This window comes from Symphalangus syndactylus, chromosome 2 (assembly GCF_028878055.3).
Source record: "Symphalangus syndactylus isolate Jambi chromosome 2, NHGRI_mSymSyn1-v2.1_pri, whole genome shotgun sequence".
Lineage (NCBI taxonomy): Eukaryota > Metazoa > Chordata > Mammalia > Primates > Hylobatidae > Symphalangus > Symphalangus syndactylus.
The window spans coordinates 46,771,726-47,031,489 of NC_072424.2; the positions used below are offsets into that span (position 1 = coordinate 46,771,726).

Below are 259,764 nucleotides of genomic sequence, written 5' to 3' on the forward strand. Positions count from 1 at the left end.
GAGAAAAACAAGAAAAACAACATGTACAATAAATACTCAATATTTGTGGATTCTGTGTTTGTGATTTTCCCTACTTGCTAAAATTTATTGGTAACTCCAAAAGCAATACTGATGGTGTCTTTGCAATCATTGGTGGAAACACACCTGCAGAGAGTGGTGAAAAATTTGTCATCCAAAATGCTTGTTCCCAGCTGAAGTCAAAGAAGGCATCACTCTGCCTTTTTGCTTCAGCTCTAATACTGTAAATAAGTCTCTTTATCATGGTTTATTTAGAGCCACATTTTTTGCACTTTTGTGCTCTTTGTTAGTAATTTCTCAGTTTAAAATGGCCCCCAAACACAGTGCTAAAGTGTTATCTTGTGTTCCTAAGCACAGGAAGCTGTGATGTGCTTTAAAGAGAAAATACATGTGTTGATAAACTTCCTTCAGGCATGAGTCACAGGCATGAGTCACAGTGTTCAACGTTAATAAATCAATAATATATATTAAGTAAGGTGTCCTTAAACAGAAAAACCCATAAAACAAATTGTGTATTGAATGGTTGATGAAAAATGTTGTGACCAAAGGCTCATAGGAACCTAATCCTGTATATTCCCCAGGAGCAGTGGTTCTGTATTTGGTAAGTCAGTGTTCACACTGACTTTATAGAATAAAACTACTGCAAATAGCGAGATTCAACTGTATTTCTTACTTAAGCCCCTGTATTCTGAGATTATCATTTACCTTAACTAATATAAGATTCTAGTGCAGTTCCTGTTAGTCAAAAATAAATACTGTATTTATTGATTCTAAGGTATACTTTGTATCATCAGTGTCCCCATACTGCACACTCAGAAGGGGGTAACTAGAGTTTAATGAAGGAACTATTTACAAGAGTGTAGAGTAATACTGGAGTGAATAGGCCTCCAAAGATCCACATCCTTCTCAGAACCCCAAAATGTGACCTTATATTGAAATAGGGTCTTTGTAATTAGTTAAGATCAGGTCATACTAAAGCAGGGTAAGCCCCAAATCCATTTTTGACTGGAGTCCTTATAAGAAGAGAAGAGACACAGATGGGGGAAGGCCACGTGAAGAAGGAGGCAGATACTGGAATTATGTATCTACAAGCTGATTAATGCCACAAATTGCCAACAACCACCAGGACCAGAATAGGCTTAGAAAGGAGTCTTCCCTAGTCTTCACGCGGAGAGAGCATGGCCTTGCTGGCAGCTTGATTCCAGGCTTCTAACCTCCAGAACCGTGAGAGGATAAATTTCCCTTAGTTTAAGCCATGTGGATTGTGGTACTTTGTTAAGGCAGCCTTAGGAAACTAATTCGGGGGCTAATAAGGCACAGTGGGACACCTCGGACTGTATAGGGAGATGCTATTATCAGCCCTGGACCCAAAGTGGGAAGGGCAGGAGTGGCTTCCAGAACCCAGAGAAAGAGAGAGAGATCGAACTCAGGACTGTGGGGGAAAGGGTCTCTCAACAGGAACTATAGTCTTAGGTACCTAAAATGTAACCATTGTCAAAACCTTGGTCTATAGGGAGGGACCCAAGAGAATAAATACCTTAAGCTCTCTCTCCAGCTACCCTCTGGCCTTCTGTTTCCCCTTTTCATGGACTGAACCTGATTAGAAGCCAGAGACAAGGGCATCTGGGTGCTACAGTGCTTAGTGGTCAGCCTTCGTGGAGAGTGGATCTGTAGGAACAAACACTATTTGGCGCATGTTTTCTCCCTCACACTTACATCTGAAGTCAGCTTATAATCAATGGCATGTCATCGTTTAATTGGTAGTATCTTTGTTTTTTGTTTTGACACAGAGTCTCACTCTCTTACCCAGGCTGGAGTGCAGTGGCGCAATCTCGGCTCACTGCAACCTCAGCCTCCAAGGTTCAAGCGATTCTTGTGCCTCAGCCTCCCAAGTAGCTGGGACTACAGGCATGCGCCACCATGCTCAGTTAATTTTTGTATTTTTAGGAGAGATGGGATTTCGCCATGTTGGCCAGGCTGGTCTCAAACTCCTGACCTCAAGTGATCTGCCTGCCTTGGCCTCCCAAAATGCTGGGATTACAGGTGTGAGCCACTGCGCTTGGCCAGTATCTTTTTACTTTCTTAGTGCTACATTAAAAATGGCATGTATTATAACTGATAGAGTCTCAGGCTCAATAAAATACATTAATAAATGTAATGTTGGGTATTCAGGATTGACAGAAATATAGACATATGAGACCCCGTTCTATGTGTCCTGTCCAGGGAAGGGAACAGGAGTAATAAGTGAAGAATATATTAACAGTGCAACTCAGACGACAAATGAGTATTTTACAACTAAGTATGTACAGGCACGGCTGATCTGTTGAGGACTGGACCAGAGGGTGTGCCCATGGCCCATAGCATGAATATGACATGGGCACATAGCATGTCATAGCATGAATATGACATGAATATGACATGGCCCATAGCATGAATATGACATAGCATAGTATTCATAGGAGAGTCACAAAGATGTAATGTCTTTGAGGAAAGGTATATCGCAGTGGGCCCTCTAGGAATCAGCTGGCAGGAGGTACAGGGGAAAATGACTGTAGGAGGGAAAGGGAAGAGGGGGAGAACCTGAGTCAGGTGCAGGGCAAGTAGGAGGAAGGAGGATAGGGTAGGAAGAAACTTAGCTCTGTGCAGCTCAGAAAATCTCAGCTGTGCTAGTGGGGACACCCAGAACAGAGACTGCTCATTGGAGGAGCCTCGCATTGGACAGGCCCCATTGGACAGGAATGACCTGGTTCTAGATCCCCCGTGGGCACAGTCATTGGCTGGGAGCGTCCCAAAGAGACTATGCTCTTGGTGAGAATACTGTGGTGGATTCTGAAGTTGCTGCTGCTGGACATGGTCAGCTAACTACACTCCTCACAGAGGCGCTCGCTCAAAGGGAGATTTGAGCAGTGCATTCCCCAGCGTACTCCCCATAGCTACCACAAACGGTTAAAAAAATACTAAAGCTTTGGTTTGGCTGGGGCATGATTTGGGTGTTTTTTCCTCCCATTATAAAAATAATTATAGGTAAATTCTACTAAGAGTATGGGTGATGGAGACCAACATGCATGAGTTCAAATCTTGGTATTACCACTACCCAGCTCTGTGAACTTGGAAAATTCATTTCATCTTTTTGAGCCTCAGTTTTCTCATCTGTAACATAGAGTTGTTGAGAGGATTAAATGAAATGCTCATGTAAATCACACAACAATGTCTGGCATGTTGTAAGCATGTAATAAACACATCGTTAGGGCTCCAGTTTCCTTTAGTATACCAATAAAGGCATCTGAAGGTAATTTTCAGTTTTAAAGAGCACATATGCAAAATGGTGATCAGCAACTCTCCATCTCAGCTGGGGACAGCATAAAAAGAAAGAAGCAGCTGGGTGCGGTGGCTCACGCCTGTAATCCCAGCATTTTGGGAGACCGAGGCGGGCAGATCATGAGGTCAGGAGATCAAGACCATCCTGGCTAACATGGTGAAACCCCAGCTCTACTAAAAATATAAAAAATTAGCCTGGTGTGGGGGTGGGCGCCTGTAGTCCCAGCTACTTGGGAGGCTGAGGTGGGAGAATGGCGTGAACCTGGGAGGCGGAGCTTGCAGTGAGCCAAGATCACGACACTGCACTCCAGCCTGGGTGAAAAAAAAAAAAAAAAAGCAAGAAATCTGTAGTTATAGAAGAGAGAATTGTCTGATGATGAGAGCTGTATACAGTACTCCTATCCCTAATGGTGAAGCACGTGGGCTTGTAAGACCTCCTTCCATGTGGAGGACTTGAAAGGAGATGAGACTGCATGTGTCCAGTTCATATGTGGTCTCGCAGGCAAGGGAACCACAGCTGATCTCCCAGGTCCATGACTTTCTTGTAACTTCAAAGAACAATTTTCTTTAGTTCCTGACTAATGCTTACAGCTGCAGGGCTTTGGTGAACTTACCCCAAGTTTTGTCCCTCTTGTGACCTCTGGTTCACCACATTCAAACTTTTCCCTATTACAAAATTTGAAAGCAGCCATGAAAGCAGGCCACAGTCCTCCTCTCCCTTTTAAAGCAAGATGCCTACTTTGGCCATATTAAAATTACTGAGTGGTTGTCATATGCAAACAAGTAGTTTAAAATATAATGAAAGATATCATTAATAATAGCCACACAAGGTAAAATACTGAATCACTCAACAAGAAATATGCATGAGGTATATGAAGAACACAGAAATACTTCTGAGAGCAGAAAAAAAGATTCAAATAAATGAAAACATATGGATTTATTATGATGATTATTAGATAAGAAACCTTAGCGTTTAAAAAAGTGTCAGTTCCCTCTGGATGAATGTATACAATTAAACATGGTTACAATAAAACGGTACCAGCAGGATTTTGGGAGTGTGAGAACTAGGCAAACTGACTGTAAAGTTCCAATGGAAAACCTAGGTAAATTGGGAGGCTGGAGAGATGCAAAGTTGTATGTTTCAGAGACAGAGAGGAAAAAAGGTATGCTTTCATTAAGGCGTACAACACAAAATGGCTAAGTACAGACTCTCCCAAAGAAACATTGACAATACAGTGAAAAACAACGTAAATGGCCTTGGCGGGCTGTTTCTAGGTAGCCACAGAGACTCTCTGTAAAAGGCCTGAAGCTTGGAAACAACACTTCAGTTGATAGTTGCTGCCTTTGAGCTGGGTGGTCATGTGATCGTGGTAGGGCTGAAGATCCCAAACCTTTGATCCATATGTTCTTTGTTGCCATGCACAATGATTACAATGAGAAAGATTATCCTCTGAATCAAGACAGGGATAAGGCCCTTGTGCCTTGATTTTAAGATGTGCAGAGAGAGGTGAAAGAAACAGTGCCAGTGTGGAATCCCCAGAAGGGTGAGATGTCAAAGTTGATGCTTAACGATGGGTAAGTATTCTTTGGCTATTTTACAGGATAAAAATAGTTATCAGCATTTAGAGGCAGCTATTTACTCTCCTTTCTCCTCCTCCTCCTCCTTCTTCTTCTTTTTTTTCTTTTCTTTTTTTTTTTTTTGGAAATGGAATCTTGCTCTGTCGCCCAGGCTGGAGTGCAGTGGCACAGTCTCCGCTCACTGCAAGGTTCTGTATTAGTCTGTTTTCATGCTGCTGATAAAGACATACCAGAGACTGGGAAGAAAAAGAGGTTTAACTGGACTTACAGTTCTATATGGCTGGGGAGGCCTCAGAATCATGGCGGGAGGCAAAAGGCAATTCTTACATGGCAGCAGCAAGAGAAAACGAGGAAGATGCAAAAGTGGAAACCCCTGATAAACCCATCAGATCTTGTGAGACTTATTCGCTACCACAAGAACAATAGGGGAAACTGCCTCCATGATTCAAATTATCTCTCACCAGGTCCCTCCCACAACACGTGGGAATTATAGGAGTACAACTCAAGATGAGATTTGGATGAGAACACAGAGCCAAACCATATCAGCTTCCCACTGCAGGACTGGCATCAAGATTTGGCTCCTTCACTGGTGATGATAGTGGGCATGAGTCTCTTCATTGGTCAGAATCTCCTTTGCCTTCTGTGGTTTCTGAACAGTCTCCATTGCTTTGGAATTTTCAGGATGCTTGTTGGGGTGGCATTCCACAGCTCTGAACTTAAATTCTGCCAGGATTTGTTCTGGTGGCTGGGAAGTCCAAGATCAAGGCACTGGCAGATTCAGTGTCTGGTGAGGGCCTGCATCCTCATAGATGGCTCTCTTCTCACTGTAACTTCACAAGGCGGAAGGGGTGCTTTAGCAGCATTTAAAAGGCACTAACGTTGTGTGCATGAAAGTGGCTGTAAGGTCAGTTTTGATACATATTACATCAAGATGTGACATCCCCAGCCAGATCCAATATTGCATGCAACCTTTGAATCATTCCAAAGAATTGCATGGCTATTGACACAGCTGAGGCCATGTCTCCTGAAATAAATTCAAACTATGCACTGTGCTGTCCAATATGGCAGCCACTAGTCACATGAGGTATTGAGCATTGGAAATGTGGATAGTATGAAATGAGATGTGCTGCAAACATAAAATACACACTAGGTTTCAAAAGAGGAATGTAAACTATCTCATCAATTTAAAAAAATTAAAATATATATGTATATATATGTATGCTCTTATATATGTGTGTGTGTGTGTATATATGTGTATATATATATATGTCTTTTAAGATGGAGTCTCACTCTGTAGTCCAGACTGTCATGCAATGGTGCAATCTCAGCTCACTGCAACCTCTGCCTCCCAGCTTCAAGTGATTCTCCTGCCTCAGCCTCCCGAGCAACTGGGATTATAGGCACGCTCCACCATGCCCAGCTAACTTTTGTATTTTTAGTAGAGATGAGGGTTCACCATGATGGTCAGGCTGGTCTCAAACTCCTGACCTCAAGTGATCCATCCGCCTCGGCCTCCCAAAGTGCTGAGATTACAGGCGTGAGCCACCATGTGCCGCCGAAAATTTAAAAATATTGATTGCATGTTGAAGTGGTAATATTTTAGATATATTAGATTTAATAAAATAAATTGTTAATCTCACCTGTTTATGTGTTTTTAGTGTAACTACTTGAAAATTTAAGGTTGGGCGCGGTGACCCATGCCTGTAATCCTAGCACTTTAGGAGCCAAGACAGGCGGATTGCTTGAGCCCAGGAGTTTGAGACCAGCCTGGCCAACATGATAAAACCCTATCTCTACAAAAAATACAAAAATTAGCTGGGCATGGCCCTTCATGCCTGTAGCCTCAGCTACTCGAGAGGCTAAGGTGGGAGGATCACCTAATCCAGGTAGGTTGAGGTTGCAGTGAGCCATGATCAAGCCACTGTACTCCAATGAGATCCTGTTTCAAAGAAAAAAAAGAAAGAAAAGAAAATTTAAAATTACATGTGTGGCTTGCATTATATTTCTGTTGGACGGTGCTGGTGTAGAGCACAAAGAATGCTTCTGGATTTTTGGCCAAAATTCTGGATGTACATTTTTCTCTTTACCAAAGGTGTTAGCACCATTTTAAGCCTGCCTTTTGAGTCAAAACCTGTACTTCTTACCATAGGTGTGAAACTAATGAAATACCAGTTTTGATTTTCTTGTTTTCTTCTGCCAGTTCAACATACAAAGAATAAGTGCTAGTTGTTCAACATGCCTTTTGTTCTTGTTACAAACTAGTTGAACTGAGTATCACTTTCTAAAATTATATATATGATTTTCAACCTAAATATCCATCAATGACAGATTAAACAAAGAAAATGTGGTACATATACACCATGGAATACTATACAGCCATAAAAAGAATGAGATCATGTCTTTTTCAGGAACATGGATGGAGCTGGAGGCCATTATTCTAGTGAATTAATGCAGGAACTGTAGGGTCCAGCTCCAGGGGGCTCAGCAGGTGTTCTCCCCGTGTGCAGAGACGAGAGATTGTAATAAATAAAGACACAAGACAAAGAGCTAAAGAGAAAACAGCTGGGCCCAGGGGACCACTACCACCAAGACGTGGAGACCGGTAGTGGCCCCGAATGGCTGGGCGCACTGATATTTATTGTATACAAGACAAGGGGGGCAGGGTAAGGAGGGTGAATCTTCTAAGTGATTGAGAAGGTGAAGCAAGTCACGTGATCATAGGACAGGGGTGCTTTCCCTTTTACGTAGCTGAAGAAGAGAGAGAAGGCAGCATACGTCAGCATTTTCTTCTACGCATGTATAAGAAAGATCAAAGACTTTAAGACTTTCACTATTTCTTCTACCGCTATCTACTACGAACTTCAAAGAGGAACCGGGAGTACAGGAGGAACATGAAAGTGGACAAGGAGCGTGAGCATTGAAGCACAGCACCACAGGGAGGGGTTTAGGGCTCCGGATGACTGCGGGCAGGCCTGGATAATATCCAGCCTTCCACAAGAAGCTGGTGGAGCAGACTGTTCCCTGACTCTTCCAAGGAAACGAGACTCCCTTCCGCGGTCTGCTAAGTAATGGGCGTCTTCCCAGACACTGGCATTACCGCTTGACCAAGGAGCCCTCAAGCGGCCCTTATGCGGGCATGACAGAGGGCTCACCTCTTGCTTTCTAGGTCACTTCTCACAATGTCCCTTCAGCACCTGACCCTATACGCGCCGGTTATTCCTAGGTTATATTAGTAATGTAACAAAGAGTAATATTAAAAACTAATGATTAATAATGCTTATAATAATGATTGATAATTATCCATGATCATCTCTATATCTGATTTGTATTATGACTATTTTTATTCTATTTTCTTTATTATACTGAAACAGTTTGTGCCTTCAGTCTTTTGCCTCGGCACCTAGGTAATCTTTGGCTCACAAGGAACAGAAAACCAAAACTGCATGTTCTCACTTATAAATGGGAGCTGAGTGATGAGAACACATGGACACAAATAGGGGAACAACAGAAACTGAGGCCTTTTTGAGGGTGGAGAGTGGGAGGAGGAAGGGGAGCAGAACTATTGGGTACTAGGCTTAGCACCTGGGTGACTAATCCATACAACAAACCCTTATGACACAAGTTTACCTGTATAACAAACCTGCACATGTACCCGCAAATCTAAAATAAAAGTTAAACAAAAATAAATAAAATTATATATTTTTCTCCTACATTATTGTCCATTAAATTAATAGCTTCATTTTGACTTCTTCATCCACACAGTAATCTTTTATTTTATTATTTCTTAACTATCTTCCATGTTTGGCTGTTCTAGTTTTAGCTTTTGAAACCGTTTTTACTAAATCTAGTAATTTCCCATTATTTCTGTAAATATTGTGCTGTTAATGCCATGAAAAGTGCCATTGTGTGTGGCTAAGTACTGAACGTTTATTATTATTTTAGGAATATTATATCAATGTTTTTTATATTGGCTTTTAGTTGTTATTGTGGAATACTGTCAATTGCTGTTTATTCAGCTTTTTTTTTTTTTTTTTTGCAGTTCCAGTGATTCATGTGCTCCTTTTATGCACAAGTGATAGTCATTTTCCTTTAATAGAGAACCTAAATGTGTCCTTTCACAAATCTCTTCACTAGCCAAAGCCAATCATGAAGATAGTTGTGAAACATGAGAGTAGCTGCAGAACTTCGGCTTTGTGCTTAGCATATAAAAATGTCTAGTTTCTCCATTTGAAGGAATTTTGATGGAAAATGAAATATTAAACCTTCTATCAGGCTGAGTGCGGTGGTTCACACCTGTAATCCCAGCACTTTGGGAGGCCGAGGCAGGTGGATCACTTGAGGTCTGGAGTTCAAGACCAGCCTGGCCAACACGGTGAAACCTCGTCTCTACTAAAAATATAAAAATTGGCCGGGCATGGTGGCTCACACCTGTAATCCCAGCACTTTGGGAGGCCAAGGCAGGCGGATCACGAGGTCAGGAGATCGAGACCATCCTGGCTAACACGGTGAAACCCCGTCTCTACTAAAAATACAAAAAAAATTAGCCTGGCATGGTGGCGGGTGTCTACAGTCCCAGCTACTCGGGAGGCTGAGGCAGGAGAATGGCGTGAACCCAGGAGGCAGAGCTTGCAGTGAGCCGAGATCACGCCACTGCACTCCAGCTTGGGTGACAGAGCAAGACTCTGTCTCAAAAAAAAAAAAAAAATTATATACATATATATATATATAAATTAGCCAGGCAAGGGGGCACACACCTGTAATCCCAGCTACTTGGGAGGCTGAGGCAGGAGAATCAATTGAATCCTGGAGGCAGAGGTTGCAGTCAGCCAAGATGGCACCACTGCACTCCAGCCTGGGCCACAGAATGAGACTCCATCTCAAAAAATAAAAAATAAATAAAAGTTGTAATGCAAGAATCTACTGCATTCCTATTATCTGAGAGGAAGGACATGACAAGTTTACCCTTTCTCATTCCCAAGGATTTCTGCCGACCAAGTTCCTCATGCTCTGGAGTAACTCAGTTGCCAACATCAGGAGCAGTCACCTGCAGTCCCTTTTGGTTTGAGAACATTGGACAAGAAATATGGAGAAGCGTTTCCCTGGGGACTAAACAGTATGGCCAGGTCATGTTGTACTGGCAGACCCAAGCCCTCCCAAATGACAGACGAACTTTGGTGCTCTTTAATATTTTTTTTGTAAATGTATGTGTGATATGCAGGACCCTCTCCAGAGCAGGCTCAGGCAGTAGCCCTTCTCATCTGGCCATAAGGGTAGTGCTGATCCCTTAAGAGCTTGTGCTACTGTCATAAGCTTGAAGGATGCACACACACTGACTCACTACCCTTGTGCAAGGTCACCTCTGCCCTTTACTGCAGACTTTTCCCAGGCACCAACCCCCTAGATAGGGCCAGGAAGCCTGGAACTGGCACTGACTTAAAACAGAGAGGAGCTGTATTCTACCCACATGCCTAAGAATGAAATCTCCAAAGGCCACTGCTTTGTTTTCCAACTTCTATGAAATCTAAATAGTGCTCCAAAATGAAATCCTTGTTCCTCCAGAATTGTAACACATATACTTGTTTTAAAGTCTTTATCATAAAAGCAAAACAAAACAAAACAGAACAAAACGAACAGGGGAAAAACAGCCAGGCATGGTGACTCACACCTGTAATCCCTGCACTTTGGGAGGCCAAGGAGTGGAGGATCACTTGAAGCCAGGAGTTCAAGACCAGCTAGGGCAACATAGGGAGATCTTGTCTCTAAAGAAATAAAATTTTAAAAATTAGCCAAGTGTAGTGACATGTGCCTGTAGTCATAGCTACTCGGCAGGATCACTTGAGCCTAAGAGTCAAAGGCTGAAGTGAACTATGATCATGCCACTGCACATCAGCCTAGGTGACAGAGCCAGATGCTGTCTTGAAAAAACAAAAAACAAAACAACTCAACAATAATAATTCCTATCATTTGTATTTCTTTTTAATTTACAAAGCACTTTTTGTACATCCTCTTATCTACCTCATGAGATGGCATTTTGTGAGTGAGGAAACAGGTTCAGAGACATTCAGTGACTTCTCCAAGGACACAAAACAGAGCTGAAACTCGAACCAAGGTCTTTCCAATACAGCATAGCTGTCTCATCATCAGGCCATAGACCTTGAACATCCTCCACCAAATACCTCAGTCCTTTAGTCTCTGTTAATCCGTTGTTTCTGCTCAGCCAGAATGCCTTTCTACCAGTCCCAAATTCATAGCCTTCCACATGCATCAGAGCTTCCCCCTTAATAAGGAGGAGCCACTCTCCATGCTTTTGTTAGACAGAGGGGCCTAATCCCTTCCATCTTTGCCTGCAGACTCCATCACGGTAACTCTGGCTAACATAAAGATGTGCCTGATGAATCATTACCTTATTTGTAAGATGATGGTGCCAGCCTCTATGGGTAGACCCAAAGTCAGTTCATGATGACGTTTAGACCTGTCTACCACAAAATGAGAAAAACAAGGACAATATAGTGAATTTTGGTAGCACTGAATTGATCAGATAAAGGATTATTCTTTATTCTGAGATTATGCCCTTTTTTTTTTTTTGCAGGGGTGGAGGCAGGTGGGTTTAAAATATCCTTTTTTTTTTAATAAAACGATGATGCTAGTATTATAGATGGTAGTTTGAAAAGTTTAATGTTTTCACTTGGCAAAGTATCAAAGTGGCAACCTTATGTCTTTCCCCAAAATGTCTTAGAAGGTTTTATTAGTCTTGGAATTCTAGACATCTGGGAACTACTGGCTTGGGGGGTGACTTAATATTTTCTGACTCCCTAGAGTGTCACCAGTGGTGTTCTATGCCTCAGTGAGGTAGTAGCTGCTATGGGTTTCCTAAATGTCATTTAGTGAAAATATTAGCCTCGTGCTTAATATAGGCACACGAGTATCACCACTTTCTACCAAACGACTTATGAAAATAGTGGCACAGCAAAGTAATCTGGTATATGGAAATACCTCCCAATTTTACAGGCTCTTCACATATTAAATAAAGGGAGAGCTCTGGAGAAGCTAAAAGTCTCAAAGGTAGTATGTCGTACTGAGCAGGGATCCCCAACCTCTGGGTTGAGCTCAGCCTGTTAGGAACTGGGCCACACAGCAGGAGGTGAGTGGCCAGCGAGTAGGCGTTACCGCCTGAGCTCCACCTCCTGTCAGAGCAGCGGAGGCTTAGATTCTCATAGGAATGAGAACTATTGTGAACTGCGCATGCGAGGGATCTAGGCTGAGTGCTCTTAATGAGAAATTAACTAGTGCTTGATGATCTGAGATGGGACAGTTAGTTTCATTGTCTTCCACAAAACCGGTCCCTGGTGCCAATAAGTTTGGGGACGGCTGAGAATGTAGATTCTGGATTCAGATAACCAAGGTTCGAGTCCCAGTGATATCTTACCATGTCACACTTAGGAGACAAATTACTTATCCTAAGTCTCAATTTCCTCATCTTTAAAGTGGAAGTAATACTAATGATGCTAACTTTATAAGACTGTTCTGAGGGTGAGATATGTATAAAGCACTTAATATAGTGTTTGCTGTATAGCTAGCACTTGATAGACATTTGCTATAGGTAGGCGTGGATGAAAAGGCAATGGCGTTAGAGGGAAAGAATTCCGAGGTCCACATATGGGATAAGAAGAGCAACAGGGCTTGTGAAGATTTAAATTTTTTTTTTTGTTTATTTTGTTTTGTTTTGAGAGAGAGTCCCGCTCTGTTGCCCAGGCTGGAGTGCAGTGGTGCAATCTCAGCTCACTGCAACATCTGCCTCCTGGGTTCAAGCGTCCCCTGCCTCAGCCTCCCGAGTAGATAGGATTACAGGCACCCACCACCACACCACGCCCAGCTAATTTTTGTATTTTTAGTAGAGATAGAGTTTCACCATGTTGGCCAGGCTGGTTTCAAACTCCTGACCTCAAGTGATCCACCCGCCTTGGCCTCCCAAAGTGCTGGGATTACAGACGTGAGCCACCACGTCCAGCCTAAAAATGTTTTTAATCGTCATCTAACAAGAGAAAAGAGAATGGTTAGGCCGGGCGCGGTGGCTCACGCCTGTAATCCCAGCACTTTGGGAGGCCGAGGCGGGGGGATCACAAGGTCAGGAGATCGAGACCATCCTGGCTAACACGGTGCAACCCCGTCTCTACTAAAAATACAAAAATTAGCCGGGCGTGGTGGCGGGCACGCCTGTAGTCCCAGCTACTTGGGAGGCTGAGGCAGGAGAATGGAGTGAACCTGGGAGGTGGACCTTGCAGTGAGCCAAGATCGCGCCACTGCACTCCAGCCTAGGTGACAGAGCAAGACTCCGTCTCAAAAAAAAAAGAAGAAGAAGAAGAAAACAGAATGGTTTAATTTGGGTTTGGGCAGAGCTGTTGTAAAGCAGCAGAAAACCATCAAGATCTAAACAGGAGGTAAGAAAAAAGGAAAAGACTAAATGTCTTTATTTATGGGACATTTGACTCTGGAGGAGAAAGCCTGGGAAAGGGGGTTTTATTGCATCAGACCCCCGGCCAGGGAAGCAAATTTGGTCTGCGTAGGAAGCCTACCTTTTTCTGTGTGTACCAGAAGCTCAGCAACAAATAATTTCCCTCAAAAGCCTGGTTTTTAAATGTGCTAACTAGACACAGATCTAGAATAACTACAGCCCCTAAATTTAAATTCCAGAAATATGCTATACAGGCTGAAAATAATTAAAATTTAAACCGAAATTATCATAAAAAGCAAATAACATCACGAAATGCAATGCATGAATCTTTAACATATTCTGGATTTAAAAAAAATAGTTAAAAGGCATTTTGGAAAAACTAAGAAAATTTAAATAAGGACTATATTTTAGGAGATATTAAATTAGCGTTGATTTTCTTAGGTGTGATAAATGGTGGTGTTGGTACATAAGAAAATGTACTTATTCCTAGTTGCTGCATGTGAATTATTTTGGGGCAAATTGTCATGAGGTCTGCAATTTACCTTCAAATAATGTAGGAGAGAGTAATCTCTCTATACAGACAAAGGATAGAGCGAGTAGGGCAAAATGCTAAGAAGTGAATTTCGGTGAAGGATCTACGGTTGTTAATTGTATTACTGCACTACACGTTTAACTTTTTTGTAGATTTGCATATTTTCTGCATTAAAAGTTTGGAGAAAAACTAACTGGATCGCGCCTCCACTTACAAATATAAAGTCTTAGCGAAGGGAAGAAAAGTGAAAGAGACAGGGTTTCCCCACATGCAAAGGTGTGGAGGAGGCTGCAGTTTTAAGCGCTTGCCTGGGCGCTGGCTACCCTCTTCTGGCCTCGGTGCGGTGACTTCTAGCAAGGGAAGCCACCTACATTGCACTGGCTTCGTGGGCTCCACGATTATCTTAAAATATTTTCTAAATTATTTGAACTGCGATGAGACTGTGTGGTTCTGGGGAAGGCAAACATGGCGATTAAATAGTGAGATTTTAAAAAATAACACCAAAAGAGTCACGCATGCACGTGGAGGAATGTGAACGTGGCGAGCGGCAGCACCTCGCACGGGGAGATAGATGCTCCGGGCACCGGTGGAGCTGTGACGGCTCCTTGCTCCGGGCGCTGAGCGATGCTGAGATGCTCCGGGCGAAGCTCCGGGCGCGCACAGGGTTAACGCCGGGGGAGGGGACCGCGCATCCTCTGCCCGCCCACATTCCTCCGCTGAATGGAGGCGGTGGTCTGATGCCGGTGGGGTGATTTCGCCCCTCGGCGTCCGACCTTCCCACTGGCCGGGCCCGCGCCCCTCCCGGGCTGGCCCTGAGCTCCGCAGTCACGTTACCTTCCCCGCTATTCACGCGGCCCTGGGGGTTTACAAAGAGGGACATTAAGAAGTCTGTGGGCATCGCAGGGGCCCGGAACGTGGGGACAATTACCGCGGCTCTGAAGGCCCCTGTCGCCCAGCCTTGTAATCTGACCCCTTCCATGATGTTACAGGGGGCCCAGTGTTTGCAGATTTGTTTCTTTGTCTGAATTTTGGCTATAAAGTGAGCTACAACTTCAGAAATGTGTGTGTGCCCTTTCATTAAATCCGCATTAACCAAACAAACAGGAGACACTTTCATTGATTTGCCTTTGTCTAATTTATGAAGCATATTTTACAAAATATAAACCTTTTTAATAATAGGGAGAAAATCAGGTTTTAGGTCTATGGAGACCTAAATGAAAATACATGTTTTCACAAATAATGCTCCAGAACCAAGTCTAATCATTTAACCTTCTCTTGTGATTAACCACATTTTGGGATTTTTTATTTGACAGCTTCAGCTGGCACTAGTTTTAAAAAATCTTATAAAATATATAAAACATAAAGAAGAGGCCAGGTGCAGTGGCTCACCTGTCATCCCAGCACTTTGGGAGGCCGAGGTGGGCAGATCGCGGAGGCGGGTAGATCAGGCAGGCGAGACCAGCCTGACCAATGTGATGAAACCCCATCTCTACTAAAAATACAAAAATTAGCTGGGTGTGGTGGCATGTGCCTGTAACCCCAGCTACTCGGGAGGCTGACTCAGGAGAATCGCTTGAACCTGGGAGGCAGAGATTGCACTGAGTAGAGATGGTGCCATTGCACTCCAGCCTGGTAACAAGAGCGAAACTCCGTCTCAGAATAAATAAATAAATACAATAAAGCATAAAAGAGGACAGGGGCAGTGGGTGACGCCTGTAATCTCAGCACTTTGGGAGGCCGAGGCAGATAGATGGTTTGAGGTCAGGAGTTCTAGACCAGCCTGGACAATGTGGGAAAACCCTGTCTCTATTAAAAATACAAAAATTAGCTCGGTGTGGTGGCACTCACCTGTAATTCCAGCTCCTGAGGAGGATGAGGAATGAGAATCGTTTATGCCTGGGAGGTGGAGGTTGCAGTAAGCTGAGATTGCCCCACTGCACTCCAGCCTGGGCAACAGAGCAAGACTGTTTCAAAAGAATAAATACATTAAGTTAAAAGAGTGTAAATGCTTCACGTTTATTACATGACTCAATGACCATGAAAATTAGAGACAGTTTGATTAAGTGAGCATCCGTCCATTTTATGTTGCTATAACAGAAAACCCAAGACTGGGTAATTTACAGAGAAAAGAGATTTATTTCCTACAGTTCTGGAGGCTGGAGAGACCAAGACCTGGCAACTGCATCTGGTTGGCTTCCAGTGCGGGTCCCATGCTGCATCATCACATGGCAGAAGGCATCACAGGGCAAGGGGGGTGGGGTGCACTGACACCCAAACTGGCTTTCATAAGAGACTTACTCTCATGATAACTAACCCACTCCTGTGATAACCCATTAATCTATTCATCCATCAATGGATTAATCCATTCATGAGGGCAGAGCCCTCTGACCCTAATCCACCTCTTAATACGGTTATATTGGGGATTAAGTTTTAACATGAATTTCAGAGGGGACAAACATTCAAACCATAGCAGCATGCAAACAAAATGACATTTATTATTACTAGAGAAAGTAAATTAGCATGCACAGAAAGAGTGAAAGGAAATGTCCAAGGAGAATGTGCATTTACTCCTTCAATAGTACTTCAAGGGCTCATGATGAGCCAGGCTCTGGAGAATGAGCGGGCCACTGGTCCTGCCTTCAGGGAGATCCCATTCATCCTGAGGAACAGTGTTGAGTCAGGTGGCCCATATCACCAAAGCCAAGTACCAGGTGCTGCAGGAGCCCCTCAAGGAGCGATACTCCACGAGTTCGGGGTCACAGGTGTGTGAAGACCGGGGAAGAAGGAGAATTCCGGCAGGTTTCCTGAAGGAAGAACTGCTAAACTGAAACCTGAAGAAAGAGCGGAAGTTAGGCCAGTGGGTCTCCAACACTGCTGGATGTTGGAATCACCTGGGGAGCTTAAAAAACTCCCCACAATTAAATCATAATGTCTAGAGTGAGAGTCTGGGATCAGAATTTTCCAAAAAACATTCCAGGTGATTCCAATGAACAGCACAGTTTGGGGAATTACTAAGGCAAAGGGAGTGAAGCTAAGGTTTTTAGGTTTTCTCAAGGAAAACACTTGGCCAGCAGGTATGGTGCAGGTGCTAGGATATAATTGTTCTTTGATTCGTCCTTCTGCTTCTCACTGCCCTGCCTCTAGTAAGCACTCAGGAATGTTTACTGATGCTCGAGCAAAAGCTAATAAAAATCCAGATGTATCCAAAAACCAGGTCTTCCTCAAGAATGTCTTTTAGTACTCACTGTTGACGAGTTAGGGTCTAAAATTTATAGCGGCAGGCTCTCACAGAAGGACATAAAATCCAGCATTTTGACAGCTAGGGGAAAAAAATCCCTCTTCTCTCAATTCCTGTTCTCCATCTTCAGTCATTGCTATAACTGTAACTTCACAGACAACCATCCGAGCAATTTTGTTTCTATCTTCAAATGGCTTCCCCCTCTTTATTAAAAAAAGCGCAAGGCCTGCCAAAATTCAGAGTATTTTAATTATGAAAGGTCAAGAACAGCCTAAACAAGAGGCCACAAAAGAAAGAATATTCCTGTTGGTGAAGGGAGACAAGCTGCGGGGACTGGAAGCAGGGGCCCTCCCTCTACTCAGGCACCACATTTTATGCCTGCTGCTCTGAGAGAGCAGGATTTGCCCATCACTGTCTCCTGGCTAAGCACACTTTGACATTCTGCTCTCTAATGTACCTTGGCATGAAATGGCCTCTGGCAATTTATCTCCTGCTTTAAATGGTAATTTCAAGCCTACAGGGTCTTTAAATGGGAAACGGGAAAGAAAACCTCTTTTAATCCAGGCTGAGGCAGGCTGCATTTTCATTAGCTCACAGACCACAGCGTAGGAACTCCTTTTCTAGGAGGAGACAGGTCTCTGACATTCTAAGAGATCCACTGAAGCTCAGACTAAGAACATGATGTCACACCACTCACGGAGCGCCCCAGGGAGCAACATCCCCACGTTGGCTCTATCTTACTATATTCACCTCTAGGAACCTTTACATCTCTCCGTAGGAAAGCAGGAAGGGAAATGCAGAATGGATTCTGTCTTATTGGTCCTCCTCTGAAGCACTAGGTCCAACTGTGACCCCATGGGATCAGCAGGGGGAGTTTTGTGACTTAGATTCAAGCCACGAAAGCTCTCTCAAATGCTGGAGACTCCAAGGGGACCAGGCAGGGAATGGGGTGTGGCCGGAGCGGTTTTTTCATTAGTCCTGGATCACACACAGGCAGTAAGGTGTCTGTGCCTCTGAAACCAACCCGTAGTGCGTGATTAGCACAAAGCCCTGAGCGGTGGGAGCTGACCTAACATGAAGCAAAGCCTGTTGACAAGGAAGCAGAGGGTGTTCCGTGGAATGTAAGTGTGGGGTTTGAAGCAGGCTCTCCAAGTCTCGCTGGGAGCTGTCGCCAAGCCCTGAAAATCAGTCAGGCTCTTCCAAATATCTTTCCTCTTGAGCACAGTGAGGTCACGCCTCCTCACATTTATGTGCAGTTTCTAATCTGCCAAATGTTTTCACAGACATTACCTCATCTGAGCCTCTTGGCCCCTCTTCGAGTTGCCAGGGCATATGTGATTATTCTCTCTTTTAGCAGCATGGGAAACTGAGGCGCAGAGGGAGTAAATGACATGGGGGAAAGAGCTGCCTTCTTGAGCCCAGATCTGACTCTAAAGTGCTTTCTATCCACTGGAATTCTTCAAGTCTGGGCTGAACGTTACTTTCCTGAACCACCAAGGAAGTTAGGAAACATATAGATTTCTGGGCCCCACTCTGACCTTCTGAACCTGACCCTCTGGGCAACACTCAGGAACCTTTTTTTTAGAGACAGGGTCTCACTCCGCCACTTGGGCAGGAGTGCAGTGGCAGGATCATAGCTCACTGCAGTCTTGAACTCCTGGCCTCAAGCAACACTCCGGCCTTAGCCTCCCGAGTAGCTGGGACTAAAGGCGCAGGCCACCGCCCCTGGCTTATTAAGAATATAGATATATCTTTTGTGGTACAGAGTTTCACTAGTTGCCCTGGCTGCAAGAGACTATTTTTAACCTGAAGATTCCCCAGCCGATTCTGGTAAGAATCACTTTTGGTAACTACAATATATAAGTCAACCTTATATATAAGCCAAAAGCCAGCCTCATGCTTAAGGGAAGAACACCAGAAACATTTCTTTTAAGTCAAGAACCAGATAAGACTGCCCACCATCACTATTTAACATTGTTCTGCAAATAGTAGCTGATGCTATTAGTCAAGAGAAAATAAAAGTTTAAAAAATTTAAAGGATAAAGTAAAATTATTTTTACTTCCAATTCAGATATTATCTGAACAACCCAAGAAAATCAACTGAAAAACCATTTCAAACAATAAAAAAATTCAGTAAGATGGGTGGATATAAAATTAATAAATAAAAATTAATAGCTTTCCTATTTATACATAAAAAGCAGTCATAATATGTAATGGAAGAAAATATTCCATTTATAGTAATAAAAAATATATACCTAAGAATAAATGTAACAATGAGCAGAATTGTTACTTAGAGACACTATTATTATTATTATTTTGAGACAGGATCTCACTCTGTTGCCTGGGCTGGAGTACAGTGGCGAGATCTCAGCTCATTGCAACCTCCACCTCCTGGGCTCAAGCAATCCTCCCACCTCAGCCTCCTCAGTAGCTGGGACTATAGGTGCGTGCCACTACGCTTGGTTAATTTTTGTTTAAAAATTTTTTGTAGAGACCAGGTCTCACTGTGTTTCCCAGGCTGCTTGTATACTATTCTTGTACAGAAAGATTCAATAATATAACTTAATTTCTTCCTAAATTAATATATAAAATTTTCATGACCTAATAACATATCAACCTATTTGAGGGATGAAGTGTGAAATTTCATAAACTGATTCTAAAGCCACTATGGAAAAATAAACTACAAGGATTCTTTTTTTTTTTTTTTTGAGACAGAGTCTCACTTTGTTGCCCAGGCTGGAGTGCAGTGGCACAATCTCAGCTCACTGCAACCTCCGCCTCCCGGGTTCAAGTGATTCTTCTGCCTCAGCCTCCCGAGTAGCTGGGACTACAGGCACTCTACCCCTCAATGTGATGGTATTTGGAGATGGGGCCTTCAGGAGATAATTAGATTTAGTTAAAGTCATAAGGGTGGGGCCCTCATGATGGGATTAGTGACCTTGAAAACAAGACAACAGGGTGCCAGCATGACTGAGGTCTGGTGAGGACTTTTTCCTGGCTTGCAGACAACTGCTTCTCACTGTGCCCCTTGACATAGACAAGGAATTAATTTTCTTTCTTTTGATCATGAGGGGTGGATCCCCCTCACAACATGTTAGGGCATAGTGAGAAGGCAGCTGTCTGCAAGCCGGAAAGAGCCCTCTCTAGAACACGACCATGCTGGCACCCTGATCTTGGACGTCCAGCCTCCAGAACTGTGAGAAAATAAATGTCTAAGTCACGGAATTTATATTATTTTGTTATGGCAGCCTGAGCTAAGACAGCAGTATATTATGTAATCGTGGAAAAGATGATGGTGTTGCAACAATTGGGGAGCTGTTTGGGGAAAATAGTGTTGGATCCAAACCTTACCCCTTACATAAAAATATACTTCAGAGCCGGGCACGGTGGCTCACGCTTGTAATCCCAGCACTTTGGGAGGCTGAGGCGGGCGGATCGTGAGGTCAGGAGATCGAGACCACGGTGAAACCCCGTCTCTACTAAAAATACAAAAAAATTAGCCGGGCGTGGTGGCGGGCGCCTGTAGTCCCAGCTACTCGGAGAGGCTGAGGCAGGAGAATGGCGGGAACCCGGGAGGCGGAGCTTGCAGTGAGCCGAGATTGCGCCACTGCACTCCAGCCCGGGCGACAGAGCGAGACTCTGTCTCAAAAAAAAAAAAAATATATACATATATATATATATATACTTCAGATGAGTCAAATATGTAAAAACGGAAAACAAAATCACAAAACTACAAGAAAAAAAAAGTTTTACTAATCTTGATATAGAGAAGTCCTAAGTATAACCACAAAATCCAGAAGCTTTGAAAGATTGATAAATTCCACTTCATAAAAATTTGAAATATCTCCCTTCTCTTGCCTCCCTTCCCCTCCCCTTCCCTTTATTGACAGGGTCTCACTGTGTCACCCAGGCTGGAGTGCAGTGGCTTGATCGTGGCACACTGCAGCCTTCACTTCCCAGGCTCAAGTGATCCTCCCACTTCAGCCTCCCGAGTAGTTGGGACTACAAGCTCGTGCCACTATGCCCAGCTAATTTTAAAATAACTTTTTAGAGGCTGTGGTGTCACCAAATTGCCCAAGCTGATCTCAATCTCTAGGGCTTAAGCGATCCTCCAGCCTCGGCGTCCCAAAGTGCTGGGATTACAGGTGTGAGCCACTATGCCAGGCTGAAAACCTTTTTACATGTTAAGAAAATCAATTCTGGCCAGGTGTGATGGCTCATGCCTCTAATGCTAGCACTTTTGGGAGGCTGAGGTGAGAGGATTGCTTGAGCCCAGGAAGCTGAGGTGAGAGGACTGCTTGAGACCAGCCTCTATAAAAAATGTAAAAAATTAGCCGGTGTGGTGGTGTGTGCCTGTAGTGCCAGCTACTCGGCAGGCTGAGGTGGGAGGATTGTTTGAGCCTGGGAGGTTGAGGCTGCAGTGAGCCGTAATCATGCCACTGTACTCCAGCCTGGGCAACACAGTGAGAGGCTTTGTCTCAAGAAAAAAAAAAATCAAGATGCAAAACAAGCAACCCAATAGAATATGAACAATATACAGAAAGGGAAATTAAAATGGCATTTTAAAAAGAGAACTGCAAATTAGCTGTACTGTGAGACCATTTTCATCTCTCATATTAGTGAAGGTAAAAGAGTGATATTCAAAATAGTTAACACCCAGGCACTGGACAGTCAGAACAGTCCAGTGACAACAGTCCCTCTTCTGCCTGGTGTCAATTCTGTCTCTCTCTCTTTTTTTTTTTTTTGAGATGGAGTCTCACTCTGTCACCCAGGCTGGGCACAATGGCATGATCTCTGCTCACTGCAACCTCTGCCTCCCAGGTTCAAGCAGTTCTCCTGCCTCAGCCTCCTGAGTAGCTGGGACTACAGGCATGCACCACCATGCCCGGCTAATTTTTGTATTTTTTAGTAGAAACGGGGTTTCACTATATTGTTCAGGCTGGTCTTGAGCTCCTGACCTCGTGATCCGCCCACCTCAGCCTCCCAAAGTGCTGGGATTACAGGCATGAGCCACCAGGCACCTGCCACCATGCTCAGCTAATTTTTTTTTTTTTTTTGTATTTTTAGTAGAGACAAGGCTTCACCATGTTGGCCAGGCTGGTCTTGAACTCCTGACCTCAGGTGATCCACTCGCCTTGGCCTCCCAAAGTGCTAGGATTACAGGTGTGAGTCACCATGCCTGGCGCCTGGTGTCAATTTTTAAGTTGCTGGATTGTGAGCAAACTAAAGGCTCTCAGACATAATTATGAGAAAGGCACTTGGCAGCTAGTTAACAGTGAGTGCATAAATATGCTGATCTTTTAACAACCAGTACAGCCCCTCTGATGCGATATAGCTACCCATCGGCCCCAGTGTAACAGAATACTTCTCTTATACCAATGGGAAAAGGTATCTAGAAGGAAAATTAAGCAATACATGTTCGTATTTTAAATGAAGATATCTTTTGATTAAACGGATGCATGAGAATGAAATACATCACAGTGTTACTTGAAAATACAACGTTATAAATAGCACAACTGTTCATCAATAGGGGGCTGGTTCTGTAAATTACAGTGCATTTATACACCAGAAAATTGGAATCATGAAAACAATGGGCCAGTCCTATGTGTACCTATCAAGACAGATTATTGACTGGAAAAAAGAGGCGAGGTTCAGAACAGCATGTACAGTATGTTATCATCGTAAAAATAAATACAGAGGAAGTGTAAACATAGAGGCTTGTGTGTGCATAGGCTATCTCTAGAGGGAAAAAATGCCAATAAGTGGTACAGTAGTTTGAGGAGGAGATCTGGGTGGCCAGAGACAATGGGATGGAATGAAAGCTAATTTTCCACTCTGTATCCATCATACTGTGTGCACTCATTAAAAAATATAATTTGTTGGCTGGGCATGGTGGCTTATGCCTGTAATCCCAGCACTTTGGGAGGCCAAGGCGGGCGGATCGCTTGAGGCCAGGAGTTCAAGACCAGTCTGGCCAACATGGTGAAACTCCGTCTCTACCAAAAATACAAAAATTAGCTGAACATAGTAGTGCGTGCCTGTAATCCCAGCTACTTGGGGGACTGAGGCACGAGAATTGCTTGAACCTAGGAGGTAGAGGCTGCAGTGAGCCAAGATCGCACCACTGCACCCCACACTGGGTGACAGAGGGAGATCCTGTTTCAAAAAACAAAACCAACAACAAAAACTATATATATATATACATACACACACTTTTTTTTTTTTTTTTGCCCAGGCTGGAGTGCAATGGTGCGATCTCGGCTCACTGCAACCTCTGCCTCTGGGGTTCAAGAGATTCTCCAACCTCAGCTTCCCAAGTAGCTGGGATTACAGGCTCTTGCCACCACGCCTGGCTAATTTTTTGTATTTTTAGTAGAGATGGGGTTTCACCATGTTGGCCAGGATGGTCTCGATCTCTTGACCTTGTGATCCACCTGCCTCAGCCTCCCAAAGTGCTGGGATTACAGGTGTGAGCCACCGCACCCAGCCTATAATTTGCTTAAAGATGAGATTTGAGTTAGGTAATATCTAACGGTTCTTTTAAGCTTAAGTCTGCAAACCTGTGGCCAAAACCAAACTAATCTCCCCTCAACTTGCTCTACCTTCAATCCCTTTCCTAGTTAATGGCCTCTTCATCCTTCCAGCTGTTGAATACAAAATCCTTGGAATCATCATCCTCCCTTTTTCTAACCACTCACATCAACCCACTGGTCTCTCTGCTTTCACCCTTGTCCACCACTACTTCTCCCCAGAGCTCAGTCTGTTTTTAGCTAAGGATCCAGTGATCCTGTTGAAGCTTAAGTCAAACCATGTCACTCCTTTTGCTCACAACCCTGCAGTGGCTCCCCATTTCACTTAGAGTAAAAAGCTAAGGTCCTAAAAATGCCTAGCTTGACCCTGGGTGACCCACCTTTGCATCTGTGACACGATTTCCTACTCTATCCCACTCCAGCCTTCTCCAAGCACACAGGCAGGATCCCCTGAGGGCTTCTGCAGTTGCTGTTCTGTGCGTAGAATGCTCTTCCCCCAACACTCGCCATGGCCTACTCCTCCACTTCCTTTACAGTTGTTCAGATGCCACCTTCTCAGTGAGGCCTTCCAAACCACCTCATGTTAAATTCTGCTGCACCAGCCCCTTCTCTCACAACTCACTCCCAATCCTCCCCACCCTGCTCAATTTTCCCCTATATCACTAATCACATTCTAAATTCAATATAATTTACTTACTTGTTTTTTTTTTTGTTTTTTTTTTTTGAGACGGAGTCTCGCTTTTTCACCCAGGCTAGAGTGCAGTGGCTCAATCTCGGCTCAATGCAAGCTCCGCCTCCCGGGTTCACGCCATTCTCCTGCCTCAGCCTCTCTGAGTGGCTGGGACTACAGGCGCCCGCCACCACGCCCGGCTAATTTTTTGTATTTTTAGTAGAGACGGGGTTTCACCATGGTCTCGATCTCCTGACCTCATGATCCGCCCACCTTGGCCTCCCAAAGTGCTGGGATTACAAGCGTGAGCCACCGCGCCCGGCCTACTTACTTGTTTTTATTGTCAGTCTTCCCCCAACTAAAAGGTAAACTTCACATGGATGGATTCCACTGATGTAGCCCCAGTGTCTAGAATAGTGCCTGGCAAATAGAAGGTGTTCAATAAAACACCCGCCAGGTGAGTGAATGGGCTTATGTGATCTTTAGTCAGTTCTTTTAAAGTCTGTTCATCATTATATGGAGAGAGCAATAGCTAACAGTGCACTACCAGCCATAATAATAACCACAACATAGTTATTTATCAAATGCACTACCAGCAACAACAATATCAATAATCATAGTTATTTTTGAAATTTACCACCACTAATAATAATATCAATAACAGTTATTTTTCAAACTACACTATCAAAAATCGCAATTGGCATGTATCACATCCCTGTACTATGAGCCAGATAATCCCACATAGAAGAAATTATTAAATCCATTTTCCTGATGAGAAAACTAGAGCTCAAGGGTTAAAGAAACTTGCCCAAGGCCCAAGGCCAATAAGTGGCGGATCTTTTCTGATTCCTTTTTCCACTGTGTTTGGAAACTCCTAAATGTGCTGGGCTCCTGGCATGCAGTAAGTCCGCCCTGAGGAAATAGGAGTCTTTGCTCACACTCTGTGGGAATGTCACTGGTTGCCTGTACAGAACTGTAGAATGGGTGGGTCTTTCTTCAGTTTTTCTGGTACTTCCAGTCTTGTACCACGTGAAACCACCACTCCCTCCCCACCCCTGCCAGCCTGCAGATACGATCAGAAGAGATTTCTGTCCCTAGAGGCAGAAAACTGCTGCAACTTGCCCTCCAAGAGGTGTGGACCAAAGAGGAAGCTGATGAAAATCTAACTGCCTGCCTCAATGTCTCTTGAAATGGATGCTCCAAAGGATGTTTTTACTTAGAATCCCTAATCAGCTGATTTTTAAACAGATTGATTTGAGGAACAGATGGACTCTGGATGAAGCTGTAATCCGGAGGTTGCTACTGATTTCTGTTGACAGTTTTAAACCCCACCTATTTGTCAACAGTGGGAATTCTTCTGGGGGAATGCTCTGTTCCTGAAAGAGAAGAATGTTTCCATTCTGACCACCGAATAAAGAGAGAATGGATCTAGGCAGGAGTAATTTGACTGAAGTTAAATAGGTTTTAATATAAAAAGGCTAGCAGATTCCAATGGAAGTGAATACAGTTGATCTGTATTTATACACAGGGATTAAGCAAACTAATCCGATGGGAGTCTGTGCTGGCGATTGTTTGGGAGCAAGATAGATCATCTGCGTGCAAAGAATTGTGAATGAATGAGGATCTATGGCTCAGTGGGCAGGCGGGGCACGGGGGAGACCACCAGTCTGACTAATCAGACATTCACATTTCCCACTGTTTTGTTCTATTGTATCCAAATGTGAGAAGCTGCTCTCCAGTCCCCCACATACAAAGCTCTTTATTGGACTTTATTGTGGCATAATCCCGGCTGCTTTACTCCAACTGCCAGCCTCAGAAGGAGTTTTGCTTGATGGTGTCTGGCAGCTTGGCTTTGCTTCAGTAGATTTATGAGCTGTGAAAGATGGTCAAATTAACACCCTAAGCATTCCTGATAGGATTAGAGGCCTGCATTAGCATACCACCCTGAAGTACCACACCATCTCTGTGTCTTCCCAGCCCTTCTGGGTGGGGTTGGGAGAGGGTAAGAGGGAGGTGATGCCACACACCCCTCTCCCGGCTGGCAACACAAAGGGTCACCATGTGATTCCAGATGATGTTATTTGGCATTTAACATCTAATGGCAGTGTCTCCCAATCAAAAGAACTGAACTGAAGTGGTGAATGCATCTCCTTTCAGGGCTGGATGCTCATCTTTGCTTTCATGGAGAGAAAGAGCGGTCTCTTCTTTGGGGTGAGATTGACAATCCAACCACCCTAACCAGGACTGGAGTGGACCTTAAAATATCCATTTAAGTCATAATGATTACTGATTGTTCTGATTATAATGGTAATGCATATTTATTGTAGAAAATTTGGAAAATGCTGAAAAATACAGCCAAGTAAAAATCACCCATCGTCCCATTACTTAGAGATAGCTTGCCATTAATATTTTGGTGTATTAATTTATTGATAATCTGTTTTCTATGCATGTAGACAGGTGATTTGTTATTTTTGCTTTAACAAAGCAGGATCATATTGTTTATCCTAAATTTTTTAATATTATATCCAACGCATTTTAATACATTTCTTCTGCTGGGCGCGGTAATCCCAGCACTTTGGGAGGCCGAGGCGGATGGATCATCTGAAGTCGGGAGTTTGAGACCAGCCTGGCCAACATGGTGAAACCTCGTCTCTACTACAAATACAAAAATTAGCTGGGCATGGTGACGCATGTGTGTAATACCAGCTACTCGGGAGGCTAAGGCAGGAGAATCACTTGAACCTGGGAGGCAGAGGTTGCAGTGAGCCGAGATCAAGCCACTGCACTCCAGCCTGGGTGACAGAGTGACACTCGAAAAAAAAGCAAAAAACTTATTTGGAAAAGGTTATACAATTAATATATATTATATTACTATATATTATATATTTACTATATATTATATAATGTATATTATATATGTATTTCTTTTTTTCTTCTTGAGACAGTGTCTCCCTCTGTCACTCAGGCTGGAGTGCAGTGGCATGATCATGGTTTACTGCAACCTCTGCCTCTGAGGCTCAAGAAATTCTCTCACCTCAGCCTTCTGGGTGCTGGGACCCGAGGCACACACCACCATTCCTGGCTAATTTTTATATTTTTTGGTAGAGATGCCCAGGCTGGACTAACTCTTGGACTCAAGTGATCCACCCTCCTCGGCCTCCCAAAATCTATTTGGAATTTATTTTAGAATATGAGTGAAGTAAGGATTTGACTTAAATCACACCTGGAATTACAGATGTGAGCCACTGCGCCTGGCCTATATTTCTTTTTATAATAGAGACAAGGTCTTGCCATGTTACCCAGGCTGGTCTTGAACTCCTCCTGGGCTCAAGCCACCCTTCCACCTCAGCCTCCCAAAGTTCTGGGATTACAGATGTGAGCCACTGTGCCCGGCATTTTTTTTTTTTTAAAGGGTGAGGATCTGGCTCTGTCTCGCAGGCTGGAGTATGGTAGTGCGATCATAGCTCACTGTAGCCTCAAACTCCTGGCCTCAAAGTGTCCTCCTGCTTCAGCCTCCTGAGTAGCTGGGACTATAGGCAGGTCCCATGCCTGATTATCATCACCATGCCTGACTAATTTTTTGTTTGTTGCTAGAGACAGGGTCTGGTTATGTTGCCCAGGCTGGTCTAGAACTCCTGGCCTCAAGCTTTCCTTCTGCCTTGGCCTCCCAAAGTCCTGGGATTACAGGTATGAGCTACCATGCCTGGCCTAGGGAAGTTTATTTTGAAGGGGTGCGTAGTGTTCCATCATATAGAATAAAATATCTCAATTTAGGTTGCATTAGCCAAAGTAATGGGTTTTACTTTAGGGGAAAACATGCATAAAAAGTGTGTACCATGTAAACAAGATGCAGTGTTAAGACTCCTTCCCTGAATTTGCATTACAGATGCTGCTCTGTCTACAGTCCCACCTACTCAGGAGGCTGAAGCAGGAGGATCCTTTATGTATTATTAAGTTATAATAATTAATTAAAATGTGTTATTACAAGAAGAAACAGTGAAAATTATTGAAACAATAAAAAATGGTATTTCAAATCAATGGGAGAAGAATAAATAATATAATAAGTGGTTCTAATACAAAAGATTTAGGTAAAAATTAAAATTAAGTCAAATCTTTACTTCACTCATATTCTAAAATAAATTCCAAATAGATCTAGGAGTCAAATATTTAAAGAAAAAAAGAGCTAGGGGATGATAATGATGAATATATGATCTCAAGATGAGGACATATAGAAGAACATGAAAATTAAGAGATATGATTAAATAAAAAATTTTAATTTGATATTGAAAAAATACATAAATACGGCCAAGTGCAGTGGCTCACGCCTGTAATCCCAGTACTTTGGGAGGCTGAGTCAGGCGGATCACGGGGTCAGGAGTTCGAGACCAGCCTGGCCAATATGGTGAAACCCCGTCTCTACTAAAAATATAAAAAATTAGCCAGGCGGGGTGGCATGCACCTGTAGTCCCAGCTACTTGGGAGACTGAGGCAGAAGGATCGCTTGAACCTGGGAGACGGAGGTTGCAGTGAGTGAGATCACGCCACTGTACTCCAGCCTGGGCGACAGAGTGAGACTCTGTCTAAAAAACAAACAAACAAATAATCATAAATACAAAATAGACCAAAATTATGACAATAAAGATATTCAACCTTACAATTAATGAAATTAATGCAGGTTGAAACAACTTAGTATCAATTTTATTTGTCAAATTAACAATTTTTTCTTTTTTGAGGCGGAGTTTCACTCTTGTCACCAAGGCCGGAGTGCAATGGCGTGATGTTGGCTCACTGCAACCTCTGCCTCCCAAGTTCAAGCAATTCTCCTGCCTCAGCCTTCCGAGTAGCTGGGATTACAGGTGCCTGCCACCATGCCCGGCTAATATTTGTATTTTTAGTAGAGACGGGGTTTTACCACGTTGTCCAGGCTGGTCTCGAACTCCCGACCTCAGGTAATCCACCAGCCTCGGCCTCCCAAAGTGCTGGGATTACAGGCATGAGCTGCCATGCCTGGCCAACAATTTTTTTTTTTTAAAGAATGATACTCTGTTGGAGGTGCTAAAAAATGTGTACTCTTATATACTACTGGTGGGAGTGTAAATTGGTGTAACTCCTCTGCAGGGGCAACTTGTCAATCTCTAAGTCATAAAATCATAAAGCAGCATTTCCCAGCCCTCTTTTTTAGCTATTGAAATAAATAATATTAAATATTGTCTATCGTGTAGTATTATAGATCAGACAATTTATCCAAAGATCACCATTAATTTTCATAGCAAACCTATGTTTTATATACATAAATCTATAATGATGCCCATTTTACAGATGAGGAAACGGGGGGCTAAATGTTTGTAAGTTTTATGAATTTCATTGTCCTGACACTGTTTCCCATGTGTTTTTCTCATTCGGTTTGATTTGGCCCAAATGGAGATAATGTTAAAAGCATTAACACTGCCCTACTCACAAATAAGGCTTAGAGAAAAATCTCTTGCAGCAGCTGCCTTTTCCGATCTTCAGTGACAACCAGAGAGAGTGTGGAAGGAGTGACACTCTGTACTGGGAGGCCCATTGACTTGAGTCACATCATCACACCACATACTCTTGGGTCCTGTTAAATGAAGTAACACCCCAGTATAGGGGCAAGGGATGACTGGGGTGGTAGAAGGTTCTATATGTAGTTGAAATTTCATAGAACATTTAAGGGATGGAGTGAAGCCAAGAAATCCAAAACCCAGTGTGTGAAATAGGTTGGAAAATACCTTCTTATTCTCTAGGACTCTTACCATCAAGGTAGTTCATCCTGTCTCATGGACTATGCCATGTTCTAATATTGGCAGGAATGTATTCCTGCCACTGGATATTTCTTAAAGTATGTATTTGGGTTTCTTGTCTTTTACTTTCAAGGTTAAATTTTTGTCTTTGTTGTTTGTGGTATGAAATGGGCTTTCAGTACCCTAGTTCCTAGCCTTATACTCATAGGAAATAAATTCAATTATTATGATTCAGTTAAGGACTATTGCCCAGGAACATTTAGATTATGTCATTAAATAGGAGGTTGCCTGTAAATCAATTCTCTTAAAGATTCTAATGACAGCCAGTCATTAGAATTTAAAAAATACTGTTGCTTGGGCCTCACTCCCAGAGGTTTTGATTCAATCAGTCCAGCATGGACTTAGAGTATTCCCAAGAATTTCTAATATGCGGCCAGAGTTGAGAGCCGCAGTATTTGACTCCTTGGTGCCTTCTCTCTAAGGCTGCTGGCCGGTGCAGACAGGAACCATGTTGTCAGTCTTGTTCTTGACTGTCTTCCCAGCATTCAGCCTAATGCCAGGGACATTTGTATTAAATGAATCCAATAATGCCCTTGGAGTTCATTGATTCAAGCAGTGAATGGCAGCCTGTTTAGATCCACCACTGGGTTTCAGGGGAGACTAGAGGCCCTGAGAACTGGTTTGAGCCGAGTTTGAGAGTAACTGGAGGAGACAAGATAAACACATGATGAGCAACCAGGGTATGTGGGGGTTTTAGCAAGGGTTGGGGGCAGACTCAGCTGGTGCTGAGTGTGAGAAGACAGAGTCCATGTGTAAGGCAATTCTTTATCCCCTGAAGGATGCTGGAATGTCAATTGTATGAGGAAAGTGAGAGGTGAGGCCAGTTAAGAGCTTGCAATAGAGGCAGAAGTTGGTTAAGGCTGAGGTGCCATTGGGACATCCATGTTCAGAGCTGTGCTTTTGTTTTTCTATAATTCTAAGCACAACATTGTGCTATAAATCGGAGAGCTCTGGTGGCTACAGTAGTGTTTAAAGAGGAGGCCCAGGGAAGATTAATGAGAACTGGGAAAAAGGAGTAGGTAGGGGAGAGGGGAATAAAAAGTTAGCACGCAACAGTTCTGAAGCCAGAGAAATGTTGCTGAATTGGAATTTCTGCAAGTCACTATTTGAAAGGACAAAGGGAGGCCCAAGGGCTGGTTTCTTTAGAAGAGTGTTTGTTTTGTTTTGTTTTGTTTTTCTGGTCTTGAAGCAAAATCCTAATGGCAGTGCTTGGTGGGAGGGGAAGCCAAAGTGTAATTTTAAAGTATTTGTTGGTTTTAAAATATAAATTATTTAATTTTTGAATACGTATTGCTTTCATAGTTCAAAAATATTAAAGTATAAACAGGTATTCAGTAAAGTCTCTCTTCTATCCCTATTCCCCATTTACACCCAATTTTCCAACATTTACTAAATACTATTGTTTGTTTCTAGCATATCCTGCCAGAAATTTTAATACATATATGAGCACATATAATTATATGTATATATTTTAACCTCACCTTTAAAATTCATATTATATCCACCATCTGCATCTTCTATTTTCTTTTCTTTCTTTCTTTTTTTTTTTTTTTTTTTTGAGACAGAATCTCACTCTCTTGCCCAGGCTGAAGTGCAGTGATGTGATCATAGCTCGCTGCAGCTTCAAACTCCTGAGTACAAGTGATCCTCCCATCTCAGCCTCCTGAGCAGATGGGACTACAGGTGCATGCCACCATATCCAGCTAATTAAAACAATTTTTTTTTTGAGACAGGGTCTCCCTGTGTTAGCCAGGCTGGTCTTGACTCCTGACTTCAAGCGATCCTCCCACATTGGCCTCCCAAAGTGCTGGGATTACAGGCATGAGCCACCATGCTGGGCCATCTCCCTTTCACTCAATGTATCTTGCAGATCTTTTCACACTAGTACATAAAACACATCCTCAGCCTTCTTTACAACTTTAGAAATGCAAGGAATTCCATCTTGTGAATGTGCCACCTTCTATTTTACCAGTATCCTACTGATGAACATTGACAATGTTTCAAACATTACCAAAAAAAAAAAAAAAAAAAGAAAAAGAAAAAAATGCTTCAGCGAACAATTATATGATCATGTAATATTTCTGTGTGAGCAAATATGTAGGATCAATTCCCAGAAGTGAAATTGCTGGTCAAAGGGAATGAATGGGGGAAACCAAAGAGCAATTTTAAAAACTGAAATGCACACAGTACAGAATTCAAAAGGCAAAAGAGTGAAAAGCAAGCCTCCCTTCCATCCCATCCCCTGCCATGCTGTTTCCTTCATAGAAGCAACCACATTATCAGTTTCCTGTGTATTTTCTCAGAGATTCTTTTTTTTTTTTTTGAGATGGAGTCTCACTGTGTCGCCCAGGCTGGAGTGCAGTGGTGCAATCTCGGCTCACTGCAACCTCCACCTCCCGGGTTCAAACAATTCTTCTGCCTCTCAGCCTCCAGAGTAGCTGGGACTACAGGTGTGCACCACCACACCCAATTTTTGTATTTTTAATAGAGACGGAGTTTCACCATATTGGCCAAGCTGGTCTCGAACTCCTGACCTCGTGATCCACCCGCCTTGGCCTTCCAAAAGTGCTGGGATTACAGGCGTGAGCCACCGTGCCCGGCCTTTTCTCAGAGATTCTATGCATAATCAAATATACAGGAGTTTTTTTTCTTCTTTTTCTTTGAGACAGGGTGTTGCTCTGTTGCCCAGGCTGGAGTGCAGTGGTATGGCTATAGCTTACTGCAGCCTTGACCTTCCAAGCTCAAGTGACCCTCTCACCTCAGGCCCACCTCTAGTAGCTGAGGCTACAGGTGAACACCACCATGCCTGGCTAATTTTTGTTTTAAATTTTTTGTAGAGATGGCGTCTCATTTATGTTGCCCAGGCTGATCTTGAAGTCCTGGCCTCATTCATGTGATCCTCCTGCCTTGGCTTTCCGAAGTGTTGGGATTACAGGAATGAGCCACTGCACTGGCCCTTTCTCTTCTTGTTCCGTTCCTTCTTTTTTCTTCTTTCCTCCTCTTCCTCCTCCTCTGCTCCTTCCCCCCTTCCCCGTCCCCCTTTCCTCCCCCTCCCCTCCTCCTCCTCCTCCTCTTCTTCTTTTTCTTACAAATGGTAGTATACAAGACATTTTGCTTTATTTTTCTCTTGACAATATATCTTAAAGATACTTGCAGGTCAGTATAGTGTTACTTCAATCTAAAGGGGAATTTTCTAATCATACTCTAGTGTGGTATAGTTGTAATCATTCTTTTTTTTTTTTTTTTTTGAGACGGAATCTCGCTCTGTCGCCCAGGCTGGAGTGCAGTGGCACGATCTCGGCTCACTGCAAGCTCCGCCTCCCGGGTTCATGCCATTCTCCTGCCTCAGCCTCCTGGTAGCTGGGACTACAGCGCCCACCACCATGCCTGACTAATTTTTTTGTATTGTAATCATTCTTTTAAATTTGTTATCATCCAGCTAGAAAATAATTTAACTTCAGCCTGGGATTCTCATAAACTCACAGACTGAGAGTTGGAAGAACTTGTAGAGGTCATATCTGTTTCTATGATGTGTATAATTTTGGGGCTTGCAATTTTTATTTGCATTTCCTCTCTTGAACTATGATACGGGGAGAAGAAAGATAATTCAAGAAGGTGGAAATTGAAATGAAGCCTCATGTGCTCTGCAAAATCTGACTTGCTAAGTCCTGGTGGATTCCTGGAATCTGTCACTGGGCTCCTCACAGCTCTCCTATTCTTTTCAGCCTTCACCTATTTTACACATTGGTTTTCAGCATAAGATTTTGTTAGGAATAAGGACTTGGGTCAGCTATACTCCCTTGGATTTCAGAAGAGGTTAGTGATGCCCAGAAAAGTTGAGCAACTTGTTCAATTCACCCAACTGGTAGAAGCAAGACCAGAACCTGAGTCTCCCAAGCAATTCCCACATCTTTGTCTTCTCACGCCAAGGTTTTTCTCCATTCAAGTTTGCCTGACAGGCGCTCCACCTTCTTAGGACAGTTAACGGAGGGTTTATCGAGCCCCTCTAGATGACATCTGTGCATGTCATCACCACCTGAACCCAAAGAACTGCTTAAAAAGTGGACATTCTGGGCACTCCGGCAGAACCACTGGGAGAGTGTTAGGGGAAGGAGGCAACAGGCAGACATCTGTCTTTTCCAGCAGCACAAAAGTCCAATTGGTACAAGGCCAAGAAAACACCAAAGAGCTCACACGAATGGTGAATCAAAACAAAATGCTCCTTGTCTAGGTGTGTTGCATGGTAAAGTTTGTTCCTGACTTACAATGTTTAGACTTAACGATTTTTCTTCTTTACTGATGGATTTATTGGAATGTAACCCTATTATAAGTCAAAGAGCTCCTTACCACTTACAATGGGATTAAGATTTCTACTAAATCATTAATCCTAACCCATTATGATTTCTATTGAATAATGCTTTTGTGCCATTGTTAAGTCAAAAAATTCTAAGATGAACTATCATATCACTAGAATTAAATGCATGTTTGACATACAATATTTTCGATTCACAATGGATTATTTGCACGTAGCCCCATGGTAAATCAAGGAGCAACTGTATAAATATTACATCTGGAAGTATCTATTTTTGTGTGTGTGTGTATATATATATTCTTGCATACACACACTATATATATAGTACACACACACTATATATATACACACACACATATATATATAAACACACACACATATATATATATATATCAAATTTAGATGCGTTTATCAAATGCCTTTCAGAATTCAGGGGGATTATTGTCTAATTTTTGCCCTGTCAGCTACTGATAAGGTGAATTATATTATTTTCTTTTTTTTTTTTGAGACGAAGTCTCACTCTGTCACCCAGATTGGAGTGCGATGGTGCAATCTTGGCTCACTGCAACCTCCACCACCTGAGTTCAAGTGATTCTCCTCAGCCTCCCAAGTAGCTGGGATTACAGGCATGCGCCACCATGCCTGGCTAATTTTTTTTTTTTTAATTTGTAGTAGAGATGGGGTTTCACCATGTTGGCCAGGCTGGTCTTGAACTCCTGACCTTGTGGTCCACCCACCTCAGCCTCCCAAAGTGCTGGGATTACAGGCGTGAGCCACTGTGCCCGGCCTATATTATTTTCTAGTGGTGAACCAGCCTTGCACTTTTGGTATAAAGTCCAACTGGTCATTCATTATGTACTAGTTTTAAAAAACAGCTTTAACATTTCCATCACCTCAAAGTTCACTCATATCCATTTGCAGTTTATCTATATTCCTACTGGTATTAATGTTGTGCTAGATTTTGCTTGCAATTATTTAACATTTTGTGCATTAATGTCCACTCCTTTTTCTATCACCTTGTTGAAGTTTGATATTAATTCTATGTGTATTTATTAAAAAATTGGAAACTGTCTACACTCTTAGAACAGTTTAAATAACATTGGAGTTATCTGTTTCTTAATGTTTTGTAAGAATCTACCATGAAACTTCCTGGGCCTGGGAATTGTTTGGGGATAGCTCTTTGACAGAATTCTTTCTTTTTTGGCATCTGGTTTGTTTAGACTTGCTCCCTTTTCTTGGGTTAGTTTTAGTCATTTATGTTTTACTAGAATATTACTTTAGGTGTTATTTCGGTTCCCAAATTTATTTGTATGGAGTTGAGCAAACTGGTCTTCAAAATTTTTAAACATTTTTCTTTGTATTTGTGGTTACTTCTCTATTGGAACTTTTTTATATTGTAGATTTCTGATTTTTCTTGGTTACCTTACCTATTTTATTCCCTTAAATCGCTAGTTTTTACATTTACTGCTTCTACCTCCAAAGTTGTGTAAGAAGGAAGGCCACTCTGTAAGGAGGGGTGACCTTTAGTGAAGGGGATAGCTAACCCAGTGATTCTCACCCAGGGCGATTTTGTCCTCCAGGGGACATTTGGCAATGTCTGGGATACTTTTGGTTGTCACAAGGGGCAGCTGTACTATTTGCTTCTAGTGATTAGAGATCAGAGATGCCACTAAACATCCGACAATGCACAGAATAGCCCCAACAAGTAATTATCTTCCCAAAACGTCAACAGTGCCAAGGTTGTCCTGAGACTGATCAGGATGAGAGCTGGGAAATACATGTTTGAATTTCACTCTCTTCCTAATCACCCTCCAACATCCGGCTGATACTCCCCTTGGGTTAAACCCAAAGAAAAGCCAGAGAACAGGGAATCTATCCATGTAGCCCATCAAGATTAGATTTCTGGGGCAAAAAGGAGGCTGGAGAACTGTGAAGAGTGGAAAGAGAAGAGAGTCATTACATAAACATTGTGATCAGTGTTGTGCTCCTTCATATGACTCCTGAGCCGCTGAGCAAGGGTTTCTCTCTATACCTGGATGTCAGAGGAATTTCTCATTTTACCAGTAATGCCAAATGGATTTCAAAAGCACTCACACCAACAGCAATGTATGGGATCCAGATCCCAACATTTGCATTGCTAAGTTTTTTACTTTTGTCAATTCTGGCAGGTATAAAATGGTACCTTATGGTACCTAATTTGAATTTCCTTGATTACTAATGAGGCTGAGCATTTTTTGATGTTTGAGTTTCCCATTTTGAGAAACGCTTGTTCACACGCGCCCCACCCCCCGAGTTTTTCATTTTTTTCTTGTAGTTTTCAGTATATCCTGAATATAAATTATTTGCCCTTTGTGTGTTTCAAATATTTTCTCACACTTTATGACTTGTCTCTTTACTTTCTTCTTAGTGGCCTTTGGATAAACAGATGCTTTTAAACTTAATACAGTCAAATTTACCAACCTTTTCTTTTAGGGTCAGTGTTGTTTGAAGGTCACTTAAAAAGTTCTTCCTTGAATGGGGTGAACCCAGAAGGTGGAGCCTGCAGTGAGCTGAGATTGCGTCTCACTGCACTCCAGCCTGGGCGACAGAGCGAGACTTCGACTCAAAAAAAATAAAAATAATAAAAAATAAAAAATAAAAAATAAAAAGTTCTTCCTTATCTCAGTTTCTTATATTTTCTTTTAAACTTTTAAAATATTTTGCTATTCACATATAAGTCCTATATGAAATCTATGTGAAATTTATTTTTGTGTATATATCCAGATATGTATTTTTGCATGTGGATTACCAGCTGTCCCATTACAATTTATTGAATAGTTCCTCCTTTCCTCAGGATCTATAATGCTACTCTGGCATATAAAAAGCCCTTATAAACTCTGTTCAACTGGTCAGACTCTATACCTATATCAATATCACACTATCTCAGTTACGACAGCATTAATACTATTCTTCATCTTTGGTTCTCCTGCTTTATTTTTCTTCTTCAGGTGCGTCCAGGATACTCTTTTTTTTTTTTTTTTTTTTTTTTTTTTTTTTTTTGAGACGGAGTCTTGCTCTGTGCCCCAGGCTGGAGTGCAGTGGCGCGATCTCGGCTCACTGCAAGCTCCGCCTCCCGGGTTCACGCCATTCTCCTGCCTCAGCCTCCCGAGTAGCTGGGACTACAGGTGCCCGCCAACACACCCGGCTAATTTTTTGTATTTTTAGTAGAGACGGGGTTTCACCGTGTTAGCCAGGATGGTCTCGATCTCCTGACCTCGTGATCCGCCCGCCTCGGCCTCCCAAAGTGCTGGGATTACAGGCTTGAGCCACCGCGCCCGGCCTGCGTCCAGGATACTCTTAACCTTTTACAGATATTTCCTGTTCACCTGATTCTTTGACATTTTTGGGGAAAAAAGTGCACGAGTCACCTGCTATTCTTATTTTTATTCGACTGGTTCATTTTTATTACCTTTCTCCCATCTTTACACTTCGATTTCTACTCTTAGTGATTATCTTTGAAAATTTAATATGCACACTTGACTTAGAGTCTAAATTTCATCAGCATCTTAAAGCTTCTATTTCCCATACTATTGTCAACTAGTACTTTCATTCCACCTTGTTTTAAAAATCTCAAATCTATTACTTGACTATTGCAGACAATGCTTATTATAGTGCTTTAAATAGTCCTGTTATAAAATTCGAAAGGAATAAAAGGATATACAGTTTAGTCTCTTTCACATCTGATCCCAGTTGCACTGAGGTTTCCTCCCAAATAGTTCACGTGTATCCTGAAGGAATTTTATTCATAAACAAGCAAATGCATGTTGCACTTTTTCCTACGTATACAAATACTAGCAAATCATACACACTGGTCTTGAATATTATTCCTTATCAGTTATATTATTTCAGCCTTTTTACTGACATGTTTGCCGATTTCTTTGTGCACTATGCTTCTTGCATCCTGCTCCTTTTGGATTCAACTGCTTTCTTTGCTAAAGAACAATCTACTAGATCTCTCAGCGAAAGAACGGATGCATTTTTCATCCTCTTTTTTAAGTACTAGTTTATCTGTGTATAGAATTCTAGGCTAACAGTAGCTTCCTCAGCACTTCTAAGTTATTTTGTCTTCTGGCTTCTATTGCTGCCACTGATCTGCTGTCAGTATATTAACCCTTTATCTTTTCTATTTTTTTCTTGTCTTTTGATGCTCTGCAGTTTCACTATGTCTAGTAGCAGACTTGCTTTTATTCATCCTCCTAGGTGTTTCTTAAGCGGCTGCTTCTTTAAATTCATATTCTCTATGAATTCTTGGGTATTTTTCAAGTCTCTTCCCTCCCCTATTCTTTATGTCTCCTCATTCTATTCCGTCTCCTAGCCCTCTGATATTTCCCGTATCTTCCTCTGTGCTACCATCTGTGTGTTTTCCACTGTATCTTCTAGTTCCCCAATTCTATCTTCAGATATGCCCAGTCTGTAGTTTAATCTGAGTTTTTAATTTCTAATTATATATATTTAGTTCTAAAGACTTACTTTTTCAAAGACTTTGCCTTCACAGCGTCATCTTAATGGTTTTAACGATTTCTTTTATTCCCACCCTCAACCCAATCATTTTAAACAATATTTACTTTACTACTTCGTTTGTGGGAGGTGCTAATCCTCCAAGATTGTCTCTACTGATTTGTGCTTACAATACACTGTTTTGGATTTTTGATGAGTTCATCTGAGTGAGGCTTTTTTCTAACAAATATGATGCAGACTGGATTATGGGTACGTCTGTCTGTGCACTCATATCAGTAATTTTTGAACTGAGATTCCTGTGGGTTAGGGATTTATATACTTTACATTTTGAGCTTCTTAAGATTTCATTAGAATAAAAGAATTAGTGGCTAATATATCTTGCAGTTTTAAAATTCTATGCTCTATGTTTCTGTGACAAGTGGGAAAACTCAAGCCCCTAATTCTGGAGTATTCAGGGAAATAATATTAATTATAATAACCAATTATTGGCAAGTACAATGCTTAGTAGCACAGATAGAAAATCATTTATTACTCTCAACAACCTTATAAAGTGTTACAAAAATCTTAAAAGGTTACATAATTTGTTCAAGATCACACAGATGGTGAGGGGTAGAATAAAAATTAAAATCCATATACATCTGACCTTATAGCCTCATCACTTAATCACTATTTATTCACCCAACAAAAAATTTACTGAGGAACACTATGTGCCAGATATGCTAGGTGCTAAGTCTACTGGTATACAAAGCAGATGTGAAACCTTTCAAATTATCTGTGAATTATCAGTTTCTTTCTAAGTTTCCAATCCACTGCAGGCCAATATTTCAATTGAAAATTAGAAAAAAAATTACAACAATGTCTTGCTCTAAAAGTTTTTAAAAGTTTACCCTTACTTTTTGTATTCATATCTCCATGGGCTGGTAACAATATCAGTTTGCAGACCAATCCCATCTGCAGATCACACCTTTGTATAGTGCTGCTTTATAGTATATGGGCATACTGCTTTGAGGGGCTCTGTATATATTTGTGTTATGGAAATGACAGCTGTGGGTGGGTGACAAGGTGGAGACAACACTTCTAATAATAATGGCTTTATGTGAAGAGCAGTAATTAAGTTATTTTAGGTCACAGCCTGTCTAAACTAGTCAGCACAAAAGGGTAGGAGGTGTGGAGACACAGGAGACAGGGAAAGGCATATTACAATTTAATTTTATAGAAGTCTGACAGTTCTCCTGGTGACAAATGAGTACCACCACTACTTGCTTCCTTTGTCACTCTAGTCCTGTAATAGGACAGCAGGTAAAGGCACAGTCAGGAGTAGACTGTAAGAGCTCTGGGAAATCTGCATGCTTCCTTGCCTCATCAACCTGCAAACAACTGGATCACAATAAACACCTGAGACTGGCATGCATACTTGAAATAGCAGCAAATACTTCCATATTACTCTAAATGAAATAGGAACACAGCTGCTGAAATGTATTTCAAAGCCAAAAGACTTAAGAATTATTCGCACCATCATTCTCTTATTATGGAAATCAGGGAATTGATTACACACAAGGAAACTTAACATACTGAAGTCTAATATACATATGCGATTACACTTTCTTTTAATAGCAATAAATACTACTAACTTTGAGATTTGGAAACTTATTAAGAATGTTTTCATATGACACAGAAATAAAAATATATTCCTTTTTATAAGTTAAGAAGATTAATTTCCCAGGAATGAGCTTTAAGGTTTACCAAAGTTGTGCTGAATAGACTAAATGTTGAAAGCATCTCACAGCTACTTTCATTTTAATGAGCAAGTACAGCTACAATATTCAATATTTCAAACTTCAAACTGCATTCTTTGTCACTGTTAGACTCAGAACTACATTGTTTCCCTGCAATTGTGGTTTATTGTAATCTTAATTCATTTTCTCAAAGACCATTCAACACATTTATACTATTCCAGTAATTACCATGCTACCCAGAAAAACAAGTGAACAGTTTTATTAAGAATTAAATGAGAGTATGGAATGTGATACAGTACAAGTAAGACACTGAAGATGGGTATAATAGTACTACTTGCACAGAAAGTTAAATTTCACTTCAAAAAAAAAAAAATCACAAGACAAAAGAAAAACCAATTCCATCATTATAAAGTAAGCTATTTCATGCAACATACTAATACGCCCCCTCCCCCCAAAACCCCAACTTCCCAACAAACAAAAAGCTATCTGAAAATACTGCCATGCTAACATATGAACCACGGTATATTCATTCATGGAAAAACACACTCATTAAGCAATGGATTAGATAAAATAACACAGTTTACAGTATTGTAAACTCATAGACCACAATGATTTCACATGAAAAGCAATTCCAGATTCACTCATAGGGTGAGTAATATGGGCTACATAGTTGAGAGAGAATGTAAATATAAACCCCATTAATTCTCTCATTATCTTCTAATTATATAAAACCTGGAAGCTTAGATAATCTGAAAAATTCATATAAAATTTGGCATACTCCACTTGTGTTCCAAGAAATGACTTTAGGATATTTGTAATTATTAGTGAACTGTATAAAAAGCACTTCAAGATCAGGATTTGACTTCTTAAATAATGATCATAATTTACATCACAGAAACAACTCCAGAAATGTATTTACTCTGATTAACTCTTACTCAGGACAAGGAACATGATTTTCTAGCACTTTATGTACAAGTTACTGCAAAGGGCCAGTTAATTTACAGACTGAATAAAACGTAAAATAAAGGTGAACTGGTACAGACAGTGATGGGGAATGTCCTCAATAAGTGAGTAAAGATCTTTCCTCGACTTTGAAGGGAGCTCAAGTCAACAAACAAAAGAGACTGCCAAGCCACAATGGATGTATGTCTCTGTAACAAGATGCTTAAGCATGCTTCCTGGAAAAGAGTGTTATATTAGAAAATAGGAATGGCATTTTATGGGACAGCATTTCCTTCTACAGCTGCCAAACTGAACACAGGCCTGGTCACCATATAGTGCACAAACTGAGAGCATATTTCCAACTGGGCATAACATCATGGAGAGAAAACCCAGGAGCAAGAAGCACCTGTTTCACTGCACTTGCCCATTCAGGAGGCCTGGAGGGGATTGAGACAACTACATTTTATAGTTCTGGGTTAAGTTTACCCATGATGTATAGATTGGCTATAAACACAGCAATAAAACCAAGTAAAAAGAACAAGAAAAAATATACTTAGGATAAAAAACTACCCAGTCCTGTTTGTGATTTTTTTTTTTTCCCTTTAGATTTAAGGTAATTAAAATAGACTGGGAAATGATTTAGGATTACCCTTCCCACCCTGGAAATGTAACATCCTACTTACGTTCCATGAAAAGAACACAGTAATTGTTCAACAGCAAGATTTAGTTTCTCTAAAAAACAGGAGCACTTTGCTCTAATTTTCACAGAATGACTTTAGAAAATTTTCCAACATGAAAGCTAGAAATTGAGGCCAGTAAAGAAGCTTCTTTAGTAATCAGGATCTATCATAGTTAGAGCTCTTTGGAATGTGTCTTATACATACAAAGGTATCACAAATTAAATCTTCACCATATTCATAAGTTCTTAAATGAGAAAGATTTCTAATGACAGATAAAGGCTCCCATCGGCAAATGAAATCTGATAACTCAATCTTTCCCAACTAACAACTCAACATAGCCTCTGGAATCAAATGTAAAGATCACTCAATCATGACGATGTAAGATGAAGTACAGATGAACTATACATATGAAAAAATTTTGTAAACCGCTGCAGTTCTAAAACAGATTTATATTACAAAGCAATGTAAATAAATATTGGGCTAGTACAAAAGCTCTTATTTACAGTTTTACAAATGAAATTGTATTCAGTGTAAATGCTGTGTTTTAAAGAACACAGTATTGTATTAGTAAAATGAGTTCTGTTGAGGGCATTACAGTTTGTTAGAATCAATGCATAACATATAAAAGGTTCAAGTTAACTCTGTTTTTAATTTAGTACAGACAACCCAGTTTAACCTGGAATGGCATCTGTTAAAGTGCTGAAAAAACAGGAAATATTTAGAAAACACTGTACATCATTAAAGCTTTATCAAGTCAGAATGTTAAACTTCGTTCACATTTTTATCCTTTTGCCACAGGCCTATGGGCAAGATTTTTTTTTTAGCAAAGGAGTAATTCGTAGAGGCCACTGCTGCTTTGATGATTTTAGCTTCAGTGGAATTAGCTTCTTAAAATAACTATTTATCCATCGACCATACCTTCAGGCCTCATAATCTGGTAAGTAATTAAATACTCAGGATAAGCCTGGAAGAGAAAGATAAATTCAAATAACGGTACAAAAATTTTCTTGAAAGATATACTTTCCGTAAGTATTCCTAATCTTAGGGAGGAGGTTCTAAATTACTGTTGTAGATCAGAATCATCTAGGGACATTTTCTCAAAACATCTTTACCCTGACTACAGTTCTTTAGATTTTCAATCAGCAAGTCTAGGCTGAATACTAAGTTCATAAGTATCAGATAAGACTAAAATCACGTCTGATTTTAGTAACTGAGGTGATTCCGATACCTACCCCCAATTCACAACACTGCTCTAGAACTACTTTTGGCTCTCACTGACAGCAAAACACAATTATATACTTTGCTACGGACAGGCTGTTAAATACAAGACTTCAATTATTTGTAAGAGCTAAGAAAAATCCGAAACGATTGGCAAAATTTGAATAAAGTCTTATTGTTTTTAGGAAATTTACAATTGAAATAGCTAATGGTAAAGGGACATGCCCTGCAACTTACTCTCAAACAGTTCACAAAAAAATATGTACACACACAAGGAAGGAAGGAGAGAATGATAAGAGAAAAAGAGAACAAAATATTAACATTTAGGAAATCTAGGTAAAGGTTATATAAGAGAATTCTCTTTATTATTTCTGTAACTTTCCAAATCTGAAATTATCTCCAAATAAAATTTTTTAAAAATCCAGTTAAGGCAATATGTCTTGTCAATTCAAGAGATTAGTAGAAAGTTAAAGTATGCCTCTCTAACGTTTTTGAAGACGAACAAATAAAACTACATTACCTGTTCTCCTCTATAAATAACATATTCAGCTAATGCTAGGCCATTTACACTGGGCCTACCAGTGACTGAGTGGTGACCTGGAGGAGAATGTGCCATTTTCATTGCACTGAACTGCAGAAAAGACTTTCCCAAGGTTACCCGGCAAAAGAGCAGCTGCCTATAAAATGAAAAGGAAAAGATCACCTGAAGTCAAATTTGATACATAAATATGACAATGTGTGGACATGGTGTAAGTTTTAAAAATTTATTTATACATAAATACTTATAATTGTTTTTATCATTTCACCCCTAAAAGAACTTTTTAAGAATGTCTTCTACTACTCTTATTAATGAAATAATTTGTCAATTTAGTTAGTCCTTATTTTAACTATAAAATCTGAAAAATGTAATAACCTTATAGAGATGCAGACTCTACCACCTTGTTTGTATCTCAGCAAAAACCAGAAGTCACTGGCCAAGTGGGAAGGAGAAGGTTTAGCAGACTTCCATTAAGTGGCTTGCAAAGTTGGACACATATCTAATTAAGTCCAGTTGATTTTACCTTCAAAATATATTTGAAATCCATTTACTTTTCTTAATTCTACTGTCACTATTAAGTCAAATTACTGAAATATTCACCTGGACTATCACACAATGGCTTTCTAAACCAGTCTTCCTGTTTCTTCTCTAATTCCTGCCCAAACCTTTCCCATCCAAGTAATTAAAACAAACAAAAATTAGATCAAGTCACTTTTCTGCTTAAAACCTTTTAGAGGCTGTCATTGTACTTGGGAGAAAATCCAAATTCTGTACAATGGCTCCAATTTCTTGAATCTCATTTTATGTTCATTATGCCCCAAGCACATTAGTTTTCTTTTCTTCACAAAGGCCAAACTTCCTTTATTAATGGTCCCCATCCATAGAATTTTCTCCACCATTGGAATGGTATCTATAGGAAGTAAACTGGTGGTCTCTCCTCACCACCAGTTTCAGTAGATTACCCTCTCACTCCTCTCAGGCACGTGACTGGCCTTTCTTAGTTTCAAACAACCTTTTAGTATTAACGTCATTGTTTCTTTTTAGAAGATAACAAGAGATTTCGGTAGACCAGTTGATGGTTCTACCTTCCAAAGAAGAGGGAGGTATTAGAATGTTGCTTATTACTAATAATCAAAACTATTTAGCCTTCACACCATATATGACAAATAAAAACAGCAGTGTTCAATTTACAGGAAATTACATGCCTCCTAACCACTCCAATTTATGATCTAAAATAGGAGTGGGATGTCATACATAGGAGGGCCTACTGTGTACTACCTATGCAGGCCTAAATTTAGAGGGATAACAGTAAGAACAAAACAAACACAAAGAAAGAACCTGTTTCCCTCCATGACTGCAATTCTTCAGCTCGGAAGCCCTTTGAAATCAACTGGCAAGCTTTTAAAAATTCTAATATCCAGATCATGCCCCAGACCAATTAAAAGAGATTCTGTGAGGATGGGACACAGGCATTAATAGTTTTTTAATATTCCCTGGGTGATTCCCATGTGCTTCCAAAGTGCAAAGTACTGCTCTAGGGGTTTTTTATAGATCAGTGGTCAGAAATACAGCGTCACATCTGGGAACTTGGTAGAAACTCAAATTCTAGAGTCCCACCCCAGATCTACTAAATCAGCAACTGAGGAGGTGGAGCCTAAGAATCTGTGATTTAAACAAGCCATCTAGGTGATTCTAATGCACGCTAATGCTTGATAAACTACTGATCTATATATTCAATACGCAGTGCCCTGTCGAATAAATCTCAGGAATTAATCTTACTAGATTTTTCAAATGGCATTACTTTTTGCCTATAAGGATTTTATAAGTTAGGGACAAGTTACTTAAATGATTTTTAACAAGTGAGTTAGAACAGGTAATTAAAAGTGGAAAAAAAAGTGCAAAGTAGTTATTTGATTATTATTTCCTTTCAAAAAGGATCAATGTTTTAAGTTCTTATAGTAATATTGCAAATTGAGAATTAGGATCGTATCACAGTGGAAGAGAGGCTCAGGCACTGCCATCAAATAATTAAACTTGACAAATAATGCCATTTTAGCATTTGAATACTAGATTTTTTAAAGAGTCCACAGAGTCCTACAATACTCAAGGGCTACAATAAAGCCTCTTTCATGCCTAATGTTACTTTCTACTCAGTATGCTTTAAGGCACCAGATATTCTAATGATTAAATTAGTCAAACAGGTCAAGTGCTTAAATTATAATTGGCCCATACGGATTATTTAATAAATATTAGCTATTATTATAATTGGTGAGAGGGCCAAAAGCAATCTAAAACATGCCTAGCTTGCATTCCTAAGGCTGTCCAACATAATGCTTTGCCCTCAAAAATGTAACTAGTTCTTATCTGATTACCACCAAAATAAATGAGAACAAGTGATCTCTTACCTGTGGCAAATGTAACAAGATCTGTCTTTGTGAACTGGACACCCAGTACCTCCTCCAATTCCATATACATATTGATTGCTTTTGGAAGAGTTTTCAGCAAAATAAATGCCAGCTCCAAACATACCACCTATGTACGCATGCCTTTCATCAAAGCCTTTGTGGATAATTGCATTCACAAAAGGAGACCCTGAAACACATATAGATGGGTAACAATAATTTAAAATTTTAGAAAAGTAAAAAACTAGTTTCTTAGAAATTGAATTCTTAAAATATACAGCCCCACCATAATAAGGCCAAAACGAAAAAGGGTAACAAGTTAACTGTCAGCCAGCTATTTTAGAATAAAGAACTGCTAACATCAACTGATGTTTCTAATAGAGTGCTGGTTCATGTGCTAAAATAAGGACACAGATTGAACTAGAAAAATAGATTACTTGAAATATCAATGTAAGAGTTACTAAATGCCAGACTGCAAATCCATAAAAATCTAAAACCAAGAGGCTCATAATTCACTTTAGATAGCAAAGCTAAATGTAATTAGGTCTCAGAATGATGCCTATGCCTGTGTGCTTTTTTGAAGATATCAAGTGGCTCAAGTAGACTTTCACATTCTTTCTTTAAAAACTTTTTTGAGATGTAGTCTCGCTCTGTGGCCCAGGCTGGAGTGCATGATCTTGACTCACTGCAACCTCTGCCTCCTGGGTTCAAGCAATTCTCCTGTCTCAGCCCCCTGAGTAGCTGGGACTATAGGTGCACACCACCACACCTGGCTAGTTTTGTAGTTTTAGTAGAGATGGGGTTTCAACATATTGGTCAGACTCCTGACCTCGGGTGATCCACTCACCTTGGCCTCCCAAAGTGCTGGGATTACAGGTGTGAGCCACCACACCCGGCCCAAATTTCACATTCTTATTCTCTTTCTTATACCTCTTCTCTTCTATCCTTCCACTTCTGCCTTTCATCAGTTGTGATACAAGATTATATCTGCAAATGTGGTGCTTTCCCTCACCCCCTGCACATTGACTTCTCTCTCCTCTTTCCTTGGGAGTGGAGTAGGGTAGGGGACGGAAAAAGTCAAAAAACCACAGCTAATTCATTTATCAAGATCATGTTCCCTTTCCACAGACAGACAGGAAAATATACTGAATTCTACTTTACAGAAATACAGATGAATAGAATCATTTTTTGAATTAACTTGGGAAAACCAAAATTATTTATATTACAAATTAGAAAAACCACATTATAACCATCACGTTAACAGATAAATAAATATGCCCGGTGTCAAGAGATTATCATGATAATTATTTAGGATTCTGGAATAAGGAGTGCAACATGTTTAGATTCTGCACATGAATCCATTCTGTTACAGACATTCTCCCAGGGTATTATGAAATTTACTGTGTTTTAGAGAACTTTACAGGTCTCTAAAATTTTTCTGCAATCAAGGACAAATGAAGAAGCAGACTGGAACTACTATGGGTAATGTACTTGAAGGCCTCATAAATACTACATTAATATGTTTAACTCTGCTAAAATTTGAAAGACTAATCAACACCTGCCGGCTTATAATACAAAAAAAGTAGAAAATTCCAAGAAGAATAAGTAATTGTGCTTTCAATTCAATTCTATGGTTTCAATTCTACAGTCATCAGAAACCTCTACAGGTTCAATAACAATGGCTCTTTTCAAATTGTGTCGGTTTGATACTTAGAATCAAAATAAGAATAGGATGTACACCTTCTTCTGAGGTGATTCCCAGGTCTTATTTTTAATTCAATCAACTAGTTAAAAGTAAAACACAAAATTTCTTAGAGTGACCATAAGCAAAATTTACTATTGAAAGAAAAAAGGAAAAGATAGTCAACACTCTCATTTCTATTTTTTATTGTGGTAATCTTATTTAAAAACAATCCATTATAAAATACACAAATTCAAAAGAAGTTGAAAATATAAATGTGAAAGCTACAGAAATACTAGGTTTATTTTAAAATAATGACATAAAGAATATATAGGCTTATTATTATTTCATATCTGAACAAAAAAAAACTATCCTAACGTGGAAGACAGTGGTAGAGTCGGTGGGGAGGAATCTTACCATGAAATAGCATTCGTTCATTGGCATGGTTGTGGTTTTCTTCAGAAACTTCTTTTCTCCGGTGAGTATATCTTTCCCATAGTTTCTTGTTACAAACCTTCTGAATCTATAAAAAATAAACCAGAAAAATAAAATCTTTAGGAATTACTTACTGATTTCTTCATCTAAATCAAACATGGGCCATACATTTAGCTAGAAGTTGGCAAAACTTTTCTCTGAAATATAAAATGTGTTATTTTAATCAACTAAAAATACTTCATCCCAACCATAAAGTTGGAAGTATAGCTACATTTTGGAGATTAAAAAAATTCAAAGAGAAAAAGGCCATATGTGAAGGTCAGGAATACTGTTAATTTATTAAAACACTTCCATTCTTAAATTAACTTAGACTTAAACTATTAAACTATTACAAAACTTGAACTATTAACTTAAAACGATTACAAAAACACCTCCAAATCAGACATGCCGAGTTTTTTCTGTATAAAGTACTAGAAAGAGAAGAGTATCCTTTTTCCCCCAATGTATTTGTCTCAGAGCTCCATATTAATCTGTTTTAAATTAAGAATATTTGAAACAGCGTCCCCCACCCATCAACACACACACAATTACTCCCTCGACCTTCTAATTCAGAAAATTTTTATCTGCAAAAGATTTTAACGTGGATATCAGTCTCATTAGGAGTATTTCTAGGAACAAAATTCACAATACTACTGTTGTTTCTTAGCTGTGTTTAAAGGTGCTACAGCCCCCTGCTGGTTCCTAGAGCACACCTGGAAGCTGACGGTTTTACTCTTGGCTCAAATAATGCAAAATATTGCCACAGATGTAATCACGGACCATAACTGTCACAAATAGATCTCATTTATGCATTAAAAAGGAACAACAACAACAACAACAAAAAGCCCTGTTTCATCACTGAAAAAATTTTTATTAAACAATGCATGAAAATACCTTTATTAGGGGAAGGTATCTTTCTCAAATCCAACTACTTTAGAAGTCAAACACACAATCTCTCTCCTGCTCACTCCTAACAAAACTGCACACATTTTGTTAATGCTTGTAGACAAAGTGGACTTGACTGAAATGTACCTGTAGTAGGCTGTATTTGTCTGATTACATATTATACTCATAGTATGTTATGAAACAGTAATACAATAACGGCTCAAAGATTTGACACTGTTCAGAGTTTAGCATTTGTGTATCAGAAAGGCATTTGTCACATTTTAATTCTGTCTTATTTTTACAATTATTAGGAATATACTGCATCAATGTAGTTAATACGAATTCATTATGCATCAAGTATGGTGTGCAGTTTTGATTACTATAATTCATGAAAAACATAATGTTGAAAAAGTTCCTAAGAAGAATAACTGAAATCAGTAAGACAGCAGTCACTAAATGACTCAAAACAATTTAAAATATATTTTTTTGGAAAAGATGAAGAGAGTACTATTAAAATTTATAAAAAGATAATATATTTAGGGACTTTCAGAAACCTGTAGTCAATCAGGATAAAAAAATAAGCATTGTATGACTATAAAGATGGTATCCGCCACAAAAAAAATTCAGCTTTGTTACAATAGAGTACTTTAACAGTACTTTATATAAAGTATTGAACCTACAGTATTTAGTATTACCCCAAGATAAAGCAGAACCCATAAACTTGAATATGTTCAACAAGAATTGAATTATTATCCTTTATTAAAAATAGCACAGGGATTTGGAGAATATTAACCTTCTAAGGGTATCTTCTTTCCCAAAATAGTCTCTGATGCCAATTCAAGGACTTAACAGGCTAGATTAGATCCTTACGAAAGTTACTTATGGGTTCAGGCTTTGAAAACTATGGTCTCAGAAAACTTTACCTTCACTAATTTATTACCTTGAGAATATTGTATCTGTTGAAGATTCCACCTGCATGACCTCCATCTCTGTGCTCTCGAACTGTACTTTGCATCTGTCAGAAAAATGGTTTGAAATATATGTGCATTAGCATTTGCGTATTTTCTGATTTGGGGAACATGGTTCTTGACTCATCTGATTCTACTTTTGAGAATACAAAACAGGTTTTAATATTTTTCTTATTCAAAGAATATGAGGGCTGGGCATGGTGCCCCACTTTGGGAGGCCACGGCAGGTGGACTGCCTGAGCTCAGGAGTTCGAGACCAGCCTGGGCAACATGGCGAAACCCCTCTCTACTAAAAACAAAAACAAACACAAACACAAAAACAAAGAATATGAGTCTTATAAATTCATGGGTAATATTTTCTAGAGACAGTTATTAGATAATCAGCTTGAAAACAGAATTTATAGGTGAAAATTATATAATGCAAACTAAAGGAAGAAAAAGAAACAAGAGGATACAAAGTGAACTAAATATATAAGGCAAACCTACTATTGAAGTTATATGAACATACCTCTTCCTCCACAGACTGAAACTCTTTATCATCAGGAGACAGATCTATAAGAATTGTTCCACTACCAGAAGTGTTCAAAGTTAAATAAGGGTTAAGACCTAAGAAACAAAATTTGAAGGTAGAAAAATAAATTGTCAATAAACAATGAATATCAAAACCAAAAATAACCACCTAATTTTTCTGATGCTTACTACCAATTTTTTTTTTTAAACTTTATTTTTATTTATTTATTTTTTTTTGAGACAGAGTTTCACTCTTGTTGCCCAGGCTACGCTGGGTGATCTTGGCTCACCACGACCTCCACCTCCTGGGTTCAAGCAATTCTCCTGCCTTAGCCTCCCGAGTAGCTGAGATTACAGGCATTCGCTACCACGACTGGCTAATTTTGTATTATTAGTAGAGACGGGGTTTCTCCATGTTGGTCAGGCTGGTCTTGAATTCCTGACCTCAGGTGATCCGCCCGCCTCAGCCTCCCAAAGTGCTGGGATTACAGGTGTGAGCCACTGCACCCGGCCGCTTACTATCGATTTTAAAAACATTTCATAGTGTGATAATTTAGATATTTAGAAAGGCTGAAAGTACAGAGTTCCTCTGTACCCTTCACCCACTTTCCCCTAATGTTACCATTTTATATAACCATAGCACATTTGTCAAAACTTATTAACTAAATTATAGATGTCATTTTTTCACTAGTTTTCCCCACTCATGTCTTTTTTTGTTCTAGGATCAAAACCAGTACACATACTACATTGCATTTAGACTACTACTTTTTGACCTGACAATTTATAAGGGGTTTTGTGGAAATATTTCAGAAAATCTTTCTCTTATCTCCTATTCTTAATGAGTTTGTAACACATTTTCTTCTTCAAATTACTTTCTTTACTAACTACGCAGTCCTTTCAACATTTAATCTCTTTCTTCTTTGTAAATATGAGGAAGAATTATGACAGAAACTTGCATAGCCTCAGGTAATTTTAAATCACTCTAGAATGAGAAATCCACAGTTTACCACCTATTGAATGTATATTCTGTCCCATAATAGATTGTTTACCTCAGCAATGAATTTGTGATGTTTTCCAAATGTCAATGATCAAGATAATCATATCTATTTTTGTATCTTTACTCTTATAAAAGCTTTTTAAATGGAATTTTAAACAGAATTTTCTAATTCCTTTGGTGTATTTGTAGCATAACTCTCTCCTTTAATCTCTACAACAATATCTCCAACACTGCTGTTTTCCCTTGTAGGGGCCAAATCCTTTACTGCTGGGTTAGTGCATGGAAGTTTGTCTCTGGAGATGACGAGCACTATTCTGGTTCAAAGCTATGGTCTGAAGAACAGGACTACTACCAACATGCCAATGCTAATAAACACTTACAGAAGTGGCTGAACTGGGGCCGGGCGCAGTGGCTCAAGCCTGTAATCCCAGCACTTTGGGAGGCCGAGGCGGGCGGATCACAAGGTCAGGAGATCGAGACCATCCTGGCTAACATGGTGAAACCCTGTCTCTACTAAAAATACAAAAAATTAGCCGGGCGTGATGGCGGGCGCCTGTAGTCCCAGCTACGCGGGAGGCTGAGGCAGGAGAATGGCATGCACCTGGGAGGCGGAGCTTGCAGTGAGCCGAGATCGTGCCACTGCGCTCCAGCCTGGGCCACAGAGCAAGACTCCGTCTCCAAAAAAAAAAAAAGAAGTGGCTGAACTGCAATAATCTTTAAGGATTATGAAGAGCATACGGAGAGTATTTTACAGAATAAAGACTGTGACAAATGCTTGACTGAGGCATCTGCAACATATACAAGATGATGTTTATCAATACTGAAAGATCAGTATGGTACTAGTCATCTACTGACTTGATGCACTGAATGATAGGTAAGGCTGTTAAGTCAGCATGATAGATTGTTAGAAGATCATCACAGGCAGCTACCAGTTTCACTTTGCAAATCAGGTGTAAGTATAGAATCCCTGTTGGTTGACTAACATCAGGTTGGGGAAAAAAAAAGAATCTTGGCTTTGAATGAACATAAAGAAGATGGTAACTTTATGTAGGAAAGTGACCCTGATATGCTAGATCAGACACAGCATTTTGTCTCATGACGTTTCTTCTTCATATAGGAATGAATGTTCCTATCCAAGTGGAGCTGGATGTATCAGAGTGACTACAGGACCAGAGGTGGCATGGAAGTACCTCTGCCATTTGGAGGCAATGTATCCATTTCTGTCATTGAGCCTTTCAGCTTTTCAGTGCAGCCCTAATAGCTATATGTTTAATATACAAATACTGCCTGCTTTCCTTTTCTACCCTGCCTCTTCCCTAAGACTCTTGTTATCCTGGTACTGTAACATAATTGTTATCATACCAGATCAGTATTATTCCAGTAGAGTTACAACGATGGTCTACAACTGAGGGTTCTAGTTCCTCATTTTTAGTGCTAATTATATTGTATACTAATATTTCAGGAAATCATGGACTTTCCCTCCTCTTTATCTTATAAAAATTTGTCCTCTATACTAGAAATAGCCAAGACCATATTGCACTTTAAAATATCTTATCCTAGTCCCTATCAGGCAGTAAAACACATCTACCTTTAATTGAGCTTACTCTAAAATACCAGTTTAAAGTATTCCTTAGCTTGAATCATCTACATTTTTAGAGGTGCTCTTATTTCTTCAGAGGTGGACCCCATCCTGGCTAGCATACATTCGTTCCTGAAAATACCTTCATTTTTACTGATGGAGGTTTCTCTTTAACCCCAGGTGTACAGCCAGGACGTTCAATTATTGGATATTTTTGACCCCAAGATAAATCACTTCCTCAGTTGAACAATAAAGTTAAATGTGGTTTTGACACTTAAAACAATTCACCTTTTTATTTTTATTTTTTTATTTTTTTTTTGAGACGGAGTCTCGCTCTGTCGCCCAGGCTGGAGTGCAGTGGTGTGATGTCAGCTCACTGCAAGCTCCGCCTCCCGGGTTCACGCCATTCTCCTGCCTCAGCCTCCTGAATAGCTGGGACTACAGGCGCCCGCCACCACGCCCAGCCCAGCTAATTTTTTGTATTTTTAGTAGAGATGGGGTTTCACCATGTTAGCCAGGATGGTCTCGATCTCCTGACCTCGTGATCCACCTGCCTCAGCGTCCCAAAGTGTTGGAATTACAGCGTGAGCCACCACGTTGGCCACAATTCACCTTTTTATACCCAGACCTGGTATAAAGTGTTAACATCTGCTGAATAAATGCAATTTGCATTTTCCTTAAGCACCAACATTAAGGAGAAATAAAAATATTATTCAACTTTGTTTTGTTCAATTTCCTCAGTTGCAACATTATTGCTTTCCAGTATTTTCATCCCAAGTGCTTAAAATTTTATCTACATAAGAGATCTACTACAGTACTTTAAGGGTTAGCTGGAACACTTAGTTATTATCTATTATATTACCACAAGAAATGAGATACCTAAGTTTCAGACCTTTAAAATAATACATTTTTAGAGCTAGAATAACTTCAGAAAATAATCTCAAACTAACTTATTTTCAGGAGCTAAAACAAGTCCCAAATTTCTGAATGGTCCAGAAATTTTACTTAGGTTCACATCGTTAACAGCAGCAGCTCAGTAAGTTTAAGTTAGTGGCACAGCTAAGACATAATCCCAGTTTCCTAAATCCTAAATTAGAATTCTTCCTATTAAACAGATTCTCTCATACATATTTTTAAATTATAACTTAGTACACTGAGGGTTGCCTTTATGCAAACTGTTAAACTGACAACAGCAATTATTAAAATAAAATACCTTGTTGTCCGGATATAAGTCTCTCAACTCCTTTAATTAGTTTGTGCCTATGTCCATAAGCATTGATTCCAATCTCCTTCAGCTCCTTGTGCCCCATCTCAACTAATACATCCAAAGTGATCTTACAAAAGAGGAGGAAACTACTTAGAATGCTTACTTATTTGGTGGACATTCATATATTGGTGTTTTAATAATATATAAGATTCATACATTTACTCCAGATTATTTTAAACATTTCTAAAAATATTATTTCCATTTAGCGTAAGAACCTGAGCAGAACTAAAACGCAAAACAAAAACGTACTTTCAAATTAACCACATTCAGGTATTCTATTTTATCTCTTCCATAATACTTTTCTACCATCACTCTACATCCAACCCTATTTATATAATGTCTTTCAATGGTTCCTGCTGAGTCTGGACTATGTCAAGCGGTACTTCTGCATCACTGTTCAAAGTAACCCTTTTACCTTTAATACAGTAATACACTATGGCTTCATGAAATTGAAGCCATTCTTTAAAATCCTGTTTTACTTACACACGTTCCATGAAGCATTCCCTGATAAGCCTAGCTCACAGTAATCTTTTCCTTCTTCAAATTTCTGTTTTTTTATTTTTGAGACGGAGTTTCACTCTTGTTGCCAAGGCTGGAGTGCAAAAGTGCAATCTCAGCTCACTGCAACCTCTGCCTCCCAGGTTCAAGCGATTCTCCTGCCTCAGCCTCCCCAGTAGCTGGGATTACAGGTGCCTGCCACCACGCCCAGCTAATTTTTTGTATTTTTAGTAGGGACAGGGTTTCACTATGTTGGCCAGGCTGGTCTTGAACTTCTGACCTCAGGTGATCCACCCGCCTCAGCTTCCCAAAGTGCTGGGATTACAGGCATGAGCCACCGTGCCCGGCTCCCTTCTACAAATTTCTAAAATCTATGCTACAACTTGAATTTTCATATGTTCTTCCTTTTTTTTTTTTTTTTTTTTGAGACAGAGTCTCGCTCTGTCACCGAGGCTGGAGTGCAGTGGTGTGATCTTGGCTCACTGCAACCTCTGCCTCTTGGGTTCAAGCAATTCTTTGCCTCGGCCTCCCGAGTAGGTGGGATTATAGGTGCCTGCCACCATGCCCGGCTAATTTTTTGTGTTTTTAGTAGAGACAGGGGTTTCACCATCTTGGCCAGGCTGGTCTTGAACTCCTGACCTTATGATCCACCCACCTCGGCCTCCCAAAGTGTTGGGATTACAGGCATGAGCCACTGCACCCAGTCATATGTTCTTATTCTACTTCCATAACTACACTGAAAGTCCCTTAGAGTGCAACTCTACAGTAACATTATTTTCTGAACAACAACAAAAATCAGTAAATGTATTCTGACAGAGTATTTTAAACTGAGACTGCTTAGAAAAGCCCAGATATGGCTGGCATATTCATATACCTTTCCATAGCAGCTAGAAAAGTGTCAGGCTTGACAGAGAACTGAATAGGCAGTACTCAAGGATAACTTACTTCAAGAACTGAATAAACTAAACTTTCCATTCAAGAAAGCTACTTTACCATTACTACTCAAGTCAATTGTGTGCAAATAAACTAAATGGAAGTTTCAAGGTCAAGCCAAATTAGAAGGCTGAGGGATGTCATTTCTTAAAAAACATTCTTCCCCCATAGCTTACATGGTTCAGCTCATTTCAAGTATGTTCCAAATTTTCCTTGAGTTTCCATAAAACACTAATCCAAACAATATGATTTATCTACTCACCTGTTCTCTCTCAAATATATCCATTAGGTGCTCAAGTCCAAGATTCCTCACGAATTGAATTATGCTAAAATCTACTCCTGGAACTAGGAAATAAAAAAATCCAAAACAAATGGAATTTCACATCAGAATAATGTATTTCATCACTATAACAATAAAGTCTTGTAATGTTACTACATATGAAGAAAATAATATTAATAGCCACTTAGGATATAATACTGAACAAGAGAAAGCTATAAAATTTCAACATTAGAAAAAAGTTAATCAATGGGGCAGTCTCAGTACTCTCATTTTTATTTTAAACTTTGTTTTTAATTGCATCTATATTTTTAAAACCAGTTTTCCTATCTTTCAGGATGTAAGCTACTTCACAAAAAAGTTTATGAAAACAAGCTCTACATTGATGCATAAGGTGAGATGAATTTTAACAGAAGAGGTTTACGTCTAAAGAGTAGATTAAGGGCTGGGGGTGGTGGCTCACGCCTATAATCCCAGCACTTTGGGAGGCCGAGGCAGGTGGATCACCTGAGGTCAGGAGTTCAAGACCAGTCTGCCCAAAATGGTGAAATCCCCTCTCTACTAAAACTACAAAAATTAGCTGGGCGTGGTGGTGGGTGCCTGCAATTTCAGCTACTTGGGAGGCTGAGGCAGGAGCATTGCTTGAACCCTTGAGGCAGAGGTTGCAGTGAGCCGAGATCACGCCACTGCACTCCAGTCTGGGTGACAAAAGCAAAACTCCATTTCAAAAATAGATAAATAAATAGTAGGTTAGTAGCACAAGACTCTTCAACTGTCAACTTGGAAGGAAGAAAGCAATACAAGGTTAAACCTTTTTAAGGCTATGTTAACTAATTTGATACTAATACACTGTATTTAAGGTTAAAAATGACTTTTTAGCATGCCAAATGGCAAATATGGGGCTACAATACAGTTAGAAAGTTATTTTTGTAGAACGTCTCACCCTCCTTTTTCTCCAAACTGGAAGCACCCTCTGTTCCACTTGAACTAACTACTGAAGACAGTTCTGAAAAACTCCCAGATAAGTTGTCAAGACTGCTGGCTGCAGAAAGGCTTGATGGGCTAGATGGACCTGAAGAGAGAGCATCTGCAGTGGCTCCTGGGCTTCTCACACCATTGAGCACTTGAGGCTTGTAACAAGAGGGCAGAGCAGATGGGGGCATGGCTGCTGTCAGAAGAGCGCTGACATCATCCGCCTAGGGTACGTGTCAGAGACAATATCTGCCATAAGCAAGTTTTAAAATGCTATTATACCTAATAAAATATATTTAAAAATATGAGAAATCCCAGCAATTTGTGCCAGGATTATCACAATGGAAGATTATTCATTCTAAAAAGTGAAGCAAACAGGTTAATACAGGTCAAACATCCCAAATCTGAAAATTTTTAAATGTTGACGTGAAGCTCAAAGGAAATGTTTATTGGAGCATTTTGGATTTCAGATTTTGGGATCGGGGATGCTCAACAGTAAGTATAATGCTTGAGTATAATATTTCAAAATCTGAAAAAATATCCAAAAGCCGAAAACACATCTGGTTCTAAGCATTTCCGATAAGGGATATTCAACCTGTATCCAGCTAAACTGTTATTAAAATATAAGACATAACTGAGAATATCTCTTCCAAAACACATATTATCAAAATACAATTTAAATATGGCAAAGCATGAACAAAACCCTAATTCTGATATTGTGACTGAGAAGCACAACGAATTACAGAAATATCAATTTTAAAAGGTAAGAGATTTCAGTCCTATTGTAGTTACTCCGAAAGAAGTAATTCAACCTACACAGAACTTTAGCAAACAGAATTGTTTGTATTTCCTGGAAAATATTCAGCAATGTATTTGTTCCCTAAAATTGAAAGTTTTTTGGAGAGGAGGTGGGTAGAAAAGATAATCATTTTAATCAAATCTGCTAGAATGGGGCCAGGTGCAGTGGCTTATGCCTGTAATCCCAGCACTTTGGGAGGCCGAGGTGGGTGGATCACTTGAGGTCAGGAGTTTGAGGCCAGCCTGGCCAACATGGCAAAACCCCATTTCTACTAAAAACACAAAAATTATTAGCCGGGTGTGGTGGCGCATGCCTGTAATCCCAGCAACTGGGGAGGCTGAGGCAGGAGAATCATTTGAACCTGAGAGGCAGAGGTTGCAGTGAGCCCAGATTGAGCCACTGCACTATAGTCTGGGAGACAGAGTGAGATTTCCGTCTCAAAAAAATAATAATAAATAAAAATAAAAAAAATCTGCTAGAATGGAAAAAAGTCCTCACATTTATTGGTACATTAATTTGTTTAATTAGTAATATGTACTATTCTTTCATAACGTTCAACTAATATCCAGCAAGGAGTAAATCAGTACTTGTTTCATAGTCATTTGTTCTGCCTATTCCAGTCATCACCTTTCTCTTCCCCCAGTCTATGCATTCCCATTGCACTCACAGTTTGTAAATGACATTTGTTTATAATAATAGTACCATTTATTGAGTGCTTTTTATGTACCTGATACCATGCCAAGGACTTTAAGTAAATTACCCCATTTAATTCTCATACTAACCAGATATATTTTACCTCTATCTATAGATGAGGTAACTAAGGTTTAGAGGTTAGGCAGTTCATAAGATTGTACAACTTAAATGGTGCAGCTGGAATTCTAGGCCCAGACGGTCTGTCTGACTCTAAAGCCCCTGTATGTTCTCTGCAGCATTTTGCTTCATTGTAGCTTAATTGTATCTGGTCGATTAACATATGGGTGGAATGAATTCCAAATGTTCACTTTTAAGGTAACTTGGAACTAGAAAGATATTTCCCTGAAGAGATAATGTGTAAATATGGCTGGGTTGTTAGCTGGCTGAGAAAAATCTACTTAAGCCCCAATGCAGCTGAACTACCTCAGTTTCTTATTGTAATGTGGAACAATGGAATCTCTCTCAGTAGAAAGCAGTCTGCAGAAAAGATTCCCCTTCCTTCTCACCTCAAAAAGAATTCCTTCCTCCTTTGTTTCCACTGCTCTAGTCAATGTCCTCAGTGGTAGAGGCAAGAGAGGCATCTGCTTCAGTGCCCAAAGCAGAGGTGGAAGGTTCAGTGGAAGCTCCTAAACCTGCTCCATGCTCTGGAGAGAGGGGAAGGAAAACAGGACCTCCACAGGAAAGTGGATAATAGGCTTGTTTCATGAACAGTTAAGGTAGGGTGAGCAACAAGAACTCTGGGATGAGGCAGTGTGGTAGGAAAAGGAATCTATCTCTACTGGCAGCAGGCTTTGTAGCTGCACCTTGGGGGCAATGTTCCCAGTTGGGGTCGTGTGTAAGAACCGTGGTCTGTACCATCTTGTGCTGTATGCACTGTAAGTAACAGCATTCTCTGAGGGCCGGGGTCTGTTTAGTTTCCTAACTAACGTAAGCAGTTATATCATGTACTTCTTTTTCCTATTTCCAAAATACTCAGTATATAATAACTGATTGATAATTCTATTCTACAGAAGAATAATTATATTACTTTATAATTCTATTTTAATACTAAAGAACTCTTACATTAAAATCGGGCTAAAACCCAAATTTTGCCATTCACATTGACTATAAAGACATTTTATAATAACATCAAGTGAATTTTAAAAAGTCAGAAAAACACTGAGATTTTTCAAAAAGCCCATCACTTACTGAAACTAAATCTAAAGGTGTTTGTCCTTCCTGGTTTTTAAGAGTCGGGTCAGCTCCATGGGCTAGCAACAAAGCACAAAGCTGTGTTCGTCCCTTTTGGGCTGCTTCATGCAAAGGTGTGAAAGCCCATTTGTCCGTGGCATTGACACATGCATTATACTTTATTAGTAGAGCTGCTACATCTACATGCTGTAAAAGAAAATACCCATTACAGTCTGAAATATTATTTTGTCACACTTTACTTTCTTAAGAAGAAACTAGTTATGTACCTACTTCCACATTTTCAAACTTACTCTGGAAATGAAAAGAAAAACTCTTTCTCCCCAACATCACAACTTACGGGTAGCTGATTAAAAATTACAGTGGACATTTCAATAACTTGAGAAACTATCTAGAAAAGAGTTAAGAATTCTATTTAGCAGGAAACTAGACTAATATGACTTCAATAATTTCTAATTTATTCAAATGTTATAACTACTAAATGTCAATTTATAAAGCAGCAATCTTCCTCAATTATTCAAACTATACCATTGAAGATGGTCAATTTTGAATTTAACATTCAGGACTATGATAAGTCAGCAACAATGCATCTGAATCTGTACAGATTCCATCTATCCCGTTGGTGCCCCAGTGGATTTTCTGGGTACCAACAAATAAACACAATCACCATCATCTCACTGAAAATAAGAGACAGGTGTTAAGGCAGATAACAAAATAAACAACAATACGCCGCATATCACACAGCAAGCTTAGAACAGATTCAGAACCGAAATTTGGAAGTTATTTAACTTCTTTAGCTCTCCCACTTACTTCTCTGTAAAATGAGAACATCAAACTACATTCCATTTGAGCTGCAATACTGACTTTCACTTTAAAATTCCACAAATTTTTTTTTTTTTTTTTTTTTTTTTTTTGAGACGGAGTCTCGCTCTGTCGCCCAGGCTGGAGTGCAGTGGCGCAATCTCGGCTCACTGCAAGCTCCGCCTCCCGGGTTCACGCCATTCTCCTGCCTCAGCCTCTCCGAGTAGCTGGGACTACAGGCGCCCGCCACCACGCCCGGCTAATTTTTTGTACTTTTAGTAGAGACGGGGTTTCACCGTGGTCTCGATCTCCTGACCTCATGATCCGCCCGCCTCGGCCTCCCAAAGTGCTGGGATTACAAGCGTGAGCCACCGCGCCCGGCCAAAATTCCACAAATTTTTAAAGGTAACACGGAAGAACTTACCCCGTAAGATGCTGCATTATGTAAAGGAATAAGTCCTCCTTTGTCTTGGGCATTCACATCAGCTCCGTGTTGTAACAAATACTCTGCAACTTCTAAATTATTATAACCAGCTAATTTAGAAAAGAAGTACAATTACTTTACTTGTTTTTTCTTTTTTAGTCCTATATCACAATACTTCCACTTGTTAATATAAAAAAGTCACTATATGTATACATACATATATATATGTATTTATAAGGCATAGACATTACTGAAAACATAAAAAAGATTTTGTATAAATCTGAAATAGCTCATTGGACTCTATTAACAATTTACCTTCTGGAAAACATTTCCCCCTTGCCTCAAGTTGGAAGCTTTTTGTGTTATCGATTAGCTTTGTAGATTCCCAAAATTATATTGACTGATTTGCTCGTATCTTTCCTATGAAAACCTTCCTACCAAAGTCTCTGCCTTCATGGGTGTTACATACCACTTCTTGAACTCAGGTACATGGGTCTCAGAGGCTGCAAGTCAAAGGTCTGCAATCACATACAAGTCAAACCAGAGTGGGTCTCAGAGTCCTCTTCCCCAGAAGGCCACAAGAGGCATGCTTTTTAGCTAGAGAGAACTCAGAGGTACACATCTCTGCAAGTCTAGTAGAGGAACTTAAGTGCTGTTAAAGCCATGAAATAAAACTTATTTCTATTATAGTTTTTATCCTTTTGCTAAAGGATTTAAAGCAAAAGAATTTAAAAAGATCACGTAAAGAAGAATACAATTATAAAACTGCCATAAAATACTACATTAATCTGAAAGTCTTTCTAGGTCTCAAGGTATGGTATTTAACACTGCAGAAGTGGACAGAAATATTTTGTGCATACAAATTATTTGTGACTTACAAAGACAACTTGGACACAGTAATGTTAAGTGTTCTAGATAAGCTACAATAAAGTTTTAAAAGCTAACATAAATATGCACAGCACAACTTCCAATCAGAGGTCAAGTCATATTTTGTCTTGCACGGACTAGAAACTCCTGATAGCCAGTGGAAGTAAAGCTTTTTCTCACCATGTTAGCATTTGTGGCTTCCAAAATACTTGAAAGACACATAGAGTATTGGTTTCTTTGGATAGTGAGGTCTCAACTTACATGAAGTGAGAATTTAAAGGTAAAAATCATGTATAACACCAAGTTATAATACAAGACTGAAATGAACATAATAGGTTTCCATCTCCCACATTACACGAAATGGCAGAAATTTTGCATTATTTTTTGCTCTTTATACCATGTTTAAATCATGTATATTTAGACAAACTTGTATGAGTCTACTATGCCTATGATGGCACTCTACTGAGGTATTAGCTATAGCTCAGTGATTTTAATGATTTCCTAACATCTGTAATGCAGCTGAGAAAGCTGTACTGAAACCACAATATATTGTATATTTGCACTGAAAACAAAGGTACACTGTGTCAGTTTTATGAGTGAAAACTTAAAACAAATGTTACGAAATGAATTGTACCCTGCAAAATTCTTAAGTTGAAGCCCTAACCCCAGTACCTTAGAATATGACTCTATTTAGAGACAGAGCCTTTAAAGAGCTAAAAAAGTTAAAATGAGCCCATTAGGGTGGGCTCTAATCTAATCTGACTGGTTTCCTTAAAAGTAGAGACTAGGACATATATAGAAAGAGACACCATGTTCCATGGCAGGACACACTGAGAAGGTAGACAGCTGCAAGCCAAGAGGGGGTTTCAGAAGAAACCCCAACTCTGCCAACACCTTGAACTTGGACTCCTAGCCTCCAGAACTGTGAGAAAACAAATTTCTGTTGTTTAAGCCACCCGGTCTTTGGTATTTTGTTATGAGAACTCTCACAAACCAAAACAACAAATAACTTTGGTGAGAGGCTTATGTAACTTCTGAGAGTTTTGAGATTTTTTTTTTTTTTTTCCTGCTTGTGCTTAGCAGCTATCATCAGGAAGAATAGAAAGCTTTAGCTTCCTATAAGGAAGGCTGGCTCAAGTAGGCATATTTTTCAAAACTTGTTTACCAAAGGTGATACCAATAAAATGATGACCTGGAATAATGATTCCCAAAGTACATGGGGACTGGCAGAGCCTACTTCAATTGTTCTTACTGAATGTAACATACTAGTAATAAAGTGAACTCGAACTCAGCTAATAGCTTCAAGTATGGTTGTTCTGTACAAATACACTAAAGAGTATAATGGTGGCATTAGAAGATACTTGATTTGAATTTTTATTTTATTTTTTATTTTTTGAGACAAGGTCTCACTTTGTTGCCCAGGCTGGAGTACAGTGGCACAACCAAGGCTCATTGCATCCGTGACCTCCTGGGCTCAATCTTCCCACCTCAGCCTCCTGAATAGCTGGGACTACAGGTGCATACCACCACTCCTGGCTAATTTTTGTAATTTTTTATAGAGGTGCGGTTTTGCCATGTTGCCCAGGCTGCTCTCAAACTCCTGGGCTCAAGCAATCCTCCTGCCTTGGCCTCATAAAGCATTGGGATTACAAGGATGAGCCACCGTGCTTGGCCTGATTTGAATTTTTAAAGTTTAGTTACATAAAATATTTTACCTGGGTAAAATGAATCTCAGATATTACCAGCCTAAATCTGTGAAACTTCATTCACTTACCTGCTAAATGTAAAGGTGTTGAGTGTCTGCCTTGGGTATCACGGCAATTTACATTATCAGGAGAAGACAACTTCTTCACTCTGGCTAAACAACCCTTCTTAGCAGCATCTAGCAAAGCTGCATCTCCTCTAAGCAGATCTTGAATATCTGTATCTCCATCTTTAACAAGATCCAAAGGAGTATTTCCATCCCTGTTTTTTTTTGTAGGGTCTGCACCATGCTAGGCATGTGAAAAACAGAAAAATAGGGGGAAATGGCTTAAATGTGCCGTTGGTCAATGAGAAAATAGTCAATGTAACTATACCAAAGAAAAACTAAATTTATATTGAGACTCTACCTTAAAGGTTAACATCACTGTTACTAATGTTTACTTTATACACAGAATTAATATAAAAAAGAATACAGAGGCAGTTAAATATTACTGGATTTTTCTAATGTATTAATGTAGTCAAAATTTTAAACTACATTCAAAATAAAGTCATATTTCATTAAAAATTAACTTTCATGTTATACTATTTTTACTTTTCATGAACATTTAAATAACGTACAAATCTCTGTATTCTTGTTATTGTAAAATATCTACTGGTATCTGTACTGAACCAGTATCATCCATTTTATCAATGCTAAATAAATCTGGCTTGTAAGTAAATAATTCATCAAATATTTTTAGGTTAAAGTACTAAAGAGAAAAACTAGGCCGGGCGCGGTGGCTCAAGCCTGTAATCCCAGCACTTTGGGAGGCTGAGGCGGGTGGATCACGAGGTCAGGAGATCGAGACCATCCTGGCTAACACGGTGAAACCCCGTCTCTACTAAAAATACAAAAAAATTAGCCGGGCGTGTTGGCGGGCGCCTGTGGTCCCAGCTACTCGGGAGGCTGAGGCAGGAGAATGGCGTGAACCCAGGAGGTGGAGGTTGCGGTGAGCCGAGATCGCGCCACCGCACTCCAGCCTGCGGGACAGAGAAAGACTCCGTCTCAAAAAAAAAAAAAAAAAAAAAAAAAAAGAGAAAAACTAAAAATAATAAGAGAACTATCACATGATAGTTGGCTCTAGACAAAAATAACTCTAGGTGCTAGTAAACATACTTGTGGATTTTTTTTTCTTTTTTTTTTTTATTATACTTTAGATTTTAGGGTACATGTGCACAATGTGCAGGTTTGTTACATATGTATCCATGTGTCATGTTGATTTCCTGCACCCATTAACTCGTCATTTAGCATTAGGTATATCTCTTGTGGATTAAAATATAAAATAATGTTTATGATATTTATTCTAAAATCTAGGTACAGAATTAGGTAACATTGCTTCCCATCGCTTACTAGTTTAAGTTTGTACTAGAATTATTTAGAAAACCATAAACATATTCTATGTAATTCATACTGTTTACAGTTAAGTATTTAAATATACCTGGAGCAGAAGTTTGCAAATTTCATATTTTCCTTTTGCTGCTGCTTCATGTAAAGGTGTAAATTTCCATAAATCAGCTACATTAACTACTGCTCCATGTTTAACAAGAAGTTCTGCAACTTCATAATGTCCATAAGAACATGCATTATGCAAAGGTACAAGGCCTCTGAAAAGTAATAAATGAACAATAATGTCACAGAAGAACATGTTTTAATTTAAATAATTACATATAACTGATGAAAGATAATTCTTGAACTACATAAGGAATTATACTGATTATACTTTGTAGAACCTAAATCTATTTAAGGCAGAAGTAAGTTCTTTTTTGGTGAGTCAGGGGAGAACATTTAAAAAATGTTTTAAATGCAGAGACTATAACATTCATCCGTATATGCAACATCTAGAATTGTATATTTTTAATAAAAAATAACTTCAAGATAAACTGGAAGAATTCAAAAACCCTCCATGAAAACTGAAAAATTTACTACATTAAAAGTCAGTATCACACTAATGCTGTAATCTCCTTGGCCATTATAAAATTCCCAGGCATTTTGCCAGTAAAGTCTTTATATGAATGCTAACCATATAAAATCTTAATTGAAATCAAGAAGCTCTATTTAATATTTAGGCCAGTGTTAGGAAACAGGCTTCTTTGAAAAATAAAACATATCATATTTCCAGGTTTTCCTAAAAAGGTCAAGTAAAAGTAAGGAAGAGAGTCCATAACAATCGTTGACATTTACCCTTTATCTTTAGCATGCACATCAGCTCCATGCTGTAGCAGATATTCCACCACGGACACTCTGTTATACCCAGCTGCAAAATGAAGTGGTGTAGACTGACGCCCTTCAATGTCTCTGCAGTTGACACTCTGAACAGTACACAGTTTCTGAAGGACAAAACACAACATACATGATACTACATCTACATATTCTTATTTCTTGTTTCAAGTCATTTAGTAGGAATTTTCAAAGTGTCTGACTTATTTTCTTGTCTCATTAAATCAGTATTCTCAGAATCTATTTAGTATTCTTATTTCATCTTGTCATTTACTGGGAATCCCTCCAGTCCTCTCATCTATGTCTTTTTTGTGTGTCTTATTATTTTTTTGAGACAGTCTCACTCTCTTGCCCAGGCTGGGGTGCAGTGGTGCAATCTCAGTTCACTGCAACCTCTGTTTCCTGGGTTCAAGCAATTCTCCTGCCTCAGCCTCCCGAGTAGCAGGGACTACAGGCACATGCCAGCACACCTGGCTAATTTTTATATTTTTAGTGAGACGGGGTTTCACCACGTTGGCCAGGCTGGTCTCGAACTCCTGGCCTCAAGGCATCCTCCCACCTTGGCCTTCCAAATGCTAGGATTACAAGTGTGAGCCACTGTGCCTGGCCTCACGTATGCCTTTATATTCTACTTTTTCTAAAGCTCAAGGGTAAATTTTATCATTACCGCTACTGTATATACATATATATATATATATATATATATACACACACACACACACACACACACACACACACACACATACAGGTAAACTAAGTGCCAATCATCAGCAAGTGTAACTTGCATTTTGTGGCAAATATACATAGAGGTACATGAGATTACGGTAGTACCAGCATTACCAAGGAGCTTATTAAGAATTCAGAATCTCAGATCTCTATCTACTGGGTCAGAATTTGCCCTTTAACAAGATCCCTAGGTAATATGTAAACACATTAAAGTTTGAAAAGTACTCCTTTAGAGCAGTGGTTCTCAAACTTTAATGTGCATTGGGTCCAACCCTCAAATTTTCAGTGTAACTGGTGTGGAGCCTAAAAATCTCCACTTCTAACAAGTTCTTGGGTGATGCTGATGCTGGTGGTTCAGTAACCACACCACTCTATATGGAATGAAATAACTAATAGAATGCTGATGGTTAGGCTGAATGTGGTGGCTCACGCCTGTAATCGCAGCACTTTGGGAGGCTGAGGTGGGCAGATCGCTCGAGGTCAGGAGTTCGAAACCAGTCTGGCCAACATGGCAAAACCCTGTCTCTACTACTTGGGAGGGTGAAGCAGGAGAATCGCTTGAACCTGGGAGGCGGAGGTTGCAGTGAGCTGAGATAGTGCCACTGCACTCCAGCGTGGGTGACCAACCCAGACTCCATCTCCAAAAGAGAAAAAAGAAAAAAAAAAATGCTGATGGTTTATACAGTCCTGAGGAGAATTAAGAAAACAGTTAATTTTCTGTGTTCTTTGGTTCAGATGAGAAAGTGTAGTTATGAAAAGTATGAAAGTCTGGGGAAGAAAAGCAACATAGATAATAAATCAGAGTGCTTAAAGAGTCAAAAGAATATATCCATCTTAGGCCGGGCACGGTGGCTCATGCCTGTAATCCCAGCACTTTGGGAGGCCAGGCGGGTGGATCACCTGAGGTCAGGAGTTCGAGACCAGCCTGGCCAACATGGTGAAACCGTCTCTACTAAAAATACAAAAAATTATCCGGGCGTGGTGGCAGGTGCCTGTAATGCCAGCTACTCGGGAGGCTGAGGCAAGAGAATCGCTTGAACCCGGGAGGTGGAGGTTGCTGTGAGCTGAGATCATGCAATTGCACTCCAGCCTGGGCAACAAGAGTGAAAACTCCATCTCAAACAAACAAACAAACAAAAAGAATATATCCATGTTAGTAAAAACTCTTTCCCCCTTTTTACTATCCTACTCCCAAAGTGGGGATAACCTAAGCTCAATAAAATAAAGGAGCCTGCTATCAGTGGGTTTACCTCAAGGGGTTTAATCATTGTCCTGGTAAAAAGCTCTTCTGTGCTTCCCAAATAAGAGCTGGCTAGATATACAGATTCAGGGCCCCATTCAAGAGATGGTATTTCAGTGGGTCTCAAGTCAGGTCCCTAGAAATGACTATTTTTAACATGTGTACCCGGTGCTGCTTGGTTTGGTAGTTATCACAGGCCATTCTACTCTTTACCTGTCAGTTTCATTTTGCCCACTCTGAGACAGGTTTTCTAATAGCATGTGTCGAATAAAGTATCCAGCCTGGTGGATTATCAGTAAACAAACACAACTGAGCACAATAGTTAAGTGTTCATTAGGTAATACGCAGATGTTCTTGTCCCAGTGATTCGTACAGAGCCATCTGTCTGGAGGTAGATAAGAATGGCTGATGGAGATAAATGTCCATCAAGTGATTTTAAAAGCAGAGGGGAGGGAAGAAAGCCTGATGCCTAGCACAGGTTTTCCTGAATCCAATGGCATTATTGTGTTCTCTAAGTCCATTTCCTGCCCTCCAACTTCATCTCCTCTTTATCTATTCCCTCCTCTGGACTCCCTCTATCTTTACAAAAACAAAGTTTAGTCTTTAACATGTTTACTAAATATAGTTTTATGTTCTTTAATATCTGTAAGAGAATGAGCATTTACAATTCTGTATCTCTCCTTGCCCACAAACACCAAAAAAAAAAAAAAAAAAAAAAATCAGCTAATTGCTTTCAACTTAATTTTCATGTCTCCTGAAAAGAAAAAATCAGTTCACAACCTTTTAACTCAAAGTGATTTGTATTTCCACAAGTCAGTAGTAATAGAAACAAAATCCTCCTTTCAATATCCTATTAGCCTCCTACTTAAGGGAATGAGAATAATGAGGATCAAAATAAAAACATGTCAAATAATAAAACTGCATGATAGTTGCATTTTTCTGTGAGAAATGAATTTAAAAAACAAATCTGAAGTTATCTGAGATGTCTATACTGTCTCAGCCTCCCAAGTACCTGGGATTACAGGTACTTGCATGCCCGGCTAATTTTTATGTCTTTAGTAGAGACGGGTTTTTGCCATGTTGGCCAGGCTGGTCTCAAACTCCCAACCTTAGGTGATCCACTCCCCTCAGCCTCACAAAGTGCTGGGATTACAGACAGGCGTGAGCCACTGCGCCCAGTTTTACATACATATTTCTACAGTAAGAGTCAAAACAGTAAGGGTTACTCTGGGGAAGACTCTTGTCGGAGAAACAGGTAAGCGATGAAGTTGCAAGCCCTGGGAAAGAGAAGTGGCAACATTGTGTTTATTACTATACTAAGCCCTGGATCCCTAGAGGTAGAGGGGGCAAAGAAATGAAGAAATCAGAAGAAATCTATAGACAGAAGTGATACACTGTTTTTTCCCCTTTCTTACCTGTCATATGTAAACAGTAATATAAAATAATTTGATAAACTTTATTCTGTTAAAGGGACAAATGAATAGGTTCTTCAAGCAAAACCCATTTGGTATTACCTGAATTTATTTATATTTGTGAATGTAATATTCACTGGGATGCATGGGAAAGTGAAGTCTTTTTCTTTCATTACTTAAGGCTACTCATTTGTAGAGAACAATTAAGATTGTATTATTGACCTTTTAAGGCAAGGCACATACAAATAAACCAGGCTCTTCATTATAACAGTACAGATTAAATAACAATGTCAAAATAAAAACCCAAAGTTAACAGAAACATAACATTGTATCTTACTTTTACAGTTTCGACATCTCCAGCCTTTGCAGCTTCCAGCAATTGTCTGTCTGCCTCTGAATTACCTAATGAGATACCCTCTAAAAAAGAGAGAGAGAGAAAGAGTGACTAACCTCTATTTGGAAGATGGAACCAAGCTTTACGGAAGGCATCTCATCAGAAAGCAAAGTTCTTTTACAATTTGGTAGATTATGTACGAAATCTCCATGGTAGTAAGGGGGTGAGGGTTAGGGAGGGAAAAATAAGATTCTCTTAAAACTCTTTGAAATACAACACATATAAGCAAAATATGTAAATGTGTATAATGATTACAAAATGTGACGTAAGCAATATAAAGGAACATAAAGGAGATGACTAAAGATGGCCTGCTCTATAAGCAAGCCATTGGAATGGTGCAAAAGTATTAAATTAAGACAGCAAACAGAAATCTAACTGTGTGGTTCTGTCATTAATTAGCTAATCTGAACTGGAGCAAGTCACTGGAACTTCCTGGGCCTCAGATTTTTTTAGTTCTGAAGACATAAGGTAGACTAGTAGAAATGTAACATCATTTCCAGGTCTGAAATTCTATGTTTACAGCTCATTTAAACTGTCAGAAAAGGAAAACATCTACCTTGCACCTTAGAACAAAATAAACTCCAGATGGATTAAAGACGTAAGTATGAAAAACCTTAAAAATACTAGAAGAAAACGGGAATATTTTCATAACATGCAATAAAAAAGCTTCTTGGAGCAGTACATCAAAAGCAGCATCAAAAAAAGAAAATTGGTATTTGGAAAAATATGTCAGATAATAACAGCATTAAACAAGAATAAAATAGGAAAAAACCAAACTGTAACATGTATCTTTAAAGAGAATATATTTGAGGCTACATGAGCCAAGATAGCGCCATTGCACCCTAGTCTGGGCAACAAGAATGAAACTCCGTCTCAAAAAAAAAAAAATTATATATATATATATATATGGTGTTCTTATGAAAGGAGTAGTTTGAAACGCTTGAACAAATGAGCTAAAGACATGCACAAGACATTCACACATACACAAAAGAGACATGGTTGGCTGGGCGTGGTGGCTCATGCCTGTAATCCCAGCACTTCGGGAGGCCGAGGCAGACAGATTACTTGAGGTCAGGAGTTGGAGACCAGACTGGGCAACATGGTAAAACCCCGTAACTACTAAAAATACAAAAGTTAGGTGCACGCCTGTAATCTCAGCTACTCAGGAGGGTGAGGCATGAGAATCACTTGAACCTGGGAGGCAGATGTTGCAGTGAGCCAAGATCGCAGCATTGCACTCCAACCTGGGTGACAGAGTGAGACTCCATCTCAAAAATAAATAAATAAAAGAAAAATTAAAAAAAAAAAAAGGCCGGGCATGGTGGCTCATGCCTGTAATCCTAGCCCTTTGGGAGGCCGAGGCAGGGGGATCACAAGGTCAGGAGTTCGAGACCAGTCTGGCCAACATAGTGAAACTCCGTCTCTACTAAAAATACAAAAAATTAGCCGGGTGCGGTGTGTGCACCTGTAATCCCAGCTACTTGGGAGGGTGAGGCAGGAGAACCATGTGAACCCAGGAGGCAGAGGTTGCAGTGAGCTGAGATTGCACCATTGCACTCCAGCCTGGGCGACAGTGCGAGACCCCGTCTGGAAAAAAAAAAAGAAAAAAAGAAAAAAAGAGAAATGGGCAATAAACACATTAAAATTATGTTCAAACTTACTCATAATCAGAAATGCAAATTAAAATATCATTTTTTTCCATCTGCTAGTAGGCAGAGAGAAAATGGAGAGCTACACTGATGAGACTTTTATAGTTAGCATTAAAATCTATTACTTCTGTAATTCACACATGCATATTCACTAAAGGAAAATATTAAGAATTGTAATATCTAGTGCTGACAGAAAACAGGTGCTTTCATATATTCCGGCTGTAAAATGCTAAATACCAGCTTTCTATTAATAGAAGATAATTTGACAATTATATGCTACCCTTTGACCTGGAAATTCCACTTCAGTAATTTATTGTAAGAAACTAGTTGGAAAGGCAAGTAAAAAGCTGTATGTAATGGCACTTAGTATAAAACTGACAAGACTTTACATTCTATCACTAGCCAACTGAATAGGACCAGTGTTATTACCCCAAAAACTGACAACAAAATGAATGTGTGATGTATGGGGGAAGTAATGGGGATCTTGAAAACAGTCTTGTAAGTTCACAGTTTTGGCAGATTCCAGGAGGTTGTACCAATCTGCTTTCATCTGTTCAAGCAGTGTTTCTTAAAACGTGGTTCCCAGAATAAAGGCATAAAGATCATCAAGTATTTACTGTTAAAAGACAGAAAAGCTTAATCTATTACATTTTTCTCATCTGAGCTTTCAGATGTCAAAGCTACTGCATTAAATTCTAATAAAAGTAGAGATGTAGACAAAAATACTTTAAAATTTATGGGACCAGGTACCTGGCTGAAATGTTTCATCTATGCCAAGTGTGTAGATACTTGATCTAAATCTTTTAAGATGTAATGAATATGAGTGTATTCAGTTGTTAAATGTTTCAATAAGCCAAATAGTTGGCTACCTTATATAAATTCTACCTGCCTTGAATATGTAGGATCTAAAAATTCCTTTCTTTAAAAATAAATAGCCACCATTTTATCTTACTCTTAAAACTTTCTCGATAAAAACTTGAAAGCCATCTATTTAACTTAAGAAACTGGGCAGAAAATGCTACTGGAACAAAAATCATAATTATCACTTAATGACATTTGGGGACTGAGGATATTCAGCTGATTAAAAGTATAATAACCTAAGAAGAAATAACCAAAAATTCTCAATTTTTCTTATTACCAACTCCTACCTATCACACCTGATATGTGAAAAATTTTTAAAGGTTAATTAAAAAAATTAATTTCATGGAAGCATATAATACCTTGGAGGAGTTGCTGTACATTTTCATTTCCCATCTGTAAAGCAGTAAAGCCCTGAAGGGATATAATGTTAGGATCACACCCATAGCTCAGGAGTAGGCGGCAGGTTTGTAGATGACCACAATAAGCAGCTCTGTGTAGAGAAGTCTGACCAAGATTATCCAGAGCATTAACCTTAACAATGCAGAAAAAATTGAAGTTAGTCTTGCAATGCAAAATTTAAAACCATACAATCAGGTATTTAACACTTTTTACTACTTTTAAGTCTCAATTCTTTTATGAGGCCTATTATCCAATGCCAAAGCAAGTATTTTTGCCCAAATCTAGAGAATAAATTTACCAAGTCATGAAGGCTATCACTAGAAGGAAGACTCAATTTTGGGTTAAATGTGAGATGCTGAATAGTAGTTGTGTTTATCATTAAAGCATTCACAAATATTTAGAGCTAGACATTGCCTAAGAAAGTCGAACTCATGTATTTTTACGGATCTCTAAAGTGTAGAAATGTAAAGCTTAACCCCAAGATAGACAATAGTAACAAAACCAGAGATAAATTATCATTAAAATGCTTATTTCTATTGGCTTAATCTTCTCCCTTATTTATTATGTAAAATATATAGATACACATACTATGGAATAGTCACACAGTGGAATACTCAGCAATAAAAATGAACTACTGATACATGGACGAATCTCCAAAACATTATACAATGTGAGAAAAGCCTTACACAAAAGCGTGCATTTTATATGATTCCATGTATGTCAAGGCCTAGAACGCACTTTTATGTCAGAAAAAATAAAATGGTTATCTGTCAAAAGTGGAGATTGCCTGGGACTGTGCATTACTTCTGCCATGAGATAATGTTCTATATCTCTACAGTTTTGGTTACACAGCTGTATGTACTAGTCAAAATTCAGCAAATATCCATTTAAGATCTCTGCATTTCACTGCAAATTTTATATCTAAAGAAAAACTGTAAACAAAGATTAAACTCTAGTTGATGTGCATGTGAAAGTATTTAGGAGGAATAGTCTGCAGATTACTTTGAAATGTGTGAAAAAAATAAGATATATTCGTGGATGGAGGAAAAAAATGGAAAGATATGTAATACAACACTATAGTAAAATGTTAGTAATAGAATCTAAGTGGTAGGCAGGTATTTTCTGCAAAATTCTTTCTACTTGGGTTGTATCTTTGAAATTTTTCACAATAAAAAGAATCACCTGTAAGACTCCACCAACCTTATCCCTACCTCCCTGCTATGGAAATAATTCTTCAACATAGCTATGAAATTAAGTTCCTCAGTAATAAATCCTGTGGACACTAGTGTGTTTTGAGACACTGACCAATTCATATTCATGGAATCAGATAATATGTGAATGTGAATATAATCAAGACCTCAATGAACCTAAAACTAGAGTATGAATAGCTAGTCTCCATGCTTACAGGGCCTGAAAAATTGATTTAACATGCTCAGGACAATCAAACTATTTATTCACATACCCTAACTCGCCGAAATGTGAAAAATATCCACTTAAAAAAAAAACTATTTGGATACCACTGTGTTAGGATTAGGGTGACCACTTGTTCTGGTTTGCCTAGGACTTTCCTGGTTTTAGCACTGAAAGTCCTGTGTTCCCAAAAAAACATCCGGCCCTGGACAAAACTGGATGGTTGGTCACCCTAGTCAAGATTGTTTCATTGAGTGTCACAACTCTAATTCAATATGCATCCAGATATTCTTCAAGCAATGTACCACAAGTATGAAAACAGCAATCAACAAACAGTTATAGAACAGAGAGACAAGATATGCCAAGCAGTCAAGCAGAAATAAACTTTATTTTATTCAATAATTTACAATAGGAAAGATCAAGATTATACATTATCAAGAATTCCCCCAAATCAAAGAGAAATTAAGACACAGAGAGGCAACACAAAAAGAAACTGGAGAACTCTAAATAGTTCCTTGAATGAATGGAAACTCAAGAAAGGACAGGTAAGAATAAACTATCCTGCAAATTTCATTTATGGAAGGGCTTCAGGGCCATCCAAGGAGAAGAGCGTCTATTCTTCTTCTCCCTTCATCTACAGCATATCTATTCTTTCTCTGTTACAGAGTATACTGAATTTCAACTAAAGATTTTATTTGAAGTAGGCAAGGATCTGTGGCTAAAAACTGTAAAAATTGCTGAATTAGGTGACTACTGTCATCTCTTCCAATCTGAGATGCTGTGTATATCTTTTACTGAGTAGTACTTTTAAAAGTTCCTAGGTAAGAGATGATTTCTAGCCTTGAAGAAAGCATATTTGGTGAATAAAATGCTTTGTGCACAAATGCCAACTAAAGAACAGTAGCTTATCAACATGGGGAGCTATTATGTTCTTAGTCAAATTATTTAAATAATATATTTCCTTCCGTTCAAGTCCTTTGGCTTAGTTACAGAAATAACAGAGGGTAAAACAAAAAACAAACTAACAAAAAAACAAAAGTGGTGGTTGGGGTAAATAACAGAAGTTATCATGACAACCAAGAATTAGAAGATATGGATTAGAAAAGATGATAGGTCAGAAAAGTCCTTAAGAATAACTTTGACCTGTGGGCTGTGGTTAAAAGGAATGGAGGAGGGAGGACATACAGGAATAATATGTATCTGAATAAACCCATAGATGTTCTAGCAAAAATTAGATATAGAAAAGGTTACCTGCAGGACAATTCTTAAGCATAGATTATAAGGAAAAAAGAGTAATACTTATGAGAAAGTAAATAGGAAGTCAGGCATTTCACCTGCTAAATAAAAAATAACTCATTGGATCACCAAAGATTACCAAAAAGGAAGTATACCTTTGCTTCATGTTTCACCACTACTTCAACAACATCATTATGAGCTTTCTCAGATGCCACGTGCAGAGGAGTCAAGAATCTTAAAGAGAAAAAGCCAGACAGTGAACATATTTTCCAAAAGACTAAAATCTCAATAATATTTAATCATTAAATGTATACTTACTCTTTAGTCTTTTCATTGATGTTTGCTCCTTTTCTTAGCAACAGTTCACATATTTGCTTTCTTTTGGGATATGGAGATGCAGCAGCACAATGCTAAATAATTTAAATTGCAGCATTAATCAAGGACTATACATAATTGGTTTAAGAACATTCATGTTTCCAATCAAGAACAATCAAGTAGTTATTTAATCTTTTTGTTTTACTTTTGACGCAACTTTGCTCTTGACTTTTGATTGAATTGCAACAATTACCAAATTCTGACAGGACCTGAAAATCCTACCTATCAGGTAATATCTGTTATTAAATATTCCAATCAAACTTTACAGTTGTCCTGTATCTTTGAAAAAGCTACCATTGGTGTGATGAAAACCTTAATGTGACCAATATCCTTTTCAAAACTGTTTTGAAGTAGCATTGTGTTTATGCAATATTTTAAAGGTTAAGAAAACACCCTTGCAAAGGTTGAAGTTTCTTTACATGAAGAAATAACAGAATATAGCTGGGTGCAGTGGCTCACGCCTGTAATCCCAGCACTTTGGGAGGCCGAGGCAGGCGGGTCACCTGAGGTCAGGAGTTCAAGACCAGCCTGGCCAACATGGTGAAACCCCCCTCTACTAAAAATACAAAAATTAGCCAGTCGTGGTGGCACGCGCCTGTAATCCTAGCTTCTTGGGAGGCTGAGACAGGAAAATCACTTGAACCTGGGAGGTGGAGGGGGTTGCAGTGAGCTAAGATCATGCCACTGCACTCTAGCCTGGGCAACAGAGCAAGTCTCTATCTCAAAAAAAAAAAAAAAAGGAAATAACAGAACACTCATCAGCTCTGGATTCTGTATGGTAAGAGCACCGATACAGCTGATAAGCTGAGCAGTATTTATATCTCTCTCAACCAGTTGCTTCAGCAGAATAAGGAGCATGCATTACCTCTTTGTAAAATCAGTGGTGGAAAATGATATAATCTAGAGTTTGAGGCTGCAGCATCTCTATCTATGATGTATTCAGGAGGAAAGGAGACAGGAAGTAGAGATTTGCCAGTTATAAGCCTAAGCCTAATATCTGCACAATAGGTGTTCAATAATGTCTGAATGACACATGACTAAACCAATGTATATATGTTAAGTTAAAACTGAAACCTGAAAACCTATAGAATAAAAGTTCTGGGTAATTTTTCAGCTAAGTTGCTCTATACATCTAAAAATACAGTACACATGAAATTTATTCTTTGATTTTAACCTGTTGTTAATCATAAAGCTTATCAGATCCTCATGACTTTGCTGCAGATCCATTCTTTGATGTTGCTGTCACCAAAATCATTCCTTTACCTTAAATAAAACCAATTCTAACTGGAGAACATAGTTCCTTTGGTAGGTTAAGGGTAATCATTCCAGGACATCTATCATGAGAGCACAGAGACCGGACATGGTTTTTTAAAGACTTTTTTTTTTTTTAATCACATCCACCTCAAATTACACCCTACTCCTCTGCACCACCATGGAGCAGGGCCTATAGATCTCTGGGAACCCGTAAGAAACTGCTACTGCACCATAACTACTCACCAACACAACTCCTAGTGTGTTTTAAGGTTAATTACAAAAACGAGTTGCTTAACAGTAGTTACGACCAGAATTTTCCACGTCAGTCTTTCCATGTTTCTTTGCACAGTTTTAATGCTGTTGTGGTTTTAATTTTGTACTAGCATTTCTTATTAGTCTATAGCTTTGCTATTTTTTTAATTTAGATGTTTCTTACAAGCAGTAAAAAGGTCCAAAATGCTTTATAGGTAGGTTTCTACATAAATTTCATAGTTTACATTATGATATAAGGAAGAAAACTTCTCATAAAAGATATTAGGTAAGTAAGGCTACCATCAGTTAAATCTGCTTCTACACACATTAACTTACTTATCTTCTCTTACCCGAAGCACATTCTGCAACTCATACAACGGGATTTACTTTCTTCCTTTTAAATTTCTACCTTTAAGTTTTTTTCTACCTTTAAATTTTAAGGTCGCCCCTGATTTTACCATTCCCTCTCTTATCTTTTATCATGTATCCCTATTAGCTCCCATTCTTTTCTGTTTTTCCTTAGACTTCTCTACTCACATCTACTTTGTCATAGCTCCACAGTTATTATTACCTCTATCAGGGAAGTAACCTCTAAAATACTTTATTCACATTCTATATCTAATTTTGAAGAAGGAAGGGACTACAACAAGTGTTTTCATCTGGATGGTGGTATTTATTTTATTTTTCATTATTTTCATTGGGTTCCAAATTTTCTAACCTAAGCATTCATTTTTATAGCCCCTAAAAAGCATTCATTTTTATAGCCCCTATATGTATCACTTATGATAATAAGAGCATTACATATAATATATGCCAGAATCTGAATAAATTTTTTTTTTCTGAAGATTCTTGAACTGATAATAGCATTGCCTTCTGCAGGGTGAGGTTGTCTATTTTTTGGCACTGTTTAAATTTTTTAAAAATATTTGTATAGGCAGTAATTTTTTAAAACTGCAGACTCAAAAAAATGCTAGTTCTAAAAGTAGGATATTATGATTAGTTTAGCATGTTCTTGGTTATTGTATTTTAAAAACTTAAATCTGAAACATTACCAATGCTGTTTCATGTGTTTGAGGATGCTTGAAATTCACCATTTCCAGAGAGAGATGTTTTTTGATTCGAGTAACATCAGCTTCTCGTGCAGCTTGCAGCAACGAGTGGCCTTTAAATTCATCTAGATGAAGAAAAAGCATTTACATCTATAACGAGATCAAATTGAAAAGGCTTATCTAAAAGACATCTAGTATTTTCCTTGAAATTATTTTCAAAATAATCTTCCAAAATAGCCAGATTGAGGCTCTAAAGATATTCTCCAAATTTAACCCCTGAAAACAGACAGTGGTACTCCAGTTCCCCAAAGTTATGGTGCAATTGTATAGACATATGGCCTCAAGAGTATACACAGGTTTAGCCCACGGCAGATTCATGGTCTGTTCTAATTCATAATTCTCTTTGGGATATCTGGAGTACTACAATATATTCCTAGACTGGAGAGGTTTTAGAATATTTCAAGCACAAAATTTTTCCCAGTAAAGAAATATTGATCTCTACACTGACATCATAGCTGTAGCAGACAGTGTTGCTCATACCATCAGGGAACTGGGAACTAGACAAGTTGGATATTTGCAAAAGCCACCTATGATGATGAAAAAATAAAAGAGGTTTTCCTTAAGGTTCTCTTTTACTCATCAGACTTGTGGAACTACCAATCATTCTTTATTATTCCAGGATAATACAAATCTAATATAAGTTGCTTGTCTGTATGCACTAATACCATATCCAAACTAGATGGTTATTTCTCACTACATCTACTTCAGCTATAGACAGAAAACCAAAGACCTTGGCCCAGGTGCCAACGAATATCAGATGTTAAGATCTGGAGACTGTTTACAAGATGGCAATCTTATGAAGCTTTAACTTCACAAATTCATAAGCTTCATAGATTAAACAGAAAAGTCATATCAAAGATGAAAACAAATCAAATGCTTTCATTTCAAAGGCATACCATCTAATAAGTCTAATACAGTACATATAAAAAACATATAACTTGACTTGAAAAAATTAATACAAACATATTTTCTTTTCATAGCATCTTAAGTAGAAACTTCCAAACTATTAAATATGCTAAACAACAGTGGATACCCATGGCTAAGAAAAATATTCTATTACTTAAACATTTCTAAAAACAAACAGGAAAGAAAAAATGTTCAGTTTATTGATATAATATCCTACCTGAACATTCATAATTTTATACTCACATGCTAATCTTTCTTTTAACTGTGGTGTGGGAGCCAAGTCTATAGCACTTTTATTGTGACAATTGAGCAGTGTTGGGTCTGCACCATAACTTAAGAGAAGAGAACATACTTCAACCCTGTTCTTAGAAGCTGCCTCATGAAGAGGAGTGAATTGCCACAAGTCCATTGCATTTACACAGGCACCATGCTGGAGAGCAAAAAGCATATATTTAATGTTCAATTTTTAAAAGAATTCAGATTAATTCATACTGTGTAATTTAACATCATACATGCTAAAGCAGGTTATGTTCCCAAAGTTCACTTTTTAAGCCAATTATTTCAGAATGAGTATACATTTTTCCCAATGGAAAAAACAGTAGCTGATTGCTAGCCCTACCAACAAGGGTCTACTTAACTTTTCTACTTTTAAGAACAGTTAAGAATGAAGCTTTAGATTTAACCTGCATCTTTTCCAAGAACGAATGCTCCTCTTGCGGTATAGCTGACATACAGTGAAACACACAACTTTGATGAATTCTGACAAATGTATATATCTGTGATACCATCATCCAAATCAAGATACAAGACACTTTCATTACCCCAGAATTTTTCCTCATGCTCCTTTTACAGACAATTCCTGCCCCCATTCTGGCCACATATTAGATATATCTGTTCTTCAATTTCATAAAAACAGAAGAATATAAATTTCTAACTTATATACTTCTTTGTCTAGATTCTTTCATACATATAAGGTTGCTGAGATTCATTCATGTTGTTGCACAAGTAGTTCATTTTCATTGCTGAGGAGTATTTCACAGTATACATATATCATAATTTGCTTATTTATCATCCTGTTAATGGAGATTTGGACTGTTTCTAGTTGGCTGGTTGAGTATCTCTAATCTGAAAACCAGAAATGCAAAATACTCCAAAATCCAAAACTTTTGAATACCGACATGACGACACAAGTGGAAAATTCCACACCTAACCTTATGCACACAAACTTAATTCATGCACAAAATTTATTAAAAATGTTATATAAAATTATGTTCAGGCTATGTGTATAAGGTGTATATGAAACATAAGTGAATTTCATGTGTAGACTTGGGTTCCATCCTCAAGATTTCTCATTATTTAGTATATATGCAAATATTCTCAAATCCAAAAAAAATCTGAAATCTAAAACACTTCTGGTCCCAAGCATTTCAGATAATGGATACTCAACCTGTGTTACAGATCAGCTATCATAAACATTTCTTTATGAACATATGCTGTCATGGTAGATATATGTTTAACTTTATTAGAAACTGTCAGAGTCTTCTAACGTGGCTATAGCACTTTATACAGCCACCAGCAACATTTGAGTTCCACTGCTACATGGCAATGTTTGAGTTCCAGTTGCTACATATCCTTGCTAACACTTTGTATTCTTAGGCTTTTTAATTTTAGCCATTTCCAAGTAGTGGAGTCGGCTAAGTATGGACCACTGAAGTCATACAAACCAATCAAACACAAATTTCCTTCTACAGCATTCAACTAAGGTAAACCAGCTTCTTAGTCTTTCAGTACTTTTGACAATGGGGAGCTAATTTGCAGCTAATATGGCTTTTTATAATCACTACAGAACTTCTGTTGTTAGAAAGTTTTCTTCTATATTAAGTTAAAATATGCACTTTTAACTTTCATCTATTTGCCTTTGGAGCAAAAGACATCATAAAGGACACTCATCTTTCATATCAGATGGTTTCCACTTATCGTGGTGGCCCTCAACTAAATATACTTTAGTTTAAAAAATTCATTAAAAAACACTTGAGGCCAGGGGCACTGGCTTATGCCTATAATTCCAGCACTTTGGGAGGCTGAGGTGGGTGGATCGCTTGAGCTTAGGAGTTCAAGACCAAACTGGGCAACATGGTGAAACCCTATCTCTACAAAAAATAAAAAAATTAACCACATGTGGTGGCACCACGCCTGTAATTTCAGCTACTTGGGAGGCTGACGTGGGAGGATCACCTGAGCCTGGGAAGGTCGTGGCTGCAATGAGCCATGATTGCGCCACTACACTCCAGCCTGGGTGGCAGAGTGAGACCCTCTCCCCCCGACCAAAAAAAAAAAAAAACCAAACCAAACCGAGAGTCTAAAATAACAGATTCCAGTGTGGTTTGGGTGTGCAGAGTACAGTGTATCCATGATTATATTTGCTTGCAATACTATTCTACTATTGGCACAAAATTATGACAGCTTTTTAAGCTGTCACATTATAATTTATACTTAAATTGAGTTAATGGGTCATTTAAAAACCCTGGATTATTGTTTAAACAAGAAGTAAACATCAAAGTATTTTCTCCTCTCCCATCTTGTTCTTGTGCGACTTATTTCGTGAACTTAAGTGTCCTTGCTGAGCCCCATTAATCTTACTGGCTTCACCCAAAGCTTACAGCCTGGTGAGATGGTTTTGAGCCTTGATTCTATCAACTTGAATATTTGTTATCCTTCCCAGCTTCATATTAATCTGCAAACTGGATAAGCATTCCTTCTAATTTTTTATCAAGTCAACCATAAAAGTGTGCACCACAATAAAGATAAAGATAGAAACTTCAGGCCCCACTGGAGGTTCCAACATTCCCTTCCAAGCAAAGAAATATCAGTCAACACTCTGCACAGTTGTTCAATTAATTATGAATCTATCTGACGTAATTTTTCCCTCCATTCTAGCCAGATCTGTCTACTTGCTTCCTAGTACTCAGAGACTATGAGGAAGAATGTTAAGAGAATTCCCTGTTATTCTTGTGCCTGTTAGAGCCAGACCTTCATTATCTGAACACTTTGTCCAGGGATCATGTCTTAGTGCCTTCCATGGCTAGCAAATGCCCTGGTCATGGAAAGCAGTCACTGGGTGTTTGCTGTTAAATGCCAGCTTCTGCTAGCCAAAATATTTAGGTAAGTGTTGCCAACTGACTCAGCACTGCTCAGAATCTGCATTCTCAATCCCTATCTACTTGCTTTCTCCTGACTTTGCTTACTTTACTCTCCTGGTAACTACTTACACCCTCACGTTAGCTAAGCCCCTCTGTAGGTATGACCTCTAGTCAGCCTTTCATTCTTATTTAGTAAAACACTAGGTCTTAGGAAAATACCACTCAGTTGTCTTTAAGTCCAAGTGCAATCTGCTTGATGTTTCATTCTTATCACATAGCAACTTTCAAATGTTCTGCTGGAGTCAAGATTCAGTTTTACAAGAAGCAAAAGCATTACTGTTACAAATGTATAACAATACAGCCATATTATAAGTTTAATATGCTACTTAGAGTATCTAATTATTATTATAAAGTTGTTTCTATGGGAAAATGTATTTCATAAGACGCAGGCCCAAAAGGAACCAAAGAGGCACTGGAAACAAGTGTCCTCTTTCTCTTCCCATAACAGCTGCCGAGAGTGGGGAAAAGTGCTGAAGGAGTAGAATGGGTGCAGGGTAACAGAAGTTAAAGAGTATAGGTAACATCCTGGGATCCACTTCCAAAGATAATATATATCTTCTACTCTCATCTAAAAGAGATCAAAATAGGAAGTTTCGGACTGGGCATGGTGGCTCACGTCTGTAATCCCAGTACTTTGGGAGGCTAAGGTGGGCAGATCACTTGAGTTCTGGAGTTCAAGACCAGCCTGGTCAACATGGTGACACTCTGTATCTACTAAAAATAGAAAATTAGCTGGGCATGGTGGCACATACCTGTAATCCCAGGTACTCGGGAGGCTGAGGCAGGAGAATCGCTTGAACCCAGGAGGTGGAGGCTACAGTGAGCTGAGATTGTGCCACTGCACTCCAGGCTGGGAGACAAAGCAAGACTCCGTCTCAAAAAAAAACCCAAAAAAACAAAAAAACAACAAAAAGTTTCTTGCTAGTCTTGAGAACCTGTTTGTTAAACAGCTGTTAAGCATACTGGAAGAAGTGAACCTTACCAAATGGGCCTGCTCCAACTCAAAGTACAACTGGCAAATCTTGCTATTATATCTGGTGGTTTTAACAAAATATGATTCACTAAAAACTGCTTCTTAGAGTTTTGAAACTTCACCTTTAGCTATAAATTATGGAATCACTTTATCTGCTATTCTATATGATTTTTTTTTTTTTTTTGAGACAAGGTCTCACTCTTGCCTATGCTGGAGTGCAGTGGTGCGATCTTGGCTCACTGTAACCTCCATCTCCAGGGTTCAAACGATTCTCCTACCACAGCCTCCTGAGTAGACGGGATTTCAGATGATGTGTCACAAGATGATGTGTAGCAAGATGACAGTGCTACTTTATATTTAAAAACATATGGTATCCAGGCTGGGCATGGTGGCTCATGGCTGTAATCCCAGCACGTTGGGAGGCCGAGGCAGGTGGATCACTTGAGGTCAGAAGTTCAAGACCAGCCTGGCCAACATGGTGAAACCCCATCTCTAACAAAACTTAGCTGGGCGTGATGGCGCCTGTCTGAAATCCCATCTACTCAGGAGGCTGTGGCAGGAGAATCGTTTGAACCCTGGAGGTGGAGGTTGCAGTGAGCCAAGATCGCACCACTGCACTCCAGCCTGGGCAAGAGTGAGACTTTGTCTCAAAAACAAAATGAAACAAAAAAAAAACCAACAAAAAAAAATATGGTATCTTAAAAATCTCAAAGCAGTCAAATGCTGAGCTATTAGTCACCTATATTTTATAATGCTTATAAATACTTCTACTTTTTTAAGCACTAAGAACACAGAAAATAAAAAGAAACCCAGATATACTAATGTATTTCAAGTTATTTTATATAACTCTAGAAAGTAATTAGGAGAGTACAAGAGCACTAACCTTGACCAAAAGTTCAGTTACTTCATAATGACCATAAGAACAGGCATTGTGTAATGGTACCAGATCACTACAATGAGAAGGGGGGGAAAAACCTGTTTCAGTATAGATTTCTTAGGCCTACGTAAATTTATAAATTAAAATTTATTTAATTACTTACACTTAAATAGCAAATGGATTATGTGATGTTCTAATAAAAATGTTCAAAATTTAGTAACATCCATTTGAACCCTAAGTCCTAAGAATTTGAACTCCCAAGTCTCTTTCAAATCCATCTTCCTTTATACTTCACTGCTACTGCCACTGCCTTAGTTTGGGCCTGTTATTTCTCCCTTGCACTACTGAAATAGCTCCCACCCCACTTTATCCTCCAAGGTGAGGCAGATTTTTCTAAAAGGTAAGTCTGATGTAGTTACACCTTAACACTGCTTTCAAGAGATGGTTCCAACTTATTAACGTGGCACACACAATTATCTGGCTCCCTCTCTAGGCTTACCCTTCATACATACCCTCTATGTCTCTACACATACTGTTCCCTGGGTATAGATTTCCCTCCCTCCTTTGTTCTGGCTCATTTCTACATGTCTTTTCCAGACTTAGCTCAAATATTGGCTCATTTTTAAAACTTTTTTGAGATCTTTAATAAGTTGAAACCCAATTCTTCCATGATGGGAATGGAGGAAGAATTTTCTCTATGGGAAGATACAGTGAAACTTTAAAATCTTGACTTCTATCTTGAAGCTTTTCTTTCTCCTTTGGGATCACTCACTAATATGCTGCCATAGCCACCATCATGCCAAACTCGGGTAAGGGATGGTCACCTGTGGTTTAGTCTTTAGTTCTATGAGTCCTCTCTTTAAAGGTTCATGGCTTTCCTTACTATTTTTGAATATATGATTCTTCACTTGCCTGAGCACCAATTTTGTTCCTAACTACCTACTAGATGCTTCCACTATGTTCCTATAGCATCCCCTTAAACTAAGAGTTCTAGGCCAGGCGTGGTGGCTCATGCCTGTAATCTGAGCACTTTGGGAGGCCGAGCCAGGTAGATCACCTGAGGTCAGGAGTTTGAGCCTGGCCAACATGGCAAAACCTCGTCTCTACTAAAAACATGAAAATTAGCCAGGCGTGGTGGCTTGTGCCTGTAATCCCAGCTATTCAGGAGGCTGAGGCAGGAGAATCACTTGAACCCGGGAGGTTGCAATGAACCAAGATCGCACCACTGCACTCCAGCCTGGGTGACAGAGCGAGACTCCGTCTAAAATAAAATACAATAAAAAATGCAACAAACAAACAAATAAAAAACTAAGAGTTCTAGAAGTCAATTCAACATTTTCCCCCCAAACAATTTTGCCTCCTGTATTTCATATGTGTATCACTGGATCTAACTCATTCAGAACTTGAAGTGTAGCTTTCCTTTTATTCCTCGCTCATCATATCCATTCAACAAATCTTATCCATTCTTACACTGCAATATCTCTTGCATCTATGCCTTCATTTTCATTTCTTCTGCCACCATTATTATGGATCCTGATTATGCTTAAACCTCTAGAATGCTCACTTTCCTAATTGCTGCTTTTGCATCTAGTGTCCTCTCTCTCCAATTTAGCCAACACACTGCTTTCAAATGCACCTCCTAAAACTTCTTTTAGAATAATCATCCCCTTTGTTTCAGATCACAGAGTGAAGTTTGAATTACTTAGGCCACATACCGAGAGTCCTCCAAAACCTGGTTCTTACCTATTTCTCTAATCCTAACCTTCATTTGTCTCCTGTGTGAATCATCTGCTCCATAAAAGCTAGTCTACTCACTGTTTTTTAAATGTGCTTTAATGTCTGCTTTAGCAGCCCCCACTTATCCCAATTGTCTTGCAGACTAATGTCCCGCAAACTCTGCTTTCTTGAATTGAGACTTGACTTTACAGTCCAGGTCAAGTCACACCTCATTCTGAGGGATTTCCCAACCACTCCAGTCAACCATCACTGAGAGTTCCCTCCTGGGAACTCCTGCAGTGCTATCCCTCTCTGTGACTCAACACTTGGTAGAGACCTCATTGTATTCTTAGGTATCTTTTCATGCCCTCTGAAGTGTAATATAAACCTTCTATGAGCTGTGGGCTTAAGGTTTTATAATTTCCTGCGCCCTCAGAGCAACCTGTACATTGTTAAAGCTCAATAGATACTAATGTTATTTAATAAAAAATATTATTTTTATAAGGTTACAAAGATTGTTTTAAGAAGAGGGTAACATTTAAAAAGTCCTTGTTTTTGTTCAAATGCTTACCCTTTATCTTTAGCGTGGACATCAGCTCCATGTTGCAGTAACAGCTGTACAATCTTTACTCTGTTATATCCTGCTGCCAAATGCAATGGAGTTGACTGAAATATTAATCAAATATATTAATGAAATTCAAATAATGGTTGAATAAAATGTGTGAGAGAGAAAAAACCCAAATATAAAACCAGAAAATCCAGTTATAACTTCATTATCTAAGTAGTTATCAATTTGGTTTTACAAAATACAACATACATATTGAAGGCATAGTATACAAGTTTATAAATTCACTATTGCATACAGGAAGCAAATAACTGTTTATCGTCAATAAAGTTTTACTAGGCTTAAGAATTTGAAATACCGAAAATACTGAAACACTTAAAACATCAGCACTCTCTTCAAATATATTTCAATTTATCATAAGATAAACACATCTTTATGTTACCAGGAGATAAGCACAAACTCAGTTGCAAAAGGAAGTACCTTTCTGCCATCACTTGCGTGGCAGTTGACATTTAATGGTGTGAGTAGAGCCATCATTTTTTCTTCATTGCCACTCCTAGAATACAAAAAAAGTATTAGTAATTTGCATTGTTCATCAGATCTTTCTCAAGATAAGTACTGTAACCATTAAAAAAAAAATTCTTTTTAAAGTTTGCTTACTGTAAAAAAAAAAAAAAAAGAAAAAGTTAATGGTAAAGTATTCCTGTCACATATTTATAACATTAGTACGTACCTGGCACTTTCTAAAAGTTCATCTTTCTTATATTCACCTGTGAATTAGAAAAAAAAAAAGTATAGAAATTAAAAAGAAAAATTAATGAGTTTTATGCAAAAAGATGCCCAATAAATTATAAAGTAGATAAATTTGGAAATAAATTTCCAATAAATGGAAAATAGTTCATTAACAGAATATTGTGTAGTTTAAAAATATTTGCATGAAGAGCAAACATGAAATACCTTTGCTATGGGATTAAAAAAATGATTCTGTTTTATATAATGAAAGGCAACCTCAACTATATAAAAACAATATGCTCAGGAAAAGGAAAGCCCAAAAGAAAATATACCAAAATATTAACAAAGTTTATCTTGGGTCATAGGTTATTGGTGACCTTTTCGTTTTTCCCTTCAAATTTCCTAAAATGAGTATGTTACTTTTATAACAGAGAAACAAAATGTACCTGCAACTTTGTTCCAAACCTAAAAATGTCCGAGCGTATTGGCTCATGTCTGTAATTCCAGCACTTTGGGAGGCTGAGGTGGGCGGATCGCTTGAGTCCAAGAGTTAGAGACTAGCCTGGGGAACATGGTGAAACCCTCTCTCTACAAAAAATACAAAAATTGGCTGGGTGTGGTGAGGCACGCCTGCAATCCCAGCTACTCGGGAAACTGAGGTTGGAGGATCACCTGAGCCTGGATAAGTTGAGGCTGCAGTAAGCTGTGACTGTGCCACTGCACTCCAGCCTGGGCGACAGTGAGACCTTGATACACACACACGCACACACACACACACCCCAAAAGCAAACCCCTAAACAAAACAAACAAAACTCAATATACCAACATTATAGAAATGACAAAAGAATCTATAGCATCACTGATTAAACATAATCATTAACATCTTTATGAACCTAGATTTTTCAACACTAATATGATGCTTATTTAATGCTACTTTAAATGTATACAAATATAAAAAAGGATTAACTATGAACTTTTTATTTCTTTTCTTTATTAAAGGCTTTAACAGTACACACTTCTAGAAGTCTTTTCACGAAGAAGTCTTCTCATGAAGAAGTCTAAATTTTCTCAGCAATGGTAGAAGAAATATCACAAAATCCAGGCACAAAGCTCATAGCAAAGCCCCTTAGGCTCTTGACTTCAGATTAGGTATGATTCTAGTCATCACAAGGTAGGTAAGAATCTGGTAAACAATATGGCTGAGTTGCTAAGAGGAAAGCACACTGACAAGGCAGATAATATGTGAAGTAGATACAACTCAGGAAAGCTTGTCAATCTAAACTATAGCCTTATGCATAGCAATAGGTTCCAAGGACAATGTTACAGCAGAGTACAACTAGCATTTGCTTCATGGTACTGAAATGAGTGTGCCTAGAATCCTCTTCTGAAAAGCTAATGGAATGGCTAGTGCTTTTGAAAGGAATTCCATCAAAAATTATTAAAATACATAAAAAAAATAGTACAGCTTGAATATCCCTTATCTGAAATGCTTAAGACCAGAAGTGTTTTGAAGTTTGGGTTAGAAATACTCAACCTGTATGTAAAGGGCAGGCTTAAGTTATCTGAAAAACTCAGGGGTATTTAAAAAATATCCTGAATATACTACAGCAACATACAATTATCTATCACCCTCACCCCCAATAAGGCAACAATGACATACTTAAACATCAATTAGAAGATAAAAAGAAAGCTTTATTTTTCTTTGAGGAGAATCGAATGTCAGCTATCTAGATGTAGAAAAGGATAGCTACTGAACTGACACTATTTTAAAAATCTAGCTGAGGTCATTAATCACAGGAGGCAAATTTCCTACCTGGCAAGCTTGTTCTTTACAGGCTTCCTGGAATAACCAGAGTATACAGACTTACCAGTAAGCACTGCTTTGGCAGATGGATCTGCTAAATCCAATGCTGTCCTTCCATCTGTATTTCGGATGGTTGGCTCAGCTCCATGCTGTAACAGCACTGCAAAATAGCAACACTATTTTGAAGTTCAATGGTAATCTTAACAACTTGATTTTAGTAAATCATTTTCTCAAGAATTCTGGTCCAGCAAAGTCTCAAAGTTGTTTAAAGACCTTTCATATCTTGTCAGAATGGAAATGTTACATTTTAAATATAAAAATAAAACATAAAGTATTCTATTACTTAATGCATTAAAGACACATTAAATAAGTTACCCCTCAGTTCAGTGTAGATTTTCGTTTGCTATTTATATAGCTGGTGACAAGTGACTAAGGATAGATAAGAGTGTGTAAGAGAAAAGGCAAGTGTGCTTGAAAGCTTCTTTTCTCATTCCAAAAGAACACTGCTTATGCTAGAAAGACTGTTCATCATGACAGAAATAAAATGTCTAAAGCTATAGATAGCCTGGGAACAGAGATCTGTAGGATTTTTAAGAAAAAAAAAAAAAAAAAAAAAAAAAAAATCACACAGGTAAATTCTTTTTTAAAAAACACAAACAAAAAACTGAATAGCTTCCTTATGCTTTCAATAAATTCTGTAAGGTCGTCAGTCATTATCTTTCTATTCTTCAGGAAAGCTGAATAATTAACAGGAGGCTGCTTGTATTTGTCCACTACTGATCCCATAATACAATGCGCTTGTAAGGTGCAAGGTAAACAGTCTAAGGAGTGGAGTAGGTACATTGAAACCAAGATGCAAATTACTCCTTACAAGGACAATTTTTCTTTGGAAAAATCTTAACTGAGGGATATATAAATAAGGGTTGCTAGCTGAGTAGTTAGCTTTTTGAGGTTAATTACACTGAATTTTAAGTTAAAATCCAAATACCCTTAGTAGGGTTAACCTACCCCAAATCAAAACTACTACATTATAATTCAAGGCACATAAAAAGGGAAGTCTTGGCTGGGTGTGGTGGCTCACGCCTGTAATCTCAGTACTTTGGGAGGCCGAGGCGGGCAGATCAGGAGGTCAGGAGATTGAGACCATCCTGGCTAACATGGTGAAACCCCGTCTCTACTAAAAATACAAAAAACTAGCTGGGCATGGTGGCGGGTGCCTACAGTCCTAGCTACTCAGGAGGCTGAGGCAGGAGAATGGCCTGAACCCGGGAGGCGGAGCTTGAGGTGAGCGGAGATCACGTCACTGCACTCCAGCCTGGGTGACAGAGCAAGACTCCGTCTCAAAAAAAAAAAAAGAGAAGTCTTGTGTTTTGCTCTGTACTGTATTATTATTTGTATTATTATGAAGCTATTCCAGTATACTCTCTAAATAAGGAGCTGGAGGAAGACAGGCAAATATGTGCAGAAAGGAAGCTCAGCTCCTGTTCTTTGATAGGGTGAATTTCCATTCTGCTCTACTCCTATATATACCAGTGCTGTTCAACAGAAATAAAATGTGAGCCACATACATAATTTAACATTTTCTAGTAACTACATTAAAAAAAGAAACAGTTCAAATTAATTTGAACACATTTCACCTAATACATCCAAACATTCAATATTTACATTTATATTATAATCAATATAAAATTAGATATTTTACATTTTTTTTTGTACTAAGTCTCTGAAATGTGGTATGCTTTCTCCCCTTAGAGTACCTCTCAATTCAGACATTGCAAGCCCTTAGCTACCATACTGGATAATGCAGATTATAACTATGTTTGGAAAACTCTACATTATTAAAACTAATTAATTATATGTCTAAGATTCTGAGGTACCAGAGTTGGGTTATGTGGTAAAAATGATGTATTTGAATGTAGGGCAGGAACAATTTAAGACAACATACAGAAAACGAGAATTGGGCAGAGGTAACTAGGAAATCCATTTCACATCTTTATAAATGACCTAATTTAAACTAAGTTGGTGAAGTTGACATAAATAGTGTTTTGGGATGCTGGGGACCATGAGGTCCAAATTAAGTCTAGCATAGAACACCTGGACTTTTTCTAGTGCACTGAACTGGCTTTCTATCTGTTAAGGATTTCAACTGTCCCTGTTTTATTTACATCAGGAAATAATGGAGTTAAGGTGGTAATGAGTCCAAAATCCTTGAATCTGTTTGTCTCACAAAAGTAAATACCAGGTTATACGAATTCTCAAAAAGTCTTCTCACATACTGTGTATTTTTCTTACTTATCCTGCTATTTCTACTCTCCTATAACCCTATAATTCAGTAGCATCATTTCTCACCTGGGTTACTTTACAGTTTCCTAACTGGTATCCTTGATGCCATCCATCCTACCCAGTCCCCTACCAGATTATTCTTTATAAAATACAGTCATGTGTCACTTAATGACAGGGATATATTCTGAGAAATGCATTGGTAGGTGAGTCCATCATTGTGCCAACACCAGAGTATGCTTACACAAACCTAGCTGGTACAGTCTACCAAACACCTAGGCTACATGGTATAGCTTATTCCTCCTAGGCTACAAACCTGAACAGCATGTTACTGTACTGAATACTGCAGGCAACTATAATACAATGGTAAGTATATCTGTAACTAAATATGTCTAAATATAGTATAAAAGATAAGAAATAGTATATCTGTATAGGACATTTAACATGAATGGAGCTTGCAGGGCTGGAAGTTGCCCTGAGTGAGTCAGTGAGTGAGTGATGAGTGAATGTGAAGGCCTAGGATATTATAATACATTACTGTAGACTCTACATAAACACTGTACACTTAGCTATGTAAGTTTATTTTTTAAAATATTTTTCTTTCTTCAATAATTAACTTTAGCTTACTGTAACCTTTTCACATTATAGATTTTTAAATTTTTAAAAACTTTTTGACTTTTGTAATAACAGCTTAAAACACAAACACTATGTACAGCTATATAAAAATATTTCATGTCTTTATAAGCTTTTCTCTATTCAAAAAAATTTTTTTTACGACTTTTCTGTTAAAAACTAAGATACAGACGCACATATTAGCTAGGCCTACACAGGCTCAAGATCATCAATATTACTGTCTTTCACCTCCACATCTTGTCCCACTGGAAGGTCTTTGGGGCAATAACATACAGGGAGCTGTCATCTCCTATAATGCCTTCTTCTGGAACACGTCCTAAAGGACCTGCCTGAGGCTGTTTTACAGTTAACTTTTTTTTTTAAATTGCTGAGTATACTCTAAAATCACAATAAAAAGTATAGTAAATATATAAACCAGTAACAAAGTTGGTTATTATCAAGTATTATGTAGTATACATAATTTTTATTTGCTATACCTTTATATGACTGGCAGTGCACCAGGTTTGTTAACCCAGCATCACCATAAAAACCTGAGTAATGCTCTGTGCAATGAAGTTAGGACTGCTACGAAGTCAGTAGGTGACAGGAATTTTTCAGCTCCATTATAATCTTATGGGACCACCCTTATGTATGTCATCCATTTTGAAATGGAGTTACGTGGAGCATGACTGCATACTATGTACTCTTATCGGTGTTCCCTTCCTCAAAAAATATTCAATACTCCACACTGCCTGCACATACTAATATCAAGCTCCTTAACCCGGTATTTAAAGCTTTTTATAAAGAAATCCCCACCTACCTTTTTAACCCTTTCCCCACTGGAAAGACTTTCCCTTTCCCACGGAAAGACTCCAGGAAGTAGGGCCTTGACTTGATCCTGCCAAGTCACTGTGCTCATTATCCTCTTAACACTTTCTGTTCCCTTCCACCATGCCTTTATCTGGCTCTTTGTGTATTTTATCTCCCAAGAGAATGCAAGTATAATAGGCACTTTGTAGTCCATTCTCCAAAGAAATTTAGGCTCAGTACTACACACAAAAAGACACTCAGTAAATAGTAGATTAAATCATGGGATGTTCTTAAATATTTAAATTCAGCTTGACATAATTTGATGATATGAACAGATTAATTCAGTTCAGATTCAGAATAGTTACAACATTAGTAAAAGTCAGAAAAGTAAAGTCTTACCAATGCAAACATCAATCTTTCCTTTAATTGCAGCTTCATGGAGAGGAGTGTAATTCCAATTATCTCGAGCATTGGGGTCTGCACCATGTCGCAAAAGGAGATTGACTACTTCAGCATGACCAAAAGAGCATGCATTATGAAGAGGAATAAGGCCCCCATCATCACGTGCTTGGACATTTGCACCATTCTGAAGCAAATATTCAACTACGTCTTTCCGCCCAAAACCTAGATGAAAACAAATTGTCTACATGTAAGTTCAACAAGGAAAAGATATCAAATTAGATAAGTACCATCCATACTAAAATGTTTCAGGTTGAAAATTAATAACAGACTCAACAATTCAAGAACTAATTAATGGAAAGGTGATCAGAAATATATCAATAACTAACCTTAATGATAAAGCCAGAGGGACTCTCCACTAAGCAGTAGTGGTACCTAAGTAGCACCTTGGGTGGTATTACTACTACTAATCCCAAAGAAAGAATACAAAATAAGTGACTGAAAGCTCAACAAAGTTCAAATGTTTCTCACTCTACAACAGAGTTCTGCATATTTAGTATGTATATATTTTCAGATGTTCAAAGTATAAAACTTAAATATGTAAATCACAACCTTATGATACAGTGACAAAACTCTTGCTAGAATTCCTTTCCCACATCTATCTCACAGAATACTTCTGCCAAACTGGGGGACTATGAGAAGCAACAAAAAAAGATGTGCTTACAGCTAATATTTGTCTATGTAGTGAGACACAGAGAGATAACCCCAGGCAAAAGTATGAAATCCAGTGTCTTCAAAGGAGTCCCTACTTTGCCACTTGCAAAATGCATATATAACTTCTTTCCATGTAGGAGGCCTCCTTTAGGTACCAACATTCCACAGTTCTGCTTAACTGCCCCCAAATCAAATAAAACAAAAAAAGTCTGGTAATTTATTTATACTGGTTCACAGATCTAGTACCAATGAGTTTCAATCTCTTATCATTCCCATATATTACTACTTAAAACCTTTTTACACCTAGTTGTGAAATGACAAGGCTTTCAGGCATATGTTAAAGCAGATGGAGTGGTCTATAATGTGTTTGGGTAGAGAGAAAGGAACTGCTCACTCTTCTGAAATTTCTCCATTCAATTTTTTTTTTTTTTTTTTGAGACGGAGTCTCGCTCTGTCGCCCAGGCTGGAGTGCAGTGGCGTGATCTTGGCTCACTGCAAGCTCCGCCTCCCGGGTTCATGCCATTCTCCTGCCTCAGCCTCCTGAGTAGCTGGGACTACAGGCACCCGCCACCACGCCCAGCTAATTCTTTGTATTTTTTAGTAGAGATGGGGTTTCACCATGTTAGCCAGGACGGTCTCGATCTCCTGACCTCATGATCCGCCTGCCTTGGTCTCCCAAACTGCTGGGATTATAGGTGTGAGCCACTGCACCCGGCCCTCCATTCTATTCTTAAAACCACCAAGTCTGACTGTAGTTCTTCCAAGATGACCAGCAATGAGAACAGATAAGAAAGTAATGGTACAGTCTTTCTAAGGTCGATGCCTGGGGTTGGACTGGTTGCAGCTGATGGAAGAGCTAAAGATAGTTGAAAAGATTAACTATTTTTGTTTTGTTTTAACATTGTTGGGCTCTGGTCACAAAGATGAGTACCTTTGTATCTTTGATTCTTCCTCCTCTCAAAGAGCTCATAATTTAAGATATAAAGATTTTAAATTTCAATACGATATAATTGCTATGTATATATAAAGTGCTACTAGAGCTCAAAGAAGGGAACTCCTAAACTAGGGGAAAGCAGAGAATGGAAGGAAAAGACTTGCCCAAGGCAATTCCAGTGATGACATCTGAGCTGAAAGCACACAGAAAAATAAGGGATGATTAGGAAAATGAGGAGAGAGAGGTGAGGGAAAGGAGATGAGCAAGGAAGGGTACTGCAGTCCAGACAGAAGAAACAAAATGTACACAGACATGGAGGTATGAAAGAATAAATGCTTGGGCTGGGCGCAGTGGCTCACGCCAGTAATCCCAGCACTTTGGGAGGCCCAGGTGGGCAGATCACGAGGTCAGGAGTTTGAGACCAGCCTGGCCAGCATGGTGAAACCCAGTCTCTACTAAAAATACAAAAAATTAGCTGGGTGTGGTGGCGCGTGCCTGTAATCCCAGCTACATGGGAAGCTGAGGCAGAATTGCTTGAACCCAGCAGGTGTAGGTTGCAGTGAGCCGAGATCACGTCACTGCACTCCAGCCTGGGTGACAGAGACTCCATCTCAAAAAAAAAAAAAAAAAAAAAGAAAGAAAGAAAGAAAGAAAAGAAAAGAAAAGAACAAACAAATGCTCCATAACAACCAGGACACAGAATGCCAAAGTGGGCAGATGCTAGATCAGGAGTATGTCAGTCTGGCCGGGCGTGGTGGCTCACACCTGTAATCCTAGCACTTTGGGAGGCCGAGGCGGGTAGATCATGAGGTCAGGAGATTGAGACCATCCTGGCTAACATGGTGAAACCCTATCTCTACTAAAAATACAAAAAAAAAAAAAAAATTAGCCGGGCTTTGTGGCATGCGCCTGTAGTCCCAGCTACTTGGGTGGTTGAGGCAGGAGAATGGCATGAACCCGGGAGGCGGAGCTTGCAGTGAGCCGAGACCGGGCCACTGCACTTCAGCCTGGGAGACAGAGTGAGACTCCATCTCAAAAAAAACAAAACAAAACAACAACAACGAAAAGAGTATGTTAGGCTAAGGTAGCACCTGGCCTTTGTCCCATAAATTAGTGTTTTTCAAACTGTTTTCAGATAGCAGGGTTTTTGTTTTGTTTTTTGAGACAGAGTCTCACTCTGTCACCCAGGGTGGAGTGCAATGGCGTGATCTCGGCTCACTGCAACCTCTGCCTCCCAGGCTTAAGCGATTCTTCTGCCTTAGCTTCCCGAGTAGCTGGGACTACAGGTGTGCGCCACCATGCCTGGCTAATTTTTTTGCATTTTTAGTAGACATGGGGTATTGCCATGTTGGCCAGGCTGGTCTCGAACTTCTGACCTCAAGTAATCCTCAGCCTCCCAAAGTGTGGGGATTACAGGCACGAGCCACCGCACCGGGCCCAGACAGATTTCAATTAGATCTTATTTAAGATTATGATAAGTGCAGGTCATGTTTACTGCTAAATACTCAATGCCTAGTACATAGTTGGCATTCACAGAATTGCAAATTAATTGAATAAAATAAAAACTATTCTGGTTGAATCCTCCTTCTTCCCCTCACAAAGACCCAAAAGAAAATATTCCTGTATCCCTGAGCACCTCTTAGAAACAGTTTGAAAAATACTGCTACAACACATCATTAGTCACAGAATGATGTGTTTAGGGCAGTGACTATTTGCCCATTTTTTTTTTTTTTTTTTTAAAGAAAGATCACCTCGGCAATTGTGTGAATAAACGAATCAAATGCAGAGATAGGCAGTAGACAGGTCCTTAAGGTTTTAGAATGCTATGTGCCATAGTCTAGGTGACAGATGATAAGGGCTAAGATTAAGACTGATTTGGTTAGGACAGTATACCCACTGGTTCATGTGAACACCCTAGGTAATATTCACATGGCTGGTGAAGCCTTCCTCCCACCCCTATTCCAAGGCTTCCCAGTTCCCTTCCTTCTGGTTACCACTTTTTTTCACATACCTTGAAGTTATTTTATATACATGCAAGCAAACATCTGCTAATATGTATCTTTAAAGATAGTGTTCACATCTTCCTTTCTTAAAAATCATCTATTATTAATAATATCCTAGAAATCACCTCCTATCAGTATTGTATATATTTTCTTAATTGGGAGTATCCAAATGTAACTAGTTCCATTCTCATACATAGTTAGGTTGTTTCCAGTCTTACTACTATACACACTACTGCCAAGGTTTTTGGCCTCCGTAATGGAAGAGTGAAGTTGCCATCAACTGAAATGGGGGCAAGGCTGCACATGGAAATAGATCTGTGGCAGAAGATGAAGAGTCCAAGTTTTAGACATGTCATATCTCACTCAGGGCTTATTGCTTCCTCTACCCAATTTCTAAATGCTGGGATTCCTCAAGACTCAGCTCTCTAACCTCTTTTTAGATAATCTTATCTGATCCCATAGCTTTAAATACCACCTAGATACACAACTCTCAGATTTAAATCTCCAGTCTAGACTTTTCGCCCAAATTCCAGAATGTTTACTTAATATATTTCCTTCTGGATATTTTAAAGGTATCTCAAACTCAACATGTTTCCAACTTCTATTTCCACTGACATTACCTTACTCCAACCACTATCACCTCCAGCATAGGCTCCTGCAATAGTCTCCCCTAAATAGGTCTCTCATTTCCACTTCTGTCTCTAGTGACCTTTTAAAAATAATAATATCACAGCCCTGTTTAAAATAATTCCTTGGCTTCCCACTGATGCTGTTAGAATAAAATTCAAACACTCTACTATGGCCTTAAAAGCTCCTTCATGAACTGGCCCTCACCTTCTTCTCTAATTTCATTTCACATGGTTCTTCCCTTTCCCAACTATAATATACTTTCTTTCAGTTTGTCAAGTATGCCAGCGACTTGGTACATGCCACCCTTCTGCTTGGAATGCTCTTCCCTCGCACAAAGCATCCTCACTTCTACTCACTACCTGGTTTGTTTATATGTCAACACCTTAAGGCTATCCCTGACCACTGTATCTAAAATGGTCCCTTCTGCCCATCCACATTTTTTCCTATCTTCACACCATTTAGTTGGTCTATCTACCACCTCCTTCACTAGAATGCAAGCTCCATACAACAGGGATTTTTGTCTTTGCTGTTCATAGCAGTATTTGTCACTTATTAAAATTTGTAATTGCTGCTTTACTTATTTTCTAGACTTTTTTTTTTTTTTTTTTTTTTGAGACAGAGTCTCGCTCTGTCCCCCAGGCTGGAGTGCAGTGGCCCGATCTCAGCTCACTGCAAGCTCCGCCTCCTGGGTTCAAGCCATTCTCCTGCTTCAGCCTCCGGAGTAGCTGGGGCTACAGGCGCCCGCCACCACGCCTGGCTAGTTTTTTTTATATTTTTAGTAGAGCGGGGGTTTCACCGTGTTAGCCAGGATGGTCTCGATCTCCTGACCTCATGATCCGCTCGCCTCGGCCCCCCAAAGTGCTGGGATTACAGGCGTGAGCCACCGCACCCGGCATTTTCTAGACTCTTAGTTCCATGAAGGACAAGAGCCCTGTGCATCTTAATTCATCACTACTTCCCCAGCATCCTTCAGAGTACATGGTATAGAGCAATTTGTTGATATTTGCTGAATTAAGGTATCACAATATATGAAAAGGAGTCTGAGAAGTAAAACTAAGAAAGAATGGCATTGCAGAAGCCAAGTAGGAAAATGTCAAAGAGGGGAAGGTCAGCTCTTGCTGTCATCAGCCCTGACTTCAGTCTTCCTTCCTGATCACTTCCTGGGCACTGCTGATCACACTGTCCTCCCCAAGTAGGCTATCCACAGTTGCCCTAATGTATGGTTCTGCTATCCCAACCACTTAGCACCCACCTGCAGGAAATGCTTTTAGAAAAAGGCTTCTTAAATTGGAGAGTAAGAGAAAAAGAATCAAAATAAAGAAAAGCCTGTAAAGCTAACTCTATAAAGTTATTTGAGGTACTCAAGCATTTTAGAATAAGGATTACTATTCTTCAGCAGTAATAAGCATATCTGAAGTAATCAAAATGGTGACTCACAGGCTAACTCCCCCAGAAAGGAGAGTTAGGTGTGCACAGAAATAGCTGGATTAAAATACCTAGCTGTTATGAGAGACAGTGTCAACTGGGAAGATATCTGTCCCAAAGGATTAGTGATCTAAAGGAAGGTCAAGTAGTGGCCTTCTGTCAAAACAAGGCTGGAAAGAGAAGAGGGTTGCATGAACTCAGAGTTAAAGAGAAAGACATTACTGAAACTGAAGTTTTAGCTGAGGCAATCGATACGGGTAGAATGGGTGAAGTGATTATATCCACATAGTTACCAACATTCCAAGACACAGATTACTTCTGTGTCAATGTCTGTATCAACATGATTCCCTAGTCATTAAGATGTCTGAAACCAGTCTGGTGACTCATAGTAGAGGCATGATTTTACAGTCACACTGTAAGGACTACAATATATGAGTGAATGTAATCTGCTATGCTGAGACAGTAGATGAATAGTCTCAGACTTTAATGTTTGAAGCCACATCTTGGGCACTTAAAGGAAATTACTTGGAGGCAGTCAATAGGTAGCTATGTTTAAAAAAAAAAAGCTGTTTGGAGTTTGGCAAAATCTTTAGATTGAAGATACTTCCTGGCTGAGTGCTGTGGCTCACACCTGTAATCCCAGCACTTTGGGAGGCAGAGGTGGGTGGATCACCTGAGGTCAGGAGTTCGAGACCACCATGGCCAACATGGTGAAACCCAGTTTCTACTAAAAATATAAAAATTAGCCAGGCGTGGTGGTACATACCTGTAATCCCAGCTACTCGGGAGGCTGAAGCAGGAGGCAGGAGAATTGCTTGAACCTGGGAGGTGGAGGTTGAAGTGAGCCAAGACTGCACCACTGCACTCCAGCCTGGGCGACAACAGTGAAACTCTGTGCCTCACCCCCCCAACCCCCAAAAAACCATACTTCCCAATCTGAGGAGTAATCCTTAATAAAATCCCTATTGTTATAGTCTCAAGAATAGTTCAAAGTACTTCTGTTAAGCACCAATTTCTGGAAGAAAAAATGCTTTGCAGGGTATATTCTGATCACGTTCTCACTGGCCAGGTAGAACATGAATAGGCACATCCTCAGAGTCAATGTCAATCTCCACATTCTAAGGATCTCTTTATGAGGAACCAGAAGCCTAAATAAAGTTGGTAGTCGTGGCTGCTCAGGACACACTGTAGTTTATTTTGTAATTATGGAACAGCACTCAACTTCAAACACTGTTCTACTTGTGAAAATCCTGATGAAACCAAACACAGAGTATGAATCTACTATATAGTACTTACAGTGAAGCAAAGCAGGCCTATCTGTAAAGTATACTTGTTGACCACATTAACCATGTGTCAGTTAATGGCAGGTATTGTGTGCTGTTCATTTCCGTTTATTCAGGGACAAGGTCAGTGTCTGGCACATAGTAGGACTTCACAAACATTTGTTTAATGCATGTCTAATACTCTGCTGGAATAGGAAAGGATCCTCACAAAGAATATGGTGTTAATGATTTGTGAAAACAGAGAAAAGCAGCCTCTTGTCAAATTTATTACTTATCTAGATGCCATCAGTTTCAGCAGCTCCAGGTACTGCTTGCTAACTATGACTATTGTTAATAATATCACATTTTGCTGCTACACTGGAGACATGTTTTCATCTGAATGGTTTCCCAAAAACTGTGAGGCAGTCAAGTCCCTACAGAGAAACCAACTTAGACTCTTAGGAAGTTTAACTAAATGCTATCCCCCTCCTGTCTTTTATAGTCCAAAGGTGGGATTAATCACTGATAATACAATTGGTCCCATATGAGATGGTGATGTCTTGCAATATCTAAAGGTAGGCTATCACACAGGGTTTTGTCCAAAGGCAAAGTTCTGGAGAAATGTCAACAGATGCCACAAAACAAAGCTCCTGTAGTCTAGGAGACTGGAAGGTATAATCAAGTAGCCTTCAGCTTTCAAGCAACCTTTAGCCAGGACTCTCAGTGACGGATTTTTTTCTGAGGAATATCATTTTAAACTTCTCATTTACTATTTTGTGTTACAAGGTTTCCCTCTGTTGCCCAGCCTAGAGTGCAATGGTGCAATCTCGGCTCACTGCAGCCTTGGCTCAAGTAATCCTCCAACCTTAGCCTCCCAAGTAGCTAGGACTACAGGCCTGCGCCACCATACCTGGCTAATTTTTCTATTTTTTTGTAGAGATGGGGTTTCGCCATGTTGCCCAGGCTGCTCTTGAACTCTTAAGCTCAAGTGATACTCCTGTCTTTGCCTCCCAGAGTGTCAGGTCTGTGCCACCATGCCCGGCTCATTTTTCTATTTTTTTTTGTAGAGATGAGGTTTCACCATGTTGCCCAGGCTGGTCTTGAACTCTTGAGCTCAGGTGATACTCCTGCCTTTGCCTCCCAGAGTGCTGGGATTATAGCCTGTGGCACCGTGCCTGGGCCTCATTTACTATTAACTTTAGTTTGCTAAGATCCAGAAAATTATTTCCCACATATATTTCTTAAGAACGAAGAATACAAGGGAGAGGACTTTGCCCATTTCAATTTGGGATAGATATACTGTCTGGCCAGATTAGTAGAAACTTGGAAAAGAATGCCACGGTCTCTACGGTGATGAAATTTTGACCATCTGAATGGGGGTATACTGAAAGGAGTACTCCAAACTCTTGTTATTGAAGTCAACTGTCTAACTCTAAATCCAGCAAGGGCTGAGGGCAAAGGTATAGCTCAAAATCTTGATAATACATTGGGAGATTTGATAAGTCAAGAAAGATGATGAATTCCTAAATAGACTGATCTTTATTTGATACTAGGGTTTCCTGCTGATGTATGATTTATCTCCCATAGCAAAAACCAATCCTGAAAACAACAATCTATAATTGTATTTCTAGGTGAAGAGTGTTGGAATAAATTTTGTGCATCTAACTATGATGTTGGCCTACAGCCAAAGAAGGAAATGTTACTGAGAGGTTATTGGAGGTCTCCAATAGTTATCATTTTAGGAAAAGATATGAATGGCAATCACAAAAGCTAGTATATCTTTGGTAGCTGAGCAGCTAAAGCCTTCAATTGGAGGAATCATCCCACTTTCTTGTACCAGTGAGATTGTAACTTGTTGGTCGAACTAGGCTGAAATCCTCTCTACAACATCTCTGAAAAATGCCAATTCAGCCACTGCTTGGATACTTCCAGCCAGTTCGATGGCTAAATATTGTTAAAGGTTGTCTGACCCCTGTAACCTTCCACCTGCTGGCCTTAGTTTTGACTCCCAAAGCCACACAAGTAATATCCACTCACTCTTTGTGATCCTTCCACATATGTGAAGACGGTAACATGGTATAGTCTTCTTTCATCTCTAGAATAAGCAGCACTAATTTTCCTATCTATGCTTGTGCAATAAATTCCGGATGCTCTGATTCCACTTTCCTCCTCTGAATAAAAAAATCCCCTCTTATATTTGATTCACACAATTGAATATAATAATCCAAGTCCAGTCTAACTGGTCCTATGTATGTGGTTCAGTAGCATACTCATACTAACAGTAACATAACATACTATAAATATAAAATAAGTGTTACCTTGTTTAGCTAGGACTCTACAATGCAAGCTCCTACCCCCACTCCAAGAGTTCTAAGATTGTAAGGAATGCCACATATTTCTTTCATTTCTATGAAGGGCATCAAGATGACTTTCTCCCCAAGTTTGTGTCACCTCTTCTTTACTTTTTAGAAATAAGTTCACAGAAGTAGAGTCTTCTCTACTGAAATTTGCTGTTTTCTAGGGCATTAACTGTCAAGAATTTCAGATACTTTTGCTTTTGGCAAAATTAGAGCAACAGCCACCCTACCACCAACTTGCCTCTACAAATTCTGTTATGTGTTGGAAAAAAATCATTCCTGGCCAGGTGCAGTGGCTCACGCCTGTAATCCCAGCACTTTGGGAGGCCGAGGCAGGCGGATCATGAGGTCAGGAGTTTGAGACCAGCCTGACCAACATGGTGAAACCCTGTCTCTACTAAAAATACAAAAATTTGCCGGGCGTGGCAGTGCACACCTGTAATCCCAGCTACTCAGGAGGCTGAGACAGGAGAATCGGTTGAACCTGGAAGGTGGAGGTTGCAGCGAGCTGAGATTGTGCCACTGCACTCCAGCCTGGGAGACAGAACCAGACTCTGTCTCAAAAAAAAAAAAAAAAAAAAAATTCCTATCTTGTGTGTATCTGTGTATGGTCACGGGCAGTGGTAGGCGGACTGAAAAGGAAACAATTTTCAGAGTCATTTTTCTCCTAAGGAATTACTTCTTAAATAATATTTATCTAGAAGAAAAGTATGCAATCTAGTTCAATGATTAAAAAACACCTAGTGGAAGGAAAATTCCTGTTTATGCTGACTATCTTCTTCATTAACAGAATTTAACTGTCTTGGTGCTGGCAACTGATTATTCTTTTAATTGAACTAGCTTTTGGGGATGAAATTAAACCAAATGTTTTCTAAACTGATTTTCATTTTCTGTGGTCTGCATGAATCTCTTAGTCCTAATACTACTTGGGAATCAAAACAAAAAGGCAAAAACATGCCTCCCCTAATAAAATCTCCAAACTTTAATCAGCTAAAAAAATTTTAAAATAATGATGTCCCCCATCACCTCCAATAGCTCACTCTATGACTGATGTACAAACACAAGAAACTGCTTGGTCAGGCAGTTACATAATACCACTACCTATGTTGAACTTCCAACAGTATGCTTGCAGGCACATTAACATGACTGATAACTCACTACCTACAACAGATTATAAAGTATATTCTCCACATATTAAGTGAAAAGGTAGCTGGATGCACTTAAAAAGCTTCTCTCTGATGAACCTAAAATTCAGATTAAATTTACAAACCCAATTTTTAAAAAAGTTTCTTATATGATTGAAGTGCAGGATTTCAAAAGCTCTGGTTGAATGAAGAACCCTCACTTCATAATTTTTATTACTCCCTTTTTATACCTTTAACTCTTAATCTGATAACCTATACCTGATAATTTGGGTAAGTTGTGAGGGGTGGGTTGGTTTCCAAAATATTAAGTCTTCTAAACTTGAACAAACAAAATGAAACCTATGTAAAAAATATGCTTTGAAACGTTGGGACAAAACTGAAGGTGGGAAGGCAGAGAAGGAACAAGGTCACTGAGGATCTAATACCATAACCTTACACCTCTAAATATTACTATTTTCAGATATGAACTCACTAATACACCAAATTCTTGAAAGGTAGCAACTAAGATCTTTCTTGGTTATTTTTATCCCACAGATCAAGTGAACAGAGTCTAAGTAACCCTACCCTTTGGCTTATGTATCAGTTGATCGTGACAGTTTGCCAAATGAGTTGTTTAAATGTTGACTACATGGTCAAACAGGACAATCTAAATTAGCTGAAGAAGGGCAGCACTTACCACCAAAATTTCGGGCAAAAAGGCTAACTAGGTGTGATCTGATTGAAGTATTCTTCCTTCTCTTTCCATTGCCCACAAACTGTTTCTAGTTCTCCCACCTAGGTTCCCCAAACTTCCTTCTTTTTAAAAGACTCCCCAATGGAAATCCAACAAAGGTGCAATTGATCAAAAAAGCATACCTCCTGGTAGTATTTACATTTAAAATCCGGAACAGGTTAAAGCGAACAAATCTCCATTTGGTAGGAAGTGTTAAAGTAGTATCTGTGAAAGAGGAAATCTTTCTCACTGCTCCTTTTCTCTTCATCAATCTAGCCCCAAAAGAACAGGAGTACTTTAAAAGGTATTCCCTGATTTTTCAAAAAATTATTTTAAACAATCATGAAATACACAAAACAAAAAACCAGGATTGTCAGAGGTAAGAGGAGGTACTCCCATTTTCAATCACGCATGACTCACCTAAAGTTAGAAACAGTCATAATCTTTCCTACAAGTGAAAAGCATGCATGCTTTATGGGAATAAGCTGAATATCCCATCTATGGCTCTTTTAAATTTTTCGACTAAATTTAATATGCTTATATCATAAAGTGAACCTAATAAATATTAAAATAATGTAATTCAAACGATCTAAATTTCAGAATGAAGCAAGGTTAGTCCCAACTTAAATTCTAGATTCAAGCTAAAGTACTTGCACTATCTTTTCTGTTATACTACCACTTTCCACCCCAACTTGTGTGTGTGTGTGTCTAAGGCTTCCCGCACCCAGCCTAAGTCAGGTTTCAGTTCTCCCAAACTTGCCTATTTCCCGTTCTAGTCACTCCAGAAACTTGGTAATGATTGGCTATTCTGATAAACCAATTAACGCTAATGTGTCAACGTCCTATTAAGCTACTCCTCCTAATTTACATCCTTGTATTTTACAAAGTCCTTCAAGACCCTAACCCAAATGGAACTTGCAAGTACGAAAAATTTTGGAGGTAACTGACCTTTTAAATCATAAGGTCTATCAAATACGTCCCCTACTCTTTCTGGTGTGTAGAGGCCTTCCAGGGTAACAAGACCGGAAGTTGGTACAGGTATTGTTGATACTGTAAAACAAAACAAAGCCAAAACCCCAAACCACCCCCAACACCTGGCAAAAGAAACCAAACCAAGACAAAACAAAAAACTTCCAGTGAGTGTGGCACGCTCACCCCACCCCTAATCTCCTTAGTCCCCACTGGAAGAGAGCGAGATCACCAGGACCAGAGTCCTGGAGAAAGGTCGGGGGGCGGAGGAGCACTGGTTTCAGGCCTGTGGGCCCCGGCTGCGCAGGTGGAGTCTGGAGCGAGGCGAGGGGACGCTGGCCCCGGTTACCTGCGGCGAAGTGCAGCGGGGTGGATTTCCTGCCCGCCGTGTCGCGGCTGTTCACCTTCTCAGGCGTCACCAGCCTCTTGACTCGTTCCACGTCTCCGTTGCGGCACGCCTCGAACAGCTCTCGGGCGGCCGGCTCCATGGCCTCGGCCGCCGCGCTCGCGCAGGCCGCTCCCCCGCCGGCACAGCGGCGACCCGACATGATCCTGGCCGCCGCCACAGCCAGCAGCAGCGCCAGCAACGGCAGCAGGAGCCCGGGCCCCGCGAGCAGGAGGGCGAGGCCCCCCGGAGAAGACGCGCTCAGGGCCCGGACCGCTCTGCTCCCTGCTGTCACCGGATCCGGCGCAGTCCCATGGCCGCGCCCACGCGCGACCCTCGCTCGGCTCCCTGCCCCCCGGCTGCCTCGCGGCGGCGGCGGAGGCAGCACGAATTCGCCGTGCGAGTCCCGAAACGACGCAGCGGCGGAAGCTGGCAAGGCCCCTCCTGCCAGCTCCGCCGAGCCCTGGGAGCACGTGACGTCGTCCCGCGCATGCGCAGTGGCCGGGCACCGGCCGGGCAGGTTTCGGCTAGCGGGGCGGCGCGAAGGGTTTGTGGGAAATGTGAGGCGAGAGGCGTCGGCGGCGGCGGGAGAAGGGGCTTCGTCCCACCGCCATCTTTGCTGTGGGTTCTGCTGAATCCGAACGATCCTGCATATTGTCTTTTTTGTTGTTGTTGTTTTAAGCCCTGGGCTTTCGAAGCTGAACTTTCTCACGACCATTACACTGGAAAAGAGCCCTTGAAAGTTTTGCTCCGGTCTTGCACATTCTTTTGGAAGTCTTACTGTGGAAATTGTCCGTATTTTCAGCTTCCACATCCCTTTCTCCTGGGAGATTTCTTTTCCGTTTTTTTTTTTACTGTGTCTCTTTTCTTTCGTCTGCAACTGCTTTGTTGTTGTTGTTTTTGTTGTTTCTTGTAAACCACTTCTCAAAAGTGAACTAGTTGCCGTTTAATTAGAAGTTTGGATGACCTGCCCCCAAAATAAAGGAAATCAGAACAGTCATGAAAGTTGACTCCAATTGGAGGGATGGCTCTGATCAATTACTCTTTCCACAGTAAGTTATTAGCTCAGGATTGATTAGAGGAACTTTTTGTAAATCAGTATTGTACCCGACATGCTTAAAGTTTGGATACACTGAGCATACGCATCTCCAAGAAAGTTTTCTGAGTTGTAATTTTTTTCTTTGACCGACGAACCAAAGAAAAGCATATAATTGATTTTCATGCTTAAGGTAGTGGTGTAGTTTTACACGGTAATTCCCCACTACAGCCCTTTGTCTTAAACTGAAAGAAAGGTATGTATATACTTACATTTTACTTACAGAAGATGATACATGTTGACCTTTGGCATTCTGAAAAGCATCACCCCCCACCTCCTACCTTAACCTGTTTTTCAGGAAATCCAGTTTTTGTTGGGGAGTGTTGACTCACTACAGTGCTAAAAGAGGATGTACACTTTTTTGAGCATTTTTATACATATGAAATTGAAGTTATGGTGCTTATCAATAACATGAACATGCGTGAACGTACCTAGGACTAGAACACTACCAATATGATGGCGTTTATCATTTTTCTTCCCATAAATCTGCTATGGTGATCTATGATCAGTGATAAGTTGAAATTGTTTTGAGGCACCACAAACCACACCCATAGAAGACAGCAATCAATCAATAAGTGTGTGTGTTCTGACTGCCCTACTGACAGGCTACTCTGCCATCTCCCTCTCCTGGGGCCTATCTGTTCCCTTAAACACAATAATATTGAAATTAGGCCAATTAAGAACGCTACAATGGTTTCTAGGTGTTCAAGTGAAAGGAAAAGTTGCATATCTCTCACTTCACTTTAAATCAAAAGCTAGAAATGATTCAGCTTAGTGCAGAAGGCATGTTGAAAGCTGAGATAGGCCCCCTTGCACCAAACAGCCAAGTTGTGAATGCAAATGAGAAGTTTTTGAAGGAAATTAAAAGTGCTACTCCAGTGAACACGTGAATGATAAGAAAGTGAAACAGACTTACTGCTGATATGAAGAACGTCTGAGTGGTCTGGATAGAAGATCAAACCAGCCACAACATTCCCTTAAGCCAAAGCTGAATCCCTAACTCTCTTCAATTTTGTGAAGGCTGAGAGACGTGAGGAAGTTGCAGAAGACAAGTTAAAAGCTAGCAGAGGTTGGTTCATGAAGTTTAAGGAAAGAAGCTGTCTTCATAATATAGAAGTGTAAGGTGAAGCAGCAAATGCTGATGTAGGAGCTGCAGCAAGTTATCTAGAACAGGGGTCCCCAATCCCCGGCCCTTGGACCGGTACTGGTCCCTAGCCTATAAGGAACAAGGACGCACAGCGTGAGGTGAGCAGAGAAGGTGGGGGGCTGGGGGGTGGCAGCAGGGTGGGGATGGGCGGGGAGTGAGCATTACCGCCTGAGCTCCACCTCCTGTCAGATCAGCAGCAGCATTAGATTTTCACAGGAGTGCAAACCCTGTTGTGAACTGCACATGTGAGGGATCTAGGATGAGACTCTAAAGCCCTAATGCCTGATGATCTGAAGTGGAACAGTTTCATCCCCAAATCATTTCCCACCCCCACCATGCCCCTCCACCCCCACCCCTCACTCCGTGGAAAAATTGTCCTCCGTGAAATCAGTCCCTGGTGTCAAAAAGGTTGGGGACTACTGATCTAGAAGATATAGCTGAGATAATTGATCAAGGTGGCTACACTAAACAATACATTATCGTTGTAGATGAAACAGCCTTCTATTGGAAGAAGATGCTGCCATCTAGAACTTTCATACCTAGAGAGGAGAAGTCAATGTCTGGCTTCAAAGGATTGCTTGACTTTCTTGTTAGGGGCTAATGCAGCTGGTGACTTTAGGTTGAAGCTAATGCTTATTTACCATTCTGAAAATCCTAGGGCCCTTGAGAATTATGGTAAGTCTATTCTGTCTCTGTTCTGTAAATGGAATAACAAAGCTTGGATTATGGCACATCTGTTTATAGCATGACTTACTGAGTATTTTAAGCCTACTGTTGAGACTCATTTATTAGCAAAAAAAGATGCCTTTCAAAATATTACTGCTCATTGATATTGTACCTGGTTACTAGAGAGCTGTGGTGGAGATGTACAAAGAAATTAATGTTGTTTTCATGCCTATGAACACAACATCCATTCTGTAGATGGATCGAGGAGTACTTTCAACTTTCAAGTCTTATTATTTAAGAAATACATTACATAAGGCTATGGCTGCCATAGATAGTGATTCTTTTGATGGACTTGGGCGAAGTAAATTGACAACCTTCTGGAAGAATTCACCATTCTAGATGCCATTAAGATTCATGGGAGGAGGTCAAAATATCAACATTAATAGGAATTTAGAAGTAGCTGATTCCATCCCTCATGGATGACTTTGAGAGATTCAGGACTTCACTGGAAGAAGTAACTGCATACATGGTGGAAATAGCAAGAGAACTAGAGTGGAGACTGAAAATGTGACTGAATTGCTGCAATCTCATGATACAACTTGAACGGAGGCTGGGTGTGGTGGCTCCCCAGCACTTTGGGAGGCTGAGGCGGCAGGATTGCTTGAGGCCAGGAGTTTGAGACCAGCCTAGGCAACATAGAATCCATCTGTACAAAAGATACAATTTTTTTTTTTTTGAGACAGAGTCTTGCTCTCTCCCCCAGGCTGGAGTGCAGTGGCCCGATCTCAGCTCACTGCAACCTCCAGCTTTCGGGTTCATGCCATTCTCCTGCCTCAGCCTCCCGAGTAGCTGGGACTACAGGCGCCCACCACCACGCCCAGCTAATTTTTTGTATTTTTAGTAGAGACGGGGTTTCACTGTGTTAGCCAGGATGGTCTCGATCTCCTGACCTCGTGATCCACCCGCCTTGGCCTCCCAAAGTGCTGGGAGTACAGGCATGAGCCACCGTGCCCGGCCAAAAGATACAATTTTTAAAATTAGCTGGATGTGGTGGGTTGCACCTGTAGTCCTAGCTACTTGGGAGGCTGAGATGAGAGGATTACTTAAGCCTAGGAATTTGAGGCTGTGGTGAGCTGTGATCATGTCACTGCACTCCTCTACAGCTTGGGTGACAGCGACCCTGTCTCTGAAAACAAACAGAAAAACCAACTTGAATGGATGAGGAGTTACTTCTTATAGAGCAATAAAAAAAAAAATTTTTTTTTCAGTTGGAAACTACTCCTGGTGAAGATGCTGTAAAAATTGTTGAAATGACAACAAAGAATTTAGAATGTTACATAAACATAGGTGATAAAGCAGTAGCAGAGTTTGAGAGCATAGGCTCTATTTTTTTGTTTGTTTTGCCATTAAGTTTCAACACCCAAATAGACTCTAATTTTGAAAGTTCTGTGGGTAAAATGCTATCAAACAGCATTGCATGCTTCAGAGAAATCTTTTGTGAAAGGAACAGTCAATTGATATGGCAAACTTCATTTTAGCTTCTCTTAAGAAATTGCTACAGCCACCCCAACCTTCAGCAACCATTATCAGTTAGCAGCCCTCAATATCATTGAGGCAAGACCCTCCACCTGCAAAAAGATGACAAGTTGCTGAAGGTTCAGATGACTGTTAGCATTTTTTAGCAACAAAATATATATTTTTAATTTTAAAAATTGTTTGAATTTTTAATTTTTTGGGTGTATCACAGGTGTATATATTTATTGGGTATATGAGATATTTTGATACTATCACTCAATGCCTAATAATCATATCAGGGTAAACGGGGTATCAGTCACTTCAAACATTTATCTTTTGCGTTACAAACAATCCAATTATACTATTTTAGTTATTTTTAAATGTACAATTAGATTATTATTGACTATAGTCACTCTGTTGTGTTATCAAATAATAGGTTTTATTCATTCTTTCTAATTATTTTTTGTACCCATTAAACATCCTTCACCCACTTCGCTTCTCAGCCTCTGGTAACCATCATTCTGCTATCTCCATGTGTTCAATTGTTTTTATTTTTAGCTCCCACATAAGTGAGAATATGAAAAGTTTGTCTTTTTCTGCCTGGTTTATTTCACTTAACATAATGATCTCCATTTCCATCTATGTTATTGCAAATGATAAGCTCTCATACATTTTTTATGGCTGAATAGTACTTCATTGTGTATATGCACCATGTTTTCTTTATCCATTCATCTGCTGATGTACTCTTAGGTTGTTTCCAAATTTTGGCTGTTGTGGACAGTGCTGCAATAAGCATGGGAGTGCAGATATCTCCTCAATATACTGATTTGCTTTCATTAGGGTATATACCTAGCAGTGGGATTGCTGGATCATATGACAACTCTATTTTTAATTCTTTGAGGAAACTTCAAACTGTTCTTCCTAGTGGTTTTACTAATTTACATTCCCACTAAAAGTGTACGAGGGTTCCCTTTTCTCCATATCCTTGTTGGCATTTGTTATTGCCTGTCTTTTGGATAAAAGCCAGTTTATGTGAGATGAGATGTTATTTCACTGTAGTTTTGGATGAGCAAAGAAGATGTTTTTTACATTGATGATCAATGATGTCAAGAACTTTTTCACATGTCTATTTGCCATTTGGTTTTTTTTTGTTGTTGTTTTTTGTTTTTTTGACACAGTCTCACTCTGTCGCCCAGGATGGAGTGCAATGGCACAATCCCGGCTCCCTGCAACCTCTGCCTCCCGGGTTCAAGCGATTCTCGTGTCCTAGCCTCCCGAGAAGCTGGGATTACAGGCGCCTGCCTCCATGACTGGCTAATTTTTGTATTTTTAGTAGAGATGGGGTTTCACCATGTTGGCCAGTCTGGTCTTGAACTCCTGACCTCAAGTGTTCTGCCCGCCTCAGCATCCCAAAGTGCTGGGATTACAGGCGTGACCCACCGTGCCCTCTTCTATTTGCCATTTGTATGTCTTCTTTTGAGAAATGTCTATTTGGATCTTTTGCCCATTTTTAAATCAGATTATTAGATTTTTTTTTTCCTTTTGAGTTGTTTGAGCTCTTTATATATTCTGGTTATTAATCTTTTGTCAGATCAATAGTTTGTAAATATTTTCTCCCATTCTGTGGATTGTCTTTACACATTGTTGATTGTTTCCTTTGTTGTGCAGAAGCTTTTTAACTTGATGTGATCCCATTTGTCCATTTTTTGCTTGGGCTGTTTGTGCTTCTGGGGTATTACTCAAGAAATCTTTGCCCAGTCCAATGACCTGGAGAGTTTCTCCAGTGTTTTCTTTCAGTAGTTTCATAGTTTGAGGTGTTAGATTTAAATCTTTAATCCATTTTGACTTGACTTTTGTATGTGGTGAGAGATAGGGGTCTAGTTTCACTCTTCTGCATATGGATATTCAGTTTTCCTGGCACATTTATTGAAGACGGTGTCCTTTCCCCAATATGTGTTCATGGCACCTCAGTCAAAAATGAGTTCACTATAGATGTATGGATTTATTTCTGGGTTCTTTATTCTGTTCCATTGGTCTATGTGTCTGTTTTTATACCACTACCATGCTGTTTTGATAAGTCAGGTAATGTGATTTCTCCAGTCTTACTCTTTTGCTCAGGATAGCTTTGGCTATTATGGGTATTTTGTGGATCTGTATAAATTTGAAAATTGTTTTTTTATCAATGTTTTTTAGTTTTCATTGTAGAGATCTTTCACTTCTTTGGTTAATTCCTAGGTATTTAATTTTATTTGTAGCTATTATAAGTGGGTTAATGGGATTACTTTCTTGAATTCTTTTTCAGATTGTTCACTGCTGGCATATATAAATGCTTCTGATTTTTGTATGTTGATTTTGTATCCTGTAACTTTACTGAGTTTTGTTTTGTTTTTTTGAAACAGGGTCTCACTGTGTCATCCAGGCTGTAGCGCAGTGGTGTGATCAAGGCTCACTGCAGCCTCAATCTCCTGGGCCCAAGCAATCCTTCCACCTCAGCCTCCTGAGTAGCTGGGACCACAAGCATGCACCATCATGCCCAGCTAATTTTTTTTTTTTTTGAGATGGAGTTTCCCTATGCTGATCCTGAACTCCTGGGCTCAAGCAATCCTTCTGTTTTGGCCTCTAAAATGTTCAGATTATAGACATGAGCAACTGCAGCCAGCCAACATTACTGAATTTGTTTTTATGTTCTAAAAGGTTTTTGGTAGTCTTTAGAGTTTTCAAAATATAAGATCATATAATCTGCAAACAAGGATTATTTGACTTCTTCTATTCCAGTTTGGATACTCTTTATTTCTTTCTCTTGTCTTATTGTTCTACCTAGGACTTCCAGTCCTATGTTGAATAACAGTGGTGAAAGTGGACATCTTTGCAGTGTTCCAAATCTTAGAGGAAAGTCTCTCAGTTTTTCCCTATTCACTATGATGTCAGCTGTGGGTCTGTTGTATATGGCTTTTATTATGTTGAGGTATGTCACTTCTATATCCAGTTTTTTGAGGGTTTTTATCATAAAAGGATGCTGAATGTTAACAAATGCTTTTTCATCATCAGTTGAAATGATCATATGCTTTTTGTCCTTCATTCTGTTGATACGATATATCACATTGATTTGTGTATGTTGAACCATTCTTTCATCCCTGGGATAAATCCCACTTGGTGATGATGAATGATCTTTTAATGTCTTGTTGAATTCGATTTATTAGTAATTTTGTTGAGGATTTTTGCATCAATGTTCATCAGGGATATTGGTCTGTAGTTTTCTTTTTTTGATGTGTTTTTCTTTTTGGTATCAGGATAATAGTGGCCTTGTAGAATGAGTTCGAAAGTATTCCCTTCTCTGTTTTTTGGAATAGTTTGAGTAGGACTGGTATCAGTTCTTCTTTAAATGTTTGGTAAAATTTAGCAGTGAAGCCATTAGATCCCAGGCTTTTCTTTGCTGGAGGATTTTTTATTATGGCTTTGATTTCATTACTTGTTATTGTTCTGTTCAGGTTTTGGATTTCTTTATGATTCAATATTGATAGGTTTTATGTGTTTAGAAATTTATCCATTTCTTCTAGGTTTTCCAATTTATTGGCATGTAGTTGCTCATAGTAGCCTTTTTTTTTTTTTTTTTTTTTGAGATGGAGTCTCGCTCTGTCCCCCAGGCTGGAGTGCAGTGGCGCAATCTCGGCTCACTGCAAGCTCCGCCTCCCGGGCTCACGCCGTTCTCCTGCCTCAGCCTCTCCGAGTAGCTGGGACTACAGGCGCCCGCCACCACACCCGGCTAATTTTTTGTATTTTTAGTAGAGACGGGTTTCACCGTGGTCTCGATCTCCTGACCGCGTGATCCGCCCGCCTCGGCCTCCCAAAGTGCTGGGATTACAGGTGTGAGCCACCACGCCCAGCCGCAATCCTTTGAATTTCTGTGGTATTAATTGTAATGTCTCATTTTTCACTGCTGATTTTATTTGAATCTTCTCTCTTTTTTTCTTAGTCGGCTAAAGATTTGTCAATTTTGTTTATCTTTTCAAAAAATCAATATTTTGTTTCATTGATCTTTTGTGTTGCTTCTTCATTTCAATTTCACTTAGTGCTGCTCTGATCTTTATTGTTTCTTTTCTTCTTCTAACTTCAGGTTTGGTTTGCCCTTGCTTTTATAGTTCTTTAAGATGCATCATTAAGTTGTTTATTGGAAGTTTTTCTACTTTTTTGATGTAGGTGCTTACAGATTTATATTTTTCTTATTACTGCTTTTTTTTATTCCATTATTTTTGGTATGTTGTATTTCCATTATCATTTGTTTCAAGAAATTTTTCAATTTCCTTCTTAACCTCCTCATTGGCCCACTGTTCATTCAGCTGCATAGTGTTCAATTTCCATGTGTTTGCATAGTTTCCAAAATTCCTCTTGTTACTGATTTCTAGTTTTATTCCATTGTGGTTAGAGAAGACAGTTGCTATTATTTCAATTTTTGAATGTTTTAAGACTTGTTTTGTGGCCTAAGATATGGTCTATCCTTTAGAATGACCCATTTGCTGAGGACAAGAATGTATATTCTGCAGCCATTAGGTGAAATGTTCTGTCAATGCATATTAGTTCCATTTGGTCTGTAGTGCACATTATGTCTGATATTTCTTTGTTGATTTTCTGTTTGGATGATCTATGCAATGCTGAAAGTGGGGGTGTTGAAGTCTTCAGCTATTATTGTATTGGTATCTATCTATCTAATATTTGCTTTGTATATGTGGATGTTCCAGTGTTGGATGCACATATATTTACAACTGTTATATCCTCTTGATGAATTGACCCCTTTATTGTTATAAAGTAACCTTCTTTATTTCTTTTTATAGTTTTTGTCTTGAAAACTATCTATTTTCAGTCTGTATGCGTCTTTATATGTGAAGTGTGTTTCTTATAGGCAAATTGTTGAGTTTTGTTTTTTAAATCCATTCAGCCACTCTATGTTTTTTGATTGGAGAGTTTAGTCAATTTGCTATCAATGTCATTGACAAGTAAGGACTTACTCCTGCCATTTTGTTATTTGTTTTCTGGTCTTTTCCTCCTTTTTTTCCCTTCGTCCTCTCTTGCTTTTAGTGAAGCTGATTTTCTCTGGTGGCATGATTTAATTTCTTGCTTTTCACTTTTTGTGTATTCATTGTATGTTTTTCAATTTGAGGTTACCATGAGGCTTGCAAATAATATCTTATAACCCATTATTTTAAACTGATGATAACTTAACATGGATTGCATAAACAAACAAAACTAAGAAAAACTCCACACTTTATTCCTCCTTTTAAAAAAATTTTTTGTTGTTCCTATTTATACCTCATTGTACTATGTCTTGTAAAGTTGTTGTAGTTATTATTTTTGATCAGTTCATCTTTTAATCTTTCTACTTAAGATATGAGTATTTATCCATCACAATGACCCTGTTACAATATTCTGTGTTTTTCTGTGTACTTACTGTTACCAGTGAGTTTTGTACCTTTGGATGATTTCTTTCTTTTCTTTTTTTTTTTTCCAGATGAAGTCTCACTCTTGTCCCCCAGGCTGGAGTGCAATGGCGCGATCTCGGCTCACTGCAACCTCCGCCTCCTGGGTTCAAGCAATTCTCCTGCCTCAGCCTCCCGAGTAGCTGGGATTACAGGTGCCTGCCACCACGCCCGGCTAATTTTTGTATTTTAAGTAGAGATGGGGTTTCACCATGTTGGCCAGGCTGGTCTCGAACTCCTGACCTCCGGTGATCCATGCACCTCGGTCTCCCAAAGTGCTGGGATTACAGGTGTGAGCCACCGCGTGCAGCCTCAGGTAATTTCTTATTGCTCAATCCTTTTTTTTTTTTTTTTTCAGATTGAAGAACTTTCTTTAGCATTTCTTGTAGGACAAGTCTGTTGTTGATGAAATCCCTCAGCTTTAGTTTGTCTAAGGAAGTCTTTATTTCTCCTTCATGTTTGAAGGATATTTTTGCCAGATATGCTAATCTAGAGTAAAAGGTTTTTTTCCTTTACCACTTTAAATATGTCATACCACTTTCTGCTGGCCTATAAGGTTTCCACTGAACAGTCTGCTGCCAGGAATATTAGAACTCTTTCTTTTCTTTCTTTTCTTTCTTTCTTTCTTTCTTTCTTTCTTTCTTTCTTTCTTTCTTTTTCTCTTTTTTCTTCTGCTTTTCGGATCCTTTCTTTATCCTTGTCCTTTGGGAGTTTGATTATTAAATCGCTTTAGGAGTCTTCTTTGTGTTAAATCTGCTTGTTGTTCTATTATCATCTTATACTTGAATATTGATATCTTTTTCTAGGTTTGGAAAGTCCTCTGCTATTATTCCTTTGAATAAACTTTCTAGCCTTATTTCTGTCTCTACCTCCTCTTTAAATTCAATAACTCTTTGATTTGCCCTGTTAAGGCTATGTCCTAGGTCTTGTAGATGTGCTTCATCCTTTTTTATTCTTTTCTTTTTTGTCTCTTTTGGCTGTGCATTTTCAAATAACCTGTCTCCACGCTCACTAATTCTTCCTTCTGCTTGATCAGTTCTGCTGTTAAGAGACTCTGATTCATTCTACAAAATGTCAATTGCATTTTTCAACTCCAGAATTTCTGCTTGATTCTTTTTAATTATTTAAATTTACTTGTTAATTTTATCTGATAGGATTCTGAATTCCTTCTCTTGAATTTATCTTGAATTTCTTTGTTTCTTCAACACACTATTTTGAATTCTCTGTCTGAAGGATCACATATCTCTGTCTTTCCAGGATTGGACCCTGGTGCCCTATTTAGTTTGTTTGGTGAGGCCATGTTTTCCTTGATTCTTGTGAATGTTTGTCGGTTTCTGAGCATTGAAGAGTTAGGTATTTATTGTAGTCTTTGCAGTCTAGGCTTGCTTGTACCCACCCCTGGAAGGCTTTCCAGGTATTCAAAGAGACTTGAGTATTGTGATCTAAGTTTTTGGTCACTGCAGCCATATCTGCATTAGAGGGGACCGCAAGCCCAGTAACGCTGTGGTTCTTGCATATTCACAGAGGGACAATGTTGGTGGTCTCAGATAAAATCTGGAAGAATTCTCTGGATTATCATGCAGACACTCTTGTTTTTTTACTTCCTCCCAAACAAACACAGTTGCTGTATCTGTGCTGAGCTGCCTGGAGCTGGGGGAGGGGTGACACAAGCACCACTGTGATCACCATCACTGGGACTGCACTAGGTCAGACCTGAAGCCAACATAGCACTGGATCTCACCCAAGGCCCACTGTATCTACTCCCTGGCTATTGCCTATGTTTGCTCAAGGCCCTAGGGCTCCATAGTCAGCAGGTGGCAAAGCCAATTAGGCTTGTGTCCCTCCCTTCAGGGCAACGAGTTCCCTTGGACCCTAGGTGGGTCCAGAAACGCTGTCTAAGAGCCAGGGTCTGGAGTTGGAAACCTGAGATATGTACCTGGTGCTCTATTCTACTGCAGCTGAGTTGGCACCCAAACCACAAGACATAGTCCTTCCCACTCTTCCCTCTCCTTTCCCCAGGCACAGGAGTCTCTCCCCTCAGTCACCACCAGCACAGGCCCATGAGGAGTACTCCCACACTACCATCGATGTTCCCTTAAGGCCTAAAGGCTCTTCAGTCAGCTGTAGTGAACGCTGCCAGGCCTGGGACTCACCCTTCAGGGAAGTGGGTTCCCTTCTGTCCCAGGGTAGGTCTAAAAATACCTGCCAAGAACTGAGGCCTGGAATCAGGAATCCCATGGGCCTACTACCTGGTGCTCTACCCCACTGTGGTTGAGCTGGTATCTAAGCTGCAAGACAAAGTCCCTGTTACTCTTCCCTCTGCTTTTCTCAGGCAGAAGGAGTCTCTCCTTTTTGTCATCACAGCTGTGAATGTGCGGGGTCACACCACAAGCCAGCATATCTGAGAGTCTCACCCAAGGCCCGTGGTGTGTCTACCTGGTTACCACTGCTGATTATTCAGGGCCCAAAGGCTCTTTAGTCAGCAGGTGGTGAATCATACCAGGCCTGAGTCCTTCTCTTCAAGGCAGTAGGTTCCCTTCTTCCCAGGGTGTGTCTAGAAATGCTGTCTGGGAGCTAGATGCGTTAGGACTCTGCCTGGTACCTTATCTTACTGAGACTGAGCTGGTATCCAAGTCACAAGACAAAGTCATCTTTACTGTTTCCTCTCCTCTCCTCAAACAGAAGGAAGGGGTCACTTTTGAAACTGCAAACTATGTTGCCTGGGATAGGGGGAGTGGTGGTGCAAGCATTCCCTTAGCTACCTTGGCTGTGCCTCACTAGGTACATGTCCCTCCATGTCCACTGGCTCCAAGCCCAGCACAGCACTATGACTTGCCTAGGAGTTGCAGTCCTTGTGGCCTAGACTGCCTGCCTTTCAAGTTTCCTTAGCACCCCAGGGCACTTTAGCCCACGGAGGTGAGGCTTGCAGAAACTCAGGTTCCGACCCCTGGGATGGGTGATTTCCCTCTGGCTAGGGCTCATCTCAGTGCTGCCTCTGTGGGTATCAGCTGAGTTCTGCACAGTGTTGGCAGCACTAGTTCCAATGCAACATCCTAAAATTGCTGTGCTCTTCCTGACCCCCAAGCACACAGGTTCTCTCTCTGTGCAAGAGATGGGGAAGGGGTGGTGTCAGCAATTTAAGACTGTCTTTCCTACCCTCTTCAGTGCCTCTTTCAGAGATATGGAGTTAAAAACCAGGCACTGTGATCACTCACCTGATTTTTGGTTCTTATAGAGGTGCTTTTTTCTGTAAATAGTTGTTGAATTTGGTGTTTTTGTAGGGAGAATGATCAGTGGAAGCATCTATTCAGTTGTCTTGCCTCCTCCAAAATATTTTTAAATTAAAGTATGCACATTGGTTTTTTTAGACATAATGCTATTGCACAGTTAATAGACTGCAGTATAATGTAAACGTAACTTTTATGTGCACTGAGAAACCAAAAAATTCATGTGATTTCCCTTTATTGTAATATTTGCTTTATTGTGGTGATCTGGAACCAAACTTACAATATCTCTGAGGCATGCCTGTACTTAAAAATGGTTAATACAGAGCCTGGGCGAGATAGTCTTTACAAAAAATATAAACATCACCCAAGTGGGGTGGTGTGTGCCTATAGTCCTAGCTACTCAGGAGGCTGAGATGGGAGGATCTTCTGAGCCCAGGAGTTTGAGGCTGCAGTGAGCCATGATGTCACCACTACACTCCAGCCTGGGTGACAGATTGAGATCTCTGTCTCAAAAAAAAAAAAAAAAAAAAAGTTTTAAAAAAGAAAGCAAATAAAGTCAAGTATATTAGCCTGTTTGTGCTGCTATAACAAAACCCCTGAGAGACTGGGCAATTTATAAACAATAGAAATTTATTTCCCACAGTTCTTGGACTTGGCTGGGAAGTCCAAGAAGATGTTGGCAAGTTTGGTATTTGGTGGAGGGAGGGGAGTCAGGGGAGGAGAAAGGGATGGTTAATGAGTACAGAAAAAAAGAATGAATAAGGTCTAGTATTTGGTAGCACAACAGGGTGACTATAGTTAATAATAATTTAATTGTACATTTAAAAATAACTAAAAGTATAATTGGATTGTTTGTAACACAAAGGAAAAATGCTTGAGAGGTTAGATACCCCATTTTCTATGATGTGATTATTACACATTACATGCCTGTATCAAAATATCTCATGTATCTCATAAATATATACACCTACTATGTATCCACAAAAACTAAAAATAAAAAAATAAAAAAGATTGATGTCTGTTGAGGGCTGCTTTATGCTTCCAATACGGTGCCTTGTTACTGCATCCTCTGGAGGAGAGGAGCACTGTGTGAAGGCGGAAAGGCAGAACAGTACCTTCAATCTTGAGCTCTTTAATAAGGTGCTAATACCATTCAAGAGGTTAAGGTCATGACTTAATCACCTCCCAAATGCCACACCTCTTAATACTGCAGCATTAGGGATTAAGTTTCAACCTGAATTTTGGATGAGATAACATCATTCAAAATGCAGCAATATCTTTTCTTATGTTTATGGTCTATTTCCTTGCAGTAAAATGCTTATTTTTCTTTTGCCCATTTTTGTGTTAATGTTGTTTATCTTTTGCTACTGATTTGTAGGCATTTTGTATCTATTTTGGATATTAATCTTGTATCAGTTGTATGTGTTGAAAAATATCTTCCCCAAGTTTATAGTTTGTTTTTTCACTACCCCAATGAAAAGATGTCTGAATTATAATATAGTTAAATTTGTACATCCTTTAATCAAGTTTATTTCTGAATTCTCCCTTACCTCAAGGTTGTAAAGATATAATATTTTCTTCTAAAAGTTCAAATTTTTGCTTTTAACATTTAAGTTTTTAATCTTTATGGACTTGATTTTGGATTATAGTGTGATATTCAATTTCTTTTATTTTATCCCCAGGAGAATAACAGATAGTCCTCATACTGTCTCCAGAATTGGTGGGTACTTGGTCTCACTGACTTCAAGAATGAAGCTGCAGACCCTTGCGGTGAGTGTTACAGCTCTTAAGGTGGCACGTCTGGAGTTTGTTCCTTCTGATGTTCGGATGTGTTTGGAGTTTCTTCCTTCTGGTGGGTTCATGGTCTCGCTGGCTCAGGAGTGAAGCTGCAGACCTTCGTGGTGAGTGTTACAGCTCTTAAGGCGGCGCGTCTGGAGTTGTTCGTTCCTCCCGGTGGGCTCGTGGTCTCGCTGGCTTCAGGAGTGAAGCTGCAGACCTTCGCGGTGAGTGTTACAGCTCATAAAGGCAGTGTGGACCCAAAGAGTGAGCAGTAGCAAGATTTATAGCAAAGAGCGAAAGAACAAAGCTTCTACAGTGTGGAAGGGGACCGGAGCAGGTTGCCACTGCTGGCTCGGGCAGCCTGCTTTTATTCTCTTATCTGGTCCCACCCACATCCTGCTGATTGGTAGAGCTGAGTGGTCTGTTTTGACAGGGCACTGATTGGTGCGTTTATAATCCCTGAGCTAGACACAAAGGTTCTCCACGTCCCCACCAGATTAGGTAGATACAGAGTGTCCACGCAAAGGTTCTCCAAGGCCCCACCAGAGTAGCTAGATACAGAGTGTCCATTGGTGCATTCACAAACCCTGAGCTAGACACAGGGTGCTGACTGGTGTGTTTACAAACCTTGAGCTAGATACAGAGTGTCGATTGGTGTATTTACAATTCCTGAGTTAGACATAAAGGTTCTCCACGTCCCCACCAGACTCAGGACCCCAGCTGGCTTCACCCAGTGGATCCCGCACCAGGGCTGCAGGTGGAGCTGCCTGCCAGTCCTGCGCCCTGCGCCTGCACTCCTCAGCCCTTGGGTGGTCGATGGGACTGGGCGCCGTTGAGCAGGGGGTGGTGCTCATCGGGGAGGCTCGGGCTGTCCAGGAGCCCACGGAGGGGGTGGGAGGCTCAGGCATGGCAGGCTGCAGGTCCCGGGACCTGCCCCGCCGGAAGGCAGCTAAGGCCTGGCGAGAAATCGAGCGCAGCACAGGTGGGCTGGCACTGCTGGGGGACCCAGTACACCCTCCACAGCCGCTGGCCTGGGTGCTAAGCCCCTCATTGCCCGGGGCTGGCAGGGCTGGCCGGCTGCTCCGAGTGCAGGGCCCGCCAAGTCCACGCCCACCCGGAACTCCAGCCGGCCCGGAAGCGCCGCACGCAGCCCCGGTTCCCGCTTGCGCTTCTTCCTCCACACCTCCCTGCAAGCTGAGGGAGCGGGCTCCGGCCTTGGCCAGCCGAGAAAGGGGCTCTACAGTGTAGCGGTGGGCTGAAGGGCTCCTCAAGTGCCGCCAAAGTGGGAGCCCAGGCAGAGGAGGCGCGGAGAGCGAGGGAGGGCTGTGAGGACTGCCAAGCACGCTGTCACCTCTCAATACCATCTAGTAAGTGTTTTCTCATTTAAGAAGAAAGCTGCAGTGCCACATCAAGCTTCCATATAGACTCTATTTCATTCCACTGATTGATCTATAGATTCTTCCTCCTACACCATACTATCTTAATATTGCTTTATAATAAGTTTTGTTACCTGTTAGGGCAAATCTTCCACTATATCCTTCTTTGCTTTTCTTGAGATTTTGATCTCCCATATAAATTTTGGAATCAGAGGCTCAAGTTCTTTGAAAACCCCATTTGAATGCTGATGAGACTTGCACTGAATTTATAGTTCACTACTGTGATTTTAAAGATATTGAGTTCTCTCATCATTGAACATGGTATATCTCTTCATTTATTTTCTTCTTTAAAGAATTTCAGTAAAGCTTTACAGTTTCCTTCATATAGGTCTCACACATCCTTGTTTTATTGCTATAATAGTAAAAAAAAAAAAAGTATGGCTTATCAAACCAGTGTAAAAAGATATTTTTGAAGCACTTTGATACATTTTAATTCGTACTGGGTATTAGATGATATTAAGGTATTAGCATGAATTGGATTAGGTTATATGCTAAAATCGTGTTCATTATGATAAAAATAAAAGGCTTTTATTAGAAACTCATATGCATTTACTGGTAAGGTGACATGACATTTGTTTAAAATAGTTCATATGACACAGTGTCACTATTTTTAGTTTTAAGTAGTTCATTAAAAAAGTTAGGGGAGATGAAAGAAGAATGGCCAAGTGTTGATAATTGTTGAAGTGAAGCTGCGTAATGGGTATGTGAGAGTTCATTATGCTATCCTCCCAATTTTTGTGTATATTTGAAAAGTTGTATAATAAAGACTTTAATATTATATTTTTGAATTATTTTTTGCTGAGGTATAGAAATTATATATATGGAAGGGAAGGGATTGTTTTATTTATATATACATATATATATATAGAGAGAGAGAGAAAGAGAGAACCATTTTGCCAAACCCTCTCATTGTTTCCAACAATTTGTCTATTGTTTTGGGTGTTCTAGACAGTCTTATCATCTGTGAATGTGAATATGTGGAAAAAATTTATCCTTTTCCAATCCTAGGCCTTGCTGGGTTGGCTAAGACCTCAAATATAATATTGAGTAAAAGTGTTAATGTTGGGCATGCTTGTCATGTTCTGGTTTTTTAAAAGACAGCTAAGTTTCACTACTAAGAATGATGTTTTTCTTTTTTTTTTTTTTTCTGTTTTCTTTTTCCTATACCGAGACCCTCACTCTGTTGCCCAAGCTGGAGTGTAGTGGTGCTATCATTAGCTCACTGCAGCTTTGAACTCCTGGGCTTAAGTGATCCTTCTATTTCAGCCTCCCTAGCAGTTGGGACTACAGGCATGTGCCACTATGCCTGGGTATGATGTTTTAAAAAAACATTAGCTTTGGTAATGTTTTAGTAGTTATGAACAGATGTTGAAACATAATCAGATGTTGAATTTTATTAAATGTTTTTCTTTTTTTTCTTGTTTTTTTGTTTTTTTTGTTTTGTTTTGTTTTTACAATGGAGTCTTGCTCTGTCACCCAGGCTGAAGAGAGCAGTGGCACCATCTCGGCCCACTGCAACCTCTGCCTCCCGGGTTCAAGCAATTCTCCCCTGCCTCGGCCTTCTGAGTAGCTGGGATTACAGGTGTGTGCCACCATGCCTGGCTAACTTTTGTATTTTTAGTAGAGATAAGGTTTAACCATGTTGGTCAGGCTGGTCTTGAACTCCTGACCTCGTGATCTGCCCGCCTTGGCCTCCCAAAGTGCTGGGATTACAGGCGTGAGCCATCGTGTCCAGCCTAAATGCTTTTTTTTCTACACTTATTGAGATGTGTTTTTTTTTGTTCTGTTCACATAATCAATTATGTTTATGGATTTCCTAATGTCAAACCAATCAATAATTTAAATTTTTTCCGCAAAGTAAACAATGAGCCCAAAGAATTGTTCAGAAAAATTCTACCAAACTGTCATTGAATAGATTATTCCAATCTTGTTCAAACTTCCAGAGACTAGAAAAAGAGGAAATACTCCCTAAGTCTATGAAGCTAGTATAACCAAAGCAAACAAAGAAAGAAACAAGAAAGAGAAATTACAGGCCAATTTCACTCATGAACATAGGTGTAAAATTCCTGAATAGAATACTAGCTAACAGAACCCAGAAAAGATTGTGTGGAACCAGTGGGTGCTTGCAGCAAACACCCCAAACAAACAAACATACAACAAATAACTCCAGGGGTACTTATACATATGATTAAAGCAACTATGGGACTGACTCTGACAAGTAGTTTTCTTAACTTTAAACAGAATACTTTCCCTTGCCAACATTTATTTTTCTCTTCATTATAAAGGGAATTGAACAGCTTGGACTTGGAGACAGTGAGTTAAAACAGAAATAAGAAGGCGGCAGAAAAAGACTATACCAGATTGAAATGTGTTGGATATTCATATCCACCCAGCACCTCAGAATGTGGCCATGGAGGATGGAGACAGAGATTGGAGTGACGCATCTTCAAGCCTAGGAACACTAAGGATTGCTGGTAAACACCAGAAGCTGGAAGAGGCAAGAAAGTGTCCTTTCCTAGAGCCTTCAGAGAGAGCGCGGCCCTGCCAACACCTTGATTATACGCTTCAAGCTTCTAGAATTGTGAGAGAATAAATTTCTGTTGTTATAAGCCACCTAGTTTGTGGTCTTTTGTTATGGCAGCCCTGGGAAACTAATAAACATGGTAGTACTGGGAAGTGAGATGCTGCTGTAGCAAATACCTGAAAATGTGGAAGTGGCTTTGGAACTGGGTAGTGGGTAGAGGCTGGGAGAATTTTTAGTTGCATGCCAGAAAAAGCCTGGGTTGCCTTGAAGAGATTGTTGGTAGAAATACTGAAGTTTAAGGGACTTCTGGTTAGGGCTCAGAAAGAAGGAAGGAGAGCTATGGAGAAAGCTTCTATCGTGTTAAGGCATATATATATATTACCATTAAAAGAATGTTTCTAGAAATATGAGCAATAAAGGTGCTTCTGGTGAAGTCCCAGATATAAATGGGAACATATTCTTGGACACTAGAGAAAAGACAATCCTTGTCATAAAGTGGCAGAAAACTTGGCTGAATTATGCTCTACTTTTCGGTGAAAAGTAGAACTTGTAAAAGAAGAACTTGGATATTTGGATTAGGAGATTTCCAGGCAAAGTATGAAAGGTGCAGCCAGATTTCTCTTTGCTGCTTACAGTAAAATGAGAGAAGAAAGAGATACATTGAGAAATGCACTGTTAAGGAAAAAGAAACCAAGAGTTGATCATTTGGAAGATTCTTACGCTATCCAAATAGCATGCTATGAAGAAAGTGCTAAGGTGTAGCTGGACAGCTGTTTGCGATAGACATTAGGTGTGTGATTTAGGGATCCAGTCAACCATCTCAGTAACAGCCTGCAATAAAGATGGGGTTATCCAGGAAGGACCCATGGAGCACCTTCATGTCTAACAATGTGAGACTCCTTGACATTCATGAAAGACTTACAAAGTTTTTGAGACTTTTATACCAGCAGAAACACTGCCAGCCTGGACTGAAAGGGACAGAGACAAGACAAAATGAAGGAGGAATGACTTTTGAGGGCAGAGCCATGGATGCAGAGGTCAGAGAGAAAGGAGTTCCTGCCTCAGAGGGCCCAGAGGACATAGCATCAAGCCACAAAGGATTACTCTTAGGCTTTGAAACCTGAGGGAATTTGCACTGCTGGGTTGTGAACTTGCTATAAACAAGTAAGTCCTTCATTTCTTCCAATTTTTTAGTTTAGGAATGGGAATGCCTGGCCTATGCCTGTTCCATCAGTGTATTTTGGAAGCAGGGAACTTGTTTTCTAGTTTTACAAATCTGTGGATGGAGAATAATTTTGCCCTGGGATGGACCATACCCAGAGTTTCACCCATACCTGGTTTAGATTATATAGATAATGATATTTGGAACTTTACTAGTGGATGTTTAGGGGAGATTTTGAATTTAGAGTTAATCCTGGAATGGGTTAAGACTTTTGAGGATATTGGGATGGGGTGAATGTATTTTGTGCATGGGATGGGTGTGAATTTTGGGGAAGCAGAGGGCAAACTTTACTGGGTTGAATAGTGTCCCTCCCAAATTCATATCCACCTGGAACCTCAGAATGGGACCTTATTTGGAAATCAGATCTTTGCAAACATAATTAAGATGTATATTAAGATGAAGTCATATCAGATTAGGGTGGGCCCTAAATGTAATCACTGCATTTAGTGATTACATTAAAGGAAGAGGAGAGGGCACACAGGGAGAAACTCATGTGAGGATTGCTGGCAACCACTAGAAGCTAGAATAGGCAAGGAAGAATTCTGCCATAAAGTGTTTCAGACAGAGCATGGCCCTGCTGACATCTTGATTTTGAACTTTTCATTGCCATAAATGTGAGAGAATAAATTTCTGTTGTTATAAACCACCAGGTTTATGGCACTTTGTTACAGCAGCCTTGGGAAGCTAATAACACAGTTAGTTGTAGGAAACACTTGTCAAACATAGGGACCCGTAGGATTGAAAACTCATCAAAAGCTCACAAGAGAACAACAGTCTAGGCAAGTGGATTAAATGAACAAGTATTAAGGGAATTAAAGAGGTTTCTAAGTGACTTCTACTCATGTGTGATGTTGTAGGAGTTTGGAAATAACACAACTGCACAACTGATTTAATGAGGAAGCTTTGGTTTGGCATTTAACTTGCTACCTAATGGGAACTGATTACATGTCTATTTATTTTTTCATCATTTGTATTCCTTTAAGTTTTCTTGATAAATAAGGATGATTTCTTTTCAATGGCTAGGGTACTTTTAGCTATTTTATGTTCATGGCAGAAATTCTAGCATGTTTTGTTATTGCTAAAGCTTATACTATAGAAATACATTCTCATGATATTTTGTAAAAACTTTTATATTTATTTATTTTCACAAAATGTTGCTGTAAACTTGAAAAATAGAGGTGAGCAGAAGAGAAATATATAGCAACAAGGGTTAAGATACACGAACATACATTAACATTTGTGTCACAGCATGATGCTTCAGGAAGAAGAGGTGGAGATACAGTTGAAGAAGAGATGGAGACTAGTGTGCAGGCCATTTATTAGGCAGTGGTCTTGGGATCAGCACTTGTGGAAGGGAGGGAAAGAAAGCAGGATTGGGTAGAGGGAGAAGTTGAAGTGTAATCAATTAGTCAACCTGATGACAAGCTCTGGATCTGGGATGGCCCTTCAAAATTGTCCCAAGTTGAAGCAAGAACAGGCACCTCTCAATCATTGTATGTGAGCTACTCTTGGAAGGAGGTATCATCTTGGACCTCCATTTTCTTTTGCCACAGCAATCCCCAAAGAGGACTGAGAGCTGAGGACTGTCTTCCTGCAGCACTTTAGCAGCTGGGGGAACAAATTTTCCATGCCTGGAGAAGAAATCTGGGTGGCATATTGCAGCATCTATCACATAGATACAGAAAACTGAGTCAATCATAGCCCTCAGTTGATGGCACTTTATCACCATTGTTTCTGCAATATCCCCTTTCTTTTCTTTTTTTCCCATTCAGTTGACTCCCAGACCCATTCTTCTTCCCTGACATGTTGGGTATATACCCTTGGATATGTGTGTATCTTTGAAAAATATATAATACCGTTTTGTGTATTTATGTGTTTAAATTTATATCAGTGTTATTGTGCTATAGTTTTTGTCCCCATTTTCTTTCAAAATTACATCAATGATATTGTACTACTGCTATCTATAATTCTACTCATTGCTTTTTTCGATCAACACTATGTTCTTGAGGTTTATCCATCTCATTGTACATTCATCTAGTACATTGCTTCCAGATGCTTCATTTTTATTTACCTATCTTTTTGTTTTGTTTTGTTTTTGTTTTTTTCCTAGGCTCCGGGGTGTTTTTATATTTACCTATCTTTTTAAGTGATGAATACCAAAGTTAACCCCAACTACCATGACCAATGTTTTTACATGTTCCCTCTAGGTGAAAAGCTTTTAAAAACTGGTATTTCTGGTTTAAAGTGTATTCATGTATTAAGCTAACTGCTATAACTCCTGAAATATCAGTGGCTTAACGTAATAACAATTTCCCACTCACATAAAGTCCAACTGTCAGCAGGGGCTGGGGCACGCTCCATGCGGTCTTTCAGGAACCTAGGCTGGTAGAAGCTCGGCCATCTTTTGCTGTGGTTTTAAGTGTCACTATCCAGCCAACTATGAGGAGAGAAAGTGAAGGAATGATTGGTGGATTTTTACAAGCCAAGTCTGAAAGTGGTGTATAATCATCACTCTTTCCACCTTCCATAGGGTGAAAGTCATATAATTGCACCTCACCAAAAGGGAGGCTGGGAAATATGGTCTAGCTGAGAGTCTAGGAGAGAAAAAATAGGTTTGCAGAATGTCTGACCAATTTCTGCCATAGTTCACTCTTCTGGCAAATAGATCTGTTTTACTCTCTTCTTCCCACACATAAGATACACCTTATCTTAAGAGTGACTGCTCAAAGTATCATTCAATCAGTGCATCCAATTCAAGTTCTAGGATTTCCCAGTGATAAACAGTTCTTTCAATCATAGAAGTGGCTTCTTGTGGTCAAGCCACCCATGAACTAAAGAGATAAATTATTTGCACCTATTCTCATTCCTACTCCCACATACCTAATACATTCATTAGGGACAGGGCTAGATGGCTACAATTAAGAATTCTTAACTTGAAAAGAAAAATAATGGGAGACACATAGTAATCGCTGGTTCATTACAATGATAAAATCTTCTAAGGCATGCATTGTGAATTCCTCTTACCTGGGGTGTAGGCTAATTTGTGATTAGAGCTGGGTTCTACTCCCTTTGAGGCATTCCCTTATCCACTGTTTTTCATGGTTCTTGGGTTTTTCCTGCCGGATGTTCTTCTTTGTCTATTTTTCACGGCCATACCTGAAGAGGTTGTTGAGGAATATGTCTTTGGAGACTGCACAGCTTTCTCAGCCTGCTTTCAGCTATGCAAATTTCAGAACCTGATTTTTTTGTTCTGTTTTGTTTTTTGAGACAGTTTCCATCTGTCGCCCAGGCTGGAGTGCAGTGGTGTGATCTCGGCTCACTGCAACCTCCGCCTCCAGGGCTCAACCGGATTTTGTGCCTCAGCCTCCCAAGTAGCTGGGATTACAGGCATGTGCCACCACGGCCAGCTAATTTTTGTATTTTTAGTAGAGATGGGGTTTCGCCATGTTGGCCAGGCTGGTCTCAAACTCCTGGCCTCAAGTGATCCGCCCGCCTCGGCCTCCCAAAGTGCTGGGATTACAGACATAAGACACCATGCCTGGCCTGTGTTTTTTGTTGTTGTTGTTGTTGTTTGTTTTTTTTGTTACAGGGTCTCACTGTGTTGACCAGGTTGGTCTTGAACTCTTGGCCTCAAGCAATTCTTCTAACTCAGCCTCCCAAAGTGTTAGGATTACAAGAAGTTTATTTTAAGACTAGAATAGTCAAAAAAAATTTTTTTTTAGTCCAGATTCTGTTGTTGACTCCATTTTTTAGTTTTTGTTTTTGGCAAAATAATTCCTTCAAAAACTTAATAGAGTTCTGATCAGTTTACTTCTAGTCAATTCCATGTCTGTAACTACACCTAAATTATTTAATAAATGTAATTCTAAAACCTGATTAATTTTTGCTTTTTTGCCACCATGCCTTTCTCAATGGCAGCTTCTGATCATTGCATTATATTCGATCATATGCTTATATAGTTTCCTTATCCATTACTTTATAAAAGGACATGTACGTTTTCTCCAACTCTTAGTTACCACAAACAACTGCAATGAATATCTTGTGTATGTCTCGTTGCATATCTCTACAACTGTTCTTTGGGGTAAAAACTCATTAGAGGAAGTGCTACATCATAACATTTATACACATCTAATGTTATTCAATACTGCCTATTTAATGTTATTAAATACTGCCATACTGTTCTCCAAAATGGCAGCACCATTCCATCCAACCATAAACAGTTTTCTAGTATCCCCACCTGCACTTAGTATTATTTAATAACATAGTAAGTGTAAGATGGTCTCTTATTGTCTTAAATCACTGTGTGGATATGTCAGTCCTCCCCTGACTAATCAATAAAAGCAATTCTAATTAAAGTTTTAGAATTTTTGAGGAAATCAAACTTTTTCTCATATTTATATAGAATAATTAAGGAGTAAAAATTAGGAAAGTCAATTTTATAAAAAAGGGCAGAGAAAGGAGCCTAATCTACAAGACATGAAAGTATATTATGGAGTTATAATAATAGAAACTTATGTTTTTGTCAGAGGAACAGGAAACTAGACGATTGGAACATAATTTACTTCTTCATTTTTTTGAGACAGGGTCTCACTCTGTTGCTAAGGCTTGAGTGCAGTGATGCGAACTTGGCTCGCATCAACCTCCTTGGCTTCAACCTCCTAGGCTCAAGTGGTCTTCCACTTCAGCCTCCCAAGTAGCTGGGACTACAGGCACGTGCCACCATGCCTGTCTAATTTTTTGTGGAGATGAGGTCTCACTATGTTGCCCAGGCTGGTCTCGAACTGCTTAGCTCAAGCTATCCTCCTGCCTAGTTCTCCCAAAGTGATGGGATTACAGGCGTGAGCCACTGAGCCCAACCCTGGAACAGAATTTAAAACTCAAATAGACCCATGGGTGTATGAAAATTTTATAAATAATAATAATAATGTGGAAGGTAATATTATTTGTTTACAATCTTCCTTCCTGGCCCCTGCCATAGTTTCATTATGGGCAAGCTTCCTGGACCTAAATGTTTGTCTCTCTCTCCCCACTCTCTCTATACAAAAGTAAACTCAAATGGATCAAAGACTGTATGGCAGGTACACCTAGCAGCAATAACTTAAGCATACCTTAAGAATGACCCTGTGGTTTAAGAATGTATGTTCAGACTTCTGAGCTAAGGAACCTGGGAACAGCCAACCCACAGATTCATTCCTTATCTGTGAGGAACATCTGAACCCTCCGGGATATCCTGTGGAACTCAGGTATCATAGGGGATCAAGGTACTTTGTTTTGGGTTAAATGAAGGTTGCCAGGTGGAGATTGCTAGGGGAAGGGTGCTATGTGAAAATACTATATAAACTGCATGCTTTTTATAAGCAGTTGTGGTTCTCCTGCCCAGTCCATTGCCACCGGACTGCCCTGTATATAAGGCTTCTCAATAAGCCCTGTGTCTTGTTCACTGGCTCTGGGCCTCTTCTTCAGCCTCTGTTGACTGAAGTCAATAAGGGTCTGGCATGACAAAGACCTAAATGTGAGACCAAAACTATAAAACTAGCTAGATAAGAGGAAAAAGTTCTAGTGTTCTATAGTACTGTAGGATGACTATAGTTAACAATAATGTATTACATAGTTTCAAATATCTAGAAGGATCTTGAATGTTCCCAGCACAAAGAAATGATAAATGTTTGAAATGATGGATATACTAATTACCCTGATCGGATCACTATACTTTGTATGTATCAAAACATCACTATAGGCTGAAGTGGACGGATTGCTTGAGCCCAGGAATTCAAGACCAGCCTGGGCAACATGGTGAAACCCCGTCTCTATTAAAACTGCAAAAATTAACCAGGTGTGGTGGCACGTGCATGTAGTCCCAACTACTCCAGAGGCTGAGGTAGGAGGATGGCTTGAGCCTGGGAGGCAGAGGTTGCAGTGGGCCAAGATGATGCCACTGCACTCTAGCCTGGGGGATAGAGCCAGACCTTGTGTTGAAAACAAACAAACAAACAATCGCTATGTACCCCATAAATATGTATAATGATTATGTATCAATTAAAATACATAAAAGATAGAGCTTATGAAAGGAAATTGAATTGAGAACTGGGGATTTGAGATAAAGGAAAAAGCTAATAATTACATTAAAACATTTAAAAAGTGGGGTTTAACATGGATAGATAATGGTAGCTTGCTAAGAAATTAATTATTATCAACTCAATTCTGTACCTCTGAGGTTAAAAAAAGCCTCTGCTAGTAATTCACTGAGCTATACCACTTTTGGAAAGAATTCCACTTTTATTTTATAGTTTGATTAAGTTGTCTATACCAACATAAAATAAATTTAACATTTTTGCTTCAATCTTGAATAAAATTTGTTTTCAATGTATTTTATTAATTGTACTTTTTTTATTTTGCATATTTATTTTTCTCATTAATTTCTTGATAAAATAGTCCAATGACATTATTTTGTTAATTTAAATTCATGTTTTCCCATAGGGCACACTAATTACTATACAGTTTGGATTTAAAGTCCATGATATACCTGATGAAAAAAACGAGAAACTCTCTTATTTAGCAGTCTAACTTCCTGAACATAATCAATAGCTTCATTGAAACGGAAGATCTAAACTTTGTGGTTAGGATTTCTACTTTTAGCCAGGCAGAGTAACTTACAGCAGAAAAATGCACCCTTTAAGAAAAAGTATAAAAATTGGATTTAAAAAAACCCAAAAGCTCTTTTTGGGTATTGGGAAGCTGCTAAGGCAATGCAGAACTTGAGAAGTCAAGATTCTGGAGAGATGAGAACCGTGGAGAGCTGAAAGGACATTCTGCAGCAATATTTTCCCATGGGGAGTTTCGCAATTCTGGGCTCAAGGAATGTCACTGAAAACCCAGTAAAGGGCCTGGGGAAAGGGCTTTTGCTGGAAGGCACAGTAGCCATCAGAGCATTTGTCAATCCTGTGGGTGTGAAGAAATACATATTGTGGACTGGAGGGACAGAAAGCTGGGCCCAGCAATTGACCATTTTTTTTTTTTTTGAGACAGGGTTTCCCTGTTGTCCTGCGTGGAGTGCATTGACGCAATCACAGCTCACTGCAGCCTCAATCTCCGGACTCAAGTGATCCTCCCAATTCAGTCTCTTAAGTAGCTGGGACTACAGGCACATGTCACCATGCCTGAATAATTGTTTTATTATCATTATTATTTTTTTGTAGAGACGGGGTCTTCTTACGTTGCCCAGGCTGGTCTCAAACTCCTGAGTTCAAGAAATCGTCACACTTTGTGCTGGGATTACAGGATTGAGCCACCATGCCCAGCAGGGTGGTTTTGTTTTGTTTGTTTTTGTTTTTTTCCATTTTGCTGAATTCTGAAGCTATAAAATTCAGGAACCTAAGAAGCCAGGTAAAGAATGGAGTTCCTGGCAGTTGCACACGGCTGAGGAGTCAAGGATTAGAGTTCAGAACATGACATGGAGGCTGGAACCTGGAGAAGTCCCAGGCTTTTAGTTGGAACTTAAGCAGCTATGCTCTAGGGTGGCAGTAATACAAAGGTAGAAAGAGGCTGTGTGCAGTGGCTCACACCTGTAATTCCAACAATTTGGGAGGCTGAGGTGCTTGAGGCCAGGAGTTTGAGACCAGTCTGGGCAATGAAGTGAGACCCTGTCTCTAAAAAATATGCATAAAAAAATTTAGCTGGACATGGTGGCATGCACCTGTAGTCCTAGCCGCTTGGGAACCTGAGGTGGGAGAATTGCTTGAGCCCAGGTGTCTGAGCCTTCAGTGAGCTAGGATTGTGCCACTGCACTCCAGCCTGGGCAACAGAGTGTTTCTAAAATAAATAAATAAATAAAAGAAGAGGTGGAAAAAGCCTTAGTAAAACTGCAGCCTAACTTTGAGTTAGCTCAGTTCCTGATTGAATTGAAGTGGCCGGTTCTAACTCTACCTACCTATCAGAGGAAAGGATGAGCCCTCTCTGGAGATTCCTTCATCATCCAGAACTTCTGTAATTTTTCAAGATAGTATCTGACTGTCAATCAAAAAGTATTAGGCATACCAAGAAATAGGACAAAATGACAGAGAAAGAGAGAGGCAGAGAGCAAGAGAGAGGGGGAGAGAAATAAGACAGGTGACCCAGAATTATAGCTGTCAGCAAATATTTTAATATGACTATAATAAATGTATTCAAGAAAATAGAGAAAAATATGGAGAAAATAGATTAAGAAAAAAAAAAAAGAATTTCACCAGAGACAAATGGGACATAATGAACAGGTCTGACATATATGTAACTGGAGTCCCAGCAGACTAGGAAAAACTGGGAAAGCAAATGTTCTAAGATGGAAAAAGAAAGTGGAAAAAAAATGAAGAGTAATGAAAGAGCTAAATATATGGGTATATATGAATGGATTTTGACTGTATAAAGCAACAACAGTAATGCTGTTTAGAAGTTAAAACATACAGAATTTCACCAAGTCTGGTGGCTTATGCTTATAATCCCAGCACTTTGGGTGGATGAGGTGAGATGATCTCTCAAGGCCAGTTCAAAACCAGCCTGGGCAACATAGTGAGACCCATCTCTACAAAAATTAATTGGGCATGGTGGTGTGTGCCTGTAGTTCTAGCTACTCAGGAGGCTGAGATGGAAGGATCACTTGAGCCCAGGAGTTTGAGGCTGCAGTGATTCATAATCATGCTACTGCACTCCAGCAGCCTGGGCAACAGAGCAAGACACTGTCTCAAAAAAAGGAAAACAAAAGGAAAAATTTAAAAAATGTAAAATATATAAAATTGAACATACAATAACAACAAAACAAAAGACAAGATATGGTAAATGGAGTTAAAGTGTACTTTTTTTTTTTTTTTTTTTTTTTTTTTTGAGGCGGAGTCTCGCTCTGCCGCCCAGGCTGGAGTGCAGTGGCGCGATCTCGGCTCACTGCAAGCTCCGCCTCCCGGGCTCACGCCGTTCTCCTGCCTCAGCCTCTCCGAGTAGCTGGGACTACAGGCGCCCGCCACCACGCCCGGCTGATTTTTTTATATTTTTAGTAGAGACAGGGTTTCACCGTGGTCTCGATCTCCTGACCTTGTGATCCGCCTGCCTCGGCCTCCCAAAGTGCTGGGATTACAAGCGTGAGCCACCGCGCCCGGCTTAAAGTGTTCTAAAGTACTAGCATTCTCAGGGAAGTGGTAAAAAAAAAAATTTTAGGCTGTGTTATGGTTAAATTGTGTCCTCCTCAAAAGGTATGTTGAAGTCCTAACCCCAGTACTTCAGAATGTGACCTTATTTGGAAACAGGGTCATTTCCAATGTAATTAAAGTAGAGATGAGGGCATACTGGAGTAGAATGACACCATAGAGTAGAAAACAGCCATGTGAGGCCAAGAGATACAGAGAGAATACCATGGGAAGATGGAGGCAGAGATTAGATTGGAGTGATGCACCTACAAGTCAAGTGTATTAGTCAGGGTTCTCTAGCGGGACAGAACTAATAGGATAGATGTATATATAAAAAGGAGTATATTAAGGAGTATTAACTCACATGATCACAAGGTCCCACAGTAGGCCATCTGCAAGCTGAGGAGAAAGGAAGCCTGTCTGAGTTTCCAAAGCTCAAGAACCTGGAGCCTGGTGTTTGAGGGCAGGAAGCATTCAGCACAGGAGAAAGATGTAGGCTGGGAGGCTAAGCCAGTCTAATCTCTCCACATTCTTCTGCCTGCTTTTTATTCTGGCCACACTGGCAGCTGATTAGATTGTGCCTGCCCAGATTAAGGGTGGGTCTGCCTTTCCCAGTCCACTGATTCAAATGTTAATCCCCTTTGGCAACACCCACACGGACACACCAGGAGCAGTATTTTGCATCCTTTAATCCAATCAAGTTGACACTCATTATTAACCATCACACCAAGGAATGCCAAAGATTACTGGCTGTCATCAGAAGCTAGGAGACAAGCATGGAACAGGCTGTTTCTCAGAGCCCTCAGAAGGAACTAAACGTGCTCACATCTTGATTTTGGACTTCTAGTCTCCAGAACTATAACATTTTTGTTGTTATAAGCCACTTAGTTTGAGGTAATTTGTTATGACAGCCCTAGAAAACTAATATAGACTGTAATAAATTGCAATATTTAGGTTAATCACCAAAAGAACAACTAAAAAAGTATAAGTAATAGATGGAAAAATAGAATAATATTGCATTATTTAATTAAATCCAAAGGAAAGTAAGAAATGAGAGAAAAAAACTCGGATGAGATAACAAGTAATAAAATGGTAGACATATTAGTAATGATATTATATATTTCTTATTATATTGTATTAAATGTACATGTACTGAACATTCCAATTAAAAGATTGTCAGAAATTGGATAGAAAACAAAACTCTGCTATAGCTGCTTGTAAGAAACATAGCTTGATATAAGAACGTAGACAGTTTAAAGTAAATGGATTAAAAAGTATATCATGCAAATTCTAGTCAAAAGAAAATGAATGTAGCTGTATCAATATAAATAAGAACATTTTAAGACAGGAAATATTACTAGAAATAGAGAAACATTTAATGATTTGGAACAGGTGTGCTATAGATTGGATGTTTCTGTTCCCCCCTCAAATTCCTCTATCGAAGCCCTAATCCCCATTGTGATGGTATATGGAAGTGGGGCCTTTGGGAGGTAGTTCATGAGGTTGGAAAGTGGAGTCTCATGATGGGATTAGTGCACTTACAATAAGAGACACGAGAGAGATGATCTCTGTCTCTGCCATGTGAGGATAAAAAAAAGCAGCCATATGCAAATAAGAAAGAAGGCCTTCACAGACAATGAATGTGCTGGTACCTTGATCTTGGATCTCCTAGCATCCAAAGCTGTGAGAAATAAATGTTGAATGTTTAAGTCATTCAGTCTAGGGTATTTTGTTATAGCTGCCCAAGCTGAGTAAGACAGGGTGAATCCTTTAGAAAGATATACAAGTTTGTACTTATATACACCCAGTAAATGGTTTTAAAGTATATGAAGCAAAAATCTTACAGAACCAGGAGAAATAGGAAAATCCACAGTCATTGTGGGATGCTTTCACGTAGCTCTCTCAAAAGCTGGTAGAACAAGCAGACAAAACATTAGCAAGTATATAGAAGATCTGAACAATATGATTAACAAAATTTAATCTAACACACATACAGAACATTACAGCCAACAACAACAGAATATGCATTCAATTCGAGTGTATGTGGAACATTTATTAAAATTGACCATATGCTGAGGCATAAAGTATACATAAAGTTTTCAAAGGTTTAAAACCATACAGATTGTGTTCTCTGAAACAGTGAAATCCAGCTAGACATAAATGACAGTTAACTGGAAAACCCTCAACTGTTATTAAATTAAGCAGTATAATTCTAAATACATTAGAGCTCAAATAAGAACTTGGAAACTAGATAGTATTTTGAATTGAATAATAATGAAAATATAACATTAAAACCCATAGCTTCTACTAAAGCTGTGCTTATAGAGAATTCTACAGCTTTAAAATGCATACTATTAGAAAATAAGCAAGGTTGGCCGGGCGCGGTGGCTCACGCCTGTAATCCCACCTCTTTGGGAGGCCGAGGCGGTCGGATCATGAGGTCAGGAGATCGTGACCATCCTGGCTAACATGGTGAAAACCCGTCTCCGCTAAAAAATACAAAAAAATTAGCAGGGCTTGGTGGCGGGCGCCTGTAGTCCCAGCTACTTGGGAGGCTGAGGCAGGAGAATGGCGTGAACCCGGGAGGCAGAGCTTGCAGTGAGCCGACATCGTGCCACTGCACTCCAGCCTGGGCGACAGAATGAGACTCTGTCTCAAAAAAAAAAAGAAAATAGGAAGGTTGAAATGAAGACTCTAAATATTTATCTAAAAAAAAAAAACTAGAAAAAACCCAGCAAAATAAATCTACCAAAGTAGAAGGAAGTAAATAATACATGTAAGAAAATAAATTGATTAAACAGAAAACAAGTGCACAATAGAGAGAACCAACACAACCAAAAGTGGGATCTTGGAAAATAATAATAAATTTGACAGGCCTCTAGCAAATAAATCAAAGGGAAAGAGAGAAAGAGGGAGATAGCATGAGCAAATGAGAGCAAGCAAGCACACAATTCCAACATCAGAAATGAAAAATGGACATTTCTACAGATTTTGTAGGCATGAGAAATATAAAAAGGTGATATTAAACACAACCTGCCAATGTTTTATAGACTCAAAGCTACTAAATAAATTGCTTCTGTAATTTAAAACCTTCCCATAAAGAAGTATTCAGGCCCAGATAACCTTATGGGTGAATTCTTTCAAATATTTAAGGAAGAGGTAACACTAATCTTACACAACTTCCTCAGAGAATATAAAAAGGTAAAATACTCCTAACTAATTTTAAGAGGCTAGCATTACCTTAGGACCAAAGTTTGAAAATGACATTTAAGAAATGAAAATTATAGGCCAATCTCTTTCAAAACCAGAAATGGAAGAATTCTAAACAAAATGTTAGCAAATTGAATTTATCAATATATAAAAAGACAATAATCATGACCAAATTGGCTTTTGTTGAGGTTGGTTTGACATTTGAAAATTAATCAGTGTAACTCATCACATTAATAGAAAAAATGGGAAAATCATGTGACCTACTTATTGGATACAGAAAAAGCATTTGATAATGCAAAGAATAGTTGTGATAAAAACTCTTAGCAAACTAAGAATGGAAAGAATTTCTTTTATCTGATAAGGAGTATTTACAGAAAAACCTAAAGAAAATATAATATTGAAGAGTAAAGTATTTAAAGACATCTCTCTGAGATGGGCAATGAGACAAGGTTCTCTTCTATCACCATTTCTACTCAACATTTTATTGAAGGTCCTATCCAGTCCAAAAAGGCAAGAAAAGGAAGAAGGAAGCTCACATTAGCTCAGATGACATGAGTGTGTATGTAGAAAATCAAAACAGTTCATGAGCTATTAAAATTAATAACTGACTTTAAGCAAGGCTGCAAGATACATGATTAAAATAAAAATAGTAATTTGTATTTTATATACCAGAAACAAACATTTGCAAGTGAAAATTAAAAAGATAAAATGTACAATTGCATCAAAACCATCAAATAACTAGGAATAAGTATAATAAAACATGGGCAAGATCACACCAAAAAATTACAAATTATTATTGAGAGAAATTAAAGATGACCAAATTAGTAGAGGGATATATCATGTTCATGAATTGGAAGACCCAATATTGTAAAGATGTTTGTATCAGTCAGGTTTCAATCAGAGAGGCAGAACCACTAAGATAAGATAAATAAATACACTTACGCATCTCATGACAAAGTTTTGGTCAATGACAGACTGCATATACGATGTTATAATGTTATAATGGAGCTGAAAACTTTATGCTGCCTAGTGATGCTGTAGCAGTGGTAATAGCGTAGAGCAAGCATATGCTCTTTAAATATGTTTAGATACACAAATATCATTGTGTTACCATTTACCTGCAGTATTCAGTACAGTAACATACTGTACAGCTTTGTCACCTAGGAGCAATAGGCTATACCATATAACCTAGCTGTGGAGTAGGCTGTACCATCTAGGTTTGTGTAAGTACACTCTAGGATATTTATACAATGATGAAATTGCTTAATGATACATTTCTTAGAATGTATCATCATCATTAAGCAACTCATGACTGTACACGCATACATGCACATGTGCACACACACTATATATATATATACATACATAAATATAAACACATGCATATGTATGTATGATTCGTTATAGGAATTTAACCTTGCACAATATAGGAGCTGGTAAAACCGCCTCTATAAGGCTGTTGTCTCTGTGTCCAATGCTGGACCTTGAAATCTGTATGACAGACAGTTGAGAAGGAAAGAAGGATATTAGGGGGTAGAACAGAGGCAGAACCTGGATCAGCTTAAGTCTCATTGCCTCTAGCCTTGGTGATGTGGGTGTCCGGCGGTAGAAACTAGTGCCACTTGCTAAGGAGCTGGAGGGGTTGAAAGAGGATTCAGGGTAATTTGGAGCAATTACAACCTGACTGTTGTTTCCACACCAACAAAGGTGAGCCAAGAGATTAGCTACAATGTACATGAGCTATAACAATGCCTGTTCTGACATATGAACGTAAAAATTATAGCTGCTACTTTGCTTCTGCTCTCCAAATCTCTTGCAAGAAAGGCCTCATATGGTCCACCCTAACCAAAAACCATCAGGGAAAAGAATTCTCGGAGATATAGTTTTGCCTAGCTAAATCAATCCATCACAAAACCACCCAGACGTCAATTTTTTCCAAATGAATTTATTGGTTAATTCAATTTTAGTAACAGTCCCAGTAGTTGTTTTTGTTCCTTCTGTGGAAATTTACAAATTTATCCTGAAATTCACCTAGAAATGCAAAGAACCAAGAACAGTCAAGACTATTCTGAAGAAGGCTGGGGACTTAGACTACCAGATATTGTGACTTGTTATATTGCTAAAATAACAAAGCTCATGGGCCTGAAGATAGACAAATAGACCAATGCAACAGAATAGAAAATCTAAAAACAAACCCACAATATATGCAGTTATCTGATTAATGACAAAGATGAAACTGTAGTATAGTAATGAAATGAAAGTCTTCAATAAGTGGTGCTGGGACAATTTGATATCCATACAAAAATGAATTTTTACTCTGCTCTCACTCAAAAGCAATTGCAGATATATTAGATATAGATATAAAAGGTTAAATAATAAAACTCTGCAGGAGTATAGAGGCGATGTCTGAGAAGCAGGATCTAACACAGGAGCAGACAGAGAAGCTGCTGCAGTTTCAGGATCTAACTGGCATAGAATCTATGGATCAGTGTTGCCATACCTTGGAACAGCATAACTGGAACATAGAGGTTGCTGAACAGGACAGCTTGAATGACCAAGATGGTGTATGAAGTGTTTTCAACCCGCCTCCGTCCCCGCCCCTGCAGGTTAATACAGCTGACCACAGGATCTACAGCTATGTTGTCTCAACACCAAAACCAAGGGGTCTGCTTGGATGGGGTTATTACTTGATAATGCTTCCATTCCAGTCTACCTATTACACGATACTTGATATATTTAGGTTTGCCCTTTGTTTTATATGGCTTGACCTTTGCAGCCAGATCACTGACCCTGTTGGGGACATTGTTTCATTTGTGCTAGCGTTTGAATAGAAATACGGGAGGGCACACCTTGTCTTCTAGCCCAGAACACGCAGCCAGGCACTTAATGATGCCAAGCTGGAGCTTCACTCTTTGGTTTATCTTCTTGGAGATGATCAACAGGTCTCTGATAAGTTTTGTTGCAACACACTCTGTGAACCCAAAGTTATTTCACTAAAATTCTTTCTCTAGGATGCTCTTCTGGGCATGCTCTACAAACAAACCTGAGGGATACAGGGTCTTGTGGGCTTTATGAGAGAACACCTATCCATTCCTGGCCATGGTGATGCTGAAGGATCAGTGGATGGCTGTGGTGGGATGGCTAGAAGGCCTCCTTCAACCGGATGACCTCATTAACCAACTGACATCTATCATGGATACAAACCAGACTTACCTGGTGTGGGATGCCTGGAAAGGGAAGAAAGAAAACAGACCCAGGTGTTGAGACAAAAGCAGGATGAGGCCTACCTGGCTTCTCCCAGGGCTGACCAGGAGAAAGAAATGAAGAAATGGGAGGAGTGGGAGCTTAAGCAGCAGAAGGAGGAGGAGGTGCAAGAGCAAAAGCTGGCAGAGAAGAGATGGTAGCGGAATTTACAGGAGGAAAAGGAAAGGAAATTGGAATGCCTGCCCCCTGAAATTTCCCCGATGACCCTGAAAATGTCAAGATTATCTTCAAATTACACAGTGATTCTCAAGTAGAGAGATGATTCCACTTTTCACAGTCTCTATGAAATAATCCATGACTTCTTATTCTCCTTGAAAAAAAGCCCTGAAAAGCTTCTGATTGAAGCCAGTTTTTCCAGGCAAGTGCTGCCCAATTCCCCTATGCTGCCAGAGGTTGGACTCAGCCATACAGGAGTTCTGTTTGTTTAGGATCTAATCGACAAATGACATTTTTTCTTCCTCTCCCCTCCTACTCCCATCCCTAAACGAAACAGAAAACCACACAAACAAAACAGAAACAAAAACCAAGAGAGAGAAATTCATATTATTATTATGAAATATATTTTTTTAAAAGACTGCTGCATCCAAAGGAAGGATCAGAAGCCATGTTGCCTGCAAGACATCACAACTTGTTTGTGTGTACCCAAGGTTAGCAATGAACGTACCCATTCAGCAAGCTCACCTTTTCTTGATGGCCTCTGCGCATGCACCGTCCGGTAAACAGACTCTTCCCCTTCAACTCATCCATTGTCCCAAGTGGGGAAGGGGACATTCCCACTAGTTCTCATTGATTCTTGGTTTTATGGAAAATAGAGTGAAAAACTTCCACCAACCAGCTACTTGCAGCATCTTCTGAGGACTTGCTTCTCCCACCTCTGGAGAGGAGAGGGAAGAGAAATTACACAGCAGAGATGTTCCTTGAACTGCCCACAATTTATGAATAATTTTGTTTCGGTTTTGCAATGACCAAGGGGGCTGAAAAAAAAAGTTCCAAGAAGAAGGCATAGATGACTATATTCATGAAATTGGAATAGGCAGTGATATTCTAAAATTATTTCCATAGATTTAGGGGATACAAGTGCAGTTTTATAACATGGATATATTGTGTAATGGTGAACTTTAGGCTTTTAGTGTACCCATGACCTGAATAGTGAACCTTGTACCCAGTAGGTAATTTTTCAACCTTTACCCCCTCTGCCACTCTCTCACCTTTAAAAAAATGTATTTATTCATTTATTTTGAGACAGAGTCTTACTCTGTCACCCACCCTGGAGTGCAGTGGCATGATCCTGGCTCATTACAACCTCTGCCTCCTGGGGTCAAGTGATTCTCTGCCTCGGCCTCCCAAGAAGCTGGGATTACAGGCATCTGCCAGCATGCCCAGCTAATTTTTGTATTTTTAGTAGAGGTGGGGTTTCACCACATTGGCCAGGCTGGTCTCAAACTCCTAGCCTCAAGCAATCTGACCACCTTGGCCTCCCAAAGTGCTGGGATTATAGGCGTGAGCCACTGCACCTGGCCCCTCTCACCCTTTGGAGTCTCCAATATCTATTATTGCCCTCTGATGTCCATGTATACCTACTGTTTAACTCCCACTTAGACGTGAGAACATGCTATATTTGACTTTCTGTTTCTGAGTTATTTTATTTAGAATAATGGCCTCCAGCTCCATCCATGTTGATGCAAAATACATGATTTCATTATTTTTATGGTTGCATAGTATTCCATGGTATATATATGTCACATTTCCTTTATCCAATCATCTATTGATGAACACTTAGACTTATTTCATGACTTTGTTATTGTGAATGGTGCTACAGTAAACATGAGTGCAGGCGTCTTTTTGATATAATGATTCTTTTCATTTGGGTAGACATCTAGTAGTGGTATTGCTGGTTTGAATGGTAGTTCTACTTTCAGTTATTTGAGAAATCTCCATACTGTTTTCCATAGAGATTGTACCAATTTACATTCTCGCCAACAATGTATATGCATTCCCTTTTCGCCACATTCTCACTGATATCTGTTTTTTGACTTTGTAATAATAACTATTCTGACTGATATAAGATGGTATCTCATTGTAGTTTTAATTTGCATTTCAATGATGACTAGTGATGTTGAGCCTTTTTACCTGTTTGTGGGCTGCTTGTATGTCTTCTTTTGAAAAATATCTGTTCATGTCTTTTGCCCATTTTTAACGGGGTTATCTATTTTTTTCTTGTTGAGTTTGAAGTCCTTGTAGATTCTAGATATTAGCCCTTTGTCAGATGCATAGTTTACAAACATTTTTTTCCCATTCTGTAGGTTGCCTGTTTACTGTTAATTATTTCTTTTGCTATATGGAAGCTTTTAGTTCAATTAAGTCTCATTTGTCTATATCTGTTTTTGTTTGTTTTTGATGACAGTCAGAAATTCTTTGCCTAGGCCAACATTTAGAAGACTTTTTCTGAGGTGTTCTTCTAGGATTTTTATAGTTTCAGGTCTTATATTTAAGTCTTTAATCTATCTTGAGTTAATTTTTACATATGGTGAGCGATATGAGTCCAGTTTCATTCTTCTACGTATGGTTATTCAATGTTCCCAGAATCATTTATTGAAAAGTGTGTCTTTTTCCCAGTGTATGTTTTTGCTGACTTTGTCTATTATAGATGTAGTTTGTTCCTGGTCTCTGTTCTTTTCCATTGATCTATGTGTCTATTTTATACCAGTATCATGGTGTTTTGATTACTATAGCCTCGTAATATAATTTCAAGTCAGGTAAGGTGATGCTTTATTCTAGCTTTGTTCTCTTTATTTAGGATTTCTTTGGCTATTCAGGCTCTTTTTGCATTCCATTGGAATTTTAGGATTTTTTTCCCCTAATTCCATGACAAATGACATTGGTAATTTGATAGGAATTGCATTTAATATGTAGATTGTTTTGGACAGTATGATCGTTTTAACAATATTGATTTTTCCAATTTACAAGCATGGGATGTTTTTCCATTTGTTTGTGTCACCTACAATTTCTTTCATCAGTGTTTTGTAGTTCTTCTCATAAAGATCTTTTACCTCCTTGGTTAAATGTATTTCTAGGTATTTTATTTTATTTTTCTAGCTATTGTAAATGGGATTCAGTTCTTGATTTGGTTCTCAGCTTGATTTTATTGGTGGATAGACATGCTGCTGATTTTTGTATCTTGATTTTGTATCCTGAAATTTGACTGAAGTCATTAATCAAATCTAAAACTCTTTGGAGGAGTGTTAGGATTTTTCTAGAGATAAGATCATATCATCAGTGAACAGAGATACTTTGACTTCCTCTTTCTAATTTGGATGACTTTTATTTCTTTCCATAGGTAGGATTCCAGTACCATGTTGAATAGGAGTGGTAAAAGTGGGCATCCTCGTCTTGTTCCAGTTCTTAGGGAGAATGCTTTTAGCTTTTCCGTATTCAGTGTGATGTTGGCTGTGGGTTTGTCATATATGGCTTTTATTATTTTGACATATGTTCCTTTGATGCCTAGTTTGTTGAGGGTTTTTATCATGAAGAAATAATGAATTTTATCAAATGCTTTTTCTGCATCTGTTGAGATGATCGTGTGATTTTTGTTTTTAATTCTGTTAGTGTGGTGTATCCCATTTATTGACTTGTGTATGTTGAACCATCCTTGCATCCTTGGAATAAAACCCATCATGATGTTCTTTTTGATGTGCTGTTGGTTTGCTAGTATTTTGTTGAGGATTTTGCATCTATGTTTACCAGGGATATTGGCCTATAGTTTTCTTTTTTTGTTGTGTGCTTGCCTGGCTTTGTTGTCAGGGTGATACTGGCTTTGTAGAATGAGTAAGGGAGGATTCCCTCCTCGGCGTTTGGAACAGTTTCAGTAGGATTGGTACTGGTTCTTTGTACATCTGGCAAAATTTGGCTGTGAATCCGTCTTGTCCCGGATTTTTGTTATTGTTGTCAGGAGATTTTTTAAAAATTACTGATTCAATTTAACTACTTGTCATTGGTCTGCTCAAGATTTCTATGTCTTCCTGGTTCAATCTTGAGAAGTTGTATGTTTACAGGAATTTGTCCATTTTCTCTAGGTTTTCTAGTTTGTGCATATAGAGGTGCTAAGAGTAGTCTCTGATGATCTTCTGTACTTCTGTAGTGTCCATTGTAATGTCTCCTTTATAATCTCTGATTGTGCTTATTTGACTCTTCTCTATTTTTTTATTGATTAACCTAGCAAGGAGTATATCAGCCTATTTACCTTTTCAAATAACCAACTTTTTGTTGATCCTTTGTTTTTTTTTTTTGGTCTCAATTTCTCTGATCTTTGTTATTTCTTTTCTTAGGCTAGATTTCGGTATTTTAGTGTGGTTTGTTCTTGTTTTTCTAGTTCCTTGAGGTGCAACATTTGGTTGTTAATTTGAGATCTTCCTGTCTTTTTGATGTAGGCAAGCTATAAACTTCCTTGTCAGTGCTGTCAGTGGGGTGTTGAAATTCCCCACTATTAATGTATTGCTGTCTATCTCTTTTCTTATGTCTAGTAGTATTTGTTTTATGAATCTGGGTACTTTGGTTTTGGGTGCATATATATTTAGAATTGTTACATTTTCTTGTTGAATTCTTTTATCATTTTATAATGACCTTCTTTGTCTTTTTTTCCTGTTGTTGGTTTAAAGTCTGTTTTATCTGATGTAAGTATAGCCACTCTTGCTTTCTTTGTTTTCTGTTCGTGTGGAATGTCTTTTTCCACTCCTTTACTTTGAGTTTGTAAATGTCTTTACTCATTAGGTGGGTTTCTTGTAAGCAGTATTTGGTTGGATTTTATTTTTTATCCACTCTTCCAGTGTATGTCTTTTAAGTGAAGCATTTAGTCCATTTACATTCAAGGTTAATATTGATATATGAATTTTTTTTCCCATTATGATGTTAATTGTTACCTAGTTGCTTTGTAGTCTCAATTGTGAAATTGCTTTGCAAGACCTGTGAGCTTTATACTTTTTGTGTGCTTTTATGATGGTGAGTATTGCCTTTTCATTTCCATGTTTAGAACTCCTTTGAACATTTTTTGTACAACTGGTCTAGTGTTGATGGATTTCCTTAGCATTGACTTGTCTGGGAAATACTTTAGTTCTTCTTCATTTATAAAGCTTAGTTTAGCAGGATACAAAATTCTTGGCCGGCAGTTCCTTTTTTTGGAGATGGAGTCTTACTCTGTCGCCCAGGCTGGAGTGCAGTGGTATGATCTTGGCTCACTGCAGTCTCTGCCTCCTGGGCTCAAGCAAGTCTCCTGCCTTAGCCTCTCAAGTAGCTGGGATTACAGGTGCACACCACCATGCCTGGCTAATTGCCAGCAGTTCTTTTCTTTAAGAAAACTGAAAATAGGACCCTAATCTCTTCTGGCTTATAAGATTTCTGCTGAGAAGTTGCTAGTCTGATGAGATTTTCTTTTTTTTTTTGAGATGGAGTCTTGCTCTGTAGCCCAGACTGCAGTGGTGTGATCTCGGCTCACTGCAACCTCCACCTCCTGAGTTCAAGCATTTCTCCTGCCTCAGCCTCCCTAGTAGCTAGGATTATAGGCCGCACCACCATGCCTGGCTAATTTTTGTATTTTTAGTAGAGACGGGGTTTCACCATGTTGGCCAGGCTGCTCTCGAACTCCTGACCTCAGGTGATCCACCTGCCTCCACCTGTGTCTGCCTGCCAAAATGTTGGGATTACAGGTGTGAGCCACCTCACCCAGCTGGGATTTTCTTTATAGGTGATTAGTTGCCTCTCTCTTGCTGCTTTTAGCATTTGTTTCTTCACACTGACTTTGGATAGTCTGATGACTATCTGGGCAAAGATTTTAAAAAGAGGACCTAAAGAATGTGCTAACCATAAAAGATAAAATTAATAAACTGAACTTTACTCATCAAAGGTAATATTAAGACCATAACTGGTCAAGCCCCAGAGTAGGAGAAGATAATTACAATATATTTATATCTTACCACTGACTCACACAAATTAATAAAGAAAAGATAGAAAATATGTGTGTTTTTTTTTTTTTTTGGAAACAGGGTCTTGCCCTATGGCCCAGGCTGGAGGGAAGTGGTGCAATCATAGCTCACTTCAGCCTCAAACTCCTGAGCTCAAGCAATCCTCTCAGCTTGGTCTCCCAAAGTGTTGGGATTACAGGCATGAGCCACTGTACCTAGCCTGAAAATATTATACAAAATGAAGAAAAGGTTGGAACATTCTTAACCAATAAGCACATAAACAATTTCATTAGTTTTCATGGAAAAGCAATTTAAAACTATAATGAGATATCACTATATACCCACCAGAATGGCTGCTGTTTAAAGGACTGACAATACCAAGTGCTGAGGAGGAAATGGAATAGTGGAGTTCATATCCTGCTTGTGGGAGTGTGGATTGGTACAACTACTTCAGAAAATTGGCAGTATTTACTAAAGCTGAACATATGCAAATTTCATGACCCAGCAATTCCACTTCTAGGTATATGCTCACTCAAAGAAATGCATACACATGTTGATTCAGCGTATATATAGAAACTTCATAACAACACTATTCATAATAGCTCCAAACTGGACACCACACAAATGATCATGAATAAGTAAGTTGTGATATACAGCAGTGAAAACAAAGTAGATGATTCTCATCAACACAATGAAAAGCCAAACAAGTGGGATGATTCATATAAACTTCAAAACAGGCGAAAGCCATCTGTGTGATATTAGATGTCAGAATAATGGTCACCACTTCGGGGAGGTGATTAGGAACATCTGGGTGGCTGGTAGTGTTCTAGTTCTTGATCTAGGTGCTGGTTACTTGGATGTAACTAAACAAATAGCAAATAAAATTTAAAAAGGTAAAATATACAATTGCAGAAAAACATTTATGTTAATTTCACTTTCTGAAAATCAGTCAAGCTATATGTTTACAATTTGTGCACTTTTCTTTAGTTTTGTTATACCTCAATAAAAAGTTTACTGAAAAACAACCACCCAACCAATCCTCTCCAAACTTGGTGCTGAATTTTTGTACTAATCAAATAACAAGGAATCAAATACTAAGGAAATAACAAAACATGTGAGTGAAAGAAACAATTTCCTTGATACAGTAGAAATTGTAGCGTATAACAAATTCTATTCAATGTATCATATTTTAACTTTAAAATACCTTTATGCCCTAGAGAAAGGTGCGAAACAAATTCCAACTATAAGTAGTGATAGCCGATCTCTTTTCTTAAATATTAAAGAACACAATTTTTATAACCAACAAGTAACTTTTGATCTGACAATATACAATTACACTGAGATAATTTTTATATATGTCCTTCAGTCTCCAGGGCAAAATTCCTTACATCTTTTAGAAAATTTTCGGCCTGAAACAAATAAAATTTCTCTCTTATTATTTTCTAGAACACATTACATTTTTATCATATTGACTTTTTGCAACGTGGGGGTGAACAAATAAAGTAATACATGGACATTTTGTAGGAGTGAGCCTATTAAATGGTTGCATATATGCTTGCCTCTGTAAAAGGTAAGCTTTAAAACTTGCAAATTGCTGCAAGTTGGCATAACTCTTACAGTTCTTGGTAAAGACAGCCATCTAGTGGAAATAGTTCTATTGACTTTTGAAGGCTGGCAAATAGAATGAATATGAACCCTCAGTTCAACTTAAACTTCAGTGTTGGTTTAAGGCTTAAGAAGAGGTAATCCATCTTAACAGGACATTTATAAAGTTTGGGGCATACATCGTAATTTGCATTTGGAAAGTATTTTAATAATGTTCACAAGGTAAAATTCATTCATTTTTGTGAACTAATTATGGACAACGTGTTAATAAAATTTCAACTAATTCTAAAAAAAAAAAAAAAAAAAAAAAAGGGAAGAGGTATTAAAAAAAAGATCCAGTATTTGGATGCTCCTTATCTTATGTCCAGGTCTGGAACTGGGGAGGGAGTGTAGGTTGTGGGGTAGGGAAAGAAATTGGCACTTTGGTCCAGGGAGGAAGAGAGTGCCCTTAGAATAGAGAGAGTGCTGGACTCAAATATGCCTTGCTTTGGACTGTATTGAATGCTCTATCTAGGTGGCAGAAAGAAGACGATTTGGTAGGACAGCAGGAAGTTGTTTTTTTTTTTTTTTATGTAAGCTGAACAACCAGTGCCTAGTTGTGATGTACGAAGCTTAGTTAGTTGGTAGCCAGCAGCTCAGTAAGAGTTCTAGAATAAGTATTCCTTTAAGTTGATGGTTTAAATAACTAGAGCCTTGCAATATATCAAAAGCACACTACAGGCTCTGATTAGGAGAAGGAATGGTATAAAGCAAAGAGTCTGAATTAGAACTATGAAGATGTGAGTTAGGTATGCTTCTGGTGTGTATAATCTTATGACTTTGCTTATTTTACTTACCCGAATTACAGTTTTCTTATTTATAAAAACTTTATAGTAACAAAATCCACTCCAATGACTTGTGCCCAGGGAGAGAGCAACTCTCTTTTTTTGGTTTGTTGGATGTTAGTTGTGAATTAGTGGTACCCAGAGGCACCTAGTAAAATTCTGTCATTATGGCTTATCGTTAATGTGTTTCTCTAACTTTTAACAGGTTTGATAATGGATGCCCTGAGCTGTAGGTCAGGTTTTAAACGCAGACTTTTTCTTACCTTTTATTTTCTTCTAAATTAGAAAATTCTAATTCACAATTGTAAGTCATTAAAAGAGCAAATATTTGAAGACTTTATCAGATAATTTTGGACTTTTGAGTTGCATATTAATCCAGAAATTTTGGAGAGATTTTTCTCTCAGCAGCACATTTGGTTCTCTTCTTGTTCAGATGCTGATATTTCAAATGTTTCAAACATATGAATGTCTAATAACACTCTGCTTGTGTGTGCATCTAAGAAATATTTCTTGATATTCTGTTGCAGTGTTTGGTTGTAGTTTTAAAATATGCTCTTGCTCTATCCATAGCTAGTATTCTATCACTACCAAATTCTTGATACAGTTTCCATTTCACATCATAGATGGACATAAAATAGATGTTAACCATATTCTCTTCCTCTGTAGCATGCATTTTCAGTGGTAAACACATAAAGTCATGAGGTCCTTCCTATATCGGGATGCTCAACCTTTATGCTGTGGAATGGTACAAGTCAGTGGTCTGTTAGGAACTGGGTTGCACAGCAGGAGGTGAGCAGCTGGCGAGTGAGCATTACCACTTGAGCTTTGCTTCCTTTCAGATCATTGGCAGCATCAGATTCTCATAGGAGTGCGAACACGGTTGTGAACTGCTCATGCAAGGGATCTAGGTTGCATGCTCCTTATGAGAATCTAATGCCTGATGATCTGAGGTGGAAGAGTTTCATTCCGAAACCATCCCCCATCCCCATCCATGGAAAAATTGTCTTCCATGAAACTGACCCCTGGTGCCAAAAAGATCGGGGACCATTGATCTATATAATATATATAATGTTAAGAGGTTGCCATGGCTAGAGTATTTGTCCCCTCCAAAACTCATGTTGAAATTTAATCCCCAATGTGGCAGTATTGAGAGGTAGGATATTTAAGGGGCGACTGAACCTTGAGGGCTCTGCTCTTATGAATGGATTAATCTATTTATGGATTAATGGATTAGAGGGTTAATGGATTAATAGGGTATCATGGGAATGGAACTGGTGGCTTTATAAAAAGAGGAAGAGAGACCTGAGTATAGTGCGTTAACATGTTCAGTCTCCTTACCATGTGATCTCCTGTACCACCACTGGACTCTACAGGATTCCCACCAGCAAGAAAGCTCTCACCAGATGTGGCCCCTTGACCTTGGACTTCTCAGCCTCCAGAATTTAAGAAATAAATTCCTTTTCTCTATAAATTACCCCGTTTCAGGTATTTTGTTATAAGCACAGAAAGTGGACTAAGACAGAGGTGACTCATCATTTCAGTGGGTTTGAGCAACTATATAGAATGAAGTACCTTCTAGCACGGATATGTGATAGTAATTACCTTCCACATAGCTATATTTCAGATACTCAGTGTTCAATAGTGTTATTTGACAAATTTTGCAAATAGCTCATTATGCTTTCTGGGAGAAAACCATCAATTTTATTGATTATGGCTATTATTACAAATTTCTTACCAATACTATAACTTATACCTGTTTTTACTGTAAGGAATGAAACTTTGAATGATGTTTCTGTAATTCGGTCTCTTTTGTGCCTGTTGTAATAAAGATTCCTCAATTTAAGACTGGAGAGCATTATTCTGTGCATATTTGGTTACTGGAGAGATTGTGGTGCTTTAACTGAAAATGACCCTAATATTTCAAAGTTATTAACTATTTGATGAATTTTCATAAGAGATAATGTTCTGGAGACTAAGAGCAAATGGCTCATCAGTTCTCAAAAATTCTGTCTTCTGATGTCAATCATCATACTTAGTGGAACTTGTCCGTTAAAGCTTCTGTATGGAAAAATTACACTCAGATGTACCTGAACCAATTCTAGTTCTGTATTCACACTATAGACTTGTGATACAATTCATGATTGTAATATTTTGTTATAATTTTAATCACTATTTTTATACCTTAATGAGCCACTGTTGAGCTTCAATGTATATTTTCAAATCAGGGATATTACTCAATATAATAGAAAAAATTGCACATTTTACAAACATAAAAATTAATGCCAAATCATGTTTAAAAAGTTAGTTTTGATGAACTTTATTTACTTAATTTTTATCTAAGATTAATATAGTCTTTGTAGCATATATGAAAACTTAAAAAAAAAACAGATTGGCCTTTAAAACTGTAGTGGGATTTCTGTGAAAAGAATAAACCAAACTTCAAATTTGTCAAGTGTACATAAGCAAAATACTTTTAGCATTTTTTCCTTCTGAAATTGCCAAACTGCCTCCAGACTATTTGAATGCTAGTTTGAAAATTTTTTTCATAGATTCTGGGAATTTTAACCCCATTGATTTTGGATGGAAGAATATAAAGAGCATTGGCTTTTGAAGACAACAGGAATACTTTGTGAATGGGAATCTTTGACACTGAGATGTTGAATTCTTGGTAATAATTCCCTTGAAGCAATTCAATTGCTTTTCTTTGAGAAAGATTAGACATCAGTTATATTGGAAGCCCAAGTATCTACTTTTACTTTTACATAAAGAAAATAGTTTAAAAAAATAGTACCACTTCTTCAAAAGGAAATCCTCAGGATGGATATGTGTGTGTGTGTATGTGTGCATGTGTTCAGGTACAAATGTATGTTTAAATTTTTTTAGTTCTTTATTGAGGTTTAATTTATATACAAGTAAAATGCACCAATCTTAAGTGTACAGCTCGATGAGTCTACCTCTACATATCCCTGTGTGAACACCACCCAAATTAAGAAAAAAACATTTCTATTACCCTAGAAAATTCTCTCATACCTCTTCTCAGTTAATCTCCCTGCTGTCCCCAACCCAAGGTAACCATCGTAGATTTCTTTTGCCTATTCCTGAGTTTCAAATAAATATATAACATGTACTTTTCTGTGCCTGGCTTCTTTTTTTCACTGTTGTTGTTTTTGAGACAGGGCCTCACTTTGTCACACAGGCTGAGTGCAGTGGCACAAAAATGGCTCACTGCAGCCTCGACCTTCTGGGCTCAAGTGATCCTCCCTCCTCAGCCTCCCAAGTAGCTGGGACTACAGGTGTCCAGCTAATTTTATATTTTTTGTAGCGATGAGGTCCAGCTAATTTTATATATATTTTTTGTAGAGATGAGGTCTTGTTACATTGCCCAGGCTGGTCTCGAACTCCTGGACTCAAGTGATCTGCCCACCTTGGCCTCCCAAAGTGCTGGGATTTCAGGTGTGAACCACTGTGCCAAGCAATTGTGTCTGGCTTCTTTTGACATTCACAGCAAAATGTCTGTGAGATTCATCCATGTTGTGAGCATCGGTAGTTCATTCTTTTTCTCGCTAAGTGGTAGTCCTCTGTATTTACATGGAATAGCAATCATCATCTCCACAAAAAAAATAAAATTAGCCAGACACCTGTAGTCCCAGCTACTTGAGGGGCCAAGGAGGAAGGATCACTTGTGCCATTGTATTTACATGGAATACTACCATGGAATACCACTCAGCAAGAAAAAGGAATGAACTACTGATACTCACAACATGGATGAATGTCACAGACAGTATGCTGGGCAAAATTTGTTTATCCATCCTTCTGTGGATCAAAATGTGAGTTGTGTCCAATTTTTGCTATTATAAATAAAATTCCTATGAAGATTTGTGCACAAGTCTTCATATAGACCTATATTTTCATTTTTCTTGGATAGATGCCTAAAAGTAGAATTGCTGTGTTGTAGGGCTAATACTATCAGAAACTGCCAGTTTTTCAAAGTGGTTGTACCATTATATATATATATTTTGTTGTTGTTGTTGTTGTTTGTTTGTTTGTTTGTTTTGTTGTTTTGAGACGGAGTCTCGCTCTTTCGCCCTGGCTGGAGTGCAGTGGCGCGATCTCAGCTCACTGCAAGCTCCGCCTCCCGGGTTCAGCCATTCTCCTGCCTCAGCCTCCCGAGTAGCTGGGACTACAGGCGCCAGCTACCACGCCCAGCTAATTTTTTTTTTTTTTTTGTATTTTTAGTAGAGACAGGGTTTCACCGTGTTAGCCAGGATGGTCTCGATCTCCTGACCTCGTCATCTGCCGGCCTCAGCCTCCCAAAGTGCTGGGATTACAGGCGTGAGCCACTGAGCCCAGCCTGCCATTATATGTTTCTAATCAGCAGTGTATGATCTGCATTATCTTCAACACTCGATATGGTCAGTCTTTTAAATTTTATCCATTCTATGTATATAATGGCATATATTTAAATAAGCAAAAATTTGTTACTTTAAGAAATACTGCATTTGTGTTTTTGTTTATGCATTAGTTTTTCATTTTCAAAATATATTGGTTATAGAAAAATTGCAATATTTTTGATTTGTTAGTGCCTTATTCCTAAAAATAGCCTGATTGTTGTTTGAATGCATAGTAATTTTGGGATATATCCATATATCCACATATTATATATACTGTATATATAATATATGTGTTAACTAATATGTTCACCATCAAGGATAAGTATAACTATAATGGAGTCAATACATGTAACTGTGAGGTTTTCTAAGAAATAATTACTTTTATTATTTATTTTCTTTTAAAAATTATTACTTTTGTCTTTTGAAACAATTTTTTTTTTTTTTGAGACGGAGTCTTGCTCTGTTGCGCCCAGGCTGGAGTGCAGTGGTGCAATCTCAGCTCACTGCAACCTCTGCCTCCTGGGTTCAAGCAATTCTCCTGCCTCAGCCTCCCCAGTGGCTGGGATTACAGGCGCCTGACACCACGCCCGGCTAATTTTTTGTATTTTTAGTAGAGATGGGGTTTCACCATGTTGGTCAGGCTGGTCTCAAACTCCTGACCTCAGGTGATCCGCCTGCCTCGGCCTCCCAAAGTGCTGGATTACAGGCTTGAGCCACTGCACCTGGCCCTGAAACAATTTTTTTTTATTGATGCTTAATAGATATACAGAGTCTTGGGGCACATATAATATATTCATAAATTTGTAAAGATCAGATCAATGTATTTGGGACATCCATTACCTTAAATATTTATCCTCTCGCCTTCATATTTGAAGTATAACTTTGGGGATACAGTATTACTGAATGGCAGTTTTGTTCTTTCAGGACTTTGAAAATGTCATTGCACTCTCTCCTGGCCTGCATTGTTTTTGTTGAGAAGTCTGTCGCCTGATGAATTGGAACTCATTTATATGTTATTTGCTTCTTCTCTTTTGCTACTTTTAGGATCCCCTCTTTTATCCTTGACCTTTGAGAGTTTGGTTATTATATACCTTGGGGTAGTATTATTTGGGATGAATGTGTTTGGTTTTCTCTGACCTTCTTGTATCCTGACATTTTTTTCTTTTTAAGTTTTGGGAAGTTTTCTATTTCTTGAATAAGCTTTTTACCCCTTGCTCTTGCTCAACTCCCTCTTGAACACCAATACTTCTTAGATTTGGTCTTTTGAGGTAATTTTCTCTATCTTATAGGTGGCCCTCGTTCCTTTTTATTCTTTTTTTCTCTTTGACTATGTATTTTCAAATAGCTGGTCTCTGAGCTTACTGATTCTTTTCTCTGCTTGATCCATTCTGGGGTTGAGAATCTCTAATGGATTTTTCAATTCAGCAAATGTATGTCTCTGTTCCAAGATTTCTGTTTTATTGTTAAAATTATTTCAATCTCTTTGTTAAATTTCTCTGATAAATTTCTGAATTGATTTCTGTGTTATTTTAGAGCTGGCCAAGTCTCCTTAAAACTGTCGTTTTGAATTCCTGGTCAGAGAGTTCACATATTGCTGTCTTGCTAGGGGCAGTCACTAGTTCCTTTCTTTGTTCTTTTGCAGAGGTCATGGTTTCCTGTTTCTTGTGAGTGTACATCTATGTTTTTGCATCAAAGGATTAGTTATTTATTCCAATCTTCTCTGTCTGACTTGTTTTGGTTTTTATTGGATACACCTGCTTAGAGATTCTTTTTCTTTTTCTTTTCTTCTTCTTTCTTCTTCCTTCTCCTTCTTCTTTTTCTCTTTGAGGCAGGGCCTTGCTCGGTCACCCAGGCTGGAGTGCAGTGGTGATCATAGTTCACTGCAGACTTGAACTTCTAGGCTCAAGCAATGCTCCTGTCTCATTCCCCTGAGTAACTGAGACTTACAGGCATACACCACCATGCCTGAGTAATTTTTAGACATTTTTCGTAGAGTTGGGGTTCTGATCAGGCTGGTCTCACACTCAGGTTCAAGAGATAATCCTGCCTCCACCTCTCAAAGCTCTAGGATTAAACATGAGCCGCTGCATCTGGCTGAGTAGAGATTCTTTACCACTAGGTCACTGCCGTCTTTGCAGCTCTAGGTGGCACCTTAAGCCCAGGTTCACCTCAGCTCTAGTAAATGATGGGAACAATGACGGCCCAGAATCGGGGAGGTATCAGAGAGGGATATCCCGGCAGTGTAGGAATGCCGGCCAGGGGTTTGTGCCCTGGAGACCTGTGGAACGTACCTCCCACGGCATGGTGCTGTTGAATGGCCACTTTAATTTGGCGCCTCCTTCGGCTAAATTACAGAGCATAGTTTTCAGGGCCGGGGATAGCATTCCCATCTCCACCCTTTTCTCCACCCTGGCTGTCCTCAGGGATATTTCTTCCTTCAGGCAATTGCAATGCTTCCTGTGCGTTAAGGCAGGGACGGTCCTCCTGCCAGGGAAACCGAGTTGATGGGGAAGCTGGTTGTCCACCTTGATCTCACTTTTTGCAGTATAGAAACCATGAGTTGGCAGGAAATTTTCCTTTCTTTCTTTTCTTTTTTCTTTCTCTTTTCCTTTTTTTTTTTTTTTTTTTGACAGTGTCTGGCCCTGTTGCGCAGGCTTCAGTGCAGTGGCGCAATCTCGGCTCCCTGCAGCCTCTGCCTCCCGAGTTCTAGCAATTCTCCTCCCTCAGCCTCCTGGGTAGCTGGGATTACAGGGGTGCACCACCACACACAGCTTAATTTTTGTATTTTTAGTAGAGATGAGGTTTCACCATGTTGGCCAGGCTGGTCTGGAACTCCTGGCCTCAAGCCGTCTGCCCGCCTCGGTCTCCCAACATGTTGGGATTACAGACGTGAGCCTGTGCACCCTGGAGAAAATTTTTATTTATTAATTATTATTTTTTATTATTATACTTTAAGTTCTAGGGTACATGTGCACAACGTGCAGGTTTGTTACATATGTATACATGTGCCATGTTGGTGTGCTGCACCCATTAACTCGTCATTTACGTTAGTTGTTCCTCCTAATGCTGTCTCTATTCTGAAACAGGAAAAATTTTCTATGCGCTGGATGTCAGACAAAATGGAGGGATGGGCTTTGTAGCTGTGGAAGTCTGATTCCCTCACCATCTGTTCAGAGTTGTTTCACTTCTCTGTGGCCTTGGCAACTGTGTCGTCTTTCCATCTGAGTTCTGGGATATTGCTGATGATAATCTCGGTGCTGTACATTTGTTTTTTGTTTTGTGTCGTGGGGAGTGAAGCCACCTTGCTTCTACATCACCATTTTTGAACCGAAAGCCTCTTTCCTTTTGAGGATAGTTATTTTTAATAGCACATAATTTTTCTTATGTTCCATTATCTTTATAAGACCATGAATTGTTCTAGAATTTTAGGAATGAGTTGAAAAGATAGTTTACTCCATCTTTAACTAAAAAATGGATTTTCTTTTCACTGTCAGCAAACTTTATACAACAAAAATAAAAATCATGTTAGTATTTTTTAGGGGATAACTTTGGCTTTCGAAAAATTAACTCTGAAAACTTTGATTCTAAACTAAAAAATTTTGGTTAACTTTTTGCACTAGAGATGGCTTTTGATGTAGTAGTTTTATCTTTAAAAAGAAACCAACAAACAAATCCAAAAAACAGCTTTATTAAAACAGGTAGGTGGAACTTTTTCTAAACACTATTTAACTATGATGCAGCCAAGCTTTTTAAAAGTAATATTTAAAATCTTCGTGCTTCTGTTATTAAAGCAAAACAAAACAAAAATGAAGATTGTGATCTCTAAGCTCATTTCTCTAACTGGTTTGATTCTCTATCTAGAATCTCTGTTCATGGCTGAGTCAGCAATTTCATAACAAGGCCCTGTGTGTATATACTTTTCCTCATAGCTTTGGCTGCCCGTGTGGGAACTCACATAAGAATATTCATTTCAGAATTCGTTATGGTGGTAGATGGTTGAATGCCCTCCTGAGTGCCCATCATTAGAAAAGTGGCTAGGTATAATTTGGAGATTGTGTACCATGGGAATAAGGGAAAAAATGAGAAGCAGCTAAGTAGATATACATCTGACAATATAGATGAACTTCAAAGCACAGTGCAGAGGGGAGAAAAGATAAATAGAACGATATATAGCACAATACTATTTAAGTAAATTAAAACTATCTTTACCTTTATGCAAAAGCATGTATTTTGCAAGAATACTTACAAGCAAAAATATATTAATTTAACTCATTGGCATTTGATTTTGGACATACCTGACCTATAAAATCTCACTTTTGAATTTGCCTTTGAAAAAGGGCTGTGAGGGACTAATTTATAACAGATTTTCTATTTTTTTCCCAAACCACAATAAGAAACAAAGAACACCAAGCCCCAAACCAAATAAGAAATAGAATAAGAAGTTAAATGAGATACATTACACAATACTATTTATAACAATTAAAATTATTTGCATACAAAACTGTATTTTTCAAGAACATCTATCAACACAAATCAATGTTCAACTCATTGCTGTTGAGGAATGGAAGGAATACTCACATCCCTGTTGGCACATAATATTAAGCATGGAAGTTTGGTGATGGGGAGTGTGGGAAAGGGGTTTGAAGGAAATTCACTAGAATCTAGGCACTGAATTAGATATTTCATGTATATTCTCTAATTTAATCCTCACAACAGCCCTGTAAGGAGAATTATTATCTCTGCTTTACAAATAAGAAAACTGCGACCCAGAAAAGCTAATTGTGTTCCTAATGTCACATAGCTCTTTAGTGGCAGAATTGGGACTTAAAATCTTGAGGCATTCTTAGGGAACAGTTTAAAAAAGTCTTGGTTATGCTTGAATCTGTGTGACCTAGTTCTCACACAAGACAACCAAGGCTTAAGTAACACTGATGGTGGAAATTATTTATTGCTTTTGTAGCTTGGTATTTTGTATTATATTCTGAGATCGTATGGAAAAATCAAACCTAGAATATAAAAAAACTTGTACTTAGAAGCATTACTTTTTTTTCAGTTCTTCCAGCTTTGTGGTACTTTTCCAGGGTCTTTTAAGACATATTTGTTACTCTTTAACTGTGGTAAAAATAGAAAAACTAGTGGTCTGATTTGTACATAACATGCTGCAATCAAACTGAGGTCTTACTCTCCAGTTAGTTACTCATTAAGTAGAGCATATGATAATCAGAAATTTGACTTTGGAATTGATTAAAGTTGAAGCTGGAGCTCTGGATTGCCTATTAAATTCATACCATTGATTCCAGGAGAAGAGAGTTTATAGTAGTTCATTTTTATTGTTTATTATAATGTGATATTGGCATAATGACCGCATGCAAACTTCCAAAATGAGTTTCCTAAGAAAAATGTTTACATTTCTTCTTAAAAGCACTTTATTTTTTCCAGTACTGTCACTTGCCTTTTTAAAAGCCATTTATAATGAACATTAAACACATCTATATTTAGATTTATAAAGAAATAATCTGTTGAGTCAAATCCTATTCATATTCAGTTTTTATATGCTAAACTTAAAATCTCAATTATAAATTACTAACAATTCAGTTTATTTATTTTTTTTAAATTCTATTGTTCAGGTAGAGGGCAGGAAAAATGAGGCCAGCCTACAGAAAAGGGAAAATGAGGAATTGCAGTGTTTACGGGTGACAAAAAACATCTTCTTTTACTTAAGAAGAAGGGAAAGAATAGACAAAAAAAAAAAGAAAAATAAATATTTGCATGACTTGCCATTGGGAAGGGAGAAGAAGGGAGTGTAAATTTGGCTCTTGCTTTGTTAAAAACTTTTTCAAAAAATGAGGTGTCTTGATAAATGTGTGGGTGCAAACTGAGAAACAATCAGAAGTTTGTTATATTTAGATGTTACATTTCCAATGTTACAAACCCATCCTGGAAAAACTTACTCAACATGTTCTCTGCCAAAGACATCAGCTAATAACAGCAATAAAGGAAACAGGCAGTGTCCACATTTGGAGAAGAATATACTCTTCCTTTTACATCATGGGCTGGCATTCTTTTAAAATTAGGGTGCCAAAGTTCCTACTCCCTTCCCTTTGGCTTGTTAGAGGCAGCTCACAGAAAGGGTCTTAAACCTTAGTAATTTCCAAATAGGGAGGGAGAAGGATAGCCCACTAACACTGAGGTGGGGGAAGAAGCATGCTGGCTGCCAATTTTTGTCACTGAGGTGGGTAGCAGACTGTCATAGTCAGCAGGAAGGTAGGTATGTGTTGGCAATCACTTCTGATATGGCATGAGTGCTGTTGGTTGCTAAACTACATTCTGATTTAGAACACATATTTTTGATTCTCGGCAAGATGGTTGACTAGACACAGCCAGGCGGAACATGTGCCACTGAGGGACTGAAACATCGGGAAGACCAGTACACTCCAAGCAGGTATTTGAGGGGAAGGCATTGAGACAGACACAGACACTAGGCTGAAGTGGGAGTGAGGAGTGGCTCACTCTTGTCCTGAACCTCTGGAATCCTGGCAGCAAGAGACCCCATGATCCCCACGGACACTTGAGCTGGCAGGGAGAGCTGCTTAGAGAGGTGGTAGGGGCAGGACTCCAGACTGTGCAGAGCCCAGAGGGTTTGGTGGGGAAACATCTGCAGTGGGGCATGGCCAGGGATGCCCATCCCCCAGGGCTTGCTATGCTCCCCTAGGGGACTTAAGTCTTAGGGGAACTGTCAGACCTGAATAGAGCGGGGCGGTCTTGCTCATGAGACAAGGTCAGTTCAATCTGAGAACTCTCCTGTCTGCTGCCCACTCCTGGGATTCCAGTCTGGCTATATTTGCTTGCAGTGTAGCCTCGGGTGCACAACTGGGGTGACTCCTGGGAGCCCACATCATAGCACCTGCACTGGCAGATCACATCTGACCATCAGAGAGCTCCAGCAGAGCAGCCCCCGCTGATGCACATCAACCCACCCACGCCCTCCCACAACTGCAGCCTCCTCTGTGCTACTTTGCTGTCATGAACTTGCCTATGGCCGCACCCCCAACTGCTTTGCCTGTGTGTGTGTGTGTGTGTGTGTGTGTGAGTGGACCTTGCCTCACCTCCCCTGCCAGCACATGTGTGCTTGCATCCCACTGCACCACTGCTGCTGTTGTGAGTGGACCTCGCATATCCACTGCTGCACTGCTATTGCCAGTGTAAACATGCACTCAGAAGCCAGTGTGGCCCCATCCTCCAACACATGCTGCCATTGCTGCTGGCATGAATAAGTGCATAGAGGCTGGCAGTCCTGTGCAGGCCAGCACCCTGCCTTGGCACAAACACCACCACCAATGTGAACACACACATGGATGCCAGTGGCCCTGTTCCTGACTCACACTGCCATTGCTGTTGCTGTGAATACATGTACAGAGGCTGGCAGCCCCATGCCTACCAGAGCTCCACACCAGCTGACAAGTGTGCACCCTGCCATGCTGCTGGTGCTGCTGGCACATGTGAATGAGCACAGATCCTGCTGTCACCAACCTTATGAAGTGCTTTGGCTGGTACCACCCATTGGGGTATTGTTGCCAGCAGTCCAGGAACACATTAGTCCCTCTAGTGCAGCAGATTTCTAATCTAGAGGGGCTAGAGAACAAAGCCAGGGCCCAATAGCAGCCCTCCAGAGTTATAGCACACAGCCCTAGAATGCCGACCTGAGACTTGGCCCCCTAATATCTTCCAGAAATGAAGCCAGTTGACTGAACCCATCTTATACCACAATTAACCCCCAAGGGGCTAATTGTTTCAAAGGTAAAAACAAAACAAAACAAAACAAAAACTCATCCAAAAGGCAGCAACTTAAAAGATTGAAGGAACGTCAGCCCATGTAGATGAGAAAAAACCAGTGCAAGAACTCTTACAACTCAAAAACCAGTGTCTTCTTACTTCCTATTGACTGTACTAGTTCCCCAGCAATGCTTCTTAACCAGGCTGAAATGGCAGAAATGACAGAAGTAGAAATCAGACTATGGATAGGAATGAAGATTATTGAGATTCAGGAGAAAGTCAAAACCCCATCCAAGGATTCTGAAGAATACAATAAATGACACAGGAGATAAAAGATGAAATGACCATTTTAAGAGAGAACCAAACTGATCTGATAGAGCTAAAAAACTCACTGCAAGAATTTCAGAATACAATTACAAGTGTTAACAGCAGAATTGACCAAGCTGATGAAAAAATCTCAGAGCTCAGAGACTAGTTCTCTGAAACAATTCATTGAGACAAAAATAAAGAAAAAAGATTAAAGAAAAATGAAGAAAACCTCTTAGAAATATGGGATTGTGTAAAGAGACCAAATCTAGAACTCATCGTCATACCTGAAAGAGAGGCAGAAAGCCAGCAACTTGGAAAACATATTTGAGGATATAATCTATGAAAAATTTTCCCACTTCACTAGAGAGGCCAATATTCAATTTCAGAAAATGCAGAGAACTCCTGTAAGAAGACACAAGATAACCATCCGCAAGACACACAGTAGTCAGATTCTCCAAGGTCAAGATGAATGAAAAAATGTTAAAGGCAGCTAGAGAGAAGGGGCAGGTCACCTACAAAGAGTACCCAACCAGGCTAACTGTTGTTCTTTCAGCAGAAACCCTACAAGCCAGTTGAGATCATGACCTGTATTCAGTATTCTTAAAGAAAATAAATTCCAACCAAGAAATTCATATCTAGCCAAGCTAAGCTTCATAAGTGAAGGAGAAATAAGATTCTTTTCAGACAAGTGAATCCCAAAGGAATTCACTAACACCAGACCTGCCTTATAAGAGGTCCCGAAGGGAGTGCTAAATATGGAAAGGAAAGACAGTTACCAGCCACTAAAAAACACACTTAAGTACATAGACCACTGACATTGTAAAGCAACCACCTCAACAAGTCTGAATAATGACCAGCTAACAACATGATGACGGAATCAACTCTGCATATGTCAATATTAGCCTTGAATGCAAATAGGCTAAGTGGCCCAATTAAAAGGCACAGAATGGCAAGTTGAATAAGAAAGCAAGACTCAACAGGATGCTGTTTTTGAGAGCCCCACCTCACATGCAATGACACCCATAGGCTTAAAGTAGAAGAATGGAGGAAAATCTGCCAAGCAAACAGAAAACAGAAAAAAGCAGAGGTGGCTATTCTAATTTCAGACAAAACAGACTTTAAACCAACAAAGATAAAAAAGACAAAGAAGGGCATTACATAATGTTAAGGTGTTCAATTCACCAAGAAGACCTAACTATCCCAAGTATAAATGCACCCAAAAGAGGAGCACCCAGGTTCATAAGGCAAATTCTTAGAGACCCATGAAGAAACTTAGATAACTACACAACAATAGTGGGAGACTTCAACACTCCACTGACAGTATTAGACAGATCAGTGAGGAGAAATTAACAAAGATATTCAGGACCTAAACTCTACACTTGACCAAGTGTACCTAATAGACATCTACAGAACTCTAACACAAAACAACAGAATATATATCTTTCTCATATGCACATGGCACATACTCTAAAACTGACCACACAATAGGACGTAAAACAATCCTCAGCAAATTAAAAATCCTGAAATCATACCAACCACACTCTTGGACAACAGTGCAATAAAAATAGAAATAAACACCAAGAAAAGTGCTCAAAACCATACAATTACATGGAAATTAAACAACCTGCTCCTTTGCGGTAAACAATGAAATTAAGGCAGAAATCAAGAATTTCTTTGAAACTAATAAGAATAAAGACACAACAAACCAGAATCTCTGGAACACTGCTAAAGCAGTGTTAAGACAGAAGTTTTTAGTGCTGAATATCCACATCAAATAATTTGAGACATGACTGGGCATGGTTGCTCACACCTGTGATCCTAGCACTTTGGGAGGCAGAGGTGGGTGGATTGCTTAAGCAAAGGAGTTAGAAACCAGCCTGGGCAATATGATGAAAACCCATCTCTACACAGCCCCCTAAATGTTAGAAAAATCTCAAATTAACAACCTAACATTACATCTAGAGGAACTAGAGAAAAAAAACCAAACCAACCCCAAAGCTAGCAGAAGACAAGAAATAACCAAAATCCGAGCTGAACTGAAGGAAATTGAGAAACCAAAAACCATACAAAAGATAATTAATCCAGGAGTTGGCTTTTGAAAGAATAAATAAGATTGATAGACTGCTAGCTAGACTAATAAAGAAAAAAGAGAGAAGATCCAAATAAACACAATCAGATTAGGAGGAGAGAAGACTGCATTCTGAATGGTTAGGGTCTGACTTAACCTTTGGAAGAAAATTTATGAGGTACATTTATCTTATGTAATTCAAAATAAAATAATTGTAATATTGTAAAACATAAAAATTGCATGCATGATGAAATTAAAACAGTTTATTGCAGATTTTCTGGTTGTAAAATTTTGGACGAGTCTATTATAGTTGAATTCCACCACCTGCTCCTCCTTGGCTTATTGTCTTAAGCATTTATTTCCTCTGTTGAGGCGTCCAACACTGGAAGTAGAGAGATTCATGGCTTAGAGGAAATAAGAAATAGAGGGAAATAAGGAGAACTTTTTCCTTATTTGTTTGTTTTTTTTGAACTGGAGGGTTTAGATTAAAAAATAGTGGGAGATAAATTCAGTGGATTGGTGTGATTGGATTTTAGCCTTTGAATGTTAACTAGATGAATATTCTGTGATTGTAATGAGAATCCATTAAAGGTTTTACAGTGTGTGGTAGATTTATTTATTTATTCATTTTTTTAATTAAAAAATTTTTTGAGTCTGTGCATATGGTTACCCAGATTGTGGTATATTTATAAGAGCAGTGGTTTAGTTTGTGATACTTCTATATAAGTGAAAAGATCAGATAAAGGAAGATTGGAGGGGGATGAGACTAGATGATGAGCAAGGAAAATACTGATTAATTATTTTTTTTGTTTCCTTATCCTTTCTGTAATTCACTCTGCCTCCAGGGTTATTTCATCCACAAATTAGTTGGGTTTGTTGCTCCCTTTCTCTTCTCCTTTTTCTCTTTCTTCTTCCCTCCCTTTTTATACCCAGAATGTTCTATATAAGGAAAAACACATTTGTCCTCACAAATACATTTATAAATAAAATAATTAGTTAGGATATCATTTGGTTTCAAATAAAGGGAAATCTAAACTAACAATAGCTTAAACCATAAGAACATTTATTATTACTTAATAGGAAGTCTGGAAATGGGCAGTTCCAGATTTATTTAATTGCTCAATGATGTAATCAAAGACCAGGGTCTTTCTATCTTTCTACTCTGCTATCCTCTCTGGGTTGATTTTTAGTCTTCATGCTGTTCCCAGTGGAGGGTCTGAATGATGAGTTGTCCAGGTCCTTGGCATTTTGAATAAATAATTTAACAAAACACACAAACAAAGTAGCAGAGGAATGAAACACAAGAAAGAAGCAGTGAAAGCAGGAATTTATTAAAGTGAGAAAGCATTCTGCAGGGTGAGAGTGGGCCCGGGCAAGCAGCTCAAAGGGCCAGTGTTATGGTTTGGCTGTGTTCCCACCCAGATTTCATCTTGAATTGTAGCTCCCGTAATTCCTGTGTGTTGTAGGAGGGACCCAGCGGGAGATAATTGAATCATGGGGGCAGTTACCCCCATACTGTTCTGTGGTAGTGAATAAGCCTCATGGGATCTGGTGGTTTTATAAGGGGAAACTCCCTCACTTGGCTCTTACTTCTCTCTTGTCTGCCACCATGTAAGACGTACCTTTAGCCTTTCACCTTTCACCATGATTGTGAAGCCTCCTCAGCCATGTGGAACTGTGAGTTCATTAAACCTCTTTTGCTTTATAAATTATCCAGTCTCGGATATGTCTTTATCGGCAGCATGCAAACAGACTAATACACCCAGTTACAAAGTTTTCTGGGTTTTAAGTACCCCATTTGAGGTTCTTCTCAGCTACCCCTGATCTGTATGAAGGATTTTGTCTATGGCTAATTGAAGGGTGAGGTGAATCGGCACCCTATGCAGTAAAGGGATGGTCCCTGCTTGGCCCATGGCCAGTCCAAGGCACTCTCCCTTTCCATCTGAGGTGTGGTGGAAGGGGGAAGGTTGCAGGGAGAGTAGCCTTGATCCTTTGCTACTCAGCTAGGGGAGATGGGGTTTTTCCCTTTTGGTTTAGCTTTAGGAAGTTTGTGTTAATTGGCCTTAGGTTTTCTGCTGCCAGACCCAGGGGTTTTCCTTTTGATCCAGCTTTGGGAAGTCAGCGTGAATTGGCCTTAGATTTCCTGCCGCCACACCTTGGTGCTTTCTCTTTTAAGAAGTTAGCACAAATTAGCCTTAAGTTCCCTGTCACCAGACCCTATTTTCCTGCCTCAATACATGTCGCTTCATTGTTGCAAGATAGCAGCAACAGTCCTGGGCATTATATCATCACATCTACATTCCAAGAAGAAAAGAAGAGACAGGTACAAAACAGTGGTTACTTCCAAGGCTCTCTTTTTATTTCAGAAAGGAAATCCTTTAGTAAACTTCCCCTTACACCGCATTTGATGAAATCAGATCACATGTCTATTGTACAACAAAATTGATGGCAAAATGGAATGAGATTACCATGACTGATTTAAACCAGTGATGATTCATTGCTTGGGACTGAGTTAGATCAATGGCTCTATGCTTACTTGAACAAATCAGAATTTTATTGTCATTTAAGTGGGGCTTAAGTGTTGGACAAAATTTGCCATAACCATTAACTTGGAAAACGTAGAGGAAATGGCAAAGAATGGTAACATAGTATAACTCAAGTTTGGGCAGAGGTCTACAAGAAGTTTATTAATTCAACAAATACAATTATTGAGCTCCTCTTGCATGTCAGGCACTTTTAAAAAATGCTAGGGATGTACTGGTAAATAATAATTTATGTTTGTTGTATTTGTGTTGGGGACAATAAACATATTTATAATAGATATTTAATATAAAGTCAAGCAGTAATGTATTCAGTAATGTAAGGGAAGGTGAGAGTCAGCATATGATGAGCGACATTTTTTTTTAGATAAAGCACTCAGGAAAGGCTCCTCTGATAGGGTGATCATTGAGTAGAGACCTGAACAAATGAGGGGAAATGTATCTGGAGGGTGACTGCTCCAGGCAGAAGGAACAATAAGAGAGATGTGATTGGCATGCTTGAGTAACAAGGCTGGCAATGCTTAAAGTAGGGTGAGCAAGTTGGAGGGTGATACAAATGCTGATGGTGATGAGATAACCAGAGGCCAGATCATGCCAGGCCTTGTATATTATGTTAGGGAGTTTGTATTTTATTCTACCAAAAGAGATTGGAAAGTTTTGAGTAAAGGAGTGATATAATGAAGTTTATATTTTTAAAAAGATCGCTTTAGTTGTTCTCTGGAAAATAGATTGTAGGGAGGCAGGGATGGAAGCAGAGAAACCAAATAGGAAACTATTACGGTGGCCCAAGCAATAGATAATGCTGGCTGAGATCAAGGCAGTAGTGGTGGAGGGGTGAGAAATACTTGATATTTGGAGTATGTTATGAAAGTGAAACAAATAGAATTTGCTAATGGATTAGATGTAGGGTGTGGGAAGGAGAGAGGAATCATGGATAACACCAAGTTTTTCACTTAAGCAATTGGGAGAATTAAGATACCATCAATTGAAATTAAACAGTAGGGGAGGAGTAGATTGGCAGAGAAAAATAAACAGTTTGGTTTTCTATTTTAAAAATTTGAGTTCATATTAGGTATGTGGCAATGTCCACATAATGTTTTAAGCACTCTATTCTTACCAGCAAGGCATCATGCACATCTATTATACTATTTCCCTTTTCTGGCCCAGTGGTTTGGACAATCAAAATATGGGCAGAAAGGAAGAAAGTTAGAAGAGAAATATTTAAGAAATGACATCTCTTTTCTTAAATATTTCTCTTCTAACTTTCTTCCTTTCTGCCCCGTCTCTACTAAAAAATACAAAAAATTAGCCGGGCGCGGTGGCGGGCGCCTGTAGTCCCAGCTACTCGGAGGCTGAGGCAGGAGAATGGCGTGAACCCGGGAGGCGGAGCTTGCAGTGAGCCGAGATTGCGCCACTGCACTCCAGCCCGGGCGACAGAGCGAGACTCTGTCTCAAAAAAAAAAAAAAAAAAAAAAAAAAAAAGAAATGACATCATGAAAATTGGAAGAGAAAGGCAAGGTTGGAAGGCAGGAAATAAAATGTGGCCAACAGTAGAGATGGAGGTAGGGAATTGAAAAGGTGAGAATTTGCCTTTCTAACAGCTCACAGGTATGTTGATGTTGATATTACTAGCTTGCAGACCATAGTTTGAGTAGCACTGTTGTGGACATAATACCACGTTTACATATTTTTAGCTGCAAGAATAGTGGCTTATACAGAGAAGCATTTATTTTCCTTATACAATAAAAAATCTGAATGTAGGAAGTTTAGGGTAGGTGTAAAAACTCCATGATACCATCAAATTGCCAGGCTCCTTCTATCAATTTATTGTCTGCATATTGGTTTCGTGCCTCATGGTTGCAAGATGGCTGCTGCTGTTGCAGACTTTTCATCTATGATCTAGGGAAGGGGTAGTGCTGGTTACATCTGCCTTATTTATCAGGAAATACTTTCCCAGTGTCTTATTCAGACAAAACTATTTATTTAGCTATCACTAGTTGCGAGAGAGATGGGTGAGTGATTATTTAGCATTTCTAGCTTCTAGAAGCCTAGGAAGAAAAGGTAGAGATGGATGCCAAGTGAGCCAATCTCCTATAAAGACTCCAACATAGTTATTAAAAAATAGCATATACCGTACCATTGATGACTGAGTTTGTCTCAGCACATGTTTAGTCATTCCCACCTCATGCACTCTGTTCTTAGGGTACCTCTTTACTGGTTTTCACTTGGTGATTTAAGCCTTCTATGGACTTTGCAGTTGCTGAATGTGCATTATCTAATCAATAGATTTCCAGATAGTTTCAAGGTTGCTCTTCTGAAAAAAGTAATTGATTTTATGGAAAACTGGGCACTCTTATCTTACATAACCACTTCTTTTTGCCTGAAATGTTGTTAACATAGACAGCTTTGGCACTATCCTTGAAGCCAAGTTAGAGAATCTGTTTTTTTTCATTTCCATTCCATTAGTGGGAGATGGAGTTAATTTGGTAATATTTTCAGCAGCAAAGTGTGATTCCAGGGCCAGTAGAGGGTTATTGTAGAATTTTCTATTCCTGGGCTGGGCGCGGTGGCTCATGCCTGTAATCCCAACACTTTGGGAGGCCGAGGCTGGTGGATTACCTGAGGTCAGGAGTTTGAGACCAGCCTGACTAACATGGTGAAACACCATCTCAACTAAAAATACAAAAATTAGCTGTGCGTGGTGGTGTGCATCTGTATTCCCAGATACTCAGGAGGCTGAGACAGGAGAATTGCTTGAACTCAGGAGGTGGAGGTTGCAGTGAGCCAATATTGCACCACTGCACTCCTACCTGGATGACAGAGAGAGACTCCATCTCAAACAAACAAAAAATAATTTTCTATTTCTAATTTTTTTCCACATTGTAAAGTGTTGGTTTGAGAAGGTAGAAGCAGATCTACTCTCACCTTCCTAGAGAGAGAACTATTCAAATGGGTTCTTAATTAATTCTCTAATTTTAATTGACCCTGGCCATGTGAGTTGGAAAGCATTTAGGACTGGAATGCTACATAGTCTAGTAAGTTTCCTGTTTCAACAACATACAACTGTTAAGCAGGTATCAATTCACTGATTCAACAACTATTTTTTGACCACCTACTATGTGACAAATTCTATGCTAGATTCTGAAGATACAGTGGTAGTCAAGAAATACACAGGTCCTGAGGTCACAGTCTAGAGGGGAATGTAGTTAACCAAATGGACAATTACAATGCAAATCTAACCCGGAATGGAGGGAGATATTGAGGAGATTTCCTGGAGGAAGTGATGTCTAAATTCAGACATAAAAGACGAGTAGGGAGTAGTTAGGTAAACGGAGGGAGTGGGAATATAAGAAAGGAAGAGTGTTCAGGTAGAAGGAACAGCATGTGTGAAGGTCCAGAAGGGACACAGAGTATTGGCTTGTCTAAGAACCCCAAAGAATTTCAATGGCACCGTTTGTCAGGTATGAGATAGAGGTACAGTATCCAGCGGGGAATAAAGAAGCAAGTACTGAGATCTACCAGGGTGGAGAAGCAGCAAGGGTGGTGGAGAAAAGAGTTATAGAAGTGAAGCTTGAGCTGAATCTTGTTCATTAATGCAGTCATTGAAAACACACAACTCCACACAAGATCATGTGCCAGGTGCTGGCAGAGTGCTGGGTCTAAAAGTGATAAGCCAAACAAATATTCCCTGGCACCTGCCCTCATGCATTGTACGATGTAACCCTAGTGGGAAAATACACTAGAAATAATCACATAAATAGGTACATAGTAGTGGTCCCCAACATTTTTGGCACCAGGGACTGGTTTCATGGAAGAAAATATTTCCATGGATGGGGGTGGGGGAAGTGGTTTCAGGGTGAAATTGTCCCGCCTCAGATAATCAAGCCTTAGACTCTCATAAGGCGTGCACAACCTGGATACCTCGCATGCGCAGTTTACAATAGGACTGGTGCTCCTACGAGAATCTAATGCCGCTGCTGATCTGACAGGAGGCGGAGCTCAGGTGTTAATGCTGGCTCACCTGCCACTCACCTCCTGCTGTGCTGCTCCATTCCTAACAGGGGGTTAGGGACCCCTGGTATATAGTATGAACCAAGGCAAATTCTGTGAGGGCAAACTACAAGATGATATTATAGTGAGATCTAAGTTAGATTGGGAGTGGTGGTGGCCAGGGAAATTCTCTTTGAGGGAGTGCCATTTGAATTAAGAACAGAAGGATAAATAGACAGGCTAAGACTCATGGAAAGTGGTTCAGTAAAGAGAAAAACATGAACTTCCTGAAATGGAAAGAATTTGTATGTTTGAGGACTTGAAATAAAAGTAGTTTGGCTGGAGGAAAATAGGAGGTCTGGGAGGTGCGAGATGAGCTCAAAAATGTACAAGGAGCTAGATCATATAGTGTAATGGTGAGGATTCCGGATTTTCATGCTAATTTTAATAGGAAGACACTGAAGAGTGTTGGTCAGATTTACATTTCAAAAATATTTTTCTGGGACCTGTGTGATGAATGGACTGGGGAGGGGAAGAGTGGAAGTGAGAAGATCGGTCATAAGGCTGATGGTAGTTGATAAGGGAAGCAAAGATGGCTTGGAGTGAGTTTGGGTTTAAGGTATATTTTGGAGGTAGAATCAGCAAGAACTGTGATGGGTTAGTTACGGGGAGTAAGGAAGAGGGAAATCTCAATGATGACTTCCAGTTTTCTGGTTTGACAACTAATTTGATGGAGGTGTCATTTACTGAGATGTGGAAGACAGCAACACCAGGCTTGCATGGGGCAGGTGTAGAAATAATGAGCTCTATTTAGTACATATTAGATGTGAGAAGCTTATAAGCCATCCAAGTGGAGATGTCAAGAAGGCAGTTGGTGACATGTATCTTGAGGCTGGGAGAGAAACCTGATTTGGAGGTAAAAATCTGGGAGTTAGTAACATGCAATTGATGAATTAGTGAAAATGAATGAGATCATCTAGTATAGAGCGAGAAGAGTCTTGAATGAGGACCTGGGATAGCTCCATTCTTCAGAGGTTGGGAAGAGAAGGGAAACAGGAGGGTGAGATAAAGCAAGCAGGAAGGCAAGGAAGAAACTGAGAATGAAGTTTCATGGAAATCGGAAGAGTGTTTTGATATGAGGATGCAGTTGATTGAGAGGCTTAGTAAGATAAGGATTCAAAGTGTCTATGGGATTTGACAACCTTAGTAGGAAAAGTTTTTCTAGCATGGGTGAGTAAAAGGGACAGATGGGAGATGTGGGTATAGATTAGTAGATTAAAAAGTGAATGAGAGATGAGGAAGTGGATCGAGTTTGTAGACATGCTTGCAAATGAAATTATCGTCTAATAAAGCAAGTATATTAGGGGAATGTAGTGGGATTTGCGGGGCACTGTAGAGTACCCTATTGAAATTTCTGGTCAATAATTTAAAGGGACACCAGTCTGCACAGCTGTGTGGTTTCTTTCAGCAACATCAATTGTTTAGGGGCAAGCACATTGATGGTGGAGTTCAGGCTGGGATTCTGCCATGTGGAATATTTGCCTGTGAAGTTGAGTAGAAAAAGTGAGAGTTGGTGAGGTTGTGGAGGTTTGGAATAATGTTGGAATGGGAAGGAATAATCATTCTGAGTGGAAGAAATAGGCGCAGGTTTGAGGAGGAACTGGGAGAGACGAGGCTTTGAAGTTTTGAAAAGAGGAAAAAATTGTCACCTCTTTTATGAACTTTCCATTCATATTCTTTTCTTTCTTTTCTTTTTCTTTTTCTTTCTTTTCTTTTTCTTTTGAGATGGAGTCTCGTGTTGCCCAAGCTGGAGCGTAGTGGCGTGATCTCCGCTCACTGCAACCTCTTCCTCCCAGGTTCAAGCAATTCTCCTGCCTCAGCCTCCTGAGTAGCTGGGATTACATGGGTGTGCCACCACGCCCAGCTAATTTTTGTATTTTTAGTAGAGATGGGGTTTCACCATGTTGGCCAGGATGACCTCTATCTCCTGACCTCGTGATCCGCCCGCCCAAAGTGCTGGGACTACAGGCGTGAGCCACTGTGCCTGGCCTAATGTCCTTTTCTTATTGGCCATTGTCCTTTCTATATTAATAATCTGAACTTTTTGTTGGTCTCATTGTAATTATTTCCTTTGTTTTTTTTGTATACATGTTTATTCAAGTCTTGTTTGTGGCCAGTAGCAATTAAACTTTTAAAATGTCAAATTGATCCATCTTTTTCAAACCTTCTCCTCCCCACTTTCCTCTGGAGCTTATAAATTCCTTTTTAGAGATTGGGTAAATGTTAATGTATATTTTATTCCTCTAAGGTTTTAATTTTTTCATATGCAATTTAAAAAAAAGTTTCGACTGGGCACAGTGGCTCATTCCTGTAATCCCAGCACTTTGGGAGGCCGAGGCAGGCGGATCATGAGGTCAGGAGTTTGAGACCAGCCTGACCAACGTGGTGAAACCCCATCTCTACTCAAAATACAAAAATTAGCCAGGCGTGATGGCACACGCCTGTAATCCCAGCTACTTGGAGGCTAAGGCAAGAGAATCGCCTGAACTCGGGAGGCAGAGGTTACAGTGAGCTGAGAATTGTGCCACTGCACTCCAGCCTGAACCACAGAGCGAGACTCTGTCTCAAAAACAAACAAACATTTTATTTGGGCCAGACGCAGTAGCTCACGCCTGTAATCCTAGCACTTTGGGAGGCTGAGGTGGGTGGATCACTTGAGGCTAGGAGTTCGAGACCAGCTTGGCCAACATGGCGAAACCCTGTCTCTATTAAAAATACAAAAATAAGACAGGCGTGGTGGCAGATGCCTGTAATCCCAGCTACTTGGAAAGCTGAGGTAGGAGAATCGCTTGAACCTGGGAGGTGGAGGTTGCAGTGAGCCAAGATTGTGTCGCTGCACTCCAGCCTGGGCAACAGAGTAAGACTCTGTCAAAAAATAAATACATAAACAAATAACTTTTTATTTGGAGATAATTGTAGATTTACATGCAATTGTAAGAAATAATACAGAGAGATCATGTGAACCCTTCATCCAGTTTTTCCCAATGGTTAATACCTTACAACACTATTAGTACAATATTACAACCAGGAAATTAATATTGATAAAATCCAGTGATCTAACTCAGATTTTACCAGTTTTGCCAGCATTCACGTGTATGTGTGTGTGTATTTAGTTCTGTGTGATTTTATCACTTATGTGCAATTTTTAAGTAGTTTGTGTATAATGATGGTCTAAATTGCCTTTTTGTACAAGAAGCTGAGAAATAGCATTATTTTTGACTAATTCCTTTTTATACCCTTTATCATTTCTTGAATTGACATATGTATGTATATGTATGTGTGTGTGTGAGTGTGTATTTAAAAGTTATCTATTCTCACACATTTTGGTCTGTATACATTCTGATTTTTTCTGTGTGTCTGTATCTGTGTCTAAGTCTACATTTATATACACACACACAGAGTGAGAGAGAGAGAAGAGAGAGAGACAGAGAGAGATTTAAAGAGATTTAAACAATACATTCATGTGGTTGGCTGTGTATCAGTCAGGGTCCTGTCAGGAAATCACACTGCAAGGATCATTAAAGGGAGTTTAATGGAGGGGCCATTTACAGAGGTGTGGAACGGGGGGGGCGGGGGTTAGGGGAACCAGCAGGTGTGAAAACATCCAGGGTCTAGATATTGCAGGAAGCTTTTAGCATCCTAGTTCCCTGGGCTTAAATAAGCAGGGCAAGGAAGTTGTCACTGGAACCTGGTGAGAGTTGTTACTGTGAGGAAGGGGCCATTTAACAGGAACTGTGACTTTAGGTAGAGGACCACAGGTATGACAAACTATATCTCAAGTGGGGAATAAAAAATTTCAATATCTCCCACTTCCTGTCTTTTTGGTGCCACCCATTGGCTAAATGCAACATAAAGTCACTTTTGCAAATTCTTAGTATTATTATGCTTTTATAGGTTTGCCTATTTGACAGATAAAAGTCTCTTTGTCTCAACAAAATCTTAGTCCCATTATTTTAATATACACTGCTTAGATTAATAGTAATGCTATGTTTATTCTGTGTCTAGTCATCATTTGTATTTAATGCACAGTTAATTATTTTGCATGTTTTCCTAATGAGGCACATTATTTTGTTAAAGAACTTTTTATATTTGAGTACCCAACCCTTTTCCTGTCATATAAGTTATATTTTCCTCCCCCCCAGGTTTGCCTTTTCTTTTTTGTTTGTGATATTTTCTGTTATAAAGAAGTTTAAAGGTTTTATATTGTCAAAATTTTTATATTTTACATTTTGATTTATTTCGGTTTATGCGTAGAACACCAGTTGATTTGAGGTGCTATATTATAATATCTGAGGATTTTCCTGGATATTAAATTCTGTTCCTTGAATCTGCCTATGATTACCCAAATTCCAGCCTAATATTTACATTATGGTGGCTTCTTAGTACATTTTATTAGTTTGTTGGATACCTTTCCCCACATTGATTTTTTTCTCAATACTGCTGCTTTTTTATGTATGTTTATTCATGTAGATGAAATTTCGAATCAAGTCAAATTGAAGAGAAATCCTGTTGGCATTTTAGTTGTCATTGTGCTGTTTGGATTAATTTCTAGAGAATTGAAATCCAGCACTGAGCCTTCCCTTTCCAGAAACATGGACTATCTTTCCAGTTTTCCTAAGTGTCAATTATGCCCCTCAGTAAAGACTTGTAGTTTTCTTCATATTAGATCTGCATATTTATTTTAAAGGTATTCTTAAGTATTTTATGTTTCTGTGATTACTGGTGTATATGAAAACCATTATTTTAGCATACATTTTGCAACAAACCACCTACCTCCTGGAGTTTCTTCCACTAGTCTTTCACTGGACTTATTTTAATCTATTCTAGTAGAAAACCAGTTCATCTATAAATAATGACATTTCTATCAGCTCTTTTTAAATATTTATTTGTTATTCAATTTACTTATTTAATTCAACTAGCTAGAAATGTCAGATTAATTTTTGAAAAACCCAAGCCTGTGGTAATAGTGAACATTCTTGGCTTTAATGGGAAACCATCTAGTGTCTTAAAACCACCTAGTATCTTACCATTAATACCATTTTGAACATCAGTTTGAGATACCTTTTTAAAATCATTTTATGAAATATTCTTCTTTTAGAATTAAAAATGTTAAGTGAAATTTTTATTTCAATTAATTAATATAATTGATCATAGTAATATATTTTCCATATTATATAATCTTTAAAAACATTAAAAAATTCTTTTTGCATAGAGACGAGATCTCACTCTGTTGCCCGGGCTGGTCTTGACCTCCTGGGCTCAAGCAGTCCTCTTGCTGTGGCCTCCCAAAGTGCTGGGATTACAAGCATGAGATGCCATGCCCAGCAAAATTTCTAATGTTTTATTTAGGATTTACAAAACAGCTTTATTGAGGTACAATTGACGTAAACTAAACTGCATCTATTTAAACTGTAAAATCTGATAGGTTTTGACATATGTATATAATTGTGAAATCAATAACATAATCAGGCCCAAATATTTCTTCATCCTTTAAATTTTTTTTATTTTGAATTTCTTTTTTTAAATTTTGAATTTCTATGAGTACATAGGTGTACATATTCATGGGGCAGTTGAGATGTTTTGATGCAGGCATGCAATGTGCGATAAGCAGATCATGGAGACTGGGTTATCTGTCCCCTCAAGCATTTATCCATTGCATTACAAATAATCCAATTACACTTTTTAAGTTATTGTAAAATATAGAATTAAATTATTATTGACGATAGTTATAATCTTTCTTTCCTCACATTCTTCCCCATGTCTCACCCCCAGGCAACCACTGTTTTGCTTTCTGTCATCGTAGTTTTCAATTTTTTACAATTTTCTGTAAATGTAATCATACAGTATAAGGTTTTTTGGGGGTCTGCCTCTGATGTGGTTTGTATCTGTCTCTACCCAAATCTCATGTGGAATTCTAATCCCCAGTGTTGGAGGTGGGGCCTGGTGGGAGGTGATTGGATCATGGGGGCGGGTTTTCCCTTTGGGGCTGTTCTTGAGTTAGTGAGTGAGTTCTTGTGTGAGCTGGTCATTTAAAAGTGTGTGGCACCTCCCCTCCTTTCTGTCTCCTCCTCCTGGTCGGTCATATAAGGCATGGCTGCTTCCGTCACGATTGGAAGCTTCCTGAGGCCTCCCTAGAAGCTGAAGCCACTGTGCTTTGTGTGCAGCCTGTAGAACTGTGAGCCAATTAAACCTCTTTTCTTTATAAATTACCCAGTCTCAGGTATTTCTTTATAGCAGTGTGAGAATGAGCAAATGCAGCCTTCTTTCACGTAGCATAATTATTTTGAGATTTTTCCATGCTGTTGTATGTATTGATAGTTTATTCCTTTTTTGCTAATATTACGTTGTATGGACATATCACTTTTGTTTATCCATTCACCTGTTGATGGACATTTGAGTTTTTTCCAGTTTTTAGCTATTACCAGTAAAGTTGCTATGAACATTCATATACAAGTCTTGGTATGGACATATGTAGCACAACCTTCACGTTTTATGAAGAGAAAACCAAAGTACAGAAAGTAAGTGCCTGCTTGAAGCAACTGCTAAGTGGCAGAGCCAGAACTCGGAAGGTGCTAGACTGACCTCTTGTCTGGCGATCCTCCCACATACCCCAGTGTGGAAAGACCAGTGAGTGGCACAACATTAGCTGGAATAGTGGTTTATTTTAGTATCCTCACTGGGCCGAAATTTACTTTCTTTCTTTTTTTTTTAGACAGGGTCTGGCTCCGTCGCCCAGGCTGGAGTGCAATGGCATGATCTGGGGTCGCTGCAACCTTCGTCTCCTGGGCTCAGTTGATTCTCCCACCTCAGCCTCTCAGGTAGCTGGCACTAAAGGCATGGGCCACCATGCCCAGCTCATTTGTGTAATTTTTTTTTTAGTAGAGATGGGGTTTTGCCATGTTGCCCAGGCTGGTCTTGAACTCCTGGGCTCAAGCAACCCACCCACCTCAACCTCCCAAAGTGTTGGGATTACAGTGAACCACTGGGCCTGGCCTATAGTTCCTTAATAAGTCTTGAAATCAGTGTTAGTCTTCTAACTTTGTTATTTTTCGATGTTGTTTTGGCTATTCTAGGTTCTTTGCATTTCCATGTGAATTTTAGAATTAGCTTGTCAATTTCTAAAAAAAACTTCTGGAAAATTGATTGGGATTGCATTGAATCTATAGACCAATTTGGGGATAATTGGCATCTTAATAATATTAACTCTTCCACTCTAGGAACATGATATATCTCTCCATGTATTTAGTTCTTTAATTTTTTTTCAATGTTTCATAGTTTTCACTACACAGGCCCTTGACATTATTTGTCTTCTACATCCACAGATTTGTTCTTAAAATATTTCATTTTTTGGTGCTATTATAAATAATATTGTTTCTAAAATTTCAATTCTGACTTTTCATTGCTAATACATCCAGAAATAAAATTGATTTTTATATATTGATCTTGTATCCTGTGACATTTTAGACTCACTTATTCATTCTAGTAGCTTTTTGGTAGATTCCATCAGATTTTTACAGAAAAACATGCCATTTGTGGATAAAGACAGTTTTACTTCTTCCTTTCCAATCAGAATGCTTTTTATTCTTTTTCTTGCCTATTGCACTGGCTAGAATTTCCAGTACAAGGGTAAATAAAAGTGGTAAGAGTGAACATTCTTGTCTTGTTCCTGATCTTAGGTGGCAAACATTTAGGCTTTTACCATTAAGTTTGATATTAGTTGTAGGTTTCAAAGATATTTTTTATTGTGTTGAAGAAGTTCCCTTCTATTCTTAGTTTGCTGAGTATTTTAGCAGGAATGAATGTTGGGTTATATCAAATGCTTTTTATGTGTTTACTGAGATGACTTTTAGGTTTTTAGTTTGTTTACATGGTGATTTGTGTTAATTGAATTATGAAAGAAAATTTTCCAAAAATATACTTCTGGGTTACAATTTTCAAATTTTATGTAAGATCTAAAATCTCCATTTATATCTTAAATAATTATATATTTTCACTTTTATTTAGGTTTTAATATCAAGGTTATATCATCTGGTAAAATGAATTGGTAAACATTTCTTCTTTCTCCGTACTCTTTAGCATATAAATTATGTATTCCTCTTTAAGATTTGAAAGAAAAAATATCTGTGAAACCACATGGGACTGTAACTTGGGGGAATATATTTTGACACATTTAAAAATTTCTCTCTTTGGTTATTATTCTATGAAGTTTATCACCTTTTCATAGAAGATTTTGTAATATACATATTTCCAGAATTGTTTTGTTAATAGAGACTTTAAAAATTTATCTGTGTTTGTGTCTCCTTTCTCATTTCTTATATTGTATGTTTGTATAGATTCTCCTTACCTTGATTAGACTTACCAGAGGTAAGTTTTATTGGTCTTTTTAAAAAATAAACCATCTTGGCCGGGCATGGTGGCTCACGTCTGTAATCTCAGCACTTTGGGAGGCTGAGGCAGGCAGATCACTTGAGGTCAGGAGTTCGAGACCAGCCTGGCCAATGTGGTGAAACCCTGTCTCTACTAAAAATACAAAAATTAGCCAGGCGTGATGGCAGGCACCTGTAATCCCAGGTACTTCGGAGGCTGAGGCACAAGAATCGCTTAAACCTGGGATGCAGAGGTTACAGTGAGCCAGGATTGTGCCACTGCACTCCAGCCCGGGTGATAGAGCGAGACAGTCTCAAAAAAAAAAGAAAAAAAAAAAAACAACCATCTCTTGAACTATTTAATACTTTAAATTGTTTAATTTCTGCTGTCAGCTGCTGTATTTTTTCTTTCCTCATATTTCCCTTAAGCTTATCTTGTGGCTCTTTTTATGGCTCCTTGAAATGATGTGTATTTAACTTATTTTTATTTTTTTGTTTGTTTAATTATAAATACTTGAGACTTCACATTTTCTTCTGAGTACTTTTCTGAGGAAAAGTTTAGATAACTAATGTTTTACTTATTTCCTAAAGAATCTTTGACTGCAGTTTTATACTCTTTTTCTGTTCCAATCTATTTAAGATGGTGTTTTATAACCCCAAATTGTTTATTTTTGTTCATTTAAAAAAATTAATTGCTAGTTTATTAATTGTATTGTGGTTAGGAAATGTAAACTGTACAATTTTTAGTTTTTAGGACTTGTGATTTTCTTGTTCACTAGGATGTGATATAGTTTAATGTTCATGAGATACAAAGTGTGATATATATATTTATTAACACAAAGTTTTAATTATACTTTTATAAACTATGTTTGCTTTTGTTAATTAGATCTATTCTGAAATGAGGGGTATGTTAAAGCCTATTATAGTTCTAATTTTTCACTTTTCTCTTTATTGGTAGCAACTTTGGCTTTATCTATTTTGATGCTATGTTATTTGGTGCATGATAATTCATACTATATTTTTTGTATGGCTCCCTTTTATCTAACATGACCCCCTTTCTCATTTAAAAATTCTTTTTGGCATAAATCCTGTTTTGTCTAATATTAACATAGTTAGGGTCCCAGATGACCTTAAAATTTGTTTCAGACATTTTTACATGAATCTGACTAACCAGTAAGATCAGGCATGTCTTTTGCTACAATGCCTTTTGCTATGTGAATGGTTGCCTTCCATTGTTTCCAGCAGTAATATAACATGTTTTCTTTTGTATTTTTAAGTTATTCCAATAGGAATAGATAAGTGAGTAGTAATCTGATTCCCATATCAGACTAGAAACCCCTGCCTCCAGGCTTGACTTTTTTGTGTAGCTCATCCCCTACATGGATCCCCAAGCATCTTTCTAAAATGCAAATCTAATCCTGTCTCTCCCTGTATTAGTCCATTCTTACACTGCTGTAAAGAAATACTCGAGACTGGGGAATTTATAAAAGAAAGAGATTTAATTGACTCATAGTTCCACATGCCTGGGGAGGCCTCAGGAAACTTACAATCATAGTGGAAGGCGAAGGGGAAGCAAAGACCTCCTTCACGTGGTGGCAGGAAAGAGAAGTGCAAGCAGGGGAAATGCCAGATGCTTATAAAACCATCAGATCTTGGAAGAACTCACTATCAGGAGAACAGCATGAGGGAAACTGCCCCCATGATCCAATCATCTCTCACTTGGTCCCTCCTTTGACCTGTGAGGATTATGGGGATTACAATTCAAGATGAAATTTGGGTGGGGACACAAAGCCTAACCATATCACCCCCAAAAGGCTTTAGTAACTTGATGTTCTTCTTTGTGTCCAGTATAATACTCCTGACCACTCCAGACTCATGGCACTCCAGTTGCCCTGAATACATGGCCCTTTCCTGATGCCTCATCTTTGCACAGGCACTTCTCTCCTTCTGGAGTGCCTTTTGGCGTATTTTTCACCTTTAAAAACAAAGTCCTCCTAAATTCCATTTATCCTTGATCCAAGTCAACTGTGTTTCTGGATGGAACCCTCCCACTTCCCCCAGGCAAAGTAACTTTCTTTCTTTTCTGTGTTATCATGTTAAATGGTTTATGCCTCTGCAGCAGTGGTTAAAAGTGAGGACCCAGGAATTAGACTGTTCTTAAACTAGCTGTGTTACCTTGGGCAACCTAACCTTACCAAAACCCCACTTAACAGGGTGGTTGTGAAGATTCAATGAGAAAATGTATGTAAAGGGTTATATAGTGCGTGGCACATAGTAGATACTTGGTAAATGTTAGCTTCACTGTTACCATTCTGAATTTTAATCTATCTGCTTTTATATTTCTATGTCCTTCGCTGTCCCGTGAGTGCCCTCCAGGTAAAGGCTCTATCTTAGTCACCTTTGCGTCCTCCAATGCCCAGCACAATGACTAAATAATCATTTGTTAAATGAATGATTGACCCCCTACATACTACACTTTTGTGTTTGGGGAGGCAATCTTCCATCACATAAAACTCCCACTCTCCCCTAATTGCACCTCAGCTGAATGTTCAATTCCTGAATAAGCAGGAGTTGACATTGCTTTAAGAAATAATTGTAGCATACTTAAAAGATCTGTAGTTTTCCAGAATTCAGCAGTTCAAATTTAGATGTGTTGTCCACAAAACAGCTGGAAATGTTTATTTTCCATTTTAGACATGTAGTTTATGGTGAAACATGCAATTAAATACTTGGAAAAATGCAACATGGCTTATTTAATTATTGGCATGAATAGATGGAGCATTTCATAATAATATGGCAACAGAATAGAAGTCAGTTTTTTGATGAAAGGCACTATTTTTATACAAACTATAAATAAATATGCAGTTCTCCCTAGTTGAAGATTATACCACTTGGTGTTTGGTTTGACTGATGTTTAAAGGAGCAGTACTGGGTTTAGGATAAGCTGCCCATACTCTTTTATCCATATTAAAAATAGTGAAGATAATACTAATAAAAATAATAGCTGCTGCTATGTACTATATGCCTACTATGTGCCAGACATTGAGCTAATATTTTGCATTTGTTAATTTTTGTTATCACAACAACCTAGCAAGGCATATATTATTATCTCAGTTTAACAGATGAGGAAACGGAGGCTTAGCAGGTGTATTAGTTTCCTGTGGGTGCTGTAACAAATTACCACAAACTTGATGGTTTAAAACAATAGACATTTATTCTCTTACAGTTTTGGAGGCCAGAAGTCAGACATCAGGGTGTCAGCAGGGTTGTTCCTTTTGGAGGTTCCAGGGGAGTATCCATTCCTTGCCTCTTCCGGCTTCTGGGGGCTGTTGCATTCTTTGGCTTATGGCCGCATCACTGCAATCTCTGCCTCCATCTTCATATTGCCTTCTCCTGTGTGTGTGTGGTGCCTATTCTCCCTCTGTCTCTTTCTTATAAGGTTACTTATAATGGCATTTAGGTCCCATCTGGGTAATCAGGATAATCCACTCAGACCAAGATCCTTAAGAACTCACACCTTCAAAAAATTTACTACATATGGTAACATTCACAGGTTCCAGGGATTAGGATGTGGACATATTGTTGGAGTCATTATCAGCCTACTTCAGTAGGATTAAGCAACTTGACTCAAATTCATAACCAGTAAGTGGTAGCTGTGAGAGCTGAACCCTAATCTATTTGACTTTAGAGTTTGTAGTCTTTGCACCATTTCTCAAAGTAGGCATTTGTAAGATAGCTTTCTTATCAGGAAACAGTGATAGGCAGTGGTGATGGGACAGAGACAAAAGAGTTCAGAAGTAGGGATTCACCTGGCAGCGGGGGAGGCAGTGTGGTGATCTATTTTCTCTTTGTTTTGGTTTCTTTATTTAAAATGGTAACTCTCCAGAAGGACTGCATAGGAAGAGGGCCAGATCCTCTGGGGAGATTCACTGGGTCTTACCCAAAGTGTTTCTAATAAAAAAGCCAAGTGTCAGGAAGCCTCGGTGAGGACCCTCGGTTTTGGCAGGCAGGCAGCGTTCAACATCCAGGAGGACTGAGAATCACAACAGAAGAACTTGTGATTGTGGTGGCTGAAATGATCTTATAATAATGCTTAATTATATACTGTTTTTCTCCCTGATCCTATTTTTTGTTTTCTATACGGTATGGTTTGGCCGTAAGGCCAGAAAGATTTCACAGGCCTGAACAAAAATTCTGCCAGGGTCAAAGACACTACGATTGTCTCCTAATGTTTGGTTTGGATCATTAACTAAGCCAGTGAGTATGAAACTAGAATGTTTTTCTGCTTCAATTCACAAACTCTACATAGATCCCAAAGGGTGTCTTATGGCCTGGTTGTCATCTTGCTCTGTCTAGCAGAGCTGATATTATGAACACATGCAAATTTAGATTCTGTTTGATTTTTAAAGTAATCATGTCACAGTTTCCAGAAAAAAAGTTGTTTAAAAAGCCCATATTGTGAAGAAAGAGAAAATATGTCAAATTAGGTACCATGTAGATGAAAATAGTCAAAAGGAAATAACTTAATTTGAAAAGTCACTGCTCTCAACTTCAGGTAGTGTCAGTTTTAAATAATGGAATGTTAGAAAGAAAGCCTGGAAAAAGGTACATATGCTCTTTATAAAATAATAGTGCAACAAACATCCACCTCCCCTTTCCTGACAGAAATGGAAAGGTCACAATTAAGTAGAAAACCATTGTGTAACTCCAGTGGAAAAAAGCAGAGAGGAATATTTTTATCTTACTATTGCCAAGGACTAGCCATTTTTGGATCAGTCATTCCTGATCAAAACAAAAGACTTCAGAAAATTAGATATTTAACTTTTACCATCTGGAAGCTATAACAAAGAGCATATACAAAAACAAAAACTTGGGGACAATTTATAAGCTTTTAATGTTTAAGCCTTTGCATAATGGTTAAAAACCTTTGGATAACTCATAGACATATGGTTTTCAACATCTTATTCTGAAAGCTTTAAAGCATATAGAAAAGTTGAAATAATTTACAGTGGGCATCTGTATACCCACCATTTAGATTAGGGGTTGGCAAACCCTAACTTGGCCTGTGGGCCAAATCTAGTTGCTTGCCTGTTTGTTTGTTTTTGAGACGAAGTCTTGCTCTGTCTCCCAGGCTGGAGCGCAGTGGTGCAATCTCGGTCACCGCAAGCTCCGCCTCCCGGGTTCACGCCATTCTCCTGCCTCAGCCTCCCGAGTAGCTGGGACTACAGGCGCTCGCCACCACGCCCAGCTAATTTTTTGTGTTTTTAGTAGAGACGGGTTTCACCGTGTTAGTCAGGGTGGTCTCGATCTCCTGACCTTGTGATCCGCCTGCCTCGGCCTCCCAAAGTGCTTGGATTACAGGCAAGAGCCACCGTGCCTGGCCCACTTGCTTGTTTTTGTAAATAAAGTTTTACTAGAACACAGCCTTTCTCATTAGTTCAGATATTGTCTCTGGCTGCTTTTGCACTACAATAGCAGGCTTGAGTAGTTTCCACAGAGACTGCAAAGATTAAAGTACTTACAATCTGACCCTTTACAGAAAATTTTGCCAACCCCGATTTAAATGATATAGTTAACATATTGCTGTATTTGCTTTATCGCCTATCCATCCATCAGGCCATGATAAACTTATTGTTAACAGTGAAAAAAATATAAGATAGTCATTTGGTGGTCAGACTCATTCCTGAAACAGTTAAGGATTATTACTATAAGTAAAAATTCCAAGAGAAAAAACTAAATTCAAAAACGGGAAAAATCACTTAAGTTTGCTGTTTGTCATTATCATTAGGCTTATTCTCAGCCATCATGTATAATAACATTAGTTACAATGTTAGATGCAAAAACCAGATTAACTGAATTTCTGAATTTTACTTTATTTCTGCTTGAATTATATTGATTTATTTAGGTTTTCATCTCTCAACTTGGAGTACTTAGTGGCTTTTTATCAAGGTAATATTTACATTCCAAGAGACACACTTCCTCAAAAAATTGGGTAAAATTAGGTAAATTAATTATTATTTATGAAAATTATTATATATAATATGTATTATATTATAAAAATTAAGTGAAAATGAGTAAAAACTAAATTTTAATTAAAATTTTTTTTAGAGACAGTTAGAGGGTTTCGCTATGTTGGCCAGATTGGTCTTGAACTCTTGGCCTCAAGCAATCCTCCCACCTTGGCCTCCCAAAGTGCTAGGATTATAGGCATGAGCCACTGCACCCAGCCATTTTTTACACTTCAATAGTATAAATACATATTGTTGGTTAGTTGTTAATGAAATTGATTTGTGTAGTTAGGAATGTTACCATTTGTGCATTAAAGTCTAAAAGAACTGAGTCCTTTCTATGCTGAAGACAGAGTTAGAGTTCTAGGTGTTTTGGGGAATGTGAAGATGGATCAGACCAAGAGTCTGTCCTCAAAGCATATAGTTGAGTGTCAGCATGACTACTGTAAGACAGAGCAGAGACTATTTCTATTCAACATTGTAAGAGTACCGTAAGTGCTGGGGGAACAGAGGAGAGGTGAGGCTTACGTTTTATTCTCCTGGATAGATGAGCTCCTGAAAGAAACAGCATTTGATATGGGTCTTTGAAGACATTCAGTAATGAGGGGAGGAAAATGAAGAGCAGTCTTTGAGAAGTAAGATTGGGAGAACATTTGCAAGCATTTGGCTTTCTGGTGGAATATACAAAGCTTGTGAAATTTAAACACACTTATGAAACCCGTATAGGGTTTTCATTATCATTGGCTGCTAATGACCTGTAATCATGTGACAACTTTTAGTAAAACAAACGATAATCTTATGACATTGTGGTTTACTGGAGGGTAATTGCTAATCATTCTCTTCCTGCTAGCACATTAGCTGGTTAGGTTCTTGGCAGTGATACAATTTAAACAATCATTTGCCGTGTAGTACATTCAACGGCTTAAATGAGTTAATGCAATCTCCAGTAAAGACATTGCTATGAATATGTCTTAAGAAAACAATAAAAAGTGTAGATAAATATTTAAGTGTGAAGATAATCATATTAGTTTGGTGCAAAAGTAATTGCAGTTTTGCACCAGCCAAATAGTATTATTTATATGAAACACTGAAAAATATACCCATGTTTAATGTAGAGGGACTGCTAAATAAATTATGATACTGCAGTGAAATAAAATGCAGGTCATAAGTATTAGTTTTTTGATACATTTTTAATGATGCAGGAAATGGTAATGGTCTAATATTTCAGGATAAAATCCATATACAAAGAGATAGCTTATAAAATTGTATAGCATGTGCCCAATTTGGGATCTACTACTTACTCTTAACAAAGGAATTTCACCTGAGGAAATAAACCACAATAATTTGGGAAATGAAAAAATAAGAATAAGAATTTTGCCAAGATACTATATATTTTCCATATAGGAAAATTTATTATAAAAATTTATCCTGGGTTCTGGTGACATGGCTGACTGAAATACCACCATATTATCTTCTTTTGTCACTTCCAACACATATAAATACAAGACAAAATATTGTAATAAAAAATTTAAATTTTAAACTTACAACAAAGTGAGAGAACTCTCTTGGTGCAAAAAACAATGAGGAAATGTGAAGCCAGCTGTGTAACTTCATGAGCCGATGCCACAGTGGCTCAGGAAGATATGAATCTGGAAGTAGACCCATGAGACTAGTAGCTAGGGATTGAATATCTGTTTTCATTTGAGGACAGGAGGTGTGGGCTTGAACCCTTGTAAGACAGGAAACTAGTTCTGAGAGCTAGAACCCTTAAATGGCTGCACTCTTAGTAAAATAGAACAAGAAACAGTTTGTTTGCCTACCCAGGGAAGTGATCCAAAACATCTCTCCACCTTAGAGAAATCAGAGACCCAGCTTGTGTCTTGTGTGAACAGAGTTCACATTTATATTTACCCAAGCAGTCCTAGAATTCTCAAGCTAAGAAATAACATAAACATAGGTAACAACCCAGTGCAACTTGTGGAAGCAAATACCAAACCTCTCTGTAGCAACTCTTCTGTAACACAGGTCCCCGCTACCTACCTCCCACTTGCCCCCTGACCAAATCCCTCCTGGAAATACGCTCACATCAAAAAATACAAACCCATAAGGAAGAAATACTCCCAGAGGGAGAGTCAACAGACCAAATGGAATGAGTAACCCACATATTTGAGATCAGTGAGCTAAAGTATACTATAAAAATATGTTTAAAATGATAAAATATATAAAAGGCAGCACCCCATGGCCAGTCAAGCTGACACGTAAAATTAACTATCACAGTCTTGAACCCAGACTGGTGTGTCAACTCTGCACTCCAGGCTCCTCTACTCAACTTAATCACGGTAGTGAGAGGACTCACCAGGAAAGTAGAAGGTGAAGTCTTCTGAAGGGACTGAAGAGAGGGGCTGTTTTTGATGCTGTTACTATCTGGATTCTGATATGAGGAATTACTTGTATTTTCAAAAGAAATGGGCTAAGAGCACATTGACTACAATGGACTTAATAAGGTCTTTGAAAGGTGCAGTTTTTAGACTCCCTTATCTAAAAGACCCATACGTGAACAAGGCTGTCTAACCTTTAATTGTTTAGTTTTTAAGACTTAAATAATTGAAATGTTTAAGGAAACAAACAAATAAGACCCAACACTCATTATGCTCTTTTGATTATGTCATTCCTCTGGAGCTTGACCTCATTCCTTTCTCAGATTATACCCTTTTGGGAAAAGTGTGTATCCTCACGGGTAAGAAAGTGAGCCACCAGGAAACCTGTTTTCCTTTTCCCCACTCACATCAGTTCCTTGCACTTGACCAGCCTGATGCTTCATCAGGATGAACTGAAAGGAATCTCTGAGTGACAAAAAGGGACACAAAAGTAATCCACTTAGAAAACTTCAGGCACAGTTAATCCTCCAAGAATGACCTCAAAGTAAAACAACAAAAAGAACAAGCAAAAAGAAGTGAGAGTTTTTTGAAAACATTTGTTGGTCATTACAATCTTTTGCACCTAGTAATTTACACATGCCATTTGTTCACACAGTCAATTAATAGTGCCAGTCATTGCCCAGCCACTGGGCATTTACCAATGAAGAAAACAGACAAAACCCCTGACCTCGTGAAGGTTACTCTGTAATTGGGTTGGACAGAAAAGAACTAAAATGAATAAGAAAATTATATAGATGTTAAAAGGTGATAAGTGATATCTAGAGAAATAAAGCAGAGGGAGAATTTGCTATTTTAAATAGACTGCTCAAGAAAGGCCCCACTGAGAAGGTGATATTTGGGCAAAGACCCAAAGGAAGAACTGAGAGAATGAATCATGCGGATATCTGAGCAGAGTATTCCAGGTAGAGGGATCTGCGAGTGTAAAAACCGAGCACAGAATCTATGATGATTAAAAAAAAAAGAATATGGAGGACTTATAATAAAAGGCAACAGACCCTTGTTCCATCCTTTCTTCTGGCAGCATCAATGCCCAAAGGTGATTGTCTTATTTCTTTTTAATTGTTTCTGGTTTTAGTTCTGTCACTTACTTCCAGATCCTAATTAATATGCATATATATCTCCATCTTGATTTATCAGTTTTAAATGTTATCTGTTAACCTCCTGCATCAGATGAGGATTTTGCTCATATCATTCTGCCTCCTCTCCTTATTCCATCCTATATTTGATAGACATACATGAGTTTTAGTCATGACATTAGCTACTATTATAACTTTAATGCACTCAGACTTCTATTTCTGGTTCCATTGATTTTGTGAGGAAAGAACTGCTGCAATAGGGGAGTGCAGACAGATCCCTGGGGTTAGGCAAAGGTCAGAGGTCTGGATATGGGCACAGAGTCCAGAGCCTTTGAAGAGACAGACACACAGAGTTCAGAGCTGCTCAGCATCTGGATTGGCCTCCAAGGACAAAGATGATGAAATGTTAGTACCATTGATGAAATGTGAATACCATTGGTCAAAGTGCAAACTGAGATTAAGAGTGGGAAGCTCAAGTGGGCCTGGGGCTGGTGTGGGGGACCCATCCATGGGAAGACTAGAGTTTAAGGATAAGAAATTTGAATATCTGGAGAGACCAAGGTACTGGGCTCTCTTCCATGAGCTGAGAAGGAGTGCTCTCCTCATGGCAAATTCTAGCTTTTGGCTGAGCAGCTTTGAACTCTTGCATTTTTTGCCATTAAAAGCAATGGCAAAAACCTCAATTACTTTTGCACCAACCTAATACTTCCTCTGTTCTGCTCTAAATTCCAGGAGGGCTTCCCTGTACACCGCATTTCCCAAGCTTCTTTGCCAACTGGCTTCTGTCTATGTTTTATCCATTGGGAACCCAGTGGGGAAGTTGGAGAAAAATAGAAAAAGAGAAGTCAGGGTATTCCATTTCCTATTTCTCTGATTTAGAGAGTGTCTTGAGTTTCTAGCTTCTGTCATGTTGCCCTGGCTTCTGGATTTTGATAATATGGTTGTAGCAACCTCCTGCTGTTGTGAATCCCTGAGTTATCTCCTTTTCCTTTGTTTGGCCTCTCAACTTTTCCAAAACATTTTTAACTGGTTCTCTAAATTAACTTACCTCCCTGGAACCACCTGGTATGGGCTCCATTTTCCTGAGTGGACCCTGATTAATACATGTTCCAGACACTGAAGACATTTTCCTATTACTGAAATAAACCCACTGCTTCCTAACTAGTAAATAAAGATAGTAGTACATTTTAGGCTGATTCCTTATGATTATTAATATTTTTTAAAGCCTTAACCTTTATTTTCCTTCCTTTCAGTGGTGTGTTTGCACACATGATTATTGTCTAGTGCCTCTGACACACTCTAGCAATGGCACCTCAGAAAAGAGGCTGGACACTTTGCCTTTGGTAACTGTCAACCCAGATGGATTAGGGCTAATGGTGATACGCACAAAAAGTGTTTTTGAACATAAGGACGATTTAGATGTAAATAAATCATTTGAGCATATGGTATCTACCTAGCTGTTCCTGGAGATAAAATTGGGGAACTGTTGACTAAAATATGAACCCTATAATTACAAAAGACTACCAGATAACTAGTGAATTAGCAACATAATTCATATCTATTAGGAAGTTCCAGAGAAATCATGGCAATTATGGGCTGGTAAATTATTTTCACAGTAAGTCTGGCAGGTACAACATTTCTGGAAGATAATTAGGCAATATATATCCTAAGTCTTCAATGTGTTTGACTGCATTTTCACTGCTAGAAATTTATCCTATACAAATGGATTTATGCTTTCTCATTCCATTTCATTACAGTCTAATTTCTAACTGAAAGAAAAAAATTCACCTATATCTACATCAAAAGAGACTTCATTAAATATATTAAAATATATCTATACAATAGAATAATATGCAGTCATAACAATGATGTGTAAGAATAATAATGATATGGGGAAATGTCTGTGATTTATTCATAGGTAAAGAAGCAAGTTAGGTGATTTTCTTTTTTTCTATGTGCTTGTCTCTATTTTTTTACTAGTCTAGAATAAGTTTATTTTATAGATAGGTAAACAAAAATGAATATTATAAAACTTGCCTTTAATTCTAGTTTTAAAAGTCAGCAACTGGTGGTTTTTTTTTTTAACTTGATGATTATGGAATAGAGGACATGTTTTGTCATGGTAGCGAATCTCATTCGAGTTAAATACCCCGGGTTTCATTGTACTAGGAAACAAAGGGTAGGGAAAAAAAGTGACTCTATTGTAGATAGAGTTTTGCAGTTTTGTTCAGCATATTTTTTTCCAAATCATTTTATTAAAATTTGAAAAACTAGTAACCAAATCAGCATGGTGCTGGTACCAAAACAGATATATAGACCAATGGAACAGAACAGAAGCCTCAGAAATAACACATCTACAACCTTTGACAAACCTGACAAAAACAAACCTTTTTGGCAAATCTTTGACAAACAAATCTTTGACAAACCTGACAAAAACAAACAATGGGAAAAGGATTCCCTATTTAATAAATGGTGCTGGGAAAACTGGCTAGCCATAGGCAGAAAACTGAAACTGGACCCCTTCCTTACACCTTACACAAAAATTAACTCAAGATGGATTAAAGACTTAAAAGTAAGACCTAAAACCATCAAACCCTAGAAGAAAACCTAGTTCAGGACATAGGCATGGGCAAAGGGTTCATGACTAAAACACCAAAAACAATGACAACAAAAACCAAAATTGACAAATGGGATCTAATTAAACTAAAGAGCTTCTGCACAGCAAAAGAAACTATCATCAGAGTGAACAGGCAACCTACAGAATGGGAGAAAATTTTTGCAATCTATCCATCTGACAAAGGGCTAATATCTAGAATCTACGAGGAACTTAAACAAATTTACAAGAAAAAAAAACCCCATCAAAAAATAAGCGAAGGATATGAACAGACACTTTTCAAAGAAGACATTTATGCAGCCAACAAACATACGAAAAATGGCTTATCATCACTGGTCATTAGAGAAATATAAATCAAAACCTCAATGAGATACCATCTCACGCCAGTCACAATGGTGATCATTTAAAAGTCAGGAAACGGCTGGGCGCAGTGGCTCACGCCTGTAATCCCAGCACTTTGGGAGGCCGAGGAGGGTGGATCACGAGGTCAGGAGATCGAGACCATCCTGGCTAACACGGTGAAACCCCGTCTCTACTAAAAATACAAAAAATTAGCCGGGCGAGGTGGTGGGCGCCTGTAGTCCCAGCTATGCGGGAGGCTGAGGCAGGAGAATGGCGTGAACCCTGGGGGGCGGAGCGTGCAGTGAGCCGAGATTGCGCCACTGCACTTCAGCCTGGGTGAAAGAGCGAGACTGTTTCAAAAAAAAAAAAAAAAGTCAGGAAACAACAGATGCTGGAGAGAATGTGGAGAAATAGAAACGCTTTTACACTGTTGGTGGGAGTGTAAATTAGTTCAAACACTGTGGAAGACAGTGTGGCGATTCCTCAAGGATCTAGAAGCAGCAATACCGTTTGACCCAGCCATCCCATTACTGGGCATATACCCAAACGATTATAAATCATTCTACTATAAAGACACATGCACACGATTGTTTATTGCAGCACTATTCACGAGAGCAAAGACTTGGAACCAACTGAAATGTCCATCAATGATAGACTGGATAAAGAAAATGTGGCACATATACACCATGGAATATATGCAGCCATAAAAAAGGATGAGTTCATGTCCTTTGCAGGGACATGGATGAAGCTAGAAACCATCATTCTCAGCATACTAACACAGGAACAGAAAACCAAACACCACATTTCTCACTCATAAGTGGAGTTGAACAATGAGAACACATGGATACAGGGATGGGAACATCATACACTGAGGCCTGTTGGGGGATGGGGCCCTAGGGGAGGGATAGCATTAGGAGAAATACCTAATGTAGATGATGGGTTGATGAGTGCAGCAAACAACTATGGCACGTGTATACCTATGTAACAAACCTGCACGTTCTACACATGTATCCCAGAACTTAAAGTATAATAAAAAAAATTTGGAAAACTACGTATTACTCTCATAAACCATTGTTATTGACATCTTCTTGAAATGTTTCCCAGTCCTTTCTTTGACAGCATGAAAGTTATAATGTACCTTTGAATTGTGTCTCTTCATTTAATACTGTATTGTGAGCATTTCTGTGATCATTGGGATTATCACAGCATAATGACTGCAGAGTATTCCAGCAAGGGGGACAGTCACAGAGTGCTAATTTAGTGGTGGGACTCTCTCATGGGTCAGCGCTATGATGAGACAGCACATTCCTTAGTGACCTGGAAGAGGCCTCACTTCTGGTTTCCCCTGGCTGTGTGGTAAATAATAAGCTAAAGGTGACCTGTTGAGGAGGTGTCTTGCAAACTGTGTTGTGTGACAGGGCAGGAGCACAGTGGGTTTGTATCAGCTTGGATGTGAGGTTCTGCCCTCGATGTGTGTTCAGTGACCCAAGGAAATTTGTCATATGATCAACGTTCCAGGAGGGACGCTGCTCATTTCTTCCCTCTGCCTGGATTACCGTTGCTCCCTCTTTCTGCTTGAGAATTCATCCTTTAACTCCCAAATGGCTAGAGTCATGTTCCTCTGCCCTGTGCACCTGTGAATACACTTTCCTGTTATTCAGGGGTTGAACTCTGTTCCCCGTCTCCTGATTAATATGTTGAAGCTGTAACCCTCAGTACCTCAGAGTATGACTGTTCTTGGAGATAAGGCCTTTAAAGAGTTAGAATCATTAGAAGAATTAGAAGAGTTGAGTTAGAACCAGGTTGTTAGGATGGGCTCTAATGCAATATGACTGGTGCACTTATAAAAGAGGGGATTAGAACACAGACCCACACAGCCAAAGGATGACCATGTGAGCACACAACTGGAAGGCAGCCATTCTCAAGTCAAGGAGAGAGGGTTCCGAAGAAGCCAAACCTGCCAAAACCTTGATCTTGGACTTCTAGCCTCCAGAATTATGAGAAAATAAATTTCTGTTGGTTAAGTCACTCAGTCTGTGGTATTTTGTTATGGCAGCCCTAGCAAGCAAATCCACAGATGGGAGAGAGGACTAATAAATGGGCCAGGTAGGGGCATTTATGGCCCCAGAGTAGCATTTAATTCTTGGCCTCCCTCTCTGACCACCTTACTTCATTTCTAAAATGGAGCATTTGGATAAGATGACCCATCTGCAAGGCCCCTTTCAGCACTGACATTCTAAGCTTCTGTACATCATTTGATTTTCTGTTAGTTATTTCTTATGCAGGTTAAAGCAGCACCATCTCAATAGATTTGGCTCTCTTATGATCTGTTCTTATGCAGCCAGAGTGGTTGCACAAATCTGATTCTATCACATTAACATTCTGCAAGGGCTGCCCATCTCCTTCAGTGTGAAGTCTGATCACCTCAGCATGGCCCGCATGGCCCTTTCTTACCTGGTCCATGCCCTTCTCCAGACCTCGCTTCTCCATCCTATCCCAACCTGCCCTCTAGCTATGCTCAACTGTGAGGAACTCATAGTTCCTCAACACACCATAATCTCTAACACTGTGTCTTTTCATGTTCCACATTTCCTGCCTAGAATGTTCTCCCCTCTCCTCCATCTTGGTTAGTTCTACTTGCTTTTAAGAACCGGCTCAGGCACTTTCTTCTTGGAAGCCTACCTGCCCCATCTGTCTTCTCTTCCACCCTCAATCCATTTGGATTAAGCAGCTTTGGATCCCTTTAGCTCCATCATAGCCTTGATCACACTATTGGATAAAGCGGGGGTTCCAGTATTTGGTGCACACATAAGTACCCTTTGAAAAGAATGCTGTTTATAGCAAGAAATAGGTCATACTGGAGTCTCTAAATTGGAAGGGTTGGTATTGCTTGTCAGAAATTTGGTCTAAAATCAAGTCTTAAAGAATACACGAGTCAGAGGGCAATGTGAGGCAAAGTCAGAAAATACGCAGACAGCAGATTTTCTATCAATTTGCCAAACATTTATTGAAGATCGTTAGAAGCATGGCTTAGTGCTGGGCAGAAATTGGGACTTAACACTGAGATGCCACTATTCAGAGGAACAGTAGCGAGTTAGAAATGGCCTGATCGCCCCTGCCCCCTTGGGAAGTGAGGGGCCAGGTAGAGAAGAGTGTGGGGGAAGGTCAGCCTTCCAGGTGTGGGTCCCAGGGAACTGAGACTCTGGAGGAAGTGCTATTTACCTGGAGCTTCCAGTGTTCTGAATCCAAGGTTTCCACCAAGACGAGGAAGAGATCTGCGGCAGATATTAAGAGATAGAGCATGCAGCCTTGGGGTTAAAGAAAGGGGGTGTTTGAGCAGGTACAACTCAGGAGACCCAAGTTGAATTCCTGCATCTGCCACTAGCAGTTTTATGACATTGGGCAACTTATTTAATAAATGAATTAATTTTGAACTTCTGTTTTGTAAATCATGAGAAAACTCATGTCTACCTTGCCTGCTTCTCAAGATTTTTGTATCAAATGAGAAAATGTCTATGAAAGAACTCTGCAAACTACAAAACCTGGGCACAAGTAAGATGCTATGAATGAGAGGGGTCCATTCTGCAAAGGGGCAGGCACTGGGGCCATGGCCTTCCTTGGCCTGCAGGGGCAGGCAGAGAAGGGGTTGCTCTTGGCCAGAGGGAATACGTGGGCAGATCCTGGCAATGGGCACTGGCAACAAAACTAGGGTTACTGGCATTTATGAGCACCCATCTCAGGAATGACATAATTGGGCTGGGAAAAGTCCAGGGGAGAACTAAGTGCTGAAGGGAAAGGAGCACGTTCTGGGAGAGAATACATTGATGGGATAAGAATTCCCCCTCATAGAAAGAAAAAGCTTGAGACTCCGTGAATGAATTCAAGAGAAGTGTTAAGTCAGCAATGGTAAAATAGAATGAAACAGTAAAGAGGTAAAGTTCAGGAGGGATTTAGATGTTCATGGATGATAAAATCGAAATGGATTATTGAGCAGCTTGGAGGACATCTAGGGTAAATTACCATCATGCAGTCTCCATTATGAAGGATTCCCAAGCTTTTTCAAAATAGCCTTTTGTTACCTCTTGTGAGCCTAGGGTTGGATAGCTGCTAAGTCTGTCTGTTTTTCAAATTCTTCACTAACAGGAGTTTTCTGCAATGCTTAGTGCATCTGTAATTTCTACTGTAATATCTATAATTCCTGCTATGTGGGAAGCTCTGTGAGGACAGAGATTAGGCTGGTCTTATTCACAGCTGTACCCCAGTGCCTGGCATGGCTCCTGGCATATATTGGTACCTAGTCAGTATTGCGAATTGAATGCTGTTTTCCCAAGAATGGCTATTGGGACCCTTCTTGTCCAGAGGAGCTGCCCCTTGAGGACTCCGGCAGCCAGGGCTGGCGGGAGAATTCTAACATTTCCAATGGAGATGTTGGGGCTGGAGTCTGGCTCCATGAGGTTTGCCTTGAACCATCCACACTGCACACTCAGTGGGTCTGCCTTGTCGCCCCATGTCTGACTCATTGTTCTCAGGTCCTGCTTTCTTCTGCCCTGTTTGTGGTGTTGGAACCTCTGTTTTCTGTTTATGAGCACCAGTGTCTTTTCCTGCTCAGGCTGCCATAACAAAATACCATAGACTGGGCAACTCAAAGAGCAGACATTTTTCTCACAATTCTAGAGGCTAGAAGCTTGAGGATTAGGGTGCCAGGGTGTCAGGTTCTGATGAGGACCCTCTTCCTGGCTTCTCACTGTGCCCTCACATGATGGGGCAGGGGAGAGAGGGAGGCAGAGAGTAACCTCCTGGTGTCTGTTCTTATAAAGGCGCTCTTCCCATCATGAGGGCCCCATTCTCAATACTTCATCTAAAACTGTCTCACGACTTCATCCAAACCTAAGTAACTTCCAAAGGTCCTATCTCCAAATACCATCATACAGGAGTTAGGGCACCAACATGTGAATTTTAGGGGGACACAATTTAGTTCATTTCAACATAGTCCATAAATCTCTAAGTTGATGGCCTGTCTTCTTGGATTCCTTTCTTAGTCATCTGACTTCTTGGAGCTAGGCATTTGCAAATGTCTTCCTTGGGAAACCCTAGTGGCTCAAGCCCTAAGCCCAGGTTTGGGGGCAGGTGCTTCTTTCTCCCTGGCCTTGGGGACCGGGGGTTGGGCATTATTCTAGGGGTCCATGGTCCCAGGGGCACCAGGGCAGCAAGGAGAGGAGAATGAGCAGAACCTAAATCAGTCCCTTCTCTTTGCCTGAAGAAGGAGCTGCCCCAAGGACAGATGCTCACTTGATGAGAGTGGGGGGCTTCTAGAGGACCGATATCTGTCCTGGATCAAGCACTGTCTTTCCAGCAGCACAGCCACAGCCACATGTACAGTCTTCCCCTCCCATACAACCAGCAGCCCAATTTGTTTGAGTTTCTACAAGAGCTAGAAATCATTGTGGGCCTGTGGGCCACCATTGTTTTGGGGAGGCTGTGAACAGAGGTTCTTAGTGCCCTCATCAATAGGGCCAAGAGGTTGGTAATTGTTTTGTTCCTACAAGGAGCCCCACATATGAAAGCTATCATGGGCTCCTGGCCAACATGCCCCCACACAAGCCTGCCCCTGGCAGAATGCAGCAAGGCCCAGTCTTAGGCAGAGCCTCTTGAGGTCCAATTGCCCCAGGAGAGCTGGGCCTGGCCCATGGCCTGTGACTTGGCCTGGAGCTAAGCCATCCTCTGTTGGTTCCACAAGGGCCTGGCTGGGATGAGCTGTCATGGACCCCCAGGTTTCTGGTGGGAAAGGAGGTTGGCCACTGTCTGCATTTACTCATTGGTTCTCAAATCAACGCTGTCCTCACTAGGGCCTTACACAGCCTCAGCAGAGGCCTGGGACTCTGGCTGCTTGCCTGAGTTCCTGCAGCACTAGGAAAACTTCATGGCCCTGGGCTTCAAGAAGTTTTGTCTCTAAGGTATCTGAGTAGGAGAAGAAGGCTACCAGACAAGGTTGATGGCAGCCCAGCAGTGCCTGTGGCCTCTGCCTGGCAGATGCATATTTGATAGCTCGATGAGGAAAGCTCTCCGCAACTCCAGAACCGGAAAGGGAGCAATGATAATAATAAAATAATAAAAGATGAACATTTATCAAGTATTTCCCATCTGTGCCAGAAAAGGGCATCTTGTACTTGATACTCTGACTAAAGTCACCAGTATTGGCCTCCGTTTTATAGGCAAGAAAACTGAAGCACAGCTGTGGATTAGTAACTTGCCAGGGGTCATGCAGCTGAGTGAGAGGCAGGGCTGGAATTTGAGCAGAGGCAGCCCATGCTCTTCCCCACCATGCTACCAACCTGGTCAGAACACTACCCTGGCCCTGCTCCTCGAATCCTCATACTCTTTCCTCCTTATTGGAATGAATTGTCCTGGGCAATCTTGGACATAACCACCTTCATAGAAACTCAGAATGGTGTGCATTCTAGCAGGCTGAGGCTGAGTTCCTGGTGTACATCTTTTCCCTGTGGATGCTCCAGAGTGTCCCAACGTTCTGGAATGTCAGGCTGTGGGCTGTGCGGTAGCTTCTGTGGCATCTCACACTTCCCCACTGTGCAGCTAGACTGGCTCAGGGATGGTAAGTGCACCTTGCCCCAGCCAGGCCTGGGCATCTGGGATGTCAAAGGCACCTGTTCCCAGTCTGGTTGCAAACATTTTAAAATGCTACTTATCTTCAGATTTCTGATCAGAAAGATTCTATATTCTTGCCAGTCGAATGTGAGAGCATCTCTTCCTAAATACTTCGCTAGTACAGAATGTTATTTGAAAAACATAACTATTAAAACGTATTTCATTATTATTTTGATTTGCATTTCATTATTATTAGTGAGGTTAAGCATTTCTCCTGTTTATTAACTGTAACATTTCTACTTTTTGTGCATTAGCTATTTTATGTCCTTTAATATTTACATTGTTAGTGTTTTTCTTACTGACTTATAGAAGTTCTTTATGTACCAAGAATATTGTTTCAGGGCTGGGCACAGTGGCTCATGCCTGTAATCCCAGCACACTGGGAGGCCAAGGTGAGAGGATCATTTAAGCCCAGGAGTTGGAGACCAGCTTGGGCAACATAGCCAAGGCCTTGTCTTCTGAAAGAAAAAAAAAAAAAGAATATTGTTTCAGACCAGAATGAAGAGTTAGCAAAATTCAAAAAAATTTTAAAAAGAATATTGTTGTTTCAAATACTTTTCCAGCTTGTGACTTAGTTTTATTAATGACATTATTTTGAAGTATAGTAATTAAAAAATTGAATGGAAACAAATATATTCATTATAATTTTTAAAATTTAATTTTTAAATTTATAATGACATAATTTTACATATTTATGGGATACAATGTGATGTTTCAATGCATGTATACATAATATAATGATTAAATCAGGGTAGGTAGTTACCATATCTATCACCTTAGACATTTATCATTTTTTTGTGGTGACAATACTCCAAATATTTTCTTTCTTTTTTTTTTTTTTTTGAGACGGAGTCTCGCTCTGTCGCCCAGGCTGGAGTGCAGTGGCGCAATCTCGGCTCACTGCAAGCTCTGCCTCCCGGGTTCACGCCATTCTCCTGCCTCAGCCTCTCCGAGTAGCTGGGACTACAGGCGCCCGCCACCACGCCCGGCTAATTTTTTTGTATTTTTAATAGAGACGGGGTTTCACCGTGGTCTCGATCTCCTGACCTCGTGATCCGCCCGCCTCGGCCTCCCAAAGTGCTGGGATTACAAGCGTGAGCCACCGCGCCCAGCCACTCCAAATATTTTCTTCTAGCTATCTTGAAATATATACTGCATTGTTATTTGCTATTGTCATCCTGATGTATAATAGAACACCAAAAATGTATTCTATCTAACTATAACTTTGTACCCATTGACCAGCCTCCCCCATCATCCCTCTCTCTTCCCTTCCCCAGCCTCTGGTAACTACTATCCTACCTTTTACTTTTAAGAAATCAACTTTTTAAGATTTCACATATGAGTGAAATCGTGCAGTTTTTGTTTTTCTGTGCCTGGCTTATTTTACTTAACATAATGGCCTCTAGGTTCATCCACGTTGCCACAAATGACAGGATTTCATCCTTTTTTATGGCTAAACAATATTCCATTATATATATACATACACCACATTTTCTGTATCCATTCATCTGTAGATGGGCATTTAGGTTTATTTCATAGCTTCACTTTTGGGAATAACATTGGAATAAACATGGGTGTCCAGGAGTTATTGCGATATACTGATTTCATTTCCCTTGGAAATATACTGAGTAATAGAATTGCTGGATGTATGGTAGTTCTATTTTTAATTTTTTGGTTAATCTCCATATTTTTTTCCATAATGGCTGCACTAATTTTCATTTCTACCAACAGTGTGTAAGAGTTTTCTTTTCTCTGCATCCTTGTCAGTTTTTTTTTTGTCTTTTTTTTTTTTTTTTTTTTGAGACAGAGTCTCGCTCTGTCGCCCGGGCTGGAGTGCAGTGGCGCAATCTCGGCTCACTGCAAGCTCCGCCTCCCGGGTTCACGCCATTCTCCTGCCTCAGCCTCTCCGAGTAGCTGGGACTACAGGCGCCCGCCACCGCGCCCGGCTAATTTTTTGTATTTTTTAGTAGAGACGGGGTTTCACCGTGGTCTGGATCTCCTGACCTCGTGATCCGCCCGCCTCGGCCTCCCAAAGTGCTGGGATTACAAGCGTGAGCCACCGCGCCCGGCCTTTTTTGTCTTTTTGATAATAGCCATTCTAATTGGGGTGAGGTAATGTCTCACGGCGGTTTTAATTTGCATTTCTCTGATGGATTTGTGGTTTTGAGCATATTTTCACAGATTTGTTGGCCATTTGTATGTTTTCTTTTGACAAATATATTTTCAGGTCTTTTGCTCATTTTAAAATGAGATTATTTGGGTTTTTTTTTTTTCGCTATTGAGTTGCTGAAGTTCCTTATATATTCTGGATATTAACCCCTTGTCAGATGCATAGTTTGCAAATACTTTCTCCCATTCTGTAGGTTGTCTCTTCACTTTATTGTTTCATTTGCTGTGCAGAAACTCTTTAGTTTGATGTGATCTTATTTGTCTATTTTTGCTTTTCTTGCCTGTGCTTTTGAGGTCTTATTAAAAAAACTCTTGCCCAGTCTAATTTCACGAAGTGTTTCCCCTATGTTTTCTTCTAGTAGTTTCATAATTTTGGATCTTACATCTAAGTCTTTATGTTTTTTCCCATTGTTATGTTTAGAAAATCATTTCCAATCCAGCAATATGGCATAATCACCTATGTTTTAAAAGTTTGAATTCTACATCTTTTTATGATCCATATAGAATTTATCTGTGCATGAGGTGAGGCTCAAAGCTGACTTTTCCCCAAATAGTTAATTTCTAAACTGCCATGTATTTGATAATTCATGTTTCCCACTTGTTTGTGATACTTTCTTTATTATATATTAAATGTTTTAGATCTTGATGTACATTGCTGGTTTATTTACTCTGTTTAATTGATCTGTGATAATTTCTGTGCTAAGACCACAATAACTTATGTCAGCTTTATAGTATGTTTTCATGGCTATCAGGGTAGAACCTTCTCTAAACACTTCTATTTAAAAAATTTTGAAGCTGATTTTCCCTGTTGATTCTTTTATATATTTTTAAACTTTATTTGGCCAAAATAAAAAAAAATCCAATTGAATTTTGCTTGCATATGGGGGAAGAATTGACTTTTTAAAAAACTAACCAGAAATAGTGTGTATCTTTTTAAAATAAAATATTCTATTTATCTCAATAATATTTTTTATTTAGATATTTTTGAATGAGTAAATGAAGCAGTAATTTGGCTTCCTGAAGTGATGAGTGGAGTGTGGAAACAAAGTTTCATTGAGTATAACAAAAGACTTGGTGAATGAGTTCTTGGAGGTCTTGGGTTGTATCTTACTTTCTTCTCTAAGCACTTTTCCAAAATTACCTGACTGATCCATACCTTACTTGTTTCTCTGCTTGTGACTCCCAAGATTACCAACTTTGCTGCTCAAATCACCAATATAGCTTTTCCTCAGACCTTTAGTTCTTTGAATGTTGTCATCTTTTCCAATCCCAGTGCAGAATACTCCCTTGGCTGTGCTTTCAGCTCTTAGGTCTAGTTATACATTCATGGACTATCTTGGGTAGTGTTTTTCCAGGCTTAACCAGGCCCCTGGAAACATCCCACCTCTATTCTGTTCTATATATGCTCACTCGCTGTGTCCCAAACTCATGGGTTATACCTGAACAAACAAGTACAAGTACAAGTCAACCAAACAAGGATGAAAATGACCTTGTACCCTTTACCTTTTCCAATAAAACTTCTCTATCAGTACCTGCATGTCCTACCTTCTCCCAGTAGGAGGTGCTGGTGCCCTCTATTTGTAGACAGTTTATCACTTACTTGGCTCAGTCTGGAATGACTATTCCCGCCATAAACCTGTAATATACCTGGACACCTGAATGTACACAAAGACAAATAACCCTCCCTATGTTCTTCTCTAGTTCATTGACTAGCTTTCCAGCTCCCTGCTGACATTGGAGTTAGAAAAGGATAATAAAGGTGTCTATTATTAACAACATGTATTGAGTTTCAAATGTATAACAGATGTCTCATGTCACAAGCTAGAGACATTTATTTATCTGATATGGTTTGGCTGTGTCCCCATCTAAATTTCATCTTGCATTGTAGCTCTCATAATTCCCATTTGTCATGGGAGGGACCCCGTGGGAGGCAATTGAGTTATGGGGGTGGGTCTTTCCTGTGCTGTTCTTGTGGTGGTGAATAAGTCTCTTGAGATCCGAAGTGTGTGTGTGTGTGTGTGTGTGCTTTTTTTTTTTTTCCAACAGAGTCTCGCTCTGTTGCCCAGGCTGGAGTGCAATGGTGTGATCTCGGCTCACTGCCTGCAACCTCCGCCTCCTGGGCTCAAGCAATTCTCCTGCCCCAGCCTCTCGAGTAGCTGGGGTTACAGGTGCCCACCACCACACCCAGCAAATTTTTGTATTTTTAGTAGAGAGGGGGTTTCACCATGTTGGCCAGGCTGGTTTCGAACTCCTGACCTCGAATGATCCACCCACCTGGACCTCCCAGAGTTCTGGGATTACAGGTGTGAGCCATCTTGCCCAACCCTGATGGCTTTATAAAGGGGTGTTCCCCTGCACGCACTCTCTGGCCTGATGTAGTGTTAAGATGTGACTTTGCTCCTCCTTCACCTTCCACCATGATTGTGAGGCCTCCCTAGCCCTGTGGAACTGTGAGTCAATTACACCTCTTTCCTTTATAAATTACCCAGTCTCTGGTATATCTTTATTAGCAGTATAAGAACTAATACATCATCCAACCAAACAGTAATACTGATCACTTTGTGAGAGATAAAGATGAAGAAGAGATAGTTTCTATGTACAAGTAATTTATTGTTCATGTAGGAGACAAACAATTTTATAAAAAACTATAAAATAAGGTAGAGAAAGAAAAGTCCTATAAGAGAAGTAAGAGTGCTATGGGGGTTCAGATTATTTCCAGTTAGGGCGATCTAAGACAGTTTTATGGAGGAGGCAACAGGTGTATTGAACCTTCAGGGCTGACTACTCAGGAGGCAAGGATTCAGGAAAGCACCAAGCTTGTAGGAGGAACAAGGCATGGTTTGATCTGAGTAGGATGAAGGAAGAATGAATGAAAACGGGAAAGAAGCTTAGGCATGGCAGTTTGACCACATAGGGCAAAGCTCTAAACAAAAGCATCGGTTGTTTGGTTTAACTTTTGCCATAAACATCTGAAATCACATAAATGTTTTTGCCCTAGCCAGAAGTTCTCAGAAGGCCAGAACAGAGGATCAAATCTATTACCTTTCTGGAAAAGACATTTCAAGGAAATGCAGCTCTTCACTTCTCCGTCAGGAGCAACTATGAACAGCAAGTACCAGATACATCATCTTAGCTGCTTGGACACAAATAAGCAAAGAGAGGATGAAAATTCTGGCCAAATCCACCAAATAAAAGAGTGTGTGTATGTGGGAGAAATAAGCTGCAATGATCTGCGATTGGTCCACTAGCTTGGGATGGCCTGATTGGATGAAAGTTCAATAGCTGTGGAGAGGCACGAGGATGGAGACCAGGGTCATTGACCAACCATCAATATAGTCTTAATTAAATATTAATATTATATGGAGAAACAGTGGCTAATGGCTTTCATTATAGTGACTTTGCCCAGATGGTTTCTGCTAACACAAAAATTAGACTGGTCTGAAGGACTCCATTGAATATTTTTGTACTTTTAAGTTTCAATTTGATCTTAAATTCTCTGGGGTTAATGGCAACATTGGGTAGAAGTAATGCAAAAATTCCAAGGAACAAATGCATAATGGAAATGGAGAAACTAGCCTAGACTTGGTGAGTAGGCTAGACCATGTACGTAAGTGTTGATTAAAACGATTTATCAAATCAGGAAAGAAATGCTAGGAAGGACGAGAAAATGCCAGAAAGATAAGAAAGACTTTCCAATTGCTGTGCTCACAATTACTCAGGTTATGTTAGACATACAAAAATAATAAATTGTTCTCTACGATCCTACGAAGTGTTATAAGAAGGAGGCTGATGAACAGGAAATGTTCACTTAGTCATCCATTGCCCCATTTCATCCCTGGGAACTACCGAAGCAAGCTAATTTTTCTTTCATATATGTTCACTTGTTTTTGTTTTTGCTTTAATAGATGAAAAGTTATAGAATATTAAAACTAGATCATTTGGTATCAATTTATTTATTCATTAATTTAAATGGATATCTACTGACTGATGACAATGTACCAAGTGCTGGGTATTCAATGGGATGATCAGATCACCCAAAGGGGCTTACATTCTAGTGGGGAGCACAGACTAAGAGCAAGTAAAAAGAAAAATCCATAAATCAAATGATTACAAACCCTATTAAGTTATGAAGGAGTCAAACAATGGGCTGAAACAGAGAAAAAGGAGCTCAGAAAGGGAACGGAGGTGCGGAAAGGTGAAGGGGCCTAACCCAGGTCACCACAGTTAGTGGTAGGGCCTGAACCCCCATCTCCTAACTGCTAGGATCTGTTGACTATGTGATGTGTGTTGTCTGCTTTGACATAGAATCTGCCCTCTGTTCTTTGGAAATCTGTGTGGATACTGGCTGATGTCTTGGCTGGTTTCTAAAAGCAGATGGGAGGGCTGAGTAGGGAGAGAGGAGAGGTTTACAAGCTGGAGGTGTGCTACGTGCTGCTACCTGTCTCTAAACAACTCACAGAGACAAGACACAGCAAACTTTTAGAGGGCATTGCTCTGTCCTGGAAAAGACCTATAGTGTGATGTAATCCTTAGCAATAGAACACGTGTGTAGGGGGTGGGGAGGGGCTTGCTGCTTTCTCTCCCACCTCCATGGAAATCATCTGAGATCCCTACTGGTCCCCCTCTACTTACTGGTTTAGGGAGGGTGGCTTGTCAGCATTTAGGTTAGGCAAAGCTAAAGTCATAGTGAATAGGCCTCTAGTGCAAGGAAGTTGTGGTTATGAATAGAGAGGTTGGGTGGGTAAAGAGAAATTTCACAGCCTGTAGCATTTTGTGAAAGAACAGAAATTGTGTTTTCACCATGACAGAGTGGAGTGGTATTTCTCTAACAATGAGAGTTTCCACTAATGAATATAGTGACTTTGCAAATGATGTTTTTAAAAATACAATGGCTGATCCCAATAGAGTGGGAGCAGAAATAAAAATAAAAAAAGTAAAAAATACAATGGCTAGGTCTATTCCTTCTGGGTTTCCAGCTTTAGGCATATGGTAGACAAAACTTCAAGGATGAAGGAGTAAGACAAGAATGAGTTCACTGGCTTCAGGTTGTGCCCTGGGGAGTCAGCAGGTTCTATGATGTCATCTGAGCAGAATGAACAAAGATGAGGGAGGACCCCAAAATGGGAAAAGGTACATTTTGTAGGTTAGATTATTATTTCCAATGACTCCTTCCCAATTCTTGATTGGCTCCCTGTTATAATATTATACCTCTATATGCTTTGCCATGGCTTTGTTGACACTGTGGAGGACAGGGTATATTCCCTGCTCCACTGATATTGATCTTGGCCATATGACTTGCTTTGGCTAGTGGAATGTTGGCAGATCTGATGTGCGCAGAGTGCACACATGTAGCTCCCAGCTGCAGGATGAGGAAATGTGTGTAGAGCAAACCTGAACCCAACTTGCAATTTGGAACCAAGGCCCAGCCAAACTGCTGCCTGAAGCAGAGCTGCCCTAGCTGAGTGAGAAAAATAAATGTTCATTGTTGGAGATTGGATGTGTGTGTGTGTGTGTTTTGTTATGCACCACTATTACAGCAATAGTTGATTAATACAGTAAACATCTGTGGAGCAGGCAACAGATATCAACTGGGGCAACCACAGTCTGGAATTCACTTGTTTATCATATGTGTGCTAAATTGCTCCTTTTGGCAAGCCTTGTGCTGGGCTTGGAGCATCAAATGAAAATAAATAGCATGGTCATGGCTGGAGGGGCAAGGACAATCTAGTAACATAACAGACATGTAACAGACAATGCCAATGCACAAGGGTGATAGCAAGGCTGTGTACAGTATGTTCTAGCCACACAGCATGCCTGGAGGGACTTGGGGAAAGTGACACAGAGGAGGACATTTGGATCAGGTCTTCAAGGACGACTAAGACTTGCTCAGGAGGGAAGGAGAAAAGGGCACTGCAGGCCTGGGGAACAGTGCAGAGGCAGGGCCGCTGGAGAGTCCCTAAAAGGGAAAGCAGCCCAGTGTGGTTAGAGAGAATGGAGGGGAGTGGCAGGAAATGAGGCTAGAAAGTTGGACTGGGCTGTGTTGGAAGGGCCTGAGACTAAGGAGTGAGGACTTTATTTAGTAGCTTTAGTTCATGGACTTTTAAAAGGAACTCTCTGAGATTTTTAAGCAGTGGATGATGCAATCAAAGCCAAGCTTTAGAACAGTGCTTTGTTTTTAACTTTTATTTGAGAGTTAGGGGGTACATGTGCAGGTTTGTTATAAAGGTGTATATATATACTTGTATATATATGTATATATACTATATATATGTATATATACTATATATACATATATATAGTATATATACTTGTGTATATACTTATATATATATAAAATTTTTTATTTTTTTGAGACAGTCTTGCTCTGTTGCCCAGGCTGGAGTGCAGTGGCACGATCTTAGCTCACTACAACCTCCACCTCCCAGGTTCAAGCGATTCTCCTGCCTCAGCCTCCCAAGTACCTGGGATTACATGTGCATGCCACTATGCCCAGCTAATTTTTGTGTCTTTAGTAGAGACAGGATTTCACAATGTTGGCCAGGCTGGTCTCAAACTCCTGACCTCAGGTGATCCACCCACCTTGGCCTCCCAAAGTGCTGGGATTACAGGCATGAGCCACCGTGCCTGGCCTACAAAGGTATATTGCATGATGCTGAGGTTTGGGATATGACTGAACCCATCACGCAGGTAGTGGACATAGTACTACTATGGTTTTTTTTCGGGTAGTTTTCCAGCCCTTGCTCCCCTCCTTCTCTCCCCCCTCTTCACTAGTAGTCTCCAGTGTCCACTGTTGCCACTTTATGAGTACCCAATGTTAGCTGTCACCTATAAGTGAAACATGCAGTATTTGCTTTTCTGTTTCTGCCTCAGTTCACTTAGGATAATGGCCTCTAGCTGCATCCATGTTGCTGCAAAGGATGTGATTTCATTGTTTTTTTTATGGCTGTAGTACATGGTGTACATGTACCACATTTTTGTTATCCAGTCACTCTTGATGGACACCTGGGTTGATTCCAAATTTTTGCTATTGCAAATAGTGCTGTGATGAATATATGAATGCATGTGTCCTTTCGGTAGAACAATATATTTTCATTTGGGTATACATCCAGGAATGGTGTTGCTGGGTCAAATGGTAGTTCAACTCTTAGTTCTTTGAGAAATCTCTAAATTGCTCTCCACAGTGGCTGGACTAATTTACATTCCTACCAAGAGTGTATCAATGTCCCCCTTTCTCTCCACAGCCCCATGGATTTTGTTAAACAGTCAAAAAATAACAGGACTGTGTTTCTTAGGGTGTGTTCCCAGGACCAGTAAATCGTTAGAAATGCAAATTCTTGGTCCAAACCTACTAAACCAGAGACTCCAGAGTGGGCCCAGAAATCTATGTTTTAAAAAGCACTCCAGGGCCGGGCGCAGTGGCTCACGCCTGTAATCCCCACACTTTCGGAGGCCGAGGTGGGTGGATCACCTAAGGTCAGGAGTTCAAGACCAACTGGCCAACATGGTGAAACTCTGTCTCTACTAAAAATACAAAAATTAGCTGGATGAGGTGGTGGATGCCTGTAATCCCAGCTACTAGGGAGGTTGAGGCAGGAGAATTGCTTGAACCCAGGAGGCAGAGGTTTCGGTGAGCCGAGATGGCACCACTGCACTCCAGCCTGGGCAACAACAGCAAAACTCCATCTCAAAAAAAAAGTACTCCAAGTCTATGTTTTAAGAAGCACTCCAGGTGATTCGGATACATGCTAAAGTTTGAGATTCACTGCTTAGGACAATTCTCATTCAGCTGTCAAGAGTCTGGAGTGAGGGCCTCATGCTGGGAAGAGTTTCTGAAGAGCCACAGTAGAATCAGGAGGCACCTCCCTTGAGGGTAAGGAAATATGAGAGATTCTAACCACTCATCTGGCCCCAGAGCAACAAGATCAAGGTGGTCAGGGTGTAGGCAGTATAGACATTCATCCATTCACTTCTTCATTCATTTGCTCAAGAATCCTTTCTTGGCAATGACTATGAGCAGGTGTTGAACTGGGTCTGGGAGATAGAATTCTAGAAAAGAGGATGTTGTTGCCCTGTGAGGGACTCACATCTAGTGGCATCAGCTCTGTTCTGGGTGGAGCAAGATTCCAAATGCTTACTCATCTCTTTCTCTTTTCCTTTTTCTTTAGAGGTTAATGAGCATTAAATTTTTGATGAACATCAGGGTCTTCAATGAAGAGGATGATGATAATTGCTATAATTGATTGAGCACTTACCGTGAGCTAGACCCTGATCTAAGATCTTTGTGGCTGTTAAATCTTCACAATAGCTCCATGAGGTAGATCCTATGATTATCCACATCGTACAGATAAGTGAATCAAGGTACGTGGAGGATAGCATTCTGCCTACTTTCCTACAAACCATTAAGTGCAAAAATGGGATTTGGTCTCAGCCGGCCACCGTGCTTATGACGTCTTTCAACCTGCTGGGCTAGCAGGATATTGAGAATTCCAGGAGAAACAAGGTAAGTAGTATATTGTAAGAGCAGAACCTTGGAGGGCACAAGGAGAAAACAGCTTCATTCTTTTCCCCACCATATGCTTGAACCTGCTCTGTGGAACTAGTTCCCTTCTGCCCTCTGGGTGTGTCTAGGGCAGGTACCCTGATGTTTCTAGTCACCTGTAGATAATAAAAGGTTTTCCAGTTACTTATTTTCACAAAGATAATCTCATTTCAGTAAAAAAAAAAAAAACCCATTCATAGGTGTTAATCAACACTTTAGATTTCATTTAAGATTCTTCTTGCTGGGCCTGGAGTAGGGCAGGGCTGGCTTCCTCTAGACTTCCTTACCTTGGTCCTCCACCCTCAACTCCTGCTACTTTCTCCGTAGCTCCAGCTACTCACTAGGAGAGGGAATAGGAAGGACATGTCAGGGATAGGAAAGGTCAAGTTTGACTGGCACCAATGACATATGGCGATGGATTCTGCTGGCTGTGGTGGATGATTCAAGCTGACTCCGGGCTTGGGGGAATTTCAAAGCAGATCTTTTTGGGGCTGTACTTGTGGGTTCTTGGAGGCCTACACTGGGAACATTAGACTGTACTGCCTGTGTCGTGCCTCAGACGTATGTTCTCTGTGACTGTTTATGTTTTTTCCTTCAGCTCCCCAGAATCCTGGGTCCTTTCCCAGCTTAGGTTTGAAGCCCCCTCCAGGCCAGTTCTCTCTCCTGAGCAGTCTTCTGGTTCACAGGGAATATTCATGTATCCTTTGTCCAAAAAACACTGGGAATACTGGTGTGTCTGCATTCAGCCACTCTTCCATTCAGTTGCTCTGGCTACTGGCTGCTGCCTTTCTGCTTGAGATGGTGTGGCTATGTCCCCACCCAGCCAAATGATTTCATAAGGGGTTTCCCCTTTTGCTTGGTTCTCACTCTGTTTGCCTGCCGCCATGTAAGACTTGCCTTTCTCCTTCCACCATGATTGTGAGGCCTCCCTAGCCACGTGGAACTGTGAGTCCATTAAACTTCTTTTTCTTTATAAATTACCCAGTCTCAGGTATATCTTTATTAGCAGTGTGAAAACAGACTAATACACTGCTTTTCCAGCATGCATCAGATTAGTCCACCGTGTTCACTGCCTTCTGCAGACTCGATGAACACATGTCAAACCCTCTAAGCAGGATGGGAGGAAAGTACATAACTCTCTAACAACTTTTGTAAAGAAATGCTTCAATTTACAGTCATACTTCAACCCCAGACCTTTTAGATCTCAGAGGTATGTGAGGGATAAGGGTAATAAAACCGGGCTAGCCATGTCCTTTGCAAGTTTTGCTTGGTTGGCTTTAGCCACCACCAAGATAGAAAGAGTCCCATGAAAGATCCTTATTATTATTATTATAAATTATGCATTTCTTATGATTCCCTCAAGAGCTCCCTTTCCATACACTTTACTCCCAAGGACTTGAGAGCTCTTTTATTTGCATTTAAAGAGAACACTTTAAGAATTTGAGAAGTGTGTAGGCTGAGCTTTTTATTTACTGTTTAAAATTGTAGCTAACAATTCATTAAAGGTGTATCAATCTTTAAAATTGAGATAGGAAATAAAATAAGAAAAAAAGGGGCATAACCTCATCAAGGCTATCCTAAATGTGGTGGAGCAGAGATCTACTAACACACTCTATTGATTCGCTGATACCATAAATCAATTTTATATGCCCCTCCCCTGACCCTGACTTCTCTGACAAACTTCAACAGACAGCCACAATAGCAAGATTTATATACATTTTCCTGAATGAGGGAGAAAAGGAAAGTGAACCATATGATATAAATTTTTGAAGGGAGAACTAAGGAAGGGAATAGGGACAGAGCTGTACCATATGTTGTTGGAAATCTGATTTAAAGTTTCCCTAGCAGTTGGAAGTAGGGACTAGGAATTACAGCACTTTTTCATTCAAACTCCTAAACTGTGCAAGTTCTAAATTTGGGATTTCTACGAAGCCCTTCAGAAGGACTGAGATACCTATATTTTTCTACCCTTAGGCTCGCTAAAGAATTATGAACGATCTAAAAAGCAGAATGTACTTCATTTTGAAGTAACAAAATTACTTATTGTTGATGTGTAGTCATTTAAAGCATTAGTATTGATTAAACAATAAATTAATTTAGCAAATAATTACTGACTACCTAATATGTTGCTTACACTGTATTAGGGGATTGAGAATACAATGATGAACAAGAAGATTCACCATCACAGAATTTTATAATTTGCCATCAGGAGTTAGATAAATAAAACAGCAGTTAAAATGTGTTGTGATAAAGGCAGAAGTCCAGAGAAGGATAGGACCACATAAGCAGCCCTTAATTCCGACTGGAGCATGGTGGTAGTGCCAAGAAGGCTTCTGGGAGGAAGTGACATTTGCACTGAGGTCTGGAGGGTGACGAGGAGTTAGTCAGATGCAAAGGAGAGATGAGTATTTAAAGAATACACACACTAAAAAATGTAAATAAAGGAGGCCCATTTGAGATGCAGAATTCTTTGATCACCAAAATATAAACTAGATCTTCCAATGCAAGCATATTTTTTTTCTAAAGTATTTGGGGGCAATGAAGAGATAAAGAACAAAGAGCCAGATTGGCATCCAACATCCCTAGAGATGACGTGGCAACCTCACTGTGCTTGCACATGGTGGCATCTGTCTCTGATCAATAGCACTCTAATGGGAACAGGCATGCCCCAAGGCCCACTGGGAGTGGGATCTGTTGCTGACAGTCCTAAAAAGGATGCCAACCCAACAGACATTATCTAAGGAGTCAGAGCAGGAGTCAAACTTGAAGATGGAGATGCTCTAAAACCCTGTCGCCGTCCCCATCTTCAAGGAGGGATAGGTAGGGTGTGAGTGTGCCTAACTCTGCATTTTTTCCTATGGCCCCTGCTGACTTCAGTTTTGGAAGAGAAACATGCATTACAAGAATTAGTTGAGAAATATCTAGCTCTGTCTTTCTAGAACATTTGTTAAGAATTCCAGGCAGCCGCTCCCCGCCAAATTTTCAAGGATTATGAGTCAAATGGAAGGTGCTCAGTAAATGTTCATTAAATCAGTTAATTAACAGGCAAGTTTGCTCAAAGGCAGAAGGCTTATTGCAGATTGGATGGTGTTTGGGGCCTTGCTTTCATTAATCTTCCTGCAGCCTCCCTTTGTCTTTCTTCCAGCTCTCTCTGCTGAGCTGAGTCAACACTTGCTCATCCTTAAAGGCTGACTGCAAATTCTTTAAGGATTGGAAATCCTTAAAGCCTTTCTACAAATTCTCTATGCAAAATAGGAAACCCCCTCCTCCAGGCTCGTGCAGCGCTTGTCCGTGCCCTGACCTACTTTCCTAACAACACTGTACTGGAGTGATTTGTCACTGTGTTCGTTACCTCCGTTCGGAGCCCTTGTGTGCCTCATTCAGCTCCGTTTCGACAGTGCCTAGTGTGTCTTCCTGGGGAGGGTTAAGAGTTCTGTTGTGAGTGATTAAATCCCACTGTCCATATGTCAAATAGTAATTGTACACAGTGCTTTCCTCCAGCATACTTGGGATCATATTTCAACACCTCTCAGCGCCTTGGCTGAGGTGCCCTGCACTTCCTTCCTGCACCGATGCTGCCATGCTTTTGGAGGGGCTAAGATAGGGCTTGAGCCCTCAGAGAGCCTTGGCATCATGTTACTAGGAACAGAGAAGCTCTCACTGCTTCCTTAATTGGAGAGATTTGAGTTGAGGACCTGACATGGCCAAATAAAGAGTGCCTCTGCAGCATAGAGGAGGCTCACACACGGGGCTCTATGATTGTTTTCCAGAAGTGTGTTACTTTTTTTTTTTTTTGACACAGAGTCTCACTCTGTGGCCCAGGCTGGAGTGCAGTAACATGATCATAGTTCACTGCAGCCCCAAACTCTTGGGCTGTAGCTATCCTCCTGCCTCAGTCTCCCGAGTAGCTGGGACTACAAGTGCATGCCACTACGCCATGCTAATTACATTTTTTTTTTTTTTGGTAGAGATGGTTTCTTGCTATGTTGCCCAGGCTGGTCTCAAACTCCTTAACTCAAGCGATCCTTTTGTCTTGACCTCCCAAAGTGCTGGGATTACAGGCATGAGCCACCGTGCCCGGCCTGTGTGCTACTTTTCTCTAGAGTAAGAGCAATCCTTGGAAGAAGAAAGGCTGTTTCTAGCCTGACCTAAAGCCTTTTAGAGACTCCTGAGATACTAAAAAATGATGAAGTGTCAAGTGTTTCCATGCTAAGAGGTAGATGCTTTTAATGAGTAATATTGCGGTGTGATTGTGCTATTAGCAAGGTTTTATTTTTAAAAACCATTACTTCAGAGGATAGTGATTAAGCATGGGGACAATGGAGCCTGGACAGCCTGAGTTCAAATTCTGGCCTAGCATTTATTAGCCATATGATCTTGGGCACATGATGTGGTCTTTCTGTACCTCAGTTTCCAATCTATAAAATAGGCATAGTAGTGTCTCCTCATAGGGTTTTTGTGAGGGTTAAAGGTAAGTCTTAGAGAAGTACCTAGATTCTTACAACAGTCTGCACTACGCAAGTGTTAGTTATTATTATTGTTGTTATTGTCTTAATGTACTCCAAGCAGTGTCATCTGGTTGACACTATTGAGTTTTGTCTTGAATGCCAGTTTTTTTTACTCTTGTCAGGGTATTTCTATGGCTGTAAGTTCTTTTTGCTGAGAATGTCAAAATTTTAAGTTTAAGGCCCTCTGTGAGCTGAGTCCTGGGCCAGATGGTATCTTGGCACCCCCTTGTGAAATGGGATGCCTGCCTCTGCTTCTGAGAGTGTTAGGGATTCCACTTCAAACCTTCCACTCAAGCGAGCGCTCCCTCCCTGCCCCCAGTGGCATACAACCTCGGGAGTAGGGCTGTGGCTGGACTTTTGGGATGAAAATTCAGTGACTAAGGTCAGGGTGGTGAGGGTGAGCCTCCAACAAAAGCTGCAGACACACTAGTTGTTGGATTCAGTCATTCAGCTGATCACCAGGGTGTGACTCTTTCTTTCCCTTTAAATGTCAGATTCTGTTCTCCTGCTAATGTTAAAAGTGATTGTGTGTCCAACTGGCACAGATTGAATTTTACATTGCTAACAGGTTCCATGGCACAATGCAAAGGGCCCATGTACCAGTACTTGCAGTACCCACAGAGGGCTGTGGTAATCCCTTTCCCTATATATAGCTGTGACTGTCACCATCCAACCTGTGGGTGGTATGCTGTCGCCACCTGCATACCTTACAGGATTCATGTGTCACCTAACAGCTTCCCGCTGCTGCCCTAGCTGGAGCCTGGTATGTAGAAAGAGTGGCACAAAGCTGGCATGGAAGCTGAGTGAGTGGGACTCAGGGCACAGATAGGGAGGGGTGTCCTCACCTCCAAGGTCACACTGAGCTTCGTGGTGACCTTGGCTCCTGCCCCATGGTCAGAGCTTTGATGCTGGCACCAACACCCCGATTTAGATGCCTGCTGTGCATCCTGCCAAATCTTGGCCACATTCCAGCGCCACCAATTATCTTGCCTAGCAGCAGTGAGGCGGCAGTCACAACGCAGAAGTGTGTGGGCGGCTGCTGTGTGTTTCTAGGCCTGTGCTACTGGGGAGCATTCCTGCAAAATCCCTGCCACTCTTCACCCAGTGGCAGGGGCAGTGGCACCTTGGGAGCTTAAAGGCATGAAGTGCAAATGAGAGGAAGGCATTTAGTTTTGGCAAAACATTCCAAATCATTACAATGGCTGTGAAGAGACATTTTGCCGAAGCCTTCTGGGGGGCTGGTGTGCATCATTAGCTGCTGGCAAGCATGCCATTACTTTATGCCTCACAAGCGTGGTCCCCTGGAGAGGTTTGGGCATAGGATGCCCATTGATTGAGTTATTTCTAGGGCAATTATATTCCTGGTTTCTCTTCCTGCAGGAAAAAAATTACCCATGTCAAGGTAGCACGTTTGAGCGCCCTACATTTCTAAAGTGTTTTGCCTGGAGCAGACAATGAGCCTACCCACCACCTGGTGAGGAGAGATGGGTGGACACAGGGCAGATGAATGTGTTCAGCTCCCTCAGCCTCCAAGCTGGAGCAGGCAGGGCATTTGGCCTTGAAGTTTTCAAATTTCTAACTGGGAAGGACAACATTTAAAATTTTTACTGTGACTATTGAGAAATACCTAAGTAAAAAAAAAATTCTCCTCTAGCATTTATACTCTGCATATAATCAGGAGAAATTCTCTAAAGAAGTGGCCTCCAAACTATGTTTTTAAATTGGAGGGATGTTTTTAAAAATGTGAAATCTTATGCTGCATAATGTACACAACAACAACAACAGGAAACCCTCCCTGATGGTCATAGAGGCCGCACCAACTCTTTCTCCAGGTACTTGGAGGTGGCTCCACATATTTCCAACATCCATGGTGGTGCCAAACCCTCTCTTTGGTTTGATTTCACAGTTATCCCCCTTATTCCCAAAGTTTTCCTAATTTAATCTCCCAGATTTGCAAGGGGGCCTTGTTTTGGGGGCAATCAGGTGTCATCAGTGAGTTTTGACACAGAAGCTCCAGAAGCCTGGGCATTTTATTCTGCATGATTCCAGTGGTGAGACATGGGGTGCATGGAGATCTGAGACTCCTCTCCTCATCTGACTTGGTGATGGCCAGTGCTTGGCAAAGCTTAGTAATTTGTTGAATCATCTGTTATCCAATACATATGCACTGCACACCTTCTCTATGCTGCCAACATCCCAGATTGAGCTCACGGATCTTAAATTCTCAAGTGGGAAGAAGAAAGAAATAAGGAGACAAAGAAGCTGACAAAAATGATTATTTCAGTTAGTGATAAGTACTATGAAGAAAATAAAGCAGGTTAATGGGATAGAGAGAGATTGACAGGTCAGATGGAGTTGGAGGTGGGAGCTGGCGAGTCGCTCTTTAGATTAGGGCTCAGGGAAGGCTTTACCAAGAAGTAACATTTAAGCTCAGACCTGAATGGTGAGAAGATACCCAGCTAAGAGAAAGCCCACGGTATTCCTGGCAGATGCAACAGCAGGTGTAGCCCATGAGGGAGAACACGCCTGGGCTTGTTTGAAGAGCAGAAAGCTGGCTAGTGTGACAGAGACCTTAGGGACCTGGGGGAACAGTGGCACAAGATGCGGACAGAGGCAATATAGAAGGCCTCATCACACAGGCCAAGGCTAGGCATTTGGGTTTTATTCTAAGAGTAATGAGACTGCATTGGAGGATTTTAAGGTTTTCTCTCACCTGAGCCTCATTCCCTTTTTTCAGTGTGTGCAATGCAATCATATCCAAAAGATGTGCAAATTTAGTATTACCACCCTGTTAACAACCAAAACCTACAGCTTCAGCACCATAAGACGGTAAAGAAAGAAAGGAAAAAAAAACCCAAAACCAAACAAAAAAACAAAAAAAACCCCACAGCTACCTCAACTGGACAAAATAATGGGATCCTAAAGAAACCACGAATGCTAGAATTTATTCATTTGACAAATTTTGTTGTTGATACGCAGTCTAGGCTTTAAGCGGTGTGACCTTAGGCAAGTCACTCACTTATCTTTGCCTAACTTTTCTCATCTGTAAAAGGGGGAGAATAATAGTACTTCTCTTATAATGTTGTTTTGAGGATAAAATGTTTGTAAAATGTGTAGATCACATGGTAAACATGATGTGTTTGCTATTATTCTATATGCAAAGGCACAATTGACTGATACATTTGTTCATCTATTTCACAAATATTTCTTGAGTACCTGCCATGTTCTTGGTGCTGTACCAAGTGCTGAGACGCAATTATAAGCAGGCCAGACTTTGTCCCTGCCTGGCACCTGGCTTCTTGCACCTTACTGTATGTAAAAAGAGGCATGCGGTTGCTGAGGAGGGACCCACCAGCTTTGGCCAATGTATGTGGAAAGGGGCAAGGAACAGTACAAGGGTTGCTTTATTACACCAGGAGCCACTGGGAGTCCAACCCAGGTCCTATCCCCTAGAAGGCCCCCTGGACTCTGCAGATAATATTCAAATATAAAGAGAATTTCCTTGGAAGAACCATCTGGTGGCAGTGAACATGGGCACCCATTGGGTCCTCAGCCTCTGCTGCCATCTAGTTAGTTGACATCATGTTATCACTGAGTGCTCTTAAATCCTAAGTCTTGATTTAGACTGGGTACTCAGGGAAGGCTTTACTGTTTCTCAGCTCTAGTCTTTGCTCCTGGCTTCTGCTCTAATTGGTATCCGAAACAAATAGTACTGTTGTAGTTCATTTGGGCTGCTATAACAGAATGCCATAGATTGGAGGCTTATAAGCAGCAGAAATTTATTTCTCACAGTTCTGGAGGCTGGGAAGTCCAATGTCAAAGTGCCTGCAGATTTGGTGTCTGATGAGGTTCATTTCCTGGTTCACAGATGGTGCCTTCTAGCTGTGTCCTGACATGGCATAAAAAATAGAGGCTCTCTGGTGTCCCTTTTGTAAGGGCACCAATCCCATTCATGAGGGTACTGCTTTCACGACTTAATGTTACTTCCCAAAGGTTCCACCTCCAAATACCATCACACTGGGGATTAGGTTTTAACATTGAATTTTGAGGGCACACAAACATTTAGACATAGCAAGTAACATCTATCTTCCCAACTTAGGCATGGCCACCAGGCATGCTCCAATAGAACAGTATCAGGCATGAATATGTGGTGAGTCAAATTAGCTTCCCAAATGACAGCAAGAGTTACTTCCAGGTTCCTAACAGTCTAGACTCAGACAAGTTATTGTTATTTTAAAATTGCACCAGTTCCTTGATTCATAGTGTTAGAACAGGAAGGGTCAGAGAGCTCACTTGAAGAAAATCACCTTACAGATCTTTCTAAATGACAATGATTCTCACATTACTCCCCCTTGAAAAGTGTTCTGCAGCTCTTCATAGCTTTTGAGGTGGTCTGGACGCCTTAGTGCATGGTCTTCATGATGTGGTTTCTCTATACTGCAGTGACCTGGCCCCTTCATATCTTCTCCCTCCTTCCTAAATTTCCTACCATACCTCACTACTTTGTTCTCCCAGCATGCCCTGCTTCTCTCTCTGCTCCCCCTGCCACCCCCTACCCAGATTTATTTTCCCAAGGACACCTAATCAACTGGGTATCGTCTCCTCCAGAAAGTCTTCCTTCCTCCCTCAACATTAGATCGTGCTCTCTGGACCACAGCACTCCGCACACTGTGTAGGCTGTCTCCTTGTGTGCCTCTTTCAGTAGGCCTGGCTTCCTACAAGGAAGGTCTCACCTCTTCATCTCTGTATTTCCCCTGGGCTTAATAAATGACTCTTAAGTGAATAAGTAGTGAAATATGATAACTATTTTCTAAAATTCTTATTGAAAATAAGTACATTCCTATTTATCACTTCCTATGTGTCAGTTTTAGGGTTAAAGGAAAAAATAGTCATTATTCCTATAAAAGGCCTTGGAACCCTTGTGTGGCTTATTTTTCGCTGTGATATACCTTTCCGTATATCAGATGGTAATTGATTCTCCTTTCTGTGATGCACACTCAGTATCTTATGATTACAACTGTTTTGAATGTCCAGCAGGGTTGATTTTTCTAGTTGTTCTTTTTTTTTTTTTTGAGACATGATCTTTCTCTGTCTCCCAGGCTGGAGTGCAGTGGTGCGATCTCAGCTCACTGCAACCTCTGCTTCCTGGGTTCAAGCAATTCTTGTGCTTAGCCTCCTTGGGAGCAGCTGGGACCATAGGCACGCGCCACCACGCCAGTTAATTTTTTTTTTTTTTTTTTGTATTTTTAGTAGAGATGGGGGTTTCGCCATGTTGGCCAGGCTGGTCTTGAACTCCTGACCTCAAGTGATCTGCCCGGCTTGGCTTCCCAAAGTGCTGGGATTACAGGTGTGAGCCACCGTGCCTGGCCTATTTCCTCAGTTTTTTGATTGGGCTTGAACCAAAAGGAGTATTAGAAATCTCTTGTAATTAGGTAAGCATAACAGCTTTCACTACATATAACAGAAACTACATATAGCAACAATACAACACTGGCTTAAACAGAGAAATTTATTCTTCTTCCATATAAAAGAAGTCTGAAGGTTGAATGTCATCTTCCAGTTCCTTGCAGTGAGGCCTTGGATAAGTCAGTAAGTTTGAAATCCTTCAGATAGCTGTAAATTAAACTAATAATATTATTACAGGGCTTTTGTGAAGACACAATGTGAATGTGAACTAATAATATTATCACAGGGCTTTTGTGAGGACACAGTGAAACCCTGGCCTGGCACAGAGTAAATACTCAATAAATGTTAGAAAAAAAATGACATCTATTATTTTATTATTACTGCTAGTTGTTTGCTTTATCAGCCCCTTTACATTTGCTGCTTTTTAGTAAATTAATAAATGTCCAGATTTGTGTAATTTTCAGACATTAGCTGCAGGCATCTCTGTGACACCATGTACTGTAAACAATTGTTTTAAGTGTTCTGATATGAACCCTGACGCAGCAATATCACATCTTCCCGCCCTCAAAGAATCCTTTAGAGGCGGTGCTTCTTGTGCAGAAATAAGACCTTTGCAGGAATCAGAGTGGGGCCAGATGCCTTTGGCCATACTCCTAGGGCCTATAGAAATAACTACCATTGGCATCCACGGGTCATGGGTTATGTGTTTCTGGAAGATGGCATCTGTCATTTCTTTTGATTTGAATTTGACAATTAAAGTAAGATGGCCCAGTGGTTAATGATTCATTTGGATAATGTTTTTAGACAAAGTATTCAAAGGTAAATTCACTTTCTTTGTCTTGTCTAAGCTCTCCAGATTGAAAAACCTGAGATAAAGCATGTATGTGCTATTTCTATTAGAGCAGGATGAAGGGACAAAGGAAGAGTGGCAGTCAGGGAGGGAGGGAGTCAATAGGAGGGTGTGTTACCAACTTGGTCACTGCTAATTGTTTGATCCCAAGGGACCATCATAACTGTCTTCTGAGAAGCCAAATAAATTGTGTATCAGAATAGTCCATTGGAGAGAAGAAAGAGCAATCTGTTCATTGATTCCTGTCTCCCACTGGTCAAAGGTTTTTCCCATGAGGTGTTAACTCCTCTATACTTTCATTTTGCACATGCACAGGTGCCAGGGGAGGTGTTATGGTGCCCCGGACCTCTGTGTCAAAAGGGAACCCCCAGAGCAAGAAACAGGAAACATCAAGTGCAGGTAAGGCATGCCCTTTTTACCTATGTGGAGTTGCTCAGAGCCTAATGTAGTATTGGCCTCTGCAGCAGCTGGATCAAGGGACAGGTGAGGCTGAGAGAATGTGAAGTGGCCTAAGGAGTGTCTGACAATTCATTCAACAAGATATTATCACAGACATGCTATTTGCCAGGTAAGGTGATAAGAAATGGTGATGCAGAAGTGACCAATACAACACAAGCTCCACACTCAGGGAACCCACTGTTTTTGGTTGTAAGCTTAAAAGTACACAAGTATTTAAAATAAGGTCTGTTAAAGTAAGTTCTCAATAGTTATTTGTTGTTACTAGTTTTATTTGTGGCACTGTTGGAACTGAGTAACAGAGCTCCAAGATATCTCTGTTGGTGACCTGCTCATAAGCCAGGGCAGAAAATGATTCCATGATGCTTAAAATAATGTATATTTAATATATGCTTATCAGAAATTCAATATTAAGCATGATGTTTTACCCTAAATATGTCGATTTTTAATCCTTAAAGTGCTAAAATGGCAAAAAGGATAGAACACCTGAACAAGTGCCAAAGGTCTCAAAAGGGAGTTGAGTTTTAGGAAACTGGCTGTAAGTCATGTGACCTTATTCTCCTAAAGTACCTTACAGAATGCAGCTGATTCTCACATTTGTACTGATTGGTTGAATTTTGCCAGGAGAAGGATGTGATTTCAAGTTTAAATTCAGAGCTTCTGTTGACTCAAAAAAAAATAGGGTATGTGCCCCCTTCTATCTTCCTGTTGTATGGTGCAGAGTCTACCGATGGGAATATGCCTAGCAAAGAACTTCGTTTATGGAATCATCTAGACCTGGATTCAAATCCTGGCTTCACATTTTCAGCTATGTGATCTTGGACAGGTCACTTAATCTGTTTTAAATTTTCTTATTTATACACAAAAGTTGTTGCGAGGATTAAAGGAGATGTGTACAGTACTTAACATAAGGCTACTTAGAGTGTGAGCTCCATAATAATTAGCTCTTATTAGTTTTATTTTGTGCTAACAATGCACAATACATCTGTTAGCTCCTTTCTTGAGGATTTCTGCTGTATGTTCACAAGCCAGGATGAATGGGTGGGAATGTGAAATGGTTAAAGTTCAGCCATAACAATCGGACAAACAATATTGACTTAAACATGGTAGAAATGTATTCCTCTTTTACTTTAAAGTCAGGAAGTAAGCTCTCCTTCATAAAATCCCCAGAAATTGGCACCTAGTCTACTGTGTGGCTTCCATTTCCCAGTCATCTCATGGTCCAATATGGTGGCTCTAATTCTAGCCATCAGGTTTTCATTCCAGCCAATGGGAAGGAGGAAGGAGATTGAATAGGACAAAGAGTGATGCCAGCTATTTCTTTAAGAAGGTGCTGCATGAACTTCTGTTTACATCTCATTGACCAACATGTAGTTCCATGGTTTCATCTGGCTGCCGGGGAAAATATATTATTCTGGGTAACTGTCCAGCTAAAATTTTTATTACTATGGAAAAGACAGAGAATGGACAGTAGGGGCCAATTATCAGACAGTCACAGAGAGCCATTTTCTGGGGCAGCCAATGCAGGGAGGCTTTTGGGAGTCTGATGGAGCTTAATGACACAGGGAAAAGTAATGATTAAAAGTAGTTGATGTTTGATAAATTTGATCTTATCAAGAAAATATCATCCAGAATTACTCTAATACTATAAGGGGTCCATCCTTGCTTGCTGACCAGCAACCCCTCAATGTATTGTCCACTGCAATGGCACTGGCAACATGTGACAATAGAGCATTTGAAATGTGGCTGGTCCACATTGAGATGTGCTGTAAGTGTAACATACACACTAGATTTTGAAGACTTAGTATAAAAAGTGTAAAATAGCTCATTTAGCTTTATCATGCCTACATGTTGAAGTGATATATTGTCTGTATTGGATTAAATAAATTATATTATTAAAATTAATTTCACTTGCTTATTTTTACTTTTTATTTATTTTATTTTTGAGACAGGGTCTCGCTCTGTTACTCAGGCTGGAGTGCAGTGGCGCGATCTCGGCTCACTGCAACCTCCACCTCTCAGGCTCAAGCCATCCTACCACCTCAGCCTCCCAAGTAACTAGGACCACAGGTGTGCAACACCACACCTGGCTAAATTTTTGTATTTTTTTTTTTGTGGAGATAGGGTTTCGTCATGTTGCCCAGGCTGGTCTCGAACTCCTGGACTCAAGCGATCTGCCCACCTCAGCCTCCCAAAGTGCCGGAATTACAGACATGTGCCATTGCCCTGGCCTATTTTTACTTTTTAATTTAAAATTATATATGTTGTTTTTGTTATATTTTTACTGGAAAACACTGACTGTCCTAATAGAACCTGTGTCCTCAGAAAGCAGGTTCTATACAGTCCTGAGAGGGATCGCTCTCTGAATGACTGATTAAATGGATGACAAATTCTCTAACATGGGATTCAAAGACCAAGATTTTGGTAACATACTTGGAAGTGCTGTCTGAGGGAGGTGGTTCTGTGTTCCTTGCTCTTGATAGGCTTGTCCCCATAGCGGACAGATCTCAATGTCACCACACCCAAGAGCATCTGAGTGGACTCCACCTCATGCTATGGCTCTAGTTCAATGAACCATTCTAGGATTCCATTTTAGGATTACCTTCAGCATTTCTATGAATATTTTCCACATAGTGAGAAACTGGCTAATATTGCAAGTGATCTCCTGGGGAGGGGTGACATGTCTGAACTTCAACTTAGAAAACTGGAATGTTAAGGAAATATATTTGCCCATCTAGTCTGTGTATTTTTATTTCTCTTCCTGTCAAGGATCCCTAATTATCCAGGACAGTGGTTCTAACGGCAGCATCAGTATCACTAGGGAGCTTGGTAGAAATGCAAGTTCTCAGGCCCTACCCCAGACCTAATGGATCAGAAACTGTGGTGGGGCCCTGTGGCTCATGCCTGTAATCCTAGCACTTTGGAAGGCTGAGGAGGGAGGGGATCCCTTGAAGCTGGGAATTTGAGATCAGCCTGGGTGACAAAGTGAGATGCCATCTCTACAAAAACTTAAGAAAAATCTCCAAAAAATTAAAAAAAAAAAGTTGGTTGGATGTGGTGGCACATGCCTGTAGTCCCAGCTACTCAGGAGGCTAAGGTAGGAGGATCGCTTGTGCACAGGAGTTCAAGGCTGCAGTGAGTTATGGTTGAGCCAGCCCTGGGTGTTTTAACGAGCCCTCCAAATGATTTGATTTAAATTAGTTTGAGAACCATTAGTTTAAGGCTATAGTTTTCTTGCCACATGTATCTTCACCCCCATAAGGCATATTCAGTATATTTTTAAGTTAAAGGGTCATCCTGTTTAATGCTGTGTATTATGAGGAGATGTACCATGAGAGGACAGCATATGCAGGAATTGTTACTTCTAGGCTGTAAATAAATGTGATATTACATTTCTTGCTGGTTTCTAAGTTAGTAAAATTTGATAAGAAAATTAGTTTAAAAAAATCTAAAAAATAGAAGCAACGGAGGCTGTTTTTGGGGGTTTGAGTCTCCTTAGCCCACCTCACTCAAACCTCACTGCTGAGTCCCACTCCTGGGTTTCCTGGAATTCCACCCTGGAAGCGGCCATGGCTGCGAGCAGCCAATCTGTCCATGCTCTACTTGCTAGCTCTGGTGGCCACTCCAACTTCCCATCTGCTTGCAGCCTCTGCTCCTCATCTCTCCACTTCCTGTCCTGAATCCTGTCTCTGAGTGGCATTCTCTAAACTGTACTCACTTTCACTTTTAGTCATCGTGAGCAGTTTCCCGTTGCAGGACCTTACCCATTCCTAATCTCTTAAGTCTGTCCTCAACTCCACAGATATTCAAACTTTGTTCTTCTTCCAAGGCACAGATTCTGTAACTCTGCTCTTGAAATTTGATGTGTCATGACAGGTTCAGCCAGCAGCAGCAGCAGCAGCAGGGGAAATGTGTGGCACCATCCATCACTAAACACTTGGGAACACAGACAACAGGCACAAACAATGGCCAACATCCTTGCTTGCTGACCAGCCACCCCTCAAGCCCACCCTGGGGGACTGACCTTTGCCCCAGAAACTCTTAGTGCTCTTGAGTTTCTTGAGCTGCTGATGGAAAGTGCTGCCTCCCCAGCCCTCTTGCTAGCAAGCCTTCTTGCCCTTTGGGACAGGGATTAGGTAGGATAGGTGGGGTAGGGATGGGATATTAGTGTATCTGAAAACTGATGCCTTCGCCTTTCCAGCTCTTTCGTGACAGGCATCAACAATATGTACAGCATTTTAGAGTTCACAAACCACCTTCAGGTAGTATCATTTACAAAGCCTCTCAGCCACTCCAAGCAGGGAGCCAGGAGTTATCATCATCACTGTTTTATAGATGAGACAGTGGAGAACTGGAAGGTTGCTGTCTTTCCCCGCGGGGGCTCAAACAATAAAAGCAAAGTTGGGCTTATATCCAGGTTTTATGTCAACTTGACCTTTAGTTTACCAACTCCGCCTTGCTAAGTGGATAAAATCTCACACTAATGAATCCCAAAGGACCTCTCAACGGCTTTGTTCAGTGAAGATTTGACATAGTAAATGCATTTATGGCAATCACATTTGTATTCAGTTTACAAATGGCAGTCAAATCCATGACTTTAGGTAATCTCTATAATGACCTTATGTAGAAGCTTTTTTTATTCTTGTTTTACACATGAGAAAACTCACACTCAGGAAGGATGAGTAACTTGCTCAAGATTACACAGCTACTGAGTATCACAGATGAGTGTCAGTTTTCCTCACGGTAGAACCTCTGTCCACTATGTACAGCTCCCCTCTGCTATGAATTCTAAACTGAAAAAAAAAGGGAGATGAACATAGTGAGGCAGGTTTCCCAAACCATTTCTGTTCAGAAACATAGTTGCTTGGGCTTCTCCCATATCCTTCCACAAACTCTCCCACGCTCTAGGGGTGGTAGCAGGTAACCCAAGTGATGGTTCTGATTGGCTGAGGCTGGGAGCTTCTGATTGGCTGAGGCTGAGAAACACTGCTATAGGAGAAAGCTGCACGCAGAATACTGCAATTTAGTTTCCTCCAAACAACTCGTTTTTCATATGGGATGTTTCCTTTGGATGGGTGTTTTGGGTAGGTCTTTGGGGAGGAAGTCATCGGGAGGACCGTGACCATTAGATCTTTTCAGGCCTGTAATCCTAGCACTTTGGGAGGTGGAGGTGGGAGGATTGCTTAAGCCCAGGAATTTGAGACCAGCCTGGGCGACATAGCAAGATCCTGTCTCTACAAATAATAATCATAAAAATAGCCGGATGTGGTGGTGCCTGTCTGTGAACCCAGCTACTCAGGAGGTTGAGATGGGGGGATCATTTGAGCCCAGGAGTTTGAGGCTGCAGTGAGCCGGGTTCATGCCACTGCACGCTAGCCTGGATGACGAAGAGAGACGCTGTCTCAAAAATTTATTTTTATCTTTATTTTTAGAGATGAGGTCTCGCTCTCTCACCCAGGCTAGACTGGAACTCCTGGGCTCAAGTGATGCTCCCACCTCAGTCTTCCAGGTAGCTGGGGCTACAGGTGTGCTACCGCTCCTGAATCCTTTTCTTTATTCTTTATGCACAATTTCTTATTCATCAGATGTTTGGCTTCCCTGTATAGCAACATGACTCTAATGAAATTTCATCTGGTGAAACACTGACCTTGTTAAGATAATGTTAGATTCAAATTGCATCCTCTAAGGGCTAGCCACATCTTCCATCTTGCAAATTCCATGTAGTACCACGAGTTACAACTCTTCTGAAAACAGACATCAGTTGTTAAATTGGTTCTTAAATATTTTTTGTTAAGGATTCTCATTGTCAGAAGACTCTAGAATCTTCAACCAGCATCGGCATCATCTGAGAGCTTGTTAGAAATGAAGCAGCTCAGGCGCCGCTTCAGGTGTCCTGAATGAGAAACTGCATTTAACAAGATCCCCAGGTGATTCACATGCACCTTTAACATTTGGGAAGCAGTGTTTTAGAACACCTTTTCATTTAGTTACATACAGTTACAACTTGCTATCTCTCAAGGGAGGTTCTTAAAATTTGTTTTAATTTGAAATTCAGGGGGTTACATGTGCAGGTTAGTTATAAGGGCATATTGCGTGATGCTGAGGTTTGGGCTTCCGATCCCATCACCCATATTGTAAACGTAATGCCGAATAGGAAGTTTTTCAGTCCTTCTCCGACTTCCTCCCTCCCTCTCCCACTTTTGGAGTTCCTAATGTCTATTGTTCCCATCTTTATGTTCCTGTGTACCCAATCTTTAGCTCCCACTTATCAGTGAGAACATGCATATTTGGTTTTCTGTTCCTGTGTTAATTCACTTAGGATAGGCCAGGTGCACGCCTATAATCCCAGCACTTTGGGAGGCAGAGGTAGTCAGATCAGTTGAGGTCAGGAATTCAAGACCAGGCTGGCCAACATGGTGGAAACCCGTCTCTACTAAAAATACAACAATTAGCCAGGTGTGTTGGCAGGTGCCTGTAATCCCAGCTACTTGGGAGGCTGAGGCAGGAGAATCGTTTGCACCTGGGAGGCAGAGGTTGCAGTGAGCTGAGATCGTGCCATTGCACTCCAGCCTGGGCAATAAGAGTGAAACTCTGTCTCAAAAAACAAACAAAAAAATTCACATAGGATAATGGCCTCCAGCTATCATGGTTGTGTAGTATTCACAGCCACCATCGACAACCACTCTTCCGCCTTCAATGCTGGGGCTGTGAATGGTTTATGGTTTGTAGTATTCCATGGTGTATATGTAACACATTTTCTTTATCCAATTCACTGTTGATAGTCACCTAGGTTGAGTCCATATCTTGCTATTGTGACTAGTGCTGTGAAAAACAAATGAGTACAGGTGTCTTTTTGGTAGAGCAATTTATTTTCTTTTGGGCATATACCCAGCAATGGGATTGCTGAGTAAAATGGTAATTCTACTTTTAGTTCTTATCCCCAATCCCCAAAGAGGAAACTGGTTTTGAGAGATTTAATCACTCGACCACTTAGTAGTTAATGGCTGAAATGGAATTAAAACTAGATCTGTCTACTCCTTGTAACATTTCCCTTAATACATTTTCTTTCTTTCCTTTCTGAAGCCTCTTTATTAAGTCAGTTTCCAACCCCCGGCAATGTCTCCAGGTCTCTTTGAAGGTGGCATGGTAAAAAAGCAAACAATAAATAAGAAACAAAATTTTATATCAAAGTATTGTGAATAAAAATTGTAATTTGTTTGTGGGAATGTAAATTGGTACAACTATTATGGAAAACAGTATGGAGGTTCCTAAAAAAGTTAAAAATAGAACTACCGTATGATTCAGCAACCCCTCTACTGGGTATGTATCCAAGGGATATGAAATCAGTGTGGTGAAGAGATACCTGCACTCCCATGTTCATTGCAGTACTATTCACAATAGCCAAGATATGGAATCAACTTAAGTGCCCATCAATGGATTAATGGATAAAGAAAATGTAACATGTATAAACAATGGAATACCATTAGCCTTAAAAAAAAAAAAGGAAATCCTATTTTTTTTTTTTTTTGTGACAACTGGATGAACCTGGAGGACATTATTTAAGTGAAATAAACCAGGCATAGAAAGACAAATATTACATTTTCCCACTTACAGTCGAGTGTAAAAAAGGTGACTTAATAGAAGCAGAGAGTAAAATGGTAGAGGCAAAGGAAGGCAGATTGAGGAGATGTTGGTCATATGACACAAAATTTTAGTTAGGAAGAATGAATTCAAGAGATCTAAGTGCATCATGATAAAAAAGTCTATTAAAATTAAAAATCTGAAACAAATATATTTTTTGTGTATGCATTTGTAACACATATGACAAAAATGCTAACAACCCTAATATATAAAGAGTGTTTATACACCAATAAAAGCACTTTCATAGAAAAGATAAAAGACCAATTAACATGAAGAGCCTCACTAGCAATCAGAAATATAAAGGAGAGATATCTTTTTTGTTCCCTCAATTGGCAAAGAGTTAAAAGAAAAGATAAAACCCAATGTAGGTGAGAATGAGGGCAATAGATCCCCAAATTTTCTATTATTAAAAATGGTGTTTTAGAAGAATACTTAATGAAAAGGAAAGATGCTTGCCATATATTAGTAAGAAAGACATGTAGAAAATGTATACAATTGCTTTCTGCTCCTCCCGTTAGACAGACAGCTGCATCTTCTCATGTAGCACCAGCTGTATCCCTGAGACACCATGGTGAAGGTGAAGACCAAAGTAAATGGATTTGGCCATGTTGGATGTATGGTCACCAGGGCTGCTTTTAACTTTGGCAAAGTGGATACTGTCACCATCAATGACCCCTTTGTTGACTTCAACTACATGATCCACATGGTCCAGTATGATTTCACCCATGGCAAGTTCCATGGCACCATTAAAGCTGAGAATAGGAAGCTTGTCATCAGTGGAAATCCCATTACCATCTTCTAAGAGTGAGATCCCACCAAAATCAAATGGGGTGATGCTGGTGCTGATTATGTTGTGTAGTCCACTGGCATCTTCAATACCATGAGAAAGCTGGAGATGTCTTAGAAGAGGGAGCCAAAAGGGTCATCATCTCTGCCCTTAATGCTGACACCCCCTTGTTCATGATAGGCATGAATCATGAGAAGTACAAAAACAGCCTCAAGATCATCAGCAAAGCCTCCTGTACCACCAACTGCTTAGCTCCCCTGGCCAAGGTCATCCATGACAAATTTGGCATCATGGAAGAACTTATAACCACAGTCCATGCCATCACTGCCACCCGGAAGACCCTGGATGGCCCCTCTGGGAAACTGTGGCATGATGGCCATGTGGCTGTCCAGGACATCATCCCTGCATCTACTAGTGGTGCCAAGGCTATGGGCCAGGTTACTCCCGAGCTGAATGGGAAGCTCATTGGCATGGCCTTCCATGTCTCCACTGCCAACGTGTTGGTCATGGACCTGACTTGCCATCTGGAGAAACCTGCCAAATATAATGACATCAAGAAGGTGGTAAAGCAGGAATTGGAGGCCCCCTCATGGGCATCCTGGGCTACATGAGCACCAGGTTGTCTCCTCTGACTTTAACGGCAACACCCCCTCTTCTGCCTTCAACGCTGGGGCTGGCATTGCCGTCAACAATCACTTTGTCAATCTCATTTCCTGGTATGACAATGAATTTGGCTATAGCAACAGGGTAGTGGACCTCGTGGCCCACAAAGCCTCTGAAGAGTAAGACCCCAGACCACCAGCCACAGTGAGAGCATGAGAGGAGGAGAGAGGCCCTCAGCTGCTAGGGAGTCCCTGCCACACTCAGTTCCCCACCACACTGAGAATCTCCCCTCCCCACAATTTCCACACAGACCCCCCTGAAGAGGGAGGGGCCTAGGAAGCGCACTTTGTCATGTACTATCAATAAAGTCCCCTGTACTCAAAAAATTAATTAACTAATTAATCAAAATGTATTGAATACTAACATTATGCTAAGGAGAGTCAATTTCTGCTTGTTTTTAAAAATATAATTCTCCACCATTCAACTTGAAATTACTGCCCTTGAAGAGCTAAACTCAAATAGGAGAAATTGAAATTTTCCTCCTCAATATTTTAATATGAAAATTTTCAAACATACAGAAGAGTTAAAAGAATTTATAAACCACCTAAATTCTACAATTAACATGTTGCCACATTTACTTTATCACATATCCATCCGCCTATCTCTCCATCAATTCACTTTTTTTGTTTACTTTGCAGAATTTCAAAGTAAGTTGCAACTATCTGTATACCTCACCCCTAAATGCTTCAGTATGAATATCATTAACATGAGTTCAATCTTTGTTTATGGTTCTTTTAAATTTTTGGGTTAGTTGTCATATAGTGAAATGCACAAATATTAAATGTGCCATTGGAAGAATTTTTGTTGTTGTTAGAGATGTGATCTCACTGTGTTGGCCAGGCTGGACTCTGACTCCTAAGCTCAAGGAGATCCTCCTGCCTCATCCTCCCAAGTAGCTGGGACTATTTGGCACTATGCCAGGCTTTGGAGGAATTTTAACAAATGTAGACATCGGTGTAATCTAAATTTCTATCAAGACATAGAACATTATGAAACATTATGAGAACTTCTCTTTTCTTCCTTCCCAGTTAATCCCTGTCCACCTGCCCCTCTGCCCAGAGGTAACTTACCACTGTTGACTTTTTAAAGAGATACATAAATTATTTTTGGCTGTTCTAGAACTTAAAACAAGTGGAATGATACAATATATGTGCTTCTAAATGTAAGGCTTTGTTGATTTAGCATAATGTTTTTGAGATTCATCTATGTTATTTTGTGTATCATCAGTGAATTCTTTTTTATTGCTGGGTAGTCTTCTGTTGTGCAAGTACACTACAGGTTGTTCATCCATTTTCCTGTTGACAATACTTAGTCTGTTTCCAGTTTTGGAACATTTTGAATAAGGCTATATATATATTATTTTCTGTTTGTGGGCACAGGCTTTCATTTTTCTTGGGTAAACATTTGGGAGTGAAATTGTTGAATCATAAGGTAGGGGCTACATTTAATTTTAAATGAAACTGCCAGACTGTTTCCTAAAGCTATTGTGCCATTTTATACTCCCAACAAGATAAGAGACTTCCAGTAGCTCCCTGTCTTCGTCAACATTTGGTATTTTTGGTCTTTTTACTTTTGGCCATTCTAATGGGTGTCTTGTAGTATCCCACTGTGATTTTATTTTGCATTTCTCTGTTGACTTAATGTTGAATGCTTTTTTATGTGCTTATCAGTCATTTGTATATCTTTGTGAAATGTCCATTCAAAACCTTTTGTCTACTTAAAAAATTAGATTATTTTTATTATTGAGATGTAAGTTGTATTACTGAGATGTAAATATAAGTGCTTTTGTCTAATATGTCTTGTCAGTATGAGAAATTGATTTTAAGGTAGTGAAAAAGATTTCAGGCAATGTGGGAGAGGAGAATATTGCTTAGAAAATCAGCTTTTCCCTGAAGCTTAGGGAAAAGTGATTTCTACAGAAATCACTGCTGAACTTTGCTTTTACCTAATCAGTTAGTCTTTGTTTCCCAAATTGGTTTGTTAGCTCTAATTTGGAGATAAATAGTAGTTTTTCTTTGACATAGAACATGGCATTAAACCTGGATTGCTGGTTGTCCACCTGACTGGTTCATTCAGTTTGCGGTCTCTCTTCTGGCCACTATAGTAGTGTCTGCCTGATCTCTTCATTTGCCTCTAAATATCCCTCACAGTCTACTTTCCATATAGCAACTATCATGCCACATTTTTAAAAATGCTCAAAATTCCCCAGTGGCCTTCCATAGCTCTGAGTTTATTTCCCATCCTCTTTGGCTAACTCACTGACTTACTCAGCTTGCCGTCTTTGGAAATTCCAAGCATGCCCCTGTTCTAGGGTCTTTGCTGTTAGTCTAAACTGCATCATTTTGTAAGCTTCCCACTATTTTGCAGACCTTGGTCAAAGTGAAACATTTCACAGGGGTTTGGGCCTTGAGAAACATCGTGCGTAACCACCTGACCACAAGGCAGACAAAGGCCCAAATCCCAGGCCAGATGTGGTGGCTCACGCCTGTAATCCCAGTACTTTTAGAGGCCAAGATGGGCAGATCACCTGAGGTCAGGAGTTCAAGACCAGCCTGGCCAACATGGCGAAACCCCATCTCTACTAAAAATACAAAAATTAGCCAGGCGTGGTGGTGGGTGCCTATAATCCCAGCTACATGGGAGGCTGAGGCAGGAGAATCACTTGAACCTGGGAGGTGGAGGTTGCAGTGAGCCAAAATCATGCCATTGTACTCCAGCCTGGGTGACAAGAGCAAAACTGTCAAAAAAGAAAGAAAGAAAGAAAGAAAGAAAGAAAGAAAGAAAGAAAGAAAGAAAGAAAGAAAGAAAGAAAGAAAGAAAGAAAGAAACATCCCAATCATATCTTGCTGGACAAAGGTCCAAGGAATATCACGATGACATCCCACCTGAACAAGGGCCAGAACCACCTCATCACGAGAACGTCTTATCAGTATCCTGCCAGGAAGCAAGCCCTACTGCCCAGACCCCTCCCACTCATAGCTATAAATTGTCCCAGCCTGTAAGCAGCAGTGGGCTCTGGCATTAGGCTGGTCCCCTACTTCTGTAGGTTTTATGCTGGACGTAAATTCTGAATTTGCTGTTGAGCTGCCGTCTTACTGTGTGCGTGTCTTTCTTTAACCCTTGCCTTCCCTTCAGAACCTAACATTTGCACTAGCTTTTCCTCCATGGCATGCCTCTAATCCCATGTACAAATGTATTTCCATGGCACACCCCTCACTTCATTCAGCTATCTTCAAATATTACCTCTTTGGGGAGATCTTCACTAACTACTCATAAACTAGCAAAAAGAAACATTCTTCCAAAGTCTTTTTATCTCGTTACTCTACTTTACTTTTTTCATAGCACTCATTTCCATCTTTACCTGAATATTATCATTGAAAAATTGTATTTGTTTATCCCCCCACCCTACTAGAATATAAGCTCCTTGAGGACAGGGACTTTGTTCAGTTTATTCTTCACTCTATCTTCAGAATCTAGAATTGTGACTGACACGTAGTAGACACTCTATATAAATAGTTGTTGAATGAATAAGAAAAAAACTAGATCTATTCAAACCGAGAATTCCATAACTTAGGGTATGGTGGGTGGCTTTGGAAATCCAGCACTGAAGACAATGAGGTGCTATTAGACAATGCACTTCTACCTGAAGGAAGCCCCAAACTTAGTTGCCAAGCAACCAGTATTAGCATATAAACAAATATTAAAGCACACATCATAAATAAAATAGCGAACAAGACAGTTTTTCTATACCCAACCAGGCGTTTTCTTGTTATTGTTCAATATACTTGAGTCAAAAAGAGAGATGCAGCTAGTTATTTCTTGCTATAAAAGAAAAAAGGCCACAAGTTGTTTACTGCCAAGAAGAATAACTCAATTGCAATTTAGTATTTGGAAAGTGTCCATCTAAGCAAGCCAGAATTTTCATTGATTTTTCTTTTCTTTTTCAGTTTTTCTTTTAATTAAAGACTATTTTTCAGAACTGGTTTGGGTTTACAGAAAACTTGCACAGAAAGTACAGAGAGTTCCCATATACCCCATTCCACTTTCAGTTCCCCTATTATCAACATCTTGCATTGGTGTGGTACATTTGTTACAAATGAAAATCAATAGAGGTATGTTATTATTAACTAAAATCCATAGTTTACATTAGGATTTGCTCTGTGTGTTGTACAGTTCTATGGGTTTTACCAAGTGACAATGTAATTCACTGCCCTAAAAATCTCCTGTGCTCTAACTCTACATCCCTTCCCTTTCTTTCTGTAAACCCCTGGCAACCACTGATCTTTTTATCACCTCTACACTGTAGTTTGGTTTTCATTTTACCAATTAAAAAAGTGGTCCTTGTAAATGGGAGAGCAGTTGAAGAGAAGTAAATGACAAAAAATTGAAGGCGTTTTGTCCATGTAATTCTCGATTGTATCTTCCATATCTAGAATAGTGAGTGACTCAGGGAAAATTCAATATAACCTGTTTACATTTTAACATATATCCTTACATATGTGATTTTATATATATATACACACACACACACACACACACACATATATATGATCACATATATTCTTACATGAGGGGTCTTCAAAAAATCATGGAAAATGCATATTATGAAAAAACCATGGATGCATTTCAAAATGTTTTTGCACTAAAATAAAATCACACTAAATTTTTATAATATGCCTGAACAGGATCTAGCTTGAGGCATTAAGAAGGATAAGACATCAGTTTGAAATGATTCCCTATCAGAACAGATGATTTCTACAAAAATTGAAGCAAGAACAAATGGCAAATTTATAGTGAAGCTTGGGTGGAAAATGGTGAAATTACTGATGCTTTATGAAAAATTAATGGGAACGATGCCCAAAATAAATTATTAGTTTACAAATGGATAACTCATTTTAAGAACGAATGAGACTGTTGAAGGTGAAGCCCACAGTGGCAGACCATCCATATCAATTTGTGAGGAAAAGATTAATATTGTTCATGCAGTAATTGAAGAGGACTGATGATTAACACCAGAAAACAATAGCCAATACCATAGGCATTTCAACTGGTTCAGCTTAAACACTTCTGACTCAAGAATTAAAGTTGGGCAAACTTCCACTCAACGGTGCCAAAACCACTGTCCCCAGATCAGCTGCAGACAAGAACAGACCTTTCAATGGAAATTTTAAACAAGTGGGATCAAGATCCCGAAGCATTTCTTCGAAGAATTGTAACAGGAGATGAAACATGGCTTTACCAGTATGATCCTGAAGACAAAGCACAATCGAAACAATGGCTACCAAGAGGTGGAAGTTGTCCAGTCATGGCAGAAGTTTTTTGGAATACTCAAGGCATTTTTCTTGTTGACTTTCTGGAGGGCCAAAGAATGAAAACATTTGCTTATTATGAGAGTGTTCTGAGAAAGCCAAAGACTTGGCAGAAAAGCACCTGGAAAGGTTTCACCAGAGAGTCCTTGACAATGCTCCTGCTCATTTCTCTCACCAAACAAGGGCAATTTTTTGAGAGTTTCTGTGGGAAATCATTAGGCATCCACCTTACAGTACTGATTTGACTCCTTCTGACTTATTTATGTTTTCCAATCTTGAAAAGATCTTTAAAGGGCACCCACTTTTCTTCAGTTAATTATTTAAAAAAAACTGCATTGACATTGTTAAATTCCCAGTTCTTTAAGGATTGGACTATATGGCTGGTATCATTGCTTATAGAGTATCTTAACCTTGATGGAGCTTATGTTGAGAAATACAGTTTATATTTTCTATTTTTATCTTTTAATTTCATTTTCCACTAACATTTTCTTTTCTTTTCTTTTTTAAGAGACAGTGTCTCACTATGTTGCCCAGGCTGGTCTCAAATGATCCACCTACCTCTGCTTCTCCAGTAGCTGGGATTACAGGCACACACCACTGCACCCAGATTCTGTGAGCTTTTTGGAGTCCCCTCGTGCATACAGTCTCATATGTATGAAAGGATAATCCATTTATACCAAGATTTTTAAAATGTTAAATATATTTTGGACATCCTGCTAGGCACTTCATATATATCCTTTTCAAATCTTCACCCTGTCCCCTAAACCCTGTCAAAACTGAGAAATTATAGTTAAGCTCAAGGTACTTTTTAACTTCCTGTTGGAATTTATAATCTAATAATAACAGTAATAATAATAGATATTTGTAGTTTGCAAAAAAATTCTCACATAAATGATCTTATGCTCACACCAATCTTTTGAATTATTATTCGCTAGGCATGGTGGCTCATGCCTGTAATTCCAGCACTTTGGGAGGCTGAGGCAGGCGGATCATTTGAGCCCAGGAGTTTGAGACCAGCCTGGCTAACATGGCGAAATCCCATCTCTACAAAAAATACAAAAATTAGCCAGGCATGGTGGAGTGCACCTGTGGTCCCAGCTGCATGAGAGGCTGAGGTGGGAAGATTGCTTGAGCCTGGAGGAAGAAGTTGCTGTGAGCTGAGATCATGCCACTGTACTCCAGGTTGGGTGACAGAGTGAGACTATGGGCAAAGAGTGACTGGATTGCTTGAGCTGAAAAGGTTCTAGAGCTCACATAGGACTGGGATCACTGAGTTCCCATAGGCCAGGGTTGAGAGTTCTTGTTGATCATTTGGAGCATTCACAAGAGACCCTAGAATGGCCATAGCTTTGTTTTTGTTTTTGTTTTTTTTGAGACAGAGCCTCACTCTGTTACTCAGGCTGGAGTGCAGTGGCCCTGTGGTCACAGCTCACTTCATCTTTGACCTGCCAGGCTCAAGTGATTCTCCTACTTCAGCCTCCTAAATAGTTGGGACTACAGTCATACACCACCATGCCCGGATAATTTTTAAATTTTTTTGTAGAGATGGAGTCTTCTTATGTTACCCAGGCTGGTCTTGAACTTCTCAGCTCAAGCAATTCTCCTGCCTGCCTCAGGCCCGTAAAGTGCTGAGATTACAGGCATGAGCCACCGTGCCTGGCCACCATAGCTTATTAATGGGCTAAATTATCCATAGAGTGAAGGCTACTATAGATATGCTCTAACAAATCTGGAAAACAATTGCGTTGAACCTCAAGTAAATTTTCTTTTTTTTTTTCTTTTGAGACAGAGACTCGCTCTGTCGCCCAGGCTGGGGTGCAGTGGCGTGATCTCGGCTCACTGCAAGCTCTGCCTCCTGGGTTCATGCCATTCTCCTGCCTCAGCCTCCTGAGTAGCTGGGACTACAGGTGCCTGCCACCACGCCCAGCTAATTTTTTTTTGTATTTTTGGTAGAGACGGGGTTTCACCGTATTAGCCAGAATGGTCTCGATCTCCTGACCTCGTGATCTGCCCTCCTTGGCCTCCCAAAGTGCTGGGATTACAGGCATGAGCCACCATGCCCAGCCAACCTCAAGTAAATTTTCTACTTGACAGAACAATGCCAAACACTCTTTAAGGGAAGACAATATAATTTAGTAACTCAACAACTTAAAATTATAATGTCCAACATCCAATAAAAAATTGTTGGCTAGGTGCGGTGGCTCATGCCTGTAATCCCAGCACTTTGGGAGGCCGAGGCGGGTGGATCACAAGGTCAGGAGATCGAGACCATCCTGGCTAATACGGTGAAACCCCGTCTCTACCAAAAATACAAAAAATTAGCTGGGTGTGGTGGCGGGCGCCTATAGTCCCAGCTACTCGGGAGGCTGAGGCAGGAGAATGGCGTGAACCTGGGAGGCGGATCTTGCAATGAGCTGAGATCGCTCCACTGCACTCCAGCCTCGGCGACAGAGGGAGACTCCCTCTAAAAAAAAAAAAAAATAGTTAGACATTCCAAGAAGGAAAATAAGACTCATAACCAGGAAAAAAATCAGTCAATAGAAACAGACTCAGAAATGATAGGGATGATGCAATTAGGAGACAAGAATGCTAAAACAACTAATATAACTATGTTCAAGTATTAAAGAAAAACATGAGGCCGGGCGCGGTGGCTCACGCTTGTAATCCCAGCACTTTGGGAGGCCGAGGCGGGCGGATCACGAGGTCAGGAGATCGAGACCACGGTGAAACCCCGTCTCTACTAAAAATACAAAAAAATTAGCCGGGCGTGGTGGCGGGCGCCAGTAGTCTCAGCTACTCGGAGAGGCTGAGGCAGGAGAATGGCGTGAACCCGGGAGGCGGAGCTTGCAGTGAGCCGAGATTGCGCCACTGCACTCCAGCCTGGGCGACAGAGCGAGACTCTGTCTCAAAAAAAAAAAAAAAAAAAAAAAAGAAAAACATGAATGCAGCAAGGAGAAAAATGGAAGATACAAAAAAGAGTCAAATGGAATTTCTTGATATTTGAAATTTAAAAATTACTAGATGGGATTAATAGCAAGTTTGACACTGCAGAAGAAAAGATAACAACGCATTATAGGCTTTATAATATTTCTAGAAGTAAAATGTGCCACAACAATAGCATAAAGGCTGGGAGAGTGAAATATACATATACTGTTAAAACATTATAGTTTTTACACTGTAAATTGGCATAATACTATTTGAAAGTGTACTGCAATAAGGGAAAGAAGCACAATGTAAAACCTAGAGCAACCCCCCCCCCCAAAAAAAAAACCACCAAAAAGCGTGGGAAATAAGCATTTAGTTGAGATAAAATTCTTTAAAAATACTCAATTGACTTTAAGGAAGGCAAGGAAAGATGCGAAAAGGAATAAATATGCTAGATGCAGTGGCTCATGTCTGTAATCCCAGCAATTTAGGAGGCTCAGGCAGGAGGATCACTGGAGCCCAGGAGTTCAAGGTTGCAGTGAGCTGTGATCACGCCACTCTAGCCTAGGTGACAGAGTGAAACTTCATCTCAAAAAAAAAAGAAATAAATAAAAGGAATAAATAACAGATTCAAGAAATAAAAAACAAATTGCAAATGGCAGATTTAATTCCTACCACACTAGTAATTATATTAATAAAAATGATCTAAACACTCCAATTAAAAGGAAGATTTTTGTCGGACATGATTTAAAATAAAACCAAGCCATACCCAAATGTATACTTCTGCAAATAGCCTACTTTAAATATAAAGACACAGGTTAAAAGCAAAAAGATGAAAAAGATATACCATGAAAAAATGAATCTTGAAAGATATATCAACATCAGTCAAAGTAGACTTTAGACGAGAGACATGGTATCTATGAAAACATAGCCAACTGCATACCTAATGTAATATAGGTAAAAATAGTCCCTGCTTTTGTGTCTGTGGGTACAAGTAAGGGCACCTATTTTTGCTTCTCAACTGCTTTGGTGATTCCCTCTCCTTTTTCTAGGAGCATGGGGAGTGCTATGCTTTGAATGTGTCCCCTCCAAAATTCGGGTGTTGAAACGTAATGGCTAAAGTGTGAGGATTAAGAGGTGGGGCCTTTGAGAGGTCATTAGGCCATGAGGTCTCCTTCTTCACCAGTGAAATTAAGGCCCTCATAAAAGAGGCTTTATGCAGGGTTTGATTGACTTGGTTTCTGCCTTCCATCATGTGAGGCCACAGGGTTCCGCTCCTCTGAAGGATGCAGTAACAAGGCGCCATCCTGGAAGCAGAGAATAGCCCTCGCTAGACAGCAGTCCTGGTGCCTAAAGTTTGGATGTTCTCAGTAATCACTTTATGTGTTTATCTCCACTGTGTAGGGATTGTTTTTCTCTGTGCACTGCTAACCAGCTAAGGAGTGAGATTATTCTTCTATTCAAAGACATTTGATCAGAAGTTGGTTTAAAAAAACTCACAGGTTCTGCCCAACTTTAGGAAACTATGAATCTATTGTCTGGAGAGATGCCAAGATGACAGCTCTGAATCATCTTTGTAGGTATTCAGGAATAGGAGTCTACCTGGATGTGGGTGGAAATAAATCATTGCAGCTGATTAATTTATGCCACTCCAGAATTAATAATCAAGTGCATGAAACCTTTGGATCTTTCATTATTCAACTTTCCCATGTGCATTTGTGTTTTTGGACAACAGAATAACAAAATCTTGGCATTAGCATGAAACTTCCTTGCCATTTAGGCTGACCTCCCACATAAAGCATTTCTGCCTTTAGTATCTCTGACATATCTTCTAGGCTTTGCCTGAGCAAGTCCAATGAGCAAACTCCTGCTAGTTTTCCAGTCCAACTGGACAGCCTAGTCATTTGAAAGTCTTCCCTTATAGTGAATCAAAATTTAGGCTTTACCACTTTATCCATTGGTTCTAGTTCAGCTTAGGAGCCACACAGAATTCATCTTTCTATTCCATAGGCGAATTCTGCAGATCTATTAAGATATGTCTTGTACATTCTCCTAGACGTCATAGGCCAAACTCCTCCAGTTCCTTTGACAGCATATGGAACAATCCTCTTGTCCTCTTTCGGATTTCCTGTTTGCTGGTGATCCCCCTTAAATGCAGTATGCAGAATATACTACTTTCATATTTAATTATAACTACCATTTACTGCCAGGCACCTTAGTTATAGATGCTTTTCATGTATTGTCTCACTTAGTCCTCCTAACGGTCCCAAGCAGGTGGTTCTTACTGTTTTTTATTTTATAGATAAGGAGTCTGCAGTTCAAGTAAGTTAAGTCACTAATGGGATCAAGCTTATGGAGCAGTGAAGAGCAGGACTGGGTGTGATGGCTTCCAAAACCTACAACTCTGCACCACTATGGTTATTTTACTACATTATGAGCTACTTACAATATATAGAAATTGAATTTCTTTTTTCTGCTCTTCAGGCAGTGTATATAGTGCCCCGGTTAATGTTGAATGTGATCCAGAAGTCTAGTGGCTGTGAGATAACTGGCTCTGCCCTGGCTGGAGGGCCCAGTGGTGTGGTCTAAGCAAATACTGAGGGGCACTCTGTGAGTCATCACTAGTTGAGTCCCTCGATGGCACATTGCAGGCATTCCAGTGTTCATTCATTAATATACTGCAAGTGCTTACTTGAAGCAAGTAATTGTCAGGGAATGGCCGCTGGGAAACTACAGACAGGTGCTTGGGGTAATTGACAGTGAGTCAGACTTAGATTGCCCTTTTAATAAAAAGATGATACAGGCTAAGCAGCAAGCATATGAAGCACAGGGTGGTGATGCTATTGGAGATGCATTGCAGTGCCTCAGATTTCAGAGGGGGGAGGAATCATGTTCAAGACTGTGGGGAATCTGGCAAAACTTTGTTGAGGAGGTGGCATTTGAGCAAGTTTCTAACTTTCTCTACTTTAGTTTCATACTCTGAAGATGATATTTAAATTGATTCTTATCTCATTGAGTTGTTACCAGCATCAGATAAAACAGTTTGAGGGAGTGCTTAATGCCTGTCATTTAGTAAGTCATCAATAAAGTTAACTATTGCTATTTCAGGGGCAGTGTTAGGTCAGGATCAAACACAGGGTTTTGAAGGTACCCAGGCCTGGGTTCAAGCCCAGTGTGGTGTGATTATGAGCACTTAACAGCTCTGAGCCCAATTCCTCGTCTGTAAAATGGAGTGAGTGACAGTACCTCCTTCATAGGTAGGCCAATTATATGAGCTAATGCTAACATAATATCTGGAAAATAGTAAGTTGTCAGAAATTGTTAGCTATGGTTACTTACTATCTTTTGAGCTAGTCTTGGGAGGATGGGTAGGATTTGGGTGAGAGGAAGAACATTCCAGATAGATAGTGTACCCCAGGCACAAGGTGTACTGCGATTGGTGAGGCAGTCACTGCTATTGGTGAGGAGGTCACTGCAGCTGGGCAATATAAACTCCATGAGGCAAAGAAGAGAGTGGAGAGAGCCCGGTGGTCTTATGTGCATGACGTTCAAGATCTTGCTGGGCTTCTGTTGCTCCCTTGTCCCTCCTAGTTCTGTGTCACACCTCTGTAGCCAGCCTCAGATTTTTCCACTGTGGCTCATCATTTGCCAACTTTGTGACTCTAATTGCCTCATAACCAGACTCCCTCTTTCTCCTCTTGCACCTCTTCCATCTCTTCTCTACACAGAAGCTGTTAGAGTGATTTTTTTTGCATTTAAAATTTTTTTATAGATTTAGGGGATACAAGTGCAGTTGTGTTACATGGATATATTGTGTAATGGTGATGTCTGGACTTTTAGTGTAGACATGACCCAAAGAGTGTACATTTAAAAAATGCAAACTTGACCACCTACCTCATCTGCTTAACCCCTTCGATGGTTTCCCATGGCATTCAGGGCAAAAATCTAAAGCCCTTATAATAGTTTAAAACCTTCTGAATGATCTAGCTTCTTATTTGCCCTTGTATCAGTTAGCATTCTAGCAGGAAGATAGCATAGTCAAAATGGGTAATTACAAGGGTGTGGACAGGATCTGAGAAAACTAACAAGAGGTGGTGCAGTTCCCTGTGGGTAAGAGCTCAGGGAGCTGTTATTACCTCTTGGTCTGTAGGAAAAGTGGAGAGAGCCATTGCAGAGCCCATGGAGCAATTCCAAAGAGAGGACCGCCTGATAGAAGCCATGGCCATAGGTAGAGGAGTGAAGCCAACCATAGCCACCTGTCAGGGTGGAAGCTGGGAGAATAAATACTTTGATTTCATTCTCCTCCTACCCTCTGCTCTCTTGCCAGGGCCTCTTGTTGACAGAATCTAACCAGAAACTAGAAGGCAGGGAAGGCCATCGATATAGTTCATACAGGCACAAAATAGGTTGTAAGTGTGTGGCAAACGCATCTGGAGGGGCAATTGGAAGTCTCTAGTAGGCCCTTGTATAGTTTCTCTAAGGTGCCATATACTTCAAATATGCGGCTTCTTTTTGTCTCCCCATACGTCCCCCTTCACCTAGGGATGCTTGCTTTCTTCTACTTTTAGTCTGCGTATCACTCACTCACTGAGGAAGCCTTCCTTAACGTCCCTCAGTTTAGGTCATTACATGTTCTCATGGCATCCTCTAGTCATCTTTTGATATGCTTATGAAAATTGCATCGTAATTAATTGTATAATTATTGGATTAATCATAGTTTCTCTGTTAGCCTGAGAACATAAGACCCAGTGGTCTTTTTTTTTTTCTCACAGTATCCTCAGCCTTGAGAACAGTGGGCTTCGTAGTAGAAGACCAATAAATATTTGTTAAATAATTGAATACCTAATACTCATATTGTCCAATCTTTAAATTTCTCCTTATATGCTACCAAACTTTGATTAGAGTCGGTCTTGCTAACTTTAGGAGTGAACTTGACACCTTACTGAGCAAATAAAGCAAGATAGTTCAATAATTTAAAAAAAAACATATTTAAGTTCTGGGACACATGTGCAGAATGTGCAGGTTTGTTACATAGGTATACACGTGCCATGGTGGTTTGCTGCACCCATCAACCCGTCATCTACATTAGGTATTTCTCCTAATGCTATCCCTCCCCTTGCACCCTACCCCCTGGAAGGTCCAGTGTGTGATGGTCACCTCCCCGTGCCCATATATTCTCATTGTTCAACTCCCACTTATGAGTGAGAACATGCGGTGTTTGGTTTTCTGTTCCTGCATTAGTTTGCTGAGAATGATGGTTTCCAGCTTTATCCATGTCCCTGCAAAGGACATGAACTCATTCTTTTTTATGGCTGTATAGTATTTCATGGTATATATGTGCCACATTTTCTTTATCCAGTCTATCATTGATGGACATTTGAGTTGGTTCCAAGTCTTTGCTATTGTGAATAGTGCTGCAGTAAACATACATGTGCATGTGTCTTTATAGTAGAATGATTTATAATCCTTTGGGTATATACCCAGTAATGGGATTGCTGGGTCAAATGGTATTTGCAGTTCTAGATCCTTGAAGAATCACAACACTGTCTTCCACAATGTTTGAACTAATTCACACTCCCACCAACAGTGTAAAAGCGTTTCTATTTCTCCACATCCTCTCCAGCATCTGTTGTTTCCTGACTTTTTAATGATTGCCATTCTAACTGGCATGAGATAGTATCTCATTGTGGTTTTGATTTGCATTTCTCTAATGACCAGTGATAATGAGCTTTTTTTCATATGTTTGTCAGCTGCATAAATGTCTTTTAAGTGTCTGTTCATATCTTTCACCCACTTTTTGATGGGGTTGTTTGTTTTTTTCTTGTACATTTAAGTTCTCTGTAGGTTCTGGATATTAGCCCTTTGTCAGACGGATACATTGCAAAATTTTTCTCCCATTCTGTAGGTTGCCTGTTCACTCTGATGGTAGTTTCCTTTGCTGTGCAGAAGCTCTTTAGTTTAATTAGATCCCATTTGTCAATTTTGCTTTTGTTGCCATTGCTTTTGATGTTTTAGTCATGAAGTCTTTGCCCATGCCTATGTCCTGAATGGTATTGCCTAGATTTTCTTCTAAGGTTTTAGGTCTTACATTTAAGTATTTAATCCATCTTTAGTTGATTTTTGTATAAGGTGTAAGGAAGGGGTCCAGTTTTAGTTTTTTGCATATGGCTAGCCAGTTTTCCATTTATTAAATAGGGAATCCTTTCCCCATTGCTTGCTTTTGTCAGGTTTGTCAAGGCTCAGATGGTTGTAGATGTGTGGTGTTATTTCTGAGGCCTCTGTTCTATTCCATTGGTCTATATATCTGTTTTGGTACCAGTACCAAGCTGTTTTGGTTACTGTAGGCTTGTAGTGTAGTTTGAAGTCAGGTAATATGGTGCCTTCAGCTTTGTTCTTTTTGCTTAGGATTGTCTTGGCTATACAGGCTCTTTTTTGGTTCCATATGAAATTTAAAGTAGTTTTTTCTATTTCTACCAAGTCAATGGTAGCTTGATGAGAATAGCATTGAATCTATAAATTACTTTGGGCAGTATGGCCATTTTCATGATATTGATTCTTCCTATCCATGAGCATGGAATGTTTTTCCATTTGTTTGTGTTTTCTCTTATTTCCTTGAGCAGTGGTTTGTAGTTCTTGAAGAGGTCCTTCATATCCCTTGTAAGTTGTATTCCTAGGTATTTTATTCTCTTTGCGGCAATTGTGAAAGGGTGTTCACTCATGATTTGGCTCTCTGTTTGTCTGTTATTGGTGTATAAGAATGCTTGTGATTTTTGCACATTGATTTTGTATCCTGAGACTTTGCTGAAGTTGCTTATAAGCTTAAGGAGTTTTAGGCTGAGATGATGAGGTTTTCTAAATGTACACTCACGTCATCTGCCAACAGAGATAATTTGGCTTTCTCTCTTCCTATTTGAAAACGTTTATTTCTTTCCCTTTCCTGATTGCCCTGGCCAGAACTTCCAATACTATGTTGCATAGGAGTTGTGAGAGAGGACATCCTTGTCTTGTGCCGGTTTTCAAAGGGAATACTTCCAGCTTTTGCCCATTCAGAATGATATTGGCTGTGGGTTTGTCATAAATAGTTCTCATTATTTTCAGATACATTCCATCAATACCTAGTTTATTGGGAGTTTTTAGCATGAAGGGTGTTGACTTTTATCGAAGGCCTTTTCTGCATCTATTGAGATAATCATGTGGTTTTTGTCATTGGTTCTGTTTATGTGATGGATTATATTTATTGATTTGTGTATGTTGAAGCAGCCTTGCATCCCAGGGATGAAGCTGCTTGATCGTGGTGGATAAGCTTTTTGATATGCTGCTGGATTCTGTTTGCCAGTATTTCATTGAGGATTTTCGCATCGATGTTCATCAGGGATTATTGGACTGAAATTTTCTTTTTTTTTGTTGTGTCTCTGCCAGGTTTTGGTATTAGGATGATGTTGGCCTCATAAAAAGAGTAAGGGAGGAGTCCCTCTTTTTCTATTGCTTGGAAGAGTTTCAGAAGGCATGGTACTAGCACCTCTTCGTACCTCTGGTAGAATTTGGCTGTGAATCTATCTGGTCCTGGGATTTTTTGGGTTGGTAGGCTATTAATTACTGCCTCAATTTCAGAACTTGTTATTGGTCTATTCAGAGGTATGACTTCTTCCTGGTTTAGTCTTGGGAGGGTGTATGTGTCCAGAAATTTGTCCATTTCTTCTAGATTTTCTAGTTTATTTGCATAGAGGTGTTTATGGTATTCTCTGATGGTAGTTTGTATTTCTGTGGGATCGGTGGTGATATCCCCTTTATCATTTTTTATTATGTCCATTTGATTCTTCTCTCTTTTCTTCTTTATTAGTCTGTCTAGTAGTCAATCTATTTTGTTAATCTTTTCAAAAAAAGCATTTCCAGGATTCATTGATTTTTTTGAAGGGTTTTTTGTGTCTTTATCTCCTTCAGTTCTGCTCTGATCTTAGTTATTTCTTGTTTTCTGCTAGCTTTTGAATTTGCTTGCCCTTGCTTCTCTAGTTCATTTAATTGCGATGTTAGGGCATTGATTTTAGGTCTTTCCTGCTTTCTCTTGTGCGCATTTAATGCTATAAATTTCCCTCTAAACACCACTGCTTTAGCTGTGTCCCAGAGATTCTGGTACGTTGTGTCTTTGTTCTCACTGGTTTCAAAGAACGTATTTATTTCTGCCTTAATTTCATTATTTACCCAGTAGTCATTCAGGAGCAGCTTGTTCAATTTCCATGTAGTTTTGTGGTTTTGAGTGAGTTTCTTAATCCTGAGTTCTAATTTGATTGCACCGTGGTCTGTGAGACTGTTATGATTTCCATTCTTTTGCATTTGCTGAGGAGTGTTTTACTTCCAATTATGTGGTCCATTTTAGAATAAGTGCAGTGTGGTGCTAAGAAAAATGTATATTCTGTTGATTTGGGGTGGAGAGTTATGTAGATGTCTATTAGGTCCATTTGGTCCAGAGATGAGTTCAAGTCCTGAATATCCTTGTTAATTTTCTGTCTCATTGATCTGTCTAATATTGACAGTGGGGTGTTAAAGTCTCCCACTATTATTTTGTGGGAGTCTAAGTCTCTTTGTAGGTCTCTAAGAACTTGCTTTATGAATCTGGGTGCTCCTGTATTGGGTGCATACATATTTAGAATGGTTAGCTCTTCTTGTTGCATTGATCCCTTTACCATTATGTAATGCTCTTCTTTGTCTTTTATGATCTTTGTTGGTTGGTTTAAAGTCTGTTTTATTAGAGACTAGGATTGCAACCCCTGTTTTTTTTTGCTTTCTATTTGCTGGGTAAATCTTCCTGCATCCCTTTATTTTGAGCCTATGCATGTCTTTGCATGTGAGATGGGTCTCCTGAATACAGCACACTGATGGTCTTGACTCTTTATCCAATTTGCCAGTCTCTGTCTTTTAATTGTGGCATTTAGCCCATTCACATTTAAGGTTAATATTGTTATGTGTGAATTTGATCCTGTCATTATGATGCTAGCTGGTTATTTTGCCCGTTAGTTGATGCAGTTTCTTCATAGTGTCAATCGTCTTTACATTTTGGTATGTTTTTGCAGTGGCTGGTACTGGTTTTTCCTTTCCATATTTAGTTTTTCCTTCAGGAGCTCTTGTAAGGCAGGCCTGGTGGTGATAAAATCCCTCAGCATTTGCTTGTCTGTAAAGGGTTTTATTTCTCCTTTGCTTGTGAAGCTTAGTTTGGCTGGATATGAAATTCTGGGTTGAAAATTCCTTTTTTAAAAAATATTGAATGTTGGCCCACACTGTTTTCTGACTTATAGGTTTCTGCAGAGAGATATGCTGTTAGTCTGATGGGCTTCCTTTTGTGGGTAACCTGACCTTTCTCTCCAGCTGCGCTTAATATTTTTTCCTTCATTTCAACCTTGGTGAATCTGCTGATTATGTGTCTTGGGGTTGCTCTTCTTGAGGAGTATCTTTGTGGTGTTCTCTGTATTTCCTGAATTTGAATGTTGGCCTGTCTTGCTAGGTTGGGGAAGTTTTCCTGGGTAATAACCTGAAGAGTGTTTTCCAACTTGGTTCCATTCTCCTTGACACTTTCAGGTACACCAATAAAATGTAGGTTCGGTCTTTTCACATAGTCCCATATTTCTTGGAGGCTTTGTTCATTCCTTTTCATTCTTTTTTCTCTAATCTTGTCTTCATGCTTTATTTCATTAAGTTGATCTTTAATCTGTGATATCCTTTTTTCCACTTGGTAAATTTGGCTATTGATAGTTGTGTATGCCTCACGAAGTTCTTGTGCTGTGTTTTTCAGCTCCATCATTTATGTTCTTCTCTAAACTGGTTATTCTAGTTAGCAGTTCCTGTAACCTTTTATCAAGGTTTTTAGCTTCCTTGCATTGGGTTAGAACATGCTCCTTTAGCTCAGAGGAGTTTGTTATTACCCACCTTCTGAAGTCTACTTCTGTCAATTCATCAAACTCATTGTCCATCCAGTTTTGAGTTTTGTTCTTTTGCTGGTGAGGCAGTGTGATCCATTGGAGGAGAAGAGGTGTTCTGATTTTTGGAATTTTCAGCCTTTTTGCACTGGTTTTTCCTTATTTTCGTGGATTTAACTACCTTTGTCTTTGATTTTGGTGTCTATCAGTTTGTCTATTTTGGTGTGGACATTCTTTTTGTTGATGTCGATGCTATTCCTTTCTGTTTGTTAGTTTTCCTTCTAATGGTCAAGCCCTTCTGCTGCAGGTCTGCTCGATTTTGCTGGAGGTCCACTCCAGACCCTATTTGACTGGGTGTCACCAGTGGAGGCTGCAGAACAGCAAAGATTGTTGCCTGTTCCTTTCTCTGGAAGCTTCATCCCAGAGAGGCATCTGCCAGATGCCAGCCAGAGCTCTCCTCTATGAGGTGTCTGTCGACCCCTGCTGGGAGGTGTCTCCCAGTCGGGGGGCACGGGGGTCAGGGACCCACTTGAGGAGGCAGTCTGTCCCTTAGCAGAGCTCATGCACTGTGCTGGGAGATTTGATGCTCTCTTCAGAGCCAGCATGGAGGAACATTGAAGTCTGCTGAAGCTGCACCCACAGCCGCCCCTTCCCCCAGGTGCTCTGTCCCAGGGAGATGGGGGTTTTATCTATAAGCCCCTGACTGGGGCTGCTGCCTTTCTTTCAGAGATGCCCTGACCAGAGAGGAGGAATCTAGAGAGGCAGTCTGGCTACAGTGGCTTTGCAGCACTGTTGTGGGCTCCGCCCAGTTTGAACTTCCCAGTAGCTTTGTTTACACTGTGAGGGGAAAACCTCCTACTCAAGCCTGGGTAATGACAGACACCCCTTCCCCCACCAAGCTTGAGCATCCCAGGTCAACTTCAGACTGCTGTGCTGGCAGCGAGAATCTCAAGCCAGTGGATCTTAGCTTGCTGGGCTCCATGAGGTGGGGAGAGGAGTGGGGAGGGGACCCGCTGAGCTAGACCACTTGGCTCCCTGGCTTCACCCCCCTTTCCAGGGGAGTGAATGGTTCTCTCTGGCTGGCATTCCAGGTGCCACTGGGGTATGAAAAAAAAACTCCTGCAGCTAAGTCGGTGTCTGCCCAAACAGTCACCCAGCTTTGTGCTTCAAACCCAGGGTCCAGGTGGTGTAGACCCGAGGGAATCTCCTGGTCTGTGGGTTGTGAAGACAATGGGAAAAGTGTAGTATCTGGGCCAGATAGCTTCGTCCCTCACGGCACAGTCCCTCAAGGCTTCCCTTGGCTAGGGGAGGGAGTTCCCTGACCCCTTGCTCTTCCCAGGTGAGGCAACGCCCCACCCTGCTTCTGCTTGCCCTCCATGGGCTGCACCCACTGTCTAACCAGTCCCACTGAGATGAGCCAGGTACCTCAGTTGGAAATGCAGAAATCACCCGCCTCCTGGTGGTGGCTGCAGGTCTCGCCGGTAGCTGCAGACTGGAGCTGTTCCTATTTGGCCAGTTTGCCTGGGAATCAAGAAATATTTTTGAGTGTCTACGATTTTCTAGGCATTGCTAAGGGTAGGGGATACAGAGATGGATGATATTTGGTGCCTGTCCTCAGTGGGGCATAGTCTCATAGGGGAGATAGTTGCATAAACAAGTAAAAACACGGAGTGCTACAAAAGCTATTCTAGCTGTCTAAGCAAATTCATCTCTGGAGTACAGATAAAAGAGCAGGGCATTCTGTCTCTGTCTTAGGGTTGTGGGGAGTTTAACATTGGACATTTGAGCCAGACCTTGAAGGATGGATATGGTTTGGCCAGGTGAAGGACTTCCAGGGAGATGGAACAGTGGAAACAAACAGGAGAACATAGCACATTAAGGGAGGGACTTAGGTGACCCATGTACTTTCCACAATTAGAGGTGTACATTAGCCAGTGGAATTTTCCAGGAAATTTTAATGTCAGTGGTGATCTTCCACAACTAATAACATGAGAGGCAGAAAGCAAGGAGACATTGGAAAACAGAGGAGGAAGAGGTATTTGAAGACCCACAAGGAAAAGGGGAAGTTGGAAAATAGCCAGAAGTAGCAAAGAAGACTCAAAGGATGACAAATGGGTTTATATATTAAAAGAATTCCTGATGAGTTATCCCTTAAAAAAACCCAAGTCTCCATCAGTCCTGGTCCTGGTGTTTGACTTACGATCTGAAAACAAATCTGTCATGTCCTAGGACAACTTGTGCTTTTGCTGAGGTTCCTGAGTCTGGGGCATTGGGTGGTTTGGTTGGCACTGCTCTGTGGTACTTTTGAAATAACATTTCCCCCGACTACCAACTTAATAGTACACTCTCCTTATTTAGAGTTTTTGTCAATACTCCTCTTTAGACTGTTTCTGAAAGCATCTTTTGACAGTTCATGGTCTTGTCACCTGCTGATTCACCACATTCATTTGACATCATGTCATTTCACATCATTTCAACATCATTTTCTCAATTTCTGTGCAGGATTCTGAAACCAGCAAGTATTTTTCATAATTAATATATACAATTTACCCAACAGGCATGTGTTGTTTGTGCTGGGTATTGTGCTCAGTGTTGGAGAAACACAGATGAATAAGACATTGCCCTTACCCTCAGGGAGCTTACAGTCGAATGGAGAAGATAAACACAAACCAGATTTTTATAAAAGTAGATGGTAAATGAAATGATAAAAATAGTCACAAGGTCTTATGGAAAAGACAGAGGAAAGTCCCTGAGTTGGTGGAGGGAGGGCATGAAAGGCATCCTGGGCAGGTGACATCTGAGCTGAGCCTCAAAGAAGGACTGGGCATTAGTCAAACAAAGGCGAATGGAGAGAGGATGCTCCAGGTGGGATGGGCACTTTGTGAGTACCAGTAGGGATAGGGAATGACAAATGAAAATGAAGTCGGTGAGACAGGCAGAGATCCTGGAGGACTATGAATGTCAGCAATTTGTTTCAGTTGTTTATTTATTTATTTATTTTTTTTGAGACGGAGCGATCTGTCACCCAGGTTGGAGTGCAGTGGTGCGATCTCGGCTCACTGCAAGCTCCGCCTCCCGGGTTCACGCCATTCTCCTGCCTCAGCCTCTCCGAGTTGCTGGGACTACAGGCGCCCGCCACCATGCCCAGCTAATTTTTTTTTGTATTTTTAGTAGAGACAGGGTTTCACCGTGGTCTCGATCTCCTGACCTCGTGATCCGCCCGCCTCGGCCTCCCAAAGTGCTGGGATTACAAGCGTGAGCCACCACGCCCGGCCTAGTTGTTTATTTTTAGTAGATTGAGATTATGGGCAGCGATAGTAAGATTCTGTGGTCAGAACTACATTTTAGACACTTTGTTGGTTGTGAGAAACATATACCTGAGTGACACAAGATAGACTGGGAAAAGCTGGTTCGAAGGCTATTACAATTCAAGTGAGGGATGGTGAGTGGCAAGGGAGTGGAGAAGGGGACATCGATTTTCGGAAGTAGTAAGAAGGTCAAAGCAGGTAGGACTTGGTGATTGATTAAATATGGAGGTGAAGAAGACAAAAGTGTCCAACAAGATGTTCATGCTTAGATCCTACTTTAATATCTGTGAATGAAGCAGTTAACTACTCAGATAAGGTATACACATGAGGTTAGGTTCTGGCTTGGAAGCCTGACCCAATTACTTAATAGTTGTGAACCTTCTATAGTCATTCAGCCTTATCAGGTCTCAGTTTCCCCTTTTGTAAGATGAAATCAGAGGAGTGGCTTCACAGAGTTTTAATGAGGATTAAATAAAGGCTATATAAAGTTGAAAGAGCTAATCACGTGTAAAATGTTATTGCTCACGTGTTGCCACTGTGATTTTGACCAATTGGATCTTGCATTTCTGTTTGTGGTTTGCAAAATAATAACTTCTTCCAGTATCAACTATGAAGAAGACTAAATTTTGTAAATAGCATTAAAACTTTGAATTTGGGGGTGGGACAGAGTAGAAGCAAGATAAGATAAAGTGATACCTAATCATCTTTTGCCCTGTTTTAAGCAGTAGTCCTCTGTTCTTCTTCTTCTTCTTCTTTTTTTTTTTTTGAGATGAAGTCCTGCTCTAGTCCCCCAGGCTGGAGTACGATGGCATGATCATGGCTCACTGCAACCTCTGCCTTCTGGGTTCAAGCAATTCTCCTGTCTCAGCCTCCTGAGTAGCTGGGATTACAGGCACCTGCCACCACGCCTGGCTAATTTTTGTGTTTTTAGTAGAGACGGGGTTTCACCATGTTGGCCAGGCTGGTCTCAAACTCCTGACCTCAGGTGATCCACCCACCTCCGACTTCCAAAGTGCTGGGATTACAGGCATGAGCCACCACACCCGGCCCATCTTCTTTTTAATTTAATAGCATTTAACTTAAAAAAAACCATTAGATTGTAGTCATATTGTAGCAGTGATTACATCATAAAATATGTAAAAGGACCGAGCAGTGCTAGATTCGTAGTTTGTTCTTAAAATTAATTTTCTTCTTCTTTCTTCAGAAAGAAAAGTTTATTTTAATCACCAGTGGTTTGAGCTCCAAATTTCTGTAACAAAGAAAACCCAACAATGTATATAGGAAAGCAAAACCTAATGCTTTTTTGCTGAACATCATCACTTTTAATTATTGGAAGTTTTTTTTTTTTTTTTTTTTTTTGACGGGAAGTAACAGCATTTTGAAGTTTTTTGTCTTCTTATCAGTGGCTCTCAAATAATTGCCAGTTTTACTAAGTGACTTAAGAGTTTACTAGTTGTTCATTAAAAAAATTAATACCTTGCTAATAGACAGCAATAAGACTTGGAGAAAGCTGGCTTTACAATGTGTTTTTCATGGACACATAGAGGGGAACAACAGACACTGGGGCCTACCAGAGGGTGGAGGGTGGGAGGAGGGAGAGGATCAGGAAAAATAACTAATGGGTGCTAGGCTTAATACCTGGGTGATGAAATAATCTGTATAACAACTCCCTGTGACATGAGTTTACCTATATAATAAACCTGCACATGTACCCCTGACCTTAAAAAATGTGTTTTTAAAACTGTGGCTAACATTCTAGAGAATTTACTACACTTCAGACAAAATATTAAAGCCCTAGTAAAAATAGTTGACTCAGTAGGATCTGGAAAATTGTTAATCCTCTCCAACTTTCCCCAGTTGGAACTTTCAACCACTTACCAGCCATTTAGCGGCTAAACAGAAACAGTTCTCTGATAGACACAAAGCTCTGACTTCGACCAGATCTGCTTTTTCTCCTCATGGTTAAAGGAGAAAATACAGCATTCTGGTTTAAAAGAGAGGAACAAAGAGTTCTGAACATCTTGTGGAGCGAGTAGTTATTAACAGTTTTGTCCAGAGTTAAGAAAAAGTTGATGTGATATGTTTGTGTGTGTGTGTGAGGGGAGTGGACTCGTAGAGGAGGAGAGGTTTAATTTTGTCATATGAGAAAGAAAGTGTTATGGTACCTTACAAATGGGGGACTTGTTTTCAGTCTGGACTCCTCTGCCAAAGGGTCTTCAAAACCCCTCCAACAGCTAAAGTTCACAGCTGAGTCCCAGAAACCAGATACAGAGCTAAAAAATAGACTACTCTAGACAATATGAATCTGGTGAGTAAATAGTGGCCTGGGTAGGCAGAAAGCCTCTGCATCTCATAGGCTATTGGGTTTTCAAGTAAAAATACAGATTGCAAAGTCAGGATATAAAGATTTAGCAAAAAAAACTAGAGGTGCACATCCCTGTCCAGCTAGAGCAATGAGAACACACACAAAGCATCCAGGCCCACCCAGTGCTGACACATCCCATCAGCTGTACCCATGAAGACTTTTCTCCTGCTTCTTAGAAAGGAGGAACTTGAGATAGGAAAGAATGTGTACTTAAGAGTATACATTAGGCTGGGCATGGTGGCTCACACCTGTAATCCCAGCACTTTGGGAGGACAAGGCAGGCAGATCACTTGAGGTCAGGAGTTTGAGATCAGCCTGGCTAATGTGGTGAAACCCCATCTCCTCTAAAAATACAAAAATTAGCTGGGTGTGGTTGCACACACCTGTAATCCTAGCTACTCTGGAAGCTGAGACACGCGAATTGCTTGAACCCAGGAGGCGGAGGTTCTAGTGAGCCGAGATCACATCACTGCACTCCAGCCTGGGTGACAGAGCGAGACTCTGTCTCAAAAAAAAAGAAAGAAAAAAAAGGAGTATATTTAATACATTGTCTCAGTGAGTTTTTTCTCACTGAGTAATTGCCCCAGTACTTTTCTCTATCCCATAAGTCCTAAGTTAAAAAGAAAACTCTCGGCTGGGCATGGTGGCTCACGCCTGTAATCCCAGCACTTTGGGAGGCCGAGGCCGGCGGATCATGAGGTCAGGAGATCAAGACCATCCTGGCTAACATGGTGAAACCCTGCCTCTACTAAAAATACAAAAAAATTAGCCAGGCATGGTGGCGGGCACCTGTAGTCCCAGCTACTCGGGAGGCTGAGGCAGGAGAATGGCGTGAACCTGGGAGGCGGATCTTGCAGTGAGCCGAGATTGCGTCGCTGCACTCCAGCCTGGGCGACAGAGCGAGACTCTGTCTAAAAAAAAAAAAAAAGAAAAGAAAACTCTCTAAGTCACCCAAATTACAGTGTGCAGGGCAGTTGAACCAGGCCAGCCATCCCTTTGCAGAATTCCCTCTTGAGGTGCTTTATTCATACATGTTGCTGTGCCATCAAAGCACAGTAGTCCCCCTCCACAGAGGTGTGAATAAAATAATTTCTTCCATACATCCTCCCAATCCTCCCACCCCACCCTATATGTCTAGCCAGCTGCCCTTTTATTGAATAAGCCGTTCTTCAGCACCTTATGAGAATTACTCACTGTATCATATATATGAAATTGTGATATGTAAATAGTCTATTTTATGAACTCTTTCATCTCACTGATCTGTTTCTTTACTCACACACCAGTTCCAGTTTATTTTTTTAAACTTTAACTTTATAACAAATTTAAGCTGGTAGGGCTAGTATCTCCTCATTTTTCTTTTTCGAAAATACTTTTTCTTCTTATTTTGATTTTTCTGATGTTGAAGTTTCCTATGAATTTTTGTACATTTTGGCTAGTTTCTAATTCTCCTCCTGAACAAGTCATCCCTTTCCCATCTTCTATACATTCACATTAAAGCCTTTTAAAATGCCCTTCAGTAGGTGTTTTAATAATTTCTGCATGGATTATTTCTAACTTACATGTTTATTCACCCTAATCTTTCGATGAATACAGAGAAACTGCAGCAACTTGATGTAACTATTGACACAAAAGGATGGTACCTCCCCTACAGTCAGATTGTTATTTTGCTCTCCGCTTATTTCATTTTGTAGTACTTAGATCTCTAATTTTGTTCATGATAATCCGGCAGATTTTAAACAATTTTTACACTTAAGATTCTCTCTCCTGGCCTGGCACAGTGGCTCAAGCGTATATAATCCTAGCACTTTGGGAGGCCAATATGGACAGATCACTTGAGGCCAGGAGTTGGAGACCAGTCTGGCCAACACGGTGAAACCCCATCTCTACTAAAAATACAAAAATTAGCCGGGCATCATGGCGCATGCCTGTCATCCCAGCTACTTGGGAAGCTGAGGCAGGAGAATCACTTGAATCTGGGAGGCGGAGGTTCGAGATAGCGCCGCTGTACTCCAGCCTAGGCAACAGGTGAGAGTCTGTCTAAAAAAAAAACCTCTCTCCTTTGACCTCTCCTCCTCATGCTCCCCAGCCAGAATCCTCACCTTTAGCCAAATTCTTCTCCTTGTAGTTACTCAATAAGTCCTGGTCCTGTTTGGCCATCCTGACCCTCAGAGGCCTCCCCTTTCTCTAAAGTCCTGAAGCATGTGTAGCAAATGTGTGTAATATTCACATGATCCATTTGCCACTAAGCCAACCTGATACAGTTATATCATTCTTTTTTTTCATCTGCTCTCCCCTCTCCTTTTCCTCACCTCACCTGAGATACCTACATGGTTCAGGCGGCGTCCTGCACTTTCTTTTCTTTTCTTTTTTTTTTTTTTGAGAGGGAGTCTAACTCTGTCGCCCAGGCTGGAGTGCAGTGGCACGATCTCGGCTCACTGCAACCTCTGCCTCCCAGGTTCAAGCGATTCTCATGCCTCAGCCTCCCAAGTAGCTGGGATTACAGGCGCCCACCACCACGCCCAGCTAATTTTTTTAATTTTTAGTAGAGAAGGGGTTTGACTATGTTGGCCAGGCTGGTCTTGAACTCCTGACCTCAAATGATCCGCCCACGTCGGCCTCCCAAGTGCTGGGATTACAGGCGTGAGCCACCTCACCCAGCCCTGCACTTTCTTTAACCCCTTATGTTGCTAACAATTATGCTTTCCCACCACACCTAGACCATTCTCTGCTCTTACTGGACTATTTTACAAATGGGGTTTGACGTAAAAACTAAAAAATTTCCAGTAGTGAACATTATACTCGAAAATCCCTTTAGTGCAAACTGAATGGCTGGTAGCATAGTCTGCTTGGCAACAAGCAGATTTGTTAGTCCTTTCACTTCCCCATTTGCCTCTGGGAATATGCCCTTTGAGTAGAATGGTGGGTGGCTGGCACCGTTTCAATGGTTATCTTATTTGCTCTCTCATTTGTTGAGCCACAAAGCTGTATTCTAGTCATCTAAATGCCCTAAGGATGATAGCACATCATATTTAAGTTCTTCCCATTTTCCTGGCCTTCCCAATTCCCCCTACCTCCTTGAAGCTTCCACAGATATTCCACAGCTAGCCTTCTCCTTTCAGGATCTCTCTGGCCTTCGGAGCTGTTTTTTGGTCTTGGTAGCTACAGTGTGGTGCTTGTCTTTTTCAGAGCAACTCACACACTAGGAGCGTGGATTCTAGAGGGGCTTGAAACCTGATCCTGTCACCTACTAGCTGTGTGATCTTGGACAATTGGCCCCTTCGATGTCTTCATGTTCCTCATCTGTGAAATGGGTTTCTACCTCACCGGATTCTTATAAAGATTACATGAGTTAATATTTCTAAGTGCTTAAAACAGTGCCGAGCCCAAAGTAAGCACTATATGTTTTTCACGTTGTATCCTTTTACTTAATATTGGAGTTCCTGTTGAATGTAGCTAAAGAAGGAAGAAGAAAATACTGTACGAGAGCGCTTACTATTAACTGAGACAAATGAATTGGCACCTTTTTTGTTCTCCAAAATGCAAAACCTGCTCCTTTTAATAATAATTAAAAAAAAAAAACCAGTTCTCAACTTCCCTCACTCTTCACTGAAACTTCATAAGTGATCTTCACTGAGGTTTCTCTCGGTCACCACTAACTGTGGTTAAAGTACTGACATTTTTATATTAATAATTATGAGGCTGAATTCTCAAGTACTTTCTTGATTAGGCACTGAAAAAAGACAAGTTTGCAGAAAATGAGTTGGCAACTTGGCAACCCCCCAGGGTGTTTTTCCAAAGGCAGCTCTCAGGCAACGTGTTGAGTGAATGCTGTAAGAGACCCACTTGTGTAACCCCCACAATTATCAGCTCCTTGCTTAGTAGCTTCTTAAAATGTCCACTGGGTATTCTATGAATTTGTTTTTCTGTAATAATGATTGTAACCTCCTCAAGGTCAAAGGATTATGACTGTTGAGACTTTGTAACCCCTGGCATGGAGCTGGAAATACTGCATAGCTCAATAATTTCCTGCTGATAGATTGATTGTTAAGATGGGTAGGACCAAGCAATGTTTAGATGCTGCCAAACCACAGTGGGAGAAATCCTACGAATAATAGTAAAACTCCCCACGATTCCTTTCTACTCTGTCTTCGTTGGTGCAACCCACAACTAAGAACACTGATTCCATCCTAGTTTCTCTCATCCAGTAATGGAGGGGAGCAAAAGCTGGGAAGGAGACAGAAGTGAAAAGCCTGGATCATCCAGTTTAGAGGTTTATTGAGTGAGTGTTGAGTCCTTTTAGGAGAAAGCATGTTCTCCCTGAATCTTCCATTTGAAGGAGCTGAAAGGGAGAGTGACTTCTATGGCATTAGTCAACACCAGGGGGCAGGAGAGAAAGCTGTTATGAATGGAACAGGCTGAAAGGGTGGTGTGAGTAAATGGCATAAGCATGTGAAAATTTCCACCACAGTTCTTGGCACCTAGCAGTACGCTATATGTGTTAGTTGAATCCCAGAGTTTTAACGCCCTTGAAAAATTATTTCTTAATTAAGTCGTGTATGTTCATTGTAGAAAAATTAAGAAAAACAACAACAGAGCAGCAAAACAATGAAGACATTTTTAATCACTCATAATCTCACCATTCCAAAATGAACTGCTCACATTTCTGTAGGGCACATTCTGTTTTCTATGCATGGATACCTTTCCCTCAAAATGCAATCACCATAAATTGTTATTCATGTTTCTCCATAGTTTTAACTGGTAATATTTACTATTTAGCTCGACATATAATCATGGGTAAAGGAAAAGAATACCTAGGGTTCTAGTTTTGGCTCAGACCTAGCCAGCCCCTGGCAAGCAGCCTGACCTCTCTAAGCTTTCAGTTCCTCATCTGTGAAATAAAGAGTTTGATGCCTATCATCTCCTTCTACCTCCATAATTCTAACCATTGATGGGTCATTAAAATAAGACAATATGGTGCAGCGGTTATTGCTCTGGCATCAGCCAGGCTCTAATCCCTGCTCTACCTGTGAGATCCTGGGCAGGTTTTTTTTTTTTTTTTTTTTTTTTTTTTTTTTTTTGAGATAGAGTCTCGCTCTGTTGCCCAGGCTGGAGTGCAGTGGTGCAATCTCAGCTCACTGCAACCTCCACCTCCCGGGTTCAAGCGATTCTCCTGCCTCAGCCTCCAGAGTAGCTGAGAGTACAGGTGTGCACCACCATGCCTGGCTAATTTTTGTATTTTTAGTAGAGATAGCGTTTCACCAGGTTGGCCAGGCTGGTCTTGAACTCCTGGCCTCAAGTGATCCACGGGGCAGGGTTCCTGACCACTCAGTGTCTCCGTTTTCTTTTCTCTAAAATGGGATTAATAATTGGACATATCACATAGGGTTGTTGTGAGGATTGAATTGATAGCACATAGTGTTTGGCACAGAGTAAAGGCTCAACAAGCAGCGGCTATTCTCAATATTTTAGCTCAGGCACCAGGCCCCTTGAGGTGATAGAGTAAAAACTCTAGCTCAGAGATCAAGTAGAAACTTGGAAACTAGCCCGGATTGAACACAGGAGCTGGGCATCGTGCTGAGTCTGTTCATTGGCACCATCTTACTTCATCCTCAGAACGTTACTATCTCCGTTTTACACATGAGGAAACTGAGGTTAGAACTTGCCTAGATTCGTGTAGCTAGTAAGTGTCAATCCAAAGACCTTCCAGCTAGTTTTGGTTGAGCTAAAGGGGCTAGAAGACCTGCCATTAGTTAGATATTTCATTTCAAAAATAAAACCCAGGCATGAAGTGCCTTTACCGGTGATATTCAGTGTGATTTTTTTCTTCACTCTAATAATTTTAGCAATTCCACTGTTTGACAGTTGTTTAAAAGACATAGGAATTTTTGTATATTTTAATTGACTAATGGATAGCTCAATTAGTAGAGCAAAACTAGGACGTGGATTTTATAAAAATAATTTAGACTTGACTTAGACATCTAATTTTACAGTTGTAAATGATGGTCTAAAAATTCCTCAAACTAATCAAAATAATGAAACCTCAGCCAAAGTGAGTGGCTCAGAAGGCTCATGAAACATATGGTGTGATTTTGTAAATTTTATTTTAACATTTTGATTTCCACACCACTGCCAAAGAACGTCAGAATTGAGTAAGGGGTTTGGGTTGACTGCTGCCTCTTGACCCGCTGTATGTGTGAAAAGGGTCATTTCACTTCC

At 39.9% G+C, this 259,764-nt stretch overlaps 2 protein-coding genes and 2 pseudogenes across 6 annotated transcripts; 3 read left to right on the top strand and 1 right to left on the bottom strand.

The window, feature by feature from the left end:
* Positions 1-16,494: 16,494 nt before the first annotated feature.
* LOC129469298 (serine/arginine repetitive matrix protein 3-like) lies at positions 16,495-124,937 on the top strand. Its single transcript, XM_063624092.1, has 5 exons — positions 16,495-16,660; positions 17,267-17,445; positions 105,809-106,608; positions 120,792-120,879; positions 124,610-124,937. The coding sequence occupies exons 1-5, from the start codon at positions 16,495-16,497 to the stop codon at positions 124,655-124,657; spliced, it is 1,281 nt and encodes a 426-aa protein (XP_063480162.1). The 3' UTR covers positions 124,658-124,937.
* Positions 40,950-106,459, bottom strand: TNKS2 (tankyrase 2). Of its 5 annotated transcripts, none has more exons than XM_063629833.1 (28): positions 105,582-106,414; positions 104,777-104,858; positions 93,452-93,676; positions 89,415-89,510; positions 87,548-87,584; positions 87,295-87,370; positions 86,821-86,915; positions 84,540-84,606; positions 79,727-79,913; positions 78,521-78,642; positions 75,906-75,997; positions 75,743-75,821; positions 72,902-73,073; positions 69,976-70,055; positions 66,225-66,370; positions 65,482-65,647; positions 64,074-64,293; positions 61,433-61,542; positions 60,208-60,396; positions 57,499-57,751; positions 56,541-56,623; positions 54,794-54,914; positions 51,003-51,100; positions 50,467-50,541; positions 48,585-48,690; positions 46,490-46,676; positions 44,067-44,223; positions 40,950-43,292 (listed from the first exon to the last, which is right to left on the bottom strand). In XM_063629833.1, exons 6-28 carry the CDS (start codon positions 87,349-87,351, stop codon positions 43,230-43,232), a joined length of 2,925 nt encoding a protein of 974 aa, XP_063485903.1. In that variant the 5' UTR covers positions 87,352-87,370; positions 87,548-87,584; positions 89,415-89,510; positions 93,452-93,676; positions 104,777-104,858; positions 105,582-106,414; the 3' UTR covers positions 40,950-43,229. The 5 variants fall into 5 exon arrangements, with proteins under 5 accessions (XP_063485903.1, XP_063485900.1, XP_055111712.1 ...); XM_063629830.1 differs by having other exon boundaries at positions 104,777-104,905; positions 105,582-105,744; XM_055255737.2 differs by lacking the exon at positions 104,777-104,858 and having other exon boundaries at positions 105,952-106,459.
* A 15,894-nt stretch (positions 124,938-140,831) lies between the features above and the next one.
* LOC129462062 (FAS-associated factor 2-like) lies at positions 140,832-142,510 on the top strand (annotated as a pseudogene).
* Positions 142,511-228,851: 86,341 nt separating this feature from the next.
* On the top strand, positions 228,852-229,856 carry LOC129469267 (glyceraldehyde-3-phosphate dehydrogenase-like; annotated as a pseudogene).
* The last annotated feature ends 29,908 nt before the right edge of the window (positions 229,857-259,764 follow it).

Excerpts from the sequence above, each read along its gene's own strand:
- TNKS2 (XM_055255721.2), bottom strand. The coding sequence starts at position 106,150 with ATGTCGGGTCGCCGCTGTGCCGGCGGGGGAGCGGCCTGCGCGAGCGCG. Across the intron at positions 89,511-93,451 it reads AAAGATTGATGTTTGCATTG|TGCTGTTACAGCATGGAGCT; the intron begins GTAAGACTTTAC and ends GCTATTTTGCAG. Across the intron at positions 60,397-61,432 it reads ATAATGCAGCATCTTACGGG|CATGTAGATGTAGCAGCTCT; the intron begins GTAAGTTCTTCC and ends TTTCTTTTACAG.
- LOC129469298 (XM_063624092.1), top strand. The coding sequence starts at position 16,495 with ATGAGCCAGGCTCTGGAGAATGAGCGGGCCACTGGTCCTGCCTTCAGG. Across the intron at positions 106,609-120,791 it reads GTCCCACCGCCATCTTTGCT|GAGAATAACAGATAGTCCTC; the intron begins GTGGGTTCTGCT and ends TTTTATCCCCAG. Across the intron at positions 120,880-124,609 it reads TGAAGCTGCAGACCCTTGCG|GGAATTGAACAGCTTGGACT; the intron begins GTGAGTGTTACA and ends TTCATTATAAAG.